Genomic DNA, 230,465 nt, shown 5'->3' on the forward strand with positions numbered 1-230,465 from the left:
CAGTACCAGTGTTTTTTCACCAACTTATGGAGCTAACGTTAGCCTCGTTAGCTATCTAGCCACAGCAGAAAACAATCCGCTTGAGAAGTAGGGAAATGCCCTTGTTGGGCCTGGTTGTTGTGGGAGGGATAGGGTTAGGGTTAGACTTGGGGTTAGAGATGAGTAAGGGAAACAACCAAGCGTAAAGTTTACAGCATATACAGGCCCTGCAAAAGTATTTATGGTGCTTTTACATGTATTGTTCTGTATCGTACATGGGTGCATTTAAACTCAAAGTCCAGTATGTTTGGTAAGTGTGAATGTTGCATATCCAATGCTTTGTATGAAGATCCGTCTGCAGGTCTGCTGGGAAAAGGCTGACATGGGTCTAGATCAGGTGTACTCGGGTGCAGTACGCATCAAGTGTAAAAGCTAACTGTAAATCAGGAACCCTACCAATGATGACAATACAGCATCAGCATTACTCCAGTGTTGTTCAAATATAAAAAAGCAATTGTCTGCATCGCCTGTGTCCTCAGAAATCTGCGTATGCGTTCAGATCTCGATGCTCCTTGCATGATAGATGAGGTTTGAAGACAGGTCAAAGTGTCTCCTTGTCTGCATTCAAAACAAAAGCAGCTGCATCGTGAAGATATACATTGTGAAGTTAGCTGTAGGAACTATATTTATTTGATTTAGCTCACATTTTTTCTAAGTGTTGTGTGGATGATGATTTAGGTATACTTGGGAACGGACCATCAATGTGACATGAACGCTGGCCTGGAGGGGGAGCTGGGCGTGGGGCAAATGTACTCGGGCATGGAAGAGATTAATCGCACTTAATGTGGAAGTGCCCTTAGTCTTTCTCCTGCTAGAAACAGTTCTCATTCCAGCCAGAGAAATTGTGACCAGTTAGAAGTGAGAAGCCTGCTTTTGTCAGTTTTCACTTTTAATGGCATGTGTGCTGTATGAGGCGTGACAAATGGAAGGAGCTTAGCGAGCTGTCACTTGCCAGTTGATACTGTACAATAGTGACTTAAATTGTAGTCAAGCTTTGTGGTGTCCTAAAAACTCCAGAAAGCTGGAGTCCCTATTTTTATTTGATTTATTTCAGAAATACAGGAATTGAAACACACACAAGGGCCAATTTGGAGTGCCTTTAATATTTAAAACACAATATCATGACCCAGTGTGTTGCAAAACACCATGGCAACAACTGACACCAGCTTCATCATCAGCCACAGATGCTGCCAAAAGCACACAAAAAAAACCTCGATTTTACAGCACTTCCCTGTAAATGAAGCTTTATTCCGACTGCCCTGCTTCCAGTTTAACCATGTTGTCTGCACCTCCCCACTCTCCTCACACACTCCGTTCCCACCAGCCCTCTACACACACTCCCTGCCAGCAGCCGTCATTCCACCGTGTATGTTCAGCTGGCCTGTCAAGTTCCCATCCAGCCCAGTGCCCACCCATCTGTTGAGCCATGCCAAAGCATGCAAATCTGAAAACCAGAGAGGGAAATGTTTAATGAAATGAACTGACTTATTTGGATGCAAACAGCAGCTTTCCAGGGGCCTCTGGGGTCCCAGACCCCAGGCCATGCTGCAGAAGGGCAGGCAAAAAGGAAAGCTGAGAGACGATAGCCTCGTTTAAGCAAACCATGTACTTCCTTTTACATATTTTTTTTATCATTACACTCAATTTGTAGGAAACAAAAGAGTTTATATTTCAGCTATTCAGAGGCTTTGGAAATACATTTTATTTCTCTTAAAATGAAGGCCGACAGAAATCATCAGTTACAGACATTTTAATGAAACCCCTCATTGCTGTGGGGCAATGGCACTGTAAATGCTTTTCAGTGGCCTCGAGGTGTAAGGGTAAGCAGTCACCTGGCCGGGGGCATAAATCTGACCGACAGGTCTCCGCAAGCCTCGGGCTATTACAGCTAAGTGAGCTTTAGCCTGGGTGAGTTCACCCTGCTTAGACTCGGTGCAGTTAAGCTAACAGTCACCTCCATTATCCTATTAGGCAGCAGCACTTTTTTTTTTTTAAACCAGCTGTAGTGAGTCTGTGTACAAATTTAGAAAGACTTTAATTTAAATATAGACATCTGATGGATCAATCAAACACAAGTTTTTGTTCCCCTTCAGGATACAATAGAAATATGATTGCAGGATATTAGATATTGTCAATCAAAGCTTGACACTTATACCCAATATGTGTTTAATAATATAATCCCAGCGCAATTACAATAAAAGAAAAACATGAAAGATATTAAAGTGGTTCCACAGATGGATGAGATAAATTACTGTATAGGAGCGTATTGCTCATTCCTGCAGCATTAAGATGTAGGTCCTGGTCAGACGCGCAAAAAAAAAAGAACAAAAAAAATCTGCTGTGTGTGTGTGTATGCGCGCACGCGTGTGTGCGTGTGAGAGGATGCTGAGGGGCGTAGCGGTGTTGTGCCCCTCATGGTCAGCGCTCAGGAATTAACATGCATGCCTCTCATTGCCTGGGAGCGAGTAACAGCAGCCTGTACGCAAGGAAACTGTTCCCAGCCATCCTCCTTCGCGGACAAAAGAGAAAAGAAAAAAAAAAAAAGAAGAAAGAACGCATGGATGTGCTTGTTGCAGGAGCGCAAAACCAAACCTCCTCCTTCCTCCTCCCGGTGGTTTCATATTCAAGCAGGCAGCGGTGCGAGGTTGCCAGTTAGGATCTTGTTTTCCACCCCCACTCCCCCCTCCCGTTAATTTGGACCCTTCAAACTGTGGCTCGGCTCCTCTGCTCGCCTCTTCGCTCTCCGTGGAGCTGCCGCTGCTGCCGCCTCACCGCGCGCACACACCGGGACTTCACTTCGCTTTAGGTGAGAGTCGCAACACAAACGCTGTTTTATTTAAGTCCATACAATGCACTAGTTTCACCTGATGGTCTAATCATGACTCTTAATCTCAGTGCTTTGAAGTGAGCAGCGCGCGTGCAGCCTTAAAGTCGTAAAGTGGCGCTGACCAGGTGTTGCACTGTAACTTTCTGCTGCAAAAATAAGACTTTGATGCCTAATTTGTTATCTTGTGATTTAAATTTTTTTTTTTTTTTTTTGCCTTTGTTTAAGTCAGCCTTGTGTATTTATGTTCATGGTTATTAGTGTTTATACTTCAGAATTCATGCCAGTGCTGTTTATTTCTCAATATGAGCATGCTTGTGTGTATCTCTCCATTTTTTTTGTACTGTAGTAGAGTCATGTTGAGAAAAAGCAACTTCTCTTTGAAGACTGCTTTGGATTTCTTGGCTTTAGATTCTTTGGAAGGTGTGTGTGTGGGGGGGGGGGAAGTTGGTGTGTGTGTGTGTGTGTGTGTGTGTGTGTGTGTGTGCGTGCGTGCGGGGGGGGGGGTGCTGGCTAACTCATGCAGTGCTTATCTGTCTGACTTCCAAAAAAATTAAAAAAAACTACACCATCCACTGTATGCAGCACTGGACCGGAGCTCGAGCAACTGTTGAATACACAGCAGACGTGCAGGAGGGAGATATCTCCGCGCTGCACACAGTCTGGTGTCCTGGAAGCAGCCTCATTAAGTAAAACAACAATTTCCTCTTGACAGAAATGCCTTTCATTTTGTTGTAAACATGAATCACTCTGGTTTCCTTGTCTGCAATATCTCAGTGTTGGTAAACTCCTGCTTTTATGGGCTACGAGTTTTGTAATGATTCCCCTCTGTTGTGTATTTTATATGAGCTGTCACCTCATTTAGTAATAAAGGAGTCCGCTGCATGCTGGTTAATTTTCCACTGAAACCTCCCCTCGCCATTATAAATAATAAGCATTAGCTGAGCCTGTTCCCCATCATGCCTTCAATCAGATTGGATGGCGTGACCTTGGGGGACCGCGCTGCAGTATTTAGAAGGGGAGGGTGGCAGAAATGGAGATGGGGTGCTTTGGTGGCATCTATTATCAAGGAACCCAATTACAACTGGAAAATGTAGTGGCCATAAGCTATTGCCATTTGTTACACTGTATAAGATAGGGGAGTTATTTTAAGAGGAATGTGTGTTATCCTAAGAGGAATGTGTTATCCTGATAATGTGTTCTTCAGTGCACGCTGTCTCATTGGTACGTACATTCTAATTTAAAAGAGTGTGATTCCTCTGAACCCCAAAAGTCCTTTGTGGGACTCCTCTTTAACAATGGTGCACGGCAGAAGCAATGAGTCACTGTGAATCATGGCAACTCTCACCAGCTGCCAGCCAGATGAAGCTATGCTGCAAGGAATAGTCTGATGAAACCGCACTCGCACTTTGTGCTGCTGCCTTCACTTCAAAGCTCCAACAGACAGAAAATGTACGGCGTTCCACGAGGGCGCCCGAAAGCTCATTCGAAGTTTGCGTGAGTTTCTCCATAACGATCCAACTTCCACTTTTAAGATCCTTCCTGCTAGGTATTTCCTCTAGTCTTTAGCTTGCTATGGCATGAAGGGCTTGAGTTAAGTCAGCGCGGGCTTTACTGTGATCAGTTATTCAGCTCCGGCATTCAGACTCTCCTCTCCAGACAGGAGGAATTCCCGTGGCTCACCGCAGACCCAATCAGACCCTTTAAGTATGCGGCTTTACAACAAGGTCTGGGACCAAGACTGCAGCAGCGCAAGGAAAAATGGTTCCAGTCCCCCGGGGACGGTGATCTGCAAGCGTCCACAGCATACAAGTATATTTCACTAATAGTTAGTGTCTTTTGTTCGGCCTCTCGGCTCTGTCACACACTGTCTTTTTCCTTCGAAGTACTCCCCTTGGACTTCTCACTGGCTTTTTGATTTGCCCTCTGTTTCCACTTAACAGTCCTGGCTGTTTTCCAAGAAACACCTCAGCACCAATCCCTCCCCCTCTCCCCCCTCCCCGCATCTCCCCTTTCCCTCCCCTTAAGCATGAGCAGACTTCTTATACTTGGGGCACACACGTGGGAGAATGCATGGCCTTTCCTGTACGCAGGGCGCCGACGGAACGGCATCTCACGCTCCCCACTCGGGAGGTTATCACGGATGATTACAAAATGACAATTTAAACACAGCTGCCTCGGTGACAAAGCAAGCCATCCTGTGATTGCCGTCGTAATCTTTTCCCCGGCGCAATCAGCTGACGTCGAGGCTACACATCAGTCCCGCAATTAGGCTTGTCAAATTACGGAGCGGCTCTTATCTGCGGCTGCTTGTTTGATAATGCTTATTGGCAGATGCCTTTTGGAGGAGCGAGGGGGCATTGGGGGAGGGGGGGGAGGGGGAATCCACACAGCTGATGCATTATGTAAAACCGTCCTGTACTGTGCGGCAGATGTTGTTTCCCGGCTGCATAACTATACATCTCCATATCCCAACATCCTCTGTCCGGAGGTTCTTTCTTGATTTGGATGGACACGTGCGCCGTCCTTGACTTTCGTCATTAACCTGAGCAATTCGCCGGCAAATTGGCCCCTCGATGTCCCGATCAGTTAGCCTGAGAGTCTCTCCTTCAGTGTCATCATCAATGTAAAGCATCCTCTCCACCTTTTATTCTCCCTACCGCCATGTTGACAGGCCTGCAGCATCTACGACCTTGTCAGGAAAGATGCCTTCCTTTCTCAATAGAGACTCACCTATACCATATGCACAGTGCAGGATACATCCATGAGGCGTAGCTCATTATTAGTGCAGCTTTTCTGCAGTTGCTTGCTTGTCTTCAGCAGGGATTCATTTGTCAGCTGAAAGGGCAAAAATTATTTTGTCAGTGGGCTTGACGTGCATCGTTTTTGGTGGGTTTATTTGAAGGAAAGGCTAATTGTTATGCCTTGGAGGTCCATTGTTAATTAGGAGTTATCTCGGGCTGCTCTCACATGGTCACCGCTCTAATTGGCAGTCAAAGCTGTCTACCACCTGGCCTAGCTTTTAACTCACCAGGTGCTTGCAGCAAAGCCGGCGGCCGTGGCATTATGTGGCTACGGCCTCCTAAAAGAAGACAGACAGCGGAGACTGAAGAGAGACAGAGAGGTCGGAAAGAGAGAAGGAAAACATGGTGGAAGCGTGCCCATGCGGCAACATGCCGGACAATGCTAAAATGGTGGAGCTTCAAAAACAGCAGAAAATGGTTATTTCATGCTACGTTGCTAAACAAGCCTTGAAAGAAAAAGAACACAAAAAGGTTGAGAGAAATTACTTTAATCTTCGGATACACACGTCGTCACAAATCGCACCTCTTTGTTTCAGATTTCCAAGGTGGCAGCACATCAACACACCACACAGCCTGGGCAGGTTTGTTTATCTGGATTGTGTGGGTAAAAAAAAAAAATGATGTCTATTTTACAGTTTGTGCAGGAAGTTAAAATCAGAATCTGCATGAAGTCTTTTTACAACACTGAGCTGGAAAAGTGTGGTAAAAAGGCAGCGATTTAATCAAGAGATAGCGCAGCTGCTTCTCACGACAAATTGGAAACTCACACCAGGAAGTCGCAGTGAGCTGAAGAGTGTGAGATTCCCGCACAAGTGATTGAGAGTCGTGTTGTGTCCCCGCCGTGAGAGAAAATTCACCCATGACCCTCATAAATCTTGCGTAACTGGTCCAGGACCAGGGGAATCATAATGTTTTGTCCTTTAAAAAGGCCAGAAAGGTGTGACCTGTGCACCACACAAACCGAACCTCTGATATAAATGTGCCTTCCATCACTGTGCTCCAGATGAACAAAAGACCTTTGTCTTTTTTCGCACTGCAAAGTCAATGGCTTTGTTTTGTCTTGCCGCACCGGTGTCTAAAGTTCACGCTAATTCCCAAATGTGTCATCTCATTGTTCTTTGATCACAATGGGAAGACGTAGAAAACAATGTGGTATGTCTTGAAGGATAGAGCGGAGAGGAGTGCTATAAACATACTCAGTGAGTGTGTTGTGTCAGCAGCCTTGGGCAGAGTGTGTTAACGTTGTACAGCGGAACAGAGGAAGATGTGGAAGTGTGTGATTTGTTCTCCTTATTTTTCCAGGAATGGTTGTGTTTGGGCCCAGAGCTTTAGCAGCATGTGTCCTATGATGTCAGTATTCTGCATACACTGTATATTCACAGTACAGCACGAGAGAAAATAAAGAATTTCCAATGACAATAAGCAATAACTAAGTGGCAAATAAAAAAAAGTAAAAATAAAAAAAAAGAGACAGGCAATGATGAATTAAATAAAAAATAGCAAAACTCTGCCTTCTGCAGCCTAATCATAATAAACTGGCCTATCACTGCCATAATTACTGACAGTAAAATCATTACTGCCCATAATGCTCCACTGCAGCCATCATTAATATGAGTTCATTAATTAAACATACTATGAAAAACAGCAGCAGTGCTCGGCGAGAAGGACTTCTCCTTGACTGGATCCACACAGTTGCAGAGCGGAGCTTCATTTGGCTCTGGAGGTCATTTCAGGAATAATGAGCGGAATAAATGTAAATACTCGTCTTTGCTTAACTGCCAGAGCAGTTAGGAAACCTGAGAGAAGCCAAATTTGATAATGAGCAGCTTATTTTAATACAAACTGGACTAGTGGAGTGGAAACGAGACCTTGAAGCTATGCCAAGAAAATATGTATATTATCAGAGCGAGGTGTTGATGAATATATTTTAACTTTGCAGTTTTGGGAGAAAATGGAAGACAAATTTTAGACATTTAAACCTGCTTATTTCTTTGGCGTGAATTGAGAAAATTAAGATCAACTTCATATCTGTGAGCTCAGTGTAGAATGGGAGCTACGATAACGTTAGCGTACTTTGTTATAAAGACTAACTAACTCTGTACTTAAAGCCAGAGGTTTTGGCAGCAGTAGACTACGTTTGTGTTTATTGATATTTCCTACTTTTGCTGTTGTTTACAGACAAAGTTCATATTGTTTGCTGGGCTTTGGAGGTAAAGAAAAACATTTCATCTTCATAATTATTTCGTAACTATTTCCCATTCAGTCTGCAGCAGCAGGAGAATGTCCTACTTAAAATACCTACTTGAAAGAGATGTGATCCAGAGTGTTTTATTTTGAAAATTTACCAAATGTTCTATGCTTTCCTGTCTGACTTCCTGCCTGACCGATCTGCTCTGTTTTGGACGCTGCTGACACGCATTGCCGCTGCAGGTCTGTTGGAATCACAAGCATTATGGAGAATGGCAGCCATCAGCTCTCATGGCAGCGTCGGAGCCAGAACATGACGCAGCCAGTTCAGTGGAACTATAGCCTTTATACGATTTTGCAAGTTTGTTAGAAACCAGCAGCTACAAAGCACCATTAGTGTTTGCAGCAGAAACCTGCAAAGACGTCTACAGCCAACAAAAAGTTTGGCGTGGAACTCCTGTAAAAAGTAAATGAAGATAAGGTGCAGTCAAACTCTGCAGGTAAAGCTAGCAGATCATCAGTGTACCACAGTTCTGCACAGACATTAGAGTGAAGCCCGGGGCAGACGGTAAATCTAATGATCAATAATCAATGTCCGGATGAAGTGACTTTGATGTTGACATGTGGCGCAAATAACAACCCTCATCTGAAAGATGAAAGTAAAGACATGTTTGTCCAAGGCAACGGTTTTAGAAGTTGGAAAGCATTTGTTGAGCACAAGTTTACAGCCCAAGTCTCTCTCTCTGTGTGTGTGTGTGTGTGTGTGTGTGTGTGTGTGTGTGTGTGTGTGTGTGTGTGTGTGTGTGTGTGTGTGTGTGTGTGTGTGTGTGTGTGTGTGTGTGTGTACGTAAGTAGGTGAGTGGGGGGGTATTAATAGTTGAATAATAGTCGAATAGTTACGAGTAATTGTCGATTAGTATTTTTGCGTGAAATTCTAAAAGATACACCTCCTTATGAAGCCTAAATACTCCTTCACTTTGGGGCAGTGATTAAGAGTTTATCATCGCTTCAAACTGCTCATAACAGCCCTATAACTGTCTAACTCTTATTTTTCTGAACCCTGTTCCTTTGCAAAGAGGAGTTGGTTATTATTTCTTGACAAAGAAAGTCCTTGAAACACATCAGACTGGGCGCAGGTCTTCATCAGAGCGCTACACACATGCTAGCTGGCTTCTGTAATGGTTATGAATAATTACTGTCTTCAATTCCATTCAGTAATGACTATTGGACGTACATCTGGCTGGCTTCTGCGTGGCTATACCATGGATATCAGAAGAGTACAGGCTCTTTCTAATTTTCTAGCTCTTACTGCCTTGAAGGGCTGAAATGAAAACCTATTAAATCAAACTTGATTTTTCCATTTCCATTTGGATATGCTGAAGTAACGAGCAAAAGGTAAAAATTGAGAAGCGCCTCATTTCTGACAATGTATTCAAAAACAGGGTTGGAAAACTACACAGTTATGTAATAGTGTGCACCCTCCACTTTTTACTTTGCTACCACCCGTGACCTGTTTGGATAAGTTTCTACCATCAAGTAAGTGAATAGGAATCATTTTCTCTTTTTTTCTCTTCAGGCTTGAAGGAGTTTCTCTATGCACTCCTCCTCTTTGAAATCAATCCTCGGTACGAATGTAAAGGTCCGGGATGGAGACCATTCTTCTGTCTTGGCTGTGAGCTTTGGTTTGTTGTCAGGTTAAAAGACGAAATTTTTCTTTTATATGAGCAGCGTTTTTTTGTTTCGGGGGGCAGCAGATTTGTCCCCAAAAAATACATATATATCTTGGTATTTGGAGCCATTCATCGTCCCCTCTTCCCTGACCAGAGTCGGCGTGCAGCCTCGTGGCGTGATGCAGCTCTCAAAGAAGAACATGGTGTCATTTATTTTTAAAGATTGGTTACTGTTGACTGGTGTTTGCTTCCCTCCAGTTATTCAGCAATGTATGTTGAGTCTATTCTATGAGTACCTCTTTGTGTAATAATTTATTCGCCCTCTCATTTATACAGTTACTTTTCCATGACTTTCCCAGGGGTCATTATGGAGCATTATAATGTCCAGTGAAGACACACTGAACCAGGCACAGTCACTCAGCATCTCTTTGCAGCACTGCAGAACTATTTATAGTGATTGGTGTCTCTGACGTGTGCATTTCTTAATTTTTTTCGTAGAGTAGTGAACACTGTTTCTTCAGGGAAGAGAGTTCATTGTATGTATAGCAAAACCTGGATTTGAATGAGTCCAGTTGTCACAGTTTTAGTTGGGACTTAATTAACAAGCCAAATGTGTCTCTGCAAACTATAGCAAATGGAAATTTGAAATGACAACTGTTGATTTCACTGCTATAATGACAACTGTTGCCTGTAAGTACACCCATCTGTAATTAATCTTAATTTTGCAAGAAGGTAAAACAACAAAGGAATTGTCTTGTCTGGAAAAGATCTCAGTAACCTACCAGTTTTACACTTGGGATTTTACACCTTTTTTTTTTTTTTTTTAACAAACGAGGTGTAATGTGTTGAATACTGAAATTTACAGGTGCTGGTGGGAGGTTTTTGTTACCTTTGGAAAGAACCAGTCGAGATGTGCCCATCTTTTCCCAGCCTTTATTCAAGCATAGCTAGCCAGCTGATGTCCTTAATGGATACGTATGGGATTAATATTGATTTTTCATCCAACTCTCTGCCAGAAGGCAAATAAGTGTATTTTCAAGATGGCCAGAATGTTGCTATGAGCACATCATCTGTCTTTAGGTTCATCACATTTCAAGTGGAATCGAGACCACCAGGAAGCAGAGCTGTGAAGGTAACGGAGGTGGCTAAGGTTCAGAGCTGTCAGCTGTATTAAAGCTTTTGTTAGCCTCATATTATTATGTTCCCTTTCTACCACCAATTCGATTTACAGTGGACCATGACATTTTTATCTGTCTTGAGCAATGCGTCGGTTTCCATGCTGCTAAACTAAACTGGTTCAAATCTCATCTGACTGATAGACGCTTTTCCTTAACATTAAGGTAATAGACGAGCTGACCCTTGAAGAAAAACCCCATGAATTTCACATGTGCAAAACCTCATTTGATCACATGTGATTGTGCACGTGAAACATGTATTTTGTCCAATGGAAACGTGGTTTTGGAAAATGTTCACATTGTAATGTGCAAAGCCCATGGACATGTGAAAACCCTCCACATATTTTCCAAATATTATCACATGTTGCAACATGTGGTAAATATGTGTCATACATGTAATCACATGTGTCCCATGTGGAAAACATGCAAAACCTCTGTGTTTTTGTTAGAGGAGTGTCTTCTCTGATCTGTGGGGTACCTCAAGGTTCCAGTTTGGGTCCCATTCTATTTTCATCATATACACTGTGTCTTTGGGCCTACTTTTAAAACATACAATATTGTGTATCAGTTTAATACCAATAATACTCAACTACTGAAACCTGACACTGCCTCTTCTTTGCTAAGTCACTTGGCTGATGTTGAATGAATGTTCTGAGTTTCAGTGAAAGTAAAACAGACTTTGGTGCTCAATCCATCTTGCCCACCAGTACTTGTCTCATTTGATTATACTTCATCTTGTCTCAGTTCTGTTGCACCATCCTATAAACCTTCTTTGAAGACCATGGATGCTATTTTTGATTCCTCTTTTAAATTAGACCTTCAGATTAAATGTGTTGTCAAAGCCAGATTCTTTCATCAGAGCATTTTAACTCGGGTCAATCTCTTCCTTTCTCTTAAAGACCTTGAAAAGGTCACTGGTGCTTTCATTACCTTCAGGCTGGACTGTTACAGTTTTCTGTATGTTGGAATGGGCCAGGCGCTAATATCCTGGTTACAGCTCCTGACTTGTATGTGTAAGTGTGAGTGTATTTCACCTCTCTTGGCATCTTACATTGGCTGCCTGTTCAGGAAGGATTAATTTTAAAATTTCAATGCTTGTTTATAAGTGCTTAAAACGAAGCAGCCCTGCTCCAATCCTCTACCCGATGTCATTGAGCCAGCAGCTTTTAATGGTTCCTAAATCCACACTGGCATTTACCATGTTTTCCCAGTGGCAACTCCAAATCTGCCCAAAACAGCCTTCCTCCTCCATCAGGTCGTCAACTTCACAACCAGAGTTCAAATCTCTTTTGTAAGCATATTTGTTCTCGATGGCATTTCCATATTAGACAATTTTAATGTTACTTGGACAAAATTAATAACTGCTCATGAATACCTCCCAGTGTTGTTTTGGCTTGATATTGTTTGTAATTATTTTAATTTGTCGTTAATTTGGTTTTATTGGCTTAATCTGTTTTTATTCTTTCTAATGTTGTGCAGCACTTTGGTCATAAATAATGTATTATAAAAATAAACTAAATTAGAAAACAATTTGTATAAAAAAAATAACTTTACTTAATATCTTTTGATAAATGTGAGCCAGGTTTGTCTGTTTTTCTAGAAAAACTATTTAGGAAAATATTTATTAGATCTCAAATAGTTTTCTCTTATCAGCCCTGATTACCTGCAGCTGTGTATGTATGCAGGTGTTGCCATTAGACATGAGCGTAAAAAAATAATGCTGTTTTTATTTGCTTACAAGTAGCGTTCTTTAGGCGAGGCCAACATTGGCTTCCATGCCGTGAAATCTTTCAGAATTAAAACCAACAAGTTAAAACTCCAGTTTCTTCCATTTGGAGAAACAGGGTGCATCTTCCTGCATAATTAAGATGAACTGGATGTTATTTTTAGGGGAAAGTAGTGTCTGCCTCGCCACATGACCGCACAGCCCAGAAACCTTGCAAACATGCAAATGAGCTGCTGTCTACATGGAGCGTGCTTCCAGCACACAATGCATTCTGCAGTTGTTAATATCGCTGCCGGCCTCTTTGCCTTCCTGGTGTGCTTTTCCTTTCTGCACAGTCATTCATCTCAGAGGAACATCCTGATCTCGGTGAGATCCTGCTGCGCTTTTACCTCCAGTCACTGATTACACTTTATATTGTGGCTGAATTAACGGGAAACTTCTAATTACCTTCTTTTAATCTCGGGCTGTTTAAAATAAATATATTAAAAATGTGTGAGGTCATAGTTTTAAATAGAGTATTTAGGACTTCTAGTATTGCTTTTATGTCACTGCCAGCAAATTACAGTGTAAATTGGGGAGTATCATGGGATATTAGGCAATGTAAATAAAAACATTTCCGGTATGTTAATGAAATGATTTAATACCAAAGAGGCTGCGGTGCGGTAATGTAATTCTGAGGGTGATGCTCAGGAAGTAGTGCAGCCTGTTCCTTTATTTATCAAACTTCCTGTATTTATAAGTAAGTAGGCTGTACGTATGTTCATGTTGTTTTCTGAAGAGCTCCTTAACACTTTCTCTTTGCTTGTAGTTTTGATAAATTCAGGATACTTTACGTTTCAACAGCACCAATTCCATTAGTACAGGTAAAAGTGATAGCAATTACACTGTGTGTATGTGGAAAAAGGATTTCTATCAAAACTCATGGATGCTGTACACACGGCTGGATGAGACATTTAGAAGTCCCTGGGGCATATGTCTGATCATGGGCTCCCAGTGACACCCCACACACAAACACACACACACTCACAGATACACACCTGAATGCCAACATGTACGTGTTAGTCCAGCAAAATCAGTACTCTTTCACTGGACTAATATTTAATGAAGAGCTAAAACAATCTGTTGAATAACTGATTGGAAAATGTAGTAATTATGTCTTTGGTCAACATAATGAGTAAACAATAATTAATCTATCTGGCAAGTCACAAGAAGGGGTGTAGAAGTGTTTTTTCTTCAAGTAAGGACATTTTTTTTCCAGTTTTCTTGATCCAGTTTAAATTTATATACATGTTTCAAATGTTTAACGATCCAAAGCGTAGCTATGTCACGCAAGAGAGCCAATAAAAACAAATGGAATGGTCAAAGTTATATTTGAGATGTATTTATCGATTCACAACATCGACTTAAAGCCTTGTGATGATAAACACTTACTGCATTAAGTAATACAAACTCAACACTTCCTGTAGGATTTCAAATTAAAAGTCCAGGGTTTTATTAGATAGAAACCCCTCATTGCTTAAAAAGGCTTTTATTGTGAAACATTTGTAGGAACGTGATGCAACCGCAGTTGGACAATCACACTTTAGATGTGTGATCCAGAACAACTGTTGAATATAACAGGATTATACTGTTGAATCTATTAAAGCGATAGAAATATACATGCACGCACATCACATGCGTGCTCCGGTACTTCAACAAATAGCACTATGTTATTTCTAAACATATCAGTAAAATGTTCACTGCCAACCTTTTTTTTCCCCTAAAATATATAATCTTAGAGTATAATGTCCATTTGGAGTATTATTAAAATGTTGAAAGTATTTCTTAGGTTAAACTGAGGGAAAGATTGTGCTCTACCTTGAAACAGAAAAAGTCCACAGTCAATTGAGACCTACGTGAAAGTGCTTTTGTTACCTAACCCTGAACACTGATAGAAGCACATCCACCCTGACCACGTCCACATTGACTGTGATGCAGGCAGTAACTTCATCCAAAGAAATTGTTGCCTTCTGTTGCACTCAAACATAATTGGAAAATAATTTGGTCGTATAGAAAGGTCATTGTGAGACAGGCTTGTTGGACAACTCAGGATTTCACTGTTAAACTCTTGAAGTGAGTGAAGACGCGACTTTGCTGCTGATGGTGTTACCTGTTATTCAGTATTGTCCCAGACTGAACCACTGGGCTTCACAGCAGGACAGACTCCATCTTGTTTCTTACAATCGGAGGCACAAACAAGCGCCCGTGTGGCTTTGAAACTGTGTAGTTTTCATTTTCATTGATCAAACAAGCTAACGTCTTCTGTGAAGTCACAGATGTCTGAGTCAAAGCCGAGCCGCAGGAAAAAGAACACAGGGTGACGGAAATGAAACGGACAGATCCTCACCTCCAGTTAATCAAATGACCAGAGTCCTAAGGGGGAAAAAAAGTTTTTTCGTCCCAGTTGGATCCAGGAAAAAAAGATGTGAATCCCACATATAACTTTCTCATCATCCAAGTAAACACACACAATCTCTTTGTCAGATTAGGTCTATCCATCTCATAGGGGCTAGTAATCAGTTTAAAGGATAATACCACCATTATTGAGTTTTTCCTTATCTGTGGTGGGGAGCAATCTCCTGTGTTCACAAACGACAGTTTCCCAGTTTGCTGTTGAGAAAAATTTGAATGAACGTATTTTATTGCTCCCATTGCCTCCCGAGTGCATCAAACGACTTTGCGGAGACTTAATATTTTGTCCACCAGAATAAATGTGATAGAAGAAGGCAAAATCATAATCACCAGTCAGTCAGGCGGTCCAGATTTTTCCTGACTGCGCAGCTCCGATATTCTCACCTCCCCCTCATGAAAGATGTTTTCCCATTTAAACACGACCCGAGGGTGAGTTACCGTTCTATGATATATAGTAATAAGTGTGACAATTAATACATTGATATTGATGGAATCAGGCCTGCATTGGCATGCAGAGGAGGTATGCCGCTCATGTATTCCTGCTGACATAGACTCTCAAAAGGGTGACATGTTTGACTTGCATAAATATTGTAGATAAAAAATAAAAAAAAGCCTACGTGGGCTTATCTGTCAGTACCTTCTGCGCCTGAAGTGTTTCTCCGCCTTCAAATCTTGAAATCCCAACATTTGATTAATTCCTTTTCTGTTATTGACTCTTTGTTGTTGATGGGAATGTCACCGTAATCTCTACAATCAAAACACAGATAAGACTTCACTTACCACACTGACAGTAAATGCAGAACCAGGTTCTTTCTTCAGCTTAAAACAAATACCAGTTTTTTCAGACAGTCCCAACTCAAGGTCCACTTATTAGCTCTGTCTAGAGATTTTGATCACATCACATGGTCTTCATGAATGGATAGAGTCCCTAAAAGCTCTAAAACCGCTCTCTATTGAATCACGATAACAACTGGGCTCTTATGTCAGTGCACCCATCTCCATGGCGACAAATGCTTGCTGTTAATAAAAACCCTGTAATATGGTTGAAAGCTTTTCAACAAGCAAGTAAGAGGTGGGTTTTTTTGTGTTTTTTTTTGTCTAACGTCCCTCAGTATATTTACGGGCACCTGACCACGACTTCTTGTGGGTGTGTAAACTGTGACTAGTGTGTTGGTTTGATAGATGGATAAAGAAAACACCTGACTTTGACAAGAGACTGTGTTTCTCATCTTGTCTTCTACCAATAGTCAACGTTGTTATTTGACCTTCAGAAAATTGCTGACCAGTGATGCTGAGCTCCAACAGGAGCACCAGACCAATCAAGACTACAGCCACTTTAGCAGCGTGCTCATGCTGCATTCCACTTACATCTGAGGTCGGAGACGGGAATGATGAAAAACCAGAGTTGACTGCGTTCCTGTACAATAAGTCGTGAAGGTTTTGTTAGTAGTTCATTTGAGTTGGACGGTACTGTGTGTTGACAGAAGTGCTGATAAACAGCATTGCTACAACTTTCACTTCTGTGAAAACACTTCTTGGGTTTTGTGGTCGAGGTTGGTGAGCATCTTCTGACTTTCTGTGTCGGAAATCCAATGTCAGAGAGCATCCAATTGAAACTCAGAAATTCTGACTTCCCAGTTCAAATGGAACATACCATTCGGCCCAGTTGTTTTTTTGCACTAAATACCAAATTCAGCATGCTATAATGTTCACTAAAACAATGTTAAGATGTTGATTTTTTTTAGCAGGTTTAAGATGCTGACCATCAGTTTAGTATGTTTTCATTCTAACATTTGTTTATTACCATAAAAGTACCAGTGAGGCGGATGAGAACGTCATTAGTCTTGCAGGTAATTATTCATAATAAATTAAAGTATTGGGCAAATTCTGATGTGATAGTGGAGTTAGAGGAACAAGTTTAAGTCACAAAACTCAATCACACAATTTCATGACAATCCATCCTGTGATTGTTGAGTCTGTCTCTGCCCGACTTTTGCTCACAGCTTCAGTCTGCTGAGTTTATAGTGTAGAAACCGTGTTCTCATTTAGGTCTGCTCTGCTACTCTGAAGGGTAAACCAATCTGTGACCAATGTTGGTAGCTAACTACGGGCACATTAAAGTCGAAATGGCATGAGAAGAGTTTTAGGGCAAAACATATGGTACATGGTGGTCAATGCCAATTGGCTAAAGGCCGCTTCAGTAGTTTTATCACTTACCCAAGGTCTTCTCCCATTACGATGCAACAAATGGAAACAAACCCAACAGAGTGTGACAAGACCCATATATCCGCACAATGAATTTGGGTCTGGTACTACCAGGCTAAATTGTCATTGCTAAATGCCTAAATCAACACACTAATGGGTCCTTTTCTGAGATTATGACAACCTATTTTGTCAATTCGTTGGGATGGCTCAATAAACAAAAACCGTTGGTGTTCGCACAATGGTGGGCTGATACTTTACGAATTATATCTGATTTTAATTATAAATTTGTTGCCTTATGTTTGCTGTCAAATAGACAGACGGTGTTGTCTCCTTCTTCCCAACCATCAGTATATACATATTCTTCTTTCCACAAAATATTGCTGCCACAGTCTTTTTAAAAATACAAAAAAAAAATTGGAATTAAAACTTGATGGGAATTTGCAAACACATTGCAACAGTCGATTGAACTGTAGCTTTGGAATTGAAGTCCTGCTAAATCCTGTGCATGATAAGCAGTCTTGACCCATTTTATTTTCCACATACATTGTGGCATAATTAAAAGTATACATATTGAGTATAGCTAATTAGTCTAATCAACACTAAGAGGCCGATATTGAAGCAAGAACTCTAATCATAATTTACTGTAATCATAATCAAGATTAAATCTCTTCATTCTTGATTTCCGATGAAGCTCAGCATAGAGACACTAAAAAAAACCAGCTGATACTAATTGATGAATTTACATGACCAAAAAGTAAATTGCCTCTACTTGTGCTCATTAATACAAACTGTGTAACTAATGAAGAGTGTTTCTATCCATCAGAATCTAAAATATTCCTCTTACCGTTGGCTACAAGACAAGTGAACAGAGTCACACTCCTGTCTTCGCAGACGAGGCATGATCACAAATAATGTACCATGATCAAAGGCTGTCAAAGGGTTGTTGTTGCCCTTAACTACATATTGATCAGAAATATGGGATGTATATGACTGCACGTCTGAGTGGTTTACAGTTTTGTCTGCGGACGCATAAAATTAAGCAATGTTGCTATGTGCTGGTGGCAGGGATGTGCTGTAAATCCAAATCAGCCCAGAGGTTTATGTACAGAACCTTTTCAGGCCGATTCACAATATAAAATCACAGTACAAGTCAATGCGATTAATATGTTATGAGGACAAGAACCCCTCGACAAATGCCTGAAACACAGAAGAGATACAGATTTTATTGGACACTGTCATACACCATCATGCATCACAGTGAAACTGGGGGCCGCTCGGTGCTGAACACCCAAAGAAACTGTAGATTTATAAAGACTTTCCGATGCCTTTTGGACCTGTATTAAAAGCTAATGTGAGAGGAAAGGTAAGCAGAAAGGCAAGCTATTCTTCAAACAACTAGAGAGCAGTTTTAGAGGGTTCCCATCGGAACCTTCACAGCCGCCCTTAAAATCTTTGAAGTACCCTAAAAGCACCCTACTTATTTACAGTACGCTCAGGATATGAGCTCCAAGATGGTACGGCATGCCAAACAGAGACTGCTGACAGAAAAAAAGCGTTCCCTGCTAAATATTGAAAACTGACTTCTCCAGAGGATAAAACCTGCCCTTCGAGCTGGTATTTTGTTGGTCAAAGAAATCCCTAGAAATAACTCGAGGGCAGATTATGTAAGGTTTATGAAAAATAGCACCCCCTGCAGGCACAGCAAATAGTGAAAAATCAAAACAAAGACTGCCTCCCACTCTGTGCTCAACATTTATCTAGAGGACAGGGCGCAGAATAAATATATCCCAAACTCAAGTCTTAATCTCCCAACATATTAGTCTGCTGAACATAGACACAGCTAGCATAACAGTGGAGACACTAACACGAAGCTCAAGCTCCAGCATGAATATCTTTATTCTGCCACTGTAACTGTAGCGACACGTGTCAGATGTTCACTGGCCTTTCATTGTATCTATCAACCACCAGTCCTCTTACCTAACCTAGAGTAGTATACAATCTTGGATATACTATCAAGTATCAAATACCTTGTTCTGTACAAAACTTGGATACCTAAGGAATAAATCTTATGAGTGAGGGGTTTATTGTAAACTTTATTAGCCTGGCGAGTCAATGTAGATAAAATCATTGGGTTTCTGGCTAAATTGTACATCTGAACGCCTTATTTCACTCTGTTCAATCAAAGTTGCAGCCACAAACACGTCTGAGTTGCGTCTGCTGCAGTAATTGTGTGGAATAGAGGTTTCTGGCAAGCGTCTTCCAATAACCTGCGCGTAAAGTGGTGAGAGAAGATTAAATTGTAGCGTCTACACATACCTTGCATGTGGAGCAGTTAGAGGAGATCAGTAAATTGTAGCTAGAGAAAATAACCTGGGTCACACTCTCCCCCTCTAAACTGTATGAAAACTAAAGAGTTGTACCACAATGTTTAATGTGGCCTAGTTTTCTATTCAAAGGCGAGGTATCGGTACCGGTTTCGAAGGTTTGGGAGCGATACCTAGCCCTACAGCTGTTATTGGCCTATTGCAGACATATTGGTATCTTTGCAGTTTAGCATAACGTTAGCATGCTAACCTGCTGAACTAAACTTGTGAACACTCGTCAGCACTTTCATTGTAAGCATGTCAGCAAGCTGACGTCAGCATTCAGCTCAGCTTCACGGACCCGCCAGCCCACTCAGAGCATTTCTCGGTCACAGTTCTTGTTTGAAAACCTTGAATATTTCACTCGATATTATGTTCACATGCGGCAGTTCTTACATGAGTGTGTTGCAATCAAAACGACTAACTTATGCACAGCAAACTAGGTGATCGTAGGAGTTGACGTTTGATCTCTGGAGCTGAAGGAAAAGCATAATAAAACTGTCTGTGCTCAACTTGTGCTAATAATGTCATGATAAAGATACAAGACATCCTTTATTGTTGAACTTCAGAGGATGGTGTGTTTCAAGTTGCACATCTATAAGGCTGGCTGGCGGAGGTAGAGCTGTGACCACATGCTGGATGTTCCTCAGAGTATTAATTATGCTGGTAAAGTTCAGCTGATTCAAGGTGTGTGATGAGGACTGCACCGCCACAGAATTTTGTGCACAAGGTAATTATCCAGAGGGATTAGAGGCGAGCTAACACTCTGGAAATGTGCTTATTTGTCTGTTTGATAAGACATAAAAATGGTTGAAAAAGCAATATTATAATTATTTGAAAGAAAAGACACCAGTAAGTTCTTTATTTGTTTTCCTGTTTGTTTGTTTGTTTATTGGATTTATTATCATATTTGGAAAGCGGTGATTTGAAATGTGTCTCTGCCTGTTTGTACAGATTAATGTTTTTTGAAGCCAGTCGCAATTTCAAGCATCTGCAGCTATTTGGAGATTTTATCATTATAATTCCTGACAGTAGAATTCTCCGTTACCACTAACACACTTTATAATATTCATGCGAATCATCATACTTCAAAATTTTTGATGCCATCAGCTTTGTCAGCTTTAATCAGCAGACAGTGCAGAAGAGCCTGGCAGCTGGAAGGAGGGTTTTGATGCAAAAACCAAAAGACACATAAAAGAATTTGGAGATTTTCTGGGTATAAAAAAAAAAAAGGAAAAAAAAGCGCAGTATTGTTTTGAAGCCCTGACACTTTCTGAAAGTTTAAAGTTGAATCCAGTACATTTATGAAAACAGACATTTAAAGATTTACTCAAGTCAAGTAACACAAATGTACCCGCTGTTCGTCATGAATAATTTTGTAAGCCAGAGCAGTGGGAGATTTGCGTAATATCAAAAAGGAGTGCGTAGGACAGAAATGAGCAAGAAGCATCCTGGACTTCAACACATGCAACATTTAGATGTGTGCACTTTGAGGTTTCAGCCGTGTCCTGATCGCCCCTTTTTATGAGACGTATCTGCCAAAATGTATCCTGTAACCTCGGTTTACAGTCCCCATAAGTCAGCCATAAAAAGTGGTCTGTATGCACATTTTCTTGTGCCTCCGAATGACATACATTTTATTTGACTTTAGGTTTGACATTTATGCAAAGTGCACCGCCTGAGCTGAGTTGGGGATTCAAGAAAATTTGGGTGAAAGGAGAAACGTGTAGGCAGCAATCCCCTCCACCTGCACACACAAGTGGCTCGCCTGCAAATCACTTTTTACCACTTGGTCATTCGTCATCTTTAGTTAAAAACAAAATGTTCTGAGCACCTTTACAAAATCGCTCTGACCTTCACACCAGCTTGCTTTAGATGTGTTTCTGTTTTCAGCCCCGGATGACAAATGGGGAATATTCTGCAGCATTTTATTGAATTCGAATCCAGGATGGAGTGCAGTTATCAATCTTGAATTATTTTTAATCCGCTGCCAATAAACTGGTTTTGTAACAATGTAAACATAACATAATATATACTTGTAATGCATGGCATACCCCTCTCTCCCTGGTTTCCTGTCTGCTTCTCAACTGGCATCTACTCAGTAACATATAAATGGATCTATTGAGTATAATATTCTTAAATATGTTTTTATTAGTGTGGAATCTCCTAAAACTAAGAACTGTTGTCTATTCGTTAGTGTAGAACGAGCCCTTCATATCTACGTAGGGAGTGGGTCCTCTTCCACGGAGCACACCATGTTGCGCCATCATGTTTCCACATTCACCGTGAAAGGACAAACTGAACACTGGCATGTTCCTCAGAGCAATATTCATGCTGCTAATGTGAAGGTGGAAACCATTTTAAGGCCCGGGACACACTTCCTGCGTGGCGTCATTTCATTTCGGCGTCCATACTAACGGATGAGTTCAGCCACGCTGCCTGCTGAGACGTGCGTCTCACGACTAGCGTATGTGGTGCATCATTTATAAAATAGAACCAATCCCTGTTTTTCACGTGCGGTTCCCAGATAAAATACAGGGAAAGGATCTGTGATCATATTTGTACTGTATAATCACAGCAAAAACACAGTGTATGCGCTAACTATATCATGACGACACTTCACAAGGTAAAGGGCGGGGTTTTCTTTACTGCTCTCTGCCTCCCTCTCTGTATCGCTCCTCTGTCTCAGTCCGAGTGTCTGTGTGTGTCCGAGTCTCGCCACACTGTCTTAGTAAGTAGTTGGTTTTATTTTCACAAAATGAATGTTCATGTTAGATTCCTTGGAGAATACCAGACATTCTTAGGTCACTGGTTGGAATCTGACTTGAAGGACAGGCTTTTACGTACCAAAAGGAGGAGACACTGTCCTGCCCCTGTCCTCCCTGCCAGAGCTGCTTGTTCTATCTCAGTCCTTGGTGAGCGGAGGAGCGTAGTGGGTTTGGCATCCTTAATTTCCAGTGGATTTCACTAGAACTGGCTGGGCTGTGTTCCAGCTCTCCGACACGCCCCACGAGCTCATCGCTATCATTTCAGATAATACTTGATGAATCTACCAAACACGCTGAGGTGCATGTCAGAATTGTACCAGGAGCGGTTCAGCCCTCTGCTTTGCAATAACAATGCTGTCTATTTTCTGGTTAAAATCTGGATTGAAGAAGTGGCTTCTTTGAGAAACTTGTTGGTGTGTATACAAAGACCTACCTTTAATGGCTTTGTTGGTCCAGCTGTAGAGGACTGTGGATAGAGAATACCAGGTATCCTCAGGTTGCTGGTTCAAATCCGAAGTTTACGTGCCGAAAGGAGAAGAATCGCCACATAATCAAGAGTTAAGCTGCCCTGTTCTCCCTAGTGGTTTTCACAGCTGCGATTCAATGGCTCAAATGCACATTTAGCACGTTAAATCATTAATCGCAAATTTGTGTATGACAATTAATTGTCAACGAATGATGATCATGACGGACCTTCAGAAAAGTTTATGTTAGTTCAATTTCAATTCCTAAGTTTATATCAATTTATAATATATAATTATATATAATTTTCTGTGTTTGGGTTTTCTTTCATCCCAGCTACAGCTGATGTGTGTGAGGGTGTAGGTTTGTGGAATTATACTATATTGATACGTAGTACTAAAAGTCTGGTATTGTGATATTTTAGACTTCACTAAATTAAAGCCACATACTGAGTTAAATAGTAATTACTGAATTAACCGTAACATAATGATTTGAAATATGTATATACAGCATGGTAAATTATGTTCAGCCATAACTCCATACAAAAGTGTTACAGCTGAATGTACGAGCGTGCAAATCATGGAACATAAAATGATGACAGCTCATGAAATATCTGACTCCATATGACAGGGTGGGACTTTACTTAAGGTACTTTACAGCCATGAAAACAACTGGCCTGCCTTTATTATTAATGGACTATGATTGGGAAGGGGCTGTTAATAATTTTATATAGTCATTGGAGATTTTCATTTAAATCCAGTAGATAGCAGTACTGCAACATTGTGGATGCCAAGCGCTGCTAAAAACCAAGTAGAAGAACAAGAATTGAACTTGGATTTTAACACATAAACACAAATTCTAAATATTTGCTGCAAAGTAATTGTGTTTTATTGAATGAAACTTACATTTTAGCTCATAAAAACCAAGCTAAAAACATGTGCCTTCAACTTGAAATTAGCTTTGGACGGGAATCAACTCCCGCATCCTTTCCTCTCTCTTCCACTTTTTTCCGCTTCTTCACGTTCTTTTACAGACGATTGTTCCCTGGTTTTGGCGGACTTGGTAGAGCAGAGCACTTTACGGCACCCGTAGGCCACTGGTCAAATCTGGTTTGAAGGACGCTTGAAGGACGCTTTTAAATGACTGACTTGATTGACCTGGAAATTACAGGTGCTGCACAAAACATCAGAAGACTCTGCCTTGGGCTTTGGGAAATTATAAAGTGCCTTTATACATTAAATAACAATGAATATAACTGGTAGTCGCAATTGGTAGTTGATGTGATCACTAACATTGTTTCACGAGACAAGACTCACCACTGTTTGTCTTAAAATGCCTGAAAACACCCAATGACATTGAGGATTGGTGTTTTTTCCCATTAAAATAATCTGTGCCTGATCACAAATAGCGAGAACAAATAGAAATTTTCTGAGTTTAAATTGGCCTTTTTCATTCATGTTAGCTACTAGAAAGTAATGTGCCGCTGGAATCGTGTGCCCTTTCTTATACTAAGACTGGCTTGTAATGGCTGCGAAGCTGACACGTTGCTGTGTCATCGCATGTCACATCTTTGTCATGGCTCATCTGTCCATTGTAAGTAGCGTAGAAGCCAAAGCAGCCAAATCATCGCCCTTCTTCTTCTTCTTCACAGTTTGAAAGGCAAGGGGCCAAAAAATAGTGAAGAAAAGTAGTTTGCATTCTATGACAAGTCAACAACAACAACAATTGAAACATTGTATATACATTTCCACCCCATTATTAACCAATATTAACATCTATATATATATTTACATGTGTATGAACAGTTCTGAAACAGCAGATAAAGTCACTGTGGAAGTGCTTTAAAGTGCATTACCACTGAGGGCCACTAGGGGCTGGCTTCATAGACTCCCATTCAACTTCTCTCATGAAATACAAAGTCAATAATCTTTTTCCTCAAGCATTATAGTGTTATTCGATTAAGTCACTCCTTCTCATTATTTTTCTGGTGGATTTAAAAATAATCCCATCAATAATTTGATATTATGCCTCTAAAAGCATTACATTTAGAGGTCTGTTTGGTTCGATTGACAGACCTTGGGTGCAGTCAGTTTTCTGCTATAAGTGGGCGGGTATAGTGTCCTCAGGTTCCCAGTCAGAAACTAGATCCATAACAGAAATATGTGAGCCTAACCTTAAGTTATCATTAATAAAATTGATATGAAATACGGAGGGTACTGGTCTCAAAAGTTTTTTTTTAAATTGATTCCATTGTAAAGTTTTACTGAGAAACTTGGAAGAATTCCCACGTCAAAATGTAAAACCAAAAACAAAACGTACTGCAAGCTCGTCATGTAGACTGACGGCTCTGTAAACAGAGATATCAGACGTTTCCAGTGTGGCGGCTACTGTCGCCGTATTGAGTGCTTAAGTACTCTTATACAAACACACAATTGGATTAGTGGGAATCAGTGTGATCAATGCGATTTCTAATCCATCGACTTGGTTTTATAATTGGTCCATGCCATCGATCCACCGGGCTGAGAGAACATAAACACTCACACCAGCTTTCCCAGGATCGGCTCAGCTTCGTTTTTTCTTGTCTTTGTGTTTCTTAGCACTTGAACGATAAAAAATACATGAAGAAAAGAAAAAAAATGCTCTTGTATTTTTCTATATTTTAAGATAAAGAGAAATCGAATTGTGTCTGTAATGGACTGCTTACTACAATTAAGCTAATTAGATAAAGAAATCAAAATAATAACATTCCATCAGAGTCTCTATCAGGTTAATATTGATTATTTGAGTGTATGTAAATCAACTCAGTGCCTGTACAGCAGTAGTTATATCCCCCCCCCCCACACACACACACACACACACATCCCTTTAGGATTCATCCCCTGGTAGATGATACCATTGCTGCTCCACAGTTCTTCCTTTTATTCAGATGACCGATAGCACCACGTGCATCATTTCTTTTGCCCTCTGACTTGACCAGCAAACCGCTGCCATGAAGGGGGATTATCTGTGGGCGATGATGGTGGGTTCTCCTGCGGTTTTCTGGATTACACACTATCTTGCCAAGAGGCTGCAGCTGGTATGATTCCAGGGGCCACCCCCCAAGGCATCGAAGTATTATCTCTGATTTGAGCTGCATGTCTCTGCGACCTGAAGGACCCGGACAAAACCCCAGTTACAGGATTTAGCCTTGATGAGAAGGACAATGTTAGGTGGTACCTGTCTATATATTCATTTAAGTCATCCAGGTACTCGGGTGTCAAACAGCTGAAGACATGCCGGTGACTGACCTCTGGTAGTCTGCTGTCAGGCCTCCTGATGAATGAGGATGTTTGAGGAAGAAGTCGCTACACAAGCAACTGATGTCACAGCTCCATCTTAACCCTCAAATTAAGTTGTTTTTTTTTCAACATTGATCAGATCACGTGGCCACACAATATTTCAGAATATATTAACGATAAATTAAATTCATACAGCACTTTTCAAAAAAGGGTTACAAACTTCTTTTTATGAAGGAACCAAAACTTACAAAAAAATTCAGCACTGATGTAAATAACATCAAACAATTACGATAATACAAAAATATGATCGAGTCAAATCTGCAAGCGAGTGGTTAGCGCACAAACCACATGGGCACTAGTGCTTTGAGCAGAGAGTTGCTGGTTGAATCCCAGCCACTTAAAACATTTACTGTCTGTTATTCGCCTGCTTATCATCCCACATTTCCTGTCCCTCTCTCACTCTATCTGTACAACAAAGGCAAAAACTTAAAAAGAAAATTATATGTTAGAAATAAAAACCATTTGCTAGAATTTTGATTAAAAGTTATTTTCTTAAAACGTGATTTAGAAGATGTCACCGATGCTGCAAGCGTCAGGATTCTGGCTTCAGCAGGGAGCTCTCGCGCTCCAGAGCTCAGGGGCACCGAGTGCAAAACGCCCAGTCACCCTCAGTCTTGAGCCGGGACTTAGGCACAGCCAGCAGAACCCTGCCCGAGGAGCTGAGGCTGCTCGGGCTCAGAGGGGGGCAGCGGCTCAGCAATACAGCTGGGAGCAGAGCTATGATGTGCTTTAAAGGTGATCAGCGAATTCTGAAAGTCAAACTTCCTGGTCACCAGCGAAGAGAGGTCTAAAACAGGGCTGATGCCATCTTACATACGTAATTTAATGATTTTGTTTTTTAACATCTTCAAAATAAAATTGTGACAGCAGCAGATCCCATCTTATTTTAGCTGCATCCACTCACAAATTAAACTCACCGACACACTGTAAAAATAAATTAAATAAAAGCATGGATGGCCATCTTGAGATCAGGCCGAGAGACAAAAGACCTGTTTTCTGAGATGCTCCTGAATTAATAAAAACGTGATTGAAAAGCATCTGGAAATTGTTTCTCAAGTGAAATATCAAAGTCGAATATTACACCAAGGTCTCTGGCTGCAGGTTTGAGATTTGTAGTCATGGATTAAAGATGTTTCCAGAAAACAAGGAGGGACTTTTAGGGGCCAAAAAGAGAATATTTTTTGTTGTTGTTGTTGTTGTTTGTCTAGGTAAAAAAAAACACAAAAAAATATTGCGACATCCAGCACATTATTTCTGCAAGACAAGATAAAAAGATGAAAATTGAATGTAAATTATTATTAGATGTATATCTACTATCTACTCTTGAATCGGAGCTCAAGCAACAAACATGGACCAGGAGATTTTAAACAAGCCGTCATTTTCTCTTGTGGATGAGTCACAAGAAAAAAAATGTTTAACCTAATTATATTTTAAACATGCATTCAGTGGTTGAAAATTGAACCCCCTAAAGGAACAGATTACAGCCCTCAGTAATCAGGCTCATTAGTGACCATGATCTTTTGGTCGTGCAATTTTCCAAAATGCATACAGCTTCATAATGATCACTAATTACACACGTTTAAAAAGGTTACTCTCACAGTGAATGACTCGTGAGGCAGAAACTCATTTTGGGTCCATTTGTATCTGTAGTTTGAGTTTGAAGTGTGAATTTGTGTAAGTTACAGAAACATTGTGTATTTTGCATCAATTAAGTTTATTCCAAAGTGTCTAAATGTGTATGTACTGTAGTGAGTTGGTTGGTTTGTTGTCACCTCTTCATTATTGATCGTGCAGCAAATTGTGGAACAACTACAATCCTGAAAAGAGGTGATGCACTCGCATCCTCAGACAGTGTTGTTAGCAGTGTTGTTGTATAGCTGCTATATAGTAATAGTTAAAGATGACACATAGACCCAACAGTCTGGCTTGTTAGGGGTATTGAGATGATTAACACCAAAGGAAATGCAAAAAGAAAAAACATTGGACTGTTTTTTTGCTTTCTTTTTAATTACCTGACTATAAATCAACAAACTTCCAATTTACAATTTTGTGAATTTTGAATGACTCAAGTACATCACATTAAAAAAAAAATGCAAAGTCAATGTGAAAAATAATGTTATTATTTCATTGTATGATACATTCCTCGTTAAGTACACAACATGTCAAAGGAAAATATTACACCTTTTATTCTATGTTAATCTAATGATTATTTTCAAAAAGTTTGTTTTTGTTAGCTTGTAAAATTGTTAGTTTCTGTGGCTTCTAGACACCGTCCATGTTGCCATTGCCTAGCAACATGTTTTTTTATGACTTAACCCCTTGAACGGGAAGGTTAGGTAGTTACTTTATTAATCCCCAAGGGAGGGGGCGGGGGGGAGCACACGGTGCACACAACTTCCCATGTTGTAAACACAAGTTCCATTTTAACGCAACATTACATCGAGGCTGGAGGCTCAATCCTCCTCATCAGGAGTCATCGATTGCATCCGTGACGTTCTCCCTCACCTGGTGGGAATCAGCCTGACCGGCAGATTTTATAGAGAGGCTGGTTTGGTGCTTGTGTCCAGAAGATCAACACCTTTAGTGGACTCTGTGGTTTGCTGTGTTTATGTATTTGAGAGTGTATTGTGTGTTTGAAGTGTTGAAGTTTAATTTTTTATTCCAGCTAGGTAGAAGTCTGCTACCTTCAGCCCGCCTCATTCATATTCTGTTTCCCTTTCCAGCGACTCTCAACTTAGATTTTGTTTGGTTGGGTCCAATTCTTTTGTTTTTCTATCATTTTGAAAGACCCCAAATCCTCCTTTCCAAGGGCCCTACTTGATTGTTGTTGTTGTTGTTGTTTTGTTTGTTTTTTTGGGTTGAATGCAGTCCTTCTTGTTTCTATCAACTGTTTACCATGTTTTGTGTTTTTTGCACTAAGAACATTTTAAAAACTCCTTAATCTTTTCTTGATTAATCAGTCATTTTGACAGTAACATATCAGAAAATCTTTTTTTTTAAAAATCCCATCATGTAGTGACCCAACGATCAAGTGGTTAGGGCACATACTGTATAACCTGGTTTGACCTGGTTTGACTCCTTGCCAGCTGGACCTTTTAATGGAAACCATTCTTCTGATTTATTTCCTCATGTTTCCTGTCAATCCACTGCAACTGTCAAATAAAGGCCAAAATACCCCCCAAAAACTCCCATCACAATTTCTCAGAGCCCCAAAATGACTTATTTATATTTCCTCCTTTTTTTCAAGCAACAGTAAAATCCCAAAGATAATCCGATTCCTGTCAAAGATGCTGAAGAAAACAAGAAAATCCATTTCCAAAATTTTTTTGGCCATTTTTGTTCAAATTATTACAACCTGATTTCCAAAAAAGTTGGTCCCAACTTTGACGTATTGCCTGCATCAAATTCAAAATAAACGTATATTCTTCATGAAACAATAACGTTTCTCAGTTTCAACATTTGTTATGTGGTCTATTTCCGTTTTATATGATTTGAAATTCACTGCATTCTGTTTTTATTTACATTTTACACAACGTCACAACTTTTTTTGAAACAGGGTTGTACATTAAAAAATTGCAAATTGGATTGTGTTAATTTTCTGTCAATTGACATATCCATTAACAGACATTTCTTCCTCTTCATCTTCATTTGATGAAATATTACACACTTGGTTTGATTGTTATAATTGAAAACAGTATTTACAGCAGTTAAAATGAGCTCCAACATGGCCAGCCACATAATAAACACGCAGAATATTGCAGTTCTATATTCCATAACATTTGCATGTCATGGCATCAATACAATTAACCCAGTATATCATGAAAGAAACCCATGCACTGGTCTATAATGATCGATAAACATCATACTAGATGCTGGTGTACTGATCATCAGTCTCTAATTAACTGACTGACACTGACAGACTCAGCACCGTCATCACACTGGGACTGAAACAAACAAGGTGTCGGTGGATTCCTGACACCGCCAGAAGGCTCCGAGTCCATCCAACACTCCACATGGCAGCACCCGTCCTGACTACCCGTTGGGGGAGTGGTGAGGGAGGGGGAAGGGGGGGGTTCACATTATTAACAACCTGCAGTGGTCCGATAACGCAGTGGCAATAGATTAGACAGGGCAGAGCTGGCTGTTCTTCCTGAGGAGGTTCAAGTTTTTTTTTTTTAATGCGGCCTGTCTTAATCCCACACACTGTAACTGAAAGGTCTGCCAAAAAAAAAGTCCATCTGTTCACTGCATATAGGCGCCTCCAATGTATAAAGTTGTCCACATATTAAAAAGTTTTGAAAGAGAGGATAATAATAAAAACACTAAGAGAACTTTCAAAATGATTTTCTGTGTTTCCTCTTGACATCAATCCTTTTGAATGTGGAAACATACAGGCAGCATACTGGATATTTCACCATTGTATGCTTTCAGGTTCTCATGGGAACCAATAAAATTTGTAACAACGCTGATAGAAATTATCTCCTCCTACACAAGCCTCCGCGCTGCTTCCCTCCTCTGTCACTGGCACACATAATATGTCAAATTATTTAGAACAGAGAGACGTGGAAGCTCGTCAACAGCAGAGACCCGACCACAGGTTCCAGGGAACAGCATGCAGAGTGCGCCAACTGTTTTGACATTTGCATTTTTGGCTGAGCAGCTTTTGCAAGCATAAAGTACTCCGACAAATCCTACGACGAGAGGAGATCATTCCTTTTCACTTGTATATATCTGCATGTAAAGACCACCAAAGAGTGAGTTTTATGTTCCCGATGCCAACACACTGTAAACTTAACCGACTCTTGTTGCACAGTTTTTCAGAGCTAAATGTGCCGCACAATTCACCTTGGTGTGCTTCGTTTGTTGGTGCAGGTGCACCTACAAACGTAGGCTGATTTTTGATCTGTTGTTAAATAACAGACATGAAGAAGATGAAATTTATAGCATGTTGGATTCAGAGTGAATATAATTGGTCATGTTCAAACACCAAGAAGTACTTGCAGAACATACGAACACACTAGCCATCTGTTCTTGATGTGCCTGTGGAGCTGCTAATAGGTTAGGAGAGAAGACGGGGAGTCTTTGTTCAGTAGCAGAGCTCAGGCGAGAAAGCGAGCTGTGAAAGCTAGAAATGTCACCAGTCAGACATGTAATCGTTGCGCTATTGGTATTGATTAACAACCGTATGAATACTCTATACCTGTCAGTGGAGGGTTTAAGTCAGCTTTCTTACAGGTGTCTATACGTCAACATCGAAACACACCTATTCACTCCATGGGCTTTTTAAAAAAAAAATCTGCTATTAGGGCCGGGCTCTCCTACCTGTTGCTCATTACCCATTTCTGAGTAGCTTACTGAAGGTTCGACCAATACGCAGTGTTTCTTTGGGCGGGCCGCACAGGTATATTGACGGTCGCCCAAGTACAGTATGGCCAAGTTTGGCAATCCATCTCAGCATTTTTATTTATACATTTTTTTAACATGTCTGAGAGAAAAACGCTATCAACCTTATGGATTAATGAGTGGACAACCTCCCCTTGCTCTCTTTCACCTGTCCACTCCGACCGTGTCAGTGCAGCAGAGGTTGAGCTTCACCCTTCATGAAACACGGAGATCAGAGGATAGAAACTGCTACCTGCAGCTGCCTGCAAAACGCAGCAGAGACTCTCATACTGAGGCGAAAAGAAATGGGTGCTCATAAATTACCCCTTTGTACCCTTGTGCCCCGAGGAATGAGAACAAGCTATGCAAATGTTGCGAGTAGCTTACTTTTCACGCCTAATCAAGGTAAAACGTGACACTGACACGTTATGCTCCTGTGGACTGACGGGTGAATTACAAACTTTGATGTGATACCAGTCTGGCTTTAGGTATGTCCAGGCAACAAGAGGTAAGGCTTCTTCATAATATTACACGTAGCTCCTGATTATTGTTATACGGCTCTACAGTGCAGGGTGGACCAGAAGTTCAGATTTGTCGGGTGCAGTCAGTCACTGTTGATGACAACTTTAATTGACAAAAAAAACAAAAACATTAGCCTATTGTGTGTCTGAATTTCCATACCTGTGCAGTGACAAATGATTCTAATATCGAGAGCAGAAAAAACAGGTAGCCTATTCTCTTGTATAGTGTGTTGTGGTCTCTTGCGGCATGAGTCTCTATAATGTCACTACCTACTAAAAAATAGCGCATTGTTAAGGTGCTGAGATTACAGTGTTTCAGAGCAGTAAATACTACGGCGGAACGAGCAGCGCAAAACTTTCCGCAGCTTTGTAGGGTAAAAATACGGTCATGGAAACTTTTATTGAGTGTCGATGTGAGGAATATCATTATCTTCTGAGTCAAACACTTTGCGCCATCCACAAACACCTGAGCGCACTGAGCGTTTATTCTGCTATAAGGATTTCCTGCTTTGTCCGTGTTCTGAAGATGAACTTAAGTTCTTTAAAATTCAAACAAACTACCAATGTTTTATGTCTCCAGAGAGAACAGTCTGCTTTTCATGTTCTTGACAGAAGTGGATTATTTTCCAAAAGCCGAAGCGAATTTGGAACAAGATCAGATAGTCTGAACTCCTCCCTGGATCTGACTGGCATGCTGATGTAGAAATCCTATAATATAAAAAAAAAATTATAAAAACTCAGCTCTGTTGATACACTGGTGACAGATCTACTATCCCTGACTAATATCTGAATAACCATTCTCAGAAATTAAACAAAGAAATTGCACATGTGCTGTACAGTTGAATAGGATCGCCTGTACTTGGAATCATGCTTCGTAGTTGTTTGCCAAAAGTGTGAAATCCTCAGAGGATTCCTCCACACTGTAAGCTATTTCACCATGTGTAGTCAGTCTTCTGTAAACATGCTGCCTTGCCCCTTTGATCTCCTTTTGTGGCTTCAATTTCTACATAGAGAGAAAAAAAAAAGCACCCCTCTCTTGTAAAACTGCTGTAAAAAAAATACGCATGATCAAAAACACTGAACGTAAAGAATCAGCAGCATCACGGTTAGACGTTTTTATGTCGACAAAAATGCAAATTCGATGGTTTATTTCATTCAAGGCTTCCCACTCCTTCCACCAATGCGCGTGATTAATGGGAAACACATTGCCTGTTGGATGGAGAACTTCTTTGACAAAACGCATTAATACTTAGACCTATTTTACATTCTCTTTCTGGCTGCGTCTACCTATCCGTGGAAGTACGGGCATAACATTTGTCTGCATGCAAAATGGCCCTGATCAAAAGAGTGATAAAAACATAGGGAGGAATATTTCCCCGGTATCATGAGAACTTGTAAATCTGTGTTGGCAAACATGCACATGACTACCCATTTCATTCCATTGGAGGCTTCCCACGTCTTCCGCTTTGTTAATGATTAATGGGACAGACGTCTCATTTTGGACACAGAACGTGCTTGACAGCACACATCAATAATCAGAGCTGCTTTACATTCTAAGTCCACCTTGCTATCAGTCGAAGTGCAGGGGGAAAAAAAACACTTTACTGCATGCAAAATGGTTGGAGAGTTTCCATTCGTGAGTAAACATCAAAACCAATTTTCAGAGGAGGCTGGAGCTGCAGCTACCTCTATACCTGAGTACAGGTTTACTATACCAGGGGCTGTTCCAATCTCACAACCATCACATGGCTTATAGCGAGTTGGCAAGAGAAATTGGTTTGCACAAACTGAGTCTGTGTGTGTTAAATACTTTTTTCATTTCATTATCGTGTTAATGTGTATTTTTCTTCCTGTGTCGTGAATGTCGAGCACCAAACAGGGCTGATTGATAGCCAGAAAATATTGTGGCTTTTCAGACAAATTTTCAATTCAAACTGCCATTATTTTTTTAAATTAAGGAGGTTATTTGTGGTGCATTAATAGTAAACAACAAACTCTATGTAATTCTACCAACAGAATCACATATTGACAAAACTTAAAAGCAAACCTGCTTTTTTCATCTCAAAACTGACCCATTTAGTTCGCATTTATTACGATATTACATTAGTAGAACAGTGGACCCATATATAATATAATATGAAGTATACATGGTGTTATTTATGAAGAAAAACTACATATTTGTTCAGTTTAAATAAAGACAAACTGTTGATTTCTGAAAATGTTTTGATATCTGGCTGCTACAGTTTTGCATCTTAAAGGTATTGTATAAATTCAGATTTCCATTTGTTGATTATAAATCAGGTCTTGGTGCTGTATAAATACTGCCAAAGTGTCTAAATGCTCAGTACACGCAGAAATGCACACAGCCTGTGTTCAGCATCTGTGCCATTTGGACTTCTGTAAGCTTGTGACAAACTCACACTTATGTCATATTAGCACGGCCCACCGTCCAACCTTTTATGTGGAAGAAACATAGACTGTATATAAAAGTTGATGTCGCTTCTGGGGAGAAATAAGGGAAATGTGAAAGTGCCTAAAGCTGCAATACCACCGGGTGCCACTAGAGGTTGGCTACAAAAAGCCTCCAACTCCATAGACTCCAATTCAATTTCTCTCATGCAATTGAAAGTCAATACATTTTGTTCACGTTATGTTGGTGTTGCTAGATAAAGTCACTCCTTCTTATTAGTTTTCTGGCGGTCCATCTGAAAATAATCCCATCTTTAATAAAAAGAAAAAAATAAGCTCCAAAAAGCTGTGTTTTTGGGGACGTGTCTGTTTGATTGACAGGCCAGTGGTGCAGTCAGGTTACGGCTATAGGTGGGCGGGACGTAGTATCGTTGGATTTCCAATCAGATCAAGTCACATCCATCGCTCGCTCCCCCCTCCCCCCCAGCTCATCCAAATATGGTCACTTCTGGCTCCAAACTGCTCCAATCTAGCAAGAGGGCACTGACCAATATACGAACTCGAGGCTTCATAACAGCCGTTCACAAACCAATGGGTCACTTACAGACACAGCCTGTTCTTAGTCGACCTCCAGAGAGATGCTTAAGAGAGATGTTAATCTATTGAGATGGTTTTTGGTATTCCAAATAAAAAAAGAAAATCTAAGGGACCAAGATTGCCAACAAAAGACATAAAGTCTAAAATATGGCACCTTTTAGAGGTCCAGATTCAGATCTCAGATCTCAGATCTGGTCATCAGCTTGAAATGAAAATATGTTGAAGTTTTACTCTTTTTATGCACATCTTCAATGTGCACATAATGCCTGGAACTAAATAGAATAATACTAAAATATATATATATATATTTTAAAGATTTTATTGTTTGAGAGTGGCATTTATTTCTGCCATTTTTAGGTAGGAGCAGCAGAGACAGACAGGAAATAGAGCCAGGGGATGACATGCAGTAAATTTCTGTCTGGAATCAAACTGGTGACTCATTTCTGACGGTAATTCACCCCCTGTGGAACGCAGCCGAACCACTCAACTATCAGGTCAACCAAAAATATTTTTCAGTCGCTTTTACATTTGGCTGAGGTGGAAAAGTAGGCATTTCTATGGAAGTATAATAGTATTAGAAACCAACTTGACAAATAAATTATGACATAACTCCTATGAATCTGTGTAGAAGGATGAGGCAGCTGTAAAATAAAACAAAGAAAATACTTATATTCCATATTTCTTTTGCTCATTTGACTATTGGCATTTTTTCTACCTTGATACAAAAATCTTAAATAGGTCAGCTTTAACAACTTTATTTCTTTGAGACGTCATGTTTGTAAATGTCTTTCTACAACGTGTTTGCAGACTTATAGAAGATGAATTTAACATTTAAACCATGGTTTAGATCATTATTTATGTATCAGCTAATATTGTAGCCTTGATATTAATGCAAATATTTAAAACATCTTTAAATCTCATTGGCCAGCCAGTAGGTCAGTCACTACAACTGCTGTTCATATTTGAAACCGACAGAATTGTATTTTGGATTCTAGTGGAGATGCTGAAGCATCCAAAGAACTTGAGGGTATTTTGGGAGAATGTACAAGACATCTTTTCTCTTGATGGAAGCATACAGTCACAGAAAAAACACTGAGTCTTGGTTTTGAATATTTCAGAGTGTACACATCATATCGCCGGAGCTGAAACAAGGTGAAGCAGAATATATATGATACAGTCAGACAGTGAGGCTTGAGGTGGTTTATCCAAAACTAGAGCTACTTAAGGAGGAAAACGCATGTTAAGGCGTTTAAAATGGTGAGCCTGAGCTGAGGGAATTGGAAACACAGTGTGAAGGTTCATCTCAAACTGCAGGGCTCTGAGCTCGTACTCACTGACACCAGCCTGGAGTGAATAAGGCAGCCTCACGGGGAGTTAACGCACCAGAGAAACTTTATTGCTTCAGGCAGCTGCAGGTACATGGATGGGTGTGAAGGACGTGACAAAAAAGGGCCTGCAGTAATCAGTGGAAACACAATGATGGAATGCCTAAGTGAGTGGCTAATGTAATTTTGCAATCATAAAATTAGATGCAGGATCAGCTGCTGAGCCGGGTCAAATGAGTTAAGGTTTATGAGAGTTAAGTTAATAACAGTAGACCGAACATCAACAAGGGCATAAAAGAGGTAGGCGGTGATGTGAATGGAAGGAATATGTGCTGCTTTGGCGCAGTGAAGTAATCATCGCATTCATTTACAAAACAAATTCTACAGAGGACCAAAGTCACAGAAAGCATTTCTCTCCACTTATGCTGCCACGTCGTGCCAGTCATGATATGCATTATTTATTCCGAATCCATATAGCAGAGATACCATAAGTTAGCATGTCGAACACGCATACATGCGGTCAATTGATGAGGCGGGCGGAGTCATATAAATTTGAAAATGTCCTCAAGCAGGAGTTTTCAACAAAATCAAAGAAAAAAGGGCTTTGACTCATGCGGTGAAGAGTCTCGTTAGACTGACTCAGTGGAGGCACACTGCTACCTGGGTCTCTGTTTCTATAAGCATTATATATACCTGCAGACTCTAGGTCTAGGTTAAAATGTACCATCAATATTCTGTACAAAAACTGAAAATGGTCTTTATCCTTGGATTTTGTATGAAATAAACAAGCAAGAAATAGTGAGTGTTAAAAAGTGACCTTTAAATGTGCACGTGGGTTTTTCTACAATTGGAGAGAGTTGTGCTAAACTAAGCTAAGCTAAGCACCTTACTGTTCATACAAGTAATTAAAGTATGATTCCTAAAACTGTTTTTTCTTTTCTTTTTTTTATTTCTTTTTCTGTTTTCACAGAAATAGCTGGCCATTGCAGTCTTTAGAAAATGTCACTCCAGAAGGAATCTAAAGTATATTTGTCGAGAACTATTTCCAGCTGCGGATTAAAACATTTTCAGTGCTGAAGTTACTAAAAGTGTAATACTACAGAAAACCACTTGGGGCTGGCTCCAAAAAACCTCTGGCTCCAATAGACTCCCATTCAAAAAGTGTCAACTTCTCTCACAAAATATAAAGTCAATAGATTTTTTTTTTCCACGAGTCATTATGGTGTCATTAAGTGGTGGTCCTTTTGAAAATAATTTCACAATTAGTTAAGATACTTGGACTCAGAGAAATGTGTATTTAGGGACGTGTCTGGTGTAAGTGACGTGCCTGGGGTGCTATCAGGTTTCCAGTGTAGGTGGGCGGGGCATAGTGCTCATAAAAATATGGTCACTTCTGGGTGCAAAAACCCAAGATAGTGTGGCTTTAAAGCTGCAGTTCATAAACGAATGTGTGACATCACATGCCATTTGCCCTTTTATTAATAGACATTTGGTGCTCTAGTGGGTATTTTCAGCAGCAGCACGGTGTTGGTGAGAAATCGAACAAAATCGACAAAACTACAAACCCATGTTCATCGTAATAAAAAACAACAACGACTTGTCATCCATGTTTTGAAATTTAAAAAAAAAAAGAGCTCTATGGCACAGGAATAAAATATGTCAGGCTTTGGAACTTCTAGTAGAATTAGCTGCTTGTTGGTTCTGGTCTGTTAATGAGATTTGCCAAAACTTACAAATGACCCTTTAATGTTGATAGAAGGGCAAATGGTCACATCAGATTTACTTCTGATGACAAAGTACTTTTTTTAATGACCTGTGTTAATATGTCACATACGCCAGTCAGGACATGTAAACATCACGAGCGAGAAAAGCACAAAGTCCAGTCCAGTTTTTAAAATGTTTTAAAATAACACATAGCTGCTGGGCTAAGAATATTCTCACCTTCAAAATGTCAGGAGCTCAATAAACAGACGCAGTTTAAATGTGACCACTTTGCATCTCCCCTTTTATTCACTGAATTTTGAAAAGGTGTCATGAAGCCAGGGGTTACACAATTTTTTTCCAGCCCTCTGAGAGTCGTTTAGAGACTTTGTTAAGCATAAAAATCAAAAAGTCCAGCTGTACAGTCAACATAGTGTCTGACTTTAAAAAGCACAAAATGTGTTCATATTGGATCTTTTTTCAAAGAAACTACCTTCATTTAATGAATGGATCCAGTGAATGGCTGTGAGCTGACCTCTGAAATATTCCTCCATTTATTCAGATCTTGTCAGATGATTTTGCTCGCACCTTTCAATCCCTCAGCGCCCCCTCGCATCCCCTTTATGTGCTCGAGCAGGAAACATAACCAGGCCTCTCTTTTTATTAAAACAAAGCACTGAGCTGAAAGTCAATATCTGTGAAAATGAAATACTCTCTACCAAAGGCAGAGACTAGAAGCATGAAGACCCATAGATGTGATACCATCAAATGTAAAAATCTGGAGCTTTTTAATTTTTTATTCTCTGAGTGATATTATTAGTTATGGAGCAGAAATTTCACAGAAAATCCCTCTGGGTTTCTTCTCGATTGCCTTTAACATCTCTTCTTCTTCATCCCCGTCTGGTGCCATTTCAGATATTGGATGTTGATGATTGCACACTTTGAGGTTTTCTTACTTCTAGATTTGACTTGATATTGTTTATATGAAGGAATTTTTGCTGTTAGGCTACTTTATTTTTACTTTCGGTGTTTCTATAAAGCCCCTTTTCAGACATGGAATATGTAACTTTGCCGGCTTTATCTGTCTGTGAGAGTAATGGCTTTTTGTCATTCAGACAGAGATTTGTATTATGTAAATTTCCCTTTTTAGGTTTAGACCGGCTTTAGCCCCGCATGGAAAATAAAAAAGAACAGCAGCCCCATCATTCATTTGCAAAAGAGGCCACTCTGGTTAAACAGCGGGGACACTAACACTGCCTGACGCAGGATGCAGCGCCAGTCAGCAGAAAGGCTCAACGTGCCTCAGCTGTCATCTGGCAATGTGATGTGTTTCTAACATGAACATTGTGTTTACAAAAACAGAATCAAATCTGACTAAAGATACAGTAAAATAACTAACAGCATGATAACTTCCTGACAGTTATTATTATTATTATTATTATTATTATTATTATTATTATTATTATTATTATTATTATTATCGTTAACCGCTGTGTAGAGACGAGCCTAAAATTCACGACTCAAACTGGGTTTCCTGGAGGGTTATCAGAATACATGCCGCCAACACCACAGGCCTAAACACTGTTTAATGTAACACAGGACCCTTACAGAAACAAAGTGTTGTAAGGTAATGATATCAATGAGGAGGCGTGTTGTCTTTTCTTTGACAAGCTGCATTAGTGATTTCAAAACATAATATGCTGTTTAAGCCTTAAGACCTTTACGCACCGCATGGATGTTTTCTTTTTTTCTTTTTGTGCGATTAATTTGTATTTTGATGTATTTTTTTCCAACCGTCGTTTTTGTCGCAAGTACTTTAGCACGAAACATAAATATTAAGTGGCGAAAATGCAACTTTTTTTGTTTTTTAGAAGGATATTGATTCTTCTGTGCTCTCCCACCGTGAATAAAAGCATCAGTCAAGCAACGGCAGGCAACCATAATGTCACTCACTGGTTTGTGAACTTCCATTCAGAAGCCTTGAGTTCTGTATTTCAGCCGTCACCATCTTGGTATTTTGGAGCCAGAAGTGACCATATTTGGACGAGCTCGGGAAGAGCTTGTGGTGAATCTGACTCAATTTGAAGCTATGTCCACTTTAATAAACAATATATCACATCAATCCATCCCTTCATATGGCAGTGTACTGAACCTCACATCACAACTGTGATTGTTTGTATCTCTAGCCCCAAAGCCGGTGTTAGTTGACAAAGGGCACAAAAATAACAAAGACAACAATCCCAAGGACGAGTCTATCAGCACAGTAAGAGGTTTATGTAGTTTATTTTTGGATGTAGGAGAGCTGGCAGTAAGCAGGCAACAGTATCACAGCAGGTTTGGCTAACGTACAAAAATCTCTTCTTATTTTTTTCTCATGAGGAGGAGAAGGACGAGATCTTCATCCCTAGATGATGTTGAAACCACCATTCTTATGAAAAATTAGCCGATGCAAATCTGTTCCAACTCTTTTGGAACAACTGTCGCAAATTCTCATCACTGCCTGTATGAATAGTTTTGATGTGAACTATTCACAGCCAGGTCACGTCATTTATTCATCGTGCCCCTGTGTGAACAGACATTTTAATCAGTGGCCATTTTCCACCCCAAACACTTATTCTCATAATTTTAATCTTTTTCATTTTATAAAGAGAGAAAATGTTGATTACTATAAAAAAAATAAAAAAAATTTAAATAAAAAAAACTGCAAGACGAGAAAACCTTTGTAACCCTGAAAAAAAAAAAACATTTTTATAGACTGATTCAACAATGTCTTGAAATGTCTTTTGTGCAAACTTCATGAAGTACTTTTAATGGGTCAAACAACAAGCTCATTTAATTTTTATGTCTGCATGTTTTATACCTTGTGCTGCTGTGATATGACAACCTTCGGATCAAATTTGTGCTGCATTGGAAGTGTTGCCGTATTACTACTGGGTCTGACCTACTGAGATTACCTTTGCGAATTTTATGTAAAAATAACTCTCATGCTCATCCAGACGCGACGCTGACACGTTAAATTGCCGTCACATTTACTTCTGAGAGTTGACGCCCACCGAGCGACTCGGTTCAGCTGAGGGAGAGCACATTCTCTCAGCTCAGCTGAGACACCTTTCTCCGAGCATATAATACATTGGAGTCTACAAAACTGCAGAATTTTGATGTCTTAAATTGCTCACAAGTAGCAGAGGTAAGCTGAGGAGAAAAACAATTTCCAGGGAACACAAACTGAAAACACTTTACTGTAACTACAGCCTGCAAACTTGATGACTTCTCAAAACTGAAGATTAGGGTGGAAATCACAGCTCGCTCACTCCCCCCCGCCCCCCTTCCTTTTCTGCTTGCACTCCCCCCGTCGTCGTCTTCCTAACCCCCCCCTTCCCTTCGCCTCCGAGTCTCTGAAGTGTGAACAGACGCTTTGCTGTCTCAGCTTGGCAATCTTTGATCAGCGCAAGGTTGCCAGCCTTCAGTCGGACAAGGTCAGGGGAACGGGGATGATGGTCGGTGTGTTGTCAAAAGCAGGTGAGCCGCCACCTGTTTGCCAATATATTCGGCTCGCTCTCCGATCTACCCGGACCCTTAACGGCAAAGGTCTTCAAACTGAGTGGAGTCAACAGCCTGTTTTACAGGCGTAGGCCTTTTCATTGATGTGTCTATTATATAAGTGTCCCCAGGTATCCTTGTCAAATGCACCGCCTTAGACAATAACCAACCTTGGGCTGTATGCAAATCTGCAGTCCGCTGTGAGTTACAGAATCCTGAACAGCAGACGGGATCACTTCTAAGCCTTCTTGTGCACCAGCCTATGTCAGTGCTGCTGATAAATGGCTGCATAGTTTGTTTTTCTGCTCCGATAGCAAGAAACGAAATCAACAGGCAAGCTGTGTCGCTGCAAGCTGTAGTCTTGCCAGTCTTAAACCCAATCCTCTTTGCTTCCCTCCAGGGGGGAATTTGAATGACCTGATCAATTTCTAATCAGGAAAAGACCTGCAGCCTTTCTTTCGTCGTAATGGAGTTCCCCACAAATCTTCTATATGGAGGGCTCACTCACAAATTGCAAAGAGCAAAGGGCAGGTGGCGTGTTTTCTAGGGTTACATTTTTCAGATGTATTTCTCGCCCTGTGCGGTGATGATAACATTTTATCTCTAGTATGGATCTGCTGTTACCTAAATATAGAAGCATTTGTAGAATCCCAAACACAGCTGCACATGAGACTGAAACCCTGTACAAAGGCAGAGGTGGCCTTTTCATGTTGCAAATGAAACCCCAGGAGATCTGCCAGCTTTGTCAGTTGTGAAAAGCCATGGTCTGAAAAAAAAAAACACTCTCTAACCTTATTTTATTCTGGGAATCTTGTCACCTACGTGTTTCTGACTGACTCTATAGGTTCCCTGAAAGCTCAGACATCGTTTATAGTTGCGTTTCCCGACTCCTTTTATCTGACAAACCTTCACAGCAGTGAGAGATGAGTTCAGCTCCACCTTCACCGAAAACACCTGTTGTGTTCCAGATGTGTTTGTTTGAACAGATTTCAAACTGTTAGTTAAAATGTGTTGCATTTGTACTACTACTTTACTTTACCTTAAACCCATTTACCCATATATTATTATTATTACTACTTATAGCTACTTCAAGCCTCGATCAGACATTTAACTATGTCTTTCAACCATGTATTCCTCTCTTTTAGCTGCTGTAGCTAAATAATTGGTGTTTCAACTGTTTACCCATCATATTTAGCACTATCAATTATCTAAAAGTGTGTTTGCATGTTGGCATGCACACTGCCACAGTTTGAAGCTCAACGGTTCTCATCCATGTAGTGTATCCATTAGCTTTAGCTTTTTTCCAGTTCTTTTCGCTGTGTCTTCTAACTGAGTGATTAGATATGGCTTTAAACAGTTTATGCATTATTAGTCTGTCTAGTAGTATGTCGTGGTCGACCGTGTCGAATGCAGCACTGAGATCCAATAATACTAAGACTGAAATTCTGCCACCGTCTGTGTTTAAGTGGATGTCGCTGAAAACCTTCACAAGAGCAGTTTCAGTACTGTGGTGCTGTCGAAAGCCTGACTGGAAGACATCAAAACACTTATTTACGGCCAAGAAGTTGTTCAGCTGTTGAAAAACCGCCTTTTCAATTATTTTACTTAAAAATGGGAGGTTTGATATTGGCGTGTAATTTTTCATTGTTGCAGAATCTAAATGAGCCTTTTTTAGGAGTGGTTTGATAACTGCAGTTTTTAGGGCCTGAGGAAAGACACCTGAGAGAAGGGATGAGTTTACAATTTGTAAAAGATCAGTGGTCATGCAGTAAGAAATATATTTGAAAAAGTGTGTTGGTATAATATCCAAGCTGCAGGAGGAGGACTTCAGATGTTGTATGATGTCTTCCAGACTTCCATGGTTGATTGAATGAAATTGTGTCATGATATTTGAATGGATATTATTTAGAGACGGGGACAACACATATCCTGTGGTTGGTGTGGAGGCACTTACTGCTTGTCTAATTTTCTGTATTTTGTCAGTAAAAAATGAGGCAAATTGATTGCATGCCCAAGTGGACTGGAGCTCAGCAGCTACTGACACCGGAGGGTTCGTTAGCCTGTCGACGGGAGCAAATAAGGCACATGTATTGTTATTGTTTTTGGCTATGCTGTCAGAGACGAAGGACTGCCTTACATTTCTCAGTTCCAAATTATAATTGCGAAGTCTTTCTTTATAGATCTCATAGTGAACCTGGAGATTTGTTTTTCGCCACCTGCGCTCAGCTTTTCGACACTCTCTTTTCTCTATTCTGACCAGCGTGGCATTTTTCCAAGGAGATCTTTGCTTACCAGCAACAACCTTCACTTTAGTGGATGCAATAGCATCAATAACATTTTTAACTTTAGAATTGAAGTTATCTACAAGCTCATTGACTGAGATGCCAGAGAGGGCTGGTGTGGAGGAGAACCTCTGAGTAAATCGTTCAAATATGGTCACTTCTGGTTATAAAAAAAAAGATGGTGACAGCCAGAATGCAGAACTAGAGACTTCAAAACAGCAGTTCACAAACAACTGAGTGAAGTCATGGTGGGTTGCCACTTGTTAAAGCAGATTTAATACATAGATGCATACAGTATATTTTCAATTGTAATTGTAGTGTTTTTTTAATAAATTGACCAAGCAGATCCACAGTCCTTCCACATTCTGCAATAATACCTCCTGGTATAGAATCACTGGTTTAACTTATATAATTCATCAAAAAAATGTAATTGGACATTTTAATTGGATGCATTTCAACTAGAATATTGGGCAAGACCATGAATGATATCCTTAATGTGCACCCCCTGAGTGTGAATTTGTGTGTAAGACACAGAATCAGTCATTTCTTTTGGAAATTTTCAAGGTTGTCGAATTTGGACTTTTTGAATTTCATCTTAGTTAACAAAAGCTGCTTCCAGTTATTGACTTATTTCTTAACAGTGCAGTTAAAGGGTGGTTACGATTGTTTCCTGTTTTTTTCCTGGTGGATTGTAATAATTTTCAGTGTAGACATTTCTGGTGTTTGATGGTCTGTGTTTACAAGCTAGGACATTGTGATGCATCCTGGGTAATTTGGCAGTCTTAAAAACAAAAAACAGCGTTGAACAAAATGCTGGACATGAAACACTTTTCTCTGTCATGTCGTGTTATGAACTCGTCTTGGAACTATTAGTTGTGTGAAATTACAGGAACACAGAGATGTTGAGAATTTACATTCCCATAGAGTTAAACAGTATTAGAGCTTCACATTCAGTTTTCCACATTTCTTACCCGCATGTGTGTCACAAAAATGTCCTTTTATTTGCCTTCTAGGTGGATCATTAAGGAATGGATGATACGTCGGTCACTGACCTCTCAGAGTCAACATGGGTCTGTCAGTAAAACGGACAAAATCTGATTAACCAGGAGACACCGAGCTGACAGAAGAACACAGCGGATTTAGCGTCCTCTGATTTGAATGAATCTGCAAAAACACCACGCTGATGGGTTTCTTTAAGGACATTTGTTAACCAAATCCCGAATTGTCTGAAAAATAAGGTTGGCTTATTCAATAGCAGCGATACACTTGCACCTTGTGGTCATTGAGGCTGCGTTTTCCTCACTCCTTCAGGACTCTGGATTTATAATGATGGTATTGTTGTCCTTTGCACCCCCAAAGTTTCCTACCAACTGATTTCGACTGTGACATTATGTCTCTGCCGAAGCGGAGGAAAGTACGGACCTTTGCTCTCCTCTTTTGTGTCATCACATTTACAACGTTCCTGTTCAGCTACACCTTCCGCGACCCCTCGCTTTACTTCTTCAAGTACGCCTTTCGCCTCTCGGACAACTTCTTCTCCAAAGGGCCGTGCGCCTGCCGACAGTGCGTCGCCGAGCTGGAGGACGACCCGTGGTTCGCCGAGCGCTTCAACCTGTCCATCCACCCTCTGATGACCAGGGAGAACAGCGTCCTCTCCGATGACACCTTCAAGTGGTGGCAGGTGAGGCTCCGATTATGTGTTGTGTATTGGATTTGCATTGCTATCACACAGAGGACTGAGAAAAAAACAAGCATGCACATTGAGCTTCTGAGAGCAGCCGAGGTGGCGAAAAGAAAAAGATCCTGAATAAAGAACAGAGATCACACGCTGCTGTAATGCTCCCAAGACGTGTTTGTTTTGGCCACATTGATTGTTTCAAATCTGAGGGATCTTTACCAGGATCAAGTTGTGAAGCAAACTCCCACGCACAGTTTGTTCACATTTAACAAGTGAGATGGAGGATATGGAAATGGTTGTGTTTTCCCACTGTCTCTCCTAAATCTGTAGATGCAGAGATATTTTCCATCAGCAACTGAATGTATAAGTGATGCCCATAACCCTTCTTTTCCTGAAATATGTCTCTGTCATACCGTACGACTGGCAGGTTTGCTGATGTGTAACAATCATGGTGACTAGTTTAGTAAACAAGAAGTTATTCAAGGAATAAAAGAAATGTACTTTCTGGCTCTCTTGCTGATAGTTCCTGAGGAGATTAAGACCACTCTTATGTCTGTATGGTTAGCATTAAGCTAGGTCCAGCAGGCCGTTCGCTTAGTTTAGCACAAAAACTCCAAACGTTTAAGCTGGTGCTGTTCAAAGGTCACAAAAATGGCAGCCAGTAACATTTGAAGCTCATTTACGAAACATGTACTTGTACTTTGTAATCCACTATATTTATTTTAGAGCTTTAGTTAGAGGTTATTTTGCAGATTTAGATTATTAATGTAAAATATTAAATAATGAATGAATTATTTTTGTATTATTATAGTTTAAGTTACCCAGCAGTATATAAAGTAATTGGAATTGAAGTGATGTACACACTAATGAATCAATCATTTTATTCCAATAATATAATACATCTGATTATGAAATGGGCCATTTTGCACAATGAGTAATTTTACTTTAGGTACTTAAGTACATTTTGATGCTGATACTTTTGTACTTTTACTTCAGTAGGATTTTGAATACAAGACACTTGTAACGTGTAATGAAGTATTTTTACACAGTAGTATTGCTACTCATACTTTAGAAAAAAGGATTTTAATACCTCTTTGACCACTGTTAATACGTTTATTTTTATAGAATATTCAACCCAGTATGATAACAAAGCATGTAATACACCTGCCCATCCACTAGAGGGAAGCGTATCAATGTGGTGTCTTTGCTTCGTGAGATATCAGCGTTACGTGATTTAGGAAACCGAAAACATGTGAAAACCCACGTAGGTCAGGTTAGGAAAATAACTTTGGTTCGGGAAAACCCACGTGTTTAGGGTTACAACAACAAAAAATGTTGGTTTGGTAGAAAGCCCATGATTAGGAAAACGTTGTCACCTCCTTTGCACAACCATCGTCACATGACCTGCCTCTTTTTATGTCCACCTTCTTGTCACGTCTAAATGGGTGATCAGATCCAAATAAGCCAAATGTGGGGTAATTAGTTGGTTTATGAAAGCCAATTTTGGGACACATTGCTAATGCTGACAGGTGACCAAAACTTTTTATATGTCTATCCAGCTTAGAAAATAAACACACGCAACCTGCAGGTGAGTAAAGTAAATGAAGAAAGTTCAAAAGTAAGCTAAAGTTTCACAGTAAATGGACTTCTGCGGTGCCTGCCTACCGCCACAGTCTGCTGACCTGCGTGGTTGCCCTCCCTGCTTTCTTTACAGCCTTTGGACAATAGCCACATATTACCTGCAGTGTTGACTCTTATAAAATAGAGACAATCAAAACATCTAGATGATGCCAGAAGTCACGCGGACAGGTGTTTGTTTTTTTTGCTGTGAAACTCAGTTGGAATATTTGACAGCAACCTGATCTGTTTCTCCTGACAGATAAAACTATAACACTTATTTTGTTGCTGTTGTTTTTTTATGTCATCAAGAATATAGTTACTGCAGAAATACCCTGCTATATGGTGATATTCTTTTCAGGCCACATTCCCCACCCTAACTGCAGCCTAATTTAACTTCATGGAGTCTCTGCTGTTTTGTAGCTTCATGATGAGGACAAGACTCCAGGAATGTACAGATTGAACAAACGAGATACAACTTAATTAGTAAGTGGCGCTGCTGCTGTTTTATGTTTGAACAGAGATTTCTCCCTGACATTTTTTAAATGTTTCTCAGTAGTCGTGTGTACCAATTTACCGGAGAGCTTCATTAACATCCACCGTATTGATGTCATAATAAAAACACTATAAATTATTTTCAATCAGAGGTAACAAACTATGTGAATGAATTTCTAGTCTTTGCATGTTAGTGACGTCTACATCTGGCAAATATCTGGTGCCAAACTATCCTGACTGTAGTTTGTGTTGTAGCACCACAACCTGACAGAGCAGTCAGTGGAGAAACTCTTATCTCGGCCTTTTCCCAGCTGGATTTTGTCACCTGTGTGATTGGTGAGTGTCGCTGTTAAATGACTGCAGGGGAGAGAAACCCTTGGATTCAGAGTGACAGCACAGCCTGATTTTTACTGGTATATTGTAACATTTCCTCATCTATAAACCCAATTTGAGCTCCACTGGACATATCTTAATGGATGTAATGCCGGCTGCATTTGGCCAGTTATCCACAGCGATCGTAAAACACACCAAACATACGCAGCAAATTCAGGTCTTTGAAATAAAGAACTCTCTATTTGAAGCCATCGAATACACTCTTTAAGCAGTCACAGTAACTCTTTTCTACGAGTCGATCTTTTAACATTTTTCAGGAGTTAACTTGAACTCTTTGTTATTTAAAACATGAATCCCATAAAGAGTCAAATTAAACTTTTACCTTGAGTTGTTTTGATGTGAACTCTTTCTAAGTGTTAAGTCAACACTTAAAAGCATGTATTATTTGACACTTTAGAGCTATAATTTAAAAAGGTTTTAAATAGAAATTACTGGAAAATGACAATGTATTTGTCACAAATTTATATTTCACAAATATATGCAGTGTGCACAACAATTCGTGCTGCATGAATACTTTGAAAGTTACAAGTAAACCAACAATTAAGTGTGACCCTGAAATGTGTGTGTGTGTGTGTGTGTGTGTGTGTGTGTGTGTGTATATATATATACATACATAAATATATATCACTTTCCTACCTTCTACACTTATGATTTTAAGTCATAGCTCCATTTTATGTGTCATTATGTCTTTATTGAAATGTTCCAAAACGAAATATCATTTTTGCCCATCTTTGGTCGCTTTACTCTCAAAAGTTATGAAGAAATAAAGATGGCATGCTGGGAAATGCTAATACGCACAAAAACGCTGCACAGTAAACACCAGTGATGAATAATTTTTCTCAACACCCAACAATTATGCACACCCAAATATTATTCCGCCAAAGAGTATCCTTGAACATAAGCTGTAGTCTTGAAAATTAAACTCCCAAAATCTCTTTCTCTCTGTTTTATTTGACTCCTGGATATTCCACCCTAGAAATGTGCTGTGTAAAAATGGACCCAGTGTTGCCAGATTTTATAGCTGTTAAAATGTTTTATGGATGATTTCTTGTTTAAATCCACTTTCTTGGCAATTAAAATTCACGTCAGCTTTATAGGTAATTACACACCAGCCTTAATTTAATTCTATCAAGCCATGTATACTTTACTTTCCGTACATCCCATTATTACAGTACAGCTCTCTAAATTAGAAAAGCCGATTCACAAAATTTATGTCACACAATTATCCTCCCTTTGTCTGGAAGGCATCCAGTGCCGTCGGTATTCCCGCATTCACATCACACCGTGTCCAATTAGAGGCAAGAATAGAAAAATTACTGCAAGGTTGCCTCCTGTCACGACTTATTTCAGGGAATGCTTCTCACTGAGAGCTTGATGAGGCAAGTGTCACATGTCAGCGGTAGCCAGGCCAGATGGTTGGGCCCACGGTGCTACAAGGCAAGGGCGTGACCTCCAGGTGTACCTGGGCTCTCTCTTCCAATGAGCTGTCAAAGTTTACATGTTACATGGCTAAATGTAATTTCTATAAAGGAGAGGTTCTCATTAGATGTCTAGTACAGGTTGAGTAATACGTTTTTTTTAAAGGTTGAGGTTAAATATAACTATAATATTTTACAAATACATACTCTGTAAGTGATATGTTACGGTCCATTTATTTTGATATTGTGTAAAAGTCTTTATTATAATATCATAGACATATGGACATGTCATATTTAATATTTGAGTAACTAAAACTCTGGATGCAACCTCGTGAAATTGTTGCTGAACATTGTGTAACTATGCTGTGTTTGCAGCACAACATGTAAGAGTGTACAGTGTACTCATGCCTGCATTTATTTGCTGTCTCTCCGAGTTCAAAGCCACCAGAAGAAGAGCAGACCAAAAAGAGCCCCCGCAGACGGAGCTGGCCTCGGCTCCGGGGTTATTTCACAAATGTGCTCGGTGTCTCGAGCTACGCTGCCCTTGTTCAATCACTCCCACTTAAAGTGGCCCTGGAGCTGCGGCTCTCTCTGAGGCCTGTCTGTGCTGTGTCACCAGTGGTTGCAGTCAGAGCGGCAGCCGGCCAACTTCAGTGAAGTGGTGGAGGAGCTGTTCCAAGTCATCCCCGATGAGGTGCTCTACGTGGACTCCAGCCCCGAGCGCTGCAGGACCTGCGCCGTGGTGGGGAACTCCGGGAACCTGAAGGGGTCGCATTACGGCGGCCTCATCGACTCCAGCCACTTCATCATAAGGTCAGCTGACACTTTAGTTTGTGGTACCTCGTTTGCTACTTTTACTTTTCTTAGATCTATCTTATTTCACCTTGAGTCTTATTTTCATATTTGATACGAAGACATTGTTCTCGCTTAATTCTAAGATTTTGGAAACACAGTGACATCGCTACCAAAAATCTAGAGATGGTATTATAGATGTAAGATATCAAATGCAGTACATGGAAGGATTTCTAATTTCTAGAAAATCATGAACTTGATAATATCGCTATAATCCTGGTTGTGACCCTGCCATCATTTTACTTGCCACTATGGCCTATCGCTAGCATGGTATTACAAAACAAAAATTGACTGCTTGTTCTGCCTGAATTGAGGCTTGGTTCTGATGGTTGCATTGTACTTGGCTTAATTTTAAACTTTTAGAGTAACCTTTAACCAATCACGATTTATCACCATATATGTTGTACGCCAAAACTCTACCACCACTTCCCTTGTCGGAACTGGTTCAGTGTCATTTGCATTTCGAACCCCCTCTGGTCGCTGACTGGTCCACCCCAATATGGCTGAGCAAACCTACATGCAAACAGTGTTTCCAGACTTTAACAGATTGAAGCTGTGAGCATTAGACAGACGGAGCCAGGTTAGCCGAAGCCTGGTATGATAGGTCAAAGCTGGACCAGGGAGTCAGTCAAATGTGTTGAATGTTTTAGGTGATCATTTTACCCTTCACATTTGTTCTTTCTCCCATGTTCAGTTAACTTTATTTGAATGGTCTGACTGCTTGTCTTCAAAGTACTGGTTCATATTTGATCATCAATGACAGAGGAATGAGAAGAGCTGCAGATATTCACATTTGAAGAGTCAACCCTCTCCTCTCCCATGCTTTAAAGTGGCTTTGATATAACACCTCTGTATTTATTCAGTACACGTTTATATTTAGATAATTGTCTCCACCCACTTCTCTGCTGCTCAGCTGCAGTTCGGGCATTCGTAAATATCCACCCTGCAAGCGTTCACCGTTTATTTTGCTCATGATATTTCTGCTGGCGTATTTCAAAATCCCAAATGCACATTTAAACAAGGTTAAAAATATAATTTTCATCAGAAGGGGTCTCTAAAATTTGCATTTTATCACACTGCACTGATCATGTCATGACATTTTTAAATACAAACCTTGGGGAGTATTCTTTTTTACTTTATTCAATAAGTTGTACATAGAGAGGCTTCAGGGAATGAGGACATGGCTTGAATCAAACCTGGGTTTCTGCATTATGCGTCTCAGTGAGCTCGAAGGTCCATATATTTAGCTCTTATTGGACTGGACCCGCTGAAATTGGGTTTTTATTTTATTTCAATTCACTCCAACTTTAGGTTGGTAGTTCTAGGCCCTCAGTAATTGTGTGTGCCTTTATTCTATCTACCCGCTGAGGCACTCATTAGTTCTGTCTATCACTGTTATTTTCTGCTGCGTCCTGGACTGCACTCAGCCGAGAGGTGTACATGGAGATTCCACTTCCCACATCCTCGCGCCGCACTCGTTAAACATTTGAGAAACTTATCTTAACAAAGCAGCAGATGAAAACAATCGAGTTTGAATATTCAAATGTTTATCTCGTGCTTCGGGGCGGTGGTGAAACAAGAGCGAGAGTTTGTCGCTCTTTGTAATCTGTAACACCAGTTGCGGCTCGGCAGAGAATGAATCAGGGAAAGATGGAAAACACAACAAGGAGATTTTCTCCGAGGGATTGTGGGTGTGTTCTCTGCTGCAAAACTGCCAGCTTTATGATAAAATGAAGCTAATTTGGACGTCAGTGGGTAAACAGACGCGCTCGCTCAGACTTTTGTGCTGCAGTATCTCCAAGCTGGAGAAGTCACAGATCTGAGTCTTGGCTGCGTTGGCAGGATAACTTAAGACTCCGGCTGGGAACTGACGTGAAGATGAAGGTGAAGGCAGCAGGGGCAGAATATGCATGTTCCTAAAGAGAGGAGTTCTTCTCCCTTGGATTGTTCTGAGAATATTATTGTCCCTTTTCTAGAGGAAGCGGAGACAAAACATGCCTAAAAGCCTCCTCACTCTCCCATTCCCAAGAAGGGCCAGCAGCACACAAAAAGATAGTCAAACTTAAGCAGTTTATTTTCCTTCAGTAAAGAGCAGTGCTAAAAAAAACAAACCCAGAAATCTGTTTAGCTCTAAAACTTATCTACCACTGAAATAAAACAAAATGCAAACAAAGGACACGTATAACTTATGTTCCTAAACTCAAAACAGGCAAAAAGGTGCACAAACAAAAAGGATCTTCTTCTTCTTCTTCTTCTTCTTCTTCTTCTATTGGAGTTTTTTGGCAGTTGGCAGACTAACTTAAAGGTGCATTATCGCCACCTGCTGGACCGGAGTGTGAAGCAAAAAATCGTAAGGAAAAAACAAAACAAAACAAACAAAAAAAAAAGTATTTTAATTAAACCGGTTTCATTGTTAAATTCCATAACATGTTTATAGAAGAGAAGAATATTTTCTTGGGTAACCGCTACTTCTGCTGCTTTTAGAACTAAGATCAGTTTTTTTTCTTTCATTATCATATTCAATGCAACACGAGCTGAACTCTCTCTGGCTGCCCACGATGGCCACATTGTCCTGTGGGGCGTTTCTTTATTTTGTAAAGGGTGTGGTTGAGTGGTGCTCCATATTTACAGGTGTATATATATTAAAGTGTGGACAACAGGCGCTATTTACAACAAGGTGGTCTCAGTCAGAAGTTAATCTATTCACAAGTTCTCACACTTTCTCATAATTCAAAGCTAAGGCCGGCTCCTGTTTGGGAGCAGAAGAGTCCATGGAAGGGGAGGGGCCAAAGGCTGTCAGCTGGGGTTGAAAAGGCTCGAAGCAGCATGCTGGTCTAATCAGACAGCATCACTCCACTGAGCTCCTCCAATTGCTGCTAACCAATTAGATTGAAAGCGGCCAACCTGGAAAGCTCCTCCTGAGCAAAGTACACCCACGCACACACACAGACACTCAAGGAAGGACAGGGAAAGCTAAAACATAACAGTCTGCATAAAAAATGACCTCAAGGTCACAATATTAACAGTCACGAATACTCTCACCATCTGCTACAAAATAAAAACCCTCCCAGTATCCTAAAATTGTTTCTGTACTGAAATGACTGCCCTATAGATTAAATAGTTGTAGATATTAAATAGTAGTCTTACTGTGAGCAACAGCAGAAAATTTTTTTTTTTCTGCTAAATGTTTTGAAACAATGACGACAATGGGACCACAGTGAGTGTGAGGAGACTCAAAAAACTATGCGTTTCAAATATCCACAATGCATTGCATGAACCCAGATCTTCTAAAGCGTCCTCTATGGATTATTATGAATATTGAATGACGTTGGCCTATCAGCTAAAGCCTCTTGTTTTCTCAGCAGATTGCAGTGGAAAAAAAGATTCGAGTGACTCATAAAAGGAGCTTTTACATCTGCCTTTGACAGACAACAGTAACATCTGTGGCTTCTGATTGATGAAATGGATGTTTTCTGAAATGCTATTAAATCATGCGAGTCATTAAAATTATTATTTTTTGCTCCATCAGGACAGTGATTCCAAAACTGTGGTACGCATACCAGCGGTGGTACACGAGACTCCACCTGCTGGTACTTTGCTAAAGGCATGGCTACTATCCTGGTGACTGACGATTACAATTAGAAACTGTTCAGTCCAACTTTACTTAAATTTGCAGGTATATTTGGATTCTTAGCTGAAACTCCATCGTGCCCTGCAATTTAACAAAAGCTAAGTTGGCTACCTAACTCAGCCAGCATTTAACTGGCTTGCTGGCACACAGATTCACTGCACCAGCACTGCCAGGCGTACGATAGTAATCATATTTGTCTGATAATTTCGCCCTGTCTACAATGTACAATAAATTATTGGCGAAAGTCCCGTACTGTATGGTAATCTAATAACGATGGGACACTTCGTAATCAGTCTATGGACTATATCATTTTATTTTGTTTCCTGACTCGAATAATATCACACAATAATACAAACCTTATGGATCTCTGTATGATAATTATTCACAGTAAAGTTTGGTGGCCAGCGCATTACATGGGTTTAATGGGAGAAAGAATTAAACAGGAGGGCGATATAAAAATGGTCTTGAAATTGCAAATTGCTACTAATTATTGTCATTTTAATCTGTGTCAGCTGTGTGTTGCACAGTGGAAACCTTCACATCTGTTGATGTTGAACAGGGCATTGTGGGATAGTTAGCTGAAATTAGTGTCGTGCTTTTTTCATTCCCCTGTGGGAACTATGTAGGGCATCAATTTTACTATCAGAAACCGCACAGTCAATTGAATAAATTGGAGGGTAAATACAAGCCATGATGTAGGAAATGTAGAGTTACTTTTGACGCAACCTGACTAAAAACACGTTGTGATGTCATTTAAAAACTGCATTTAGTAGTTTGCGTCTGTAGAATAAATAAGCCTGTAGATGCTTCAACAGGAGCAGAGACCACTAACCTATAGCTGATGTTGTGGTTGATATGAGCACTGTGTTAAGATCAATAGCAAACTGGTTTCATGATTATGTGGCCGACACAAAAATTCCATTGGAAGAGTAGCCGGAGCGTCACTTTCACATCCAAAAGAAAATTCAACGCGGTTTTCCTGCATGGCTCTTAATTTATCACAGCATGGCTTCGTCAACCTGCTGTGACATGTTGCCTCGGTATAAAGCCACATTACTGCACTTATCTTCTTTGCCAGCCCCTGCTGTGACAGCAGCATGGCATTGTCTGCCAATTCAATTATCGGATGACAGGGACAGCACCAAGACAAGAGTTATTACTTTGCTATTAGCAGAAGAGTTTTGCTGCAGAAGCATGCTATGGAAATGCTGTTCTTTCTTTTTGTTTACTTGAGCCAGAGCCGCACATTTGGAGTCATGCTTGGTTGGAAGCTGTGGAGCTGAGCCAAAAGGTCAGTCTAGTTATTTGGGAACAGGCAGCGTAACACTAAGGTGTGGAACACACAAGAATCAGAATGAGAAGTGGTGTGTTGATGCAGCTGAATGCTGCAGGGGTGGAATACTAAAGACTGAAGTGATATTCCCTCAATTTGTTCTCGTAATTTTAGATAACAATTTGGAATAATTTTACGATCTGTTGCTGATTGTTTTGGCACAGGAATATATATATAGATATATATATATCCATATATATATCTATATATATAGATATATATAGATGTATACAAATGTAACCCAGGGGTCTCCAATCTTTTTCCTCTGAAAGCTACTTTGACAAAATGAAAGTGTCCGAGAGCTCCTCATGTTCAGTGACATTTATTCACATAGCTGAGCTGCACCAAAACCAGCTGAATAAGCTTATTTAATGAGAACAATAAATAATTGATACTCGACAAACATTTTCTATCGCAATAGCTTAAATTCAACAGCATGTGCATGTTTTTTTCTTTATGTATTTCTTGACGTTTTGAATTGATGAAGCTCACACTACTCACATCTGTCATAGAAAACAAAACAAAAAATTCATCACTCATCCTTATTTTCTATCAGTTACTACATCACATAATTTATGTCACATTCAAACCCAGTATCACAGCAAAATGTGAAATAGACACGCCGGTCCACTATACAATACCGTATTAGTTTTACGTTTTGCCTCGCGTAGGTGTGATTATTTCACACCTGTATGACCACTACATGCCTGCAGTACCAGCTGCACTTCACATGCATGTGTTATGCATTCAATCTTTTCTTTCTTTTAATTTGATTTCGTTCTCTCGGACAAAAAGTAAATAAATACAAAATAATAATGCTTAAGTGGATCACCAAATCCATGCAATAAGTCTATGCATGGGAAACACTGCATATTTGTACAAACCTTGCGCGAGCTACTCAGAAAGAGGTGGCGAGCTAGTGGTAGCCCTGATGTAAATAGTTGTAGATAGTAAATAGTAATTAGTAAATAGTCGTAGAACATACTGACTTAAAGCAACGGCAGATGACACTCATTTTTAAACTAAATGTCTTAAACCACTGACACTGATAGGATATCTCCTCAGAAATGTTGGGAACTCCGTGAGTGTGAGGAGACTTTGCACGTCTCGAAAACAACGCGTTTCAAATATCCACAATACAATTCACACAGATCCTCTAAAGCTCCTTTACAGACTATTATGAATATTGAACGATGTTGGCCTCGCAGCTAAAGCCTCTTGTTTGCTCAGCAAATTGCATTGGAAAAATAGATTTGAGTCATAAAAGGGGCTTTTGCATCTGCCTTTGACAGACAATAGTAAGCCCCATAGCTTTTCAACAATGACATTTTATAAAAACATATACATGTTATTCAATTAAATTAAAATTGTGTTTCTTTTGTTGAGCCAGTTGATAAGCCAATACATGAGATTGCTGAAAACGCATTTTATGGACATCTTATCTTTGGAAACCACACCATACCCACTTCCTGTTTGTATCTGAATGTAGATAAGAAGTACATTTTAGACACAAAGTCAATGCTTTTATCTGGTAAATGTGAAAATACAGCTAACTTTTTTTGGAGCTGAAGACAGAGATAGTGGAATCGCACTTCATCTCTCCTGTAGCTCGGACACGTAGCGGAGATAAGGGAGAACAATTTGGACCCAACAACAAACAAAACTGACCTGGTAAATGCCTGTCTCAAATCTCGATCAATTAGATGTAATGGAGAGTGTAACATGAGGCTGAGGAATTATGATTGCAAATAAGTATGTGAGTACTTGTGCTGAGACTAAAGGTCACCTTAGTTATACCGGAACAAACATTTTATTACAGATTCTGTAGGTCAAACAGCTCTCTGTGATTTTCTAGCTCCACAAATGAGTTTGGTATCGTCCATCACTGGATTAGAGGTCCAAGAAGTGCTCCAGCAGCGGATCTGACTGATTGGAAACCCGACGATACAAGGGCCCGCCAAACCTGACTGCATAACAGGCCTGTCAATCAAACAGGCATGCTCCCCAAAACACATCTTTTTATGCTTATTTTCTATCAATGATGAGATTATTTTTAGATGGACCACCAGAAAACTAATAAGAAGGAGTGACTTTAGCTAACAACACCGAAAAGAACTTCTGGAAAAAAAATTATTGACTTTGTATGGGAAGAGAATTTGAATGGGAGTCTATTAAGCCGGAGATTTTTTTGAAGCGAGCCTCTTGTGGCACTCGATGGTATTGCAGTTTATGACACTTCCGCATTGGCAGAAGACCCAGAAGCTACGTCCTTTTTATATAAAGTCAATGGTCCTAACATCCCAAGACTTGGAGCAGATATTTTTAAAAACCTGAACAACATGCTGAAGGACATCGCTCTGTCAGAAAAGTGTGTAAAAGATTCGTCTCTTCACACATAGGGATTGATATTTTTCAAAAAGTATAATCACTTTTGAACAGAGAATATTTGCACCCCACTCTCTCTGTGCTTCTGCTCTATGGGCACACTACCATATTTCATTTGAAAAGAAGTAGGCTGTCTTGGATGTATGATTGTGTCATCATTTATATTTACTCGGCTGAATTGGGGATCAGTCAAGCTTATATTCTACACGATGATGTAAGCCCCAGCAAATGACTTCATTAAGATGGATCTTAAAGCTAGCAGATGTAATAGGTAGGCACATGGCATTTGGGACTGAAAATCCGTTTGAAATTGGCTTTTAAACTGGGATTTTCACACAACTGATGTGCAGCTTTCTAGCTGTCTCTCAACCAGTAATGATGTTCTTTAAACTTGAGACTCAGAAAAAGACCTGGAAAATGTTTTTTGTTCCTTTTCTCAGTGAGAGTGTTATTAACATAATGACATGTTCCTGGGGGCGAATGGCCAGAATGCTCCTCTCGAGTCCCTCTCACCCATCAACAACCTCAGTCTGAGGACAGACGAGGTGCACTTTGTGTTGGTAATCAGCGCCCGGAGGCTCAAAGAGAGATGAAGTATTGAAAGCTTGTATTCATATTATTCCTCCTCCTCCTTTCTTGTTATTATTTTTTCAAGGATTCATCATGACTCAGATTTGTAATTACGACTTTTATTTTCCTGGGTGCCCAGTCCAATCAGCAATCAGTCCTGTCCTCTGCCCCATGGACCTCCTTTGTTACTGTGATACAGAAAACAATGACGGTCAGGGGCCTGATGAGACTTTACCCACGCTACATACACGTGTTTATAAAGCACCATAAGAAACTCAAGTACATCAAACCATTTTGTGACATGAATCAGAATGAATCATCAAATTTTTTTTATTTTGTGCAGCATAACAGGTGAAATATCATGAGTCATAAAAGAAGAAAAAACGCTGGCAGAAATTCTTTAATAATCAATTTTATAAAAATTCTTAAAAAGATGGAGTCTATATACACTATACAACATTTTTCTAAGTACCCGGAAGTGTTACCAATGGACTCTATATGCTAGACATTTCTAACTATTTACATTTATTTATCTCCCCTGCACTCCAGGCTGCGGGTCAGAAAAGAAAATTCACTGAATTTTTGTTATATGAACCTCAGGTTCAGACTCTTGGTCTCAACCATTTCAGTCAAGGCTTCCCAGAGGAGTGTAAAACTGTGTCTTTTTTTTTTTTTTAAAGAGAATCAAGGGATTTCAATGAATTATTATTATTATTTTAAGCTTTGATTTTTAGACACGATCTGTTCAAATCTGTTTTTTCAAATGAAAACATGCTTTTCAAGCCCGCTGTGGTTCATAGCCCGTGTGGTTCATAGAAACAAAGCACAAATATATCATTTGTTTTAGGATTGTTCAGGTGAAGATGTAGTGAAAAAAGGAGCATGTCGACATTTCAGTTTCAACCCGTATGGATCGTAGCACTCAATGGATGTATCCTAGACTCACACTGCAGTATTATTCCCCACACTAACCATGTTTATATTCTTCTGTTTATTTTGGGATCTACTGTAGACAACAATGGCAAAGGTTTCTTTTGTCATCACTGAATAGGAGCGTGTTGATGTGCAGTTGCCGTGTTTACATTGCTTCATTCACTGTGGCAGTACACGGGGTGAGCAGTGGAAACAGCTTTCCTCTATGTAAATCGATCTTTTCTTTAGTCTCCCTCACACCAGTCTTTTCTATCAACCAACTCAAACAGCATTTGAAACTTGTAGGAGCCAGGAACAGTTCCTGCAGCCTCTATGTGGTAACTCTTTCGCTACTGTAACCCTTTTGTGAAGCTTCACTCCCCAGCTGTGTAGCTATAATGGCTACTTGATTGTCTGCACTGTTTACAGCACCGTTTACATAAAAATCAACCATGACTGCATCTACTGACCCAGGATGGCTACATACCCAGTGTGCACTACTGTGTGCCTACATTGGTCACCTTTAATTTTCCACATAAATCCATACTTATGTAGAAATATATTTTTCTCTTTAATGTGCTCTTATTGCCTACCTGTCCTGTTATTCTCGTCATTGTACCGATGATCCACTTCCAAAGTACTACTGACTAATAAAACTCGATTGTCTTTTCATGTGATTAGGCATTGAGGCTATGACGTTAACCCCTAGTACACAATGATCCTGGCTGCTTTGCATGAAAAATCCAAAGTAAAAACCGCGTGTTAAAGGAGCAACATTTTAGATTTAGTGGCATCTAGTGGTGAGGTGGCCAATTGCAACCAACTGAATACCCCTCACCCTTACAAGTATGAAGGAGAATCTGCAGTAGCTGCAAAACTTGTAAAAAATCCAAAAGACCCTCTCTGGAGTCAGTGCTTGGTTTGTCCCTTCTGGGCTCCTGTAGAAACGTCCTAATGAAGCCTCGAGTTCGGATTTTGTCCGGCGCCATCTTGCTAGTTCGGAGCAGTTTGGAGCCAGAAGTGACCATATTTGGACGAGTTGGGGGGGAGCGAGTGGTGTATCTGACTCGATCTGATTGGAAATCCGACAAAACTATGTCCCGCCGACCAAACACCGCTTTTTGAGGGTTATTATCAAATTCATTATGCCAGAAAACTAAGAAGGACCTTTGCTAATAACAACTTTTTTATTGTGGAAAATATTTCTTGACTTCAAATTTCATGAGTGAAGTTGAATGGGAGTCTATGGAGCCGGAGGCTTTTTGGAAGCCAACCTCTAGTGGCCCTCGGTGGTATTGCAGCTTAAGGCATGTGCACATCAGCCTCATTTTTCAAACCTGGAAGCTACGTCCACTTTTATATACAGTCTATGGGTGCAACATTGCTGGGTCCATGTAAGAGGACCCGCTCCCTGTATAGATACGAAGTGCTCATTCTAATGCAAGAAAAATACAGTGGTTCTTAGTTTCAGATTATTACGCATTAATGAAAACATGATTATGGATTTTATCCATTTCTGCCAACAGATCCACTTAAATCCTACACACTGAACCAGAGCTCCCTTTACAAGTCTGGGTGCTCATTATGTGTTTGCACACTCTACAAGATGAGGACTCCTTTTCCAAGCGGAATGAGTGAGGATTGTACAAATGTGTTTAAATATGGGAAATCACATTCAGTGTTGTTGGCTTTCCTACGAGGCAATCTGGCAAACAACTAGACATTTAACTTGTGATAAGCCTGCAGTGGGTTTTTTTCTTCCAACTCTTCTCTGGACAGCTATTAGATGAAGAATCGATTGCAACATGCTGCTCGTTACCAACAAAGCTTGTGGTCTCATGAGCTGGACCGCCGGTATTTCGTCAGACCAGGATAACTGGAAGCCATCTGCAGCAAAAAATGCAGTCCCACACAGCTCTCAAAGCAGCCTGGAGGGAAACTTCAGTATTCATCCTGTTAATTACAAAGCCTGAAGCCTTCAAACCACACCTGAGACTCTCCTTTCCTTCATTTCGAACGTTACCTCATTCTGGCCCCGCTCATCTGATAAAAATGTACAGTGTTCGCTCTTCATCAGGATTATTAGTCAAGTGGAACCGCACAGCCATTTTCAAAATGTACACACACTCAGCCTCACAAAGGAGACATGGTGGTAAAAGTGGTGAGCATGTGGACAATTCAAACAGTACTGAAATACCACTGACCTTTAAGGTGTTAGTTGGTTATTACATGCTGCGTGATCTGGCTGCACCTCGAACGATGGAGCCACAGTACGGACAACTGGGATTCTTGGTTTTGAGCACTTTGAGTCAGTACAAATGAATAATAATTAGACAAATAACGTCCAACAAGCTGCTGGAAAGCAAACAGCCTTGACATTAAAGCCGTCATTAATCATTCATCAGCATCTCATTTTTTGCACTTTTAAAAAAAAAAAAGAAGAAGGAAAAGAGAAAATCCCAACACCATCTAATCTCAATTTCAAAACTTCCACTTCTTTTGACTGTTTATATGAAGACATAATGTAGTAATGTAAATGCTACTAATGAAAATAGTTAAGATAAAGTTGAATGTCAATCAATAGCAGGATAATCTGCCTTTGTATTTAATTTCCATTTTCCAATTTGACATTTTGTGTTTGTATTAGCTGTTTTCTTGTTGCATGTTTTTGTTTATGGACCAGTTGTTGCTCTGGGATGTACGTCACTACCACTGCTGCAGTTGTTGAACGTGTTAATCAGCTTGTCCAGACTCCAGTAACTACTTCCCTTTGTTTTTAGAACGTGCGTACATGTTTTTTGACCTCACGTGGTATCGTAGCCTCACATTTATCCTGCTGTGCCTCTCCTGCAAATCTCTAACTTGCTCTTTTACAGTTAGGAAACATTGGGAATATAACCAAACTTTTTAGTTGTTAACCCAGTATCATGCCAAAGCGTGTAATACACCCATCAGTCTACAAGAGGATATGGTGCCATTGTCACCTCTTGCCTCGCCTAGACCTAAAAATTCAAGTGCCTTATTATTAAGCTACCGAAAACCATGTGGTTAGATTTAGGAAAAGATCACAGCAGCAGTTTGGTTCACTTTAGACATCACGACTACCTGATTAGGGTTAGGAATTGTGTGTTGGGTTAAAAATTGGTAATCTATACCTTATGTTTTATAAGTAACTTCCTTACGTTACCTAGAATAAATCCATGTTGACCAAATGCTGAAGTCCCTTGATGTGCAAGACCACTGAGGGCCACTAGGGGCTGGCTACAAAAAACCTTCAATAGACTCTCATTCTAAAAGGGTCAAATTTCCTCCTAAAATACGTCAACATACTTTTTTTTTCAAGTCAATATGGTGTTTTTAGTTAAATTACCTCCTTCTGATCAGTGCTCTGGTGGTCTTTCTGAAAATAATTATTTAATTAATTAGATATTAGGCCTCAAAGACTGGTATGTTTGGGAGCGTGCCTGGTTTGATTGACATTCCTGGAAAGCAGTCAGGTTTGTGGTCCATGTTGTTGGGCGTAGTGTCGTCAGGTTCTCAGTCAGATCAATCAAGATGGCCGAAATGCTGCAGTAGATTCCAGGCTTTAAAAACAACATTTCACAAATCAATGAGTGACGTCATGGTTGGTTGCCACAGGCCTGTAATTGGTACTGACGGGTGTGCTGCAATATCAGACCCACAGAAGCCTGTTGCACAAGAATAACTCTAAACAATGACACATTATTCTCTTGAAGGTTAGTAGAACGATGTTAAAACTGCTGCAGTGATTTTTCATTGATGGATGTTCTCTTTCTGTCTGACGTAAAGTCCTTGATGTTTTTCCGTCTGACCTGATGAGAGAGAGTCTTGGTAGAAATTCACACACTTGGTATTTGAAGTAAATCTTTGGTCAGGCTGCCTTTGAAATACATACAGACCTGAAAGTGCTCCTGCTTGCCATGAAAAGATTACATTTTGACAAAAATAAGGAGGAGAAAAAAAATCCAATTAAAAAAATGCTCTGGAGACGTATTCATTTCACGCTGACTTGTATATTTGAGCTTTTAAGAGTCACTTGAGTTGAGTAAAGCTTATTGGAGCTGGAAGTACTGGCTCTTAATACGTTCATATAGTCTCCATATTGTTTTGCAATAAATCAACGGTCAAGATATCAGTAAGAAAAGATCTCTACTCTGAATGTCACCTCTCCACTGAGAATGAGTCACCTGTTCCGGTTTTGTGCTTTCTCTGGAAGAGTGCTACGGTCTTTACACGCTTTATATAATTCTTCAAATCTATTGTAAAGCCACATAAAAATATTTACATGATAAGCACAAAAATATAGTTTCAAATTATTAGTAGCCTAAATGTGAAGCTATAGACGGCCAGCTTGGCTTTAAAGGCGCCGGTACACATTCATGCTATGCCCAGCTTGCCGAGTATGCAACCCCATCTAAAAAGCATTTAGGGGTGCTGGTAGGCGGGTTTTCTTTCTTGAGGATGGAGACAGTGTCGAGTTTTCCCCTGCCTCCGATCTTTACGCAAATAATGACCGTTTCTGGTTCGAATTTCATATTTAACAGACATGTTACATCTTGCTTAATCCTTAAGGTTAAGGTCTGGCATTAAGTGATTATAGTTCATGTTAGTTAGTGTCTTGGTTAGGCTGTCCACAGTGAGGGGATGTCAATGCAAGGTCCTAACAAGGATAGATGGGCAAAGGTGTGTGTACATACTGTGTGTGTGTGTGTGTGTGTGTGTGTGTGTGTGTGTGTGTGTGTGTGTGTGTGTGTGTGTGTGTGTGTGTGTGTGTGTGTGTGTGTGTGTGTGTGTGTGTGTGTGTGTGTGTGTGTGTGTGTGTGTTTACAGCACAAAACAGCACGTAACTGTTTGTGTTTTCCAGGTTTAAAAACAAAACAATGTAGTTGCCTGTGCGTGCGATGGTCTCTTTAAAGTCTCGATACATCTACTTTATTTTTATTTCCAGTCCATCTGGTACAAATTTCCAGTGCCTGGAGGGAGTTGGGGCATAAGTTGAATATTGATTAGACCAATCTGAAATATTAGCCTCCTTAGAGCAGTTGACACCGCACGCCCCCACGAGATTAAGTGAACAAGCAGCCCACCGAATCCACTTAAATTTCTCCTTCTTGAGTGCCCTGACAGATTTGCATTATCATAGTTTTGACCCATGCAGTGAGAATTGGCAAAGATGTGTGCTGTCTTCAACAGATCTAAAGAGGATGTCGAGAAATAGGGGGAAGAAAAAAAATTCAAGACATGTTCAAGGACAGGTACATTTTTTATTCAAAATGAATAGCAATTTTTGTGCTGTTGATAGAAAGAGAGGGAAAAAAATTATAGAAAAGTGTCTCGCAGTGCCTAATCAGCTGTTGTGTGGGTGTTAAATGGGATATTGCTTGTTTTTTTTTAGGAAATCTCTGGGAAATAGAAGAAGATGAGGCAGGGCCTATTGTGGTCTTTCTCTTATGTGTCAGTGGAAAAGAACAATATCAAGTTCTATTAAAGCCGAATTTTGATTCATGTTGTCTCCCATACACCTACATTATAGCATAGGTGCAAATTAAGAGCTAAGAAAAGCTAATATTGCCTTTTAAGTACTAACGCAAAGTAATGTGGTGCAGCTGAAGAACATCTCTGAATGTGCTGCAGGATATGATGAATTCTTTACATTACACTCTTTGGTGCTATTTCATTCCCTGGTTTCCATTGCTATACTTTTTCATCTGCTCGTGACAGTAAGCATCCATTTGTGGAGCAATTTAAAAATTCCCAGATGCTGTAGTTACCATTAAGGAGGAAATCTACCAATGTAGTTCTGTAACAAAAAATATTTTTTCCATTGACTTATTGCACCATAAAACCTTTCACCAATGCTTCTCTTCTTTCATACATTGCAGTTTGAGCTCAGTCAGTCAGAGCTACGAGTCTGGTTTGGTTTGGATGAACCTCTGCAAAAGCAACAAAGGAAGAACCAACAACTGGTGAAACCTGGTTTTACTTCCAAAGCAGACATTTTTTAGATTTACTTAAAGTGACACATCATTATCTTGTGCAGTACAGGTCTCTTTTTCCCTTTAGTGTTGCAACTGATGTTACAAAAGGTCGAAGGAGAAAGTTCTGAAGACCAATTACATGTTTCTAAATGGACAACTGAAAACACGCTTAATGATTCATTATGTTTATGTTTTAGCTACTTTGAGGTTTTCACAGCTGAAAGTCCGAACCAATATCCAAACCAAGGTTTATGTGTTTATTACATTGTAAACATTTGATCTGGTTCATTTTGGTTTCACTCGACAATTTTTCTAGCAGTTAAGAACTTTTCATGAAATACTGAAGTCCCTGTACTTAACACTGCTTGCTTTGTAGATGGTGTGTCTCATGATGATGCTGGCGATTTGTAAATGGTCTGTACTTGTATAGCGCTTTATCACCTTTTGGTCTCAAAGCGCTTTAACATGGTTTTCCCATTCGCCCATTCATGAGACAGATCACCATGCAAGGTGCTGCCATCAGGAGCACATTCACACACCGATGTTACACCATCGGGAGCAACTTAGGGTTCAGTGTCTTGCTCAAGGACACTTGGGCATGTGGACAGGAGGAGTTGGGGATCGAACCACCAACCTTCCGATTAGTGTTCAACCCACTCTACCGTCTGAGCCTCAGCCTCCCTTGTGTGCCCTTTGTCAATTCAGATTTTAGCCTTTTCAGTTTGAATAGAAAAAAAATGTATGAACAGTTTAATTTCATTGCCACTATATTATTATTGTTATTATGGCTTTACAACTGGCACCCATTTTCTTCTCAGAAAATATTTTAAAGTTTTTATGCAATTTTTATGCTGAGTTTTGATTTATGTATCAACCAAATTACAGTTAAACTCTCCTCCTTTTCCTGTGTGATGCCATGACTCTTTCTTCTTCTATTATGTAATTAGTGATGATATGCTGTCTCAACTTCTAGTAATTGGTCCAAAAGTCCAAACTATATCAACAAAGTTTTTACATTGCAAATGAACCAAACAGTTTTATCTGGACCAAGAACAACTCTTTTGGTCTGACCAAAATTTGGTCAAAAAAATCGGGCCAAAAAATAAGTTAATGCAGGTTTAATCACCAATTTAAGGACATCATGTTAATGATATAGCAAGTTTTTTTTTTCTTATCCAAATCCAGTCTACAAATAGAGGGTGTTGTAAGTTGAGGTTCAGGGGCAAATTGGTCTTTCCATTTAAACTAAATTGTCTTCAGTAATGAAACTACTCTACAAGGCCATCCCTTATATTAATATCAATGATGTGTCACACCCTAAGACCTTATGGCTAAGCCTTGTATCATTAGCATATAGCAGAAAAGCAACCATCTAACAGTGTCACAAGAATAATTTTATTGGAGTTCATGGTTTTTTAAGTTGATTTCCAAAATACTATATTTTTTATGTTTCATTTATTTTGGTTTTATTTGCATAAGACTGTCTTTTTGGTTTAGAGTTATTTCAAAATGCACAGGATCTTGGTAATTTTTTTTTAAACATGAAATACCCAAAAAAGTGTTATCAACTATAACTACCCTCAACAAAAATTTACGACTGCATGAGTGCCGTTTTGAGCCCCGACAGGCTCGGGCTGAAAATGTCAAGTTGTTATATAGCTGTCATCCCAGAGACAGTAATGAGGAAGATGATGTTGCTCAGACTGGAGCGCTCAAAAAGGTGATGTTAGTCAGTTTCATGATTTTTCCTTTTGTGTGTCACTTCCTTCCGCTGACTGAAACCAACTGCCCCCATCAAACCGTGTTCCCGCCAATTCCTGCGCCGGTTTGAGAGAGTATTGTCGGATATAATAATAGGGAGGCCTCGCCTAGCTTGCCAATCAGCGATTGTTGAGCTCTGAATGGATACTTGATTGTTCTGAATTGCTGTTTAGATGTCAAAAAGGAAAAATGTCCCTTTTTGTTTTTTGCTTCCTTTATATTTATTTATTTATGTATTTATTGTGCCAGTATAGTGAAGATGGTTGGCTTTGAATGTCTCGCTGCCATGTGGTTAGGCTGACTTTGTGGAATCTTCAAAATTTAACACATGGCCCATTACAACAGCCCCTTTGTATATATGGAGATTAGTGTAACAAAAGCCAAATGTTTTTCATCTTTGTAACATGTGGGTTAAATAAAACTCTTGAACTGTCCAAGAAAATATAAAAATGACAAAATAAGTGGAAAACAAAAGTGTTGTTCTTCTCTCGTGGCAGGATGAACCAGGCCCCCACCAGCGGCTTCGAGGAGGACGTGGGCACCAGAACAACTCATCATGTCATGTATCCAGAAAGTGCCATCGACCTGGAGAACACCACCAGTCTGGTGCTGATCCCTTTCAAGACTCTGGACCTGCAGTGGATTATTAGCGCTCTGACCACTGGCACGATTAAACAGTAAGTGTACTCAATGAACATTAAAGCTGCGCTAATCAATATTTTTATATGCAGAATGGATCAAATGATGATGTATAATGTGAAAGGCGTTGCTCTCAGTGATGAACTCGCAGAGAATTATGACCCGACTGCAGTTTTCCTTCAACTGTGCAGAGCTTTTTAGTGTCTTTTATCTCTCCGACTCTCCAATTTTATGGTCCGTAGCACATTTTGGTTCAGGCTCACCTCTCTCGTGTTCCTCGTTTCCAGTTTTGGGGAGGTTATACTTTTGAAATGTAAGAGGTTACAGATTACAATTTACCTAGTTTAAAAATGTAATAAATCATGTAATTATTCTAATTACTTCATCAAAGTAATGTAACTTATTACATTTCAGCACTTTTTTATTACATTTCTGATAAATGGTTTAAACTGACATAAAGCTGAAAAGTTCTAAAACCTAATTATGAACTAGTAAGTGTAACAGAACTCAACACTGATTACTGTCATACTTTAATAAGAAGTTATTCAATATAACTTGAATTAAGATTGAAATGTTTTGATTTTAAACACCAAAACAAATAGCAAGTATGTAGATCACAGCTGACTGCAGTGAAGGAAAGCATTTTCCCAGAACCTCAAACCAAGTCTACTTTCAGGTTGACTGGATGCTGAGTGGTGAAAGGACTATTAACAGGGCTGGCTACTGTTCGCAGTTTTTCACACAGGTTCCTAAATGGCTCTTTTTAAATACCTATTTGTCTTATTCCACCACATTCCCAACCACCCTTACTTCATTAGAATAGCAGAAGAGAGGAGGTGCAGATTCAAAGAAGAGAACCAATCAAAAATAAGACAACAAATTTGAGCACATACTACCAAATGAATGGAGCCTGTCTCCACGTAGACAGAAGACATTCTTGTGTTGTGAAAACATGCAAAGCAGCAGAGTGAATATTATATTCTACATATCTATACTATTTGCTAAAACAAATATATCCAGATGTAATTCCTTTGTAATCACCAACATTTTAAATAGTAACTGCACATAAATTCCATATTTTTTCTCAGTAACTGTAACGGATAACAATTATATTTATTTTGTAATTTAATTAACTCTTCTAGTACATGTAACTAGTTATTACCCAACACTGCTGCTGTCCAGCAGACAGTGCTCAGCAAAAAAGCTCTTACAAACCAACTCTTTGCTGCCTGCCCGGTGTCAAATGAGGACGTCAGCAACCATGCCAGTGAACGTATTTAGCTTTTGGCAGCTAAAGAGTTCGATATTTTTCCTAAGAAATTGGTCGAGGCTAACACAGAGCTAAGAGGGGGTCAATGTTGGACTTTTATCCATCAGGTGTTCAGAGAAATGACTTCAAGTGAAAGCTAATGTTGCTCTGCAACTGCTTGTCAGCAGCAGCTAGCAACTGTTTGCTGACACGTTTTTTTTTTTAAATACATTTTATTTCCATCTTGAAAGAGCAACCCATGAGCTAAAAATGGTCAATTACTTTGAAAAAAACAAAAACAATGTCATGAAGCTCAAAATCTTAATTTTATGAAAACATAAGTATCATAACATACACTTTAAAAAAACAGACAAGACATAAAATGTGTTTGTCCAATGCAATCACTTATGCCACTTCTTTTCATGTAATTATAAATTCACGCTAAACATGAATGTAAAAATGTTTTTCCATCCATGGATGTGTGGGCATGATTTCTGTTGCCATGATTTGGTATGAAGTTTCAGATAAGAAATCATTCAGTAAATATTTTGACTTATATCCAAAACATGAGACTCTTTTGTTATTTTTTTATTCATTTCCATGATTGTTCTCTCCAGAATTTCATAATTGGGAAAAACAAAAAAAGAAAGATGAGCTTTTATTCTCACTTGGATGTGAGGAGCAGATATGTTTCATTAATCACTCCATGTGTGAGAACTAAAACTGTTGCTGCTCTACAAAATGTAAAAGCTGCGATGGCCTTATCTTGCTGTGTTTCACTCCCAGATTCACTCACACCCTTCAAATACCAGATTGTCATAACAGTCACGCTCGCTCAGTATTTTCTATTTGTCACATTGCCATAGCGAGGATAATCACACTCAGTTTTAATCTTCCAGTAAATTTCCCCTTCAGCTGCTTTCCTCTCACTGACCCGTAATCATTAGCTTGATTACTGGACATCCAGCAAAAAAATGAAGCCACTGCCAATAACTCAATCACACCAACATGTTGGATGGTGGAAGTAAATCCAAACAAATGTTGCCCATGAATGTGCCGTTGTCTTCCAACTCTGCCAAAGCAATCATTGTGCATCATTAAATTTCACTTTACTGGCTGTAACGTCCGCATTAGCCCAAAAGCCATTACCTCTTAACTGTGAATTATTTTGTAACATTTTCTAGTCTTGTTAAATCAAGTGAGGCTCTGTAAAAGAACAGAACTGTGTGAATGGACTCAGGACTGAGTATTGAAGGTACACATTCACATTCATGGATGGTGTCGTAAAAACCTTGAAATTAAAGTAGCTTCTTTGTACAAATGTGGCAAGTGTATGTTAAATAATCTAACACCTTACACACTGTCGGGCATTTTTATCTTGATTTACTGAGTTAGACTCGTCTGTACAATCTTTGGATTTTAATGAGACATATTTCTACAGAGCCTTGATATACCTTACTTTAATTAAACACATTTGTATTGTATCTTGTAATTACTTTTCATTTCAGTCATTGCCATGCCACCCGTTTATGTTTTCAACAAGGTCTATGCAGGCAAAGTGAAGAATTTACACAGACTGTAAATAGATTTATTTCATCGGGGTTTTTTTGCTTCTTATAACACAGTGTTTTCATGTTATGCTGCTTCCACGCGTGACTCCAGCTGCAGTGAGGAGTCCTCTGAAGACACTTTTCACATGCAAACTAAAGGTGGCTGCCTCGCGGCTGCTACACACACCTCTATTTAAATGTTCTGCACTAACAGCTCCGCACAAGGTGCTCTCGTAAGATGCATTGTGCAAAATACAAAACAAAAACTAAAAAGTGACAGTGACGCTCACTGTCACTGTCACTGTCACTTTTTTTTACTGTGATGTCTTCTGCTAATGCTGTTTAATTAGCTTTCAGGTGGAATGAGGAAAGACTCTGGGCATTTATTTCCAGACATCTTCAGTTACATTTGAGTAAAATCATGAATGCTAATGTAATTGTGAGTTGCTGGATACAGATTTGTTTTCAGAAAAAAACATTTCAGGATTTAAGCCAATTTAAACCGCTGTTATTTTCTTGTGTTGCAGCACATATTTACCTGTTGTGTCCAGGATAAAGGCAAACAGAGATAAGGTGAGTTTATATTGTTTTTATTAAACATGGCAGTACTTGGATAAAGTAACGGTATGTGGACACCAGAACCACTTATATGATGGAAGGGATGGATAGATAGAGGATGGATGGATGGATGGATGGATGCATGATGGATGGATGCATGATGGATGGATGCATGATGGATAAATGGGTAAATCCCCAATTCCAACATATCCAAACCAAATTAAGGACATATCAAACTAAAGTCTGGCCCTGAGTCTAATGTTACATCTCTTTTATCTTGAAGCCAAAAGCTCTTTAATTACAAAGTTGAGAGCAGGTATTCTTTCCGTGGCCATTGGGCTCGGTCGATTCAGTCGGATTCAGGAGGAAAAGACATTGTGTGAGCTGTGATCAGGGTAAGGTGGAAAGTCAATCTTATTTTCTTTTGTACTGTACAAAGTACAAGGGTTTAAAAGAGTTAATTGTCCATGAAAGGGGCTTGACAAAACACTGAAGTATTCTCTGTGCCCTGAATGCTTATTTACATTTGACTGTTTATAAAACTGTTGTGTATACAGTAAAGCTTCCTAGTGTGTTTTAAAACAGCAATATGTTGAGATATTTATTTATGTAATTGTTAACTATAAAAGCAGCTTGACACATTCATATTCCCAGTACGTCAAATACTGATGTTTTATTAAAGTCGTCTCACATCGCCTCAAAAGCTGCCAGTTGGCATCCCATATACTGTAGATGCAGACAGTACAAGACTCCTCGGGTGCCGTGTCCCCTCGGAATACGGTTTACGTTTACACACCAAAAAAACAAGGTGGTTATGGTTAGGAAAATACTGTGGTTTGGATTCGATGTGACATAGTCATAAAAACTACTTGATTAAGGTAAAGAAAAGATCATAGTTTGGGTTACTTAAAAGAAATTGACGATGACTTTTGCTTTGACATGGACTCAAACGTCGGTCTCCCAGGTGTAAAGCCTGTATTTGACTTGTGATTGAGCACAGAATTGAACACTGGTCTCCCACATTAAAGTTCTATGTTTGTTTCATCGACCACCCTTCACCACATCTCTCCATCGTACTTCAACGAAGGGGCTGCATATATATGTCTTAGGCCCAAGATATACCTGCTGTTGACGCATTCGCGTTGATACCCGTTTGTGTCGTGAAAGTATTTGTTCATATACTTGACTATGTACTACGCGTGTTACTGGAGGACTCCACCAGAGTCCATCAGTCCATCAGTGAAACGAGGAAACCATTAGAACATCCTGATCTGTCTGTTGTAAACAATAAACATGGTGACAATTGAAGGAGTCACTACTTCGGTGATTCTTGTATGAAGGGGGGAAAAAAACACATCGTCAGCTCCGTCCACTCTGGTTTTTCAGTATTTTCCGCCGTGCGTGGACATAATAGTCTCGGACTTGTTTCCATTTAGTTTTTTGGGTCATTGACCCTGTCACGTCTTCATACCGCCCATACACCACACCCTTACTGGTCATTTGTATATTGCATCTTGCATCTGCGTTGCCTTAATTTCTGAGGATGTATTCAATGTGCAGGCAAACACACAGTTTAAGGCAAGTATATCTCCGGCCTCAGACACCATAGGGCACCTTCTGTGTATCTCTCTGACACCAACAGCTATGATGAACTGGGACTATTTGACACCCTTGGAACTACAAGAAGTTCATTTTCTGCTCCTTCAATAAATTACAAAGGAGTCGTAATTCCTCTGACTCTTTTGCAGGTGCTGATTTACAGTCCAACATTTTTCAAATACGTCTACGAGTCTTGGCTTGAGGGTCATGGGCGGTATCCTTCGACCGGCTTCCTCAGCTTGCTGTTCGCTATCCACATATGCGATGAGGTGGGTTGAACTGCTCTAATAAATAAATAACATACATGTCCTTCACAAACAGGAGCTACTCGGATTCCTCAGTCATTTCAGAATAACACTGTGATATGTTTTGAATAGTGATGACTCAAAGACATGTGGAGCTGATGTAAAAGTTGAAAAAAAAAAAAACACATGAATAGGTTGTATCAAGCTTGGATATTTCCCTTTGATGGTGGTGATGCAGTGTTTTTGTGAACCTCCTCTGCTCCAGGTCAATGTGTTTGGATTCGGTGCCGACCAGTATGGAAACTGGCACCACTACTGGGAGGAAAACCATTTGGCCGGAGCTTTCCGACACACGGGAGTCCATGATGGAGATTACGAATATAATGTCACCCTCCTGCTGGCGGACAAGCACAAAATCCGGATATTTAAAGGCAGATGATACCCAGCCCATATGGGAAGTGGGATGACCACCAAATGAACCTAACGTTTGTTACTCACCAGAAAAATCAAAGCTTTTTTCTATGATTTCCAAAGACATTTTCTTGTGAACTGTTCCGGTCGGCCCAGTTTTTGCTGTTGGCTTGAGCTGCTGTTTAACAGATGTCATTCGTATTGACAAACCAACAGAGATTTTGTCTCTGTGTGGCAATGCACAGACCGGGACAGCAAGACAAAAGCATCACTGCCATCTGGGCCTGAACAGACAAGAGGACAAGAGATGCTATACAAGTACATAAAAAGCTTAAGTACCATATAGTATGTGTATATTCCATGATGTTCTATACAACAGTGGCTAGCAGTGTGGCCATCTGAAGCTTTCTATGTTATTGTTCATTGAAAAACAAAGTGCTAAAATTACACTGCATCAACATAGAGAGGGGGATTTTGTGCATGAAGTCTCTACAGGAAGCTGTTGAAGTCCAAACTGACAACAAAACCCTATTGACAACACTGTAAATATCATTCGTGCATTTCCACGATGTGGCAGTGAATCTTACATTACAATAATGGCAGATGTGAGAAAAAAAAAATTGACTCATGTTTTTTTCATCACACTGACCGATTTTGACATAAACTACCCGCCCTCCAGAGCCATTCGCTTCTTGCTTGTCTGATTGCAGTTATAAAATGTGGTTCAACGAGGCTGAAGGGACTTTTCAAATGAAGCCCAAAATCAGCCCCAAGCAACGTACTTTACAACAGTGTGACATTTTTGGAATACCCGCAAGGCCGGAGCCTGTTTTTTTTTTTTTTTTTTTTTTTTTTTTAATACTGCCATAATGAGCCCAAGTCTACCAACAAATTGTCATTATTACTTAGAAAAATTCTATATTATATAGTAGTAAAAATAACATCCTTATTCAATAATTATTTATTTTGCCTTATTTATCCATTGATTTATATTAGTCATTTTTATTTCTCACCATGAAAACAGTGTTTAAAATCCATAATGCCAAAAACAAAATTTAGTTTGCTGATCGAACATCAGTCAATTCTGAAAGTCTGAAAATAATGAAATTAGGCTGTAAAAAATGCAGCATAGCATAGCTCTGGGGACTGTTGAATGGTCGGTTGCTACTACTTTTTTTGTACAGAGAAATGGTCCCTAAAAAATTTGAATCGCATTCCTCTTGCAACATCAATAGGTTCTCATAGTACTGTAGTTTTAAATCCAATGTACCAACAAGTATTGGCTTCATTGTCACGAAATTTGTTTCAGACAACCATGTTCCCATTGGAAAATTGTAACAACTTTGTAAGTTGCTTATTTTTTCATCAGGCTCAAATTGAGTTTGTCTATTATTTTGCTTTATGACTAAAAAGCTCCAAAACAAATGATATTCCAGCCTCAGCTGTGCTTGTGTTTAGTGCTAACATATAAATGTTATACCACTAACATGGTGAACACGGTAGCTAAACATTTACTATTGCTGCGTTCAAATGGAACTCATGAGCTCGTGGCTACAACCATAGACGTATGCATAGACACCGCATTGGCCTCTGGATCGTACGTCAACGTGGTGGCCATATTGGTCCAGGCAACTTGCCGCATCTCTCAGTGGACACAACTGGAGTAAGGATGCCGCAGTCGTGTGCTGCTCGGGATTGTTCAAATCACCGCACTATTCAAACTAGATGTTGGGGTATAACCTTTCACAGGTACGACTGAACAAGTGTTTGTGGTTGTATTTGGCCACGATAACATTATGTTTAAAACAAACTAATTAGCTACAATTAGCTAACGTTAAAAAAAAAAAAACCCGTCTCTATTTGCTGTCTGAAACAACCTCCTCGTCACTCATTTAGGCCGTTATGGGGACAAAACAGTCATTGTTATTTGTACACAACATTTTTACTCGTTGTTTTTTTGCAGATAATGTTTAAAATGGCCAGCAAACCAATGGCAACAAAGGAATGACCGTGTGGGAGGGCTGTGAACACTTTACGTTGTCTGTCAATAGAGTAATTAATATTGTTTAACGGCACAACACCCTGCTCTAATTAGTGCGACCTACATTAACCATGAAATGACTTATTTTTGCGTTGAGCAAGTGTATCTCTTCCTTTCACCACAAACGTTGCCGTGTCAAGTGACGTCAGACCGATTTATCGGAGTCTCCGTCGGAGACGAATGTTAATACACACTCCTCTCATGAGCGTCTACTTGAGATTATATTACAACTCAAGATTCTAACCAACTGGAGGGAAAACTTTATCTTGATAATAAACATTGTAATATAAATACAACTAATTGAAAGCGTCCGGGAATTGGAAACGTTACAATGTTTTATTATCCTGAAAACTTCAGCTCCTCCATTCACTTGTATGTGATGACAGCCCGGTCTTGCCCGGACCAATATGGCGGACGCATTGACATATCGCAGCAACGTGTGGAAGTGACCAATGCAGTGTCTATGTAAATATGTCTATGGCTACAACATAGGAACTCATGCTCGCCGTGTGCTTGTTGGTCAAGTCATGAGAACAGTGTTGCTAAGCAACAGCAACATGGACAGCGTCTAGAAGCCAAAGAGGCTAACAATTTAGCAAATTAGCAGGTGGGTATTGTAGCGCAGGAAATGCAAAGAGATAATGACAGAAGGAGACATCAACATTTTCTTTAAATGCATTTTTCAAGTTGTGAAGCAAAACTTTACATGAGTAGAATTACAATGTATTGACTTAACATCTAACAAAACTTCTAGGGTCGCCACTATTTCCGTAAACGCCATCGTATCTGGTGTATTTATCAAATGGAGATCCCATAGATTGCTCAAATCTACAAATTCCCAGAAAAAGATGTCCTGGTCTAAACATTAGCATCACTGCACAGCTGAGGTAAAAGAACGATAATCACATTTTTATTCACATTGTTCACAGTTTTGTTGTTAGGAGGTTGATTCATTTGAAAAATCCCTTGTGCCTTTGAGGGACTACTGGATTACTACTGGGTCTACTGGAGACCTGCAGCAAGGTGTGTCATAGTGAAGCAATTGATGACCCTTCAGTGTCATGAAAAACTGCAACAGGCGTAACCCAAACGCCACATCCTTTATCATTCATCATAGACATTTGACATATACAAGCCTATACAGGGGTGCCTTACCATTCAAATCAATAATGTCATGTACGTTTTTTTATATACTTTGTGACGTACAATTTTATTGAAAAGAAGTTGTTAAGTGCCTTTAATGGGAGAATTTAAGACTTAATTTTACCATCAAATTGTACTGTATTGTAATTATGATCATTGTAAATATGGGATTTACAAGTTTTGTGTTATTGTTGTTATACAGTGTAAATTTCAAAGACTCTTGATGCATGATCCGTACACTATAGCCATGTTAAGTTTTTGTCAGTAAGATGTCACCATGCTCGGCTCTGCAGTTTCAATGAGACACCGCTGTGTTTTGTTCAGGCTTGAGATTATTAGCTGCAGTTTGCTGAGCTTGATGTGTGACCACTGAATGCTTTACGGACCGCAGAGGCTCTTAACATTTCTTATTTTCACCTACAAAGTCTGAAATATTGAGGAGTAGTGCAGATTTGTCAGGAGTTAAGCTTGCTTACGTAATAGGCTATGATTTGCTGTGTGTGCCTTGAAACGTTATGGGGACATTTTACTGGTCCTCATGATCTATTTTCATCTCCATGTGAGAGCAGGCCGATAAGGTCAAAACAATATATAACATTTGTTCAGTTTTTTTCTGCCTACCATTAAGTAGTGAATACATCCAGTTGCCACAGAAGACAACAGTGGGCTCCTTTTGTTCTACAGGGAATACTGTCACCTAGTGGACAAGAAGACGTATCAGCATTAACGCCACTTGATTTATCCATTACGGGACTTAATGTATGTGATGACTCAGTATTATCTGACACTTTTAAAACTGTATTCATTGTTCAGCGTTGAAATCTAGTAAAAAAGGCTGTCACAAACCTGTCTTTGGTTTACATCCAGCTGAGGTCATGTTGAGTAACCATGTAAAACCTATTGAGAAGCACTTTCAGGAAAAAAAAAATTAAATAATAATAATGAAAAAAAAGGTAGACACTGTGTCATTTTTTTTTTCCCTAGTCTGAAGAAGTTCTAGTTCAGGTCACTGACTCTGACTCGTGTGGGAGAGATGGATAATGAAAACTTGAATTATTCAATTATTCAGATATCTGTGGGCTCCCACAGTGCAGTAAAACATGATGCTTTGTTTTTTGTTTTGAAATGTGTGAAAAGGACAAGGAGGTTAATCATTTATAAAAAAAAATAAAAAAATAAAAAAATACATTTAGCAAATTTTTGAGTAGGCAGAGTGTGATTTAAATGGCTGTATACACAACCACATTGAATTACATGTCTCTGCAATAGTGGAGACAAGTTCACCGCCTCCCAGTTTGGGATTTGAAAAGAAATGTGCAACATTTCAGTGTTCTTGGACAGTATTCTGAATAATAACTCATCCCTCGTATCAACAGCTTTAAATCTATTTCTCCTCTTAATGACATGATCATTAATCAGCCTTAATTATTGAGGGGATATACAGCAGAGTGCTCTTCTCTGTGTTGTTGTTAGTAATACATTTGTTTTTTCCACCAATACAAACTACTACTAACAGTTTTGGGATGAAAATGTTTGAATGCCAGCTGTTTTCTGAGGCTATAGTTTCTTATTCCTGCTTAATACACAGCCCTTACAAAAAAAACAAAACAGCTATTTTACATGTGGAAAAACTCCTGATCAAATGTGACCACCTACACAGGTGTGAAACATGTATTATGCACATAGAAATGTGGTTTTGGACATTTTTTTTAATGGTGTACTGTGTGTAAATTCCCTTGTAAAAACTTTTGGACATTTTTTTCCCCATGTTTTTATATTTGGCAACATGTGGTAAACATGTGTCATACATATGATCATGTCCTAGAAAACATGGGAAACTGAAAATGTGTTTTGTCTGTAAGGGAGAGAAACTGTGGATCCTCTGCTTTCCCATCAGTGCTTTGAAGGAATAATCCGTATGAAGGACATAAACAGATGATGTGATAGCATCAGGATGTAGAATCTGATATAAATAATGAACGGTAAACAGAAGGCATGTCTTTAATTTAAAGTGAGATTGAATCAAAGCCAAAGTTGTTATTCTAAAGAAGTGTCCCTGAGTGCTGTAAAACATTTAGGAGGTTCTTTTCCTTTATACAAGGCAGCTCAACATTTCACAGAACAGTTCAGCTGTTTTCTGGGATCATTAGTACAAACTAGTGCAATTGCTGATTAGTAATCAAACTTTTGATCGATAACTTACATACTTTGTATTTTTTTTAAATACTTAAGACATCCATTCTTTCTGTGTCTTAACCATAAACACCACAAACTTCCTTCAAACATCAAAACTAGAAATGCTGATACACTGACTGCAGTCGTTTGGTGTTATTATGATTGTATAGAGACCATCAAAGGCGACAGAGTCTTTTTTATTTCCACTGTATTAATAGATCAGCCTTTATGCACTATGCATGTTATATTAAAATTTCAAAATGCTCAGTTTAGCCCGCTGATTATGAATGTATAAGCTCATAATAATGGAAAGGTAATGACATTAAGAATGTATTGAACTGTACAGTCTGCCTAACAACTACTTCACTGACAGAGCTGTGCAGAAGTTTTAGGCATGTTAGATGTTTTGAATCTATTCTGCAGTATGACAAGGAGCCTAAACATCCAGACAAAGAGCCAACCTCAGCACCATGAAGAGCAAGGAGTTCTGCAGTAGATGGCTTGACCATCACAGAGCCCTGATCTCAACATCATGGAGTCAGTCCGGGATTACAAGAAGCCACTGAGATGGAATAAATACACAGAATTGCACTGATTCTCCAACACGCTTGGAACGAGTGTCACGATACGACATAACTGCAAGATTTGATTCCAACTGAGGAAGAGTGTTGCGTTTAATTTGTCTTTCTCTTCCCTTGTTTCCTGTCTGACCCTAAAATGTCCTGTCTTCAACCATCCTGCTAAGGAGCTTGAAAAGTTATGTGCAAGTGTAACTATTCAGGGCATTATTAAAAAAAAACATGCTCACTTTATTTTTACGGTTTTAAGATGTTTGCTTGGCCAGTCTAAAACAACAAACTTCAGTCAAATTTCAAAATCCTCCGCGACCAATCCCACCTCTTTTTTTATACTCATCATTGGAGTTAGAAATATGTTCTACATTTGCCACAATATGCACTATGAATTAGCCTGTGGGGAACATGTGGTTGAGGAAACCATCTGAGGCTTGTTAGAAGAAGTGCAGCTCTGTTCAGGACCTGGGTTATTTGATATTAAAGAAAACAGACTGCCAATAAAGATATTTATTTCGGATAAACACAGTTTTGGCTGCTGGTCAAAAGATGTCTGAGGCATCTTTCTTTTCAATAACAAAAAGCTCAGCATTTGTTTGGTCAGGAAATCTGTGTTTACTCGGAGTAAAGGGTAGTGAGCTGATATTTTGTGTGATTTGTGAACTGACCCAAATTGCTTACATTTAAAGCAGCTAAATTTCAAAATACTTGACTACAGCCACTAAGATCTCATTCAATCTGACTGTTTATAATACTCATTGTATATACGGGACAAACTCTATTAAAATGTAGCACTTAATATGGAACTGATCAGCCATAAACAGTATAAGCTATAATTATGTTGTCGGTTACAGTGCGTATAAGACTGGCAGGCTGGCAGCCACTGTATGTGATTAAATGTAAATGTATTGAAATCAGAGCTTGCTCCTGCCATTGTCCTCGCACTGTAAACCATCACGATTGAACAAGAAGCTATTTAAAATGCTCGGTGTGTCCCCCCTGATCAAATGAGCGCTTTTATATGAGTCATAAAAGGCATGTAAGTGCCAAAGAGTCTCATTGCTTCTGGCCATTATGCAGCACTGATACACATTTCACAGGCCTCATAATTATATGGGGTTGAAATATACTTATGCATATTCCAGCCATGCTCAATTATACCATCATGTTAATATACTGCTGTACAACTAACAGGTCTGTGTTCAGAATTTTATGCTCTGGCAGGTATTCTCAACAAAATGGACTTTAGGTGTCACAAAAGTAAAGTTTCAATATGCAGATATGTCTCTTTCAAAGTGTGAAGTTATCATAAGCATCGTAAATGAATGTATCATTAGAAGTAAGGTATTTGCATGTAAGCAACATATGTTCCAGCAGGTGGAGTTCACTTCAACACAAAGAAGCATGAAATAAAAATATGCAAATAAAGAACCTTCAAAATTTGAGTCAGGTGCAGAGTGTGCTGAGCAGAAGTCAAGATTGAACATTATCCTAAAAAAAAGACAACTTGGACCTTTGGGTGAGATTGTTTCCCTGACTAATATAATTCTGCATTACAGAAGATCATAGATGGGACGTTACTAAGCAATTTCACTAAATTCTGAGGTTCTTGGACTGGAGTACGTATTTCCATTTTCTGCTGCCTTAGACCCCATTTAGATATACATATGGTTCTTGTTTATACTTTGCAGGTTTTGATCAACAATACAAAAGATATTGCCCAAATAAATTGTGATGGGTTATTACAGGCTCAGACACAATGAGGTTTTTATGGACCTTAGGGGGTTAATTCACCACACAGCTACCCAGCAGTAACAATTAGAAATAGCCCCACCGTTAAAGTACCAGCTGTAACAATAAATTATCCAATTTAAACAACATAAATAATAATAATAATAATAATAAGTAATCCACATATATTTTACACATTATGCAGAAAAGGGCCATTTTGCAGAATGGATACTTTTGGTACTTTACATATATGTTGATACTTTTGTACTTTTGCTTACTAAAATTCGGACTTTTATGTTGGTAAATATAAAATGATGTTGCACAATATGATATAGCGTTACTATATTATGTTACATTATTTTGTTATATTATATTATGTTATATTATATTATGTTTTTAATAAATAAAGCCACTATTACTTCAGCTGAAGCCACTGTGTTGATTTTAAACACGTTTTCTTTTTTCGGCTTTATTTACATCACAGAATCACAACAATAGTCTCAGACTGCACAGTGGAGTCTCTCAAGTTAAATTAGCCTGACTGGCCTAATTGATATCCCTTTATCATATTGATTTCTCCAGTTCTTTTCCTTCTTCGCGTCTTTAATCGCTCGTAAGCGCTCGAGCTCATCGGTGCTGTGCCCCTTTAACACGTGCTGCTGATGACGTCACCCAACGTTCAACAAGCAGCACAACAAGGAAGTGCTCCTTCGAGTTCAACCCGTCTGCAGCGCCTCTCCGAGCCAAATGGTTTCCGCTTAGCGCAGGTGAGTTAACAACCTGTAACTCCGTCGTGAAAATATCATTTGCTTATTGTGTCGCCGAAATATATTTTTAAAAAAAGCTTTTGGCGACCGAACTTCCGCCTCTGACTCGACATGGCAGCGGGAGCTGCTGCTTTCACTTTCCAGTCGGGCGAAATGACAGCGCAAACAAGACAGTGTCCGTGAAGTTTAGCTAAACTACGCAGTCAAAAAAAAAAAAAAAAAAAAAAAGCGGCTGTGTTTGTTAAACTGCTCAGGACGAGCCGCGTTTAAACAGCAGCCTGATAGTTTGGTCCTGAAACAGTGGAGGTGATATAAAAGGCCGGACTTCCTGCCAGGTAGCTGTGTTGTTGGGAAGGCCTGACGTAACACGATCTTCCTCAACCTGCTGAGTCGACGTAAAGACACGTCCTAAAAGCACATGTGGAAACGAGTTGCTTTACCTTCAACTGGTTTTGTTTACGGCGTATTTGTTATGGCACGGGGGAGGAAGTACTCACATACGAAGTAAAAGTACCAGTAAAGCAACAAACGAGTACATGTACCGCATGACTCCTACCAAAGTAAAAGTACAGATATATTATCAGCAAAACTATAGCTCAAGTAATAAAGTATAAGTACTGTTTTGGTCCCTCAGACTGATATGTTCTTGTGATTTTTTTTTTTGTGTGTGTGTGTGTGTGTGACACGTATTTGTACTTACAATACATCTATTGTTGATTTCCATTGTTGTCTTAGTTTTGTCTGTTTTTATCTTGTTCATTGCTGCTGATCCTGAGTTGCCAACTTAATTTTGTTGTATTCTTACAATGACAATAAACTGCCTTATGTCCTCTGGATTATTCATAGTAAAGCATTGGTGTGTAGGCAGCACGTTACTGTTGTAGCTGCTGCAGGTGGAGCGAGTTTGAACCACTTTATATCTAGTTTTATATCCAGGGACAGCAGATACTTGTGAGGTGTGGTCAGATGATTACTGGGAGGGGACATAAGGAAAAACAAAGGTCAGCTTCTTCTTTTTTTCTGGGAACGGATACAAACATTGGATCTGGGAAAAGTAATTTAGTTAGTTTTGATGTTCTCTACAGTGGTTTAGTCTACAGGAGGTGGTGCCCAAAAGGACAAAGTCCTATGCTAGTTGGGATACTGATTAAGGAATAATGTGCTGTTTTCCTTTTATTAGAATATCTGATTAATTTATGTTAATTTATAAAATGTCAGGAAATAGCAAAGAGTACCCCGCTGTAATCTCCCAAATCCCCAGTTGACATTTAAATTGCTTGTTTGGTCTGTTTTGGTCAATTGATAGCTGCACAAAACAGAAATAGTAAGCAAATCCTCGTATTTAACAAGCTGGAACAAACAAATGTTGGCACTCTTTGTCTCAAATAATTAGAATTAAAGAAGACTTATTGTCCAGTCTTCGCTACGTTCAGCTTTAACCATCTCCAGAGGCAGAACGCAGCTCCATCCTCTGGTCTCAGGCTGCAGCCGTCACATTTGGTCAGAAATAGTTTGGTTGAACCTGTGTGGTTATTTGTTTTTAGGATGCCTGTTGTAAGCCTGGAGGAGAGGACGGTGGAGGTGTTGGCACTGCCTGACGGCGTGGAGGAAGAGCTGCTGTTTCTGTACTTTGAGAATAAACGGCGCTCTGGAGGAGGCCCGCTTATATCTGTGGAGAAGAAGGACGACCGAGCCCTGCTGGTGTTTGAAGAGTCGGAAGGCAAGTTTTATACATTATACTGTATCTCTTGCAAGTGTGGTCAAATATAATTGTGACTGTATCATTTGAACTTTCATGGTCTTTATCAAGACTTTTTAAGAAAACTCTCAGTTAAAAACTATTCTCTCGGCAGTGACCCGAGATGCCCCGTCACTTTAAACGCTTGTAAACTTAACTCCTCTTTATCTCCAGAAGAACCAAAGCAGAAACAAAGAAATTCGAATTCAAGACAATGAACGTCGACAGCAGTAATTTGCCATTAATATACCGCATGCTAATTCTTCTGTTTCTGCCCCCATCATGTCGACAGCTGCAGCCCGAGTGCTGTCTAAAGGGCACCACGTTCTGCATAATGTGGAGCTGAGTGTGAGAAAGCCTCCCTCAAAGGACCCATGCAGACTGCTGCTGCGCGGGATCAAACCCAACACCTGCGCCGAGATGATAGAGCTGTTCGTGGAGAACTCGATGGGCCTGAATGTGACTGACTACGCCCTCCATCCCTCACTGGGGAGAGATTTCATCCTCATTCATCTCAGCCAGCCCCTCTCTGAAGGTCAACTAAAAGCACATGAATTCTTTCCCTTAGAAGAAGTTAAACTGTTTCATTCACGGTCCCGCATGAGGTGTACAGATAACACTTTTCACAATGTTTTAGGTAAACACAGAAACATGTCCACCATGAATTGCAATAACTTTGGTGAGCTTTTTGTGTCACGCCAACATTATTGGAACTAGATTCTAAATCATTCCCTTTATCAGCCTCGGTGTTTTCTGCTAATTAACATGTGTTGACGCCTCAACATGCTGATATAAGATGGTGAACACCGTAAACGGTATACCTCCTGAATGTTAGCATTGAGCCTATGTGGACGTTCGCAGGCTAATACCAGCGTTTAGATCAAAGCACCACTGTGTCTAAGCGACTGGACACACCTGGATTTAACACCCGACTCCATGCGCATCTCAAGTGACCACTTGTGATCGAATCTGAGGTCCCCACTCTATATGCAAATAAAGTGGTGAATATACAAGCCCGTTAACGCGCACAGAAACTCGAGGAGAGGAGTGGAAGCACCAGGCATTAACAAAACGAGACGTCTTTGCTCACCGGAACCTCATTTTCATCATTGCTGTCGATCAGAAATCTACGTTGTACTTCATGTTTGTAAGTGTCTGTATACTCAAGTTTGTCATTCACAACCTGAACTGTCAGGCTCGACCCAATCACGCCTCAGCTTTTTTAATTCTTCAAACCGGATTGAGAGAGTTGGGCTGTGTTGTTGTGGTAGATACATGAACTGTGTGAAGGGCTTTTCCACAGCTGGGGCTCTAATGTATGTCAGAAATTACAGACCAGGCAAACTAAAGAACAAAAAATTAAACCCAGAGGAGCTCTTGGTCACAGTAGCGTCGCAAAGACAGCTGTTGTTTTTAATCACTAAACAACTGCTTAACTGCCACCAGTTTACAGGGAAATCCTTTCTGCTTTTTGTAAGAGTTCGGCAGAATCACGCAGGATAAAAACAACAAAAAAGAGCAGGTAGAGATCTTCAGGTCTAAAAACCGTTGGAGTGGAGGAAAAACAAACATCCAAAACTAACAAACCTGCTGGAATATGACAGTAAAAAGCAAAAGCTCCGGTTCACAAACACGGTAATCGTGGCACAAAGAGCTGCATTCAATATTTCTATTAATTCAGAGGACGTCGGTTGAGTTGCCCTTCAATGTGGTCCAGGAGCCATTTGTGTTAACGCTGCCAAAAGAACAGGCGCCATGTGTGTCCCAGACCACCTCTGAACATAATCTGAGCAGAGCATATCGTACTTCTCGGTAATCACTTGTGATCGCATCACTCAGGACGCATGTTAATTCCAGGTGTGTTCAGGGCTTAAATACAGCTTCACAGAACTCTGCATTGCTCAGGTTGGCATTTATTTCTATGGCGTTTTTAACAAACGTTTTGGTTTTACAGATTTCCAAAGTCTCAGCACAAATATCTCCAGGAGGACACTCAATGGGGCGAAGGTAACCGTGGAACAGATTGATCAGACGGACTCGGTGTTGGTGGAGAACGTGCACCCCGGTACCACTCCAGACCTGCTCACTTTGTACTTTGAGAGCAAGCGAGGCGGCAGTCAGGAAGTGAAGGAGGTCACCATGCTGTCAGAGGGCACAGCGAAGGTGTCCTTCGCTAACCATGAATGTAAGTTTGCACCGTGCAACCTTTCAAAACTCTTGTTGCTCTTTACAGCTCGTTTAACGAACAAAATGTCCGTACTTCTGTTAACAGCTGTGGACCTTGTCCTGGATCAGCCACACAAACTGGACGGTGCCAACCTCGTAGTGAAGCCCTACTTTGACTTTCTTGAACCTACAGAAAGTTCAACAACGCAAGACTCTGAAATTAAGAGCCAAGATATGAGGGACTCTGAGGATGTGAATGATATTCAGATGTCGACCAGTCCTTCTGTAGTGGACAATTCCAGCACACCCCGTTCCTCTCTGACAGCTTCAGAGCCACCTGCTGCTGACGAAGTGGCAGAAGAAGTGACAGAAGAAGTCATGGACGATGAACCTGAGGAACCACAAACACTCTCGGGTCACATTGCTGTCACTGACCCAGTAAAACAGGCTTTGTTCCAGAGCAGCACCTTTCAACAGGACGTAAAGAGGGTTCACCCAGATTTTACCATCCAAATGAAATATGACGGCGTGCACATTACAGGACCTGACGGGACAGCGGTGGAGCAGCTAAAACGTACCATCTCTGGCTTTTTCGACAACATGGCGGAGACTCATTTCACCCTGGAGCCGGAGAAGGCTCAGTTCCTCGCTAGAAAAGATGTAAAAGAGCGGCTACTGCAAGCCCTGAATCAAAGCGGCTCGTCCGCCGTCTACACCGTATCAGACTCCACTGTTACGGTAACCTCTCTATCGCCGCACTCAACCACCGAGGCATGTAGCTTTTTAACATCCCAAGTGAGTCACTTCAGCATACCGGTGGACTTTGAACTCGAGGCCATACTGTATTGCAGAGAGTGGTCTGACTTCCTTCAGGCGCTGGGCTTCTCCTCGGCGAAGGTTTCAGAACCAGGAGGGAATATTGATGTCGTGACTCTGAAAGGGATGGAGGATGAGAAGCAGGCTGCCATCCTGACGTTTCTCACCTCCCCCATCGAGAGGGAGATGGTCATCTCTATGGAGGCCGGTGTGCTGAAGTACATCCAGAACCACTATCATCAGCTGTTGGCCGACATGGACCAAGTGTCGATTTTCCCGCTGGAGGCTGAAGATGTCTGTGGGTTAAAGGTAAGTAGAAAATATTTGGGGTGTAAATGTCCTATTTTATTCCTTTCTGCTAAATGTTTAGTTTTTGTTGTTGTTGGTTTGTTTGTTTGTTTTTAATTTTAATTTTTTTTATTTTAGAAATTAACAAAACAGAACTTCAGAACTTTAAGAATACAAACACACACACACACACACACACACACACACACCACCAGCTTGACACAATTACATTCAACTCATCAACATCAGGTTGAGCCATCATCAGTTCGGGATCCACCAAGTCTAAGACCGGCTTCCATATCTTAACAAATCCCTCCACATTGTCATGAAGGGTGTAGGTCAGCTTTTTCAGAGGGAGGATTTCCAAAACCCTCTTATACCGGTTGTTCAGAGAAGGAGTGTCTTTAGAAATCCAGAATTTAAGAATAGTGTTTATTGCTATATATAATAGTATTTCAATCAGTTTAGCGTTGTGGCTGCTCCTTGCACTGCTCACTTTAGCTGCCAAAATACATTGAAGAGGTGAAAGCTCCAAGTCATATTCAGTCAAGGAAACCCCTCTCCTCCTTCACTTCTCTCCAAGAACATATGTGTGCATGTACTAACTTCAGAGTTACATTTAGTACATGTGGGAGAACCTAGACCAAGCATGGCCCTCAGCAGTGGTCTACAATGGAGTCAAACTATGAAGTGTGTTTTCTGTTGCTGATGCCCAGGGGACTCGTTTATAAACGCCAGCCCTGATGGCTGTACGTACTAAAACTTTACGTACGCTGGTTTTGACGCACACGTTGGGATGTCTAAAAATAAATGTGACGCGAGAACCGCAAACTCTTGTCTGGCTCTATAACTTGGCAATTTTATCCTGCAAAGCACTAAAACTCGCCAAATACTTCAAAATACAGTTTCCACCTCAGTTTCTGGGACATGTCTGTGAAGTAATCTATGAAAAAACATAATAACGTCCAATCAAGACAGGTAATGGACCGGCGATAGGCACTCTCACTAAATTGCCGTATTGTGCCTCATTTCCCACAGATGAAAGTAGCTTCACTCACTGTGCCAGCTTATATCTTTTGTTGGAGATTTTCGAGCACATCATGGGCTGTACAGTTATCGGGGCATCCATGATGCATAGGAGGCAAGGCGCACAGATCCAGATCCATTACACACAATTCATTTATTTTTATATTGCATGTTATAATGATCCAGTTTGTCATCTCCATTCCAAATCAGCAGTGTAATTTGTGCTACTGACCCAAAATTGTTCCACAAGTAACTTTCACTTGGAAATGATATAAGCAGATCTAAGTTTCACATCTAATATTTCAGCGGCGCTATCTCGCCAACACGTGTGGGCGTGTTGAAGGCGGGGATATGAGGAGGACCTATGTGCGCACGTCTCCACGTGGATTGTGATTTATGAAGGGAACATTGCGTGCAAGTGTGCGTAAACATGGTTTTATATATCTGGGAATTTTTTTGCGTACGCCGTTTTGCTTTTTTGTGCGTATGTACACTTTTAGTATGGATCCTACGCACTGTTTTATACGAGGCCCCGGGTGTTTTCATCTACAGTGGGGCAAAAAAGTATTTAGTCAGCCACCAATTGTGCAAGTTCTCCCACTTAAAAACATGAGAGACGCCTGTAATTTTCATCATAGGTACACTTCAACTATGAGAGACAGAATGGGGGGAAAGAATCCAGGAAATCACATTGTAGGATTTTTAATGAATTAATTGGTAAATTCCTCGGTAAAATAAATATTTGGTCACCTACAAACAAGCAAGATTTCTGGCTCTCACAGACCTGTAACTTCTTCTTTAAGAGGCTCCTCTGTCCTCCACTCGTTACCTGTATTAATGGCACCTGTTTGAACTTGTTATCAGTATAAAAGACACCTGTCCACAACCTCAAACAGTCACACTCCAAACTCCACTATGGCCAAGACCAAAGAGCTGTCAAAGGACACCAGAAACAAAATTGTAGACCTGCACCAGGCTGGGAAGACTGAATCTGCAATAGGTAAGCAGCTTGGTGTGAAGAAATCAACTGTGGGAGCAATTATTAGAAAATGGAAGACATACAAGACCACTGATAATCTCCCTCGATCTGGGGCTCCACGCAAGATCTCACCCCGTGGGGCCAAAATGATCACAAGAACGGTGAACAAAAATCCCAGAACCACACAGGGGGACCTCGTGAATGACCTGCAGAGAGCTGGGACCAAAGTAACAAAGGCTACCATCAGTAACACACTACGCCGCCAGGGACTCAAATCCTGCAGTGCCAGACGTGTCCCCCTGCTTAAGCCAGTACATGTCCAGGCCCGTCTGAAGTTTGCTAGAGAGCATTTGGATGATCCAGAAGAGGATTGGGAGAATGTCAGATGGTCAGATGAAACCAAACTAGAACGTTTTGGTAAAAACTCAACTCGTCGTGTTTGGAGGAGAAAGAATGCCGAGTTGCATCCAAACAACACCATACCTACTGTGAAGCATGGAGGTGGAAACATCATGCTTTGGGGCTGTTTTTCTGCAAGGGGACCAGGACGACTGATCCGTGTAAAGGAAAGAATGAATGGGGCCATGTATCGTGAGATTTTGAGTAAAAACCTCCTTCCATCAGCAAGGGCATTGAAGATGAAACGTGGCTGGGTCTTTCAGCATGACAATGATCCCAAACACACCGCCCGGGCAACGAAGGAGTGGCTTCGTAAGAAGCATTTCAAGGTCCTGGAGTGGCCTAGCCGGTCTCCAGATCTCAACCCCATAGAAAATCTGTGGAGGGAGTTGAAAGTCCGTGTTGCCCAGTGACAGCCCCAAAACATCACTGCTCTAGAGGAGATCTGCATGGAGGAATGGGCCAAAATACCAGCAACAGTGTGTGGAAAGCTTGTGAAGACTTACAGAAAACGTTTGACCTCTGTCATTGCCAACAAAGGGTATAGAACAAAATATTGAGATGAACTTTTGTTATTGACCAAATACTTATTTTCTACCATAATTTGCAAATATATTCTTTAAAAATCAGACAGTGATTTTCAGGAATTGTTTTTCTCATTTTGTCTCTTAGTTTAGGTATACCTACGATGAAAATTACAGGCGTCTCTCATCTTTTTAAGTGGGAGAACTTGCACAATTGGTGGCTGACTAAATACTTTTTTGCCCCACTGTATCTGACACTCCATGTCAGTCTGCAACTGTTTATGGATGTGGTTCAGTGGAATAAATAAGATTTAGACCAAAGCGCTCATAAAAATAATAAATAAATCTTGATGGTATGGGCTGTGTGAGGACTTCTTTCAAAAAGGACATATTTGGACCAGCATATATTTTTTGGTATATGATGTCTTATTTGTCAGTAGCGAAAGAAATGGGGCTGTTGTAAAGAGTATTTACTCTTCAGGCCCTCAAACGACTCCATTTTTCCTCCTTCATCGAGTTTTACAAGCTGGTCCAGACCCTTTTCATTGTGTTTTTTTTTTTATTTAAAAAAAAATTTTACTCCCAAGTTTCATCAGACTGCTTCATCAACATGTGTCATATATTTGTGAATGAACCCAACAGATCCACGGCCACGTCGTTGCTTGCCAAACGGCCGAGGAGGTGCTACAAGGCATTGTGTCCTCCATCTGCACCAGAACCATCACGGTGAACGCTCCGGGCGTGTCCCGCTTTCTCGGTGAAGAGGAGTGCAAGAGCATCTTCAACGAGATGGAGACAAAGTTTCAGGTCTACATCAGCCAGAAGACGGCGCCGTGGCAACCGCTGGCTTACCAGGTAACATAATGATGGAACAAAGTCAACTTTTTTTGTTTTATCTTTTGTGTATTGCTGTGCTTTTGAAGCGCTGATATACAACTTCATTCCTTCACGCTTTCTCTCTGCTGGCCAGTTATACCGGTTGTCATTCATCTTGATGTGCTGTCTACCTTGAGGCCCTATACAGTAAAGCCCGAGGCCGAGTTTACATCCAGCAGGAGCCAGCGCTGGTGTTGCCTGCTGAATGATTCAGCTTCAGTGTGTTTTTCTTTTCTCTCTACTTGCTTTTTTGTCAGTCAGCCGCCACACACACACACACACACACACACACACAAATACATTCCCAAATGTTACAGATGTCATGCATTAGTTTCACAAAAAGTGATGATGGTTTTTCCTGTTTTACACCATTACATACATCAGGGCTGGCCATTTTCCAAAACATACCAAGACATTAAGATTGATGAATTCACTCTCTGACCTTTTTCAGTTAATGCATTTATGTTATGATAATCAAATCTGAAATGTACCTACGGTTAGTTTTTTCTGTCAAATTGATCATTTCTGTGATAACTGATGTACAGCGTGGGGAGTGAGGAGTGTTGAAATGCTTCCCTGTTGGTGAATACAAATTATGGTTGAAAATCATCTGTAATGTTACAAAACAGCAATTTTTTTCATGCAAAAAATGACAAAAATGACTTTTCCATTATGTTCCATCGTGTTATTTTTTGCTTATTTTCGCTCTTGCATTCACTAACAAGCTAGAGATTTAAAAGACACTTTTAGGACACACTGATAATGTTACTTTGTCAAAAAGGCCTCATCACACACAGTTGATTCTCATCCTGACTGAAAGGCATCCAGTAGTTTTCTCTGACAGTGTTTCAAGCCAGTTGAGACACTTTGGGTTAAAACAAATTCTGCCTCCGTTTCAGCAATAACTTTTAATACTACACCAAGAAAACAATGTAATTCTGGCATTTGTTCATATTATTTTCCTTAAAATGAGAATCGACCAGACACTGTCCAGGGTCCTGAAAATAGATATACGTTTAATATTTTGCTGATCGCAAGTAAGAGAGCTCTTACAAGAGAATGGATGGCAACAGAAATTCCCACAGTTGAGGACTCGGTGAATGTGATCCATGATATTTTTGGGATGGAGGAACTAACTTTTGTTCTTGGACTTGAACAAAACTAGTTTGAAAGCCGTTGGAAATCTTGGATTGATCATGTGTCCTCATTTAGAAAACATTTTAACATTTAAAATGGGTCTTTTAGATACTCCTCGGTTCAATGTTCATATTTTTTCTTTTAACTTTATTTTTTATATGTATTATTAACACAGCGTGTACTTTCAAGATCTTTTTACTTTATTCTTACATTTTCACCCCTAAAATGGGAACACCTAAAAATGTTTTCCAAGATATGTTTGTTTTGTTGCAAATAGAAATTTTAATTGTAAAATAAAAACGGAATCAAATAAATTAGCTTTTCCTAACTTCCTAATTGTCAAGTATAAACTGAGCATGCGTGATGAGAATCGTTCTCAAACGGCACTTATTGGGAGTGCTGATATAATCCTTCAATGCACAACGAATCTACAATAAAGTGAAGAATGTTTTCGCATGAAGTTAGAAACATCGTATTAACTTAAAAATGTGAAATAATTCATGTTTTAACACAGCAGAAACCTAAAACCTGTCTTTGTTCTTCCAGGATGTTTTTAAAACTGCATGGAATATGATGTCCCTCAAAAACTTCCAAAAAGTGTCGATGGACAGTTCGCCACAGGAGCTGAAGTCTGATTCAATGCAAACCAATCAGAATGGAGCTTCAGACAAAGGTACAGTTGCATCTTCTTTCTGCACTGGTTTCTCTTATTTCTGTGCAGTTTCAAACCGCCTGTTCACCTCGTTGTAGGCCTTCTGGAAGAGGCAAAGAAAATCGTCTCATCTGTTGATGAGAAAGCGGACGGGGGCGTCTCCGCTTCAGACCAGCCCGACGACTTGGCCGACGTGGACCTGTACACAGCAGACGAACCGAGGAGCCTGACAGGCCAGAACTCTGATGTACCGGTCGTTGAGGACTCTCAGGTCTCGGCTGAAGCAAACACCGCTAGCGGATCACTGCAGCTCAACGATGGAGCTCTGGGACTTTCTAGCAATCTGGAAGAGGAGGCCCAGCTGTCTTTAGCCATCCAGTACTCGATGGAGTCGAGCCATTGGTCCCAGGAGGTGGAGGAGGAGCAGCTACAGAAAGCTCTGGAGTTGTCCAAGAGTATGATCCAACCCGAAGGCTTTTCTAGTGGATCTGACAAGAGTCCAAAGGTGGCTGGAAAGAAGGACGACATTGTTGCCTTACAGGACGCGATCAAGGCAGCCAACACCATCCAGATTGTCGTGTTTGCCGGTTATAGCTGCGACCTGATTCGCGTGGACATCGCCTTCGGTAAGAAGGTCAGCCAGAGACAGACTGAGGAGAAACTGGAGCACAAGAGCTTCAGGAACTTGTCCGAGTACCACAGGCAGTGTCTGGAGATGATCAAGAGGAAGCACGCGGTGGAGATCCAGGTTCAGGGCACCATCATCACCGTGTCTGGGTTTAAGAACTATGTGTACGGAGGCATGCACGATGTGAAGCTGCTGATGGAGGAAATCCCCAATTCTGTGTCTGACCGGGAAGTCCTGAAGACCGTCCAGTGGCTTTATCATGACCCGGTCTCCTCGGACATGAGGCCGTATTGTGCCGACGCTACGGTATTCATTGAGAACGCCTGGAGGAAGAGGCTGAAGAAGGTGGATATCCTGCTGGACAATCAGCCCCACATTCTCAACTTTGAGAAGATGCAAGAATACAACACAGCGTCTGGGAAATCTGTGACGCTCAAAAGGACGTCGCTTGAATTACAGGATGTGAATGAGGATGTACCAGGTAAAGGGAAATTTGTAGAGCTTGATGTTTTCTGCAGAATGATGCTTCGGCATGTGGAGCCATTGAACTGACAAACTGGAAGTCAAAAATATAACTGAAGACAGCATTCTATTTCACAAGGTAATGATAGCTAGCCAACAGGAACTGCGCTTCGGTTTTCATGACATAATCTTTATTTTGAAGTGCCTGGTTTCATTTCGTCTTTTCTCTCGCAGAATTAAACTTTTCTAAATAACCTTAGTCACATATAGTATGTACAGGGATGCTGCAGCAGTTCAGTCTATGGATGATTAACATGACGACCACTGTCTGCTGCAGTTTGATTGTTGAGAGGGTTTATACTCACTAGCTAGCCAGCTACACATTACTCTTGATTACTCCATTAATGTTACAGACACACACTGTGGACCAATCACAGTCCTGGAAATGGATGGACTTGCCATCTTGTTATCATGTTGGCGTGGTGAGGTAAAAATGTGCTGAGGGAAAGATGGGAATAGATCAAAACAAAGGCACCAAAACATTGTCCATGCAAGTATCCGTTTGTTGTTGCATTTGTCAGTGTGTCACAGAAAAACCTCAAACGGGATCTGGTATGCTCATTACCAGGTATGTGTGGGGGAATGTGCTAACGTTGCCAGTAAGGTGTTTCTCTGCTGTTGCTAAACGACGTCATCGTATCTTCCTGCTTCGTCAGTCTGTACTTCAGGGCATGCTGTGCCTCCAGCCATCTTAAGACATCTCTGATGAGCTGATGTCAGCTCGTCAGGAAGTGAGTATTTAGAGCAGTCTGATGCCAGACGACTGACTTTCAAACTTATTTACCACATTATTTGAAACTTTGGACAGTTTTGATATAATCATCCAACACTGTGACTTTATATAGAGGAAATACAGAAATGCATAACTTCCCTAACACTGCTCATTCAAGCTGCAGTCTGGACCAATATAGCATGAAGCAAGAGGAAGACTTCACTCAAAACAACACTGCTGAACGGTTCCAGGAACCTTCAGCCGAAACATGTCAGCTTATCATCCAGGCAGGAAATCTGTCGTTCCTGTGAACTACTCAAAGGTTGCACATCGCACCTGCTATGTTTCCTTTTTCTTTGTTCAGTGCAGTAAACACATTTGACCACATATTCCTCCACATATGGTGGAATTAGTTTTAGGAATTATTTTAACTGATTGATGTATTCAGTTATATTTTTGACCTTCTCTCAGAATGTCTTTTGTCAGTTTTGGGGCTCCGTATTCATGTTGATAAATGATATGACTGATTTAAAAACAAAAATTGAATGCTACTAACTAAATCATTTGTTAACAGAAGAGGAATACTCTTTGCTGTCAAACCTTCCCGAAGTAACCAAAGTGGACGAGGAATCTGATGAATTTCAGGACGTGGTGAAGAGTTTCTACGAGACCATAAAGGAATATCACAGCAAAATCCGAATCATCCAGGTTAAAAAGATGAGACACATATTTACCATCAAATTCTTGTGGTGTTTCTGTAACTACATAATCTCTTCTTTTTCTCTCTCTCTCTCTCTCTCTCTCTCAGGTGGAGAAGCTGATGAATCGACTGCTGTACAATCAGTACAAGTTGAAGAAGGCGAGCGTACTGCAGCGCGCCACGTACCCGGAAGTGGAACGGACGTTGTACCACGGCACGAGCGAGACGAGTGTGAAAGAGATATGCGTTCACGGATTCAACAGAAGCTTCTGTGGAAAGAATGGTAGGTATTTAATGCCACTTTTTCAATTCAGTTTTATTTATATAGTGTCAAATCACAAGACAACAGCTTATTCCAGGGCACTTAACACATCAAGGTCCTTCAACAGAACTTTACAACATTATATAGAGGAACCCAACTATTGCAAAGTGAGCAGATCGGAGGAAGAAAAACCTCCGGGAAAAGGAAGGAAAAACTCCCTTTTAACAGGACGAAACGACTGAGGTGGGGGGAGATCTTCCTCAACCGGTTGGGATGAGGGGAGAGCAGAGAGAGAAAAGAACAGCATGAAGATCCAAAACATGAACTATTGTTGGGGCCGACAGTCACAGACGAGAGACATGCAGCTCCAGGAATATCGGCAAAATAAAGCACAGAAACTACGCAAGCGAGGGGAACTGTATGGAGAGACAACAGACAATAAGTTCATGAGATGTGATGGTGCCATTTAAGTGCATAGAGAGTGAACGATAGAGAAGAAAGGAGCTCAGTGCATCATGGGAAGTCCTCCGGCAGCCAGGGCCTGTAACAGCATAACTGCAGGATGGTTCAGGGCCACCTGAGCAGCTCTAACTATGAGCTTTATCAAAAAGGAAAGTTTTGAGTCGAACCTTAAAGCCAGAGAGGAAGCAAACTGGGAGCTCTGGGAAACACAAGCAAGCAAGAATAGAGCGCTCTGTGTGGATGGGTTTTACCGAATTCATCTCATCTATTTCTATTTCTGGTCTGTTTCTAAAGTTTTGTTTTTTCCACACAGCCACCGTCTACGGCCAGGGGGTGTATTTCGCTGTCAACTCTGCTCTGTCCGTCCAGGATCAATATTCACCCCCGAACGCAGACGGATACAAGTTTGTTATCGTGTCGAAGGTTCTGACGGGAGACTACACCAAAGGCTGCCATTCAATGAAGACGGCCCCGCTGAAGGAGACCGGCGATATTCCCCTCAGATACGACAGCGTGACCGATGACATCACCAAGCCGTCGATGTTCGTCATCTTCAACGACACACAAGCTTTTCCAGAGTATCTCGTCACATGCCAGAGAATCTACCGCTGAGGGAATAGATCGTACGATAAGTTAAGATTTGAAGAAAAGACTTTTATGTTTTTATATTTCTATCTAGATTTTAAAAGTGCGTTTCATTTGTAAAGGGCTAAAATGTGAAAGTGCACAGTGTGATCAATCATGATATGTCGAAGTACAGTTTACTTACTGATGACTTTCTAAACTTTCAGTTCTTCAGATTAGTCCAGTTTGAAATGAAATCAAACAGCTGAACCCATAAAGTTAACTTTGATTAAGACCTACAGTGTGAGTTTGTCTCTTCTGTCAGTCAGTTATATCGTCATGACGAGTCATCACCTCAACCACGGCTTATTTCATCACTCCTGTTGCAGCTTTAAAATGCCGAATAGTTCAACTGAAAGGGGTCACGACCTTCGTGAAAGGACTTGTTTCTCAATCAGAATCGGATCCATTTGGTCAGATAAAATTTGGAAAGCGTTCAGTTGAATTATTTTATCCATATCCAAGTTAGCTAAATCGGAAATTAGCAGGCTCAGTTGGTGGAAGTCTCTTGATTCGCTTGCTCCACCCATTGAGCATGCCCAGTGTGTATTTATCCGGCCAGTGCGGGAATATCTCACCGGACACCAGGTTTAAAAACTTAGTTTACTGTCAAATACACAGAGATTCATACAGCAGTGATAGGTTTTATCATTATTGTGTGAACTCGTTTAGCAAGAACTTGAGAGTAACAGACATTCTTTATATGTAAAAGTCTCACACTGTAACTTTAAGTAACTATAAACATGCTGTTTCAGCACAATACAGCTCATCGTCTTTATATTTGAGTGGCTCAGCATATATTGCATGATATTTCACTTTGACACTTGTTGCCATTGCTCATACGGTCCAATAATTATTGTTCTTGCCTAAATTTGCAAGCATCAAGACAAAATATGTTTTATGTACGATTTAAAAATCCATCCGAATTAATAGACCGCACATTTAAAAGTACTTTCTTTTCTTTAAAATAAGTGATTGTATTATTGTAACCTTACCATACAGTTTTTATTTGTAATTATTCAGCCTGCTGACATGGCTGCATTCACACACTGCTACTGCTGTCCGAACTGCTTTCACCAGTCAGAGTGTAATGTAAACAAACCAGGTCTGATATGACCACTATATATTTATTTTCACTTTTTAGTTCAGGTATTTGGATTTCCTTTAAAGTAACTCTGCCGTGTCCAGATTCTGCAGGTTTTTCTGTCGGCCATGCAAGAAGGATTCCCAAATGTACTTAATTAACCTAATAAGAAAAGCAGCAGTCCCAAAAATAGTCCAAATGATCCTTTATTCACAATGCAGCTAATTGTATTCTTTTAAGTTTTAAGATGCATCATCTGTGCTAAATTTTACACTTGCAGTCTGGCACAACCATCACAACTGATGTGCACTTTTTCTTTTCATGTTATGTTTTAGTAAAATAAAATAATCTGAGTTTAAGCTTTGTGTATCATAAAACATGCAATGGTTTCCAGTGAAGCAAGGAGGATTGGTGCAGAGTTTGTGAGCATTATGATTGAATCACTGTGCATATTTTCATTGTTTAAGTGCTCCGATTTGATTTCATCACAAATACTACAAAACACTATTATTTCTTTGCATTGTTTTTTTTTTGTTTTTTTTACAAAAAGTGAGAGATCATTATCATTTGTAAGAAAAATAAAGCTTAAAATGAAAAATCATAAGTAATTCCTTTGGATTTTTTTTTTTTTTTTTGGATGAGCAATTGGTAAGCAACATTTTTATCCAGGGGTCATCACCTATTTTCCTGTTGACCTATTTTTTTTTTTTATGTACCTGAGTTTCTGGATGAATATTCTGTTAGGAGACTGTTGGGTAAAATTATCGCACAAAGCAAGCTGCAAAAGAGGACATGAGTAAATCACAGTTTAGTTGTAACTACCAGCCTGCTGTAAAAGCTGTTGATTTGAAATAATGTGAGGTTAAACGAAAAGCTACAATATAAACTCCAGCTTCCCCAGTCATGAATTTTCTTTAAAAAATAAAAGATATTAAGTCAAACTGAGCACAACATTGCTATTAAGGTAAGCAAAAATCTTTGCTTTAAATAACACCCAAATGCTTCACTAAGATGCCTCACACTGATTTTATTTTTATTTTTTTAATTGCAAGTAATCCCTAAAGGGATGGGATGGTAAAATTGATTATTTATCGTGCTCTCTGTATATTTTGTTCTTAATATAATTGCGACACATAATGTGAGACTAACTATCCCTCATTTTACTGGTGGCCCCGTAGTAACATACGGTGGATCAACAAACTCCCTCTCAAAACTTTAAATTGAAGAACGATTCATCTGGGCTACTTTGCTTTCAGTAAAGGAAATAACAACCCTGACAAAGTGAAACATTGGGTTTAAAGAAGATTTTATTTGTCTATTTTCTTAAAAACGTAGTCAAAATCTTACTGTGCGGCGCTGCGTCTATCACAACTTTAACCCGTGGGGGGGCAGTATTTCACCTCGGAGCCGCTAATCTGCCGGAAAAAAAAAATCCGACGAAGAAGAAGAGAAGCGGAAGCAGACACTAACACAACACAGCTAACTGCTAGTAGCGTGTCTAAATTAGTGTCCCGCAAAACATGACTCGCTAAATGTGAGCAGAAGAAGAGACAATAAAGCTACACAACTCAAGATATAACGTGCGGGGACATAGGTACGTTGACGGGTTTAATTCTCATTTTGTTGAAACGTGCCAAAAAAAATAAAAAAAAAAATAAAGCTGTGACCGCGCTAGCTGCTAACTCCGCTAACGTGTCCCCCCATTCATTCTCGACGCGATGCTAACCGGTGGAGGACCAGGGTCTCGCCGCAGGTCTTGACGTGAGTGTTGTCGCCCTCCAGGATGTATGCCGTGTACAGACAGGCCCACACTCCCACCGCCGTGGAGTTTTCCGTCTACTGCAACTTCATATCCAGTAAGGAGAAGAACTTGGTGGTCGCCGGGACGTCCCAGCTGTTCGTCTACAGGATCATACACGATGTGGAGGTAAACTCGTTGGCAACTTTTTAAAATACAAGTACAGGTGCGTTTTTGTTTGTTTTTGTGATCGGTGAAACGTTTTATGTCTTCTTCTTTTTATTTATTGTTTTCCAGAGTACATCAAAAGCCGACAAGTCGTCAGGTACGTTGTTGAGGCATCTCACTGAGACGCGTGTTTTACTCAAAACGCCCTTTATTTGCTGAGACTTGACTTTCCGTGCAGAGTCCAAAGCTCGTAAGGAGAAGCTGGAGCAGGTCGCCTCCTTTTCTCTCTTCGGCAACATCATGTCAATGGCCAGCGTGCAGCTGGTCGGAGCCAGCAGAGACGCGCTCCTCCTCAGTTTCAAGGATGCGAAGGTATCGCTGTGAAAGCTGCGCTGTGATGAACTGAATTGTTCACCGATTTTAAAGTGTTCTTCGGTGACCCGCGCCGGTGTGTTTGTTTCCCCCTCCAGCTGTCTGTAGTGGAGTACGACCCCGGGACGCACGACCTCAAGACGCTGTCCCTTCATTACTTTGAGGAGCCGGAGCTCAGAGTGTGTAGAAATACAATAAAAGCTGTAAGTGTTGACAGCCACTCGTGAATGAGTTGTTTTTCTGACTTGCTTCTTTTTTTTTGTTTTTGCTGTTCCAGGATGGTTTTGTACAGAATGTACATATTCCCATCGTGCGAGTAGATCCAGAGAATCGCTGCGCCGTAATGCTCGTCTACGGCACCCAGCTGGTGGTGTTGCCGTTCCGAAAGGACACGCTAACCGACGAACAGGAGGGTGGAGTTGGAGAAGGGTACAGCCGGAGTCCGCTACACATTCTCCTTAATAATGTCTTCTGGTATCTGGCGGACAACTGCGTCCCAAAAACGAAACGGTTTCATTTTACACTCACACCGTGTGTCTCATCTTCAGACCTAAGTCCAGCTTCCTGCCCAGCTACATCATTGACGTGCGGGAGCTCGACGAGAAGCTGCTAAACATCATTGACATGAAGTTCCTGCACGGCTACTACGAGCCCACGCTGCTCATCCTGTTCGAGCCCAACCAGACATGGCCCGGGTCGGTCCATCGGCTTTAGTAGCAACTCTTTGTCTTCATTTGACGTCCTGAGCAGCCACCACCTGTTTGATTCGTCCAGCTTTTACTCAAACTTGAACTTCTACTGGATGGTCTCTCTTCCAGGCGTGTTGCTGTGCGTCAGGACACGTGCAGCATCGTCGCCATCTCCCTCAACATCATGCAGAAGGTCCATCCTGTCATCTGGTCTCTCAGTAATCTGCCGTTTGACTGCACTCAGGTCATGGCTGTTCCCAAACCCATCGGTGAGCCCGGAGAATTCTCTCTTTATCGTTGTTTGTTGTCCTTCATTGTGTTGTGTAGCTTAAGAGTTGCAGCTGCCGAGAGTGCTTATTATCACACGTCGCATCTGTTCACAGGTGGTGTGGTGGTGTTCGCTGTCAATTCCCTGCTGTATCTGAACCAGAGTGTTCCACCGTACGGAGTTTCTCTCAACTCGCAGACGACTGGGACCACAGCCTTCCCTCTGCGTAAGAATCATCATACGAAACCGCTCATCTGTATGTGTTGTGACCAAAAGGTTCCAGCATGGTTCCTGTTGTGCATGAAGGGAGCGCGGCACACTGATGTGCAAGCAGCAGGGTGAAGCTTTAAAGTCGGTGAGCAAGTATTATAAGTTGGATCAACTCCAACTGTTTCACGCGTTTGTAATTTCACCGTGGACTTGATCAGAGAGAACACGTTACATTCAGTCAGACTTCGGCAACAGACACCCTTGAAATACTTCAGAAAGCCTACGAAAGTGAAGCAGCGAGCCAGTTGAGGTGTTTTGAGCGAAATTTACATTTCAAGGGAAGCAGAACGTCACCGTCCAACACCGAAGAAGAGTTGTGCAGCGTGAATTCGTCCCCCGGGGTCAGACCGTCAACACCGAGTTCTTCTGTGATGTTCTGAGGAAATCACCTGAACTGTGACTCCATTTTGGCAGGTACACGTGTGCCAGTGATTAAAAAAAAAAAACAAAACCAACCCAAAATAAAACCCACGTTAACACTGGTGCTGACGTTGATCAAGTGATGTAGCTCAGGATACTTACTCACTAAAGTCCTTGCTTCCCCCGGCTCCGTCTGTACCACTTTGCTGCGCTCCATTCCCGTGCAGCAGAAACCACCTCAGAAGATTTTCATCGCACTTCGTACTCGTATCTTTGACAACTGTCCTCGTCACTTTATAGAGCATTTGATGTCTTGTGATGCTCATCCCTGGATGACCTGTTTTGTTTCTGCAGGTGTACAAGATGAAGTGAAGATCACACTGGACTGCTCTCAGTCTGACTTTATCGCTTATGACAAGATGGTCATCTCCCTGAAAGGAGGAGAAATGTGAGTTGTTGTCGTCACCACCTGAACGAACGCCAACCCTGATGGCAGTTTACGAATCCTCACCGGCTGTTGTTGCTTTGCAGTTACGTGTTGACCCTCATAACCGACGGCATGAGGAGCGTGAGGGCTTTTCACTTCGACAAAGCTGCTGCCAGCGTCCTGACCACCTGTGTAAGTTCTGTCAAGAGGTGTGTTTGTCTCGAACACACACGTTCTCTGGTTTTCTGTGGACAAACAGAGACGGCAGGAGGGATTCGATTTTGACTGACATGAGGTTTGAAAGCTAAAAGCAGTACTTTAAGTTTAAAGCTACTGAATGCTGGAAAAAAGATCTTCAGATGCTTCCTAAAGCATCCCCCTAAAGGGGATTCTTATATTTGCCCGACCTTTCAGGATATGAATTAAATATTGAATAAATACTATATTTTCCAGCTTTTAGAGGATTTAGAAACAGGAAGTCTTTCTCACTGAAGACTTACGTTGCACTTTCCTCCTCCAGATGGTGACCATGGAGCCCGGCTACCTCTTCCTGGGTTCCCGCCTCGGAAACTCTCTGCTCCTGAAGTACACGGAGAAGCTGCAGGAGACGCCAGCAGAGGAAGGAAAAGAAAAGCAGGACAAAGAAAACGAGGACGAAAACGAGAAGCAGGCGAGTTTCTGGGTGTAAAAATCAGGGGTCAGGGAATTTCAGGGAATTTTAAAAACTGTTTTACAGACAGGAATTTGTATCACTTTTTGGGCCAATTAATGGAATATCAGGGAATTTTGTTGTAATGTAATATTTTTCATGTATGTAGATATAACATTAGTTAGCTTGTTATTGTCAATGTGTAGGTTTGGTAGCATTAGTGGTCACTGACAGAAATAAAAAAAAACATAGCTTATTAGTTTGTGAGCTAATTACTGTTATTGTTAGATCAATTATTTGCCTGTGCAACCAGTATTTAGACATTTATTTAATTTGTTTCAATATCGATGCAAATGGAGGGCCATGTGTCAGCCCGGTTTTAACAGAAATGTTGCTGTTTCTTGTCTGCTCAGCACAACGGCAGCTGTTCATTATAGGTCATAGAATTTCAGCTTTTTAGTCGGCGAAAGTCAGAGAATTTGACTTTTCACATATGCTGTGCTCCAAATGGTGTACTGTCGGCACTGACAACATTATTAGTGCATAAGTGCGTTCACACTGTCAAGTCCAGAAACATGCATCCAGGATGATGAAAGAAGTGTGAAACTCTGGACACTTTCCACCCTAAACGGTCGCCATCGTGGCTAAGGAGAGGAGGAAGGGGCGGGGCCACAAAACTGTTTCTTTTCCACTGCTGGACAGAAGAATCAGTGTGTTTATTGAGTGTGTTAAAAAGAGGACACAAAAACACGTTGATTTGTGGGTAAAATAATTAGAGCTGCAGACATTTTGGTGGGTGACGTGTTCACAGGCTGACGTCATTTCCAGTCAGTGTGCAAAGTACTACACAGTAGTCCAAATATGTAAGAGCACGATTTGTTAGTGTACTACGGGAAGTAGGTTATTTGGAACTCGGCATTAGAGTAGGAACCCTGATTAATTGTGCGTAATATACTGCAGATTAAATGCATCTTCTTGTTGTGGTATGAAATATTAAAATACTCCTTATTTTACGCTACGAGTTTCAGCAAATATCAAAACAAGGCACTGTTCACTCTTTCAAATCTCACTGTTGTTTTCGACAGCTTGTCCTCAAAATAGTCTTTTGACCAAATCCTTGCTCCTGACTTGCAGGAGGAACCACCCAGCAAGAAGAAGCGGGTCGACTCTTCCACCAACTGGACCGGTATGTTCGCCACCAGTTTAATGTGAGGCGGATTATTGTGTGTAATCTTCCAGGGTGTGTTACACCTGCCTGCTTTGTTTCATCAGATGAGGTGGATGAGATAGAAGTGTACGGAAGTGAGGCCCAGTCAGGCACTCAGCTGGCCACCTACTCCTTTGAGGTAAAAAAAACAAACAGCTGAACTGCTTTTTTTGAATGGATTGTGTACGTGTCCACAGAAGATGACGGAGGCTCTTCACTGTGTTTTCTTCCAGGTGTGTGACAGCATCCTCAACATCGGACCATGTGCGAATGCTTCCATGGGTGAACCTGCTTTCTTGTCTGAAGAGGTACAGGCATTCTTTATTTTCACGTTACTACTCTCTGTTATAAGTACAGAATCATCTGTAATAATTGTATTTTTATTTCCACCCACAGTTTCAGGGCAGCCCTGAGCCCGACCTGGAGGTTGTGCTGTGCTCTGGTTACGGCAAGAACGGTGCACTGTCGGTACTTCAGGTAAATCCTTACTCACGGTGGTCCTCTGTTGTTTTTATGCATAGATTGTTGTGTGCATGATTCCTCTTAACCGCACCGTCCTAAAACCTGTGGTGGCGAGGGCCGTCTGCCTCAGGTCCAGTGACGGTGCTAAAGTGAAGTCTGGGTCTACCAGGGCTGCCTCAGAGGTCGACGGAGTAGCCTGAAAACACCCCAGACACAAACTTACACTCTTATTAAATGCACAGAGCGAATGTGTTTGTCTTTTCCTCCTGTCTTTCATGCTTTCATTTGTCCACATTCTGTTCTCAGAGGAGCATCCGACCTCAAGTAGTCACTACTTTTGAGTTGCCAGGTTGTCACGACATGTGGACCGTCATTGCGAGTGAAGTCAAGGAAGACAAAAAAGTATCGTATATTTCTCCTCAACAGTTTTTTTTTAACATTTTTGGCAGCGCCTTTTATTATAATTTTTTTCTTACAGTAAAAATGCTTCTTGCTCGTTTTCCAGGCTGCAAAAAGCAGCGAGTCGGAGGACGGAACAGAGAGTGAGACCGGTGAAGGTGAAGAGGGAGAGAAGGAGAAAGAGAAGGAGGAGATGGAGAAAGAGGAGGAGAAGAAGACTGAGCCTCCGCTGGAGGATGATGCCAAGAAGCACGGCTTTCTGATTCTGAGCAGAGAAGATTCAACCATGGTAAAAACATCTGGACAGCATCTTTTATTAAGCAATATTAGGATTGCGATCATACAACAAGTTACCAATTTAATGAAAATTGTGGAGAAAATCGCTCTCGAAATATAAAACTTTTTATTAGTGTGATCTGCGTTTCCGTGGCAACACACGGGGTAAGACTAACAACTGGAAAACAGTCTGTCGCGTCTGTAGAAATTAATGTAATGTATGCTGTGTTTACTAATCCAGGAAGTAGTCTGGCCCTTAGTAACGACGTAGCAACAGAGACGAGATCCAGTACGTTTTTTTTTTGTTTTTTTTAGATAGTTTCTCAAACTGAATAAATACAGCACATAGAAACACACTAAGCTCACTCAATCTTGTAATAAAAATATCCGCAGAAAAAATAAATCGATGGACTCTTGTATTTTTAAGATAGATATTTCTAGTGATGAGCGGGGTGTGATGTCGTGATGATTTGAGAACGTTCCAAATGTTCTGTTGACCAATCAGATCGCTGGGGAGGAACTACTAAAAATAAACCCATCAGTCAGGAAGTTTCTTTCACCATATAATTACTATGGCAACGCCCACCTGTGTGTTTTCCTGTAGATCCTTCAGACAGGTCAGGAGATCATGGAGCTGGACACCAGTGGTTTTGCCACTCAGGGGCCGACGGTGTTCGCTGGAAACATCGGTGACAACAAGTACATCATCCAGGTGTCTCCTATGGGCCTGCGACTCCTGGAAGGAGGTAAAATAAGGGAGATTTTACTAACTACTAGAAGTAAACGAAAATATGTACAATATTTTGGAAATGATCAAAATCCAAAACAAAATTCACTTAAAGCATTTTGTCATGGGGTAAATTTATTTTTACAGGGTTCCCACAACTCAGGGAATATCAGGGAATATCAGGGAATATCAAGGAATATCAGGGAATATCAAGGAATATCAGGGAATTTTAAAAACTTCTCCAGACAGGGAAATTCTGGGAATTAGATCATTTTGGGGTCAAGTCATGGAATATCAGGGAATATCAGGGAATATCGGAATATCAGGGAATATCAAGGAATATCGAGGAATATCAGGGAATATCAAGGAATATCAGGGAATATCAGGGAATATCAGGGAATATTTAAAAACTTCTCCAGACAGGGAAATTCTGGGAATTAGATCATTTTGGGGTCAAGTCATGGAATATCAGGGAATTTTGTTTGCATGTTTCAATTTAAGTTTCTATTTATCAAAATGTAATATTTTCCATATATGTAGCTGTAACGTCAGTTAGCTTGTTATTGTCAATGTGTATGTTTGGTAGCATTAGTGGTCACTGATAGACATTTAAAATGTAGCTTATTATGCTGAAAGCTAATTACCGTTATTATTAGATAAATTCTTCCTCTGCAACTAGTATTTAGACATGAGTTTCATTTCCTTTTAATCCAGAGGCGCATGTGTCAGTCCGTTTTTCTTTTTTTTTTTTTTTAACAGAAATGTCACTTTTTCTTGTCTGCTTAGCCCAACAACAGCATGTTTTCTGTTCATTACAGGCCATGGAATCTTTTTAGTCGGTGATAGTCAGGAAATTTGACATTTAACTGAGAGAGGGAACTCTGTTTGTATAATTCTCTCTTGTTTCACTGACACGTTTCCTTTGTTTTAATCCGTCCTCCTTCCAGTAAAACAGCTCCACTTCGTCCCGGTGGACCTGGGCTCTCCCATAGTGCATTGCTCCGTGGCGGACCCGTTCGTGGTTATCATGACTGCCGAGGGAGTGGTCACCATGTTTGGGCTGAAGAGCGACTCGTACACGGGGAAGACGCCCCGACTGGCCCTGCAGAAACCTCAGATCTCCACTGTGAGTCAAACGCTGGACAAACACGCCCCCTGCTGGACAGGCTCGTTGTATATATCTGGCTTGTTGTATATATCAGTTCATTGCTTTAATAATGTCAATTATGGCTTGTTATTTTATTCGACGTGGTCTCTCGTTCGACAGCAATCCCGTGTGATCACACTGTGTGCGTACCGTGACGTGAGCGGGATGTTCACCACAGAAAACAAAGTGTGCTGCTCCATCAAAGAGGACACCGTCATCAGGAGCCAGTCTGAGACGGAGACCATCATCCAGGACCTCAGGTAAGAACCTACATCGCCTCCACGCTGACACTTCCAGACGCTTCCCACGCCGCCCATAACTGACCGGTGCCGATTGTTGTTGAACGTTTGTGCAGCAACACCGTGGATGATGAGGAGGAGATGCTGTACGGAGACTCCAACGCCAGCGCAGCAAATGCAAGAGAGGAAATGAGCCGCGGCTCAGCGGCACCAGGGCAGCCCGGTAGTGAGAACAGCTCCAGCAAAGCAGAGCCGAGCCACTGGTGCATGATCATCAGGGAGAACGGAGTCATGGAGGTATCATCTTTACTTGTTGTTGTTGTCCACTGGGAGGTCGAGAGAAGGGAAGGTGGATTTATTTGTGGTTGGTAAAATAAAACCAACCACCAGACAGTGAAACAGTGAATGCACACAGCCGGTTTAAGTGCTTTTAAAATGTCTGTCATTTTAGGGCTGTGCAGTATGGGAAAAATCCAATACCAAATACCTCAATATCGATATTGTGGCATTATGGTAGGGGGTGATTGTTGGTGCTTTAATACATTTTTATAAATAATTGTCAGCAATGTAGATATAATGAGTGAGTGGGTGAAGGTAAATAACAGAACCGCTAGAACAGTCTTGATTAGTTCAGAAAATGACGTCACTTTACTGTGATGCAGCCTGTAAAACCAGGAAAAGGCAACAATTAGGTCAAACCACAAAGACCATATCCAGTCTCATATCACCATATCAATATATGATTGTATTGTTTAGCCCTATAATAGTAATAATGCTAATATATAAACTTTATTTATACAGTACTTTTCAAAACTGACAATCCATGAAATTATATGGATAAGAACATTACAGGGATGAGGCAAATAAAATCAGACAGATAATACAAATAAAATGGAATAAAACCCCCAACAATATATGAAGGAATATGATATTGTATTTTAGTTGAATTATCTTTTTTGTTGCTGTTATTGTCCTTAAATGTGAATCCTGTCTCTCACTCCGGTCCATGAGGAATTTTTCTGTATGTTGACGTCCATATGTATGGACATTACAATAAACCCGAACTTGACCTGAATACATCCAGTAAATAATCACTGACAAAATGTTGCGCTGTTTCACTGTCCTCTCCGAACAGATCTACCAGCTACCAGACTGGCGACTCGTCTTCCTGGTGAAGAACTTTCCAGTAGGTCAAAGAGTGCTGGTGGACAGTTCGTCCGGCCAATCAGCAACGCAGGGGGACGGTAAAAAAGAGGAAGTCACCCGTCAAGGAGACATCCCGTTAGTCAAAGAGGTTGCTCTGGTTTCACTGGGCAACAATCACAGCAGGCCGTATTTATTGGTGAGGTTTTACTCCGGAATCCGCCGTGCGGACATTATTGAAGTCTTTATTTGTATTTCAAATGGAGAAAGTGCTTCATGGAAATAAAAACTACAAATATGATGTTTTCTTTTTTCTAGGTCCATGTGGAACAAGAGCTTCTGGTGTACGAAGCGTTCCCGTACGATCAACAGCAGCCTCAAAACAACCTGAAAGTCCGCTTTAAAAAAGTACGAGTCGGGACTGATGAAGACGTCGAGGCAGCTTCAGATGAAGAAACTCCTAACGTTGCTTCTCTGCTCTGCACAGGTGCCCCACAACATTAACTTTAGAGAGAAGAAATCCAAGCTGAAGAAAGATAAGAAGGCCGAGAGCAGCGAGGAGAATCAAACCGTGAAAAGTCGGATCGCCAGGTTCAGATACTTCGAGGACATCTCCGGATACTCCGGGGTAAGGCAGACATTTTTAGAAACACAATTTTAGAACTTTAATATTCTGAAACCAGCGTCCTTCTGACAGTTTAAATAACGACCGTGTCCTTTTCGCCGCAGGTGTTTATCTGCGGTCCGTCTCCTCACTGGATGTTGGTCACCTCTCGGGGAGCGTTGAGGCTTCACCCGATGACCATCGATGGCTCCATCGAGTCTTTCTCTCCCTTCCACAACATCAACTGCCCCAAAGGTTTCCTCTACTTCAACAAACAGGTGCGCAGACGACACACTTTCACTTTGGTGGTGATGCGTGCGTTGACTTCGTCGAAACAGAAACCAACTTAGATTAATTATTGAATGGATAAATGAAGACTCAGCAGTGATATTATTGTTTTTCTTTTCCTTCAGTAGAGATTTTTCTGTCTGTTACAGGAATACAAATTTGTACCGCTAAATACTTTTTTCTGATCGTATCTATTGGCTACTTAAAGGTTCAGGTATTTTATTACCCTTAGAAAAGCATGATGTTTGAACTTGTCTCCACTCGAGCCACTCGTTTTGGAAGTAAATCACCGAATTCTTACATCAAACCTGACTTTTGATGATGTTCTCAGGCTCGTTTAACATAAACAAATGTGTGTCATGGATAATATAAATGATCCGATAGGTTTGTGCTTCAACCAAAGACTGTATATAAAAGTGGCTGGATGCTGAAGTGCTCCATAGACTCCCATTCAACTTCTCTCATGAAATACAAAGTCAATACATTTTAAGAAAATAATCACCAAAAAGCTGTGTTTTAGGGGCGGCGTCTCTGTTTGATTGACAGTCTGTTATGATTATCGGTGGGCGGGGACGCTATCGTCGGGTTCCCAATCAGATGGAGTCAGATCCACCGCTCGCCCCCCCCCCCCCCAGCTCGTCCAAATATGGCCACGTCTGGCCACGTTCAAATATGGCGACGGCCAAAATCTGAACTCCAGGCTTCATAACAGCCGTTCACAAACCAGTTGGTGACGTCACTGTTGGTTGCTGCTTGGTTCCAACCGTCAGATTTAATTGTCTTAACTTAGTTTTTGAGACTCTTTGTTGAGGAAAAAAACCCTTAGTCAGTGAATTTATCCCAGTTTGTTCTAGTTTCTGAACATGAATTTGTTTAAGTTGCAGGTAGTGAAATACGTCTTTGCTTCCATCTACAGCTGCAAAACATTTAAGCCGCTGAAGAGCCGTCATTCACGCCTCACCTTTATACACAGGCTGATACCTTTTCCGAGATCTTCGCTGCTTTAGAGGGCTTAAATGCTGTGGTAGCGTCGGTGAGTGGTAGGCAGTGATTTTCACATCATTTTGGACCATTATCATGACAATATTTAGGCAAAAATGCTCCGTCGGCCATAAAACTAATAATCACCAAACACTGGTAAGACACAGCTTCTAGTGAAGCTATAGCAGCTGTACGTAGGAGCTGTGATAAAACACTTGGGTGCCTCATTTATGTTGAAATAGTAGAGAAAACTCTTCTGAAAACCTTTTGACTTTTTTGATCAAAGAACCACGTATTTTCTAACTCCGGTGTTCTTCTTTCACTACAAGAAGTCAACCAAAGAAGTTCATTTCATGTCCATCCACGAGATGAAAGAGCTCAACCTGTCAGTTAACCTTCAGCTGTCGACAGAGAAAATAGATGGGAACTCTAATCCCAAAGACAGACATGCCCTAAAATAGCTGCTATGCAGCTTCATATCTGTTATATAAAGCTTCTTTCAGCCACTGAAGCAGGAAAGAAGTGATGTTAGATGCCTTTGCCGTCTTCTACTTTTCAGTTCCTTGAGCAGTCTTTGTGTGTGTGTGTGTGCGTGTGTGTGTGTGTGTGTGTGTGTGTGTGTGTGCGTGTGTGTGTGTGTGTGTGTGTGTGTGTGTGTGTGCGCATGTGTGTGTCTTTCCTCCCACAGGGCGAGCTGAGGATCAGTGTCCTGCCCACCTACCTGTCCTACGACGCCCCGTGGCCGGTCAGAAAGATCCCGCTGCGCTGCACCGTCCACTACGTCTCCTACCACGTCGAATCCAAGGCAAGGAAACTCTCTGTCAGCTCGCACGGCACCGGAGCCAACGCAGAGACGTCACGCCAATTTAAGCCGAAAACACACACACACACCCACTCACACTCACACTCACACTCCCGGACTCACACACCTCCACTTGCATAACCCGAATGCAAAATAAAAGCATATCGATCGAGCTTTGAAGAAGTTAGAGATGAAAAGCCGTCTGGCCCTGAAGATTTTCTTACTGCGAAAGAAGGAAAAAAAAAAAAAAAAAAAAGAAAATCAATGAGGATGACTTTGAAAGGATTCGTCTTTGATGTGGAGTTTCTCTCTGTGATTCTGGACTTTCTCCTCTCAGGTGTACGCCGTGTGCACCAGCGTGAAAGAGCTCTGCACTCGTATCCCTCGGATGACTGGAGAGGAGAAGGAGTTCGAAACCATAGAACGAGGTTAGACAACACACACACACACACACACACACACACACACACACTCGTTGTTTATATCACTGGATCACAACATGTAGATATTCTTATCAGCACCCTCCGACACGTTCTGCAATTATTCATGGGAAGTCGCATTCAGCTCGTAGTGAAGTGGTTCTTGCATCAGTACATCAGCTTTCCACGAACTTGGAATCCTGTTGGCTTGTTTATTTTCTGCCTGAACGTAACGTGTGTGTCTATTTCATGACTCCTGTTTGTCCTCCTTCCTCTCTGCAGATGAACGTTACATCAATCCTCAGCAGGAGAAGTTCTCCATCCAGCTCATCTCTCCGGTGAGCTGGGAGGCCATCCCCAACGCACGGTAACAACTCCTCTCTTCTCATATCGCACCTCTTTCAAGAGCACGAGTGCTGTTTGTGCAGGCGATAGAAGTGTTTTGTTCTGTTGGACAGTCGCTCTGCAGCAGGTCGTCCCACCGCGGGCTCGGCGCTGTTTGTAGAGGGTTGTGGGGTTTATTTGGAAATATTGGGTCATTTGTCAAAGTTGTCGACGATTCATTTCGTCTCGCACGGCTGCTTGTCTTCATCTAGTCAGGGTGGAAATATTGAGTCCTTCATCCAAGTCTCCAACATTACCTGCTGCTGGGAGTGCTTTAAGTTAAAGAGCCCAAATACATCAGGAAGTGCTTCTACATATATGTTGGGATACTGTGTGTGTGTGTGTGTGTGTGTGTGTCTCTATCTTTTCTGTGAAAATGCTGCTTTGGATTGACGTATGTTATGTATGTGAGTCCACTCGGGTTTTAAGGATTAAGAAACCTACTTAAGATTCATCCTCACTGCAACATTTTGGTTTTAAGACGTATAACTTTTGCTATATTTATAGCTACAGACAGTTCGGGCTTTATAGAACCATTAATATAGGATCACACTTTCACGATGGTAAATATATATATATATAAATATACAGATTAGGCAATCAAAGTACTATAAACTCTTGCCGTGACTTTGTCGGGAGACTGACGGCACTCCAATCATGACGTAGAAGAGTCACCTTTCACGTTGGTGCGTGAGTTCCCGTGTCGGCGGGGAGGAGGACCAAGAAGTTGTCAATCGTGGACACAGAAGCACTTTGTGCGATACACGCTGTCATACTATTGGTCAAGGAACACGTCGTAGGATATGTCGAACTAGGCAGACAAAAACACCAAAATCGGGACACGATGGGCTTTTGGTCGGAGTACCGTGCAGAGTCCCAAGATGTCGCATCGCTGCTCTTCAATTACGTCACGCTACTCGTCCTGTTTGGTTTCCCCGACGCTCATATTCAGGCCCGACACTTGACATTTGTCGACTATTAGAATTAAAGCGTGTCAAAATCAGGCTGAAGTTATGTCGTCTGATGCCGGCATAAAAGTGTTACTTAAAATCACTGCTGACCCAGATTTAGTTTTGAAAATTCCAGGACTGCGTTATGGTCCGGCTCGTACGGGGCAACACGGTGACACAAACACCCATTTTTCACTTCCTTTTATCAGAGTACATAAATGTTGTGTTCTGGACAGCTTCATAAACATCTCACACGCTGCATTCACTTCGTCATCAGGAGTTACTGAGCGTTGATCGATGCCACTTTATTCGTTTAAAATTAAAACCTACAGCACAATAAAGTGAGAAACATGAAAGTGTCTGAATACCTTCTGAAGCGACTGAACCACGTGACTTGTGTTCTTTTTAGTTCTTCCACCTCAGAAACAAGACAAGGGAACACAGTGTGTGGCTTTTTTTTTAATTCAAAATGAGGGCTTTTATTTTGAAACGGATGAAACAGGAAATGGCAACATCAGTCAGTCGGTCAGCGAGTGACAGACACTCGTGTTTATAGTCCTCCCTTTGGTGATGTCAGAATAAATCCCATTAATGGGACACAGCGCTGTATGATAGTAAAGAGTGAGAACTCTGTCTGAACTGTGACCCGTGTGTCTCCTGCAGGATCGACCTTGAGGAGTGGGAACATGTGACCTGTATGAAGACGGTGGCCCTCAGGAGTCAGGAGACGGTGTCGGGACTGAAGGGCTACATCGCAGCAGGGACCTGCCTGATGCAGGGGGAGGAGGTCACCTGCAGGGGCCGGGTGAGACCACACACACACTAAACAAGAAGAAATGAACTGAGAACTTTTTTTTGATTTATTTATTTTTTATTGCTTCCATCATTTCACTATTTTCGTTTCTTGCGTCCAGATCGTGATCCTGGATGTGATCGAAGTGGTTCCCGAGCCGGGCCAGCCGCTCACCAAGAACAAGTTCAAGGTCCTGTATGAGAAGGAGCAGAAGGGACCGGTGACGGCTCTGTGCCATTGCCATGGATACCTGGTGTCAGCCATCGGGCAGAAGGTCTCGACCGCACTCTCACATCACACCTCGCGGAGCTCCTAATCTCTGGTCAAGTTATTAAACACTCGTAGAACTGGGGCCGCTTTTATCTGACCGGCAGCACGAGTCCCAAACTGCACTCACTTTTCTTCTCGGAGCTTTTCACAAAGCTGCTGAGACGCAAAGAGAACACCTGAGAGAAGCGGGGGGGGGGGGGGGGAGGCTGTTGCTATGGTTGCCATGGTGTTTCATGAATGAATGACGGTGATTCGTTGATGGGTGATCAGTCTGTGTGGCTGAAATAATTTGTAATAGTAGAATGAACTGGAAATAGAAAGATACTCATTTATTGTAATATATCGTAACGGAAAACATTTCAGTTGATCAAACAAATCATCTTAAAGGTCCCATATGGTAGAACTTCAGATTTCCATGTGTTTGTTGATTATGAAGCAGGTCGTGCTGTTTTATAAATGCGCTCAAGTCTATGAAGAAATGCACATGCCTGTATTCAGCAACTGTGCTATTTGGATTTCTGTAAGTTTGTGATGTCACAAAGTCGCGCTCAAGTCACATGTCCGTCCTCAGAACGTCCCCCTGTCCAAAAACATCCGTGGAAGAAAACACGGAGCGGTCTTGGCCCGGATGTGCGCCGCTTAGAAAAGAGTCAGCCAATCAGAAGAGTGTCATTCATATCAACGTTTCTTAAAGACACAGACACAAAGCAGCCTGAGATATGAAACTATATTCAGATGTTTGTTGGTACTTAAAGCATCAAAAATATCTTTTCGTGGATATCAAGACAAATGAGGCAAATAAAAACGAGACAAGTGTAAAATGAGACCTTTTCAATGAAGCGGCCTTTCAAAGTTCATTGTGGCTGAATTTGAAATGTTGCCTGAACAAGCAGATGAGCTGCAGGATTAGTTTGTTGGTGAGCAGTTATTATTGAGTCTTTGGACACAAAGACAGGAGCTTTAAAATGAGTCTGACCTTCATTGATCCAACGTTGTATCTCATGTCAACATTTGATGGATATAATTGATGTTTCCCGTAAACGAGCTGAAGCGAAGGGCGTAACGTGGTCCGTGTTGCCGCAGATCTTCCTGTGGGTCCTGAAGGACAACGACCTGACGGGCATGGCCTTCATCGACACGCAGCTCTACATCCACCAGATGTTCAGCATCAAGAACATCATCCTGGCCGCGGACGTGATGAAGAGCATCTCGCTGCTGCGCTACCAGGAGGAGAGCAAGACGCTGTCTCTGGTCAGCAGGGTGAGGAAGTCAAAACCACCGCAGTTCATAAGCGTTTGGGCCGGAGGAGGTTCTGAACTATCAGACTTTAGTGCCCGTATTTGACTGTGGAGGAGGATGACCTGTAACCTGCAGCCCACACAGTGTGTTGACCCGGTACGAGTGAATATCGGCGGTGCGCCTCGGAGGCCGTTCGGATTCGGTGGGGTTCATCTTGAAGAGAGCAGCTCCGGCAGCAGGAGATAAATCAGCCCTCCGCCGGGATTCAACTGTTCTCTTATTGTTTTGTCAACAGGATGCGAAACCCTTAGAGGTTTACAGCATCGAGTTCATGGTGGACAACAACCAGCTGGGATTTCTGGGTAACATTTCCAATGACCTGTGGAAGAGTTTTCAAATTCAAAGCGCAACTTTGTGCCCTCACTAACCGCCCTGTCTTTCTTTTGTGTTCAGTGTCCGATCGAGACAAGAACCTCTACGTGTACATGTATCTGCCTGAAGGTTTGTGACACCGCAGACATAATGCGAGTCGGCATTTGAAGGTACATTCAGTACAGTAACGTGTGTGTGTGTGTGTGTGTGTGTGTGTGTGTGCGTGTGTGTGCGTGTGTGTATGCGTGCGTGCAGCCAAAGAGAGCTTCGGGGGAATGCGCCTGCTGCGGCGAGCGGACTTCAACGCCGGAGCGAACATCAACACGTTCTGGAGGATGCCGTGCAGAGGAGCGCTGGACGCCGGCAGCAAGAAGGCTCTGACGTGGGACAACAAGCACATCACGTGGTTCGGTGAGAAGCGGCGTTTCTGTCCGTGTCGTCGTCGTCCTCCGACGATCAGGAAAAAAAGTCGGGATTAGTACGCGAAAATACAAACGGCCCGGCTGAATTTAACCGCCGTGTTCTCGATTTGAACACAAGAAGGTCGGAGGTGCTTCGCTCTCGTTGGTCCGGTCGCTCGTCTTTCTTCTGACACTCGTGATCGGCCAGAGGACTTCGGAGCGAGGCTGTGAGGAGCCTCTTCTACGGATGTAAACTGACCGTTGGTTTAAACCTGCTGTCCGCCGGTACGTTTCCTCCCGTCCGCTGTCCGCGTGTTACCGAAATCCCCTCTCGGCAGCGGGAAACGAGCAAAACCCCCGGACAGAAAGCCGCACAGTGAAAATACAGATTTGGATCGTGCCGAGTCGGCGCCGCTCGGTTCTTTTACGTGTTTTGCGGGGATTTGAGCTATTTGAACGTACAGCCAGCCAGCCTGCCCTACGAACACAATTTCATCCATCCGTGGGGTTACGTGCGAGGAGACAAGGCAGTTGTTTGTCTGTTGTCCGCATCTGACAGCAGAGACGGAGCACATTTCCTGGAGGTTCGGGTTAGAGCCACGTTGCATGTTTGTGACTTTCCCAAGTCCAGGCTGCCTGAAGGCACCGACCGAGACGGTTGCGATTGGTTGAAAGAAATGACATCAAGCCAGCCGAATGAGATTGGAGTTCTCAGTGGAGAGGTCTGTCCGCAGCAGACTACCGCGGGGCGACGTCGGTGCTCGTTTTCGTGACGATTGCTCAAACATGGTTCGTGCGTTCGGTGTCGTTACAACACCCGTACACGACCGAGCGGCGCTGCTGCGCTCCGGTTTTTCGAAACCCCACGAAAGTGTCGGGAAGCTTCAAATCTCCAAATATCAAATGTGAACGGAATATTGTGTTTCCACAGCGACGCTGGACGGAGGAGTCGGTTTGCTGCTCCCCATGCAGGAGAAGACGTACCGCCGTCTGCTGATGTTGCAGAACGCTCTCACCACCATGCTGCCGCATCACGCCGGTCTGAACCCGAAGGCCTTCAGGTACGAATCCTCCTGCACTCAGTTCACACAAGATTTCAGCGGCCGAGTTCTGCTGCCTGACGTGACTGATCCGCGTGTGTGTGTGTGTGTGTGTGTGTGTGTGTGTGTGTGTGTGTGTGTGTGTGATATGCAGGATGCTGCACAGCGACCGACGCAGTCTGCAGAACGCCGTGAGAAACATCCTGGACGGAGAGCTCCTCAACAAGTACCTGTACCTGAGCACCATGGAGCGCAGCGAGCTGGCCAAGAAGATCGGCACCACTCAGGACATCGTGAGTGAGCCGAGCCGACCCGACCGCTCCACTGCGGGCTTGTCATCCTTTAATTTTGATCCTCCTTCTCTCGTCAGATCCTGGACGACCTGCTGGAAATCGACAGAGTAACGGCTCATTTCTAAACGCCACATTCCTGCATCTCCTCCGAATACCGTTTTATACCGAACGGAGAAAAGAGTTTTGTTCCGGCCATCTTTGTTGTTTTTTTCTTACTCCGTACACAGGAACAGGCCCGCCATGTTTTTTCTTAGAATATTTTGTATTAAAAAAAAACCAACAACCTCGGGGCTGCTGTGAGATTTGATTTGTTCACATTGAGCTGAAAGCCATCCAGAAGACAGGAGGTAGAGTATTTTTATTAAAACGTTAAAATAATTTAAAAACATTTGGCTCGGTGGTACCCGACTGCTCTGTCACAAACAGCGCAGCTTTCATCAGGAAAAAAACCCACCAAACTAAAAGACTCTTCACGGTGATTTAACATTTACTAACTGATATATTTCGGGGGGGGGGGGGGTTTCCCTCCGGCGGGGGACGGAGACGGTCGCCCGCGTGGAGCGACTCGGTTTGATCTGTAGTTTAGGAGGACGATGCCGCTTCCGCAAAGTGCGATCAAAACGTTCCGACTGTTCCCCGCTGCGCTTGTGAAAGGATGGAGGTGCGCAACATGATGCCGAAAGTGTCCCGAGTCACGTCGCTTGATCGACATCAGCAGCTGTGAGTCTGTGACCGCCGGGTGCGTTCGCTGTCGAGCAGAGAGAGAGCGCGCGTTCAGTTTTAAGTCCGCCTCGAAATCGCCAACAGAGCCCCTGGAAGTTCACGGAGCCAGACGAGCCGCTGCGTGGCCTCGGGGCGGGGGGACGAGCAGCGGGGTCTTTGTGCCCCGGAGTCAGACTGTCAGGCTCCGCCGCATACGAGGGGAAACGTTTGGCGTAAACCGCCCGAACTGCGGCGCGGCGGCACTTCGGTCGTCCGACAACGGCAGCCCACGAGTTTCTCCTCACCGGATTTGCCTCTCCGCTACTTCTTTCCGGTCCACCAAACATCGGACACGCGATTCGCTCTCTGCTCGAGTTTCAGGGGCGATGGTGAAATTGCGAATGCACACGTACCGGCGGTTTTACAGCCGCACAAAAAGGCACAGAACTCGGGCGCCGCTCGTCGATCGAGCGACATCGCTCGGACCTCCCCGTGAAGGTTTCAGCGTCGCTCCGCAACAGGAAGCGTCCTCGAACGACACCTCGTATTGTCCGGCAGAATAAACGGATGAATGTCACCTGATTCTTTCAAACTAACTGCAGCTTAAATGATCTTGAGTTTGAAATGTGATGGGTTTGTTCTGTTAAAATTACACTAAAACAACAAAAATATATATTTTTAAAGGTCTCGGGATGAATTAAAATGATTCAAATTGTCTGTTCGGTTCACGTCCCCGGTTCGGTGCGTCAACGTCCCCGGTTCGGTGCGTGCCGACTCCGGATGCGAGTTGGCGAGGGAACATTGCTCACAGTGGAGCGGCGGCAGAGCGGCTGCGGTCGTGAAAGGCTGCTCGCAGTCACTTGTGCTTGAAATATGGCTCCTTGTTCTGGGTTCCCCGGCGGCACTATCTCAGGTACTCGTACATGTCGGCATCCAGAGACGCGAGGCCGAAGTACTCGAGCAGCCTCAGGAAGCCACGCGTCAGACTCATCACCGCCATCTCCGACCTGCGGAGGGAGGCGTGTTGTTAACGTGTGGCGCAGAACAAACACGGAACACAACCGCAAATTCGGCGTCTCGCGGGACGAACAGAACGTCTCGCTCACCTCAGTGCAACCTCAAACTTGAGACTCTCCCACGTCGTCCTCCCCCAGCGGAAGACCCAGAGTCTGGGCAGCATCCCCGTCCGGTCTGCCTGGATCTTCCCCCAACCTCGCACCGCACTGACAACAAAACACGCAACACGTGGAAAACATTTTCGTTGACGTTCAGCAACTTATTTTCTCCACAAAGTCACAGTGGCAGAACAAACTCGGCTGAATGAGAACTTTCAGAGCAAAAATAGTTCCAACCAGGAACCAGGATTTCTTTTTTTTTAATTTTTTTTTTTTTTTAGAAATACCGAGGTCCTGCGCCGCACCGGCGCCGCCGCCGCCCTCAGAGGAAGGTACATTCAGACGCCGCAGATTCGGTGGAGCGACGCGAACAGCTGCAGCAACCGAGTGGCAGCGAGGCCTGACGTCAGACGTCGGTTTGTGAACTGCCGTTTTCATTCTGGCATTTCTACTGTCGCCATCTTTTGGAGCCAGAAGTGGCCGTATTTGGACGAGCTGGGGAGGAGTGAGCGCTGACTGCAGCCCAGGCATGTCAATCAAACCAGACACGCCCCCAAACGTACCTCTCTCTGAGACCTGATGTCTAATTCTTGATGAAATCATCTAGAGAAGGAGCACTGATCATAAGCCCCTGGTTGGTTTTTTAACACTCTTTGGTAGCAACACTGGCAAATATGGAGGAAACGACGGTGGAGCAAGAACAATGCTCACAATTAAACAAAAAGAAGGTCTGATATGGTCCTTTACACTCTGCTCACTGTTGGAGAGTCTTTGTTGTTTACAGCTTTGTGAGTTCGTGAGCAAAATCTTACGTCATCTGGTGGTCGATGCTGATTGGTTAAAGGCCGTTTTTGACTGCTGTCGGAAAAAAGCTCAATAACATTCTCCCCCTTTAAATGCTTCTTAAGTTGAACTGATTTTATGTGTGCGAGGGTCATGTGGTTCTGATGAACTACGTCACTCCTCACACAGCGGCCGTAGCACCGGCGGGTTCTGCGCTGACCTCTTGGCCATGACGAAGTAGCGGTCCACCGGCGCTCCCAGCGTGATGTTGATGCTTCGGACCGTGTTGATGTTCCTGAAGACGAGCAGCATCGGCCGCGGCATCGACTTCAGCACCCGCATGATGCTTTCGAAGCGGTGGATGGCCATCTGCCGCATGTAGGCCGTCTCCTCCCGGCTCAGGATGTTGGACAGACCCAGCTTGCGCATGTTGATGGGTCGCTGCAGCAGCATCTCGCAGAACAGGAAGTACTCTGCGGGGCGAGTCACGTGACAAACGGACTTCTTGTGTCACTGAAAGAAATCGGATCCGTTCACTGACGCTACCATCAAGACGTTTCTCACCTTTGACCCCCAGCACGTTGGCGTACTTCTCCATCGCCGCTTCGTCCCTCAGGACGACAGACCTCCACAGCTTACAGAGGGCCGCTCTGTCACTGGGGTCAAAGGTCACCGTTACAGCTGACAGCCAAACACCGTCTTTGAGGTTTTGATTCAGCCGGCTCCTCTTACCGTTGACTGAGGAACTCGTACAAGCCGTGGTCCAGCAGGACCAGCTCCGCCTTGTTGTCGGGGCCTCGCCTCACCAGAACTGACGACACGCAATCAGAGAGAAATCGACCCGAGTCATCGTGACTGCGATTTTCAAAGAACCTCGGGTGACTTTTTCAAATCCGAATGCACGACGAGGAGCCGCCATCGGGGAACTCTGCAGTAACTTATAACCGTTTAGTTTTATTCATCATCCAAGAATCATTATTCCATTTTACTGCCACGTTCAGTTAAAGGAAGGTTTCACTGAAATTGAGCTGAACTGCCGACTCAGCTAAACGAGGAGCCGCCTGATGTCGTGACCAAACACAGAAGACTAACGTCTCCCGTCGAACATCTAGCTTCATCTCAAAACTGAGCAACCACAACCTGGAAAATACTAAAAGCTAAAAATCCGTCTTTCTAAAATAAATATCGCAAACACGGAAATGTCCCACAACAGTTTTTTTTTGTTTCAGTACTTTGGACGGAAACATTTGAAGCTTCTGTTCGATTTCTGATACTAAACCTCTAAATACTTGTTAGTTGAAACAAAGCTCATATTTCCTTCTTCACATACAACGTAAACAGTTTTGATGATAGTTTGCGGTCGTTGCCTCCTAATTAACGTAGACCTCCACTTCAATTTAAAAACTGTTGGAGCAGCCTTTGAGTACTAATACTTTACTATTCAAAATCTATTTTAGAAAATCAAAATACTCAAGTACAAAAGTACTCGATGCTTAAAATGTTGCCCTGTGAGCATTTTTTTTTTTTTTTTATCATTATTACTAAAAGTTGCGTTTCACTGTCGTGGCTGTTGAAGAGTTCATTTTATAAACTTTATATACCTTCGTTTTAGTTAAAGCTACAAAAATACTTTCGTGACAACATCCACTGCATCAGTCAATACATAGAATTCACCGGCTCTAACAACTGGATCATATTTTCCTTTTTGAGCTCCTAATACTACATCTGTAAAATAAACGGGGAGTTTAAGCAGAAATACTCAGGTGAAGTATAAACAAAGCACCGTCCAGTACTCGTGGTATTTCTGCAGCTACTTGGGACTTACTGATGTATTTGCAGATACAAACGCCTCTAAAATAAATGTATACGAATACTAATTATAAAGTAGTTAAGCTGGTTGCCAGGGGTGACTGACAAACATGCACGTACTTTTAAGTGATGCTAAACGTGCTAAAGGACGTCCTCCCCCAGACCGTGACGCGTTTGTGTGCTGGTGTACCAACCGTTTCCGGGATGAGGGTCAGCGTGGATGAAACCAGTGTAGAAAATCTGCTCGGCAAACGTTCGGATCAGTTTGTCAGCCGTCTGAAAAACAAGTGTTGGATGTTTCAGACGGACGATAAATTGTTACGTTAATAGTAACGCAGCGATCGTCCAACTCACATCCTTCAGGTTTAATCCTTGTCGCTTTATTTCCTCCACGTTGTTGATTTTGCAGCCGTCACAGAACTCGGCTGTCAGAACCCTCTTGGTGTCAGAGAGGAGGAGGAGGAGAAGAAGATGATGATGATGACGATGATGACGGATGGAAAAAGGAGGACAGTTTCAAAGTGCAGTTATTCTGCTCCACAGATACGAGCTCACCTTGCTGGTCTGCTCCCAGTAGACTTTGGGCACGACGACGAATTGAAAGTGTTTCAGCTCCTCTGCGCAGCGCTCAGAGTTCCTGGCCTCGTTCTCAAAGTCCAGCTCCTGAGCCAGCGTCCCCTTCAAGTCCTGCAGACACCACAACAAACGTACTGAGAGGAAGAGCTCTTCTCAGACTCACAGGATCCAGCAGGTCAACCGGGGAGTAGTCGCGTCTCCTGACCTTGAGGACCCATCGGAATCCGAAGCTGGGGTGCATGAACTTCACGATATCCAGCAGGATCTCCAGTGTTCTGATGTCACCGTCGAACCGATCCCTGAGGTCGATGTACTGCACCTGTGGGGGACCAGCAGTTGACCAAAAAAAAAGGTTCTAAAGGATCACTCCGCACACTTTTGACTGTGAACTCAACAAAACGACCACAACAACATGTTTGATCCGTGATGAGACTGTTTTTCATGCGATGGTGCGATCAAACACATCTGAGACGCTTCCTGTGGTGCACAAACAAGAGCGCAGCACGGCACGAAGAGGACGAAACTCTTAACCTCTGTGAGGAAGTCCTCCAAGGTGGATCCCTTCATCAACAACAGACCCTGAGTTACACGCGTTTCTATGAGCGCACATCACATTTAATGTCACCAACTCATCTGCTGCTGGTTTATTGGAGCTTTTGTCAGCTCTGCTCCAAAGCTGTGGAACAAACCAGCTGTTAGATGTCAGGGAAGCTGATTCGATCCCCAGCTTCTCCGGTCCACATGCCTAAGTGTCCTTGGGCAAGACACTGCCTCTGATGGCATACCATCGGTGTGTCAATGTACTCCTGATGGCGGCCAGCTCAGTTTCATAAGTATATGTGTAGATACATGCTGCACAACATCAGGAGAATACGTCCTCTTCTCACTCAGAAGGCGGCGCAGGTTCTGGTCCAGGTTCTGGTTCAGGTTTTGGTCCAGGTTCTGGACCAGGTTCTGGTCCAGGTTCTGGTCATCTCACGTCTGGACTACTGTAACTCCCTCCTGGCAGGTCTACCTGTTAGTACCATCCGACCTCTGCAGCTCATCCAGAATGCCGCAGCTCGACTGGTCTTTAACCTCCTAAATTCACTCCTCCTCTTCCTCCTCCTCCTCCTCCGCTCCCTTCACTGGTTACCAGTAGCTGCCTGCATCCGTTTCCAAACATTGGTACTTGCGTACCGTGCTGTGAACAGATCAGGTCCAGTCTACATCCAGGACATGGTCCAACCTTACACCCCAGCCCGCTCCCTCCGCTCTGCTTCCACCAATCAGCTTGTTGCTCCTCACTGAGCTAAACACTCAACTAAATCACGACTGTTTTCTGTCCCGGCTCCTAAATGGTGGAATGAGTTCCCCACCGACATCAGGACAGCGGAAACTCTGGACATCTTCCACCGCAAACTAAAAACACACCTCTTCAGACTTTACCTTGAACAGTAGAACTTTAGTAGAACTTAAAATAGAACTTACTGATAGAACTTTGTAGTTTGGCTTTCTGGAAGAAATTGTATTTTCTTGATTCCTGTTGTTCTGGGTTTTGTACCCTCATGGTTGAAATGCACTTATTGTAAGTCGCTTTGGATAAAAGCGTCAACTAAATTAAATGAAATGTAATATGTATGGGTGAATATCACCTTACAGTCTCAAAGCACTTTCACATGGTTTTCAGAGTGCTATACAAGTGCAGACCATTCACTTGCTTACAACTACCACACCTTTAAAATGCTTATTTTGTTTTTAATTTTTTTTATCTATTTTATCTGCACTTTATCTTATGCATCTCCATTTCCTCTCTCGATTTTTAAATGTTCCTTTATATCTGTTTTCATGTAATTCTCTTGCTGTAAAGCACTTTGAGCTGCATTTATTGTGTGAAAGGTATACAAATAAAGTTTATTATCATTATTACTACAAAACCAACTCAGGAAATTGGCGAGGAGACCCTTGAAATGTTTCAGACAAGTACAGCAATGAAGAAAGAGGTGTTTTGAGTGACATTTGTGTTTCAGGCGGGGCAGAGCGTCCAAGACTAAAGAACTAAAGAAGTCAGATCGGAAATGCAACCAGGACCTCTTTGACATCGACGGGGTTGTTCACTGTGAATTCATTCCTCAGGTTCAGACTGTCAACACGAGTTCTGCTGTACAAACATTACTCACAAGCAACCTGAACTGTGGCGCGATGGCACAATCATTGCTCCCTGCCCACAAACACACCCAAGTTTGGCTCCCTCGGACTTCTCTCTGTTCCCCAAACGTTCCACAGAAAATTCTGCTCAAGTTTCAGGTCCGAGTTCAAGTTGCAAATGTGGCCGTACCGGTGGTTCCCAAAAGCTCATGTAACTCAGGCTGTGACGTTGATCAGGCGACGTAACTCGGAAAACATACGGATGAAGGTTGTAGCTTCCTTCTGCTCCGTGAACGTCACGGTGCCGAACTCTGCTCACGCAACACGAACAGTCTCGGAACTTTTTGTTCCGCCTCTCGTGTAAAAATGTTCTCCCCTTCAAAGCTAAACATACGTCAGTCTTTAACGACTGTGACATCATTTCAAAAAGGCAGAAAGAAAAAAAAAAAAGAGCTAAAATGCTGACTTTGGTGTCGGAGTCTGCCCTCACCTTCACAGCGACAGGAGTCCCGTCGAACAGCTCTGCTTTGTGGACCTGAGCCAGGCTGGCAGCAGCTATGGGCTCGCGGTCGAACGTCTTAAAAACCTGCTCGGGGCTCTTATCGAAGTCTTCTTGGAAGAGAGCGTCCACCTGTTCCAGACACAAACACAGTCCTGACAAGTTTCCAGCTGTCCTCTCCCGCCGGGCCGGGCCGCGCCTTGTTCGTGTGGCGGTTCTCACCTCTCTGTACCTCCTGTTCAAGGCCTTGTCTTCCAGGATCGGCAGCGTGCGGATGTACTCGGGGGGCAGCAGGTGGTTGAAGGAACACAGACCTTGGCCGAGTTTGATGTATATTCCCCCGTTGCTGATGGCTCCCTCCACCATGCACTCTGCTGCCCTCTGGTGGCAGGCTGACATCTTGCTCACGTAGGATGGGCTGCTCTAGCAGGGGAGGACAGAAGTGAGACAGGATTGCCCACAATAAAAAGCACCGTCAACCGACAGGTAAGATGATGTTGTTACAGCCACGTGTCTCAGAAACCACGAAATGATGACATTTGGACTAAAGTGACCATATTTGGATGAGCTGGGGAGGAGCGAGCGTTTGAGCTGACTCCATCTGATTGGAAACCTGACCATACTAAACTCCGCCCGCTGATAGGTTTGTGACTGCGCCACAGGCCTGTCAATCAAACAAGACCCTCCTCCCCAAACGTAGCATGTTTTGAGGCCAGATATTTAATCAATGATGGGACTATTTCTTTGTGGACTGCCAGGAAACTAATAGGTGATAGAGCCGGAACCTTTTTGGAGCCCTCGGTGGTTTTCGGACTTAGCTTCACTTTTTGGACCCAGAGGCTGCGTCCATTTTTATGCAAAGGCCAATGTTTTACTAAATAAATAAATAAATAGTTTTTGTGTTTTTACAACTTTATTAAAATGCCACACTAAAGGTTTGGTGTTCAGGATTTAGAAGAACTGTTTTTATAAGTTTATAATCACCTGAATATGATTTTGTTACCTTTAGGATAAACCCTCAATATCTACATCAGGGGCGGGTTTTCTTCTAAGAAGTGTGCCGTGTTGCACCGCCATGTTTCTACAGTAGCTCAGAAGGGACAAACCCGACATCCGGCTCCAGAGAGGAGCTTTTGCCTTGTTGTGAGTTTCATGGCCACCGTAGTTAATTTAAGTGATCGTGAAGTGAACTGATGTACCGCTCCTCCGCATTTTGTCAACATCAGTCCAGCTGTCACCTTGAGGAGTGTAACAGCCGTTTTAACCAAACCAACCTTGACCCACTCCGGTTGCATGGAACTTACCTCATCCAGTCCCCGAAGAGCCACGTTGGTGGTCCACCAGTAATCCATGGAGATAAAGATTCCCACAGAGAGAGACCTGAGGATACACATAGGACGGGACCTTTAAAGGTTCGACTTGCGCATGAACAGAACTAAACACAGATTTAATTTTCTGTTTCTGTCTATTTTAATGCCACTGTTTTAGTAGAAGTCTTATCGGAGTTTAAACCTGATGAGGAACAAGAGACATTTACTAACATTTAAATCATAAATATATATTTTTGTTTGCTTTCAGCCTTTTTTTTATGCACCATTTGTGACATGAGTAACAACTTAAAGGTCCCTTATTGTACATATTCAGATTTCCGTTTCTCTTTTGCTTATAAACCAGGTCTATGTGCTTTCTAAATACTGTGAACGTGTCAAAACACTCAGTCAACAGAGAAATGCACACAACCCGTTTTTTCCCAACTTCTGCTCGCGTCATACATCCATCCTCAGCACGGCTCGCTGTCCAAACTTTTATGAGGAAGAAATCGCAGCGCTACCAAGCAGCAAGACCAAAACTATACTGAGATGTTCTTTGTTGCTTAAAACCACCGAAATATCTTCTTATAAAAATCAAGACTGAAAATAAAACACAGAAAAATGTCAAATATGGGACCTTTAAATATTCAAAGCTTATTACTGTAGTATAAAAATAAATTACTGACAGTGACAGGACCAATAAACAAAAACTATTGTGCTAATTCTCCATAAGTGCTATTAATACCGTAGCAGAAAAAGAAGGCACGAGATGATGTCATTAAAAAAAGCGTTGGAAATATGACATTTATGTTCGTTTCATTCAGCTATTTTTGTACAGAAAAATGGAAATGTTGCTGAAGATGATGTAAAATGACTGCAGTCAGATTTCACGTAATAACTGTGACAGATCATTACAGCAACCGTCTTTTCAGCCCTTCACAAATCAGCAAACAGCGGGTTGGTTTGGAGATGCTCACAGTGTAAATCAGGCCCCACGAATTCAGATTAAGCTCTCTGACAAACTGCTCCTGAAACAAATCCAGTGAGTTCAACGCTGACGTGTTCGATCGAGCGATAGCGACAAAGACAAACCTGCAGAAGCGACCAAATCCTTCAATTACAATCCTCATCTTCCTCTTGTCTCTGGGGTCGGACACAGCGTACCGGACACCGACTGCTGCAGGCACACCGACGGAGAGGCCGACAAGGGTTTTCCACAACAGCCCTCTGCGCTTTCCTTCCCTGGAAGGAGCAGAAACAGTCAAGACATGAAGTCAGTTGATGTACGATCGTGGCCCGGCTGCTGTTAATGGGATCTTTCTGTCGGTACCTGAGTGAACTGGAGGATCTGGTTGTTCGCAGTGACGAGGTCGGATGTGGATGTCTGCGCAGCATAGCCAGGTGACGGAGGCATAGTCTTAACTAAAGAAAACAAAAGCACTGAATTACAATCCCCTTCAGTATTATATCTAAAAAAAAACTACAAAAAAAACTACAACAAAAGGAAATTATACCATCTAATATTTCACTTTTGTTTTCCCAAAGCAGGCGTTATCTGATGTCTGACCCATGACTTCAAGTGAACTCTGGACCCTGGCGGGCCACATGTCTCTCAAGTCTGACTTCACCAGACAGTGTGTTTGGAGTAAAAAGCACGTTGTGAGCGTGAATGTGTGAGTGTGTGTGTGTGAGTGTGAATGTGAATGTGTGAGTGTGAATGTGTGAGTGTGTGAGTGTGAATGTGTGTGTGAGTGTGAATGTGTGAGTGTGAATGTGTGAGTGTGTGTGTGTGAGTGTGAATGTGTGAGTGTGAGTGTGAATGTGTGAGTGTGAATGTGAGAGTGAGTGTGTGAGAGTGAATGTGTGAGTGAGTGTGTGAGTGTGTGTGTGTGTGTGTGTGTGAGTGTGTGTGTGAGTGTGAATGTGTGAGTGTGAATGTGTGAGTGTGAATGTGTGAGTGTGTGTGTGTGAGTGTGAATGTGTGAGTGTGTGTGTGTGAGTGTGAATGTGTGAGTGTGTGTGTGTGAAGGAAGGAGGAGGGATTCAGATCAAGGCCTGCCGGGATCATACTTTGTTTTTGTGTGCTGTTTCCATCCGAGGGACTTCATGTCTCTGCTGATAAATTGATTTACAGATAGCAGTGATGTCAGGGACCCGAGCACTGACATATAAAACACACACACACACACACACACACACACACACACGCACACACACGCACGCGCGCACACGCACCGAGTCCCAGAGCTTCTCTCAAAGTTAAAATGACAAACACAACATTTAGAAATACAGCTGCGCAACCATGAAAAATATCCAAACGTACTCTTGTGAAGGTCATTTTATCTGACCGGGACGTCCGGTGGCTGCAAAGACCAGCTAAGTGCAGTTAGCTGGGAGTCACCTAGCTGTGGCGCTTCTATCGAACCGGAGCCGATCCGGATTTAAAGACAGGATTAGTTTACCACTCCGGAGGTCTCCCCTGTCATGTTCCCCGGGGCGGTGACACAGCTGCGGCCACGGCGACGAGTTAATGGCCAAAGTGTCCTTCCTGCTCGGAGGGTCGCCGACGCGGTGCGCTGCCGCCTTCATGAACGGTTACTACGAGCTCGTTCAGCCGAAGAGTTGGTGGACCACGAGGAGCGCGAGAGGGTTCGCTTCCGTCCACTTCCGCTTTCGCTTCAAAGTTGGACGGTCGAAAACAAATAGTTTCCGAGGGGCTTTATTTGGAGTCCGCACGTCCTAATATGCGAAGTCTTGGCTGCTTCATTGTAATCGTGTTAAAGCCTGAACAGTTGTTGCTGTTGCTGAGGATCGTTTTTACATCGATTTATTCATTTTAATTGTAAAAGGTCATCGACGTTGTAGCCTCGCTTATACAAATCAATACATTTTCGCATTGATCTCTTGTAATTAAAACACATCTTACTCGTGCTTTCATATTCTTTAATTTGTCTTTTGTGGTCACTCAAAACTCTCTTTCAGTCAGACGAGGTCATTGTTGAGAGAGAAGAAAAAAAGAAAAGGAAAAAAGGTGCTCTCCATTTTCTGTGAAGTATCAGCGGACGGACATCTTGGACCGGGCAGCTGTTCCTCTTGACCGCGCACTCTCTGGCAGGCGGTGCCCAAATTACACGTCATTGATTAAATGAGTGGCGCGAGACAAATTAAACATTATATTTGACCTTGAGAGTCAGTCATGTGGTCTACCCTGTGACCTGAGTGGTTTTTTTTTTTGGTTTTTTTTTGTAACTTCTTTTATGTCAACACAGTTGACCTCCTGAATACTTTCATACCAGGGTGTCTGTTTGCAAAAAAGGTAAGTAAGTAAGGGTGCACACTGCACACTGGACCACATGAGACACTGCTGTAGTATTATTCATGTGTTACGTCATCTTACGTCAGGTAATGTTGCCTTCGTGTGCTCCCTAGATGATCATCATGTCAGGTATGATGGAAAGTTATTCAACAGGAACAAAAAAAAGAAAATACAAAGATAGCTTGAGTGGGTTTTGTCATAATAGCCATATTTTGATGTCATTTACTTTCATAGTATGATACAATAATATTATAAATGTAAAATGATGCATCTTTACAGCTTGTGAAATGACAGTTTAGCGTAAATACTATTCGGCTTTCAAAAGAAAAGTCGCAAAAAAATTGCTCGCTCACAAATCTGGAAAGATATCCCGTAAAAATCGATAATAACAGGGACTCAAAATAACAAACGGGACCAACAGATGATGAATGTAGTAAAACCGTTGTTGTGCAGCGTTTTAGCGAGCCGTACGGCGGGGAGGGAGGAGGGAGGGGGGGCTTTTATTTTGAAAGTTCAGGAGACCGCTTTGTGTCTTCCGGTGCTGGTCCACCGGAAGCTGTAGCGACCTGCGTCGCTGCAGTGTTGCGCTTTCCTGTTTACGGGCGGGAAGAGTGAACGGAGCCGAGAGAGAGCTGCTGGGTTCAAATCAGCGGGTTGTGTTAATCCTCCTCGGCGCCGCTGCTCCACGACACACGGGAGGACGAGTGGCGACGTTTGAAGTGGACCGCTGCCGAAACCTGAAGGGATTTTTATTTTTTATTGTGTGTGTGTTGGAGAGAGCAGGCTGATGGAGGATCCTCCTGCAGACTGTGGCGGTGCAGCAGCGGAGGGCCCGGCGGCGGCGGCGGCGGCGGCGCAGGTGGCGGATATATGCTGGCCGCGCGGTGCTCTCCCTCTGCGGCTCCTGGAGTGGAGGGTGAAGCCCGGGACTCTGGTGAACGTGGACTCCGTGCTCGCCCTGTGCGCCCCCGTGCCCCGGGACAGGGGGGCAGAGGCTGCCCGGCTGCCCGAGAAGAAGGTGAAATCGGACCGTGCCGGAGTCGTGAAGGAGCTGTGCTGTCAACCCGGACAAGTCATACCTCCCGGGTGAGTCCCCCACCGGCCGGTCCCCCCCCCCCCTGCTCGGAGAGGGAACCGGCCGCGCGTCAGACCCGTTTTTTGGGGGGGTCTTTCCGCAGCGACTGACCCGAAAGTGTGCGTCAGCGAGCTAACAAAGCTAACCGTGCTAAGTTCACGTTAGCTTGTTTGCTAGCCGACACACAGTCAAGTCTGTGAAAACAAACAAAACAGGCGCTGAAGTCGCACTTTCAAAATAAGAGCGTGTTCGTTTAAATCGCGTGTTCTGGAGCGTTTTAAGTCTTTTATATTCACACGGACAAAGTAAATACATTTAAAGGCGGGATTTTAGCAAGCGTTAAACGTGATTTCTTGAATCGTCGCTTTGATAAACTCGCCGTCGTACGTCACCGTAAAACAGTTTACACCTTTATTTTGAAGTCAAAACCACGTGGAGAGGTGTCTGTTGTTTGTCTTGACGCAGCCGACCGTCGCATGCGAGGCGGCGTGTGCCCGGTGTGTGTTGACAGGTAGAGGAGTGGTCGCATTTTTCACTAAGTTTGGCTCATCTTTTTTGCATTTAGTCTTCAAATCGACCCCGTTTTTCTATGGGATGTATTTATAAATGCAAGAAACCTACCTTTTGGTCATTTTCTATGAGTAATATTCGTTTTGACGCTTTTTGATTTTCGTAAATATTTACAGTGCTGATTGAAAACGTCACAGGTGTGATGTGATGACGAGCAAGCTTTGTAATACACGCGTCAGTACACTGCAACCATACTGTGTCAGTGTCACGTTAACCCACCTCTGCGTGAAAACCCAACACTTGGTTAGGTTTACGAAAACAAAACCACGTGGTGCCTAACTGTAACCACGTGTTTAGGGTCAGGTACCAAAGCTTCTTGGCTAGGAAATGATGTATTTAGAGGAATCAGTCCTGCTCTCTCAATGACCTGTACCTTGGTCTGGTGGTGCCAGTGTTACAGGGTTTGAGACATCCATCAACCAACATCCTATTTTGCTTTTTGAACTTTGGCACTTTTTCCACTGAGTCAGTGACCTCCATTGTATGACCCCCTTCTTCCACCTCGGTCATACAGGGGGGTTCTTTTCAGGCGGAGGCAAGGCAAAAACATCACATTGACACGGTATCTTCTAGGTGACTGATGCATGCATTACACACTTCAACATGATACTGGGCGGACCGGCGAGAGTCGCTGTGTCATTCACAAATGTTTTAGGGGCGTAAGAAGTGAACTGAATCACTTCCTGAAACGATCGGTGCATTTTTCAGTTTACTTTGACCTCCTCGTCAGCTGCGAGCAAATGAATGATTAGAGGGTTTGATTCACAGGGATGCCATCATATTCCAACAAGTGTCCTGTTGTTTTAACAGATTTCCCTGATAAAGACACATTTTTAAACGTCATGAGAGAAGAGTGTAGTGACTCACCGGTGCTGCTGCAGATCAGACGGTCTCAGATCCTTTCATTGTAAAGAAAAGCTGCATATTCTGTGATTCGTCCACTGAATGTGCAACACAATGAACAGGAGCCGTGTGGTCGTTAGCGGCTCAAACTGCAGGAATCAGGCCCAACTAGTCCAAGAGTAATGCTGAGCTGTAGGTAATTAACAAAGTCCTTAAAAAAAACAACCAGCATTCAACTCTGATGTTCAGCAAGAACTTCTGAAATATCAAGAACTATAAACTGAGTTTGGTGTGTTTGCCAAAGCAACAGCACTTTCAGAAGCCACAGGTCATAACTAAGCAGTCAGAGCTGCATTCAGGCACCGATCAATTCAGCAAACGAATCTTTTGCATGAATTCATTTAATAAACACACTGATTCTAGTGATTCAGGACACTGAAAAGAGCTACAGGTGAGAGAGAGAGGTCTCCTGCTGCCTCCAGGTGCTCCCTGGAAGCTCCGGACTTTGAATATCCATGCTGCTCATTGTGACAGTAAACCGATCGCTCAACACTTGGGCTGCAGAGGATTCAGAGGAGATTTGCATGTGGGACACAAGATAATTGCACAGCACGTGAAGATGTTCACTATTTTTCACATTTAAAAAGTGTCTCCATCTAATTTATTTCACATGACTTGATCCAAGTTAGTTTGTTTACAGCAGCTGTGGTGTTCTAAATACAAAGCAAAGCCACAGTGTGTGTAAAGCTTCACATCCCTGTGAATGCAGACATGTTCAGTTGATTGGATTTGCAACACACGGCTCATCGCGTGATGTACAAGTGTTAAAACACGCAACGTTTAAATAACCTCTTCCTTTATACCGAGGCCTTGCATGCTCGCAGAGACAAAACACAGCTTCCTGTAATGAGAATCCTGTCCAAAGCGAATGTCCTGAACCTCCACTAATGTTTCTTGTCTTCTGTTTTTTCCAGGGGTGTCATCGTCAGAGTGGAAGAATGCAGCCATCCCATCGTCATGAAGGGTTTATGTGCAGAATGTGGCCAGGATCTGACTCAGTAAGGACATGCAGACGCACACTTTTTATACTTCAACCTCTATGTTTTCATTTTCGTTGACTTCTCGCCGTAAACTGAGCTGATTGCAAAACATCCCTCCTGAAAGGACACAGAAGTTAATGCTCACAGTGTCACACAGTCACAAGAGAAGAATTCATTATTTTTTATGATATTACATTCCTGAAATCAAAACACTGACTGACTGTTTGGTATTTGTGGAAGATTCAGTTTCATTTAATGCCATCAAGTGGCGCCAGAGATCACAGACAGAAAGCTGAGATCAACTCGGGCCATAAATCAAGTGTTCACACTCTCCCTTTGCCTCCTCTCACTTGGATAATGATCGACAATTCGTAGCTGTCAGTTTCCAAAACGTGATGAGCTCAGAGCGGATTTTATTGACCATCGTGCCGGTGGTGTTGTTACTGTGGTGTAAAAGTGGAGCTGGTTTTAAAGGTGTTGCTTAAAAGGTGTGTTTTTCAACTTCAGAGTTTGCATTGTGAGGTTATACGATGTGGCACAGAAGTGTTAAAAAAAAGTAGTTCATACTTTTTCATGACATGTTTCATAACAAAAAGAGATGAGTCTGATGGAGCGTCGAGCGGCTAACGATCAGCCAAGCCGCTTTGTAACTGAAGTATTTTCTGTACTTGCTGCAAACATAACCGCTGCCAAGTCAAGAAAATTTGAATTTGCATGTTTGTGGAAGCTCCTTTTCTTCTCAGTCACAACATGTTCAAGGACCAGAGAGATACACAAAATGCATGACTCCCACTTTCTCCTTTTTTTTTTTCTTTTTTCTTTCCTTTTTCAGGTTCCAGAGCACAAACGGAAACCAGCAAACTCCCATCTCCACAGCAACAGTCTCCATGGTGCACAGTGTCCCCGAGCTGATGGTCAGCTCTGAGGTGAGTCATGTGATGGAGATACCTGGAAGACTGACTGGGCGAGCAGGGCACATACACCTCACATGTAGAAGAGTGAGTGAGTGAGTGAGTGAGTGAGAGAGAGTGTTTGTGTATTAGGTTTACTTGTGATGATTCATGTTAAGGTAAGGGGATAGGGAATACATTACGCCAATGAAAATCCCCATAGGGATTGTGAAGTGTGTGTGTATTGCTCCTGGAAGCCCAGTGACCCCTTCCCTCCTCCCCCAACCTTTGCAATATCTTTCCAATATATTATATATGGACTGTTTGAATTGTCTTCAAATGGTCATCTTCTGTTTGGTCTTCAAATTTTATGATAGAACTGTGAAAATCTTCCATAATATTAGGAGAACATGACTCTAACACAAACAAATGATAATAACATAGTCCTGCTTAATGGAAAAGAGATTAGATCCATTGTCAGCTAGTGGAAGTTACGTATTGAATATCTAATTATTGAAAAATATTTTATCATGTTGGAGGTTCATATTTTGTTACTTTTATTTTTGTTTTGGTCTAAACTCTGGTCTATTTGCTTGAAATGAGTCTTGAAGTTTCTTGTGTTTAATTACAGTGTTTTTAGACTTCACTTCCCAGAGATCCAACCAGTGTTTCCTGTGTGATGTCAGTCAGTCGGTTGCATTAGCTCCGGCAACCACTGCTGGGTGATTGAAAACACGTCGCTAACTCGGCTTGTGATTTTTCCCTGAAATGTCGACACAGACCTTCAGCTTGTTCAGTTTGTGAGGTGCTTTTCTCAGTCGGCCACAGGCTCAGGCATCACTGCGTTACTTCATCCAGCAGCACATAATGACCGAACAGACATTTATTTAAAGGAAGCTTTTTGACATTTAATACTGACCTGCATTTCTGGACTTATTCAGCTCAGTTGAATACAAATCTGTTTATTTACGGGCAGTTCTGATATGAAGCATTCATCCCAGGACAACAAATACACACAAGATAGACCACCTTTTTTTTTTTTTTTTAAAGGATTGTGATAAACAATCGTTGTTTCCTCAAAGCTGAATTCTGCGTCTGCAGTGTAAAGTAAAGAACGGTTTCATAAAAACAAAGTACAGAGGCTGTATGAAAACATGAAGCAGTAGTTGTTCAGAGTTTCTTATATTACATTGATTATCTTCATTCACTCAAACAGCAAGCAGAACAGCTGGGCAGAGAAGACCAGCAGAGACTTTACCGCAACAAAAAGCTGGTCCTCATGGTAGATCTGGACCAGACGCTGATCCACACCACTGAACAGCACTGCCAGCGCATGTCCAACAAGGTACTGCTCCCTCATATCGTTACAGTAAAACACACACAAAAGGAATTAAGATGTTCTTTCATTTTCTCTGCTTTACCCTCAACTGTATTCTGAAACATTTGTTCTATGCAGTCATGATTCATTCCTAAACTGTTCTGTAACACCAGTAGAATTAAAAATAAAGTCTTTAATGAAGCTGAGTTGCACACACGCGCGCACACACACACACACACACACACACACACACACACACACACACACACACACACACAACGTAAACTCTGGCTCAACAAATGCCATCAAACTAGAAAAACATTTGTCTTTCGAAAGACTCATCTCATTTATTTTTTTGAAGAAGTTTTACTTTTCTGAACTTTTTTTGACATCTGTGGTCATCTTTGTGTGTTTCTGCTGTTTGTACAGTTTTCTCTAATCTCACAGAGCCACACACGTTTTACCAGAGCCTGGTTTGACCATGTTCTTCTTCTCTTTTTTTGTGTTTAATTACAGTTGGCCGACTGCCTTTAGGTACATTACTGCCACCTTCTGATAGTAGTCATGCATTACCACAACTTCGTTTCCAAAATAAAAGTCGAGACACTTTCAAGATCACATATTTTTCATAAAACAATACAATTTCTCAGTTTCAACATTGTATATGTTGTCTTTGGTATATATATTTTTTTATTAACTATGGGTTTACATGATTTGTAAATCATCACTTTCTATTCTTATTTACATTTTACACAGCATCCAAACTTTTTTAAGAAACAGGGTTGTAGAAGGCACCAGTGAATACAAAGGAAATATGACACTCACATTAACTATTTGATTTAAAAAAATGTTTTTGATGACGATTCAATAATTTTAAAACATGACCCATCCTTATTTTGTAGCTGGATCTACATCTACAAACATAAACGGTAGCCACCGTAAGATATTGGTCATACTAGACCAAGTAAGTCAGGTACTAAAACCACTGAGTGTTTTGAACTGACTACAGGTGTGTTTCATTGCTTATGAGTTCATTATTTTATTTGTAAGAGGAAGAAGGAGCTTCTTTTCTTCCTTCAAAAATTTTACTATCTTCTTATTTTATTATTTCAATTTTGTTAATGTTAGTCAAGTCACATGGAAGCCTCAAATTAAATGAAATGATTGTTTTTTTTTTACATGCAAAAATGCTGTTGGTTCACTGGTTCGAAGTAAGACCTTGCAGTTGTCTCTTGAAAGCACTTCACATCAACAGCTTTAAGTTCATCACCACTGATCCACTGAAATTCTTATTCACAGTCTGACATTAAGAGCACATGCAGAGACCTGTGTCTGTGCTTTCTGTGTGTGTCTGATCGTTAACGCTCTTGTTGTTTCCTTCAGGGCATCTTCCACTTCCAGCTCGGCCGAGGAGAGCCGATGCTCCACACACGACTGCGGCCTCACTGCAAGGAATTTCTGGAGAAAATCGCCAAACTCTACGAGCTGCACGTCTTCACATTCGGGAGCCGTCTTTATGCACACACCATAGCTGGTAATGAACTTGTTGTTTTACATTTTACAGCACCTACCCTTCGTTGAAGGGAATTACATCTTTTAGAAGGTATAATGAAGCATTATAGGCCATTTATCAATGTATTTAAACTATAACAGGAAGTAAAGTGTTTAGATGTTGAAGCTCTTCCACGTGCACTTCCTGTTTGTGTCCATAAGAGGGAAGTGTCTGCTCACACTTTGTGCTCCAGCTGATCTGTCGGTTCAGTGTTGTGCATCAATTGTGTTGTTTGCAAGCAGCAGGGGTGCTAAACTTTAAAATTCTTAGTTAAAGCTGTATTTTAAATTCACATTTTGGCTGCTTACCTGCAACATGTACAGCTTCTGTAAACAAGTCTTTTATTTCCAGCTTTAGTTTTGGCAGCTATCGGTGCTGCTCTGCTTGTAAATGAGAATATTTCAATTTTACGACTCAAGGTTGGGTCATATTGAAGTGTTGCTGGTCTGTTTTACGGCATCCTTTTGGTATGCAGGCTGCGATCTTTCATCATACTATATATAGTAGGGGCAGCTCCAGTACAGTTCTGTTCTGCCTCCGTATGATGAATGTTTAATGCATTTTCAATTGGATTTTACTACTGGCAGTGATGCAGGGAGGTCAGTATTATTTTTATAGTATAATATTTTATACTGTAACTATATTTATATAAATATATTTAGATTTATAAATAAATGTATTTATTTATTACTATAAAAAATATTATACTATATATTTATACAGTATAATATTTCAGTGCCGCGCTGCCGCTATTGACAGCTTCTGCTGTGGTTATCGCAGCCTCTACGGTTACTGTCTCGTTCAGCCACGGTGGATCTCCATCCACGATTTCTTTACACGCTGTATATGTCTTTTCAAACATGGTAAGAAAGCCAGAGAAAGTTAGATTGATTTCATTAGAAAACGCTGAAGAAAAGGTCATAAAACCGTCTTTATGAAAGGCTTTTTCTTTGTTAGCTTTCAATACAAGTAAAATACCAACTGTAGCCTTGAAAGGGAAGCTACAGCTGACTTGACATTCAAATATGCATCTCACCTCCCCCCCTCCCTTTTTTTTTTTTTTTTTTTTTTTTTTAGGCTTTCTGGATCCTGAAAAGAAGCTTTTCTCTCACCGAATCCTTTCTAGAGATGAATGCATCGATCCGTTCTCCAAGACGGGGAATCTTAGGTGGGAATGGCCCTCAGTTAAACATGACAACTAAATCGATCACTGACAGTTAAGTCTGTGCTGATGCTGCACTTGTCCTCTTTTATTGTACTCAGTGTTATTTTAAAGCAAAAAGAGGGACTTAGATTGTGTGGGTTTTCTCCACCGGTCAGCAGCAGTGAATTTGTCCCAATACTTTCTTAGTTTCTCCAACCGTTTGTATGGTGAACAGTCTGTCTTTTTTCTCTTTAATTGGTGATACTTGATCACAAATGGCAGACATGTATTATTCCTGCTGAGTGTCAATTCATATCAACAGTCACTTACAAATATATTTAAAAAAAAGAAAAAGATTGATGTAAAAGATTGAAGTGGTCCTTATTTATCTGTCACTGAAACAACCCGATGATCAGAGACAGCTGAATAACGACGCGTCCGGGTTTGGGCATCTGTCACAAAGTTTTACCACTCTGTGCATCCCTTTCCCGTGACAGGAACCTTTTCCCTTGTGGGGACTCGATGGTCTGCATCATCGACGACCGAGAGGACGTGTGGAAGTTTGCACCGAACCTCATCACTGTGAAGAAATACATCTACTTCCAGGGCACGGGAGACATCAACGCTCCCCCCGGGTCACGGGAGGCCCAGATGGCCAGGAAAGGTAACGTGTGGACCCCACAGATCTTTGATAACATGGAAGTGTTCGTAGAAGGACGCTGAGGTGGTTACGCTGCTCACAGTTTATGCAACACACGGCATCAGAGAGGTCTGTCCAGTACTGTGCACCTACTCCTCTGTGAGAGGCACTTTGTGCTGAAGTTAACAAGCAGCATGATTCACTGACTAACTGCAGTCCATTACACACAGTGTACCGTACTTACAGTTTATTAATGCTTCTAAAAGTTTAATTAGAAATTCATTGTGATCTGCTGCCGCCTGTAATTCGTCATTAGAACGGTTCTAATGGAAGAGCCACCTTCACTTTTTAAAAACTTTGTGTTACACCTTCTGTGGCGGTGCTTTTATGAGTAAATGACCAGTTCCAGTGATGATCAGAGGCCCTGTCGTATTATCTAAAATATTGGTCATATCATAACTTTATATATAACATATTTTGTGCTTTTATTTAGAAAGGGTTAGCAGTATCAGTCTGCCGGCTGGTCTGTCCATTTGGTCCACTTAAATATGTCCAAAGCTTCCACCACCACCATGAGGTGAACATTAGTGGCTTTGAGTGAAATGTCTGGACAACCATTGGATGGACTGCTTTTAAACAGACATTGATGTTCCCCGCAGTAACTGTAAAAACCTTTCATCTGGTGTCACCACAAGGTCAAAATTTTACTTTATTTATGATCTCATACCTTCAAAACTAATGACATTCACATCACTCTCAGCTGTGTTCTTTAATTATAACTTCTTAGCATGCTAAACTAACGTGGTGACAATGGCAAACATTATCAAATTATAATCTTTGCAAATATTTAACAAATGCAAATACTGAAATGTTTTTTTTTTGTAAAATAGATTTTACAAACAGGTATGAGAACTTAGACTTAGAAATTCCAGGTTAAACAGCAGCAATACCTGAAGTTTGATCACCTGTAAAACTAGTTTTTTTCTAAAAAAATAAAATTGTATTTCAAAGTTGGCAAAATTTGTGCAATTTATGTAAATGCTTTCATAGGATGTACAATTTAACAGAGGGACACAATTGATTGCATTCATCATTGGTTTGATAATTTTATTTAATCTTGAAAGTATTAAATTTAAGATGTGTTGCAACCCTGCAGATGATTAGCTCTGTGATGACTGAACCCATCTTTGACGTCCACCAGACATACTAAAGTGGTTCTGGACCGACCAAAGTTAGCTCACATAATGATCCCCCACATCTCTATCCACCTCATTGTGAATCAACAGCATGGAGCGTCTTTACAAGGGTTTCAATACTTTCGCCTTTGTTGCGTCCTTCTGTATTGAGTTCCTGAGTAGTGGCCGCTCATAAAGGGAATCCTGTCAATGACACAGTCTTCCTCTTGTGATGATCAAAGCAGGAAACAAACTGCTTGGAGCCAGCCAGCATGTCTCCTTGGGTTCTGCTCTGGGACCCTTCATCCTTATTTACACCCACACTGAGGCTGTAACATCAATTATCTGACTAACTCCTTGTTGTACTGATCCTTTGTTACAATGGCAGCCAGGCTCAATAAAGGCCCTTAACGCCGTCCATCGATTCAAAGATAGCGCAGAGAGTTTGTTATCTGAGCTTCCGCTGGGATTTGTTTCATCTCACTCTGTCATAAGTCAGAGACAACATCTTACTGATTTTAATGCTGCAAGTCAAACTGAAGCAGATTCAGTTTAATGTTGACACAAACTTTATTTACAAGACAGTTTTCTTGAGGCAAGTTTCCTGCTGCTTGGCAAATCAAATAGTTGAAATGTTCCTTCAATTTCTATCATATAAAGTATATGACACATCTACATACAAGATTTTACTAAATCAGCTTTTCTTTGAGGTAGCTGTTTAGTTGTTGTTTTTTCATTTAAGAATAGATTATGACATACATTGGACGTAGCTAAGAGACCAGACACTGTCCAGGGTCCTGAAAACAAATACATGTTTAGGATTTTGCCGATAGCAAGTAAGAAAGATATTTTTGTGATGGAGAAACTTACTTTTGTTTTAAGACTTGAACAAGAATAGTTTGAAAGCTGACTGATCATGCATTCTCATTTCGAACAGATTTTGCATAATCCAAAATGGCTTTAGCTACTCCTCTGTTCAATGTTCATGTTTTCTCATTTATTTAGTTATTTATATGTTGTTTTTTTTAACTTGTATGTATTATTTACAAAGTGTGTGCTTTTAAGTTATTTTTACTTTATTCTATTCCCTTTTCACTCTTGTTAAATGGAAACATCATTTAAACATGTTTTACAAGATAATGTTTCAGTTCTGTTACAAATAAAAGTTAAAAGAAAAAAGAAAAGAAAAATAGACTATGATATAAAGATACCAGTTAAGGTACTTGATTCTAAATTGAACTTTACTTGTATACTGTATATTATATTTTTGCCCACTTCAGAGCACCACAATGAAGCTAAAAACAACAGTTGTCGAAATAAAACCTTGTGAGCAATGAGAGTGAAATACAAACCAAAACAACAAGATGAAAGGCGCTAAAATGCTTCATCAAGCCGAGTCATGTGATAACTGAACGTGGGTTTGTTACTACGAGCGGCCCTGTCACACTACACATAATTAGTTGACCTTTTAGTAATATTAAAATATTGATAAGTGCAGCTTTAAGTGCACTTCAAACCATTTGTGGATACAGTTTGTGCCATTACACTAATGACTGCAGATATATTGGTCTTCCGATCTGATTAATCATGGGAGGTTAAATATTTTAAACTACTATAACTGTCATTTTTTAAATTCGAATAAGATAAAATTACATCTTTGAACTCTAATGACCTCTTTCAATTAAAAATATCTCAGCTCAGCAGACTGTTTGAAGTAGTTTAGCTGGTGGTCGAGCAGACAGTTAATGTATTGCCTGCTCTGTTGACCTCTCGGTGACCTGAAGCTAATAAATAAAACTGGAGGATGGTAGTGATCAAAGCTTTTGTGTTATTAAAAGGGTTGTGTTTGAATTCATTTAAATGAATTATACTTTTGAAAAGTGATAGCGCAATGCATCAATTATCAGCCGTTCTTAGCTTGAGATGAAAAACAAAATATGAGGCTGAAGGATTCTTTGTATTTATGAATGTGCTGATGTACACTAACTCTAGCATGATCTGCCTCTTCAGATTATGTTGCTGCCCTCTCCTGTCCATTCAGCCCTGTGGTGATACAGTACACTTGTCTGAACAAGCCAATTTGTTGTATTGTTGTTGTTATTCACGGCTGAGGATACATCTTTATATCTCATTCAAAAATGTGTTTTTCTGCCTCCCCGAGCCATCATACTCTTCGTCAAGTTTGACTCTCCGTATCAGTGCCACTATTTGTTTTCTTGTAGACTGTTGACAGGTTATCGCTTGACTATTTTATTTCACGCTCAAACAGACTCGGTGTTCCCACAAGACTGTGAATTGTATTGGAGGACGATTCTGCTCTGAGAAGTGTTTCCTAACAGGGTCAGCCAGAGTAGCTCTCCCTCAGCTAAAATTCAGGCTATCCCCTGTGTAGAATAAAAGAGTGACATGTCAGGAGGATTATTAATTCCAGAGCAAGAGACCTTCCACAATGTATTATTGTGAAGTACATCGTGAACTAGGCCACAACAATCAGCGCTAATGAGCTTCTGTGGCTTCAGATAATTAATGTAATCTGAAGCAGGTGGATACAACAAGAAAAAAAAATCTTCATGGTGGTAGTGTGAATGTAAATGTGACGACTTTTAACCCCCAATGAGAGTTATAAAAGGCTAAAATCCAGTTTTCCAAGTTTATTTGCGTATTACTGTAGCTAGCTAAAGCATTTTAGCTAGCAAGTTAACACGAACAAAGCAAGCAAAGTGTCTCAATACTCAATACAAGTAATCACCTTAATTCAACATGACAATCTTTGGGGACGACTGACCCCAGCAAAGTCTCTTAATTAGTTGTTGTTTTTTATTCCAATTATCAAAAGAGAAATCTGATGTGCTTCTGAGTTAGTTAATCAGTAGCTGATCTTAATGTAGCCTCACTTCTTGATTGTGAGCCACGCGTCCTTGAAGATTAGATGACTTCTATGTCTTGTTCTAGCAGGAGGCGCCTCCAGTCGACCAGCAGAAAGCACGGAACAAGCAGGAGCGCCTGCAGCTAACGAGCAAAATAATGGCCTCAGGAAAAGGGCAAAAGACCACAACGTTTCCGGAAAGGACGAGTCTGCAACACCTCGATCTTCTCAGGGAGCACCAACCAATGAACGAACACACCCCACAGAGGTCGTGGAGGACGAGTTGGGTCAAAGCAAACTGTCGGAGACCGACACAGAGTCTGGGGTGGGTTCGAAGGAAACTCAGGTGGGTGACAAAACAAATATCAAGGAGGACGATAGCAACCGGACACGAGAAGCACAGGAAGGTGTGAACTCATCAGCACCGAGCCACGAGTCCAATAACTTAGACTTTGACCTTTCCAGTGACAGTGACAATGACTCCATTACAGAAAAGCCTCCCTCGTCGGACAGCGACAGTGAGGGCAGGTCTGGCCCGACAAGGGAATCTGGGCAGGAAGGAGTCCCGCAGGAGCCTACTGACGTTGATGGGGCAAGAGAAGGCAGTAAAGGTCGAAGTGAAGGCGAAAAAAGCTCTGACGCAGCAGAACCTTCAGGAGTTCTTCTCCCCGACCCCGAGCTCGGCAATGGCTGCTCGGATAGGAGAGAACCAGAAACCGAGTCCCAGAACAGTGAACAATCTGGGGTCACCATGGGCGAGGAGCTGCTGGACCAGAGCATGGAAGACGAGGAGGAGGATGAGGAAGAGGTCGATAACGACCAGGACGACCACCTCATTTACCTGGAGGAAGTGCTAGAAAGGATCCACGGTGAGTACTACGCCCGCTACGAGGCCTACCTGAGGAAGGAGGCCTCCGAAACGCCGGACATTCGCAGGATCGTCCCAGAGCTGAAGAGCAAGACACTGGACGGCACAACGATAGTGTTCAGTGGTCTGTACCCCACCAACTACCCCATGGAGAGGACCCGTGAGTTCTACCATGCCAAAGCACTGGGGGCCAAGATCGGCAAGAATCTGCTTTTTAGCGCCGAGGATCCCAATCGGACGACGCATCTCATCGCAGCAAGAGCTGGTATGTAAAAATACTGTAACAATGCAGTATTAGCATTTAACATTGTGAGCTTTTTATGTTCATCTTGAAGCTGACTGAAAGCAGGTTTTGAGGACTGAAAGCGTGAAATAACCTTTTGACCTTTTTTTTGTTGTTTTTTTTGTTCCTCTTGCTAAATATAGTTCATGTATTTTTTTATTGCAGTTAGTTGGGACCTTTTGTAGTCGATGCAAACCACAGTTTGCTAATGATGCTAGCATTCAAGAAAGGTCAGTGAATATAATCATCACTGACTGCATCTCAGGGGTCAGCCATACAGTGAAGCTGTGGCTCGGTGTAATTAGCTTTGGTTAACATTCGACCACTGTTGTTAAAACCGTGCTTAAAATTCTGCCAGTGGTACCTCCGAGGAGGATTAATAAAATGACCCTATATATGGGTAATTGCTCGAGCCCGACTGATAACGGATTGTTTGGGGCTGATTCTGATACCAATTTTAGGGAGTAACATTTTTTCCGATGGTGATATATATTCTGATATTCTTTATATATAAACTGAATATACAATACATGTATATAAATATATACTTTTTTTTTTTTAAATAATCTCTCAAAATGTGGTCAACAAATACTTTTGACATTTGTGACAATGATATTTCGTGGAATCAGATATTTTACAGTTTATTGGCAAAAATGACATCAATGCACTGAAACAGTGAATTTCACTGGGAATTTAATAATTATAAATAACAATAAAAAAAGAACAATTTCTAAATTCCCTCATTATGTTAGTTAAAAAAAAAGCTTTCATATCGACCAACGTGTGTTTATATGTCCGGCATATACAGTACATATATAAAGAACACAGGCTGATATATTGATATCAGAATCCTTTCGATATCAATATTGTTATTGGCCCCGAAAATCCAGTGTGGGTCAGGCTCTACTTAAAAAAAAAAAAAAAAAATACAATTGATTTCCTCCGAGTTCTTTTAATGGCGTTTTCACACCTGAAAGTCACAACCAAGGTTCATGTTTTTGTTACATTTGAAACATTTCATCCACTTCTTTTTGGTTTTACGTTGCAATTTTTGCAAGCATACTAAAGAGCTTTGCATGACATGCCTTCGTCTCTATACTCGGTGTGTGTCTGACGCCGGCATGTTGCCTGGTTGGCCGGCAGCTTTTCATGTTTGAATAGAGAAAAATGAATGAACTGATTTATTTTGTTGCCACTATATTATTGTAATGATGATACACTGCCATCAATTTCATTTACTTGTTCCGAAAGTCCATAAGTGTTTTCAGATCGCAAACGAACTGAACCATGGTCTGAACGCAACGAGCACATTTAAAAAAATAAAAATAAATTTAATTGTAGACTTCAAAACGAATAGCTGTAATCTTCCCTCATAAGACCGAGACAGACAACACTGGATTGTTCTCCAAGACACTGGAAATGTCTGTCAGAAGTGCACCAAAAGTGGATTTATGTCTTTATTGCTCCCAAACCAGTTTACCATGTGAAAACAAGCACAGGAAGTGGGACAATTGCCTTGGAAGTCTGCCCCGCTGAGAGCAGCACTTTTCAATCACTCACCTCGTACTTCAGCAGGACAACAAAAATCAGCCAGAGATGGAATCAGGACGATATGTGCAGTCTGTCTAGAAATAACTGCTAAAAATGCCTGTTGTGTTGCCTGAAAAAATTTCCCCTCGGGGATTCATAAAGTAACTACCTAACCTAACCTAACCTGAACAGCGATTCTGGAAAACATTCATCACATGTATCCCTTAATTGTTGCTTTTAACAACCATGAACACGTCACACCATGGAGACAGCTGTAAGCCAGGCAATCCTCCTGTACTCTCCTTCATCTAACTTGTCCGCCAGACTTTTTTGTTTCCTGCATAATGTCGATTTATTTTAATGTGGCGCATTTCCCATTAATATGGCCAGTTCTTTTTCCTCCTCTATTGTTACACGAGTGACGACATGCTGCCTTAATTTCCTCCAAGTGGTCCAAAAGTCCATCCAGAAAATGTTGGTCAGATGCTCTGTGGGTCAGGCAAACTTTGCACTTTCCACCTCCACTGCAGAAACATGGTGAAACAATGAGGTACACAAAGCAGCGTAGAGCTTCCTAGAAAAACATGACTTTTACTTGAATCCATTTTAAAGTTATGAGTATGAGCGTGAATGGTTGTCTCTCTTAGTGAGTTGTACCTGTGATGGACGAGCCACCTTTCCAGGTTGTATCCTACCTTCGTCCAAAGTCTGCTTGATTAGGCTCCAGTCCCCTCCAGTGACCCTGTTCAGGGTAAAGGGGATATGGATAATGGATAGTGGATGGATTTGACATTTTTGAGTCTTAACAAAAGTAAACACAGAAATGATCCACCTGGAACAGCCATTTTAGGGATCTCATCCAGCAACACTTAACTATCTGCACTTACCCATATACTTTTTGTAAGTGTCTGTAGGTTTTTCTGCAAAACCAATTCAAAATATAAAATCCCCTCTGGTCGCGGCTGAAGCATCAAAAGTTCAATGAATATTGATTTTGTTTCAGCACATTTAATTCATAGTGGAATAATCAGATTAGTTTGTTGTGACACACACACAAGTTTTCCTGTTATCAAGAAGAGTTAGTATAATGACCTGGATATAACCAGTTTATGGCAAACTGCACAAACGTGTGCACCAACCAAACAGCAGCTACACTAATGCAGTCCTGGTCGATAAGCAAAAATGCATTTGATTTTTAGCCTTGCGTGTCTTAAGAACCTCGGGTTAATGAGCTTCTGCGCGCAGAGATTCAATTTGTTGTCCTTGTGTTAAACATCAATAGAGTTGCTCAGGCAGAAACGCTGCTCTTTGTGGACTTCACCAAACAAAACATGGCCTTTTGGAAATTCCAAGAAAACCACAGAGTTGGCAGAAAAGTGAGATGATGGTGACAAAACAAATCTTCTTTGTTATCCTTTTAATAATAATAATAATAATAATAATAATAAGCAGGTAATTATTTTCTTCTCTCTCCTCCAGGAAAGAAAGTTGTGTCGGTGATCTGAATTATTCAACAGAGTTGAATGTGTGTGTTTGCTAATAGCTTTTGATTGTGAGGTCAAAACTTGCTCTCATTCTCTTAGGCACCGAGAAGGTTCGGCACGCGCAAGGCTGCAAGCTCCTCCATGTTGTCAACCCCGACTGGCTGTGGAGCTGTCTGGAGCGCTGGGAGAGGGTGGAGGAGCTGCTATATCCGTTAAAGGAGGATCACTCAAAGACACCACGGTAAGGGAGCCGTGGTCTTAACCGAGCCTCGTAGTTGTGAACTGATAACTGGTAACATATCACGTCGAAATGATTCATGCCGTTAATTCCACCTCTGAGATCTCCTTTCCTTCCTGTTTGAAGGAGCAACAGTCCAGCGGCTTTTCCTGACAATCAGAGCTCCCTGCAGAAGCACATTTTCCACCCAGCTCCCATCCTCCCCCGACCTCCGCCTCCAGCTCCAGAGGTGCGGACTTATGACCCCGTTACCGGGAAGCTGATCCGGAGGGGCCCTCAGGTGTCTCGGCTTCCATCCTACCTTCAGGCATCCGGGTCTTTGTCTCTCTCTGATCCAAGGGAGCAGTCTGGTCTCAGGTACTGCACGAGTTAGGTCTAATATAATGATAATATATTGATGCAATAAAATAAAACTAGATCTACATATCCAAACTGTTCCTTTAATTCGTAGTTACATTTTTGTACAAAATAGCAAAAGTAAACAAACAAAATAATATTTGTATTTTACTTCCACTTAGTGCAGCACAAGTTTCCATGTTTGTTTGTTTTTTAACAAAAATAAATAACCAAATTCAGACATCTCCAGAGTGACGACTCTCTGTAACCACTCTCTGTTCTTCCATTTTAACGTCAGTTAAAACATTTCAGGCTTTTTTTGTCGCTGGATATAATTTGTTGCAGCTTCAAACATAAATGAGGACGGTAACAGTGAAGGTGGAGAATTTAGAGCAGCTTCTGCAAATTTATGCTGTGAACTTGAGACAGCAGATCTCCCCTCTTCTGTCAGTTTCTCCATCTTTTTCCGGAGTAGTTCCCTCTTTTACAGGAGCTGGTGTCTCCTCTAATGAGCAGAAAAAACACTAACTATCATGCTTCATGCTCTAGAACTGCCCAGTTGGAACTTGACAAGCTGGGTCGCAGGAGACACAGTCAACTGGTTTGAGTTGAGCTGAGACTGAGACACTGCTGCAACCTTTTCCTTAAGTTTTCTAAAAACAAGTTTGTCTCGTCTTCAATATTTGGTCTGAACTGGACTTCATATTTACAGTCAGAACAAATAAATATCACATTTACACTTTGTCACAGTCACCTGTATTCCGTTGAGTGTTTATCGTTGAGGTGGCGTATCAAATCAGAAGTATTGAATGCAGCCGGCTCGCAAAATGACGCATTGCCGACATGACAAGTGGCTTTTCTGATGCTTTAGTTTGTGATTTTAAAATATTTGCACACATTTTAGCCGCTCATATGTCACATGTCAGACTACACTTCTGCAACACAAAGGACCAGTGCTAAACTTAGCTCAGTGTAGCCGATACAGGTTATGGATGGGACATGACTTTCGAATAATCGTTAATATGTAAAAAAAAATCTATTATTATGTGCCACAATCATTCTTACTTATTTCCCTTGTTTTTAACCGATTATTAATCAAATAGTTCAGAGCAAATTTGTAATATGCAATTTTGCTTAAAATGGCCATCCATAACACAGATCAGTTAGAAAAAGGCCATGATTGGCCCTTATAACAATATTTTATTACCATCACATTACTATCATTTATCAAAATGTATTTTGCATTGACAGTCCTGCTGCGCTGATATTGTGTGGAGGTGGCTGGTGGTGCAAAGCTACAGCAGGCATGTCAAAAGTACAAAAGTTATGGTTTTGATATTTCTGTTTAATATCTACCGCTGAATCGCTCACAGCAGATCTTAAACATATGGATTCGACTGCCGGGCCTCATTTCCATCCAGACCTTCTCTGTAAACTAAAACAGCTGCTGCTGTAGTTTACTGTATGAATGACCCCCAGTGGAGTCATCCAGCTTCTTCAGCTAACAGCTGGGGGACAATATACCCCTCCAACGACCCTTTATTGTTTGGAATGATGGCGTTCAATTGCCGGGGGAAACCCACCGAGGTCCCAGACGAGCCTCCGAGCTTGTTGCTGCACAGCTTTTCATCTGTGTTGGGTCTATTTTAAAAAGCCTAATAGAATTGAGGCCACTATAAAGCGATTCGTTCCTCCATCCAGTCATTCGGTTTTCCAGTCATGTTCTCATTTCATTTCCACCCACAGTTTGACAAGGATGATGTGGTAGGTGCAGGAAAGGCTTCACCTCTGTGGTCTTCCTCTCTATTTGCCCTTCATCCGTCAGTCACAAACACAAATAATGAGTCTGTCCTCTGTTTGTTTATAATCTGGAGCAAAAACATACATTTTACCTCTAAGTAACTCTTAACGGCAGCTTAAAAGGTTTTTAAATTGAATATAACTGTGATGATATTCTATAATTAATCATCTCAAGCAGAAAATCACATTTTATTCATGGTTCAGAGGCACGGTGGAGTTTTTCAGGGAGTTGCATTGAATCATCAAAGAAGATCTCTTCAATTAAGCACCGCCAAGAGGAAAGAACGGTCTCTCCCGATTTGCATATACATCTACTGGGCCCTTGTTACAGAAATAAAGCCTGTGCTGTCCTCAACACTGCTCTCAGCCTTAACCTTCAAGCTTTGTTGTTGCAAACTATCAAAACTGATTATGTACAGTGTCTGCAAATGAATTCTGTTCCCTGGCAAGCCCTGTAAAGATTACTGCAGCAGAACAGAAGTAGAAAGTTATGACTGAAAAATAAGAAACATAAGAAAGTATTCATTTTAGATGTGAAAGCAAATTTCTTTACGGGCTCAGTTAATAGCAGATTTGTCAGTTCATTAAATTCATTTTTTCAACTAGTGCTATTTAACTGGGAAAAAATGGCCCTCATAGATTATCATTCAATTATGGTGTGGTTTTAAGAACGGCAGACACAAATGATAATGATTCTCTTTCTGTACTTCAGGGCAACAGCGCAGAATCAGCAAGATGAGGCGGCGGGGTCGAGCCAAGACGACGAGCAGCCGGGTCCGTCTCGTCGTAAACGAGAGCCGAGCATGTCAGAATCGATGCCTCTGTACACACTCTGCAAGGAGGATCTGGAAAGCATGGACAAAGAGGTGAGGATGGGGGAAACCACTGCTGCTACCTTCTAAAGCTACTGCAGTTTGAACAAAGTTGGGGATCTCCAGAAAGGGAGCTGAAATTAGAGGTTATGCCTTTGACGTATATGCTAGCCATTATGCACCATTATGAAACCTTTTTTTTTTTTTAAAGTATTAAATACAAAAAGATGCCTGGGGTAGATTAAATTTTTTTGTGTGCAAAAGCCACATTGTATAACTATTGCTGGTACTTATTCTTATTCTTCCGTCGAACTCGTCCTGCAGTTTTGAGAAAACCCAATAATGAGACACAGGCACACGCGCGCGCGCACACACACACACACACACACACACACACACACACGGTCTTTTTTGCATGACGTCAGAGGACATTATATTGGTTTGTAGTAAATTGACGCAAACACACGCAGTTGGATTTAGAGAATTTCAGAGGACAATTTAAGAATTTGTTGTAATTTGAGGCATAAACAGACACACACAGTTCATGTTTACATGACTTCAGAGGACTTCATATAGACTCAGTCCAACATCTGTCATGGCTGCCCCAACAAGGTGGCCATTTATACTCTTAGCAAGACCTGTCAAACTTCAGCAGCTACATGGACACAATAAAAAAATGTATTCAGGATTTTTTTCTAGTTATTTATTATTATAAAAAAATTCCAATTGAAGTTCACTGCACAATGACATCGGTGTGCACAATAAACTTAAAATATCCTGTCTCCATTACATATCTTTTGATAACCATATTTAAGAGATCATTGCAAAACATTTGCAGTATGTACATAAAGAATATCGGCTGATAAATCAATATGGGAATTTTTCTTTTGTCTCCCTCTTGGTATCGCTTTTGGCCCCAAATGACTCTGGTTTGTTTTCCAGGATAACACTTCTATTGCAACTTTACAGCAGTGAATAAGTGCTTCCACATTCAATGTTATTGCTCTGCAATGGTGGGCCAAACTGTGCCGTTCTCTATAACCAAACATGCTTTGTTGATATCTTCGTAAACAGCTTCATTTTCATAAGATTTGCATCGGTATAACGGCACCGCCGCGCTACTCCACCTGTAGGGCTTGTGGGAAATAATGTTAAACTCTGGTCGAAAAATACATATTAAATAAACAATGATATCAATAACTACTGTATTTATCTAAACTCACTACTTTTCTCGTGCTGTATTTATTAGCAGGGTGGTCAGCAGCATTTTGAATGAGGTTTTCTTACTTATGGAAAAGAACTAGTTCTGGTTTCAATGTCAAGCAGGGATGTGTCATGATATTTGAATATTGGAATAGTTTTTCAAAAATGAACAAGGAAAAAAAAAAAATCAAATAGTTAATGTAACTTTGGCCTTGTCAGGTACCTGATATGAAACGATGTCACTACCAGAAGGTGGCAGTAATGCACCCAAAAGCTGAAAAGAAGAACATGTTACTACCAGGCTGTGGTACACCTGTTTGGCGTTGTGAGATTAGATACTCCAGTACAAACAGCAGAAACATGGAAAGACTGCTACGACAGCACAAAGTTCTGTCTGGAACTTAAAAAAAATAAAAAAAGACAACATACAAAGATGTGGTGCAGTTCGTTCTCTGCTCGGTAAAGCTAGCATATCATAAATCTACCACAGCTATGTACGGTCATTTGTGGGCAAAACATCAAGCTCTCTCCACAGATCAACAATCAATGGTTAGTAGAAGTCATTTTGATGTTAGACAAGCAAACAGTGGCCCCCATCTTATAGATGAGAGCTAAAGACCTGTTTCTCTTTTACTTAAAGACAGGCATCTTTGATTAAGCAGCAAATGTTGAACAGTATTTTGCTTGAAATGCCCGTCCCTGTCCTTTTTCCTGTGGTGCTGTAGATGTGGGAAAGAATTGCTTGAAAATGTATTTGCCTTGAACTGTCAACTGATGCAGTGTGTTTTGTTTGGATTTAAGAGAGCTTGGATTGTCAGATCAGATCCTCTTTCATTGTCATTTGTGAATGAGATGCTTTAAATCTACGAAATTAACTTGTAATTTCAATTCACCATTCAGCCCTTGTTGGCTGCTTCTAGACAGTATGAACCTTCTTCTGGCAGTGAAAAAAAATCAGAGCAAAGCATCCTTAAATGCTCCGTATTTTTCTCACATTTCTGGCTTTAATCCTTTCATGTGCTGTCATGTATGTCTAGTTTCCACATTTTATGTATTTTTGCCCTACAAGCTAGGTGAAGTGATTACTAATGTGAGAGCTGCACCTCCTGCGTGGATAATATTATTTTATGGAGTCTGAATTGTGCTACTGCCTTAGTGGGGGAAATGTGAAAAGCAGGTCCTTGAGATCTGCCAAGAGCTTCTCAGTCGGTGATTATTCTGAAGAAAGAGTTGTAGCTAGTCCACATGGGGCGAGACATGTGACAAACTGTTTGAAGTGAGGTCGCGTGTCGGTTGGTGGTGATTAATTTCTTCTTAGTAATTTATGTCATTTTGAGTCTGATTTGCTATATATTATATTCACCTTCAAGCGACACTTCGCAAAAATAATAAAATTATAACGTGTTATATGAAAGGTGTCTCTTGTAGTGACAAACACATAATGATTTTATCCTTGGATTTATCCTTAGTTTTACAGGTCACTTTAGATTATTTTAAACTCATTGTTAGAATTTTTCAACCCGCTACCTTTTTTTTTTTGGTTGACTCCTTCAGCTCTCATCAACCTTGCTTTGAGATGCAATATGATGTTATGATTGTGTTGTTTGTTAATGGTTTAAAACTAGAAAATTTAAAAAAAAAAAAAAAATTTAACAAGACCTTTTTTTTTTAATATATATATATATATATATATATATATAGTAGCAATTTTTTCCGTACCCATACCAGTGGTTCAGGATGAATCCATTTATTTGAAAGGTTTTTGTTCTTTATGACAAAGTAGCTTCATTTATTTCTGTTCTTAAACCTTTAGCTTGAACACATACATCCTGCGAGGAAACTGGACTTTAAGTTAAATATACTGGAACTGAATGATGCAGATGTCACTGATTGGTCATGCTTGTTTAAATGACAAACTGACTCCTGTTGCTGGGATGTGAAACAGTTTGCCTGGTTATTAACTCATCTGAATTCTTAGGTTAAGTGACTGTAGCTGCAGGCAACAGCTCCATCTGAGAACTGCTGTGCCATGCCTTTCTGGAAATAGACTTTCTTCTTTTTTCTTCTTCTGCACTTATGTGCTTAAAGAAAATGCAAAGCTGCATCATGTATCCTCTGAATATCACAGACCTAGAATACTTCCAAAGCCAACAGCTTATTTAACATTTATCTTTTCGTTTTATACCCACATCCTCAAGCTTCCAAGGCGATCTACAGAATGATAAATCGTTTTTGAGAATGCAGCCAGATATAATCTACTGATTTTGCAAACACGTTAACAATGTCTGCTAGTGTCTTTTTTGTATCTACAACAAAAATAAGGGTGGAAATATTGATATTCTGCATATTGTGACTTAAATATGAGAATCACCTTTTTCTGCTGCCTCGCTTGTTAACCTTTCTAATCTTGAACAGCCTTTACAGTTTGCAGCAATGAGGGGGGGGGGAATATACCACTGAAAAATCAGAAGTGTATAGAGGCAGGATTGTCATTTCTAGTTACACCTGTTGCTACCATAGACTGTACATCAAAATGGATTTACTCATCAGGTTTGAAAACCGAACCCAATGCAGAAGTACCTTAAAGTGTGCCCACTGAGGGCCACTAGGGGCTGGCTCCAGAAAACATCTGGCTCCATCAGAATCCCATCCAAAAATTCTCTTCACTCTCAAAAATACAAAGACAATTACATTTTTAAGTCATTATGGTGTTATGAACTAAATCCAATCATTTTGATCAGTGTTCTGGTGGTCCATCTGAAAATAATTCCACGATTAATTGGATATTAGGATATTATGGATATTAGGGTGGCACGGTGGTGCAGTGGTTAGCACTGTCACCTCACAGCAAAAAAGGTTCCGGGTTCAAATCCGGTCCTGGGACTTTCTGTGCGGAGTTTGCATGTTCTCCCTGTGCTTGCGTGGGTTCTCTCCGGGTTCTCCGGCTTCCTCCCGTCATCCAAAAACATGCACCTCAGGTCAGGTTACCTGGCGCCGCCTAGTGGCAGCCTGCTGTAGTGAAGAAATTTCCCCTCGGGGATTAATAAAGTGTATAAAATCAAAAATCAAATCAAATATTAGCCCTCAAAGAGAGACATGTTTGGGGGCGCATCATATCCACCCCTTGCTCCTCTCCAGCTCACCCAAATATTGTCAAACCAAGATGGTGATGACCAAAATGACATACTGGAGGCTTCAAATGGCAGTTCACAAACCAATGTGTGGGTTGCTGGTGGGTTGCTACCTGTCGTTAGCTATCTATTTAAGCTAACCAGGGCATTTCTTCAACATAACTCCTCACTCTACAAAATAGTATTGTGTGTTATGGCCTTGGCTGTACTGCTAGATGACTACTTAGGCATTTAGCCTAGCATGCTAACATTTCTGACCTACATTGAAGCAGATAATCGTACTGATAAGTCTGTTGCATACAATTTTCTTTTGTTTTATTTTTTTGAAAGACTCAAGTCACAGACACTCCTTCTCTCATTAATGAGTTTTGCTTGTATTGCAGCCCTATACACACTGCTTCAGTATGGTAAGAAATCCAAAGCTTCACAGGCCGTCCATGCCTAGTTTCAGTTGCTCAGGTACAGTGTGATTAGACAGCTGCTATTTGAAAGAGAAGTTTTGAGACTAAAATTTGATTAACCAGTATTTCCTCCAGATACATGACAAAATAGTCCATGTGTTTGGAACCTGTAATGATCCTCCCTTCATTGATGGGAGATGAAACAGTCATCCTAAATGTAATTGTTCCAGGTACCGCTCAATTTATCTTTCTTATGCTGCAGCTATGGCAAAATCCAGACATATTTCACCTGTGTGTGTGTGTGTGTGTGTGTGTGTGTGTGTGTGTGTGTGTGTGTGTGTGTGTGTGTGCGCGCGCGCGCGCGCGTGTGCGTGTGCGTGGACATCAGGACGACCGTAGCAGGAAGCTAACTGGAAATTGTGTTTCTATTATTAATCTGCTCATGGTACGTTATGTCAGCGATATGGTCAGAGCTTTTGTGTGATTGTGTCTGTGTGGTCAGACTGAAAAACAGGTTTTTCTTTGTCATTACTCTTTGAAAATATGAGCTATTTTGAATAGGCTATTTGAAAAGCATATTTGAATGATTATCTGAATGAATGCAAATGTTATCAATGTGTTATGAGCTTTTGGAACGGACGGCTTTGATTCATTGTTGGCACCATGGATAAATTCAAAATGTCAGGGTTTCTCATCTGAGTGGGGCTCGAGAAGTTTGGTTGTCTTTCACTAAATATAAAGCATCTCAAATAAATTGGTGCACACATTTATTAGTTGTCAGTGCTCATATTATGGAGGTCTTGTCTTGTATGATGAGCAAGTTGATAACTGGTGCCACTAATATGCTAATAACTTATCATGTGTGAACTACAGAAATAAGATCCTATTTCCTTCCCTCATTCGTCTCAGTAGAGTGTAAAGTTGTCAGAATTACTGTCAATATAATGCATTTTTATTGATCCCATCTCATCATTTTTAGTACAACAGCACGATACCTGCATGTTTTTATTTCTCAGTACTATTGTACAAAAAACTGTCATGGCAGCATGGACCTGACATTAATTTTCAGTCTTAATTAAAGGCCAACCTCTTGCTGATGTAGCTGTATTGTGGTTGAAGATCGAGTTGGTTAATGAGATATTCAGTGCTCACACTGGGCATTTTTCCCAAAACACCAGCTGCAATTATTGTGTAAATGTGACATTTAGAAGGCTTTACCATGAAGCTGAGTGAAGTTCATCATTGAGCAGGATTTTTTTTATTTTGCCCCATCTTATTGTTTTTGCAATGGAATAATGGACTGACTCCTGCATTGGTTCAGGCCAAGCTTATCTGTTTCATTTTGAGGGCTCAAAAGTGTGTAATATATTCAAAATGGAAATGTCAGGCATATTTTCAGACACTCAAACAAAGACCCAAGGCTGTAGTTTGACTTTGTTTTGACCTGTACCGACCAATAGCTCACCAGGTAAAATCTCTGTTTAGCTTTTAGCAAGGGGCATTAGCATTCACAACACAAGACATGCATGGACGCAGACAGGTGCTACTGTCGGAGATAAAAAAAAAAAAAAAGCAGATTTTTCTCAATAAACCAACCTGAGCCCAATGCTACACAAGAAAATGGCCCAAATTTGGGTAGCAGAGTAATGCACCAATTCTTCCAACCAACATCCATGTAAAGCAATAACTGCCTGGGATGAAAAATGCAGAAATACAGGGCAAGCAATGCTATTAGCTTAGGCAAAGCAGTAAATTCAGTTTCATACAATTCACTCAAACAGCGATGAAATATAAGGAACGCATTATGGCACTTGACACTGTACATTGTTTATTATCAATAAATGATCATACAGACCTGCTGGATGGTGTGTATGTCATCTTGCTTTATCATTTCAATGAATAATGTGTTCATTCATCATATATCACAACAAGGTGGACCTATACTTCAGAACCTGATTGTACCAGTTTTAACAGCAGACCCCAACAGGTTAATGTTATGTACATACAGATTTCCAGTGAATAAGAGAATAAAGATTGTTGAACAAGCTTTTAACCCTTAGGATCCCATGAACGCAAAGTGCATTCAAATTCACTCCTCTTCTCCTTGGTTGAATAGCATAGCGAGTATTCATCACACAGAAACTGCATGATTTGAGATTTCTAAAGATTTCGGTGCCTCGTTTGTGTGGCAAAGCGTTGCGGAGATAATCGAAGCTGAATATGCATCATCGTTACACTCTGCAAGAAGCGCAGCGTCCATCTCTACTGACAATATTTTCTGGTGAGATGGTTGTAAAAACAAAACAATTTCATAAGACTAAATCTTTTTTTTCTTTGATACAAATGCTAATATATAAAATATTATAAGTATTATCAAAATAAATGATTACAAATCTGGATAGCCCAGACTGTCCTGAAAAAAAGACAAGATATAGCATGAATGGTTTGCCCCAACAATGCCAAATATATGACTTTAAAAGTGAAGGTAGTGAAATCACTCTTGAAAATAGCTGAGGGTTCATGGGGTTAAGGGTTTGTTATAGCAACCTGCCCGCTAAACACAAATTTGGGCTTTTTAGAGACTTACCACCACCAAGGCTTGGAAATTTCTCTCAGGTAGTTCTGATTTGGATGTACGACTGTTTGCTCCTTGTAAGCACAACTAACTTCTTGTTGAACATCTGCTAGAACAGTAAAGAAATTCACTTGAAGGTAGGATCCTTTGAAGATATACTGCATTTCAAATGTCATCCTCCTGTGACTGCCTCAGCTAAAGGGCAGCTTCTGACATTCTTAAACACTCCAGATCTTCGGGGGCAGATGGAAAGAACCATCCTTAATTGGCTGGTGCAAGGTACACTTCTGAGTCAGGAAGTCAGCCTCGCATTTAAATGTCACCAACGGTTACATGGTCATATGTGTCAGTTTACCTGGTGCAACGTGTGCAGAGTCGCCCAGCAGAGAATATCGGCAGGGGACCAACTGCGTGACCTTTCTTTAAAATTGCTCTTCCCTTGTTGGTTGTTGGTTATGTGATTACTGGGACTGGCTGGTAACACCTTAGTGCACCACGTGGACTGCTACATTGCTTTGTTAGACATTATTATTCAGGCCATATGTGGTTGTCAGCTCGAGCATTGTCACTTTTCAAAAACTCCAGTTGGAACAAATTGGCAATAATTCATAATTCATTCAAACGCATTTCCGTACAAGACACGTAGCCCTATCCTAAACTATATTGTAAAATAGAAGTGCTGTTCAGTTGCAGTATGTCCAGTGACAGGCTGATGCAACAGTAAGGCATTTGAAATGTGTAAAGTGAGTAAACGGTCTCGCCTTTATCGATGATGTTCCCATCTGTGGTGTCAAATCCAAACAGCTTCCAGACATTAGCAGTACTCAGATTGTTATTCAATCAGAACTACTTTGTTCTATTTAACGTGAGTGCACAAAACAATTACAGCTCGGTTTACTGGCAGGACAGCATTGCGCACAATGGGTCAGATGGACTTATATATACTTGATCATTGCCAAAATCTGCTTAACCGCATGTTTTCAATGAGCTTTTCTTTGTCATAATCAGAGTGGACGCTACAGTGACTCACTATCACCTATTGAGGCGCAAGGTGGCATCACAACACAGAATGGGCCGTGGCTACCAGGTTAGCGTGCTATCTGCAGTAGAAATCTATCCAACACAAAACATAACCCTCTTTCACATAAAGTAAAAACTTTTAGCTCTTCACATTCTGTTTATAATTTTAGATCATTTCCGAATGTTTTAAACTAAAATTATTGCGTATTGTACCTTTAATGAAGCTTTTAAGAATACATTGGTTCCTTTAGATGAGAATCGTGTAAGATGTAAAGCAGCATGTCTCCTCCCAGCTCAGCTAAACTGTCGTGGTCAGCTGTACGAGAGGTGTAGAATACTGGGCTGTAATATTCATATTCATATTATGTGCAGGTTAATCACCACCAAAGAACAATGATATATTTGCAATTTTATTGATGGATTTTTGCTGTCATGAAACTATTTTCGTGCATTTCTGTTCATTTCAAGACCTCCTCCAGTGAAAATCAAGTTTTTAATGTCCGCGTGGACTTTTTATATGCTATAAGATGTATCATGAAATCAGCAGTCAATACCATGGCTGAGTATTTCCACTTTAAAATTGGAGTGACACACAGATTTAGACAGCCAGGTTTTCCCATGTCACATAGCAAAAGAACCAATCCGCTTGCAGGGTGTGGCTTTCTATAACATTGAGCAGCAGGATGGTAGGCTGCGGGGTGGGTGGAGATAAAGGTAGAGACTATGCACATTCATTGATCTGTGCATACTGAATGAAGGCAAAAGTGAATTGTTAAATCTAAATCCCTTTAAAACACGAGCAGATTTTTTTCTTGGAATTTTTTTTTATAATTAAGTAATTTTGATAACCGTGACTTTTTGTAGTTTAATCAATGCCAGGAGACGTGCTTTAAAACAAACAACCTTTCATCCCACATAAACAAACTTTGTTTTAATGAACAGGATAATTGAGAATTATTGCATTGGCTTAGCTCTTCACTAATTAAGTCGACATTCCTTCCTTTTGCAGCGTTCGAGTTAAATATAATGTCAGACTCCTGGAAAATGTAGTCCATTAATTATCAAACTGACTGGGCTCAGAAAATGGAAATAAATTAAATCCTGGTATGTTTTGGCTCCATAAACAAACAGCCAGCGAGTGATTATTATCCGGAGTCAGGTGAGGATTTAGAAGCAGGTCGGTGGTGGTGTGACGTGTGATCCCACAGGGGCCCTCGGAGACACTGCTCATTAAGCCCGGGATCATCAGAGATCTTGCACAGTCATCAGTCACTGTGATCCCAGTTTATCCTCCGCCTGCAGCTATTGATCTCTTACATACTTGGTGAGATGTAATCCAAGGGAATTACTGGGGAGGACAAGTTTCTGGATGAGTCTGCGGAATATTTTTTATTCTATGCTATGATAGATAGCAAAGATGTGTATTTTTGTTGTTTGGTAATAAATTTGAGTCCTTACAATCGGTCATAATAATGAAGGTTTGAAAAGGAAGCTGCTTTTCAATTTCTGACTTATCTACCGTGGTTGTATGATTGAGATTGATTTAAGATTTATCCGTGGAGGTGCACAACCATTGTATGGGAAGGAGCAAAACTAAAGGTGAACAGACATTTGTCAGCAGGCAGTTTGACTTGTCCAGCCTAGGTGGAACTAACATTACATTATTAGCTGCTACAGTTATAGCTGGAATTCAAGGTACCAACAGATTTTTGACACAAAGGAAAAGAAAGTTGTTTTTGCTGATCGTACACTCATGTCAGCCAAATCCAGACGATGAGCAACAGCACTGTGGCACTGAAATATTTGATGTAATTATTTTTTTCTGGTCTAAAAAAAGTATTGTCTAGGAACCAGTATGGAAGTCAGTGTTTTTATGCCAATATTAAAAATGTTTAAACGATACCCAGCCCGACGAGAGACACCTGCTGTCCAATGTTGAAAACATTTGAGGTAGTGTGACCAGGTGTCCCCACTTCATGTGGGACAGAAAAGCCTTTTGAGACAATGTTCCACATTCTGATTGGCTCAGGTTGTCAAAAGTCAACACTGCAGGACAGATGCTTTTTCTAAAATTTGGAAATAAAGCAACAAAGACTTTTCCAATGAAACAAAAGATGAATGCCACACAAATAAGGCAACAGCAGCTACAATAACTCACATTTATATCACTGTATAACTTGCTGCCAGGTCAGCAGACCTCATAAGACCATTTACTGTGAAACTTTGTGAAAACTGCATGCTTTACTTTACATGAGAGTTCAGAAAGTTGCATCAAAACAAAATGTTTGTTTAGTCTTTCAAATGCTAAAGACCTAACTTTAGGTTTTAGCTTGAGTGGACATTATTCTTCTTTTTTTTTTTGACTGCATCTCAGCAATGGTAACTTGTCCCACATTGTCCCACACAAACATACTCTTTGCCCCACATTTGGGTTTTCCAAAGCAAACTGTCCGATGTGGTGTTCGCACAAACCATACATTTTGCTCAAAGAGGGAAATCATCTCTCTGTGGCAATGAGTGTTTGGTGCTGTCCGCGGTGCTGAAGTTTGAGTTTCACTGCCACAGTTTTTAAAGCAGCGGCTTACCAGACATTAGACTTGCCAGACCTGACCAGAGCTATGAGGTCAACCGTTATGCAGACACAACCAGATGCTCCTTGTCAAGCCACTGCATCACCAGTCTCTAAATCTGAAGACTCTTGATTATTTTTTCTGCTCTACTTTCCATTTGCATCAGTCCTTGGCAGCCTGACAGAAGTATCTTCTCCGACTGTGTCAAGATGTCCACTTTTGGTCCAAGTTTGAAAAGAAATTAACATTCATTTCAGCGGGAGTAATTTGGTCGGAAGATTTTCTGAGCTGCACAGATTCAGAAAATAAAATATATAAAGATATAAAAGCTCTCTGAAATCTGAAGTTTCTGAATGAAATCTCCGAGGTAATGTTTTCAGTTCAGCTTTACATAACTCCCCTCAGCTCACCTCCGCTGCGGTGTACCACGTCTTTCCGAGACGACGGTGGAAAGAAGCCAACTTCTTCCTGTTTGCAGAGCCGCTTAAGAATTCTTGTTCTCAAATCATTGTTTCATTCTCTGCAGTTGAGCATTTCAGCTTCCCTTCATGTAGGAGGAGCAGGCAGAGGCGGAGTGAAGGTGTGAATTTGTGTTTTGATTGTTCACATCAGAATGCCTTTGACTCAGTAGATGGATTTGGCCTTTGGTTTGACCCCGAAGATAATGAACAACTCAGGTGAAGGAGAGTGGTGTTGGAGGCCCTGATTCGGCAGTCCTTACTTAACTTTACCTTTGGAATTTCATTTACTATTAGGCACTACATCTTGACATCGACTTCTCGTACACATTTGCATTCATTTCCTTTTCCCAGGGGCCTCAGGTGAGGATATTTTATCCCGAAGCAAAGCCCTTGTCGCCTACACTAAATGACCTGTCAACGGTCTTACTCTATTTAGTAATTGGCTTCCTGCCCTTCTACCACCTCGTACCACCTGTCACACATGAAGTCAGTAGTTTTAGCACAGTATGAAGCTTATGTAACCCTCCTTCAGTGGGACTTTGCTATGTAAATGTATCCCTGTGCAGTCCTCAGTCTGGTAAAGAAATGAGCTGCTCGTTCCCGCACAAACAAGAAATTTGTCAGGACAATGGGTGCTAATACGGAAAGGTGACAAGCTCTCACTCCGAGTCTATACCTCATTCTTTATGCTGCTGAATATTTCCTGCAGATGTATGACTATGTTTTCTCAGAGGCATAGATATTTTTTTCCTTTAAAGACAGAACTTAGGCAAACTTTCTTGAAAACTTTCCGACTTTAGAAAGTTCTTTTCTCGGCTGACTTTGTAGCAGGTGAAACTCTGAAGTATTTACAGATGATTGGTAGGTCAGCTGAAAAGAAGTACTACAACTGAAATAGTTTATCTTTTTTTGATGAAAATCAGTTTATTATTTTTAGTTGCATTTAGTTATGTTATTTTTGTTAGTTTTACTCTACATTTTGCGAACAAAAACTTAAAACATTAAGTAATGCGTCCGGGTTTATTTTACTCATTGATTAAATTCCAAATTCTAGTTGCTTGTGTTGGTTTGAGTCAATTGTTATTGCCGCTGTTTGTTCTTTCCACTTCAGAGCAATGTGATAATTTAGAGGCTTGATTCACTTACTTGTCAACTGTCTTAGTTTACCTTGAGAAAAGCAGCTAAAACACCCAAAATTAGCAAACACCAAGAGGACGACTTCAATGGTTGACAGCCTACTTTGTACCTGCACGCTCTTCTTCCAATAGATTATTTACACAAAAGATAGCCAACTGAAAGTTACTTTATTCTGATAAGATTTAAGAGGGTCTAAACCACCTAAAAAAAAAAGCTGTTTTATTAAAGGCATTGATAAAACTTAACTAGTATGAGGCATGAGGCAGTTCCATTAATAGAGGAGGTGGATACTTTTACGAGAAACTACTTCTAGGGAAAATGTTGACTTTAATATGTCTACCTGTATGTCCAGTTTTGTTATTATTCACATAACATCTAGAAATTGATGGATAGAAAAGCCTTTAAGTGTTATTTGAGTTTTAACAGGTGGCAATATATCTGGATGAAAATAAAACCATCACTGGACTGTCGGACTTAAACCTGGCAAGGTCTTAAAGATATTTAGTAGAGTAAGAGGTTAGGCAGGAACTTAATCAAAGTCCTCTGTAATGGCCAATTTCATCTTTAAATTGGCTTCAGCGCAGCTAAAAGTCATTCCTCCCAGCAACAGTCGTTCACTACCCCCACAGTAACTGCTTCACCTAATTGCTGGCTTTCATATCAAAAGAATGTATTTTATCAATTTTAATAATTTATTTTGCAGCAAAATGATCTTTCATTGTGTAAGTATCACCTTAAGCCAAAATTAAAGTCTAAAGTTGAAATATCTACGTCCAAAGGTCACAGGGGAATTTTAGGGCTGTTGATCTGCTGTCATGTTTGACCACCGATGGTCAACGACTTTGGTCGACCTCTGTTGTGTTTTATTGTGCAAAATATAAATAAATCTGATTTGACTTCATGTATCGGTTCATGTCAGGCCCTTTATACAGAATAAGATAAAAGATGACCACTCGCACTGAAGCATATAACGTTGATTATCTCATAACATTGCATGCCAAAGTTTGCAATTTATTCAGGGATTAAAAAACTCTCCATTGTCATGACGGACTTCCGTCAATAGGTAAAGTGAAAGTTCGTCATTCCGCCTTGCATATTCAAAATATGAAGAAACCGCTCTTATCGCCCTGCAGTGCCAAAGCCCTGAAATTTTAAAAGGTGAAGTTGGTGAAATGTGATGGAGATGGAAAGAGATGGAGAGGAGCGGGCAACAAAAAAGGACCCTATTGAGAGAAATTGAAGCGCAATGTGAAGCAACTGTATTATTGACCAAAAAAGGAATGATGAGCAGCATAGATCCAAAGGATTTGGCAGCTCAAGACTGGATTACAGACTCTGATGCTCTCCCTCCAATCACATATCTAATCATTGTAAATTATTTAGTTTTTGGACTGAGTACACAGCTTTCGAGTTTAAAAGTTTGAAATTCCTAGAAGCTCATGAATAGTTTTGTGATGGTGCCAAATCTTCTAATTCGCAAGCTGGCAAACTGCGGGAGCACAGTCATAGTACTTAAAAAAAACGGAATTATTGTTTTCTTTGGTGTTATAATTAGATAAATAATAACATGCATCGAAAAGTTATGGAGCAACCAAAAGTTGTATGACTAAAAACTGAGTCAAACCTTGGCATCCTGTCGAATGATAATCAACACCTTCCCGTGTTTCACATGGATTTCCCTCTACATTTTCATCAAGTCCCTCCAAACAGACACATCATCACAGTAGACCGCAGGGTTGTTGCAAATAGTGCGTTAAAAAATAGCTAAGCAACTGAAGCATTTGCCCAGGAATCACATTTGTACTAAACTCTACTTACAGCTCGTAGTGATGGGACCAAGAGCCTGCCACTACACTCGCTTTGAGGGGGCGCCTTGCTGTGCTTTGAAAAGTTTCATGGTGGGCTCTTTGCATGGCCTTTGATTACTGCCAAGAAAAAAGGATGCTGTGAGAAATTTGCCTCGCTGTTTGTGGGGATTGTTAATGCATCCATTTCTGCCAAGGTTGTAAGATCCTTCCTGTCAGTGAACTGTAAATTGCTTCATAAAAGGTAGGGGTCAGAAGCAGACGAGGCTCCACTGGTCATATACTTCACTGCACACTGCCTCCATAGTATTTGTCTGCACTGATGCATGCACAGTTTGTGGAGGTGTTTTGCCTTTAAATTTATATATTCTGGCTCGGAAATTTTGCCTGTGAAAATGTCTGGATAAAGTCGTTTTTCAGACTCTACACTACTGCAATCATGCCGCATGATCCTGCAGCTCCTGGACAGTTTTAACCTTTTTTTTTTTTTTTTTTTTTTTTTTTTTACAAAAGAATGAAAATTTAGATAATTTTGGGGATTTTACTGTAAGGAGTTTTTACCCTTCAAGCCTTTGGATAGTTTCCCTATGGCATCACTTGATTAACATCTGAGAGTTGATGGTGGAGACGTGGTACCTGCCTGAGGCACGCCATGAGGCGTAACCCTTCACACCGCTAGTGCGGTGCGATTCCAATTTAACTTGGAAAGTAAAATTAGTAAGCTAAACTAACTAGCTCACACTTAGGGCGCTTTTACACCGGTCTTGTTCGGTGCAGACCTCCAAACTTTTCTGTTTGGCCAAAATAGCAGATGTGAAAGGCGCCTCGGACCACGGTACGGAACCAAGGACCAAACGTTTGTCTGATCAAACCTATTGTAAAATGGAAAGTAAAAATCCGCCACGGTATCTCATTGGGAAGGGAGGAGACAAAGTCACGACGTAAGTGATAACAACAATACAGCTAAAACCAAATGTAAGCTTTAAAACACTGCAAAAGCAAGAACCTTGATTTGGACCTTGTTGACTTTCAGGGAAAACGCTCTAAGAAAGTGGCCTTTGAAAGAGAAAGTTCATTAGTCTCGCTTGCAAATTTAAGCACTGAGTCCCAGTTGTCGTCAACTCCTGCTCCCTCTTTCATTGGTCCGGGTGTGTTGATGGCAATTTTCCAGACTGTGAAAGGCAAAGGCAACAAGTTGTCCTGTAGTCTCAGCAATCCGTAATCTTTGATTCGAATTATGACTGTATTAAAAAAAATGATTCGATGGTATGTACCATGTATCTGCTTAGGTGTCCTTTTATCATCCAAACTTAATATGGATTTTATTTACTTGAAACATCTTAAACACATTTTTACAAATATTTGTTGTCCATGGTTTATGTCTGAAAGCCAACCGATGTCTCTTCCATTTGTCTTTCTTAAGTTATCATCATATTTTAAATATACAAATAGTTTTCCTTTTAAATCCTCAGCTGTCACAGAATTAAGGCCCAGTAGATTGTTAGTTTTGACACTCGTGGAAATAGTGATAGAAAAATTGCAATAGGACAAACATTTATGCAGGAAAAAAAGCAATATGCATCAAGATGACATCTTAAATTGGGTGTTGCTGACTGCGGGAACAAACAAAACTGTTTGGTGTGTTATTTGTTTCTCGCCCTATAATTTGTCAGTGACCCGTGGGGTTAATGTCATTGAAATTTGATTCAGCAAATGGAGCTGGAGTAGAGTTTAGACTGACCTAACATTTTCATAGTTTTTCCTTCCTTTTTTTTTTTTCCTTATCCACCTTACCTCGGGCTCCTTTACCTTCTACCTTCACCAAGGTGTTCTTTGGCTGTCCAAATAACCAACAACAAGGCTTTAATGAGTCTAGCTCAATGCCAGTAGTGATCCTGGCTTTAGCCCCAAGAGTACATCCCTGTGCATTACTCCCAGTTTTCCCCTCAGCTATATGCGTTTAATGAGTCCGTGGACAAAAGGTTGCACATTTGCTGTGAATATATATTGATTTCCATTGATCTGATGGCTGTCAATTGACTAATCTGTTCTAAATGGCCAGTACCCTTTGGCATTTCAAATTATGAGCTGCTGAAAGAGTACGAGATTGATGAGCTGGTGAGGTTGCCTCCAGTGTTTTAGCAGGATTTTCCCACTGGACTGATTTTCTTTGTTGAATTTGGTGATGCACTTTTCTTCACAGTAAAAACTTGATGTGATTAGTTTGTTTCCTCACCTAAAATATAATTCCATCTGTTCAGCATGGATGAAAAAAAAACCCTGTTAAGTATATTGTTGTCCAACACAACAGACAGAAATTCTAGCTTTGTGCCTCCTGACAATATTAAATTTTATTTTAGACTTAAATCAAATAACGTCTGAGAGTCTTAACTGTTTTTTGGTGCTCTGTGGTCTTTTTGAATTGCAGTGGATTATATTGTGCCAGTGTTTCATAGTGATATTGGAAAGACTGCACTTTCAGAGTCTTTTAAATCCCTTTTCTGGCTCAAGCTTGTTGTCATTCTGCAGACAAAATTTGGGACCAATTGGATGTCTCCCTGATAAAATGAATATTTTATAATGGATAAAAAGCTGAACATCTAAAGTGCCCAAACTTCTGCACGGTACTGTTTAGGCATTGTTATACACATATGTTTGGTATGTGTTGGTTATAATAATTGACAAGGAATTGCGATAAAGAAATGCCAAGTTTGCAATTATATACATGGTGCAATCAAAAGGTTCAGAGACTGTTCCTGTTGTGGATGAACAGAGTGCATCATATTAATGTGCATGGAACAGAAATGGAAATGGAACTAACATTATCACATTTTTGTGTTAAACTTTTAGGGTACAGAAATAAGTCGTAGGAAGCTGAATTAGATGAGTCGGGCTGATGGGGAGCGACAATTGTCTTGCTGGTGCTTTCAGAACATACTGTGAGCAGGCATGTGAGAAAACTCAAGTCCCATCGGGCCAAAGTTCAGGTCATTTGTGGCAAATATTTTCTCAGACATTCAGAACATCACAGTTGAACTCGGTGTTGACAGTCTAACTCTGCATTATTCACAGTGCACAGCCCTGCAAATGTCAAAGAAAACACACCTGATGCTTCTTCTTACGTCTTAAATAGTGATAGTGAGAAACTACACTGCTTTTCTCCATCAGAGAGCACTTTTAAGGTTGTTTTCTTTTGGAAAGTCTCTTTCTTCTTATGAAGACAAATTTAAGGGATCCTTGTTTTTGTGTAAAAGAAAGGATATCGGCTAATAATATATTTTTTTTTATATATATATATCAGCATCTAAAATTTTTAATAACTAAATTCAAAGGTATAGTTGGATCTTTTGGGAAATATGCTGATTGATTTTCAGCTCTGTGGAAAGACTGATTCCACTGTCCAGTAAATACAAAACTATAGTTGGCATCTGGTTAGCTTAGCACAAGAACTGAGACCAAAAAAACGCTTTCCTGGTTGTTTCCAAAAATAACAAACTCTACCAGTACCTGTAAAACAAACTTGTTGACATATCCTGTCTTGTTTTTTTTTTTTTTTATTCTTGATCAAATCGTGTTATATGAAAAAAGAGTGTAAAAATGACATGTTGGGGGTTTTAAAGGGGTTAAATGCTGGATTGTTTTTCTACTTGTCTGCTCTTTATGATAGCTGTATCCCCCTGTTTCTGTTTTTTTGCTAAGCTGACCAGCTGTCAGCTATAAATTAATATTTATCCTACAGAAATGTATATTTGTGTTCCAACTATTTAGTTAGATAAGAAAATTGATACCACCGGCTGTGTGCTATGATTCTTGTTTAACTATTGAACTCCTTGAACCACTGTATCTGCCACATAAAATCTCTTATCAGCCTCTTAACTGTTGATTCCAAGTTTAATCACCTCCCAAGATTACAGTACACTCGATAACCTAATTATTGGTAAATGAAAAACTGCTTTCCAGATATAATTAGATGCATAATTGGACTCTGCAGTGCATCAGGGAAACTGGCAAATGCATGTGGTTCCTCTTTGGGCTGAAGTTACTACTTTTAATTGAATATATCATTATTCCTATTTAATGATCACCTACAAGATAAAAGTTTAAATGTGCAAAACATGAACTATGATATCTGATCTAATGGAGCTACCATACAAAGTAATGAAAGCAGATTGATTTGTATTTATTGGAAGGAGAGAAGGTAATTAATCTCATCTACACTTCAGAGTTGTCCAAAATGCAAAACAAGTATTTGAGTAAAACAAGTATTTTTGTTGGTTGTGGTATGGACAGATGATATTTATGCTGTTGGTGGTCGGTTTTAAGATGTACATTTTAAGAAAAGCTCACAGAAGCTGTTTTTATTAAAAAAAAAATTAGGTGGACGACATGTTAGGCGAGGAGAGCGACAACGAGAGTGAGGGCCGAGGGAAGGAGAAGCCAGGTACCGAGGAGATGGAGGAGGAAGGGGAGCAGCAGCAGCCCGGAGCTGGACAGACAGCGCGAGGGGGGCTCGGTCCACAGGCACACAGCGGGGAGGAGAGGCTGCAGACGCCATCCAGTGAGGCCGGTCTGTCTCACGGTGTCCCGAGGTGAGGCACACAACTTCCTCTCTCACCTCACTGAATGTTTTTGTGCCTCGACTGCGACAGCTCTTCTTCACTACAATGTGTTATAGGGTTCTCTGTCACTCGTTATCCCTAATATTTACTATTACATGTTTCCATTATCAGTTTCTGACTGTCACTGTGTTGGCACTCGCTGTTGATTCTTCTCATCTTACATAAACACCTCCGACTCAGAACGAATGTTCAACTGAAATTGCATTTTTCAACGATCGAAGTCCATTGAGCATCTTAGCAGAGTGTGCTGTATATTTTCTGGCCTCATGACTATTATCGTAACACACCACTTCATCAGCACTGCTATGCTGAAGCCAGACGGTCTGGGCCGTTGCCATAGAGATTTAATTCCAAACAGACAGCAGGCATTCGAAGAGTTCGGAACATATGAGAGTCTCTTATTGCTGAAGAACAGGCCGAGCTCTCAGACTGCCAGGACTCAGTCTCTCACGACAACATAATTTTTCCTGCCTACGGTACATTTTCAATGTTGAATATGTATTAATTAAACTAAATAATTTGCCAGTAAATCGTATGACAGTTTGCAGGGTATCTGCAGCTCTTGAAAAGTCAGTTATTTTCACATATGACAGTCTTATGTGTTTTAATTCCAAGTTTATATCAAAAATCTCCCCGAGTCAACAGCACCGACGTGGTAAATAGTACAAAATAGAACCAGAAGGTCTACATCTAGACAAGGAAAAAAATACAGTACAGCTCTTGTGTCTGACTGCATTTACATAACTCCCAAAACTACAGACATTCCTGAATGTCCGTATGAGCACAATGTGTATTTCTACATTATTTCATCATTTTTACAAAATCATTTCAAACTGCCATTGTTTTGGTCAGGGATGTGTTTTTTAAAAAAATCCTCCTCTGTCAGTGTTTGGACTTGGAGCACTATTTAATAGTTAGTTAATATATCACACTGACACCTGCGCTGACATATTAGTGCTCATTGTTAGATGCTGTCTGGATAAACACAATAATGCAGATGTGTTGCTCTCTAAAGAGAATTGGAATCAATTTTGAGTTCATCAAAAAGAAGTAAACCCCTTCTTACTTTTTAAGGTTTATTGGTAAATATATCGACCAGTGCGAACACTAGAGGAACTACTCTTTTAATACAAGGAGGCAAATTTAAATTTATTGAAGTAACATAAAACATGTGTCTCTTTCTTGTCAGTTTATTGTGGGCAAATACAAAATGAAAGTCAGATTTTGTCCAAACTTGCTGTGCTTTAAAAGACAAAAGTTTCACCCACTACATGTACTGTAATCAAAAGAGTATGATACACAAGACGTTATGGATGTCAGAGAAATCTGGTAGTCCTCACCAATGCTGTAGTTACCACGATTCTCACTATCAAATTTGATATAAAAATACACCAGTCAAATTGAAGTATAGATAGAAAAGCTACTGCACACAATCACAGGATTATATGTTGACAGACTAAATCATAAGTTTAATTTACTAATCTCCTCTAGAAGAACCATTGTTCCACCAGATAAACAGAGATTGCAAGTCATCACACTTCAGTCGGCTGAACAGAATTCACAGCCGCTTGTCTGAACTCTGCACCTCTTCCTCCAGACTTGAGTTTCCTCCGTGGAAGTCGGTGTTCAGCCAGTTTCAGGACAGTTTCCTCTACAGCTACATTCAGACCATCACGAACTTCTTTTTTTTTTTTTTTTTTTTTTCCCCTCTGGATGCTTTTGACTGTGGTTCAATATCCATGGCGACCCTAACATGTTGGTCCATCTGACACCTGGTCTGACACCATTGGTTGCTGATAATGAATCAGGCCTAAAATGCACCGAACACAGTGTTGTTTACTTGCTGTTGAGAAATATCTGGTCCACCTCCAGCCTGTGTAGCGGTGCAGAGGAGCAGCACATGATTAAACAGCCTGACAGACAAGGTGAAGGGCTGGGAAAAAATTCTGAAAGGACTCAAATTGGCAGGCAGGTCTTTGGGTCTTTCTATAGAAAGATAGCAATGATATCGTCCAATAATATCACCTTGTGCTTACCCTTGTGATGTCCTGACAACTCTCTTTGGTTGTAAAGACAGTTCAGCTCACAGGAATATGTTTCTGTGAGGTTAAAATCGCACTCAGCTGTGTTGAATTCTTGTTTGTGCACTCCTTTGCATTAACCTTGCCCCACTGGCATGTACTTCCCACTCCTTTTTTTTTTTCACTGTGATATGTCTGAAAGGGAAACGTAGGTATTTTTCAACCCTCCTATCACTTTCAGTGTAAGCGACTAATGGAAACATCAACTTTTGAAATCAGTCCAACATCGAGCGAGAGTGCTTCACCTCGGTGTGTAATACTTTCAGGCAGTTGCACCTCATCAGTGTATACTTTGACTAAAAGTGTTTTTTCCCCCGCTATTGACAGGCTCAGATTGTTAATACGATAGTCTAACAACATTATGCAATGGTTCCTTGAAATCCTGCAAGAGGTGAGTTGTTGCATGAAGACAATGGTGGAAACAGGACTGGGGGCTGGAGGGAGGAGTGCTGTTGTGTTGGGAGAACAGAGCATAGTTAAGTGTGATTTTAAAGTTGGTTTTTTTTGCGAATTTCCAGATTATGTCAATAGAATGTCATATATATATAAATAAATATTTATATACATAAATTGTAACTAGGTTTGGTACAAATTGATGCTAACAAAGAGGAAAATTGCAATAAGAAAGCATTTTTCATAAAGAAAGGGTGGAGAGTAAGGGTGGGCGATATGGTCCTTAAATAATATCACAATATAGCTGGGTGTTTTTGCGATAACGGTATTTTTGACGATAAAACAAAATACTGAAAAATAATTGTTTATTAATTTTGATAACTTACAATTTCAACAAAACAAATGTAATAGATTTATGACAGCATAAACGTAACAGTATAGATAGATAGATAGATAGATAGATAGATAGATAGATAGATAGATAGATAGATAGATAGATAGATAGATAGATAGATAGATAGATAGATAGATAGATAGATAGATAGATAGATAGATAGATAGATAGATAGATAGATAGATAGATAGATAGATAGATAGATAGATAGATAGATAGATAGATAGATAGATAGATAGATATTCTTTCGCTACAGCAGCATTTATAGATACAGGAAAATAAATAAAATAACAGTAAAAAATATTAAATATAAAAATGCACAGTATATACAATAAAATAGAATAAAATAAAATAGAATAATTAAATTAAAACTAACTAAACAATAGTGCAAAGGTTTTTTTTGTTTTTTATATTAAACAACCAAGAAAAACAGACAACAGACAACGGTGTTATTGTTGTGATGGATTTTGCCAGAGGTGAGTTATTGTACAGTCTTATTGCAGTGGGTAGGAATGATGTCCTGTATCTGTCCTTGTGACAGCGGAGCGGTATGCCTTCAAATATTCAGAAAAACTAAACAAAAATGATCTCTCAGTTCTTTAGTTTCTAAACAACAGTAACTCAAAGTGAGATTTAGATTCTGTAGCGTAGACAGTGCTGAGGGAGGGTGCAGCGGTGCAGTAGAGCTGCTGCTCTGCCAAGAACACGAGTTGCAAACGTAGGCCATACAGTCATTACGCCAACAGGTTGCAATAGTGCCTTTATCACGTTTAAAACTTTTTCTATCCTATGAAAAATGATACCAGTATTATCGTGAACGATATAATATGGCACACACCCAGTAGAGAGACCTACAGATAACAGAGCGAAGTTAATGGTATTAGCTAAAGTTACTGTATCAACAGAGAATTGAGCCAGACTTCTGAGCCTGTCAACCTTTAGCGAACATACGTTGAACGATTGCAATTGCCCCAAACTATTACATTGCAGTCCGTTTCCTCGCTGCCAGCTGAAGCGTTTCTCGCTCATTACAGCACAGATTTCAAACGTCATTGTCCCCATAATTCACTTATACCTGAACTGATGGAAAAATAGGGTGCATGTTAAAAACTACTTAAGTTTACTTTTAAGTTGGCTTTTGCCTCAGTTTTTGGTTTCAAACTTTAGATCTATTGCCAGGAAAAATAATTTAGTTTAAATTGTTAAATTAAAATCTGCTCCAACTAAAATAACTACAAAAGATAAAACATTTAAAAGCAGCGAAAACACAATACATTTTGTAGAATTATTCAGTCTACGTCACACAAAGAGGTTATCCAAAAGAAATACTAAAAAACTAGCTATTGTCAATATAAATAATTGTGCCACTTTTTTCTTTGATTAATTTTCACTTGTTTTGTCCATAAATCATCAGAAAATCTTCCAAAAATAGTACATGAAAATGACCTTGGAGATTTTTCCAACAGCCCAATGTAATGTGTTAAAATGTTTGGTTTAGTTTGGCTAACGAACCCAACTCGATTTATATCTACAAATATATATATTTGGATATATATCCAAATATACTGTATGTATTGTAAGGCTTTAAACACTTTATAAACGCAGTACTGAAGGGAAAACAAACCTCCAATATCCACCTCTGTCTGCCAGTCGGTGTTAATGTCGTTCTGCCGTCAGACAGAGAACTGAAATTGACTGTATTGTTGCACAGTAGGCCATTAGAGACACCTTAACATTTCTAGGAACAGTCATATGACTGCTTCTTGTTTTAAACTGGACTCTGTGGGACCTCCAGTCCCTCTGGGAGCTGCCTAATAGTTGCTATTCTGTCAGTCATCATCCTTGGCTTCACCACTTCCCCCATATTTGGTAGGAAATAGGCAGACATCTGTTGCTAAGATACTGTAGTGATGTCAATGCCTGTGTTTTGTTCTCACCATCATTCAGGATCTGCTCTTGTCTGTCTTTCTTCTTCCCAGCTAAAGTCAAATCAGCGCTGCTCTTATGACTGTCCCTTTCTGCCATAATCCATTCAACCACGACCACCAAAACACCACCGCCGCAACACTACATTTAGGCAACCAACTGCAGGCAAATAACAATGTCCTGCTTATTTTTTTATCTTGTTTTTTCCCACTTGAGATCTGTCCTACTGAGCAGGGAGGAATGTCCACCCACAGTGCCAGGATAAAGCAAGTAACAGTCTGGTTTTGTAGAAATGAAGCAGCACCATGTGTCCTGCCAACGTTGGCAACCACAGTTTTAGGATAATCAATAAAGAGTTTAGCTGAAGGTGATCCAAAGATCAATTGTTCTCTGCTGTAGTCATATTCACAGACAGTATTTAATCCTTTTAATGTTGTAATTGTAAATAATAGTTACTGTGTTAGTTAAATAGATGATGAGTGTATTTAATATTCACTAATGTAGGACTGCCTTGTAAAAATCTGCAGTGGGTTAATTCCACTTGTGCTTTTGGTTGTTTGCTGATTGAAAGTTCCATCAGCTCTCCTTTGTTTTGAAAAGCTCTCTGTGATCATGTCCATGGGGAAACTGCAAATGCACACGTACCAGTGGTCCAAAAAACACATGTAATTCAGGTGCTGATGTTGATCAGGCGACGTAATTTAACATACTTATTCACGAAAGTCAATGCTTCCCCCTGCTCTGTGCGCATCACCGTGCTGGGCCTCATTCACACGCCATGGGAGCAGTGTCAGAATGTTTTAATCACATTTTATGGAATATCGATAAACCTTAGTTGGCATTGTCAGAGACAAGAGGCCAGTCAGACACAAATCAGAGCCGGAGTAATGCTGTTTTAAACGCATCATTACAGTTGAGAACAAACACGGCACCATTTCTGCTGAATTCACCTTCAACCGATCCAGAAATTAGAAATGAAGGAATTTAGACTGCTGATTTAGTTTTTTTTTCTTTTCTCAACCCCAAACTCATTTAGCTTGCAGCTGATGCTAGCTGCATAACTAATATATTTTTTTTGTTCTGAGATTTGATGTTTCTGGGGGAGAAATGAACCTTGGGAGACACCAGACGACCTCAGTTTTTATTTTTACTGGTCTGTAAATTAAACTTTTTTATTAGAGAATGGAAACTTTTCGAACACAGTTTTTAATCTTTAAATGAGAGAGTTTAATCCAAGCTGTAGATCTGTTCAAGATCAGTCATTGTGTATAAGAAAGATTAATTAAGAAAACACACATTTTTGGATCCATGAATGCCTGAAATGGCACCAATCTTCCTCGCAAATGTATCAGTGCTAACATTTGCAAATTGGCTAACTTTTGCTTCCACTTTCCAAATGGCCCAAATTTAGGAGCTCAAACATGTTGACTGTTGATAGGTGGGTTAAATGGCTAATGGGTGATTGCTCAAACTGTGTGGATATTGTGTGATGACGCCAGTCACCACCAAGGATGCTGGCCTTTGCTTCTAGAAATATTGGCCTTCAGTTGGCTGGTCAGTCGGCTGCTGCCATGACAGATGAGGCTGAGTTTAGATGTGGTTTTCACAAATATCAGTATGCCCAACAACAGTTTTATTTTCTTTTGAAAAACACCAAAGTATAGAAATAGTTATATTTCTATTACATGTTATATTCCCTCACATAAACAATTAGAAGAATAAAAAAAACAATTTGAACTATTAAATGTTGAACAGCCTTTCAAAGATGTCTTGTAATGAAAGTATTTAATAGGATCAGCTTTGACGTGATGTTCAGTATTGATTTAGGATGTTGCTGCCACAAGACTTCTAAATGATCTGGATGTGGGGTTGTTTTATCTGCTGCTTGAGTGAGTCATAAAACCAGTAAATGCATGTGGGACTCAAGTTAGCGGCAGGACAGAGTCATTGGTGATGTCTTCTGATCATAAATGCTTCCATTACTATCTCCTCTGATTAACTGCAGAGCTACGGGAAAAGTTTACTGAACTCGTTCAAACTAAATCGGCCTTTGACCGGCTTAACCTCAACTGTAATGTCTTTCCGTCTTGGTATTGAGTTTCGTTAATGGAATTGTGTGGTTTTCATGACGCAGAAATGAGGGGGAAAAGACGTCCGGTAAGCTGGTGTTTCAGCCCTCTTGTGGTTGTATTTGTGGTCATTTGCTGCTCAGCGGGACTGACGTGAATGACTAAGACTAACAGATTTAACAGGAAGGTTGGAGGGTGGCCTTAAAAGGTGGATGAATTGTAACATCTCTCAGTAGCTAACAAACTCTCGTCCTGGTTCAGGCAGTGCTGTCACAGTTCCAGGACACTAGGATGATTCATGATTTGAATTTTACCGTACTGGTCCAAATATTGGTTACCTCTGATAATAAGACAAGCTCAGCATCTGTGTCAACTGTCAGTTTGACAGATTTTCTTTCCGCTTCATTAATAGCAGTAAGAATGCAGAAAACACTCAACTTGTTTTCTGCAGCAAAATTTTAGATAAAATTAGAATCACGATTTCCTCGCAATGACAGAGAAGGTTACACTGTATTTAAACAGCAGGCAGATCATTACAATGTCTAGTTTTCCTTGTAGCTGTGTGCAGTGCTGCAGATGCATGTAATCAGAACTCGGTAGGATACCTGCATATCAACTCGAGACAACAGAAGTTTTAAACAGAATGAATCACAGAACATAAAAATAATCAAGATTAGTCTCTTGTCGTCTGTATTTTCAGCTTTGAACCAGTATTTTTCTCAGCTTATTCTTTTTGTCTGTGTATCTCACTCAATCAAATCTTCGACATTAGATGGTATAACGCTGCGTTGTCATTGGTCGAGAAAGAGTGAGAGCACTTGTTTTGATCGAGCTGATGTCCCGGATGAAAAATGGCCCGAATCATTGTCATTTAAAAATGAGGTCATATGGAGGTGTGAATCAGGCTCGTGATGTTTTTTTTACGATTATTATATATGATTTCAGCCCTACCGTTCACATGTATTTATATCCTCTGTCACAGTAAAGCATGTTACAGTATGGTTCAGAAAGTCCTGCGGGTTAAACTGGGGTAATCAAACACTGTCAATGACTCACTATAAACAGACCCACCAGCCGAGCAACGTTAAGGCTTCAAACAACCCATATTGCGACACTCTCTGTAGAAGATTGTGTCCCGACGGTACTCTATCCAATCAAAAAGAATCCCTAATTGTCTCATCCTGAAATATAAGACGAAGCCCACTTTTTCAAACCTAATTTGTCTTCTATTTAGGTCACTGCAGTATTTTGTGGCACTCTTCTGGGTGTACACTTTTCACAGTGCTGCTTATTGTCCCTTTTTGGATGGAGAAGTGGCCCCTATTTGGCCCCATCCCAGACAATCCTGGCCCAAACACAGCTCATGATGTCTGAAAATATTTTCACTCAGGATGGGGACAAGTCACCGGTTAGGTTTTTAAGATTTATTTTTATTAGATTTGGCTCCGTCTCATCCCATTTATCTCTGTATAAGTTGTATAAAAAGTAGTTTTCTGTTATGACTGGACTCTGTTTATTAGGAAGATGTTGTGTGACTGCATACGATGTGTTGAGCTGTAGCCAAACAACAAACAGAAGCTTCCAGTTGAGGATTAGTGTGGCCGTTTTGGTGCCAAGTGATACACAGCTCAGGGATTTACTCCAAACTACTGCTACTATTTTACTACCATGATTAATATAGTTGAATGTCTCTTCCATTGCACATTTGTGGTCAACACATTCTGTTGACTGAGTGATTTTTGCCTGTTTTTTTCATCAGAACCAACATACCGACTAGATTTTTTCCTCTAGAAGAGAGACGGGGTGATTTTATTACTACCTGCCCTGGTCAGTAATTTGAATTCAATCCACAGCACGACAGCAATTTTTCACACCCGCCCCAGTAATAATTCCGCTGAAATTACCTTCTGTTTTTCAGCGAACTTACTGCTCTTCTTGTAATTTAAAATTCTGTCTTTATATTTTGAAGTTTTTTTTCCATGTGATTTCTTGTTCTTTCTCCTGCTTTTTATCAGCTTGGTGTGAAAACTAGCTCTCATGTGAAAATTGAAGAAGCTGGAACTGTTTCTTCCAGTCGGCTGGAAACAGATTTACACTGAAGCACATGTAACTCTCTAACGTATTGTTGAGATGTCTTTTTCTAGTTATAAATTCATGACTGTTTCAGTTCATACGGCTTATTGAAACATGTAATAACATTTTATTTTTAAGGGAATCATAGATATGAAAAAAAAAAAATCTTTTTTTAAATCTTAGATTTGTGTACAGTGTTTGTTGACGTACTTTTACATTGACAATGTGATGGGCTTTCAGTCATTTTATTTGCTCTCATCACATTTCCCAGTTTGATGCTCAAGAAAACCTGAACATCTCACAATTGTTGGTCTATTTTTCAGATTTTTAAGCAGATTTATGGCCATTTTATTTGCTTTGCAACATTTAAAATCCAGTCCCGAACTTCACGTTGAATCACAAAGGACCACAGACCACATTTTATCCCTTCCTCCTCCTGTGAAGTTGTTACTGTCCTTCATTACGGACCGGACAGACAGAGATTCTTCAGAAATCATTGGAGATGATTAGGTGCCACACACTTGTTGTTTTTTGAATAAAGTTAAGGTAGCTGACAATTGAAATGACATTCAAATCAAGTACTAATGGTGTATAGGAGTGTAGTCTGCCACAGTATTGACGACAACTTTGTGTTGGATGTCAGGTGTAAACTGACGTGTCTGCAAGGTATCTTTTTGAAAACTTAGAAAGTCTCCATTAATTAGTTTTTCAATCTTTCCTCGTTAACTCGTTCTCTATTGACTACTGAACTCATTACATCACACCGCTTTCTGGCAGGATTTTTTACAGCAATTAGACCCATCCACTGTGCAGACACATCTGCTGTTATCAGTTCTCCTCACTTTTGATTTCCTGTCTCTCGAGGTGATACGCACGCATTCAGATGCCATCTCGTCTTTCTTTTCTCTCCCTGCGTGTTTCTGGAGCACATTTATTTCCAAGTGAAAATGAAAGTGTGAATGTTGTCAGCTCGAGCGAGCATGTTATTATAACATCAGCCAGGACGGAGGTGATGGACGAGGCAAATGGGTTGTAAAGTTTTCCATTCAGGTTGTTAGACAGCAGGACAGTGTGAAATGCAAAATGTCCTTTGTGTTTTGGGACGCTCTTTGTTGGTCTTTTGAACCCTGGTTTGCCCCGGTGGTCGGATTAGATTGTGACTGTATATATGTGGACTTTATGGTGCAGTAAAACCTCTCTGTACTGTATTTACTCTCTGATGGAGCTCAAAGCCTCAGAGAGAGGATGGGAAACAAGAGAAGTGCAGTCCTTGTATCATGTGCACTGATAGTGGGATTTAAACTGTCTGAAACATTTCTTACTGTGAGTGTCTGACTGTGTTTCATTAGTATGCCAAGGAGCAGTTACTGTAGCTGTTCATATAAAACAAGATTATTTATTTAACTGCAAAAAAGACAGGTCATTATAAATCTGGGGTTTTTAACCTGGGAGGGTCGTGGCCCTCAGGGGTTCGTGGAAAAGGTGCTAAAATAAGTTCATAAAATGGACAAAGTTGAAATACACCACAATGCTCGTTAGCAACACATGCAACATCCTATAGTGACACCTGTTGAACCAGTAGATCATAAATTTACAGAAATACAGTATCTTGTACCACTTCACCTGTAGTCAGCTCGCTGTCCCCTTTTGATAACTAAACCACCCATAGGCTCGTTTTGCTAATATACGGCAATTGTTGTGAACGAGCTAACAGAATATTTAATTCAAAGGTTTAGTCCAACCTCTGTCCACCTTCTGTTCTGCTGCGCTGCAGGTCTGAGGCTCTGCTCCACCATCATGAAACACAGACACTCAGCAGAGCAGAGAAACGTTAATTTGTCTGTTTTTCAGTGACAGAAAAATGCATGAATGATTTTCACACAGAGCTGAAATGAAACGGGTGCACAGGAACTAAATGAGTGAATAGTAGTTACTGGACGTAACTGCAGCTTTATGAATACGTTCATAGTTGGTCTACTTCAAGACAATGGAAATACAAGCTCAGCCATGACTTTGACTGCTTACTTCGCTAATGATACGTCTTCTAGCATATAAAGCTTTTTTGTTAAAGCTTTTCTATAAAGCTATTTCTCGTCTCCAACAACCATATCTGTTCAGCAGAGCCTCGCCTCAGCAGCAGAGGAACCACAAAGGTAGGAGGTGATCGTACTCCAAACTCACTGTTAGAAATCTTTTACGTTAACACTTTAATTTTGAATAAGAAGTGAGAGAGAAAAGACACCTGTATCCGCCAAACAAAGGCTGCTGAAACGTCTGTTCTGGTGGAAACTATCAAAACGAGATAATGGAGGAGGACAGCGCTCCTCCACAGAGAGGAGGTCCTCAGCTGAGTCTGAGCGTCGGCCTTTTCAAATCCCCTGAAGAGAATCCAGTGATTAAATGGTGCCCTGTCATTAATCAAAGGAAAGATGTGCAGCGGGGCAGCAGAGCATGAAGTCCTGTCTTCCTTTTGACTGCGCCCACTGTGCGATATCAAAGAGGTGCCACCGTCTGAGAGCCGATTAGACATGAATGAAACACAGCGCGGCAAATCTGCTCGGACCCACCAAGAAGTTCAGGCTCATTTTTCCTCTCACACTGTGACTTTCCCGCCTCCCTGCCCTGTCACTCATCGACCATTTTTCATTGTATAACCCCTTTGAATTGACTTTTGACTGCAGTGATTGATAAAAGCTGATGATTCACTACTTTTCTCCATTTTAAAAGATTAACTGTTCCACTTGCCACGTGTCATCGCATTTCTTTTTGCCGTCTTCCTCGTGCAAAGTTGAAAGTTTTGGGGTAAAACTGGCAGGACTATATGGGAGTAGTCTCTGTGAGAGCGAAGCTCTGAATCACCAGATGTTGACAAGAGCTTATTATATTGGATTAGTCCGTCTTTAGATCATTAACAGCACAGTGACGGACCTTTAGGCTGTTCGACAAGCCTTTTTCTTTTTTTTGAAGGCGACTCTTAATGAAGCAAGCTTTCCTCTCTCTACTACAAGCAGGATGGCTCTGTGCAATTTGCTGCTTGTTGCAATGTCTCTCTCATTCTTTATCTCTTGCTGCTGTAAAGCCCATATTCCCATTAGGGATTAATAACGTTAATTTGGCCTGAATTATTCTCTCATATTCGTCTGTATTAAATTGGCCCATCATGAAAAGTTTTAGAATGTGCTGAACACAACAATCCCCTGTTATGTTTGTTTTATAAGCTGCGGTTATGAGAACTGGGGAATGCGATGTCAGAAATCTCTTGAGTTTTTCAGCTCTTTTTCACAACAAATATACCGTTTTGCCTACAGAAAGAGTTTAATGATCTGGAAAAACATCAAATTGTATTGTTGATCAATATTGCATTTTCTATTTATATCTCTTGTATAAATAAAAAATTCCAACTCTCGTACTTTGAGTGAGCTAACGATGAACTCAATAAATTCATACCAAAATTAATCAGCGGTGTGATCCCAAGTTTGACCTGTGATACTGTTGACAGTCACACACCAGGAATTAAACCTGCAGTGCAGAACGTTTTTGTCTCCAGCCTTCCAATTACAAAAACACAGTTGACACGTGCATGTGTCATAAGCCCACTCTGACACTAGTGTGGCAGCAGTAAAATGGTGGCAATACAACATGAAATGACTTTTCATGATCAGAATTTGATCAATTCAGTCCAATAATATTTGGAAATGTAGAATAGCAGCACAATTAGTTTAACCCGTCTCACCAGACACCAGGTTTAAATACTACGTCTACTGTAAAATACAGAGATTTATGTGGCTATCATAAGTTTTATCAGCATTATGTGAACACGTTTGGCCTGAATGTGATGCAATTACTTTACATAATAAGGTTGTCATTTTGTCAAAATATCAAGTTCAAAATACTTTAAACGCAGCCCACATAATATGAAGTACATTTTGAAATTAGCATTGCAAGATTTGCATTTGTATGTAAGAGTATTTCACAATGTCAACGAATGGCTTAGATAAGAAAATACACACACTTCCCAAACTTAATTTTCAGATGCTTTATTTTGCGCGTGGTAGTTTTCTATTGTTTCACAAGATATAACATCAGTGGCATAGTCAACATCATTCAGTATTTTGTTTGAAAATGGCACCATAAGCGATGACTCAGTGGTGAATGAAGAATTTAAACACCAAGTTGACACGGCTAACAACTGCCCGGCTTCCTTATGCCCGGCTTCCTCTTTCTTCTCTTGGTGGGTTGTAATTGAATGCCTATTTCTCAAAACCCACCAATGTTAATATTTCATTCTCATAAAGGTTTTTCCTTTGTAAAAAATAAATAGCTAAGAAAATACGTTTTTGCCGAGACCACGGTTCTGAAGGAGCGGGCGGTGTTTCAGCCACTCATGTAAATGTCTTTCTGGGTGCTTTCATCAGCTTGTACCTCTGCAAGAAGAGGTGGAAGCTTTTCTCAAATAACATGTTGTTTGTGAGTAACGTGCACCCTGGGAAATGTTTCACATAATGGTGCATGTCCACCTTCTTCTCAGTGAATGATTTTGGTGCCAATAAACCTGAGGCACATTTTAGAAATAGGTTTAACCGAATGGGCCGCTGTAGTTAAACTAAGGGGAATAAAGCACAGTATGGGATGTATTCTGCCTCAGGGAGCTTAAACTGATTATTAGCAGTATATTACTGTATGTAATGTTTGTGCTAACTTAGCAGTATTAATGATACAGTAGGTTTAGATGAATTACTAAAGTATTTGCACTTTTTTTTTTCCGACATAAAGGCTTGCGTTATGCATTCCTAAGTAGTCATTGCTGGGCAGTCAATTTCTTCAGGGCACTGTGCTATTTTTTCCATTCAAATACCCTTAGACACACTAACCTGTTTGGAACTGGTGGCAATTTTTTTCTATTTTTATTTCATGACTTGCATGTGGATCCTTTCTAATCTCTTGCTGTTGAAAGGTTACATTCAGGTGTCATCACATTTCCCCACGAGCTTGTGTATTGCAGTGCTTTCTTAAGTAATATTGTGTCAAGATTTAAACTTGGGCCTCATCATTCAATTCAATTCATTTTCCATTCAATTTGATTCATGTAAAACGGCACGAGTCATTGTAGGGTACCTAATGTAGAAAGGTCCTTACGACAGAACTTTACAACATTATAAGAAACTCAACAATTCCCTCATGAGCCACCATTAGTGGAAAGGAAAAACTTTCTTTTAAGAGGAAGTAAACTACAGAAGCAGGCTCAGAGGTAGGCGGCGTCTGCTTGGACATTTTATCTTATTTGATCAACATTGCCAAAAAAGTCTTACAAAGATCAAAATGTTTCCAGATGTTCTTTTTTCTCTTTGCTTGTTTACGGCATGTTCACATTATAGCAGAAAAACAAGTGTCTTTCCCCGCCTGTTAACGCCACCATTCTAACTGCAATGCTAACGCTGCCACCAGTAGACTCAAACAGTGCTTTTGTAATCATGAAACTCCATGCTGGTATTTAGCTAAGGCCTCAGTGTGAGACCAATTTTGTTTTACAAAGTTATGGAATTTTTTAAGTTCAAGCATTAGTCAACACCAATTGGCTTTGGCAACAAAGGTCCATGATCCAAGTTTAAATTTTTTTTAATTACGACACCGCAGAGCCATTGGAACACGGCACGTACACAATAATGGATATGGCACACTTGAAACCTTTTTTTTTTTTCATTGCAATGTAGTTATAGAAACTCTTCAATTTCATTCAAAAGGCCAGTTGTAGTATGATTTTTTTTGTGTGTGTGTATTGTGTGTGGTAGTGAGCAGTCACTGATGATTGTCACTAGTGTATGTCTGGATTGTGCAAGCAGGATGCTGTTTAACCCTTTTTTGCTGTGTCAGTCAGCACCAACCCACTTGTAGCAAACACTATATCCATATTTACAGCCACATTACATCAGAAAATCATAGATGTATAATGGCCAAGTGTGAATTTTAGCAAAAACTTGAATAAATGTAGTCATATTTTAATACTGGTTAATGCATCCATAAACTTTCTGCCACTTATCTAGATCCTGGTCATGTTAATTGATGAATGATATTTCTAGGATTTGTTATTTTACACAGCTGGAAAGCACTGTCAAAAATGTCATAATTTTTTAAATATGGATATTTTCAAATCATTTTAGGCCTCGTTGTCCCTGCTTGCACTCTTTGACCGTTATGACTGTAAAACAAAGTATGAAATAGAAAACTATCCTGTATTAAAAAGCACTTAAAGAGTCGCAAATTTAATATGATGAATCCTGCTGCACCGTAGGTAAATACCTCTGTCATTATCCAACTCTTATATATCACCGCATAGACTCAATAGTCCTGTAAGCCTCAAAGTTTTATAAGAGTCCGTATCTCTTTGCAACTGGTGTAAAACAGAAGGTCGGGATATATTATAGGCTGAGTAATGCAGCACACCTTGATTAATGGGGTCCATGGTGTGAGAGTAATTTTTCTGTTCTGTATCTAACTAGAATAACCATTCTCTCCCACCAGTTCTGATTCCCATGATTCATTTGTCATCTCTTCCCATGCTGGCATCATTACTAAATTTCTTGGGAAAGGTTTATTTCCAGCAGCAGCGAGTGCAGCCTGTTGTTCTTGGCACCCTAGATTCATTCGAGTAACTTTGGGCAGTTTGTCAGGAGCATCAAGAAAATTTCATTGACTCCTGCACAAATTGCTTCTTTCTCTTGCACTACATGTAAGTCACTGTTGCCCTCTGAAAGAAGCACTTGCTGGTAGATAAATCTAGGAATGCAACAATCCTACATTTGCAGTCCCAAAACCAATCCCTGGGCTTTGTGCATGGCTCTACAGAGTCGTTATTTCACTCGCATATGCCCCTAAAAATGGATCGGTGCAAACTGGAAAAATGGACTGATGTGCAAATGCCAATAGAGGTTGGCTCCAAAAAGCCTCCGGCTCCATAGACTCCCATTCAACTAGTCTCATAAAATTCTCAGTCAATTATATTTCTCTGAGTTATTTCCGTGTTGTTTGCTAAAGTCGCTCCTTCTTACTAGTTTTCTGCCCGTCCATCTGATAATAATCCCCTCATTAATAATTAAAAAAAAAATAAGAATCAAAAAACTTGACTGGCCTGTGGTGCAGTTAAGTTACCTCTATCAGTGGGTGGGACACACACACGCATATACACGCTGAGTGAGAAAAAAAAACCCTGTAGAATAACCAGTGCATCTGTTAAAATATATCTTATATATTTAAAAAAAAAAAAAAAAAAAACTTTCAACGTTTCAAAACGTCTTTTAAGTGCTTTAATGATTTTTTTTTTTTTAAAGTTAAAAAAAAAACATTTTTGCAATAACTTATTTAAAAAGCTGTATTTCAACATGTCAGTGTTGTAAAAGATGAGTCAATATTTTAAGGTCCATGTGTAGTCCAAGGCTCTCCCACTTACATAGTCCTCTACTGGTGTGCACATTATAATTGCCCTTAAGGAGAAGTACAAACACTCACATGAACGCACAGTGTAAATATGTAAATATACAAAAATGCTTTCAGATGTAGCCCATTACAGTACAAGCCCCATTCATTCTGGAGACATCACTTGACATCCCTGTTTTGTTCTTTGATAAAGTGAACGTTCCTCCAGGGGGAAATGTTTTACCTGTACGTTCCTTGACAGTTTACCATATTCAGACTGCACGCTTCCAGCGTGGTGAAACTTCAGACCCGACCTCATGAAACTATTCTGGCTGATTGCACCATTGTCTCGTCTGGTCAGTGCAATTAAGGGACCCACAAAAGTCCATGAGTTTTTCAACAGATGATGCACCAAGTAATCTTTGAAAAAAGTTCAACTGCAGTGCCAGAAATCATCCAAAGTGACGTCAGTAAACTGGATGCAGCATGATCATGTCTGCCAACCCAGCCAGCCTGTGATGCTTTATGCAAAAGAACCACAGGGAGAAGAGAGGCAAAAGATCCAACAGTCTAACTGGACAGCGCGCTCTCTTGTTTTCAGTTTTGGAGACAGTTTTGTTTCCCTCCGGGAATAGTGGATTTCTGTGTAAATGAGACTGATGTCTATCAGCGGATCCGAAGAAATGTGACACAGAAGATTGGTAAACTGTAATCTAGGCCAAAAGGAGGGACATTTTTACATACAAATCTTGACTTGTGCAGCTTTACTGAGTAATGTTTTGCTTGTAATTGCCACAAATGTTGGAGTTTGTCATCATATAACCCCTTTTCTCTGATAACATCAGCAGCCATGCTTGAAAGGTTAACGTGGCGGACGGGTAACAAAGATACTTAAAGTTTAAAGAGTGTGATGTCCACACGAGCCCGGGGAAGATATAAAATGGGCAGTGGTTTGCGGCCCACTGTTAATGGCATCGCTTTTTTTAAATGGCAAAAATGTTTGGCAAAATTAGAGCTACACTTGGCTACATGGACCAAGCCAGTTAGGGAGCTATGTAGCTCGGTGGTCATTAGCAGCTGATATTTTGTAGCTTGGTTCGTTAACAGTAGTGTTTTATTTGCACAATGAGTCAACACACTCTCTGAAAGCAGGTTTATTGATGAAAAGCAGGAGTAGGTGTCTAGCGTCATGTTTCCAAGTTGTTAGTTTGCTCTGTTGGACTATTGAAGTCGGCGCCAGCAGCCAGACACAGAAGTGAGTAATGCTACGTCTACATTTGAAAGTATGAGGAAGGACGGTCGTTGATGAGGACAGTTCTGGTTAGCAGCTGGACACAGAAACAATATTTGAAAGAAACAATTCATTATGCATTTAGGCTGAAGAGACAAATTTACCAGGGGGGTATATTTCAAATGATCATATAATATCAGATTATCCAACAATCATTTAGGTAATTTTTTTAGCATAACACTAACAATTCTTTGGTTGTAACCGCCTCCGTGTGAAGCGTTGGTACTTTTTTTGTTGATGTGATAAGCTGAATATCTTTAGGTTGTGTTGGATTGTTTTTAGAAGTGTAGTCTTGTACACTGAACAATTAATCAAGAATTTGGTCTCCAGATGAATCAATAAAGAAAATCATTGTTAGTGTTAACGCTACTGGATGTTACGAATGAATCACCCTTTCATTTGATGCGCTGGTGAAGCGTATACTGTACATATACCACATTATAATGTGGCAAAGGAACTCGGATTAGTTTTTGTCACTCATGCAGAGACTGCTGATATATATTCATTAGGAGTAATAATGGTGTAATGAGCTGTGGTAAAATGGTAACTTCAAAGCCTTTTTCAAACTATATTAATGACACAGAGCTATTAAAGTAGTACCATCAGTCCTACAGGACAGTTTTGTTCTTCAGTGCTTCTGTTGGGTTTCTATTGATTTATGCAAAGTGGGACTAAATGTTAATCAGGACATTTAAAAAGAACCTGTAGGCTATATTTGAGGAAACGTGTCTTTGCAGCTCACAGAGCTGAAAATGAGTGCTTTTAAAATTATGTAACTTTTACCTGCTCAGAAATCAGTACACTGTGGAAACCTGCAGTTCTGAAACCCGCTGAGTATCTGGGCAGCATCTGTCTGTCAGAGATGGCTTGTTTGTTTGCAGTGAACTCTGACCACCCACCACAACCCACATTTCCCTAATTAAATAATAGATGCTTTCACACTGCACAAGTTCCTCCTGTGTCAACTTTTTCTTCCATAAACAGCTTGTGTGCAGCTCCACTAAATTACCATACTCGACATCATATCACCTCATCAAATTGCAATGGAGCTGCCCCCTCATACTTTAGCCAGTACGACTTTGGCAGATTTTGTTGTGGCCTCTACTTAAGCAGCACTTAAAACATAAGATTAAATGGGCTCTCCACACTCGCAGCACAAGATTGATTTATTCTTTTGGGAATTTATTTGAATAAAGGCTGTTTGCTCGACAAGCGAGGCGCACACACGCACTGTGAAAGCTGGTAATACATTCATGTTGTTTACAGCTGCCCGGGCTTGTGAAAACACCTCGGTCTTGGTTAGTAATGGCATGGTTATGTAACATAATATGCAGTATTTATATTTTTTGTTTTGTTTTTCCTACAGTAAGCAAACCTTCCTAGCTGCATCTGAGGGAAAGCATATTTCTGATTTCATTAAATGGGAAAATAAGCTTGATCTTAAAACGTCCTGCTGCTGTGTTTGGATAAAATAAATATGTCAAACTGCTTAAAGTATCTTCCTCCTTTCCAAACAGCAGAGCAGAAACAACACAGTCGGGTCTGGTTGGTTTCATCAGCATTTGTTGCCTTTTGTTCGGTGTGTGCTTTGACCTAGATGAAAGTGAAAAGTAAAAATACAACCCGTCTTTGGCGCATTGTGAATTGGACTCGCTGGTCTCGCTTTTCTTTCCTCTCACTCTCCATCTTTGCCTTTGCTCTTTTTCTCCCACCCCGCTACCTTCTTTTCATCCTTCTTCTCCAGGCTATGGTTTCTGTGCAGAGCTACAGTAACTATCTGCGCTGGCACTCTGCCCTTATGCTGGGGATTAACAGAAAGCCTTGCATATGGACTACACGTTCTCATCAAATGTCCTTGTTCCACCGCTTTTAATCATTCAGTGTGAAAGCTCAATTCCTTCACAGAGCCGTTATGTAATTATTGCTGGTTCTTATTATTCCTGTCTTTCACTGGTTATTTGTGGGCATTATACTTAAAGACGTGGAACAACAACTACTAACTCTATACAGCCTGTCATAGTCTTATAATTCTTATTATGCAAACAATGTATACCTCTAAAGATGCTTTGTCAAAATGTCAGTCAGTCCTCTGTTTGAATTATATGCAGATAAATAGTCAAATTTGCTGCCAGTTAACGAGGGAGCTGAAAGCACTCGGGCTGAGACACGCAACTGATCTACATCTTTTCCTCGCCTTCTGTGCCCGAGTGTGTTTTGGTTTCTGTACAAAAAAGGAATAATTAGTGAATTAGTCACCCCAAAGACAGCACCAAATGTCTTAATTCACAATTTTTCTTTTGTATTGGGTCTTTTTGTCCCGGGTCTTTTTGTCCCTGTTTTTTTCCTGGCAGGCTAAACACAAGCTGCCCTCTCTTGTCGGTGGAAGCCTGCAGGTACTACGAAGGGCCAAAAATGCACATCTACCCGTTTTGCATGTTTTTTGTTGGAGGTAAAAAAAAAAATTGTCAGTCTATGGTTACATTTATAGCAGATAGTCTTGTTTAAAAAAAAAAAAAAAAAATGTAAACAACCATGTAAGATTCATTTAAAGGACATCATTAAAGGTGCTCTGTGGACTTTTCGTGTCAACAAAACAGGTTTTGGTTTACATGCAGTGTTACTTTCCAAAATGCATTTTGTGTATCCTTAAGGTAAACTTATTTTCTACATTTTAAATCATGCATTATTTCCATTCCCTTACGTGCAATCTTCTCCTGGCATGTGTGCGCTTTCTTATGCAAACATAAAACAGGGATCCACTCATGAATAACACAGATCTTTAGCACTACAAGTGGTCACATTTTACACAGAGTGCCTTGAAGCATCGAGAAAACCAAACAGCATTAATGACACAATAATTCAGAATCAACTTTATTGGTCAGATATATTTACACATACAAGGAATTTGGCTCTCAATGTACATGCACAGGAACAGAGATATATAGACATATATATAGATAAAAGAAATATATATATATATAGCTATTTTACAAAGCACTATATATATGAATCAACATTTATCTTTTCCGTTAAGGCTTGTGTCGTGAATTTTAGCCTTTGACTGAACTGACGTTTTTTTCCAAAGTGTCCTTCAAATCTCCTGACAACACATTGGAATATGATCCTCCTCTGTGAATTACATGATATTTTGTTTTTTTGTACTGTTACCAAAGACGAGATCGAGTCTCAGTTGAACATTACACTCATCAGCCATAACATGTTCAGTTATTCAGGTTGATTGAGAGGCGTTTAAATGGTCCTTTTGGAGACTATAAATTCTGATGATGTTGACTTGCACTGGGTTAGAGTGACAGGTGTTTCTAATATTTTGTTAACCCAAATTTTTTAAATGAGAGGGGCGAAATATTAAGAACACCTCTGAGTATAACCAGAGCAGGTCAACAGCATCACAACTTATAGTCAGTGAATGAATCAACACCTCTCAGTCAGACTGAACATTATGATCCTGATGAAGAAAGAATTGGTTGCTGGCCTATTGTAGTATACATTATGTTTCACCTGTCAGTGTTTTTTATGTGGCTGATTGGTGGATAGACAGGTTTTATATAAATGTTGGCTTCTCTGATTTAGTTTTACTCTTTAAATGTGAGTGGGAAAACAGCTTCAGTGTAAACAGAACCTATAATTTGATTTGATTTTATCGCTCAGTTTGGCAAATAGGATCTCAGTCTGCTGAACACTTCTAATTCTTGCAGAAATACTGTGTTGTAGTTCAGCACATAAACCTTTTTAACATATTTAAATGTACAGAAGTTGCTATTAAACACTGATGAGCGGTTCATTGTGAAAACAGCTCACTCTTGATTTTAATGGGGGGAGATGATGGGGGGTGTATTGGAGAAGATAAGGCCGTTATCTCCATGTGTGTGTTGTAATTTAAACTCCATGAGCTTTCCAATTAGAACGTCCGTCCCCGAGGGCCCCGTTGTTGGTAATTGTTTTTAAGGATTGCCTGATACCCTGAAGCGAGGCTGTAATGGCGCTCCCTCTCTTCACTACATGCTCAGATTATTTTGCATTAATCGAGGCTGTTTTTATCAACCAATAGATAGACGGTGCTTTGTTGTCGTACCAGATGTGCTCTTTTTTTCTCTCTCTCTGTCTCTGTAAAGGCAAAGCTTTAATATGTGTCCTCTGCTGCGGGGCACGTCGATGCTCGCTGCAGATTAATTAAGCGTCTACCATCACAGCTGGAGCTTCTGCAGGTGTCTGACATTCAGAGTCAGAGTGAAACAAACAGCCTAATTGAATCCTGCTTGTCTCTTAAAACTGTTTCTCCTCTGCTCCTGATTTCATATCTAACTGCATCAACTCTTCTTTTTTTTTTGACACGCAGAGCTGCTTCTGTTAAACCAGGCGCAGTGATTATGTGATTTGTCAGGTACAAACACTGTTTGGCAGCCGCACTTTTATTCCAGTGAGCAAAGCCTTTCCATTTATTTTTCTGCTGTGTTGTCCGTAGTTTGTATTCAGACAAACTGCTGCTGGAAAGGTGAGTGAGAGTCTGTTGGAGTCGCTATAATGTCAGCTGTCAGATTAGTTGTGGAGTGTTTGTGGAGTGCTCAGTGTTTCCTGAAAACTGCGTTGTGTAGGAATGTTTGGTCGAGAATAGGTGAAACCTGTAACTCTGTGCTGCAGCAGCCTTTGCCCACATGTGCTTTGCCAATACATCTCAGCCTTCCTGCCCCTATTAGAGGATTCATACCAAATATTAATGACTGATAGGTAAAACAATTAAATGATTGTTCTGATAATGGAATTTCAATAATTACATCCAGTAATGCAACACAGGGCTGCAGACAGAGGATGCCACTCGAAACCCGGCTGTGAGTGAGGATTTTTAGCTGTCTGCTTCGCCCCTCTCTGTTCTGCTGAGTGTTTGCATGAAGGCGGTGCCTGTCACTCACAAATACACACACATATAATATTCACATAATGTAATAATACACACAGTATACTATTCATATGTTTTCACGAGTGTATAATAACCTGAAACTCGTATTACCTTCGAATGAGCCCTTCATATCTCCATAGGAAGCAGGTCCTCCAAGGAGCGCGCCACGTGGTTCCGCCATGTTTTTACGGTAGCCCAGAATGGACAAACCAAACACACTGGATCTAGAGAGGTCCCGTTGTGAGTTCCATCACCACCGTAGATTCTCCTACATGTTTAAACGGGGAGGGTGAGTCCGAGCTGAGGGGTGTTCAGTTCAGTTGGTTGCAGTTCGCAAACTCAGTAGACGCCACTAAAGCCGACACACTGCTCCTTTAAGTCAGACTGCATCTTTTATCAATCGCGGACGTCGTGTGTGAGCGCTGAACTTGTACACACATGGCTGTGTTGCCAACAGAGAAAACCCAACCCCCTGGTCTTGTACACTGAACTGACGTATCTTCATGTTAAATCATGCAAAGTCAGCTCAAATTGCAACATGACGACCAAAATATCCGACATTCCAGATATCCAACCATCAAATTAAATGAATAGAGCAATGATTATACATTTCCTGGAATATCATAGCATTACGAAAGGTGCACTCCAGGTTAGGAGAATTGGTGTGAAGTCATTCAGTACAATTTTCAATGATGTTAATTCCTGGGCCGAGCCCAACTGATAGTGGATATTTGGCTGATAGCTACATTTGGTATCAGGCATCTTTTCTTTCTGTTTGAGATTAATCAATTTATTAATTTTGACTATTCCCACATTGCCCCTTTCACTGCATTATGCTGATACCAATTGAATTAGACGGTCCATATATCGCTTGGGCTCAGCAACCTTTAGCCTTTTCGCATGTGCCACTTCTTTCTGCTGCTCAGCTGTTTCCTGCCATAGTATTATCCTGACAGCTACCAAAGATGTTCGTCACATATAACCATTAGTGGCAGGCCATTAACATAGCCGGCCGTACCGGTGCTTCAATACATAGTTCAGCCATGAGCCAGGAGGCTATCTGGCTTTCAGCTTCTAATATAAGCTGTCTAGCTGGTCACTGTGAGATCTGCCTGTCACCATGTCCTTGCATTTTTCTAACTGAGTGCAGCGCTTGGACTCCCGACATATTGTCAGTGTCATGAAGCATCAAACATAAAATCCTTTCAGGTATGAGAGTAAACAAAAGAGTGTTGAAGGCCAAGTTTGCCTCATAGAGTAGATCAGTCCATCAATCAGGCCCACTTCCCTTTCGTCTGCCAACGAATCCTGACACCTGAGTCCTAACGCTGCTTTGACAGATGCAAGAAAGGAGGATTACGACTGAAACACAGGTTTAAAAGAAGTCGACAGCGGTCCGCCTCGCTCGGCTGCCCCTTGAATCCAGCAGTGAGCTTCTCTTTTCAGAGCAGCAGGGAGAAACGGCACTGTGATCCCCATGCCCCCTTATAAACACAGTTCAGTTCAGCGGTGCAAGAGGGGGCGGCAGACTGTGAGGAATAGGAGTGCTTAGTCAGGCTTTTCACAAATATGAAAAAGAGGAGGAAGGAGAAAGTAGGAAAACCAAAACTGCAAGTAATGTGACCCAGTTTGTTCCTGCGGGCTGATGATGCATGCAGTTTTTCTCTTTATGCTCCTGCTTCGGATTGATCTCACTACGAAGCACAGAGATGCATCTCGGGGGAAGGCTGGCCCGTTAATAGCCATTGCTTGTCATCGGCCATGCACACATGCATAAGCTGTTTTTCCTCACAGAGATAGTTTGCACAGTGTGTGTTTCTGTGCGAGGAGAATGCGTTTTTGCTATACTTCTGAGGACCTCACATAGACTATATATCTTCATTCTCTTACTTTATCCACTGCTTCACATATATTTGTAGTGTTAGATTTTAACAGGTTAATACAGCTTTATGGTGAACATAAAGCGCTACTTTATGATGAAGTATTGAAGTTATTTTTGTGACTGTGTAGGTGTGTGTATGCAGTTTCTTTCACATGCTTGTACTTTAGGTTATGATTGACACTAAACCAAGAATGTAGCTTCAGCTGTTGGTCCATGGAAAGAGCAGTAGTGAGAGTAACTGCAGGAGCACAATTTATTCTTTCTCAAAGTCAAGAAAAAGCCAAAGACGATCTCCGAATTCGTATCTTGCAATAGGTTCTGAAAGACGTTTTGCCTTTCACCTCAAAAGGTTTCTGACTGGCTGATGAGTCGCCCCAGGCTCAGATAAACCACGACATGGAGACTTTGCAGATATACTCCAAGTTTTTTTTATAATGTTATGATGGTGGCAAAATATTATATCCTCTATCTCAGCAATTTCTCTGTTGAAGGTTTAGTCATAATGTTCAGAGGATTGTCAGATGATGAAGCATTACACTGCTGCAAAACCTGACTCATCTTCAGCTCTTTTTGCCTGATGAGTCTGTTCACACTGTGGTCTCATTTAAACAAATGAGGAGGCTTTGTTTTTTTTGACACTGGTAATGTTGTTATGAGCGTTACTTTGCCTTTTCCAAAACAAGAAGAAAATGTAATTAGTCAAATTAAGCTAAAATGTTTCATTCTTTTAACCCTTTGTTTATGCCAAAAACTAATTACATCTTGTCTTAAACTTGCTCCATAAGTGAAGACCAGACAAAATAACCCAATTTAACAACAATCAAAGTGTTATTATGAAAGTCAATGCTCAACACACTTCCCGGGTGTAATCACAGCTGATTGAAGAACCAGATTATGGTCTCCACATAAGGCTCAGTGTTACGAATTATGACAGCTGCCAACAATGGAGGTGTTAAAAGAGCAGCACCTCATTACGAGTCACCTCTTCACTCTGGGGCAATTAGTCCGCAAGGGAGGAAATGCTTTGAGCTCAGAATCTGCTCAGTGCTCTCCACCCACTGCCTGGAGAGATGAGGAGCGCGTCAACGGTGGGAAGGTGGGAGTATCAAAAGTAGTCCTGATTTTAAAGCTGTAATGCAGCTTTATTTCGAAATCTTCATGTTAACGTGCAAATTGCAATAATTGCAATCCAACCGTAATTTCCTTCTGAACACCACCTTTGTACTCGGCACAGAATATACCTCTTTTTAATTAGTCTAAACCTCACTCAGGACCTGTGCTTTTATTCTTTCTACTTCACAGCCTTTCTCATTTCAACTCTAAGATGAGAGGCTTAAAATTCTGTTTCATGTCCAATCAAACAACATCCATCAGGGGTTTATTCTTCAGGAGGTATCTGGCTTCAGACAGAGTGGAGCAGATCTTGGTATTAAAGCTATAAATCAACATAATTACCTGGAAGCCACACACTTCCTGGATGAACTCAAAAGAGACAGTATGTACAGAAAGAGTGAGTCAGGCTCCTTGTACTTGTCAGAGAGACACTTCATTGCATTGTCATTTGGCAGATTTTCTTTTTGATGTCAACTAGGGAATGAGCTGCAATAGAAGATTATGATGTTGTATAGTATAATCAATGATCCTACCTGATCAGCCCCCCTTTTAACAAATGTCCGCTATCGAGGGATTACAAGCAATCTCAAAAGAAGAGTTTGACATTTTGAGAAATAACCTGATGTCCTATCATTCCCAAGTGTTCAATAATTAGGTTTGTCCCACTCGATATGGGAAGCCGGAGCCAGAAAACAGTGAGCTCAGCAAAGAATAATGACTAGACAAAGGGGGTAAAAGCGCCTCTGGATATATCCAAACGTGACACCAGTTACCTCCGTCAGGTCATTAGGTCTATTTTTATTTTTTTCTCATCTTTTCACTGCAGTTTTTGTACAGATAGAGAAAATATATTACTTTTTCATTAGAGGACATTAGGTGAATTTTATGTGGGCAAGCCAAGCTAGCCACTCACTTATATTTTGAAACTGCTACAACAGCTTAAAACAGCTTATCTTAAAATGTCATACTTTTCTTTTAAAGTGGCACACGACCAATTTCTGATTTTCTTTTGCCTCTGGAGAAGCTTTCCAAAACCTGAAAAAATATCAAGCTTGGAGACAAATATATTAGCAAAAGGCTAAACATTAAAGCAGTACAGTGGTGCTTAAAAGTTTGTGAACACATTACTAATTTTTTTTTTCTCAATTTGTTCACAAACTCCTAACATGTCCATCTTTCTTCTACCTGACACACTTCCTGTTATTTTGCCGACTGGACTCGTGACACCTCCCCTTTAAAATGGTTAACTATTAACTTTGCACATGACTCAAGTGAAGCTTGCTGGTTTTGCTCGTATCCATTGATTATTCTGTGTCATTTCCCCTGCCGGGGTCAGAGGTTTATTTGCCATCCAGAGCACTTATGCAAAGTTCTATAAATCCGTCTGAGCTTTGGATAGATGCATTACATTTTTCACTCTGCTATTTTGAATGTCATTCCTCAGCCTCGCTCTCACCTGTCATTGTCAGCTCACTTGAGTAGGCTTTAATATTTGTTAGATATGAGATCTAGCAGTGATGTTTGCATAGCTCTGGTAGAGTATAAAGACGGAAATCCCCAAAGCAGAAATTCATCTCAAATATTTAATGAGCCAGGACACTCCGAGTTTATAAATGAATTCAGCACCGTTGGAACTGGTACAAAGAGTTTTCGGTCTTTTCTCAAGGACAGTTTGGGGTTTTATGGGTAATTTTTCTGGTGCATTGCCTCCCAAGAGAATTGAACCTGCAGCCTCTACTTTATAGGAATGTGTCTAAAACTAATGCCCCAGCCTGTCGTCCAGTAACAAAGTCAGGCAACAGAGTCCAAATGTGTGTCGAGCTCCTGTGAAAAGGTCTTTGCAGCCTTGTCAAAGCCGGTGTTGCCAAGAAGCAGACAGAGAAAAGAAGTAACTCATATGAAAGAAGGCCTGGGGGCTTCAATCTGATTCGGCTGCCTGTAGCCGAGTCAGAGAGGGGGTGGTTTGATGCAGACATTGGTGACAGGGGTGATATAAATGACACTGACAGTTAATTACACAGTTGACACGCTGCGTCACACCTTTGTGACACTCGTTGCTCTGAGACATTACTGACAGTGAGGGCTGTCACATATGTGTACTGTCTCGTGAATTTTTTTGAAAGAATATAATGATAATTTCCCGGTATTTTATGTGAAAAGTCGTTGACTATTAATGTCACAATTGCTACTATTTTTTCCACTATTAGTACTATTGACCAATTTACTCTTATCAGTAATTATGTTTAGGCCACAATGCAGACAAAAAACGAAAGTCTAGGGACATACAATGAATAATTTTAGTTTGGGGACCAGTGTATCAGCAGTGCTTGACAGCCACAGTACAAATCACACACAGTGCTGTAAAACAGAAAGCCATTGATAGCCATTAAAGTACCACTAATTAAATCCAATACAAGCCTGGAAGGTAAAAGCTGTGTGAAAAGGCCATGGTACCTTCCCTATTATTCCTTTATGAGCCACACGAGCCATGAGCCATTTTTACCCCGTGATTATATGGGTCTGGCGACCCTCCATCGGGAATCGTTTGCGGTTGTTACATCCTACTAGGTGTACACCTCCGGTTCAATTTAACCAATCAGCGCGCACCTAAACCGGCCGACACCCTGCCACCTCTGCTTCTACCTACCGTGTCCACCAAAGCATTTTTTCCTGAGTACAGCATATTTTTTTTAAATAGTTTTAATGAACGGCAGGAGCTTGACGACGGACTGAACGTTTATTCTGTGCTGAGCGCTCATTGTGCGGCGTTATTTTTTTTTTTTTTTTTTTAAGTCAGCGAGAGTTAAAAAATCTACTAACGCTGCGCTCGTCACCAGTCGTCCAATCACAGTGAAGGAGGGGCGGGACAAATTCAGTTAACCAGCGACACTAGTTTCTGATTCGTCAGCCCTTCAGAGTGGCTGAACAAATGCTAATACGAGCCGAGTTTTCAGACTGTTACAAACACAGCTGGCAGCTCTTTCCCACATTTTTCCACAAGGTGGTGGAGACCAAAACCAAATTAAAAGGGGCTGAATATTGGCCTGGCTTATAGTCCATGAATTTATCAGTTTTCCGTTAGTACCTTTAAAATCAACACCATGAAAAGGATTATTTTTCTAATTCTTTATTCTGACTCTCAAGATACTAACATTCCCATATGTACATTATGTGCTGCAATTGTTCCTCTTGTCCATATTCTCCAACAGATCCCTTCTGATTGCACCTCTCATGTAATAATTATAATAAAGGCCAAAATCCCGAGCTGCAGTTTGAATTTGATAAATTATCGGATATCTTTCAAAGTTAGTCTTTGAAGTACAAAAGTTGTCTTTTGTACTTCAACAGATTGAGCTTGTTTGCGGAGCGACAACAGACAAACAAAGAAAACAAAGAGAGAATTATGTACTAAAAAGACTGTAATTTGTACGATTGTGTAACTCAGACAGATGAATTCTCGTAAGAGCTTCAGCTGTCATTCACAATGCATTTTTACAGCAGAAGAAGGACTGTGGATTTTGTCTAGAATCATGTTGGGGAAAGGATATCTTCACAACTGTGAAGCACACACTTTCAAAAAAAGGATCAATTACAGTGACCATAACAGTTTTAGTGCTCAGAGAAGTTTTGTAAGACTTGGAAAAAGCCAACCGACTCTACCTGGTAAAGTTGCTACTCCATGCACTGTAAATTTATTTAGGTTTTTCTGCCACTAGATATGAGGAGATTAATGCTGAAAGGGGATCCGCTTTGTCGATTGGCAGCTTTCTCCAAACATATTCAATTTCTCCAAGATGACCATCCTGCCTCGAAGCTTTCTTCCACGCCGCACTGTCCTGCTGTGTTTCTCATTTGCTCGCAACACGTCTGATCGAAACTGACAAATCCCTCAGAAACCCAGAAGAAAACGTCTGTATGAAAACACTCGTTTAACTGCGCCGCTTATCAGCTCTGTGCATATGGAACTAGTGAATGCATGAGGGACGGGCGTGTATCTATATAAGCATCTGTAGTTGACGCATCCGCAGTATATGATATGGGATTATAGGGAGAAATGGAGCAGTATGATACCAGCATTGCAGAGTAGTGTCCCTTCTGCCCTCGGTAGGCTTCAAACTCACAATAAAGATCCACTACATTGACTGATTTTAAGTTGGTTGAATACAGGCTGTAGCTGTTTTAAATGACCTGCTGTGTATGGATGGAAAACGATTAAAGACTGTGGAAGGATACGACATTAATCTCAGTCGGGGTCCGTTGTTCGGGTCTTTGTTTGAGTGAGCTCTCCTGGGAAGTTTTACCAAAGACTCAAGCCAAGTAGATTTGGTGTGAGGCCTTAAAGTTTAGTTCATTATTTAGTTCATCACCTCCCGTCTCTGTCTGCTGTGCCCACACTTTATTTTATCCATTTGCCTTCCTGCTCTCTCTCTCTCTCTCCCCTCGCTGCTCTTTCCTTCTCGTTGCAAAAGGAGCTGTCAGAAGTGTTTGAAGTCATTTTTCTCTGCGACTTTCCTCACCAGCCGAATTGGGATACCTTGGGTAGAGTTCACAGCCCTGCACTTGAATAAAAGCTCACTTCTTTATCAGCAGGGATAGTTACTGTGCCCATTTCTGTGAAGGCTTTCCCGGGAAGTCCTTTTAAAACGCTCCACTGAGTGACATTTCGCGCTGTCTGGATTGAAGCACGTAAAAGGCCTCGTAAAAATGTATTTCCTCCTGGGGCAGGAGCGTTATTTCTGACTTATATCGTCATTTTGTATCACTTGAGTGTCTCTAATGAGGTGTTGGGGCAGGTGTAGCTGCAGGATGTTTGTTCACCAGCAGGTTGGATGGCCTCCTGACTCCCTTAATGCAATCATGCTCCCATAGTACATAGACAGAAAAACATCTCAGAGTAATGGCCTGAACACGTGTGCCTGTACTACCTGGCACCGTTTTACCTCCTAAACCATCAAAACTGAAAAAAATGTAGTTTCTTGCCCAAATTTTAATCTCCAAAACCCGTCTGGGAAGAGTTTAAAATGAGATTGCCCAAAAACAAGTCATTTGATTTGGTTTCAGTTTTCACTCAAATTATCCTCCTTATAGTTACATAAATAACAACAACTCCACATGAGGATTTCTACCCAACAGGTCGGCCCCGTTGTGCTCCTCGTGTCATCGACAGCAGCTTGATTTAAAGTGCTCTCTCAAGGCTTTCACTCTGTTAATTTTAGCTGTCGACATTTTACAACTACTGGACAAGCCAATATTTCTGTGTAATGGTTTAACTTCTGTCACTGACATAATAAGAGTCAGAAGTTCCTCCCTAACACTTTAAAGTTCATTGTTAGCCACGTCCTGAAGCTGTGATGGCAGATTGGCCTTAACAGCTACATCTTCACATTTTCTGACTAATAAGAGATCAAGAAATTAGGAAATTTGAATGCAAGAAGTCCATCAGGAGTCAAGAGTCATATACAGCTAGTGAGGTACACGATGAGATGGCACTGTACTCCAGGACCATGAAGCCAATTAGAACAACACAGAACTAGATCATGTGCACACAAATGATTTGAATACAAATGATGAAATGGAGGTGGGTGTGGGTACTTGGATTAATAGCTGAGGACTTAGATTGGATGTAATGATGCAAAACAGAAAGCAGTGGGGGAACGCGCCCCTCCTCCCTCCCCCCTGCTGTCTCTGCTGTTAATGTTTGGAAATGGGAGAAGGATGGCGGGGTATCTGTGTGGAAAACTCTCGTGTGTGTGTGTGTGTGTGTGTGTGTGTGTGTGTGTGTGTGTGTGTGTGTGTGTGTGTGTGTGTGTGTGTGTGTGTGTGTGTGTGTGTGTGTGTGTGTGTGTGTGTGTGTGTGTGTGTTTATCTGCACACTCGCACACACTCAACCGTGGTGACTCATAGAGTGTCAACAACCAGCTCAGGTAGCAGGAACAGTGACACTGACGGTGATACTATGGGAATTGTAGCCAAAATGAATAATAATGAATCGCTCATTTCGCTGCAGCTCAGCCTCACGTTACCCTCTGACCGCTGGGACTCTGAAAATTAAACTCAGATACAGCCGGTCTGTAGTAACACAAACACAACCCTTTCCCTCACACACACACACACACACACACACACACACACACACACACACACACACACACACACACACACACACACACACACACACACACACACACACACACCACGCGGTCTGCAGGGGTTCACTCTCGCTGTCATGTCACCGAGCCACTCGTCTGATATTAGCCGACATCTGACCTTTAATGAACACGCAGCCAGAGAGCCCCGCTGTTGTGGGATGTTGGCGAGGTGTCTGACAGCAGCGCGGTCTAATGAGACGGACCCGTCTTGGCAGAGCCGGTGTCAGACCTCCTCAATAACCGCGCAACCCCCCCCCCTGGACACCTCATTAGCATCATGCTAATAAGCCACTCTGCTGAGGGTGTCATGGAGAAGCTGGAGAGGAGTGGAAAGAGGGATGGCATGTTTACAGGCGTATCAAAGAATTCTTTAGCCACTCAGTGCTTTCCTTCTTTTTTTTTTTCTTTCTTTTGTTTTACACGTTTCCTCCGAATCCACTTGAGTGGCTTGTTTACAGCAACGGACGACATTCATTAATTCCATCCATTCCTTGTTGTAAATGTAAAACTAAGTGCTGACAGAAATGTATCTGTAACACAAAGCGAACACTTCCTCAGATTCTTGCTTATTTTCTTGAATCACTCGGTTTCGGAGTTGATTCTTTATTTGTGCAAATTTTTAGCCTGTATTTTATTGAGGCGGCGTTTTGTTTTTTGAGTGGTTTGCGTTGATTCAGAGAGTGACATGAAGAGATCGATCCCACTCGCATGTCTGCATGTTAAGCTCGTCTCAGTTTGAAAACGTTCAGCCGAGCTCAGCATGCTGAATGTGGGTTTGTTATATCATAAGAAGCTGCTGACTTGCGTCTTTTTAAAGTTAGAAAAAAATACAAGTGCCAGAAACGTTCTCTTTCGCCGGGTCAACAGGACTTTGTAAAACTGACAAAAGAGTTGACGCACATTACCCACATTTCTTCTTCTTTTTTTGACGCGCGTTTCAGCTGCAACAAAGAAGAAATAACTTATTTTTTTTATCTCTGCTAATCCAAGATAAATATTGCTGCCTTCTAATGGAGTTGTATTTACCAAGTAGCAACTAGCAACGACGTACTTGCGACTAAACCACTTGACCGCCAAGCACACTGTGCACACGACTGCCTGTCTCATAAACGCATGCTTACAAATTTCATTTGAGGTCAGCACATGCTCGTCTCAACACACACACACACACACACACACACACACACACACACACACACACACACACACACACACACACACACACACACACACACACACACACACACACACACACACACACACACACACACACACACACACACACAAATGTAGAACTTTTTATAGGAGGTTTTTTTTGGGGGGGTTTAATGAAAAATATGTTCCTATTCCTCAAAGTATGATGTTGGGTTTGTGTCGTAGCACCACCGGTGCGATCGGATCTCTAATAGCCGCCCTGCATGCTGGAAACTTTACAATCCAAGTCTTGTTTAGCGAGTTTGATCTCTTTTATTATGAGGTTCTACTATTCTGTCTTCAGGTGGTTAATGGAAGCACAGCTTTATCACTTTGATGATAATGGGACCGTCCCCACCGTGGTTTCAATCCTCTGAAGCATTGTTGGGCTCATTTACACTTAAATTTTATGAGATTTTTTTTATTTATTTTTTTTAACTCCGAACCCAAGAGCTCCCTGTCGCACGCCTTTCTCTTTTTCTCTTGCTAACAGTGTTTGAGCCTCTCCCTCTGTCTATCTCCGTATCCTCCATCTTCGGATCCCTGGTTTGCTGATTGTCGTGAATCTCCCGTCCCCACATCACCGTTTTGTTCTTTAACGTTGGAGCGCCTTTCCGTCTCCCAGCAGCTCCTCTCACTTGGTTGTGAGTGTCTTCAGCTCATGTAACATGTACGGAGAACGAGCTCCTGTTAAGTGCACTGTGGTTCTCAAGGGAGCATGCTGTGCTGAACACGCAGTACAGCAAATTATTTCTTTTCTTTTTATGTGATTTCTTTTCTTAGCGGAAGTAAACCGTGCACACTTATATTCCTTTTACACTCCGGCAACACAAAACCTCCCAATTTGCTGACTACATGCTGAGAGCTCAGTGTTGCTACATACGTATGTGCGATGTACAAGATCAGTCTGAAAAGGTGTGTGTGAAGACACTTCTACAAACTCCCCAACAGCTTGTGTAACTAGGTGTTTTTTTTTGCCTTCTATAAATTTAGAGGGGTTTTGGTAAGTTGTTTTGAAACACTGATATTCAGAACATCGAATTGGTCTTCTTAGTGTGAGAATTGAACGCAATCACAGCCAGTGGAGTTGGAGTCATCCAAGCAGGTGTTGGAAACGTTCGCGCACGTCTTAAAAGGACAATTTTGCTATTTTTCAGCCTCGGTTTTATTCTCCTGATTATCTCCATCCCGACTAACACTGAACGCACCATGTCCATACGTTTGTTTGGGAAACACTCCACATATATCCGGGCAAGCAGCACAAGTGTCCTAAAACTTTACATTTAAACTTCATTTCATTATTCACCAAATTTCAATTTCATTACAGATGCTCATCTCTGAGACCTACGAAGCCTCCAGAAGGTTGTGGAGAAGTTTTTTTTTTCGCAACTATTTTTGCCCGACCTTCAAAATGATTTCTGTTAAATAATAATTCCCCATCTTGACCATTAGGGGGCTGCATGGAGTCCGGTGAGTCCAACCAATTAGCGATCGTAATGAACTGTGTGACTCACAGAAATTTTCCGGGGAGACAAAAAAAAAAAAAAAAAGCTGCTTGGTTAGCTTGCTAGTAAACTATCTTCTTATCAGCTACTTCATCCAAAATGTTTCAAAAGTACGATAAGCAAAGCACCAAATTGTGAAAAGGTTTCATCATGCTACGTTGTTCCAGGATAGTAGAGATGTACAAAAAGTTCAAAGCAGCCACTTTTTTTTTTTTCTTTCAAGCTCCTTCAAAGGATTTTTCATTTTGGTAAATACACTTGACCCTTTCCTTTATGCTAAATATGAAGCTAGAGCCTGCAACCGGTTAGCAGAAAGACTGGAAACGGGGAGCTGTGCTGTCCGACAGTAACAAAATCCAGCAACTCTAAAGCTCACTAAATGCTCCATGTCAAATTTGATAACCGTAACTAGATGTTGCTATTGTATTTCCAAAAATGTCAAAAATTTTCTTTTAACTAAAAGAGCAAATGAATGGAGTCTAGACTTTGGTTTTGCTACAAACAAAGTTGGACTTGAGGTTGTTGTTTGTTTTTTTTTTTAAACAAACCCTCTCCCCCCAAAAAAAGGCTCCTGGAATCCGTTTTAAAAGAAACCATCATGTTTATGATGTGAATCCTGTTCTCGGCAGCAGCCTCGAAGCGGAGGACTTAACAGTTAACAGTTCTCTTTCTAAACCATCTTTTCTGTTGTGTATCTAGAGGCCACAAACGGAAGCACGATGACGCCAAGGACGACGGCGACGGCGTGGGGGACAAGCGGGAAGGCGTCGAGTCCACTGACGAATCTTCCAAAGACTCCAACGAGGAAGAGGAAGGCAGCAGCTCGGAGGCGGACGAGATGGCCGCCGCCTTGGAGTTGGAGCTCAATGACTTTATGTGAGCAGGAAAACTGAAGGAGAAAGAGACAACAAAAACCCAACCCCAGTCGGCCCCACGAGTGGTACCTAAAACCTATTTTTCTGCTTTGAAATCATTGTGTAATTAGGATGTATGAGCCATGAATGTGTGTTGTAATAAAAACTGAATGTCCTGTACAGAAATGGCTGTGTAAATAAAGGCTTAGTTGTTTTTTTTGTAGTATTGATATATAGCCTTTTTGGCACACACCCTTTGATGGAAAACATTTTATTGTAAGATAACAAACTGTAGGAGACGTGAAATTTGATACTTTTTTTTTTGGGTTGTTTTTCTATTTCAATTTTTATATTGATGAGAAAACGATGATTGAAATAATAAAAGTGTAAATTTTGCTGATTGTACATGCCAAAGAGTTTGGACAAGGATTGCAGAGGCGTGCAGCTAAACATTTTACTCTTGACTTCCAGTTTTTGTTTTCTTTTGGCCTCCTGGTCAGTGTTTTAGGGTCACATACCACCAGCGGATCTAGACGTTTGAATGTGTTTCCTCAAAGTCACTTCCATATCGTGTTTGTGCATTTGATAACGTAGTGATGAGGTTCGCTGTTTTGATATAGGGGCCGTCGGTGCACTGACTCCGTAAACCGAACCCGACTTAATGTTGTTTTCGTACAGCTCACTTCTCTGTCGTCAGCCACTTCGATTAGTGATCTCACAGCTAGAAAGAACAGACTTTCACTAGTCGTGTACACAGGAGCGAATCGCTCGCTAGACCTGCTTTCTTTAAGTGAAATGTCACTCCGTTCATCAAGAAATCTTTTTTTTTTTTTTTTTTTAGTTTTTCCTCAAATTTGTTTTTACTGGCTACTTCAGTGGTTTCTCGCCTTGCAGATCATTTTCATTTTTATCTGTCTACCTGCTGAGATTTTTTGACTCGTGATTTTGTGCGTATCGTGGCCGACAGCTCAGCACTGGAGCTTCAAGGAATAGTCCGTCATTTTGGAAAATATTCTTTCTTGCTCAGAGCACAAGCACTGCGGCAAAAGAGGAAACAGCCAGTCGGCAGCTAATCTGCAACTATTTTGATAATTAAATATTAATTTTAGTAATTATAAATGTGATAAAAGCAAAAAATTTGCTTTTTCTGGCCTCTCAAATGTGGGAATTTTATGCTTTTCTTTGTCATACGGTGGGAAACTGAACATCTGGTCATCATAGTCAGACTACAACATTTCAAGGCATTAACTTGGAAAATCTTAAAAATTTTGGAGCATTTTGAGAATAGAAATTATTATTGTCACATCTAAAGTCCACAAATTGCCAGGTTATAATCGTTTGTTTAAACCATACAAAACCTTTTCTTTTCTTTTTCAGGGGATTATTTGTTTCTTCTTACCGTTTCTTGTTTGGGGGCAGTAATTTTCCATAACTGTTTTTTCTATGGATGACACAAGATGTAACATAGTGAGAAGGATTTACTACTCTTAAGCAAAGCCAGGCTAACCGTTTCCCCCTGTTTGCAGTCTTTGTGCTAAGCTAAGCTAAGCTAGCCGGCCGCTGGCAGAGTCTTTCCCAAAACCTTGTCCTGTTCCTTTAAGGAGACGTGAACAGATCAAACACACGGAAAGGAAAGCTTGTCAGCATTTTAAGGTCACACACCACGCCATCAAGAAATGTTCTGCGATTACAGACGACACAAACAAATGGAGGAACCAAAATTTCCTTTAGAGCCTGAAAACCCGTCAGTGATGTTAGAAATAAAGATAACGAAGCTCATTTCAGTTTGAACGTTCTGGTTCTGCTGTTCTTGGCTTTATACCAACATCAGTCTTCTCCTCCTTAAGAACTTAGTTCTGCTGTTTGTGTACGGCTCTCTCTGTTTTTCTGTTTGATTGTGTCGTCTGTATTTGTAGCACATTTCTGTGTGCAACACTATTTGTCGAAGTGTTGAAAAAGGTTTTCTGGTTGTTGATGTTGTGTTTATTTGCTCATGTTTTCTTCAGGTGCAGCGTGTTGCGCTTTTTCAGCTGCCATAAAAGTGCATTCAAAATATTCAGCTGACTCATCTCCCCTGAAATGTCCTCAGTTGTTGTTTAGTTGAATAATTAAAATTTGACTGTCAACAGATTTTATAGGGACTATTATTTTTGTTCGGTAGAAACCAGTTCATTTTGATAGGAAAGGAGGCAGAAATGTCTTCGAACCCTGATAAACAAAAACATATATAATGGCAGCATGAGATCACGTCTTTTTAAACTTGCTTTTTGGCAAGAAGTTTGTCCGATGTAAGAATGCAATGCTTGCTGTTTCAAAGTCGGTGTTTCCAGTGACGTTTGTTACTTGTCTATCCACAGGAAGTGATAGACTGAAACCTAAGCCCCCTGGCAGTGAGCCGTAAAAGCAGCACTCACCAGCATCATGTCCCTTTGGTGGTTTCAACCAGCCCGGTTGGTAAATAATCCTGTATTTATAGGGTTTCATTGTAAAAAGTTTGGGAGCCGGACGAAGTTAGCATGTGTTGCACTGAGGTGGCTCACATTCACCAAGTCAAACCCACGAGTCTGCTTTTTGTTCTCACCCTCTCAACTTCTTAACAGTGATGATCTTCCTTCTTCTGCATTTCAGCTGTACAATTTAATCATTTTAATAATCACTGTCCTGAGGCAGGATGTCTGTTTGGATCTCTGTCCAGTCAATGTTTTACCATTAACTTCCATTCACCTGCTAAACCCACAAAAAAAAAACCAACCCATGAACAATATTTTCCTTTTACAGTTACAGCTAGTCTGTTTGTGTTAGTGGTGGTTTTATCACAAATTTAAATCCAACAACTGACATGTAAAGTATTTGTAAAGTCTATTTCCTACTTGACCCACAGAGAAAAGATACTTTGATTAAATAAAGATGTTTCTAAGTAACAGCGGAAGTGGAGTGGGGTTTATTTTTTTCTAAAGATGAAATGTCTTCAATTCTCCGAACGAGATCACTCAATCCTACGCCAGATAAAAGCCCATTAGCCTTTAGCAGCTTCCTCTTTGCTGGGTTTAAACATGAGCATCATAAGTACCACACATGCCGCTCAGCGTCATTAAAACACTCCGACCCATTAGGGCCCGTTCCATCGTCGCCGCTCAGGTTGATACATGTGTCGCAAACTTTCAAGAACCTCTTGTGTTTTTCCTTAATATTACGCAGAAAAGTAATAACATAGCAGCCTCATTACAGGAATGTCCAGACAGCACGAGTCATCAGTTCGCAATTGTAGATTCAGGAGGAAAATAAAGAGGGAAGAATCATTAAAACCTCAACATCTCAGTCTCGGATGTCTTTCCATCCGATTTGGTGTAAATTGGCAGCGGCACGGCGATGCCCCGGGGGCTCTGCTCGGAAAAAACAAAAGACATCAGGGATATGACTCTCCCGTCTTGTCGTTCTGTCAGAGTAATGGGGCTTCAGGTGAGATGTTGATTACACAGGACATGGCGGGATAAATTGCGGCCATAAAGTCTATTAAAAAGCACTCGATTGCGTTTCTTTCCCGGAACGTCTGATGATCGGCTGCCTTAAAAAGCCAGAGCAAACAGCAATAAATGGAGGGGTCCTTTCATCCTGTGGCGAAGGCTGATATTTTCCTGGTGGTGCCACAGTCATCATTAGTGGTTTGTTGGCCACATTTGGATGGAAATTAGGTCTGTTTTACAGCTTCAGTGTCGACCAGATGGTCCCGGAACCTGCTGTAGACAGGAAGGTGAAGCCAAAAGCAAAACTGATTTACAACTTCACAACCTTTTGTAGAATCAATTGAGGCTTAAGATATGACAAGTGTTGCCTTTGTTTCAGTCTGAAGTTAACAACCCACACACACAAAATGATGATGTATTGAACACAGTTTTATAGCTAAACAAACATTTGTATGGGCGTCATTGGAGGATGCAGCAACTGCGGTTTGTACACAACGGCTGAAAACAAGATAAACTACAAAACTCAAACTTCAACAGTAGAATAATCAAATGATGGTAAAATGCACCACTGTGAGTGACGCATCTGCAAGTACGAAAAGTAATGTCATTATTACAGCAGGAGTTCAGGCACTAAATCATAACCCACTACGTCTTTATGATTGGTTGACATGATTAGTACCTAATAAATCATAAACCATAAATATGTCAAAAAGCTGGTAAACTATATCTGTACTAGAATAACTAGGTCTCACACTGAGATTAAAAAGCACCTTAATACAGAGAGAGCACGATATCTTATTTAATAGTTATTGGGGAACCTTTTAAAAGACTCGCAGTTGAGCTTTACAGTTCTCTGCAAAATAATCTTAACTCAATTATCCATATTTGAAAAAGATTTTGAACGGGTGATGTCACACCTGTTGCTAAAGGCTGAGAGATGTGGTCAAAATCTACATAGAAACGCTGTTTCAATCCCCAACAAGGATTACTCTGGGATCCTTGCAGTTGATACATTGCAGGTACCAACTGTTTTCCTGCTACCGACGAATCTCTGACTCAATGATGGATCCGTGGCAAAAGGCGACAATGGGACAATTCAGAACAACAATCTGGACAGCTGTGATGAACGCGTTGGGCAGGGAAGTCATTATTGCTCTCCATCGTAGAGACGCAGGCCCCAAAAAGTGTTCCTTAACAAAAACATCACGGATATAAATTGCTGAACATTGTTTTCTGGTTCAGAGCCCAGAGAAGAAGAAGCAGACCCGACACAAGCCAACACGGAGATGACCACTTTAAAACAAGGAGGCCTGTGCAGAGAACAAGTGATGAAAATGATGCACAGGAACTGGGATCCAGACCATAATACAGAATGAATAAAGCATGGTAACTGAAGACTGAGATACCAGTTATGAGCCAGCCTTCGCCAAAGACTCCCAGACACTACACAAAGTGGTCTGGTGCAGGAACAACACCACACTGGGCACACAGGGATCATTTTCACGCCCAACACAGGTGACATCTTCCTGACTACTAAAGTGCATTTGGCACAACAAAGAGCCAGAAATCATTTCAACGGACGCAGGATCAACAGCGTCACTGGCCACAAAGGAGTAGAGGACACAAGTCAACCAGAACCGACCTTTTAGGGGCCAATCCCGAGGCTGACGAGTACTATAGCAACAGTAAATAAATACTGAATGAAAAAGGAATGAAATGTAGTCCTAAGGTTGTGCTCTTCTGCTATTTCAATTCAAAATAAAATAATGGATATTGCTTAAAGTGCCAGGTCTCGGCTGTAATTCGGGACATTCATATTAATATTGTAGAGATTGAGATAAAGCTATTTAAAAACAACATGCCCAAAAAAAATGAAGGTTTCAAAAATGATTGGGCACTTACTCAGGCAATGGTAAAGACGAAGTGCCCTTGTCATAAAGAGATGTGTGTTTTACCCCAGCTGAAATTGTAATTGTACTGCATAAAGCTGCACAACATCGCTAGTTTTTCATTGAAGTATTTGAAATGAAAAAGGCATAAAGACTAAACAGAAATACAATTCTAAAAGTTGATGCACTGGTACCAAGCCACCGTTCAATGTTGAAAGAATAAGCTCAACATAGGAAAGCTGACCATGAACGCTTGTGGATTTGCTCTGCAGGACAGAACTCTGGGATGACCACCACTGCTGCTTTACATGTAAGTGAAGTCAGAAAAATAACCTGTGGTGATCTATAACTGTTGACTGTCACATTGACTTCAGAACTTATTTCACTTTCCTTTAATTTGAAGAATTTTGACCTTTTAGTTCCAACAATTTCACCACTGAACATGAAATCATGTTTGACCCTCCTATATGTTGTGTTTTTCTCACTCATCACGCGCTGCCTCCTGTGTGTCTTTTCCAAGTGCAGGTAACCAGAGTTCGCAAGATGTCCAGCAGCACCATAAACAACTGTTCTGCCGTCATACAGCGTCTCAAGGTTAATGTGTCAGGTGAGAAGAAGTCTACACTGATTATTAGCAACAGTTGTGACAGTTACACTCTGACGTCACCCGTTGGTTTGTGAACGGCTGTTATGAAGCCTTGAGTTTGGAATTTGGTCGGCGCCATCACGCTGGTCCCGAGCGAGTGACCATATTTGGATGATCTGGGAGGGGGGAGGGGCGGGGGAGCGATGGATCTGACTTGATCTGATTGGACACCCGGTGATACTACGTCCCGCGCACTGATAACCGTAACCTGACAGCAACACAGGCCTGTCAATCAAACAGACACGCTACCAAAAACACGTCTTTTTGAACCTTATTTTATAATTAATGACGGGATTATTTTCAGATGGACCGCCAGAAAACGAATAAAAAGGAGTTACTTTAGGTAGCAAAACTGAGATTACTCGTGGAGACATTTTATTTTATTTTTATTAAACTAGTTAAATGGGAGTGTATGGAGCAAACCTCAAGCGTCGCTGTGCTATTGCAGTTTAAGACACATGCGCATCGGCCTCATTTTTTATACCTGGACACTACGTCCACTTTTATATGCAGTCTATGGTTATAAGTGTCCATTATGTCCAAGCTTAATCCCGTGTCACAAATGTTGAGACGATGTCCCACATTTTGTTTGATTCTAGTTAGTTTCTCGTAAACACTGCAGGACAGAAGCTTTTCTAATATCTGGCTTTTGTCTGAAGGCTGTGAAGAAAGCAGTGAAGGTTGTTGTGTTTGATGTCAGTCAAACTGTGTCAAGTGCAGGTTAACCTGTCATCATTTTTGGGAAAATTGCGAGTCATCACAAAGCCACAAGCTAAACTGTAGGATATGATGGAAACTACCAGAAAAGAAAAGGAATTGTAGTGACTAGGACACGACTTAGAAAAGGGTGAGTAATGTCTCAAAGTCACGTCGTGTGGCTCAGAAAGAGATGTGCCAACCTGTGGACACATTCCCACTGAAAACCCAAAGAGGGTTCAGATGAGGAAACAGTATCTGAAATAACTCGTGTTTACCATAAGTGTGCAGCTCTTCTAATCCTTCAGGTCAGCAGACTGTGGTCGTAAACTGGCATCACCATTTACTGTGAAACTTTAGCTTCTTTTTATGCTTACTGTGTTTACTTAGTGTCGGAGTTTAGGAAGTTGCATTGAAATGAAATACATTCGTTTAGTTCTCCATGTGCTAACAGCCTAACCCGTCGCCTTCAAAGTCTATTATGTGTTTATCTTATGAGTTGGATTGATTTATCAAAACTTCAGACTTCCTCTCAGCATTGGTAATATGTCTCACATCGTCCCATACAAACACTCTCTCTGCCCCACATTTGGCTTGTTGAAATCTGGTCACTCTGCCTCCTGCTGTTCATGCAGATGTGGCGGCAGATGTTGCCCTCCTTAGTCACTCTCTCCTCCAGACGTCCTACCGTAAAAACGCTCTCTTTGCTGTTGAGTGACAGCTGCTGTCTTTTGTACCGTCCCACGGAAACACACCTCAGATCTCACTTCTGCTGAGGCGGATTTTCTTCCCGTTTGGTGTCACATCTCTAATGTGATTGATAAACTACAAAGCCGTCTGACTGACACTTGAGGTCGGATGTCAGCATCTCGGGGAGTTGCTGTGCTCGGGGTTGATCGCTTCAGAGATGGTATCGATCCGTGAGGAGCTCGAAGGAGCGCTACAGTGCTGTTGAATGTTTTCTTTCTTTGACAACAGAAATAGGAAGGAACCCTCCGGGTCTGTTTGCCATTGACCTTCAGCCGGGTCCCACCTTAGCAGAGGTGTCAGCTACAATGTGTTCGCTGGACTGCAGTTTTCCTCTGAGTGTTCTGTTCACGGTCCTGAGGGCTGAGGCTTCAGCAGGAACAAAAGAAAACTAACCCATATAACACTTAATATAGTATGAAGAAAATAAAATTACAATATGCTGATGTATTTACAAGTATCCACACAAAGGCAGTGATACAGAGGTAAAACAATTGCTGGAAAAGAAAAGTAAGGGTGTTACAGTTAGGTGGTTGAAAACTGAAAAATCCTCCATCATGCAACATTTGAATTGAAAAACAGCAGGAACTTCATGAGCTATATGTGCGATGAGGCAAGAAAAAGGTCAAATTCATAAAGAGATGGAATACTATAATGACACTGGTCTTTATTCTACTGCATTTTCTCTAAAACATTACACATTCATACTGTATATTTTTCATTTCTCCTTCCTCCTCTTCCAACAAATAAAACCAAATTCTTTTCAGCGAGACCGTTGAACCTGTCTGTTTCTATAGCCAATAGGAGCGCGTCTGAAGCCCCTTTGGGTGTCTGGGTGGGAGTCTATTGGAGCCGGAGTTTTTCTGCAAGCAGTCCCTAGTGGCCCTCAGTAGTATTGCATTTTATTGCACTCCATTCACCCTTCATTTTTCAGATCCACACACTCCGCCCATCTTTATATACAGTCTTTGGTTTAGGTAAACTCGAGGCTTCTTTAGTTCAGTAGTACAATTACATCTTTCACAAGTTTCAACCCAAACATAGAGCATAATTTAAGTTAGCAGAAAATCTTTAATTGATGCGCATCTATATCTTGTTACAGGAATATTAGTGAGTTGGTCATATTGACACAAACAGCTGATGGCGCTACTTCTCCAGTCAAGTGACATAAAACTAATGCAGGTGAAGTTGCAACAAAATAACATAATCAAAAGAGCAGCATTCAAACCTCAAATTCTGTTAAACAATGTAAACAACATGATGGCAATATGGCATTTATATGTTTACTTCATGTCATCATTTCAGGTGGAGCACAAGCTTCACTGAATGTTTAGACCTGTTTGCATTTTGTTGTTATGAACATAACATTTTTAAGTTCAGCCTTAGCACATACAATAAATGAGTGGATGAATATGCAACGACAGACATGGGCAGTTTTTCCATATACTGTAAATAGGTCTGTTTGAAAATATGAATAATGCTCTATTTTCCTATCATCAGACTGTCGAGCATTCATTGTGTATTTCTGCATCTTGAGTTACGCGAGTGCATCTCCAAAGGCAAAACAGGGTGAGGAGAAATAACAGGGCTCAGATCAAAGGTTGTCTCGACCTTTCCCACCTGTGATTAGCAGAGTGCAGACATGCAGCAGCTGTTGGAGTAGAGTATGTAGGGCACTAGCGGGAGGCGTGGGTGGGGGGGAGGGGGTGTAAATCGATAAAATCCTCCATTAATGAGTGAATGAGAAGGACTGATTACTCTGATTTTAGTGAGCCATTACAGAATCCAGCATCCAGCTATTGCTACGATACGTTAAATAATTACACATACAGTTGGTTGTTGAGTAAAATCCATCTTTCCTTTTAGAATAATAAATTATTATTATTATTATTTGTAAAGCACCTTTCATACAAGAAATGCAGCTCAGTGCTTTACAGCAATAAAATGACATGCAGTGTGTCACATAAAAACAGATATAAAGGAACATTTAGAAATGTAGAAAAGAAATGAGATGCATAAGAACAGATAAAATGCATAACAACAGACACTTTTATGCCTGTGAGTCACTAAGTCACTCCATTATCATTATTACTGTAGTATATAGCCTACCCCGTATGATGCACATGTTTCCAGCCATGAAATCCTTCAGAATCTTTGAAATGGTTTACTGGAAAAAGTTCCACAAGCATGATAATCAATCATCCCTGGTGTAGGTATCATGATAGATAACAGCATGGGCTCCAAGCTGCATAATGAAACGTGATAAATCAAGTCAGACGTGTGATTTGACCGCTTGAGGACATGTTGAGAATGAAGGGATATGTTCCTTTTCAGAGTACCTTGAAGACACAGTAGTGACTGACAGTAACCCACTTTTAAAACAGGTCATTATAAGTTACTAATACAATTAGTTTTTTAATAGGTTCCAGAAGTAAATTGAAGGACGCTGTTTTAATACAATGTCTAAATGTGCTAATAAATGTAGAGATGGTAAAAACTGGGTCCGGTCAACATGATGTGCCAACTCTCACTAATCATGCGTGATGCTAACCGAAGGAAAGAGATTTAAGATTAAAAACTAATTGCAACATCAAATCTTTTGTTTTAGCTTTACATTAAATATTTTATATTTATACATTTAAATGTTAATATATCTTTTTTCCAAAACATGTACATATGAGTTGGCTTTAGAAGTCCTAGCAGAATTTTTTTCTTGCAAGCTTGCTAAATTGCTCATCTTTATGCTAAAATAAGCTGACCTACTCCTCACATTTAGCATTCAAATAGCATTTATTTTCTCATCAAACTTAGCAAAAAAGTGAGCGAGTCTGTTTCTCAGTACATCAATTTATAACTCTAAAGCATAAGACATAAGCAGAAAGCTCAAATTTAAGCTTACAGTTAACATAAAATTGGAGAAGCTATGCAGGCTCAGTGTAAATGTCACAAAGTCACTAACTAGTGCGGATCAAACAAACACCATACAAAGTGTTAAATAGCATCAAGTTGATCTTCTGCTTTATCATCATTATTATTATTATTATTATTATTATTATAATTATAAAGGACATAAGGGCCTAAGGCAGTTTATTGTCATTGTAAAAGATACAATATATTATTATTATTAGTATTATTATTAATCTTCAGACAGAACCCAGCTGATTTAACTCCCAGCTCAAGCTCTGGGAGCGGTATTGATCTTTTCTTTAAACACTTGGCATAAGAGAAACTCAGCTAATTTCTTTAAGATGTTACTTTAGTGTTGATCAAATTTAAGACCACCGATGACAGAGAACAACACAACTCAGTTATTTTGTGTTGGACTTTGGTGAAGATCAGTGACAGCTGGCAAAATACTACTTTACCTTCAGCAAAGCCAATACTCACTGAGATTTCTCACAAGTGATCTTTAGTGAATTAACACCCACAGACGAGTGTCTTTGCTTTAATTTGTTTTATGTAAAGAAATCTTAAATTTTAAAGAGTAAAATTTTTATGACTGAACATTTCTCATCCAGATGGAGTCTCTCAAAGAGTTATGAAGCTTTTATCAGCCAATGGCTCCCTGAGTCCTGAGTCATTAGTGACTGAGAATATTAATCAAAATCCCACACCTCAGCTAATTTCCGTTCCTCCAGAAATAATACCACGGGTATTTTTGTCCATCGACATGTACTGTAGTTGCTTCATCCAGCTTCTTTTCTGAAAACATCAGAGGGCTTCTATACACTGTAACTGTACATTATACCGACAGACTTCTTTAAGGCTTTGTGTGCCATTATCCACTGTCTGTATTTCAGGGTTTTTTTAAGTCACCACCACAACTTTGCAAAGAAGCTCCACTGAGCTTCTTACAGTGCAAAAATATCCATTTTAGCATGTTAATTTGTCCAGTAATGAGCCATGAAATTGTTTTTTTCACATAACACATGAAAGATGCTTATAATTGATTGGATTATTCCATCTTTTTACAATGCAAATCTACTTTTTTCAAAGGATTTCCTTTTTGTTTTATCTCCATGAGGCCAAACAGGGACATCAGTGCACGAGTAAGTGTGTGGAACTGCACTGAAAACTGCTGAGACAAAGCTCTTCTTCATTCATCTTAGTTTCAGTGTCTAAATTCGAAGGTTTCTGCATCGAGATTTCTCAAAAGATGACATCTTCTGCAACAGATGGAGACGAACACAATGCCTAATAACCAAATAAACAGATTTGAAGGAGCAGGACGTAGGAGGGAAAGATGGGGAAAAAAATCAAAAAAACAATGCTTCCTATCAACTATTCAAAGACAGCTTTCTGTTCATAGCAGGATGGCTTTATTAATGTCAAGCGTGTAATTTGTGGCGGCGAAATGTGGCTGCGTTCACCGACGTGGTTCACTTGACAGTTTTATGACGAGTCAATTGTTTTTTCTGCTACCTCTCCGTCGGGAGGATGCGAGGATCAGCCCGACATCCATGACTCACACCTTTTTCACAGCCTTTCATGAGCTGCCTTCAGATGACCTTTAGATGCAGGATCTCTTTCTGGGAGATCAACAATATCACGAGTCACATGTTTTCCAATCATGTCCACACCCATGATGTTGATTTACTTTCCTGTTCCCATCGCCCAAAGTTAAAAAGACACATTCATAATCCTTCTAAATCCAGCAGTTTAACATTGAAGGCAGCAGCTTCTTCTTTGCTCTTGTTTCTATCAGGAGTTCATTCTTCCAGTTTGTGAGTTCACCACATCCCGCCTTGATGATATAACCATCATTAGGATTTGATTATATGGCTTATATTTAATGAGATAATCAAATTGGAGTTAAAATATATATCGCTAATGATGATTTCACACACAGCAGCTGGGACGCCAACCTGATTAACAAGATATCATCGGCACCGTTTGTGATAGACAGGGAACTTTATATTTTATTCATCGTATTGTCACCAAGAACAACAGGAGGTACACCGCCGCCACCGGAACGATTCTTCCTCACTCCTCTTCACCAAAAACAAAAATCACAGATTTCACATACTGTAGCTGTGCCGCTGTGATTTACAGTCCTCATAACGTGGGTGGCCTCGGGCTTCATATGGAGCCTCAGTGTGCCCTCTCACGTCTCAGCCACAGATAGAACGGCATGCAGACCAAGGTTAATTAATCAAGAAGTGTCTGTGCTGCAGTAGAAGCGGGACTTTACCAGGTTATTATTACTCCAGCAATTCATGTCAAGCTCAGTGCTCAACCCTGATTGCCTTAATGTCTGCAGAGGTTATTGGTATTGCTGTAAAATAACATTTTATGACCCTCAAATGCACTCGTAATAAAATGCCTGGTTTACCAGAGGTTCATTGCGTAATTTGCTGTCAATTACCTGGATAGAAAAAGCTGCTTTGCAGGTATGCGTCCTTTATCTGTACATCCGGGTTATAGCTTTTTAAGATTCCACAAGTGAAGTAGGAACAAAAGAGGACACAATGAGAAGAGGAATTTCGGCTGTTTGTGCACATGATTTATTTTCTGTTTCGGTTATTGCTCGGTATCTTCTTGAAAGCACTGCAGGCTCAAGGTCAGTCCACACAGCATCAGAAATCTGTTGAATAACAGGACTAAAATTGTACAGTCTGGCTTGTGGTTCTGTGCAGCTGTACTGAGGTACATCAAAGTCAGTGGGATTCAACCACTAGACACCATGAATGTCCACATACAGCTGTAAGCATGGTATCCCACCAAAGTTTGTAAACCCTTGGAGTCCACGACAGGATCCCGTGTCAGCGTCTCATTTTGTCTCACCAAAGTGGTGAACCCAGTTAATACATTTGCATGAAATCACTGATGTTTTGGGGAGAAACATTATAACATCAGCAATTTCCTCACAAACTGTAGAGGATGGAAGTTACATTGGTTTGCGTCAACAATGTCTGGGTTTGTAAATCACAGTACTGTATTCGTGCAGCTCTGACCCTCTTTTAATGTCATGCCGGACCAATGACCAGTCAAGGATATAATGTGGAGACAGATGGAGTGGGGAGGTGTGTGTGTGTGTGTGTGTGTGTGTGTGTGTGTGTGTGTGTGTGTGTGTGTGTGTGTGTGTGTGTGTGTGTGTGTGTGTGTGTGTGTGTGTGTGTGTGTGTAGGTGTGGGGGGTGGGGGGGGGGTGTTGTCTGCGGAGGCAAATCCAGATATCGCTGTGCGACAAGACAGACGTCCTCTGACACCCACAGCCCACTCCATTTATGAAATGTGCGCTGCAGCTGGTGACAGGAGTAACGAATGTGGCAGGCAGTGCCATCCCATGAATCCGCTCCACACGCCTCTCTGGCTGGGTGCTGATTGTGTGTGGCAGCAAAGCTGTGCCGATGATCAAGGGCCTTGGACACAGATGCGCTGACAGCCTCGGAGGAAATAAAACAGGTGACTTTGGGATTTCCAGAACTTTAACTAGAAATTATGAAATCACTCGTCATTCTTCTATGTAGTGATTTCCCTAAGTATGTTCTGAAAAAACACCAAGTAGAGTCATAGAATAAATAGAGACAAAATGGATCATTTGTTCAACTGTTTTTATTCATCTTTTATCTGATGTTCATCGTTTCACACATAAAGCTATTCATTGAATTCTAAAGTCACACCAGCGGCTCTGCCAAGTGAGATCTATACACAGTGGTGCTTTGAGCTAAATGCTAATGTCAACATACTAACATGCCAACCATGGTTGCCATCCTAGTTTTGTGTTTGTGCTAGCATTTGCTAACTAGCACTAAACACAAACTTTAAAAGATTAGATTTGCAAGTGTTTGATAATAAAGTATTTGACAAACTGACATTTTGACCCAACGGTGGCGCTAAAGGAAAAGTGAAAGAATCACTGAAGTTATTAGGAAACATCATCTGAGAACCATAAATCTTTGTACCAAATTTTGGGCCAATCCATCCAATCATTGTAGATATTTAATTGGATAATTGAAACCTTTGACCTACCGGTCTCGGTGCCGGTCAGAGGATTACCAAAATCCTTCAGGTTCATCCTCTGGGAATGAAAAATATACATACAAAAACGTTTGCATTAAATATTTATCAGTGGTAATGACAAATGGAGGTAGCCATTTGTAGAGACATGCGGCTTATGTGGTTATAAAAGTGTTTTTTTTTCTGCTCAGTGCTTTTCATTTTTCATTTCTGGTTTCATCATTTCATTATTCTGCCATCATCTCTGCTGAAGTCAATTAGTCCCAAAATCGTTGTTTCCTCAGGAAAGTAAAGGAAATCTGTTAATGGGGTGAATCATTCGACCTGTTTTCAAAGAGATTCAGCTTGCTGGAGCTGACATTTTCCTCTTAAAAGTGAAGCAATCTGCGCTATTTCCTTTCAAGATTCATGTGCTCATTCCCAGAAAATTATTGGAACAAACAGAACTGCGCTAACAGCAAGAGAAGGTACTATAGGTATATTAGCGCAGTTTTGTCTCAAAACGAATACGTTTCAGAAGCCCAAATACAAGACAGATGTTTTAACATTATATATCTTTCTTCCTCTCTCTTTTATTAGTCTTTTTGCTGTCAGGGAAGTGAGCCAGTGTGTCTGTAAAATGAAGCAGCAGTCAGATGTTCATCCGGAGATCCGGCTGCTGCTGAGGCTGCTCTCTGATGCTGGCAGGGCTCCTCTTTGAGCATTGTTTGACATGGGATGTCGGAGTCTGCAAGCAGTTCCTGTTTCATCTCTTGACTTGTGGGACTGTTGCGAGTGGAAAGGGTACTGGTAGAACAGCTGATGTGAACTGTGTGGAAAGAGATGTACTTTTGTCTCCTGGTGGACTCTGACATATTCTTCTCCCTGTTTTTCTCCAAATTAAATCAAAACATGCTCAAATTAAATCTGTAAATTGAATCATGTGCATATTAACGCACATGTGTACAATATGGCCTCGAGACATTTCATTGCTGCCGCTCTGTCTGTGGTGGAAGGAGATATCGTTTAATCTTCTACTTCACTTTACTCTTTGTAAAGATTTGACTTTTCCGTGTGAGGAAGATGTGATCTCAGTGTCCTGGCAGGCCAGTTGGGGTGGGAATTTCCTTCCTCTGTTTCTCTCCCCTCTCTTCAATATTGCACAGCAGCAGCAGCAGAGCTCTTGTCAACCTCATGGAACCAATAAAGAGAGAGAAAGACCTGTTCTCTGATGGGATGTGATACCACGAAGAAGGCTCACTAGGACGTGCTACATTATTCACTGTCTCTAACACCCTCATCTCGACTGCAGCTCCACATACTTCTCCGAGGTTACTGCAAACTTCAGTCCCCTTCAAACCCATGTTTCCCTCCGCACACAAACGGCTACACAGAAGTCCACGTGTTTTACGTTTCTCCTTCTCGGTGCACACTGTCAGCCTAAATAATATTAAATCACTGGACATTTGAGACTGGAGAGTTACAAGCTGTTAAAAGTATTTATTTTAGCAAATAGTCCTGGAATTTACAATCACATTCAATCTGAAAAAAACGGACTTCTGCTTTTACAGAAGTTTTGTCTGTCTGATGTTTCAGGGGCTTTCCAAAAGATTTTCATGGACTTAAAATGAGACAAGACTTAATGTTTTCATTTTTTTCAAAGCAAGGGATTAAAGCAGTATCATTCCATGCTTTTGGCTATTTAGAGACAGAAAACTCAAAACAAAACATACTTTACATTTTATCATCTTTTAAAGCTGGGAAATGTGTTAGCAAGCAGTTAGTGATTTTGATGAATATACTGTACATCTAGTATCCACTCTCCTTGTCTGTTTTGACCTTTTCCAATTCTTGAGGGAAATATTCAGACTGACCACTGGTACGTGAGCACTGGCTAGTTTACCATGGACCTGAAACTTGAGCAAAGTGTGCACATCAAATCTTACGTGAAACTCGGGAAGTCAGAAACGGAAACCCTTGAAAAGCTTCAGAAAGCCTACGCAATGAAGCAATGAGCTGGGCGAGGTGTTTTGAGGGGAATTTGTGTTTTGAGGAGCAATATGTCACTGTCCAAGACCGAAGAAGGCCAAGACTACACAAAAATGTATGTGCGCTCTGTGTCAAATTTGGCATCAAATTTATGGGGAACGGGAAGAATAAGACAAGAGCAAGAGCTGGTGTGTAGAGGTGGTGGGGAGCAACAATTGTGTTGTGGCGTACGAGAAAATTTTCTAAGTGCTAGGTCCATTGTAAAATCGCAAATGTGCATACATTGGTCACAAACACATGTACTGATGTTGATCGAGTGATGCAACTTGTAATACTAATGAAAGTTATTGTTTCCGCTGCTTTGTGGGAATCACTGTGCTATTCTCCATTAGTATGCAACAGTAACCGTTTCTGAACTTTTGATCGCACCTTGTAGCCAGAACTCAGCGGATACTCACAAATGTTACATGTTTTCAGGTTGGTACTCGTAGCGTACAGTAGGTTTCTGCATTTTTTTTTGCTGAAATCAGCTGAGTGCTGCTGCTGGAAACAACAAACAAGGCTGACTGAATCACAACAAGACGCAGTGCTCAAAAGCCAAAACAATGAGCTAAAAGAGGCTAAAACCCTTCATACAGCTGGTGGAGGTGAATTTGAACACTATTTGTGATTTTGTCAATAATAAAAACTCCCTTCACGTTACATATGGTTATTTAATCATTTATCACTAGGAATTATTTTTTTTATCAGTGAATCTTTAAATTTGCATTTAATTAACTGGCACCTTTAGGTGGAAATGGCAAATGTGCAGGCAAGCAATTATAAGCTCATCCAACCTTTACGGAGCAACATTATAATGTTTTTTGAAGAGGTTGTTCTGTCCACCTGATGAATGTGAGTCCAATTGTTACTCACTTGATTTAAGCTCACTTTTCACATTAAAAATAGTGTTGTTAAAATAAAAACATTTATTATTGCGGCTTTAAATGTTGCATATGGATAAATTAGACCATATCAACATGGCCACCGAAAAAGATCCAGCACATTCCCCTCTGTGCTGCTATGTAGCCGCAGGGTCTGGCTTTGATTGATACTTCCTGAATCCACCTTTTGCACAAAGCCGAGTGACATTTAAGGAAAAGTCTATGAAAGGGGAGAAAGTGCTCACAATAAAATGCATTGAGAGTAATTTATTCAACTCTAAAGTGCCCTTTATCTCAATGGATGTGACCATTATGGCTCATTATAGCTCATAATTATTACTGTGTGTGGGAGAGCCAGACCTTTCAAGCTCCTGCAGAACGGGGAGTTTGTCACGTAAAGTGAAATGCAGGCTGCATTAAAGCTGCTGTGGAAATAAATTCCACTCAGAGGTGGCATTTGTTTCGTCACCACAAATACACACACTTAAATGTATAAGCAATTATTTACCATCTTTATTTCTGCTAAGATCACCATTAGCTGTTGCCCCAGTGATTACATGTCTGATCGCGGTCCTCAAAAAGGAAATGTAAAGCAACGACTGTTCTATTCTGTTTGACAAATCATAGCTGCGTGTCTATTTGTGTTTGGATCTCCGTGTCTCTTGCTCTGCTGCATTGTACCGTCTGAATGAGTTCATTGTTGTGTGACTTAGTGAAAATAAGCACAATGAATCTGCTTCTCCTTTCATGTGGCAACACTGCAAAGGAACACAAACAGTAAATAGTGTTGGAGATGAACTAGTTACATGTAACAGAGGAACGGAAAAAAGTTGACAAATACATGTAACTGCAATAAGTTACTATTCAAAATGTTGGTGATTACAAAGAGATTACATCTGACAATTCTTCTTAGTAAAAAGCTTTAATGTAGATTATGATATTTATACTTTTGTTTTTCATCTTTTCTCCACACAGAAATGTCTTGTCCATTTATTTGGCAGTGTGCGCTCATGTTCTGAGCTTTTATCTTTGTGCATGACCACATCAAAGTGGTCAGCCATGTCATCGGATAAGAAAAAGAGGTCATTTAAAAGACCTGAAGTCGACCAGAATGTAGACTTGGTTTGAGCCTCTGGGAACATTTGTCCTTCACTGCAGTCAGTTGTGATCTACATACTTGTGATTTGTTTTGGTGGTTATGCTTTAAAATCAAAACCTTTTCATCTTCTTTCTAGTTATATTGAAGAATTTTTAATAAAACAGTAATCAGTGTTGAGTTTCCCACAATCAGGGTAACCAGTGATCTGTAACATCACATTTCAAAAGTAACTTTCCCAAAAGTAACAAGGAAATTAAATGTGATATTGTTTACCTGTGCCACCCTGGACTGACGTTGAAACTGCAACTAAGGGCAGGTCACACCAATAAAGGTGAACTGAAATTAAGTTTAAAGCAATAGCTCCACATTTTGGACAAAACACTTGTTTGCTCATTTGATAAAAGTCGGAAAGATACCGCTCTTTTATCTGTAAAAGCAGGTTAGCAGCCAGTTAGCTTAGCACAAAGACTTGGCGCATGGTACTCAGCTAGCCTGGGTCTAACCAAAGATAACAATATTTTCTTACCAGATATCACCTACAGATAATTTCCATGTTATATCTTCTTTTTTCTTTTCTTTTTTATCTCTATTTAATCTGACCTGATGGGTAACAAGTTGTGGTTTACACAGAGTGGTGCCAGATTTTGTCTTGACTTCCTGCAGTCACCATATGGTGAGAAGTTATTGCACTCAGCTTTACTGAGCCAAACAAACCATCTTCTTTCTTACATTTTAAAAAAAATATACACGAAGGGGTTTTGATCTTCTCATCCAACACTCAAGAAAGTGAATACATGTATTTCTCAAAAGTGTTATTGTGGTTTAGTCACAATTTGCACAGAATAATAAAATCTGATTTTAGTTTAAAATAGGTTGCATTGCACATTTAAAACATGAATTAATCTCCGGCTGAAAATCGAATTTCTCAATGACTAAGTGTGTGCTGCTGCAACAGTACCCGCCCCCTTACGGCCATGTCACTGTGTACTCACTCACCCCATTTCTACATCACTGCAACTGAGACTGATGGTCTCACTTGAATTTTATGACACAGAGGAATAAGATAAATCAGGCTTTGGATAGACAGATAATACATGTTAGTAGTCTTCACTGATGGTTTTTTTTTTGTTGTTCTATTCGAGGGATTTGCGGACAGTAAAAAAAAAGAAAAAAGATAATGCGAATCACCAAACTTTTTTTAACCTAAAAGTTTTGAATTGATCCTAAAACTTGGTTGAAAGATTTGGCACAGACAAAAAGTATTAATAAATCATGATTCAATGCAGGTTTGTAATCATTGACCCCATATTTCAAATATGAGCTCATTACTTTTTCTTGCACCAGGAGGTCTCTGTTCTGCCTCATATCAACAACCTGTGAGCTGAGCTGCAGCGGACTGATGAGGAGGTACACACCAGCAGCTTGTGTCATTAATATTGAAGCCCACTCTGCCGACCTCGGATCAGGACAAGATGGTGCATAAGGTGAGCATCTCATTACCACAGCAGATCATCATCATGAGGCCAAACCTGATATTAGCTGATCCAAAATGTACATGGTGGGAGGAGGCTGCACGTGTTCTCTCAGGTAGAGCTGCTGTGTCCTTGAAAAAGCACATGTTGTACAGAAGAAATGGATCAATATCCCCGTCAGGGCTGAATGAAAAGCTTTACAGGCAAAGATGTCTTCAATCGATTCCATGAGGAGATCATAAATATCAACAAACAAACTCCACCTTAGAAAATCCCATTTGAGGAAAGAGTGTAAAATGAGAAAACAAAACTTTCTGAAGTTTTCATTATGAGCATGTCGGGTCATGTAGGCCAGTGTTGACCAAACTCAAGTACATATAGCGGACGATATGTAGCAATAATGCAGTGGCTTGAAAAGCAATTAGATTTAAAGAATATCTGTCAGGTTTTGCTTCGCCAAGGTGGGAACAGGAAGGTGTCTTCGACTTAGGAGGCAAAAACCATGTCGTTAGGTTCAAGAAAAAAATACTCACCTAAGGCTCGACACCGAAACTACTTGGTGAAAGATAGGAAAAGATTAAGGTTAAGATAAGTAATTACATAAGTTACTTAACGTATGTTAAAACCCTTATGGTATGTAAGGAACTGACTTGTGTTACTTATTATAAACCCATGACACTCTTTCACGGCCTCAAACCTTCCTGGGTGAAAGTCCTGTTGTTGTTTTTTTACATCCAGCCACCTCCAACCTGCCTCTCTACTTAGAATTTTTCCATCTTTATATTCTGTCACATGACCTGCATCACATGACCTATGTCACATGACTTCCTCTATCAAGCCCGGCCATACGTGTACTTTTTACGCCTAGATGAGGTGAAACGAGACACCGACGTGGGGTCCTCTACTGGACGGCCCAAACGCCCTGTTATACTGGGCAGTACAGTGAAAACGTATTAGCCAGGGACAGAGCTACGCTAAAGCACAAATACACAGTTCCGTTAGCTTAGCTTATGGACTTCATATAGATCAGACCGGCATTGCGTCATCCAGAGTCGGCTCTCATCACCACAACTCTTCCTGGGAGAAAACAATCCCACATACTTAAATTGATAGCAACTTTTGGAGACCCATTAAGGTAAAATAAGATGTCTGTGGAGGACACCTGACCTCTTTATGCCGGCCTGAGGGGACTGAAGAGGGATCAAATTAAATGTTTTGATTTATATAACATGTTTTATGGCAAGAAAAGTGGACATTTATTTACTTGACATGGTGTTTTTGGGTCATTTACAAACTCATATAACTGGTGGTTTTCTAAAAGTTTGGTTTTGTACCACTATTTTACATTAAAGTCTATGGTGAGTGTGGCTTGTTTTCCCCCAAAGTGCCCAGATGTGCCGGTCTGATCTATAGTAAACAGTAACAGTTAAACAGTTGAAATAGAGAGCTAACAGTAAAAATTATTTCTCTCAAGGTAACGGATGAATATCTGAAAAAGCTTAAAGTTATATTGGAAATAGTTTGATTAAAGCAATGGACCAATTGGTGAAACTGAGCTCAATTAAGAGATAAATGGGGGAAATATAGCTAACTGATAATAATGGATAAATGCCTGAGATGTGCAGCTTCTACCATCCTGCTTGTTATATGATAATATTGTAACAAAATCCGCTTTTAGGTAACTAAATTAAAACATTTGTGATCACATTTGGAAGATCACAGGTGGGGCTGGTTCACCTGAGAGTGCTGTGGGAGAACGTCTGACAGAAAATGTTGGGAACCACTGACACAGAAGCCGTCTAATGAGTACAACCTGAAATAAAAACACGTCTAATGATCCTTAAAGACCGAGGAAAAGCTCTCTGTGCGCATTAGCGGGAACAATCGTCACTATCTGACTGTAAACACTTCTCGGCCCTGTGTTTTCTTTCCTCTTTCCGTGTCTTCCTCCGGTACCGTTCGAAGCCTGGGAGGACACGAGGCTGGAAACATGTTGTGACCATAATCGCAGGTTTAGCAGCTTATTACTCACGGCCCAGTCACTTCATCCTCCCGCAGAGGGAGGGATGGAGGTAGGGAGGGAGGGAGGGAGAGGAGGGGAAGATGAGATGATGAAGTCAAAGTTTATTATGTACCCACATGGCTGATGCAGCATATTTGGAGCATGGTAATTCATCAATGTCAGATGCTTGTGGAGAGCGGTTAATAGCTGTGTTACTCATAGTTACTTATGTCTCAGGCTTGAAACTCACTGTGCTGTTTTTTTAAATTTGTTCTTTGTTTTGTTTTTTCTTAATCCTCCATGGGTACATGAGCTTTTCATGTGATGGATGAAAACCAAGAATAGTTCCCTGACTCAGAACATTTAAATTAAATATGATTTTACACAACAACAAACTTCCAATTCCATTTCATCAAGTGATGTGAACTGAGAACACCTTGAATAATAACTCCATGCACTAGGACAGGAAAAAAAGTCTGACTGCTGAGGGAAAGAGATGAGTGCAAAGGAGCGGGTGGCACATTAATAATGTCTGCCGGCAGACAAAATCCGCCCGGGAGGATGTCTTTCCTAGATGGGAGCTGGAGTTAACTCATGAAACGCACCAGCTAAAGTTAGAGGCACAGAGAGAGGAAAGGACTCGCACGGTTCATAACTTATAGAGGGGAAATTAGGAGGATTCTTTTTTTGGCTGACTGTGTGAGTTTACCCACTCCACTCAAAAGTCCAATTTACTTTGCTCAAATTAGAAGGATCTGTTACCATCAAATCTTGATTGTCTTTTTTCCCCAGTCATTTCACTGGTTTTTTAGTTAGAACAAGAACCTTTTCCACTCAGGGTTACATAAAGGTAGCTGCCAAAAGATGAAACCAGTTCAACACTTTGCATTCTTTTGTAAGGGGTGCCCGTAATTAGTGATGGGTGCTTGTTGACTGTCATCTTCGAAGCTAGTCAGAGCAATCTTTGAAAGAAGAAATGTTACATTTGTCCTCTTGCAAATGAAAAGATGAAGTCATGAGCAATTAAATGAAGCTTATGCATAAGTTCAATAAGGACGATCTGTTACCATCAAGCAGCAACCGGCTGTTCTGTTTTCATTGATTTGTGATGTGTTTGGATGAGCTGAGCAGGAGCGAGTGGTGGATCTGACTTGATCGCCGAGGACACTACGTCCGCGAATGACACTATTATGACTCATGGAAAAAATGGATTGACTTTGTATTTCATGAGAGAAGTTAAATGGGATTCTATGGAACCACAGCTGTTTTGGAGACAACCTCTAGTGGCCGTCGGTGGTATTGCAGTTTAAGGCACCTCTGTACAGGCCTCACTTTTCAGACCCAGAACCTACGTCTGCTTTTATTGGCCAATCGTAATTTGGTCATTCTGCCTCTCAGACCTCCTAATGTGCAACCTCCTCTCTTTCTTATAACCGCCTCAATCATCTGGTCGTCTAAGGAACCTCAACCGAAGTCCCATCGGCCATCCGCTTTTTCTGCTGCACCATCACCACCAGCGCCTACACTCCGGAGGTCCTGCCTTATCTCCCATAGTTGAAGTAACTCATGACATCTTTATATTAATAAGCCTGGTTACATACTTCCAGATGATCTCTTCCTATTGAAATGCACCTTAGTGTGATTCAGTACACTCGGGAGTTTTGCTGCCGCAGCCTTACTCGGTCGAGTCTGACTGGGAGCTAATCGGTGCTAATGCTACCTAGAGCAGCGTCAGCAAACTTCAGATAAATACCACCGTACAACAGACACCAGTGTGTTGGTAGACTTTATGACCGTTCCTTACTCACTCTACTGTTACGCTTTACAATAGCATCAACCCGTAACTGCTGCTCAGCAAAAGTCACAACGGCTCGCTTTAACGTCAAAACGTCTGAAGGATGATCGATGTAAACGAATGGGAAATGCAGTTATCCTGTTTCCAGTACCGGACTCGCACACCACATGCAGTCCTGTATGTGCTTTACTTGACTACTTCTAACAACTCCATGAATCATTGTGTCCGAGCATACGACCTATGACCCCGACAGCATGGATGGGAGTAAAGCTGAGCTCAGATGGATGGCAGACTGAGTTTGGTGGAGTTCAGAAGTTAACAGAGACGTATCAGTTCGCTACGCAGCCTGTGAAAAAATACAAACCCTGCAAGTGCAGAGTTTTACTTTGGCTTTGCTAGACAGGTGGATTAAACCCAACAGGGATACACACTGTTGCATAGGGTTGCAATGCATCGCATCATGGGTAATTCTCTTCTGGACTTGGCCTCCCAAAATGAATGGAAGCGCAGCACTCTGATGACTCGTTGATGAGTCCGTGACCGTGGGCTGCATCAGTGAGGATGAAGAGGAGGAGTACGGAGTGGTGATTGGGAGCTTCATCAGATGGGGTTGGGAGAGTCACCTCCAGCTCACCAAGGAGCTACTAACCTTTACTACCGTCCAGAGGAAGGAAATGGAGATGAAGGATTTGTACATGTTCCTGGGAGAGCATATGAACAATAAACTGGACTGGACAGACAACACCAAGCCCGTCTGTGAGAAGGAACAGAGTAGACAGTTCTTTCTTGGGAGGCTGAGGTTTTTTGACGTGCAGCAGAACAGTGCAGAGGTTCAACCGGTCTGTGGTAGCCAGTACATTGTTCTTTGTTGTGGAGCGGTGGAGAGGCGGCATCAAGGCCGGGGAGTCTAACAGACTCAAGAAGTTGGTGAGGAACCAACTTTGTACTAGACTGAATTATCTTAATTGCAACCTGGTATCATGCCAAGGCATGTAATACACCCACCAGTCCACCAGAGGGCAGCGTGTCAACATACCCGCTTGTGGTTTAGGACACCACAACCACGTGAAAACCCTCGATTAGGGTTTGAAAAAAAATAAAAATCATGTGGCTAGGGTGACATACGAAACAATGTTTAAAGAAATACACATCACCTTCTCCTAGACGCAAACGATAGCTTTTAACATGAAAGTCCTCGACTAACACCAACTGCCACCCCTCCAGCTGTCACTCAAGGACTTCACTCCCTTTCTACTTCTTCAGGAGGCACCTTCTTCTCATGCCAAGGCATCACACAAGCGTCAAGCGTCACACAGACACGCTGCCCTCTAGTGGATTGGCATTTGTAGTACAGTACATGCTTTTCAGTGATACTTGGCTGGATTTCGAGAATGAGCGACAGAAACAAGACCTTCCTGGGCAACCCGTCCCATCCTCTATGATGATGAGCTGACGCACCTTCAACCACAGACTCCAAATCCCACTTCCGTCTTTGTTCATTTTTTTAACTGCTTATCAAATTACTATTTATATATTTAGTATTTTATTGTATTTATACCTCTAATTAGTGTCACCTGCTGCCGTAAAATCCAAATTTCCTTGCTTGGGCATCAATCAAATCTTATCTTATCTTATTAAAACAGTGACTCAGATGATAGAACGAGTTGCCACCTAAACATAAGGTTAGCGGTTTAATCCCCATTTCCGACTGTCTGCAAGTGTCCCCGAGCAAGCCACTAACTGAACCTCAGTTGGAAGCAAACTGTAAAGTGCTTTGGAACCGCAAAGGTGTTAAAGCGTTATACATATGCAAACTATTTACCATTTAAAATGTTGTTAATGACATTAGTTGAATAAACTCATATCCGCTGAGAGTTCTGGGAGAGGTGGTGGACATGGTGGAGGAGTCCAAGTACCTGGGTGTGTCCATCGACAACAGACTGAACTGGAAGACCAACATCAACGCTGTCTACAAGAAGGTGATGAGTCGACTCTTTTTCTTGAGGAAACTTCGATCCTTCAATGTGTGCAGCGAGATGTTGGAGATGTTCTACCAGTCTGTTGTGGCCAGTGCTTTGTACTTCGCTGTGGTCTGCTGGGGGAGCAGCGTTGGAGCCGGAGACACCAACAGACTTAACAAACTGGTTAAGAAGGCCGGCTCCATCATTGGCTGCAAACTGGACAGCCTGGAAAAGGTGGTGGAGAGGAGGACGCTGAGGAAACTAGTATCCATATTGGATAATCCTGACCACCCTCTCCATCACCTGCTGCAGGGACAGAGGAGGACTTTCTCTAAAAGATTCCTCCAGCTCCGCTGTCACAAGGACAGATACAGGAGATCATTCCTGATACAGGAGATCATTCCTGATACAGGAGATCATTCCTGATACAGGAGATCATTCCAGATACAGGAGATCATTCCTGATACAGGAGATCATTCCTGATACAGGACATCATTCCTGCCGACCGCAATAAGACTGTACAATAACTCACCTCTGGCAAAATCCATCACACAACAATAACACCGTTGTCTGTTGTCTGTTTTTCTTGGTTGTTTAAATATATATATCTAAAAAAAACAACAACAACTTTGCACTATTGTTTAGTTAGTTTAATTTAATTATTCTATTTTATTTTATTCCATTTTATTGTATACTGTATACTGTGCATTTTTATATTTAATATTTTTTTACTGTTATTTTATTTCTTTCCTATATCGATAAATGCTGCTGTAGCGAAAGAATTTCCCCTTTGGGATTAATAAAGTATCTATCTATCTATCTATCTATCTATCTATCTATCTATCTATCTATCTATCTATCTATCTATCTATCTATCTATCTATCTATCTATCTATCTATCTATCTATCTATCTATCTATCTATCTATCTATCTATCTATCTCTATCCAAAATTTCTCCACGGGGGAAGTCTAATTTGTTTTCGCTTTCTCACAGAGAGGTCAGAGGCCAAACTCACAGCCATGAAGCAAAGTTTTCCTCGAGGATGCTTGAGGAATGAGAAACATTAATCTGACTTAATGTCATGTGTTTGAGGGGCAGTTTCTGCAACCAAACACCGTCTCTAAAAACAATCAGCTGTCCTTGATTTTTTTTTTTTTGTCAGTGAAACTTGCTTCGATTTAAAATCTGGCTGGGAGTCATTTTTTATGTTAGCACACTGGCAGCTTTAACCCTGAGCTGTTAGCAGCCATTTAGCAGAGCAGATCTGCTGCAAATGGATGCTTCTACTGCCATCACCGCCGTTTACTTTTGCATCAATCAGAATCCAGCAATTATTGCCTCTCTGCTGTCTCCCGAGTTCAGCTGACGTAGTGTTGACAGACCAGGCTGAAATGAAAAACAAAAGCCACACCTACTGGATCAGCTGGGTGTGCTTGGAAGGTTTACTCAGATAGCTAAAAAAAACCTGCATTTTTCACTTCATTAGCAGCTTCTGTCGGTTTCAG

At 40.9% G+C, this 230,465-nt stretch overlaps 5 protein-coding genes across 6 annotated transcripts; 4 read left to right on the plus strand and 1 right to left on the minus strand.

Annotated features, from left to right (window-relative positions):
- Nucleotides 1-2,473: 2,473 nt before the first annotated feature.
- On the plus strand, nucleotides 2,474-74,499 carry LOC138623748 (CMP-N-acetylneuraminate-beta-galactosamide-alpha-2,3-sialyltransferase 1-like). Its single transcript, XM_069703422.1, has 7 exons — nucleotides 2,474-2,845; nucleotides 44,783-45,450; nucleotides 49,990-50,183; nucleotides 67,311-67,490; nucleotides 70,779-70,824; nucleotides 72,558-72,677; nucleotides 72,919-74,499. Exons 2-7 carry the CDS (start codon nucleotides 45,160-45,162, stop codon nucleotides 73,090-73,092), a joined length of 1,005 nt encoding a protein of 334 aa, XP_069559523.1. The 5' UTR covers nucleotides 2,474-2,845; nucleotides 44,783-45,159; the 3' UTR covers nucleotides 73,093-74,499.
- Nucleotides 74,500-81,398: 6,899 nt separating this feature from the next.
- parp10 (poly(ADP-ribose) polymerase family member 10) lies at nucleotides 81,399-97,629 on the plus strand. Its single transcript, XM_069703404.1, has 11 exons — nucleotides 81,399-81,493; nucleotides 83,038-83,213; nucleotides 83,524-83,766; nucleotides 85,186-85,416; nucleotides 85,504-86,522; nucleotides 90,072-90,284; nucleotides 91,989-92,115; nucleotides 92,193-93,203; nucleotides 94,531-94,664; nucleotides 94,765-94,939; nucleotides 95,694-97,629. The coding sequence occupies exons 2-11, from the start codon at nucleotides 83,039-83,041 to the stop codon at nucleotides 95,990-95,992; spliced, it is 3,627 nt and encodes a 1,208-aa protein (XP_069559505.1). The 5' UTR covers nucleotides 81,399-81,493; nucleotide 83,038; the 3' UTR covers nucleotides 95,993-97,629.
- Nucleotides 97,630-98,541: 912 nt separating this feature from the next.
- cpsf1 (cleavage and polyadenylation specific factor 1) lies at nucleotides 98,542-116,750 on the plus strand. Its single transcript, XM_069703384.1, has 38 exons — nucleotides 98,542-98,682; nucleotides 98,871-99,015; nucleotides 99,124-99,151; nucleotides 99,233-99,366; nucleotides 99,465-99,545; nucleotides 99,644-99,795; nucleotides 99,915-100,061; nucleotides 100,185-100,324; nucleotides 100,439-100,549; nucleotides 101,308-101,401; nucleotides 101,485-101,572; nucleotides 101,901-102,050; nucleotides 103,164-103,215; nucleotides 103,302-103,375; nucleotides 103,470-103,544; nucleotides 103,633-103,713; nucleotides 104,005-104,100; nucleotides 104,204-104,386; nucleotides 104,978-105,119; nucleotides 106,048-106,226; nucleotides 106,368-106,507; nucleotides 106,603-106,783; nucleotides 107,622-107,828; nucleotides 107,948-108,037; nucleotides 108,117-108,257; nucleotides 108,359-108,511; nucleotides 110,191-110,307; nucleotides 110,642-110,732; nucleotides 111,006-111,090; nucleotides 112,721-112,862; nucleotides 112,972-113,124; nucleotides 114,204-114,380; nucleotides 114,655-114,721; nucleotides 114,813-114,860; nucleotides 114,987-115,142; nucleotides 116,064-116,193; nucleotides 116,327-116,465; nucleotides 116,543-116,750. Exons 2-38 carry the CDS (start codon nucleotides 98,872-98,874, stop codon nucleotides 116,588-116,590), a joined length of 4,416 nt encoding a protein of 1,471 aa, XP_069559485.1. The 5' UTR covers nucleotides 98,542-98,682; nucleotide 98,871; the 3' UTR covers nucleotides 116,591-116,750.
- A 520-nt stretch (nucleotides 116,751-117,270) lies between these two features.
- On the minus strand, nucleotides 117,271-127,978 carry adck5 (aarF domain containing kinase 5). 2 transcript variants are annotated; one of them, XM_069703385.1, is made up of 15 exons: nucleotides 127,849-127,978; nucleotides 126,717-126,808; nucleotides 126,479-126,628; nucleotides 125,381-125,456; nucleotides 124,299-124,499; nucleotides 124,068-124,208; nucleotides 121,656-121,769; nucleotides 121,430-121,561; nucleotides 121,229-121,312; nucleotides 121,069-121,150; nucleotides 119,798-119,876; nucleotides 119,630-119,721; nucleotides 119,286-119,538; nucleotides 118,274-118,390; nucleotides 117,271-118,174 (listed from the first exon to the last, which is right to left on the minus strand). In XM_069703385.1, exons 1-15 carry the CDS (start codon nucleotides 127,870-127,872, stop codon nucleotides 118,072-118,074), a joined length of 1,740 nt encoding a protein of 579 aa, XP_069559486.1. In that variant the 5' UTR covers nucleotides 127,873-127,978; the 3' UTR covers nucleotides 117,271-118,071. The 2 variants fall into 2 exon arrangements, with proteins under 2 accessions (XP_069559486.1, XP_069559487.1); XM_069703386.1 differs by having other exon boundaries at nucleotides 127,710-127,978.
- Nucleotides 127,979-129,473: 1,495 nt separating this feature from the next.
- ctdp1 (CTD (carboxy-terminal domain, RNA polymerase II, polypeptide A) phosphatase, subunit 1) lies at nucleotides 129,474-206,258 on the plus strand. The gene is made up of 13 exons (XM_069703387.1): nucleotides 129,474-129,788; nucleotides 132,165-132,248; nucleotides 133,063-133,156; nucleotides 134,337-134,465; nucleotides 135,822-135,972; nucleotides 137,068-137,158; nucleotides 137,632-137,798; nucleotides 141,905-142,948; nucleotides 146,080-146,221; nucleotides 146,345-146,575; nucleotides 149,067-149,220; nucleotides 167,847-168,058; nucleotides 203,183-206,258. The coding sequence occupies exons 1-13, from the start codon at nucleotides 129,490-129,492 to the stop codon at nucleotides 203,361-203,363; spliced, it is 2,979 nt and encodes a 992-aa protein (XP_069559488.1). The 5' UTR covers nucleotides 129,474-129,489; the 3' UTR covers nucleotides 203,364-206,258.
- The last annotated feature ends 24,207 nt before the right edge of the window (nucleotides 206,259-230,465 follow it).

This window comes from Brachyistius frenatus, unplaced genomic scaffold (assembly GCF_029030835.1).
Source record: "Brachyistius frenatus isolate BFR_SWC_R1_liver_20210118 unplaced genomic scaffold, ASM2903083v1 Contig_46, whole genome shotgun sequence".
In the NCBI taxonomy this organism is placed as follows: domain Eukaryota; kingdom Metazoa; phylum Chordata; class Actinopteri; family Embiotocidae; genus Brachyistius; species Brachyistius frenatus.

What these genes read in the sequence shown, in the direction of transcription:
- adck5 (XM_069703385.1), bottom strand. Translation starts at nt 127,872, where the DNA reads ATGACAGGGGAGACCTCCGGAGTG. An exon ending in TGAACAGGAGGTACAGAGAG is followed by an intron (nt 124,209 to 124,298) that starts GTGAGAACCGCC and finishes TGTCTGGAACAG; the next exon opens with GTGGACGCTCTCTTCCAAGA. An exon ending in AAGTTTGAGGTTGCACTGAG is followed by an intron (nt 118,175 to 118,273) that starts GTGAGCGAGACG and finishes CTCCCTCCGCAG; the next exon opens with GTCGGAGATGGCGGTGATGA.
- parp10 (XM_069703404.1), top strand. Translation starts at nt 83,039, where the DNA reads ATGCCTGTTGTAAGCCTGGAGGAGAGGACGGTGGAGGTGTTGGCACTG. An exon ending in GTCCTTCGCTAACCATGAAT is followed by an intron (nt 85,417 to 85,503) that starts GTAAGTTTGCAC and finishes TTCTGTTAACAG; the next exon opens with CTGTGGACCTTGTCCTGGAT. An exon ending in AAGCTTCTGTGGAAAGAATG is followed by an intron (nt 94,940 to 95,693) that starts GTAGGTATTTAA and finishes TTTTCCACACAG; the next exon opens with CCACCGTCTACGGCCAGGGG.
- LOC138623748 (XM_069703422.1), top strand. Translation starts at nt 45,160, where the DNA reads ATGTCTCTGCCGAAGCGGAGGAAAGTACGGACCTTTGCTCTCCTCTTT. An exon ending in TCCAGCCACTTCATCATAAG is followed by an intron (nt 50,184 to 67,310) that starts GTCAGCTGACAC and finishes CTCTCGTGGCAG; the next exon opens with GATGAACCAGGCCCCCACCA. An exon ending in CTATCCACATATGCGATGAG is followed by an intron (nt 72,678 to 72,918) that starts GTGGGTTGAACT and finishes CCTCTGCTCCAG; the next exon opens with GTCAATGTGTTTGGATTCGG.
- ctdp1 (XM_069703387.1), top strand. Translation starts at nt 129,490, where the DNA reads ATGGAGGATCCTCCTGCAGACTGTGGCGGTGCAGCAGCGGAGGGCCCG. An exon ending in TCTCATCGCAGCAAGAGCTG is followed by an intron (nt 142,949 to 146,079) that starts GTATGTAAAAAT and finishes TCATTCTCTTAG; the next exon opens with GCACCGAGAAGGTTCGGCAC. An exon ending in CTGTCTCACGGTGTCCCGAG is followed by an intron (nt 168,059 to 203,182) that starts GTGAGGCACACA and finishes TTGTGTATCTAG; the next exon opens with AGGCCACAAACGGAAGCACG.
- cpsf1 (XM_069703384.1), top strand. Translation starts at nt 98,872, where the DNA reads ATGTATGCCGTGTACAGACAGGCCCACACTCCCACCGCCGTGGAGTTT. An exon ending in TCAGTTTCAAGGATGCGAAG is followed by an intron (nt 99,367 to 99,464) that starts GTATCGCTGTGA and finishes TTCCCCCTCCAG; the next exon opens with CTGTCTGTAGTGGAGTACGA. An exon ending in AGGTCACCTGCAGGGGCCGG is followed by an intron (nt 112,863 to 112,971) that starts GTGAGACCACAC and finishes TCTTGCGTCCAG; the next exon opens with ATCGTGATCCTGGATGTGAT.